Here is a 288,358-nt window from a genome sequence, read left to right on the forward strand (position 1 = left end):
AGAAAGGCCCAGGCGGTGGGAGCGGGAGTGGGGCTTGCTGTTGCGTGTCCTTGCTGGCAGCGAGCGTGGGGGAGGCGCCTGCCTTGGGAGCCCTCCGCCTAGGGCTGAGGTGGCCAGCTACAGCTTGCAGCCCTGCACCCGCCTGGGGCCAGCGACCACCATCTCCTCTCTGCCCTAACCCACCTCCGGCTACCCAGGCTGCACCTGTGGCCACTGTGGGGCGGAGCTTCGCAAACTGTGTCGCGGAGAGTTTCCTGCCACAGCTTCCTGCCCCAGAGACCAGCTTCACTACCTCCTCCCCTCCCAAGGTCCCCGGACAAGCCCCACCTGGTTGCCGGGCCCTGTACCCTGACACTTTGTGGGCGCAGCTCCATGAGTCTGCGAGGACCAATGACCAGAGGCTGATCTGGGGACCTGGGGGGGGGGCAGAGGAGGGACGACCAGAGGCTGATCTGGGGACCTGGGGGGGGCAGAGGAGGGACGACCAGAGGCTGATCTGGGGACCTGGGGAGGCAGAGGAGGGATGACCAGAGGCTGATCTGGGGACCTGGGGGGGCAGAGGAGGGATGACCAGAGGCTGATCTGGGGACCTGGGGGGGCAGAGGAGGGATGACCAGAGGCTGATCTGGGGACCTGGGGGGGCAGAGGAGGGAAGACCAGAGGCTGACCTGGGGACCTGGCGGGGCAGAGGAGGGATGGGCGCTCTAAGTGGAGGGTGCCGTGTGAATGAAAGTAAGAAAGCGAATTCAAAGGAGGGCAAGTAGCACAGTGTGGCTGGAGCAGGGGACTGGGCAGTTTAGATGGAATGAGGAGGGCAGGAGGGAGCCTCAGTAGGGTCTTGAGCAAGTGGGGGGGGCCTCGGGAGGAGTTGCCTGGGAGCAGCTTGCAGACCTCAGAGCTCAGCTCATGTGGAAACAGTCTTTGGGGTTCAGCCAATCACAGATACCGTGTGAGATCTGAATCTCAGGTTGTATTAATAGAAACAGTTGGTTGGCGGAGATCAAAAGAGGTGATGCCAGCACAGAATGACCTCAGGCGAGAGATCTGGGCTCGGGGAGAGGTGGGCGTAGCAGCATGTGTAGCCACACACAGGATGACCCAAGCAAGGGGGCAGGGGCTGGGGAAGGAGAGAGAGCGCAGGAGCAGTCAGGGAAGGAGGCAAGCCAGACGGCTTGTTAAAGACCAGGGAGATCTGCAAGGCTCCAGCAGGAGGGAGGGGTCACCAGTGTCCGTCACTCAGGGGCCCCAGCTTTGAGGAGGGCACGGAGTGCTTGCCTGTGCCCACCACGTGGCGATACCAGTGCTGGAGAGTAGCCGGGGGTGGGGGCAGACTTGGAGGCTGGATGAGAGGGTGGGCGTCAGGGGAAAGGAGTGTGACAGCCCGTACCAACTTTCCCATTTCGGTTGTTACTTTCAGTGCCCAGTACGTCTGTACCTCCCAGCTCCTGTCCCCCCTTAATTAAACAAAATGAAGTGCAATTTACATACAGTAAAATTTATACACCATTTTAGTGAAAAATTCTGATTTGACAAATGCATACAGCTGAGAAACTACCGCCTCAATCAAGTGGTATAGATTATAGACTATTCCCCCAACCCCCTCGGACCCCTGGGCAGTCAGTCCCTCTACCCACCCCCAGGGCCACAGCCACTGATGTGATCTCCGTGCTGTGGGCTTGAGTGGGATCCCACGGCCTTTTGAGCCTGGCTTCTTTCAGTCAGCACGGTGCCTTGGCCATTCGTCCGTGTTATTGCATGTGTTAGTATTTTGTTCCGTTTTATTGCTGAGTAGTATTCCATTGTAGGTTTATCTGTTCATCTGTTGGGAAACAGTTAAGTTATAAATGTTCCTGTGTAAGCTTTGTGTGAATGTAAGTTTCCATTTCTTTAGGGTGACTAGCTAGGAGCCCTCCTGATTCTTTTTATTTTTTTTATTTTAAATTTTTACTATTATTTTTTTGAGACAGGGTTTTTTTTCTTACTCTGTTGCCCTGGGCGAGAGTGCCGAGGTGTCACCATAGCTCAAAGCAACCTCAAACTCCTGGGCTTCAGTGATCCTCCTGCCTCAGCCTCCCGAGCAGCTGGAACTATAAACGGATGCCACTATGCTTGACTAATTTTTCTATATTTTATACAGACGGGGTCTCACTCTTGCTCAGGCTGGTCTCAAACTCCTGACCTCAAGCAATCCTCCCACCTCGGCCTCCCAAAGTGCTAGGATTATAGGTATAAACCACTGCACCCAGCACTTCCTGATTTGTTTTTTAAACACTCTTATGGACTGGTGACCTGTTTCTCAAGGTAGGGACACAAATGCAGTCCCTTATTAATCTCTGGAACATCCGCCTGTCTGTAACTGTTGGGACATCCAGAACCCCCCTCAAGCCTCGCCTTCAGAATTGATCTGGTTAAAATGTAGATTCCTCCAGCTACCCTGACACAGACCTCACCTGATTCTCATTCCAGCATCTTCCTCTCGGCCACAGCGCCCATCCTTGCATGCCCCTGGACACCCCAGCAGACGCAGCCTTTCCCACGCCACAGAAACGTTCATTATACCCCCTGCTTACATTTGCATAACTAAAAAAGGCACTCAAAGACCCTTCCTCAAACTCAAACTTATACCCAGTGGCCTTGTTGGGCCCACCTTAGTAGAGAAATAACTAGTAACTGCTAAGGGGAGGTAATTTTTTTCAACATTATGTGAAAGCTTACAAATATACAGAAAATAGACTTAACTATACACCTATTATCCACCCCCTAGATTCTATAATTAACATTCTGATATATTTGTTTTATTACATATAGTTGATCATCATCATTTGTGGATTTTGTATTTGGAAATTCACCTACTTGCTAGAATTTACTTGTTCTTTTGGTTGTTGTTTATTTTTCTTTTGAGACAGTCTCACTCTCTTGCCTGGGCTAGAGTGCTGTGGCATCAGCCTAGCTCATGGCAACCTCAAACTCCTGGGCTCAACTGATCCTCCTATCTCAGCCTCCTGCGTAGCTGAGAGTACAGGCTCGAGCCACAGTGCCGGCTAATTTTTTGTTTCTATTTTTAGTTACCTGGCTATTTTTTTTTTCTTTCTATTTTTAACAGACACAGGGTGTTGCTCTTGCTCAGGCTGGTCTTGAACTCTTGAGCTCAAGCAATCCACCTGCCTCGGCCTCCCAGAGTGCTGGGGTTACAGGCGTGAGCCACCGTGCCTGGCGATTGCTAGAATTTATTCGTAACTCCAAAACTCATAAGGGGCTTTTGCCATCATTCACAGACATACACACAGTGGCAAAAATTTGAGTCACCCCATGCACATGTTCCCTCCAAGGTTGAACAAGGGGACCACTCTGACTTCTTGTTTCACCTCCCATACTATAAATAAGTGCCTTCTTCACAGTCTATTTGGTGTGACAGTTTTTGAATTGTTATGCTTTTTCTCTGTGATTTCAGTATATAAAATGGCCCCCAAATGTGCTGACGTGCTGCTTAGTGCTCCTGAGCACAAGAAGGCTGTGATGAGCCTCACAGAGAAAACGTGTTAGATAAGCTTATGGTTACAGTGCTGATGTCCGAGAGCTCAATGTTAATGAATCAACAATATATATTAAATAAGACACATTTAAACAAAACCACACAGAAACCAAGGTTACATAATGATCAGTTGATGAAAATGTTGTGAACAGTCTTGCAGGAACCTATTTCCTCCAGGGGCAATGGTTCAATATTTACTAATTCATTGTTTGCAGTGACTTTATAGAACTCCTGTGAATAACAACAATTGTCTATCTACCTGTCTCTCCATCCATCTATCCCTCTGTCTCTATCCATCCATCAATCAATGTTCGCACTCTGGGAGGCTGAGGTGGGAGGATTGCTCGAGGTCAGGAGTTCAAGACCAGCCTGAGCAAGATCGAGACCCTATTTCTACTAAAAAAAAAAAAAAAAAAAAAAGAAAAAGAAAAGAAAGAAAGAAATTAGCTAGACAACTAAAATATATAGAAAAGATTAGGCCGGGCGCGGTGGCTCACGCCTGTAATCCTAGCTCTTTGGGAGGCCGAGGCGGGCGGATTGCTCGAGGTCAGGAGTTCGAAACCAGCCTGAGCAAGAGTGAGACCCCGTCTCTACTATAAATAGAAAGAAATTAATTGGCCAACTAATATATATATATAAAATTAGCCGGGCATGGTGGTGCATGCCTGTAGTCCCAGCTACTCGGGAGGCTGAGGCAGAAGGATGGCTTGAGCCCAGGAGATTGAGGTTGCTGTGAGCTAGGCTGATGCCACGGCACTCACTCTAGCCTGGGCAACAAAGCAAGACTCTGTCTCAAAAAAAAAAAAAAAAAAAAAAAAAGAAAAAGAAAAAATTAGCCGGGCATGGTGGCACATGCCTGTAGTCCTAGCTATTTGGGAGGCTGAGGCAGCAGGATTGCTTGAGCCCAAGAGTTTGAGGTTGCTGTGAGCTAGGCTGATGCCATGGCACTCACTCTAGCCCTGGCAACAGAGTGAGATTCTGCCTCCCCCCAGCAAAAAAAAAAATCAATGTTCAGTGTTATTTTCTGGATGCCTTTCAAGGTAAATTGCAGTCATCAATACCCATAACACCTAAACACTTCTGCATGCAGATCATTAACTATGGTTTAATATTTTATGGATTTTGTTTATTGAGGGAGGGCAAATGCAACAAAATGAACAGATCTTAAGTGTACCTTCTAAGTTTTGATAAAAATCATACACCTGTGTGACAACCCCAAACCGGTGACTGCGGCAAACATCTCCATCCATGGAGGTTTATGAAGCCAAAGTTTGAAGCAAGCACAAATCCCAGAAGCATCTGTGACCTGTGCTCTCTAAAGAGGGATGTGGGAACTCAGTATTTAAGGGGAGCAGGCAGACAGAAAGAAAAAGGAGGAGGGGTGTGGCAGTGAGGCAAATGGTTACATTCTTGCTAGACTTTAGATAATGCCCAGAAAATCTACATTTTACATAAGATAAGGTGAATGTTAGAAAAGGGGAGTAAAGGAAGAATCAATTATGTAGATGTCCCTGGGTAGGTGGAAGGATGATTGCTCTTGTCTCTGTTCTGCACCTGGGCAGATAAACTTGTAATAAAGTTACAACTTGCAAATCCTTGTTTATGGGAGGCCAGCAAAGACTTTCCTTCTGAATGGTCTGTGGGGCAGTCCCTGTAGATACCTGAGGCCTTTTACCTTTCCCAGCCAGACCTGGGGATCTGGCTAATGCAAAATGTTAGTAACAGCTACTCATTTGGAAGGTGCTGCATGACTCAGTCTCCAGCCCTGACCTTCCTTTTTGCATAAGGCATTGGCGGCGGGGGGGGGGGGGGGGGGGGGTCCAGAGATTTTCATTTTCCTCTATGTGTTAACCTAATCCCTATCAAGAAATAGGGCATCACAATCACCCCAGAAATTTGAAGGTAGACAATTTTAAGTTATCCATCTTAGCAGACACCTACCTAAATATCTTTAATTCCTCCTCCTCCTGATCACGTTTGTTTTGTTTAATAGCTGTATCAAAGTTCACTGTGGAGTTAAACCCTAATGTTTTTAACCAATTCCCTGCTGATGGATATACATTAGCTTATGCTTTGTAGAAACTGGTCAACAAAAGCAGAGGGGCAGGGCCAGGGGAACTGCTAAGTCTGAGGCAAAAGAATCAATGGAAGGCAGTGGGGGAGGGCTAATGGAGTGAGGCTCCTTTGATGGGCAAAACTTGTTCCAGCTGCCTCAGGGCCTTTGCACTTGCTGTTCCCTCTGCGGGAGGGATAGGCTCCTTCCTGTGCTTTTTGAAAAGTTGCTCCTCCACATCCTTCAAATCTTGACTCAAGTGCTAGATAGAGAAAGTGACCTCAGAGAAAGTGACCACTGTAGCTACAGCGACCTCTTCTCTCTCTTAATATGGCTCTACTTACTTTTTTTTTTTATAATCTTGACCTCAATCTTAGCGTGCTATCTCCAGGAGGGGGGGGGGGACCATGCCTGCCTTATGCATCCATATTCCTAGCACTGCGCCTGAAAAGCAATAAGAATCTGACACGTGTTTGGGAAATGAGTGGATGATTCCAGGTGCTGGTGTGTGGGGACCAGGGCGGTATCAGGGCGTCCAGAGGGGAGTTGGGACTCCTCGATACATGCCCAGCAAGCTGCAGCTCCTTTCCGAGTTGCCTGTGGCATGAAGCAGGCTCTGCACGATCCATCGGCAGGCGGAGGCCCTGACATGCCTCCCATCCCCGTCTGAACCCGCAGGGTTTGGCGAGGTGCAGGGGCGCGCAACCCGCGCGGGGCAGCGGCGGCGATGCCGGACCCCGCGGCGCACCTGCCCTTCTTCTACGGCAGCATCTCGCGCGCGGAGGCCGAGGATCACCTGAAGCTGGCGGGCATGGCCGACGGGCTCTTCCTGCTGCGCCAGTGCCTGCGCTCGCTGGGCGGCTACGTGCTGTCGCTGGTGCACGACGTGCGCTTCCACCACTTTCCCATCGAGCGCCAGCTCAACGGCACTTACGCCATCGCTGGCGGTAAAGCGCACTGTGGCCCCGCCGAGCTCTGCGAGTTCTACTCGCGCGACCCCGACGGGCTGCCCTGCAACCTGCGCAAGCCGTGCAACCGGCCGTCCGGCCTGGAGCCGCAGCCAGGGGTCTTCGACAGCCTGCGCGACGCCATGGTGCGCGACTACGTGCGCCAGACGTGGAAGCTGGAGGTGAGAGCGCGGGGCCTGGAGGGGAGGGCCCGGAGAGGGCCGTGGGGGGACCCGGGGTTTCTGCGGAAGAGGGAGAGGTCGTCTTCACCAGCCTGTCCCATTTGGAATCTGGAGGGGTGCGGACCTGGTTGGGGACAGCACCTGGGAGGAGCCCTTGGAGGCAGGGGCTCCGTAGTGGCTGTGGTGGCCGTCACCTTCCACAGCCTGCCCCACGCTGTGCGCGTGACTATGCCGCACAGGAAGGCGGAGGGCTCACTGGGCCTGCAGAGGGCGAGGCTTGGACTGGGGTCAGGGCCGGAGAGGATGGTGCGCGAGGCGAGGGTGCACCCTCGTGCAGGGCGGCCTGTGGGACGATGGCTGCAGTCTTATTTAGCTCGCACACCGACGCCACGGCAGTGCCCAGCTACCTACCTCGCATCTTCAAGCTGGAAATGCGCTTGGGCGGGGCTGGCGGGTGGGGCCTGAGGCCGGGTTCCTCCCTGGATGGATTGGGGAGGGGACTATGGGGACCGCGGAGGCTGTCCTCAACAGTCTGCAGGACGCACCCTAGGGGCGCCTGGGTGGGATGGGGGGTCTTATGGGACTGGGCAGTCAAGAGGATCCTGGAGCTGGAAGGGCGTTCTTGTGGCAACGTACACTCGCCCCTCCTTCCCTAGGGCGAGGCGCTGGAACAGGCCATCATCAGCCAGGCGCCCCAGGTGGAAAAGCTCATTGCTACAACGGCCCACGAGCGGATGCCCTGGTACCACAGCAGCCTGACGCGCGAGGAGGCCGAGCGCAAGCTGTACTCGGGGGCGCAGACGGACGGCAAGTTCCTGTACGTGGGGCCTGGAGCCTGGGGCTTGGGCGCGGCGAGGACTCGGGCAGACCTGAGCGCGCAGTGCGGGTGGGCGGCGAGGGGCGCGCCAGTGCTCACACGTGCACAGGGGCTTTTACAGGGGAAGATGGGGCCGGTGACTAGGACAGCCTCCGCAATGGTCGGCCTGGGTTGGAATCCAGCGTCTGCCACCAACTGGCTGTGGACCTTGGGCAAGTAGCTGAACTTGCCTGCCTTCGACATGTACCCAATACCTACTGTGTGCCAGCCACTGATGACATGGCAGTGGACCAGACAGACACAAGTGCCTGTCCTCGTGGGGCAGGTAGAAAAAAAAGAATCAATAAAATATGGACTACGGCAGGTAATGGTTAGGGCTGTGTGTGTGCAGCGGGGGGAGGACGGTGGGATGATTTTAGGTTAAGAGGCCAGAGGCAGCATTACTGAGAAGCCGACACTTGAGTAAAGAACCGCAGGAGGTGAGAAGTGAGCGGAACAACTTTCAGGTGGAAGGGTGTTCCTGGCAAACAGATGGCCGGTGCACAGACCAGGCGGCAGGGATTTATTTGGTGTATTCCAGAGACATAGAGGAGGCCAGTGTGCTGGAGCTGAGTTGGTGAGGACGGCAGTGGGAGGAGGGGAGGGCAGGGAGGTGACCCTGGGAGGGTGTTGAAGCAGTCCCTCTAGCTGTCCTGTAGCCGACGGCGGTACCTACCCCGGAGCTGTTACAAGGATGACATTTGTGTAAAGCGATAGTATGGTATCTGGCATACATGAAAAATGCATTCAGTGTTAGCTCTTTTTGTTCTTTTTATTTTTGTCCTCCACTACTGTGACTCTCAATTAGCTCTTATTATATGTGGGTGAATATGTGTTCGTGAGTTTATTATTGTGAAAGAATCTCTAAAACTATTTTAAAAACTCTTTTGGGTGTTTGAAAGCCCTCCTGGGGCTGCTGCTTTCTGGCTTGGACACAGGTTCTATCATGTAACACATGTCATCTTGATGTCAGCTGAGGTCACTCTGGCCTTCAGTTGTAGAGAAGCCTGGTGCCTGCCTTTCTCCAGTGACCTCAGGAAGTCCAGTATCCTCCCCCAAGAAATCTGCGGGGACAGTTCCTGGGGCCTCCCTTCCCACGAGAGCTTCTTGGCTGAGACTCTGCCCAGTGGAATCCTCGCTGTCACCTGCCTCTCCTAGGGCTGTTCCCTCTCCTGGGGCCAACCCACTGGAGGAAATGGCCACTTTCCTTGATTTCGGCGCCTGTGTGAGGCCGACGCACATTGCTACTGGTCTCCCACAAGATGCACTTCCCTCCCCAAGACTCTGTTGTTGGCTGATAAAATAATGTTTTCACCCTACCTTACAGATTTATTCTGTAAGTTGGAGTGAAGTTTCCAAGGCTTCCGAGGGGCTCCTGAATGCATGCCTCAGATAATGCACAGCTGCGAGGATGGCTTTTGAACAACTTAACACAGGGCTGTTTTCTCCAAGAAGAAGCCTTTGCATTAGTGGCAATTAGCCTCGCTATGGAACAAACCACCCCAAGAATTTTTGGCTCAAAACAACAGTTTATTACTTCTCATCATTCCGTGAGCCCCTGAGCAGTTCTTCTGGTTGGGGTCAGCTGGGCTGGGACTGAGCAGGTTGGGATGGCCAAGCTCGCGTGACTGGCTGTTGGCTCAGTGTCTTGGGGACGAGCCGGCTGTAGCGCAGTCGTCATGCCTCGGGCCAGCCTGGGCTCGTTCACGTGGCGGTGGTGGCAGGGTTCCCAAGAACAGCCAGAGAGGCATGTTCCAGTATGTGGATGCTTTTCAAGCCTCTGTTTGTGTAATGTCCCTGAGGTCCTATTGGTCAAAGCAAGTCACATGGCCAAAACCAAAGTCACTGTGGGATTGTGGACTCCTCGAGGGAGGGGAATGAAGGCAGAGCTGTTTGTGTAAACAGATTGTCATGGGGTTTGGATTAGGGGGTCACATTCAAGGTTTGGGCAGCTCAGGCATGGACGTGTGGCCTTTCCTTCCTTTGGACTGTCAGCTTGAGCCAGGACCTGCCCCTGGTGCCTCTGGAGGCTGCATCTTCCAGTGCGTGGCGATGGCTGGCCACATGCTCCCCACCCCCGGTGTGACACTTGCTAAGACGCTGCTAACATTCGGTCCCACGTCTCACACATATCCATAACCCAGTCGCCCATGTGCATGTTACTCCTGAAAGTCCAGGGGCTCCCCCCGAGCTGGACACAGCAAAGGGAGATTCTACAGCTCTTCCTACTGATGGAGCCAATTCTTTCTCCTGTCTCTGCTTTCTCCTTCATAAAAATGCAAACCCTTCTTCCTTTGATGTTACAGTTTGGGTTTCTTCTTTGGTTTCCCCTCAAGTCCCCAGCGTAGCTTTTCAGCCCCCCAGTCTCTGCCTCTTCTGTCCTGGTTTTCCACTTTTCTCCTCTCCTTCCCTCCCTCCCCCTGACTTTCTTCCCCATGCTGGACTCACACATACACGTGGAGATAATGACCCCCCCCCCACTCCAGTGGTTTTAAAAACTCCCCCCAGATTCCCTAAGGGCTCCTGGCAGTATGGAAGCATTCTAGGGGTGGGGGAAGTGAGTGAAAGATGAGCACGTGGGATTCTGAGGCTGCAATCTGGCTTCAACGACAGCAGAGGCTCAGCTTTGATCTGTTTCCTATCTTAGGCTTCCAAGTAGGATATGATGTTCTACAAAGAATTTGGCTGCTCGAAGGAAAAGTTTGCAAACTTTTTGCATAACACAGCAGAGTGTATGACAGGCTTTGGGTTAACCACTCTGGTGAGATAAGAGGAATCTCAGGAAAACCAGGGAGACTTTGAGCAGCTGTGGATGCTTTGGGCATCAAACTGGCTTGATGTCTCCAAGGCAAATAGGGCCAGTGTTGGTGGTGGGGAGGTGCAGGTGGGACAGCCAGGCTCTGGGCACAGCAGAGAGATGGAGGCTGGCAGTGACATCTGCAAGCAGTTGGAATAGTAGCATTATGAACAGTGACTTATTCCAGGGAAATTTCAAGAGACCAGGAGCAGCTACCAGGAGCTGGACTCCTGGAAAATTAGACAAGGCATGCTGTGGACAGAAATTATTTATAGATTCTTCTTGTGGTTCCTGTAGTCAATGACTGCTTTCTCAGCATGTGGTTAGTTAGGGGTTAAAGTCAAAGCTGTAGCAACAGACTCCCACGTGGGGTGGAGTGAGAGCAACATCCTGGTAGATCATGATGGGTGGGGCATACTCAGAGCTGGTTAGGGTGTGATGGAAAGACACATGTCACTCAGGCTTAGAAATAAGATCAGGACCACACTTACTGCTGAGCATGGGTCAGAGCTGCTGAAGAATGGAGGGAAATGTATCTATCTAAGGCTGTGTGCAGCAAATATTGGCTTTATTTTGCAATTGGCTGCATTTTGGGGTATTAGTTTATTCACTGTGAAAACAAACTTAATCCTTGGAAAAGGCCTTCAAGAGTACATTTTCCAGTGTTTCTTAACCTCTTCTGGATCACAGATCCCTTTGGGAATCCCACTGAAGCTAAGCCCCTTCCACAACCCCAAAACATATTTACCCCAAAGACTTTGCAGACAGTTATACAAGATCATGGTTGGTCCTGAACCTCACCCTCAGAGCCCTTTTTAGGTCAAGAATCTCTGATTTAGTCCAGTTCTCTCATTTTACACATGAGGAAACTGAGGCACAGAGAGAATAAGCAACTTGCTCAGGGTTACACAGGTAATTTGTGACAGAGCTGGTGTCAGTCATAGGTAGCAATTACCTGTAGAATCAGAAATGGGTTTGGATCCTGGCTCCCTCTCTTACCAACTGTGCAATTTAGATAAGAGATGTAATCTTGTGCTTCAGTTTCCTCATCTGCAAAATGGGGATAATAATAGTCCCTACACAGTGGAGAGTGCTGTGAAGATTGTAGGACAGATATGTGAAGAATTTAGAGCCAATATATTAATAAATGGTAGCTATTATTTTTATCGCTACTATCAAGTTCTATATATTATTTTAAGAGTGAAGATACAAGTTGATTTCTTAGCCTATCCCTCTAGCTCAAGTGCAAGTGAACAAAGAACTGCCACCACCTAGTGGTTTTTTGGTAAATAAAGTAGAATTTGTGGCAACAAAGCATATATGGTGATAACACCAATGTCTTAGCCTGTGTGGGTATTATCCAGGAATCAGTGGCTGATCTTTTATGAACTCACATGTCTCCAAACAGAGTGTATCAGTTACTCATTGCTGTATAACAAACCACCCTGAAGTGTAGAGGCAAAACAATAGTCATTTATTCACTCTTGATTTGCTTGGCAATTTGGCTGATTTGGTTGGCAATTTGGCCTGAGTTCAGCTGGGTGATTATTCTGCTGGTTTCTTGAGCTCACTCATGTGGCCACAGGCCAACCGGATGGTCTATGATGGCTTCTCTTACATGAGTGGCAGTTGGCAGGCTGGGGTGCCTTGGTCCTCTTCTATGTGGTGTCTCTGGTGGGCTAGTAGGACTCATTTCCTTGGTGGTTGCAAGGCTGCCAGGAAAAGCAAGAGAGGGCAGGCAGGCCTCAGTGCTCAAGCATTTTTCAAGCCTCTGCCATGTCATGTTTACTAATGTCTTATTAGCCAAAGCAAGTCACATGGTTGATCCTTTATTCAGGGGATAGACACATGCACAATGGATGGGAAGAGCTGCCTGATATTGTGGCTGTTTCTTCCCCCAGTATTCCACACAGAAATTTAAATAAACAAAAAAGCAAGAAATTATTAGTTCCAGAATAAAGAATGAAAGAGATGGACAAAGCAAAAGAGGAGAGAAGAGGGGAGGGGAGGAGGCTTGCTGTTTGCTGAAAAGCAGCTTGGTGTTGAGTTTCTGTTGACAGTTTAAAACTCAAGATTGTGACCCTCAGGAGGAATTCTTATGTCTCAAAAGACAACTACTCACTGGAGACCATAACCTCCAGGCTAGCCTGCTAGTCTAGTGATGGAAGTGATTTTCTCTCTGTGGGATGTTTGTGTTTCCTAGTTTATTGTGGGGTTCTCCTCCTTGCCCTTTGGTGCTCCCCCATCACCCCCACCCTGACTTCCTGTATCTCCACGTATCCCCGGGCTGCTGTGGGCTAGCCTGGGAACTACACCACCCTTCACTGTGTTGTTCTTTGGGGAATATGCTGTTGAGGAATGAAAGGGATGGTCACAGCTGCCCCTCACTCAGGGGCTATTTCCCTGTTCCTTTGGCCTAAGGAAGGGCCTGATTGCAAGGGGGGCCCACATCTGTCTTGCTCACTACCCTATCCCTGCCCTCGGAATAGGGCCTGGACCGTGGTCTACACTCGGTAGATATCTGTCCAGTGAATGTACATCCCTGGACAGGGCACTTTGGAGGGGTTTGCACATTGGAGGGCCCACTTGCAGGCCATCAGTTCCTGAGATTCGTGGTCAGTGCCTCCAACTGCCATAGCTCTGAGAACCCCAGGGCCAGCCGCCCTTTCTTCTCCACTGGAAATCTACACTGAACCCCGGAATAGAGCCTCATGCTAGTGACTCAAAACAATACTGTTTTGTGATAGACGTTGACTGGTTGCACCATGGGATTTCATGCAAGGGTGCCAGTGTCTGAATAAATTGTCCTGTGTGTGTGTGCGTGTACGTGTGTGTACTCAGGGCTGGTGGGAATGGCCGGACACATTCTCACCACACAAAGGCACCAGCTTGGAGGAACTCAATTCCCATCATAGACATGGAAGATTTCTATATTTATTTTGACAGATTTTTAGCAGAAGGTATCTCATTCTGTCAAAGGCCAGTCTATTATGATTATTGGTTGGTCTATTGTGATGAAAAGGTGACTTGTTCTGATTTGCACAAAGGTGTCCTGTGAGCTGGTCATGGAGTTGTACTTTCCTGTGTGGGTCTTTGCATAGAAATGGCTTTCTCTCCCCAAGAGAACGGTCTTAAGTCCCCCTGTTGAAGGCTGTGTGCCATAGAAGACCAAGTATTCCTTCATGGTTGGCCAAGTATGTGGCCGAGTGTACCCCTTGTTGGCTGAGAGGCCCCGTGGATGACTGTGTCCCCCAGTAGATGGCAGGTGTCTGGCCATGGGCAGCCAAGTATTCCACCGTGGGGGGCATGGTGTTTCCACCCACCATGGCCAAGCTCTCATGGGTGGCTGAGTGATCACGCAGGGCTCAGTGTCGCTGTGGGTAGTCAAATATCCCCCTGTGAATGGCCGCCTGTCTGCCCTTGGACGACTGTGCGTCTCCCTGTGAACATGGCGGTGGCCCTCCCGCCCCTGCCTCACCCACCAGCCGCTTACCAGTGGTCTGGAGGCTGAGTGGGGCCTGGCCTCAGCCTCCCCAGTCCTGCTGCTTTTCCATGGGGCTCTAGGGTGCAGAACCCACTGGTGTGTGTGTGTGTGTATGAGAAACTGAGGCACAGGAGGGCCCCGGGTGGCTGCTGGGTGACATCCCTGCCCTGCCTCTCCAGGCTGAGGCCCCGGAAGGAGCAGGGCACGTATGCCCTGTCCCTGGTCTACGGGAAGACTGTGTACCACTACCTCATCAGCCAGGACAAGGCGGGCAAGTACTGCATTCCTGAGGGGACCAAGTTTGACACGCTCTGGCAGGTAGGCCACCGGCACATCCTGTCCTGGGAGAGACGCTGTGCTTAGCCGGGGCTCTCGGGCTCCTGGGGAGAGAGGAGCCCCTGCCAGCCGCCCGCTCCCCACAGCTGGTGGAGTATCTGAAGCTGAAGGCCGACGGGCTCATCTACTGCCTGAAGGAGGTGTGTCCCAACTCCAGCGCCACCTCAGGTGCGTGGGCAGGCAGGGTGCGCGGGCAGCGGGGCTGCTGGAGACCCACCCCGACCCTCACTGCCCCTTCTCTCCCCAGAGGCCGCTGCTCCCACGCTCCCAGCCCACCCCTCCACCTTCACCCAGGTGAGTCAGCCGCTCCGCAGAGTTGGGGGCTCAGGTGGAGCTGGGTGGGTGTGCTCCCCGGGGAGGCTGGGAGGGAGGGCGGGGTGCTTTGGAGGGGAAGGGGGTCTCCTGGGAGGGGCTGGGTGCCCCTAGCTCGGCCTTGCTGACTGTTGTTGACCCTGTGACCTTTAGCCTCAGAGACGGGTTGACACCCTCAACTCAGATGGATACACCCCGGAACCAGGTGAGCTGGCAGAGGTGGGTGTGCGTGGGGCCCCTGCCAGGCTCAGAGCAGGGTCCCTGGCCAGGCTGTGGCGTTTCACGGGGACTATGTGGGTGGCTGACCTGGCTTGCCCCTGTGCCCACACACACCCACACCCGTCACGCATGCCTGTGTGTGCGTGCGTCCCAGGGCTGCTGACACACAGTGGGTACAGCTGGCCACTCCCAGGGCTCCCTGTGCACAGACACAGGTTTGTTGAGCACCTACTGTGTGCCGGTCATGTTCCAAGGTCACTGTGTGTGAGCTCATTGCCATCCTCCTGACACGCCACACGAAGTGGTTTTGGTGCTTACTCTGGTTTACAGACCAGAAGGAAGGGAAGCCGCCGTCTGAGGTCCTGCAGCCGCGCGGGGGTGGAGGCGGGATTTGAGCCCAGGCAGACAGGCACGTTCCTAGAGCACTGTGCTGTGGGCGCTCATGTTTCCCACGTGTGCAGAGAACACACGTCGTTACACGTGCACCCAGATGCTCACCTTCCGAGGCCTTGTAATCGTGGCTGCATGTGCATACGTAGACACAGGCAGGCCCAGCATAGGTGTACACGTGTGACTACGCACACGCACACCACAGCTGGCACACTAACGATGACACATGGATACTGATGCATTTGCCTCTATAGTCTACTTGTACATGGCTTCACAGGGCACCCACAGCTGTGACCAGGAGTGTGTGCAAGTGCATGCATGTGAACACACACATGAACATGCATGTGCACCCATGTGCTGTGCATGCTCCCAGGGAACACACCCTTGTCTGGTGCACAAGCCTTGTGGGGGCTGAGGCTGCCTTCCCCCCGCCCCGTTCCCCTGCCCCTCCCTGCCCCTGACCTGGGAGTGCATGGCTGTGTGTGCCCAGCCCGCCTAGCGTCCCCAGGCAAACAGCGGCCAATGCCCATGGACACAAGCGTGTACGAGAGCCCCTACAGCGACCCCGAGGAGCTCAAGGACAAGAAGCTCTTCCTGAAGCGCGAGAACCTCCTCATAGCCGACATAGAACTTGGCTGTGGCAACTTCGGCTCAGTGCGCCAGGGCGTCTACCGCATGCGCAAGTACGGCTGCCCTGCTGTGGGGGCAGGTGGGGGCGCCGCTGTGTGGGGTGGAGGGGAGCGGCCCCCCAGGCTGTGGGGTGGGAGCTGGATGTCTGCTGTCTCACGGCAGCGTGCACGGGAAACAAACCCTGGGATAGGACATTGCACACTGCAGGATTCCTGGAGGGAGCTTGGGGACACCTGGGCCAGGAGAGCTTGGCTGAGTGCAGACGCCCATTCCAGGGCCCTGACCCTGCATCGAAGGGCCACGACATGGGCTGCCCTGGGGAGCAGTTCTGGATAAAGCAGTTGTTTTCAGTGCTGGGTGGTTCCGGTGAGGGACTTGGCAGCGAGCTGTCCTCAGTGGAGTCTCCTTGCAGCCGGGGTGGGGGCATGAGCTACAGCACCCGCCAGGCAGCTCAGGGAGGAAGAAACACGGCGGGTGGGCAGGCAGGGCTGAGCTCACCCACACGCCTCCCTCTCGGGGCCCTGCGCCGGGGCAGGAAGCAGATCGACGTGGCCATCAAGGTGCTGAAGCAGGGCACGGAGAAGACGGACAAGGATGAGATGATGCGCGAGGCTCAGATCATGCACCAGCTGGACAACCCCTACATCGTGCGGCTCATCGGCGTCTGCCAGGCCGAGGCCCTCATGCTGGTCATGGAGATGGCGGGCAGCGGGCCCCTGCACAAGTTCCTGCTGGGAAAGAGGCGAGTCCCTGGGGCCGGGCCACGGGTGGCGGGGGCCTCCGGGCAGGGCGGACACACACTCACTCCTGGGAACATGCCCACGCTGGGTCCCGTGTGCGCAAGCCGGTGCACAACACTCCGTGTCCTTGCACTTATTTTTACATCTTCCCGGACACCTGGGACACTCGCCCACGCCCCGCACCCTCCGACACCCACGCTCGCGAGGCAGAGCTGCTCACCCTCAGTTTCCCCATTCGTACCACCTCGGAGATGGCAGGAGCTACCTCAGGGCGTCTTGTGAGGATTAAATAAGCTGACACCTGTAATGCTCCCGGAAGAGCGTCTGGCCCTGCCAGTGACGGCTTCGTAGCTGTTAGCTCTGTCATTCACGGCCACCCAGGGCCACACCCAGAGCCACACCCAGAGCCACATTCAGGGCCACACTCAGGGCCCACGGGGTGCTGCCTGTCATTGACTGTCTGGAAACTAACGCAGGGGCAGCAAAACCACGTTGTTTTGTGCTGCATGGTTTTACATTTTTAAAAAGTTAAAAATACCAGAACCCAAAACAAAGAATATGTGACAGAGACCCTATGTGGCCTGAAAAGGCTAAATCATTTGCTATCTGGCCCTTCACTGAACATTTTTGCAGTTTCATTTGTGTTCCCTCATGCCCCAAACTCTCCCCCTAACAGACACGGATTTTTGGGCTGGCCGCGGCACAGTTTTGCCGACGCCCACGCTCTCGCTGGTGCACACGCCTGCCCGGTGCGGCCCGGCGCGTGCATTCAGTTGTTGGACGGGTATTTATATTGGGCAGTTTCTCTGTGGCAGGAACTGTCACTAGCACTTGGGATTAATCAGCAAACGAGAGAGGGAAAGCTCCTTGCCTTGCATTCGGGGTGGAGAGGAGGCCATGATCATCCTGGTGAAATCTGGAGTGTGGCGGAAGATGGTGCTGTGGAAATGAGAATACCGCCGCCCGGGAGGGTCGAGAGAGTGGGGGCGGCAGTGCAGGGAGCAGGGGACATTTGAGCAAACGGAGGGAGGCCACCAAGCACAGGTGAGGGGAGAGCACTCCCGGCACAGGGCACAGCCAGTGCAAAGGCCCTGCCTGGTGTGGGGCAGGTTGCGCGGGTTCTTGTGGGCTGCAAGGGGGACCTGGACTTTTACCCCGAGTGAGGGGGAGCCTGGGAGCTGTGAGCAGAGGAGGGGCAGAACGGCCCACTCTGGTCCAGGTGGAGGGTGACGGCGCTGCCTGTGTCAGGGTGGCAGAAGCAGAGGTGGGACGAAGTGGGGTCCCGGAGAGAATCTGAAGGCAGAGCTGCCAGGCTGTGCGGGCAGATTGGCTGTGAGAGAGAGGAGCAGAGGGCAGTGCCACGGAAGGTCAGAGCTGCTGGAGAAGATGGCGTCAGGGAGCCAGGCGTGTGCGTGGAGCCCATGACACCCCGAAGGCACCCCACGGGTGTAGGCAGAGGTGTACAACTGGGAACGTGGCCTATGCGTGACACAGTCTTGAGACTGGGCGAGGGCAGGGATTTTGCCTGCTTTGTTCACGGCTCTCCCCAGCCCCATGCCCAGCACGTGGCAGGTGCTCGGTGGGCGTGTGTTGAGCATGTGGTGATGTGGCCTGTGCTCAGCTGGGTCAGAGAAGAGGGCTTTGATCCCTGGGAACCTGAGCGGTCTTCTCCCTGCCCTGTCCCCTCTGCCCCAGGGAGGAGATCCCCGTCAGCAACGTGGCCGAGCTGCTGCACCAGGTGTCCATGGGGATGAAGTACCTGGAGGAGAAGAACTTCGTGCACCGCGACCTGGCTGCCCGCAACGTCCTGCTGGTCAACCGGCACTACGCCAAGATCAGCGACTTCGGCCTCTCCAAGGCGCTGGGTGCCGACGACAGCTACTACACCGTAAGCCCTGCCCCAGCGGTGCCCAGGTGGATGGGGTGGCTGGGTGGAGGGTCCCTGAGCCCTACCCTGGTAGCGTCTCCCCTCCCCAGGCCCGCTCAGCGGGGAAGTGGCCGCTGAAGTGGTACGCGCCTGAGTGCATCAACTTCCGCAAGTTCTCCAGCCGCAGTGACGTCTGGAGCTACGGGGTCACCATGTGGGAGGCCTTGTCCTATGGCCAGAAGCCCTACAAGGCAGGTGGCAGAGACAGGCAGGTGGCGGGCGGGGCAAGGTGGGAGGGAGCCCTGGTGGCTCACACGTGCCTCATCCTCATCTGAGCAGAAGATGAAGGGCCCGGAGGTCTTGGCCTTCATCCAGCAAGGCAATCGGATGGAGTGCCCCCCGGAGTGTCCGCCCGAACTGTACAAGCTCATGAGCGACTGCTGGACCTACGAGTGAGTGCCAGGCGGGAGGGGACCCAGTGGAACAACACCTGGGCCTGGGGCAGGGGGTCCTGGTGCCCCAATCAGTGGGTGTCAACATAGCTCTACCCAGTGTCATCCCACCCAGAGCCCCTCACTCAGCTCATGGCCTTTCCAGCATGCAATACCTTAGTCTCCCACGGCATGCTCAGCTGCCCAACACCCTGGCCCTACGGTGGGCAGCAGCCTGCCATCCTGCCTGTGGACGTGCTCTGGCATTTACAACCTCGGCCCCACAGTGAACACTCAGCACACGGAGCCCGCAATTCTCAGACAAGTCCGTACTTTGCTAACCGGACTATGACACCGGTACTCAGGGCGTGGGATAATTCTCCAGTAGCCAACACCTCAGGGCCCCACCAGCCAGCACTCAACCCCAGTACTCAGCGTGTCCAGCGCCCACGTCCGTGTGGTTGAAGCCTCACACATGGACATCCGACTCCTAACCCCGTCAAGAGCCCAACTCCCCATCAGACGACAGGCAACACGCACCCCAACCAGCTGGCGCCCTACGCTGGCCGTGCGATGTGTGGACACTCCGACTGCCTGACACTTAGGACACTGGGGCTGAGACACCCCAGTCGATCAGTCCATCCTTCTCCAAGGTGCATTGATCCGGCTTCTGTCAGGAAACACCCGGTGCACCAACACCCAGTACCCAAAGAGCCCAGCACCCAGCACGGCACACGGGTGTCCCCCCCACAGGACAATTAACACCCCAGGTCCCCCCAGCAAAACCCACCATGGTACTCCATCCAGCCTTCTGTTCGGTTAGGAGCACACACTTCCACCCGTGTGATCCCATGCTGAGCGCACGAATGCCCTGGCCCTGGCACGTACTCATACTTCAGCATTCAGTGTCCCAGTTCCCCATGGTCGATAGTTGTCACTTTGAAACCCAATCAAGTCAATTCCCTAAGTCCTCTGTGGTCAGCACTACCTGGTTATGGTGACATCCCGTATGTCAGCAGCGACACCCAAGTTCCAAGAGGCCTTTCCGATGTCCCACCACCCCGGCAGCCGAGTCCCACCGCCCTGCTGTAGCTGGGTCCTGGGGTGCAGTGCCTCAGTGGCTGGATCTACCCCGCAGGTGGGAGGATCGCCCAGACTTCCAGACGGTGGAGCAGCGCATGCGGGCCTGCTACTACAGCTTGGCCAGCAAGGCCGAGGCGCCCCAGCCGTGTGCACAGGGCGCGGAGGCTGTCTGCGCCTGAGCTGCGGCCGCCCAGGGCCTGTGGACCCCACACCGGCTTTTCATCCTCTGCCCTCTGCCTGTCCCAGGCCCCGAGTCTGGCAGGGGTCAGCTCAGTGCCTCTCCTCCTACCAGCAGGGCTGTGGTGGGGGGCGTCTGAGGCTGCATTCCCTGCCTGTCCCCTGTCCTGTCTGGCTGGGGGACAGTGAAAGGGCCGGGAGGACAGGGCTGTGCAGCCTGCAGCCGGGTCCTGGGCTGGTTTCGCACTGGGGCCTGGAGCTGGGAGGATGTTGCCTGCCAGCTCCCTCCTTCCTCTGGGCCCCGAAGGGGGACGACCCTGGGGATTCTCAGATGGCAAGACGTACATCCTTGGAATAAACTCAGCTTCCCTCGTGTTTGAGCGGCCTCATCTTTTCCGGGGTGAGGGGAAGAGCCAGGAGAGGGGCTGGGGTATGAGAAGTGCCTGAAAGGGACTTGTATCGTTTGGGCCAAGCCTGGAAGTGACCCCTGGGAAGATGGGGCTGGTTTCCCCACTTCTCTGCCATAGGAGCATCTCTGTGTGAGTGAAGGGCTGGGGCAGAGTGGGGGAAACTGAGGCCAGGTAGGTGTGGGGGCTGAGGGGGCCATGTGCACAGCTGGATTATGCGAGATGGGTGCTCCCCATGCTGGGTGCAGCATCTGGAGAGATTTTAATAAACCCTGAACCCCACCCAGCTGTGGTCTTCATCACCTGGTGCCCCAGATGCCAGTGCCATCTTGCTCAGAACAGTCCTCAAGTCTTGCTGCCTCAGTTTCCCCACATGGAAAACTGGGCTGTTGGAGCTCAGAACCCAATAGGTGGGGTGACATGGAGCCAGGGCCCTGCATTTCTTTTCTGAGCGTGCGTCCACCCATCCTGCAGCCGTGACTGGCTCCGTCCTCAGCCCCCAGCCAGTGATCCTGGCAGAGCGATGGGCTCAAGGGCAGGCACGGAGCCCACTCAGAGCTGGCGAGAGGCAAGGAGATTTGCTGGGGCTTCTGGGAAGGCGTTTTCTCTCTTTTGATTTGTGGAGCGAAGCCAGGAGATCTGGGACACCTGTGGCCGTTTTGTGGGCCCGTGGGGGAGGGACAGGAGCTTTCACTATTGTGTGGAGCGTGAGCGGGTGATGGCAGAGAGGAACCCCAGAGCCTCGTTGACATGTGAGCACATTGTCAAACCGGGAATTGATGCTGAGACAATACTGTTAACTCAGGCACAGACTTTATTCTGACTTCACTATTTACTGTTGAGTTTAATAATTTATATGTATGCTTCCAATTAGCATATTTTCTTACTTATCCATTAATGGACTTTGTATTCTGCGTGGAAGTTTGTTCGGAGAACCCCGGTTACACAGTCAACCCCAGACACTCGCAGATTCAGCTTTGTGCATTTCTTTTGAGAGGTTCGTAGTGGTTTGGAATTGTTTGAGAGTCTCCAAGTGCCATGAGAGCATATCTTTTATTTTCCAAACAATGAGGGGCAGTGGTTGTAAAGCTAAAGACATGCAGCTGGAATGACTTCGATTTTGTTATGCTGTATGTGACCATGTGCAGATATTTTGTTTGAAATTTAGAACAGTGATACTTCGCAAACATGCCATATAATATTTTTTGTTGGCAAATGCACATATTACTTTATATATGAACTATATTACTGAATTTGAATAATACTAAAATGCAAATTGTTTTTTAATTGTTCATCAATTGTTCTTAATTATGAACAAATGAAAAAATATTACATCAATGGTACAATTCAGTGGCTTCTTAAATCGTACCATTTGCAGATATTTCAGTTTTATTAAAATTCATTTGTTAGTGGACAATGACTTACATTATTACATAAAATATATCAGACAGTAATAGTGACTATCATTTCTTAAATGGTCATTATTATTTGTTTCATGTAATGATTACTGCTGAAAATAATTTTACTTAATAGGAAGGAGCTGTTAAAAATGATCCTCGGGAAAACGTTGGAAATACTCTTCTAGACATTGGCCTAGGCAAAGAATTTATAAGGAAGACCCCAAAGGCAATCACAGCAACAACAAAAATAAATAAATGGGACCTGATCAAATTAAAAAGCTTCTGCACAGCCAAAGAAACTGTCAAGAGAACAAACAGACACCCCACAGAATGGGAGAAAATTTTTCGCAAGCTACTCATCTGATAAAGGGCTGATAACTAGAATCTATTTAGAACTCAGGGAAATCAGCAAGAAAAAACCCAAACAACCCTATCAAAAAGTGGGCAAAGGACATGAACAGAAACGTTCCAAAAGAAGACAGACTAATGGCCAGGAAACATATGAAAAAATGATCAACATCTTTAATCATTAGGGAAATGCAAATCAAAACCACAATGAGATATCACTTATCTCCAGTGGGAATGGCCCTTATTAACAAGTCCCAAAACTATAAATGTTGGCGTGGATGTGGAGAGACTCCTACACTGCTGGTGGGACTGCAAACTAGTGCAGCCTCTGTGGAAAGCAATATGGAGATACCTTAAAGCGATACAAATCAATCATTTGATCCAGCATTTGATCCATCTACCATTTGATCCAGCAATTCCACTACTGGGCATCTACCCCAAAGAACAAAAGACAGTCTATGAAAAAGACACCTGCACTTGAATGTTTATAGCAGCACAATTCATAATTGCAAAGATGTGGAAACCCAAGTGCCCATCAATACATGAGTGGATTAATAAAATGTGGTATATGTATACCATGGGGTACTATTCAGCTATAAGAAATAATGGCGATATAGCACCTCTTGTATGTTCCTGGATAGAACTGGAACCCATTCTATTAAGTGAAGTATCCCAAGAATGGAAAAATAAGCACCACATGTACTCACCAGCAAATTGGCATTAATTGATCAACACCTAAGTGGACATAGAGGAGTAACATTTATTGGGTGTCGGGCAAGTGGGGGGCAAGGGGATGGGTATATACATACATAATGAATGTGATGCGCACCAACTGGGGGATGGACACGCTTGAGGCTCTGACTCAAGGAAGGAGGGGGGGCAAGGGCAATATACGTAACCTTAACATTTGTACCCCCCACAATATGCTGGAAAAAAAGATCCTCAGGCTGTCAAACACCCTGGGAACGCTAACAGGCTCACAAGAAATGTCTCTGAATGAACCAATGAAGGAAGGCGCAGTTCCACAAATACCCCACAAGGTGGCGCTGTTCCCCAAGCCAAGGCCAGCTCAGAGTCTCAAATCTGGCACCCACCTGCCTTTCCTCTGGGCGTCTCCTTTTCCCTCTGGACAGGACCCTGGCTCCTCCCTGGTCTCCAGGTCACCAGTCCTGTCCCCTGCAACATGTTCACTTCAGGTCACTTGCAGGATCTTTTCTACTGGCAGCTCTGACCAAGTCCCTTCACCCTCTTCCAGGGTTCCCCAAATGTGCCTATGTTGAGGCTTACCCCCTGGGCCTTTGCACGTGCTGTTGTCGCTGCTTGTGATGCTTTCCAGCCCCATTTCACTAATGTCCACTAGGAAAACTCATATTGTACCCACAGATTAGCCCTGATTTCCCTTGGGGGCAATTACTTAATTGCTCTGTGCCTCAGTTTCCTCAAATAGGTTGGTTGGAAAGAAGGTAAATCCAGGACAAGGAATTAGAAAACCTGAAAGGCAATGGGGAGCATAGAGGGTGTTTGAGCAGGGGGAGTGTCCTGGGATCTAAGGAGAGAAAGTCCTCCTCCTTCCTCTGCCCTGGGGTGTGGGAGTAGGTGGCTCTAGCTTTGGCCAGCCAGGCCCTCTCCATGGGTCCCATGACTGGACCAGAGGGTCTTCCCACTCTCTGTGCCCTCCCTAACGGTGAGGGTGCTCTGCTCCCAGGTGACCTCCCCTGAGCCCAAGCCAGGCCATGGCACCTGGTCCCTGGCAAACACCAAGTTGTTGTTGGTGGGGTCAGGTCAGCCCTGCTAGGGAAGCTGGGAGCTGTAGGCTAGGGGCCAGGTGCCGCCTTTACAGAAGTGCCTGCGAGTCCCTCCAGCACGGAGGAGCTTGGGGGCCCCAAGGGCTGAGGTGGCTCACATGGGACTCGCTGGGAAACGGTGCCGGGGAGGGAAGCCCTGCTGCGGGTAGGGACCTGCAGTAGCTGAGCCCACCCGCATGCAGGGGGCGGCGGGGGCGGTGTCTTTGGGGACAGCACCCTGCACTGTGTGCCCTGTCTGTCTCAGCTCCCCCCCCTCTGTCTCCCCACCCTCTCAGCCGTCTCTCCCGCAGGCGGCTCTGTTCCTGCGGTCCGCTCGGGCTCAGCTTTCTCCCTGCGTCTCTGCCCGCGTCTCCGGCTGCGGCCCTCGCCCCGCCCGGCGCTTGCCCGCGCCTGCCTCTCCTCGCCCGCCCACCGTGTCTGCGGCTGTCTCTGCTGCCCTGGCCTTGGCAGCTCCTCCGCTCCAGGCCACCTGCTCCTCTCGGACACCAGCTGCCCTGAGAGGGGGGCTGGGCCGGACGTGGAGCGCAGACCCCGCGGAGTTTGTCCTGCGCCCGCCCGCGGCGCCTGCCCTCCGCTCGCCTTCCTCCTCCCGCCCTGCGCCCCTCCCGTCCCTGCTGCTTCTGTGGGTGTCCCGTCGCCCTGCGCGACACTGCAGGACGGAAATCCAAGGCCCCGCCCCCGGGCCCGTGGCCGTGGGTCCCTCCACAGCCCCCTGCGGGGCGCGGCGCGCTGCAGAGGCGCCGCGGTGCCGCGCCAGGGCCGGGGTGCTGGGCGGTGGGCGAGGTGCAGGCAGGGCGTGCGGGGGCTGCGGTTCCGGGACGGGTTAGGCTTTTGCTCTGAGCAAGGCGGGAGCCCCTGGGCTGGGCGTGCGTGGGGTCCCGGACAAAGGGCAGCCGTCAGTGGTCCTGCGGCAGACCTGGTGTCTGCTGGGCCCAGGAGGCGCCTCGAGAGGCTTTCATGTGCCCGGAGCCTTCCCACCGTGAGAGAGCAGGGCCCCGAGGCTCCGCTGGGTTCCCTGGACCCCATGAGACTGTGGGCAAAGCTGCGGGGACAGCCCCTCCCCCAGGGCCCCCTGGGCAGCCTTCTGAGCCAGAGCGGGGAATCTGAGGCTGGTAGAGGAGCTGGGGTGTAAGGCACCAAAGTCCTGGAAGGGGACCAGCCTCCACCCAGGCTCACTGGTGTGAAGGAGCGGGCCGAGGGAAGCAAATCCTGATACCTGCTTACACACCTCCTGTGACGGGCTGCTCATTCCTTATCTCTCAAGGTGGCCTGGGTTCCTTAGTGAGCTATGATTCTTAGAAAGGTTTTTCAAGTGCTGACACCAACCTGGACTCCATTCCCTTCTCCGCGGTTCCAAGACCACAGAACACACCTCTTTCTCCAAGATCTCACTCCTGTGTCAATCGGTGCCTGTTCTGGAGATGTGTGTCACAGGGGACCCACGGGGAACCCGCAGACCTACGGTGATCACCACTGGCGTGGTGGCAGCCCACCAGGGCCTGGGGGTCCAGAGAGTCTCCTGACTTAGCCAAGAGGGGCGGATCTGGTGGGCTTCCTGTAGGAGGGGACACCTAAGCTGAGATCTGATGGACGAGGGAGGTTTGGCTGGAGAAGAGGCGAGGCCTGTCCCAGGGAGCAGGCACGGCATGCGGACGGAGAGGTTTTGAGTGGCTGAAAGGGTTATGTTTGAGGTGGGCTGCTGAGGCCAGCAGAGGGAGAATGGGGGGCCTGGCCCAGTGACAGAGGTGGCTGACAAGTGACAACTTCTTTGTTTCCTGTTTCCTGATTGCTTGGTCAGGAAGCAGCTGGCGCCCCCACCTTCCAGGAACACGGCTGTGTCCTTCCTAGCATTGGGTTTCATCATTTAAAAAAACCTTTTTGAATTTCAGGTGGGAAAAATGATATCTCATTGTGTAAATTAAGAAAAATTAGCATTTCTCCGGTGAGTGGTGTGGGTGAACAGTGTTTTTGGATGTACTCCGGCCCCACACATGCCACGTCCTGCCTGTGAGCGCCACTGGGCCTGCGCCCAGCAGAGAGCGCCTGCATCGCACACGGGCCGGGCTGGTCCTCCGCCCTAAGCAAGAGGCGCGGGCGCCCCGCCCTCTGGCACGTGGGACGTGGTGACTCAGCCCCCTCCTCTCCTTTGATTCATCCCTTGTCCCTTCACTGTTTGAAATTCCTCTCTTCTCTGTTGGAGGCTGGGATCCCAAGTGCCTACAGCTTTGTCCTTGTCTGGGGTGTCTTTGAGCTCAAATTAGAGTGCTGGGTGCCTCATGCGCACCACTTCCCATTTAGTTCTCAAAACATCTGCCTGTGGTGGGGACTCGAACACATTTCACGGAGGAGAAGACCAAGGCTCTGAGGGCTTGAGACACACTCTGAGTGTCCCATGGCTGACAGGGGAGAGGCAGCGCTACTGGCTGCTTTCCTGGGCTTCACTTAGCAAACTCCTCTCGGGACATGAGCTTCCGTGTAATTCACCGCAGGCGCTGGAGGAGAGGGGCTGCTCACTCCCCAGCTCAGAGAGGAGCTGTTTGTCCCACCCTGCCCAGTCAGGGAATGGAAGCCCTGTCGTTCTCACCCAGGAACGACATTACACTTCAGGAACGGAAAAGAGAAACAAGGAGGAGGGACAGGAAAAAAGACACATCCATGCTCCTCAGAGAACCAAACTCCTGAGTTAGACCTTGGTTCTCATTCCAGTCTGCCACTAAAATTCCATGTGATCTTGTTAAACTCCTTCTGCATTTTCCCTTCTATTGAGTTTTTATGTTTTATGTTTTTATTTTTGAGACAGTGTCTTGCTCTGTTGTCCAGGCTGGAGCACAGTGGCATCATCATAGCTCACTGCAACCTCAAAGTCCTGGGCTCAGCCTCCTGAGTAGCAGGGGCTACAGGCACCCACCACCACGCCTGGCTGATTTTTCTATTTCTTTGAAACGTTTTTTATTTTAGCATATTACAGGGGTACAAATGTTTATGTTATGTATATTGCCTTTGCCCCACCTGAGTCAGAGCTCCAAGCATGCCCATCCCCCAGATGGTGCACATCGTACTATGTATGTATATACCCATCCCCTCTTCCCCCCTCCCATCTTCCTGACACCCAATGAATGTTTTTCCTATATGTGAACTTAGGTGTTGAGTAGTGAAACCAATTTGATGGTGAGTACATGTGGTGCTTATTTTTCTATTCTTGGGATACTTTACTTAGTAGAATGGGTTCCAGCTCTATCCAGGATAATACAAGAGGTGCTAGATCACCACTGCTTTTTGTGGCTGAGTAGAACTCCATAGTATACATATACCATATTTTATTAATCCACTCATGTATTGATGTGCACTTGGGTTGTTTCCACATCTTTGCAATTGTAAATTGTGCTGCTACAAACATTTTAGTGCAGATGTCTTTTTTTATATAATGTCTTTTTTTTTGGGCAGATGCCCAGTAATGGGATTGCTGGATCAAATGGTAGTTCTACTTATATCTCTTTGAGGTATCTCCATATTGCTTTCCACAGAGGTTGTACTAGTTTGCAATCTTACCAGCAGTGTATGAGTGTTCCTGTCTGTATGTATCCACGCCAGCATTTATTGTTTTGGGACTTTTTGATAAAGGCCATTCTCACTGCAGATAAGTCATATCTCATTGTGATTTTGATTTGCATTTCCCTGATGATTAGAGATGTTGAGCATTTTTTCATATGTTTCTTGGTCATTAGTCTATTTTCTTTTGAAAAGTTTCTGTTCATGTCCTTTGCCCACTTTTTGATATGGTTGTTTGGTTTTTTTCTTGCTGATTTTTCTGAGTTTTATATAGATTCTAGTTATCAGCCCTTTATCGGATGTGTAATATGCCCGGGCTAGAGTGCCGGTGGCATCATCATAGCTCACAGCAGCCTCAAACTCCTGGGCTCAAGCGATCCTCCTGCCTCAGCCTCTCAAAGTGCTGGGAATACAGCCGTGAGCCACTGTACCTGGTTTCTTTCTCTAATTTCTTGTTGGTCTGATTTTCCTCAGGTGAGGAGGAAGGAATACAGGTCATGAGTAGTCAGATATGTTTTCCCATCCTGGCTGTTCTAGTGAACTGCAGAGTTAGTTTTGTCTATGAAGCAGAAATACCAGGGTCTTTTCTCACTTATGATTTTACTAGCCTGCCCCTGGTGGCCTCTGTGCTGTGCTTGGTACACGAGACACTCTGTGGGTTCTGACAGCCCTGCCTGCCCTGCGGCTGTTGCCAGAGCCGCTGAACAGGCAGGGTTTTCTCCCACGGAGGTCCCAGTGGGGAGCTTCCCCAGCGCGCACTCACCAAGCTTCATGCTACCTTTAAACGACACTTTTGATTCTGATTTTATAAAACAAGTACAGCGTCATAGCACCGTGAGCCCAAGTTTCAGTTTCTATAGCTTCTCAAAATATTTCTCCTGGAAACAGAGCCACAGGCTTCCCCTTCCCATGGGGGACCACAAGAATACACCGATCATCGATCTCATTTGCTCGTTTCAATAGGTTCGACTGATGTGTCTGTGACGGTTTAGTTTGGAGTGCATTCGTAGAAGAAGCATTGCTTACAGTGGATGTGACACCATTTTTCAAAGCGATGGGGCTAAGAAGAGCATGCGTAATAGGCTGCCCCTGTGGAGTGTGGGGGGTGTTTTTCCCAAAGGGACAGAAGGCAGGCACAAGGGTATGCTGGCAAAGGGTCTTTCTAGGCAGCAGCAAGCCCTGCCCACCCTGAGTTCTGGGTGGGGGTCTGTGGCCCTGGGCCCCCTTTCAGAATTAGTTCTATCCTGTTGGGAAGTTTGCATTTCTAGAGGCTTAACACCTGAAATGCCTTTGGAATAATTTAGCACAGTAACAGGTAAGAATATAAAGTGCTACCATTTATTTATTTGGCCTCTCCTCTTGTTTTTTTCAGACCATCTTCCTGACATAGGATGTTCCTGTTTTGTGGTGTAGGGGGAAATTGAGGCTCTGAAAGCAGCAATGAGTGTGCCCAAAGTCCACGATCAGTGAGTGGCAGAGCCAGGACTGGGACCCAGGCCTGCCCTGCCCTTCTCCAAAGACCAGCAGCAACACACGGGCAGTTAAACCATTTGGGCTTCTCCTTGCAACCAGGGGAATACTTACAAAAGTGAAACATGGGGTGTCTCAGGGAAAGGGTGCTAGAAAGTAGCAATTGTAGGATTTAGGCTTCGGTTAGTTGTTTGGAGTGTGGGTCTATGGAGTCGGGAGTTTGCTCTGATTGGAGGCCGGCTGGACAGTGTCTATTGAACACAGCCTATAGTTATACTGGGGCTAATATTTCTTCCTTCCTTTGTTGTTAAGTGAGTTGTGAAACTACATAAGAAATGCTGTGTAGCCGCATGTAAAACTTCAGACAGAATATACTGGTCAACTGTTTTATAGGCAATTATTAGAAACACAATGACTACTGGTCCTTGTAACAGGTCTCCAAGACAAGGGCCTGGACTATGACTGCCGGGTAATGAAAATGTGTCCTAGAATCCAGTTGGGTTGACTTTAGAGAGTTAAGGGGCCTTTTCCTTTTAATAGTCACAGGCTGTCTGTCCTATTTCCCCTGGAGTATTTTTATAGGTATATAAAAGGAATATTTGCTATAGCATAACCTGCCTTTGCTGGCTAAAAGTAAAACAAAGGCTGTATGATTGTCCTTGACAATTATAAAGAATGGACTCAGTTTGTTGGACTTTGAGAGCAGAGTGGTCTGATTTACTTCAGCTACAATTAGATTGGTATCGAAGTGTCATCTCTAGTTGTTTTCTTCCCTTGATTGGAATAGTAGTTTGCAGAGTATGTGTGAAGAGACCACACCAGTGGTCTCTATTGGAAGGTTTTCTAATAACCTATGATAATTTAATTTTGGAATACTAGGTATTCTTTTTAAGAATGGATTACTGGAGAGGTGGTGGTTGCAAGTATCTGGAAATATCTAATGACTCTGAATACACAGGATAAGTGAGCGTGTGGTAGACGCACATAAGCCTGATATCCAATAAGCTGTAATGCCTCACTGGAGCACAGATTGTACAGGGAGTGTGAGAATTATTAACTATAATACAAATATATTTCATATCTTTTGTACAGAACCTACAGATCATGTAGAGGTGGGTGTTTTGGAAATACTGTATAGTTCATATCCAGCTGGATAAAGCTGGAAATAAAATGTTTGTAATTATGTAGAAGCTAAGATGGGGTGAAATCTCAAACTGTTTTGGTGGCATGTTATTATAATTCATGAGGAGGGAACGTGGCATCCAGAGGTAGTTGATCTTATAGACACAATGGTAATGGTTATATCTTAAGATGCAGAATTCCAGAGGTTTCAGATGTTTGCCAATTTTACTTTTAAAATTCCATTAGTAGTTCTTCTAGAGGACTGTGGAAAACAAGTGAAATTTCTGGATTAAAGTCAAAACTTCAGTGTTTCTTAAGAAATGTACTAGAAAAATGAGTTATCTCTGTCATTAGATAAGTAGGGATTTTCCAGGTTGGAAAACAAAATCAAGTACTTTTGTCTGTTGCGCTCTAGCAAGGAAATTTCCAATCCACAGTGAAAATAAACAATAACCAGAACTGTATTTGTAATCCATGGCAGGAGGCATTTGGAGGTGTCTGAAGGGCCTTCAAGGCACCAGTTCCTGCCCATCTCTACATTTAAACATTTTATCAGGATTGCTTCATTCACAGGGAAGACATGTTGTAAATTTCCTTGGCAATTCCTCTAAAATTATCTGGTGAGATTTGATTTAATATTGTTGCCAATTTACTTCTGTATAGGTATCTAATTATGGGTAATATCATGAAGAATTTTTGTTAGACTCCACTATAAACTTTCTTGGTGGTATCAATTGGCCATCCTAAGATGCAATGAATGTCATAACTCTCCCCATCTTCGTAACTTGTCCTTGTTTTCCTTTTCCAAATCAGGGGCTTGTTCTGACACTTAATGATAGCCACTCTGATTTTCTTCAAGACCAGTGAGATCACAGGAGTATTTCTCCAGGCTAATCTTGTTTTGTTAGCATGGTGGTCAGCCCAAACATTGCCATTAGGGTCTGGGTCTCTGTGTTTGAATGACCTTTTATTGTTACTATAGCTATTTTCTTAGATAATAGCAAAGCATCTAAAATGTCTTTGTCACTGGACTTTTGTCAATGTTAGAAGCCTCTTTGTTTCTAAAGCATTCATATGTAGACAACCTCCAAAGACATTTATACTTTCAGTACAAACATTTGCTCTTTTTTTCCAGCTTGCCCATGTGGGAGCAAATATTTTAATTATCTGAGATGATTTAATTTCTGAGATTAGTCTATACTTTTAAGGGTAAATTTAAGTCTGTGATAGCATTTTGAAATAGAAATAAAATTAAGATTATTCAAAGGGATCTTTAACAAAATTACTCAATGGTATATATTTTTTACATTGCGAATTTGGTGACAAAAAGGAATCTCTTCATTTGGCATACATAATTTATCTGAATTATTTTGCGTAAAAAACCAAAATTCTAATTTTACTCCTTTAGTACATTATTTATGTAAGAAAAATGTAAAAACAGGCTGGGCCTGGTGGCTCACACCTCTAATCCTAGCATTTTTGGGAGGCCGAGGTGGCAGGATCACTCGAAATCAGGAGTTCAAGACCAGCCTGAGCAAGAGTGAGATCCTGTCTCTACTAAAAAATAGAAAGAAATTCACTGGACAACTAAAAGCATATAAAAAAATTAGCCGAGCATGGTGGCACATGCCTGTAGTCCCAGCTACTCAGGAGGCTGAGGCAGGAGGATCTCTTTAGCCCAGGAGTTGGAGGTTGCTGTGAGCTAGGCTTATGCCATTGGCACTCTAGCCTGGACAACAGAATGAGACTCTGTCTCAAAAAAATCTATTATACCTTTATTTGTATGCATTTAGATATATAAATAGGTAATGATTTGAAGTTTTTAACTATAGCTTTAAAATATAATTAACTTTTCAGTATATTAAACTACATATACTATTAGGATTAACTGTAACAACTTTTTAAAAATAAGCAAATAGAAAATCATTGTTATTCTGTACATATACATGTATGTTTATGTAACTTTATCCCCAGTATGACTATCTACATTATGATCTATAATAGTAACAGAACTATACTTTTCCCCTCCAGATTTGAGATTTCCAGACAACAAAAATATAAAAACTATTAATATTTTATGAGCATTTCTCATATTACTTTTAATTTTTTAAATGGAAAAAATATATCATCCAAAAGTATTCGCATAGTTCGTTAACCTGCCATTTTAAGAATTAGGGTACATTGAAGTGAATTCTTTTTGTATCAGTTCTTTGAGAAACTGTACAAGTATTTAAAAATTATTTATAAATTAAGTTAGGTCTAAGTTTTGAGAGTTAATCTGGACATTATAATTTTGTTAATATAGTAAGTCTTCACGAATTGACTGTAAGAATTTTATAAAACTAAACTAATATTAAGGGTGTGGTGGCTCATGCCTATAGTCCCCAGCTACTCAGGAGGCTGGGGTAGGAGGATCCCAGGAGTTTGAGGCTGCAGTGAGCTACAATCACACTAGTGCACTGAGCCAGGGTGACAGGGCAAGACTTTGTCTCAAAAAAAAAAAAAAAAAAAACAACAAATTTAAAAAAGATATCTACTGTTATTTAATTTTATATGCATAATTTTTAATTTTAAATTCAACCTTGGCCTAGTTACAGAGCTAACGAGTTTTAACCACAAACTATTAGACTGAATTCCATCAAAGCTTTAGCTTTGGTCGGTGAGTATGTTGTCATGCAAGTATCTACCCTCAGAGTTATGTGGAAATGCCAGGTAACACGAGAAACCCTTGTATTTTCCTCCCTTTTTGAGTGTATGGTGTGTCTCAAGCCTGCTGGTGAGTCTCTCATGGATGAAAATAGAATGTGAAAAAGGAAGGAGTGGTTCTTATGATGAAGCAAGTGTAGGATCCCTGAGATACCCTTATTGAGGTGAAGTTTGCCAATGTAATTTTTTTCTTTTGTAAATGAGGGTTTACATGAAGCTCACCTATTTGCAGAGCTTTCCACCTTATTTGCTTTTGTGCGGAAAGAGAATCCCAAGCCTTAAATCTGCCCTGATTTTGCAAGTGCACATAGGAGACCCTGCTCACAAGTTTGTACAAGGCCTGACATCAGCCCTGTGCAGCAGGGCTCTGGTTGCACAGGAAATCTGGTGTCCTCGAGTGACAAATCACAGCCTATAAAATCTATGTGGCTTATTCTACTGAACCTTGGTATAAAGCAGAGAAAAGGTCACATTAAAAATCACACCATATAACATTTCAACTAAGCCACTCTGAATTGCATGGGGACAGTTTGATTTCTTCATGATGTAATTGATCTCAATCAGAACGTTAGCATCTCCTGATTACTTGGAAAAGGCTGGCTTTGAGCCTAGAAACCAGAGAATGAGAGAAGCAAGTTGGAGCAGATAACGCTTTCTGAAAGATTAAACCAAATCGATGTGTTGTGGCAACACTGACACTTGCCTGGCATCTGTGTAGACTCTAGAGGGACCCACTTGGAGGAGCTGTAGGAGTCTTGAAGTTGGAAAAGGGTGAATTTCTATTTAAAAGGAAAACTAAATTTAAGATGGGTGAACTTCTGCACTTTACAGACTTGGCTAAGTCAATTCTCGTCTATACCAAGGCTTCCAGTCGCTCTAGCTGGCGTGTCTACGTGGCATGCTGTGTCACAGGCTACCTGCAGCTCCATCCTGCAATTTCACACAGGTCGCCTTCCCTCAGCCTGCCTTCGGGGTACAGCTGTGCTGGCTGGTAAATTGCCAATGCATTTCAATACCAGTGGGTAAACGGCTGTTTGCAATCCCTCCCAGGCCCCCATCCCCCAGCTCAAGGCTTCTTCCATTGACTCCCCCAAACCCAGAAGTGAAAGGGCAAGGTGGTTACATGCTGTGGAGCTGTCCTCAAGGCCCTGCTCCAGGCCACCTTTCTGGTCCCGCTGTTCCTCCCTCCAGGTCCGGCTTCCCTCTTCCTCCACCTGTCTTCCTCTCACCATACAACTTCCTCAGACTCACGTTTGATTAAGGTTGGCCAATCGCAGAACACACAGCGGAGAGCGGGACACAGCCCCCTCCCAGTCAGCACTTACCAGCCAGGGACACTGCCGCCAACCTCGCAGAGGCTGAGTTCAGTGTAAAATGGAGATAAACATGTGCCAAGGTCTTGGCCAGCTGCCTGAGGCAGAATAACTATTCAGTAATGTCAGCAATGATTGCTGTGAGGCCTTTAGGTTTAGGATAGTGGAAAGCTATCACTGACTCAATTCAAGTGGGCTTCCAAGTAACTTTCTATCAAGGACCCTGAGTGATTACCACAGACATGCAGGGAATGCCATTAGACCGCAGGGGGTTCCAACCACGAAATAGCAAACACCATCTTTACCTGTCAACTTCTTAGAGTAAGGCAAGGATAGGATGGTTTACTTTGATGTGAGAAAACCCAAATAAATGCACCTTGCCTATGAATAAACAAAACAAAACAATTCAAGGCTTTTGAAAAAAGCATCATTTATTTCAAAGTACAACACAAAGTTGTAGTTTTAAGAAATACACAGTCAATCTTGTATCTCAAGACTTGGCTATGTGCATTTCGGTTTATCTTTAAAATAAATTCAGGTATACAAATGTTACATACCTCAAGTACAAACAGCACAGAAAATGCATATGGTCTCAACTGAATGTTTTTACATTCATTCACTGTTCTTAATTAAGTTGACTTACATTTCTGTAATCTGCTTTTAAACCAAGACAGCTTTACTTTAAAAAAATACTCTATTTTCAGCACAAAGTCCTCATACAGTTTTAAAATTAGATCTTGGCGCATAATATTGAGAAATTATTAAAAACCAAACTTGGTAATTTAATAAAATTGTCACATGCCAGAACTTTTGAATCAACTCAAATTATTTCCTTAGCTGTAATGTCAAATTTGTGTTCATACATATAAATAAAGCATGGAGGAAGACAGGTGGTGAAAACGTGACAACAGGTAAGGTTCTCAGATGTACAGGTCTTATTAGAGTTTGTGGCTGAATCCAGACTTTTCTCTAAAAGCACAACAGGAAATCTCATATTACCATAATAGCAAGAAAGATCTGAAAGAAGCGAGTGGTCCGAGCCTGCCCTGCGTGAGTCTGTGTTGCAAAGAGGAGGAGGTGGGGAGTGGGGAGCTGCAGCAGCGAGAGCCTGAAAAGGGTGTCTCAAAACTGGCATATCATGATCTAGACGAGGGGCCCCCACTATTTTTTTTTTTTTTGCCTAATTTTAATTCTCATGAGGAAAGTGCGAATTAGACCAAGGGTCAGAGCTTCTTCTCCCGATGGTGGGGCTCCATATCCGCCACGGGTTGTAGGTCTGTCCCAAGTCGCTGGCTGGGCCGGAGGCGGAAGGAGCGTGGGGCGCGGCTGTGTGTTCTGCGCCCGAGAGGCTGATGCTCGCCAGCGTGTCCGCTGGGGTGGTGAAGGGAAGGGCGCTGTTAAGGTTGCTGGACCAAATCGAGCTGCTGAATGGAGTGGTGGACCACAGGCCGCTGGTGTTGCCCAGGATTGACTGTGACAAACAGAAAATACCCAGCACTGAGCAACTGGGGGTGCAGCAGGTGGTGGGTGAGGCTATGCAAAAGATGGGGCAAGGCCAGAGATTTCTTTCACCTTATTTATTTACTTTAAAACAAATGTTCTCTATATATAGCTACCCCAGAGTCTGGGCAGATGGTTCAGATATTCTAAACAAGGGTTGTCAAATGACAGTGGGCCAGATCCAGCCCTGCCTACTTTTGAAAATAAAAGCTTTACCCATTTGTCTATGTCCTGTCTAGGGTGACTTCTGCATTGCAATGGCAGAGCTGAATAGCTGCGACAGTATAGCCTGCAAAGCCCCCAATTTTTACTGACTCTTTATTTTTTTATTTCGGCATATTAAATAGGGGGTACAGATTTTAAGGTTTCAATAAATGTATCTGACTCTTTATAGCAAGTTTGCTGACCTGTTTTAAAGAATGGTGCTTTCAAAAATGAAGCCAGAATGATTACAAGTGAAGACAATCTTTGGAATCTATGAAATTCAAATATCTACCACTAAATCTTACATGTCTAATTTATTGCTCTGTTTTCTTCTGGAAAATGGAGAAGTAATCACAGTGGGGTCATATTTTTTTGTCATAATTTTTTGAAAGCTGAAATCACCAATTATTTTCCTGGGTAAGAATATTTTTTTGGTCTGGGAGGCTGAGGCGGGAGGATTGCCTGAGCTCAGGAGTTTGAGACCAGCCTGAGCGAGACCCCATCTTGACTAAAAATAGAAAAAATTAGCCAGGCACACTACAGGTGTGTACCTGTAGTCCCAGCTACTCAGGAGGCTGAGGCAGGAGGATTGCTTGAGCCTAGGAGTTTGTTGGAGGCTGTAGTGAGATATGATCTGGCCACTGCACACTGTACTCTACCAGGGGTGACAGAGTGAGACTCTGTCTCCAAAATATATATATATAACTTTTTTGGAGCATAATCTTTGCAGAAAACTTTAAGCAAGGAGGAAACAAATACACAGTAGAAGGCTCAATCTAAGAGATGCTTCTTAGAAACAAAATAAATGAAACTTCCCAGCTTGCTTCTGGAAGCCCAGCACTTGCATCACACAGAGGCAAAGGCTGTTCTCAGTCATCACCTGAACCTCTGATGGGCCCATGGCCACACCAGTGGCCTCTTGGAAAGAGGCAGAAAATGACCATAATCTCCTAGGATGGAATCCAGGGATCAACCCCACAGCTGCCCAGTTGTTCTTCCCACAGTTCCCTGACTGCAACAGTTCTAAAGACACTGATGGGTTATTTGGCAGAATATATAAAGATAGAGCAGTGGAGACAATAAAAGTACTAACCCGTCCCTTTCACACCACTGTTTGTTGTTTATAACTCTGTCAGTGCCACCCAAGTGACAATGATGGCCCCAAGTACTCACTGTGGCTGTGTGGGTCGGGGAGCTGGAACTGGCTGGCCAGGAAGGGCTGGAATCTGTCGCTGGGGAGTCCCAAAGGTACGAAGGGCTACTATTAAACTCGTTCCAGCCCCTCTGAGAGGCCTGATTACATGATCGGGATAACCCGAGTTTGCTGAAAACTTCTGAAAGTAAGGAAACAGTCATCAAGTCTGTATTTTATTTTGCCATGATCACTCGGCCAAGACAGACTTCACTCAATGGACACATCCCACCACTGCTCCCTGGGAGCCACCACACTCGAGGGGGGTGCAGGGGGCAGAGATGCTCCCCAGAACTCAAGCACAACACAGCACATGATCACATCAGAATGCACACACTCCCCAACTCTAACATCACAGCTAATGCACAGCTAATGTATAACTCATATCACTGCCTCTATTGCTGGATAGTAAGAAAAAAAGGAGGAGCCCTGCATACTCAGGAGTTGTATTTCAGACCAGAATCCTTTCCTGAGGCTCTTAAATACATGCTGTGGAGCCCAACCAGCTGGCACTCTCACACAGCGTGCAGCCCGCTCCACTGCCCTTGGGCTGGTGTGCGGAGAGGGGAGGGGAGCGGCAGGGGGAGGTAGAGGCCCTTCCCAGGGAGCTTCTTGCTGGGCCCCCTTCCCGTGTCATGTTTCTCCAACACACAAAACCACGCTGCCTCTTCCTTCTTTGCCCACAGGCTTATCAGTTATAGCACTAGTGTTAAACACTCACCACCAGTTAGATTAAAAGAATTTCCAAAGGCCGAGAACGAATTGAGCGGTGTGAAGTCAGGGCTGCTTGGATTGCTGATGGGGCTCCACAAACCCGAGCTAAATGTTACAAGAGGAGAATGCAAGACACAAAGGTGGTATAATGGTTAGAGAAAATGAATCCATTGTCCACAGCTTCACAAACAGGAGACACTGCTTCAACCGGGAGTACTCAAATATTAAAAACAAAGACAAAAGGAAGAACTGAAAAATGGCTGTTTTACCAGGGCTCCTAACACCCTATTACTGGTTCAAAGCAAGAGTTTTGCAGAGAAAATAGGTATTTTTTCCTTATGTTTACTTTTTGGTAATGGAAGTATTAAAAAACAAGTTTCAACTCTAGGATTCATTTTCTATTAGTGCAAAGTGGGTAAGGTAGTGCTCCGCTTTACCGACAGGCTTTGTTGTTGTTCATCTGGGAAAACCAATGGGGGCGGATGCCCACCGCGTGGACAGAAAGGTGGGGTTCTGGGTCGAGAGAGCGGCACAGCCAATAATTTACTATAAATCAGCTAGTATTTGTTCCAATTTCCTTCCTCCCAAATACATTTTTGCTGTTCTATTTCTAATGATCAGATCATACCTTTTCTTACTACAGATCATGATAATGGAGAAGAATGAGAAGATTTAATATGCATGTCTGTTGGGCTGAGACAGGCACAGGGGGTGTGTGTGTGTGGTGGTGCCTCTTTCCCTCTGCCCGGGAAGCCACCAGGGGAAGCACAGCAACAGCTTTCTGCCTCCACCCAGCTGACAAGACTTCTTAGAGGCGTCTGACCACTTCTGATGAATGCCTGCTTGCAAATTATGGAAAAATGCCTTGAAAACCACCTCTGGATAGAAGATGCTAACCTGACTTGAGAAGTCTTTCTGTTGATTAAGAATGGTCTACTGTACCTTTCTGAGCCATCGCTGTCAACAGGAGCATGTGAAATGCCAAGGCTGCTGGAAAAATCTGTTTTGTTTGAAGAAACTTTAGCAAAGCCATTCCCACCTGGAACAATGGATTCTGAATCAGTCACAGGCATAACAGGACAAAAGTCATTCCACCATGCCCGATGCCCAGGTGTGACAGATCTTTGAAGCAAAGGCACTCACCTGGGCTCTTGTCATAACCAGCTGTGACCGCTGCAAAAGTGGGGTTGCCGTTCTTGCCAGGGAGAGAAGCTGCTTTTGTCAACTTGTGTTTGCTTCCATTTGGCTGCTTTGTTTTAGGGTCACTTGAAGAAGTAGCAAAGAGAGAACAAAATCCTCATCAGCAGTGTCCACTGTGGAGTGCTGGGGGCACCTGTCTCAGGGTGGCGTGGGGCCAGCAGGACCAAGCCCTGCGTGCACTTCACCATGGCCAGGACTGAGTTTTGGGACGGGGACCTGGAAACTGCCCAGGGCAGATCACAGAGCACAATAGCCTTGTATAAAATGCTCCAGGGCCACAGACTGCTTAATCAGATGAAAATTAAAGGGATTTATGACGAAAGGTAAGAAAATACAAGGTCATTATTGAAGAGACCAGGGTAGGGATCACAATTTAGGGACTAGAAAAGGCTGTGATCACATTTTAGAGAGGAAGGCTAGAGAGGGAGCCCCTCGGTGGGGAGACATGGAATGGGGACATGAGCCTGCTGGCAGACGTCTACACACGGGACAGGGTCTGGTTCTTGGGAAGTCTGCTTCCCCGTCAGGATAGGATAATGTGCTCACTGTGGCTGGGGCCCTGAGCAGGGTGGCCTCCCCCAGTGCCAGTGGTTACGGCCTCTTCGGCAATTGTGGGAGGACCGAATCCTGTGCATGCGGGTGGGATGAGGTGCGATGAAGCCCATGCAACGCGGAGACAGCCCTGGCAAACGGCGAGAGTACCGTCGGTGACCACAGCAGTCACTGAGGCTCTCCTTACACTGTGGCAGGAAGACCCAAGGGTGGCTCTGTGCCCCCAGAGAAGAGCATGGTCCACGTGCCTCATCTGCACGGCCAGGAGTCCGCCTTCCTGCGTGCACACATTGCCTACTGCAGCACCTCACCTGATAGCAACCGTCCTGCACCAGATCCTTCTAAGTCCTAAGCCAAACTGCCCTAAGATCAAAATAGCTGCCATAAAAACCCATATTCCCAAATCACAGGACATCTCTTTAAGGTCTTCAGTTAATGCTTATTGACTCTTCAACTAGAACATAATTCTATTAAGTTCAACGATGCATTTCTCAGCCCACAGGACAAATGGATTAGAACAGGAATGGGGGGATGACTGCTGCGGTCGGGGATGAATACCACACAGGAAAGCAGGAAGGGAGAGCTGACCCCAGGCAAAGGGGCCAAACAACCACAAATGGCAGCTGTCACATGTGACACAGGAGAGTGACCTATGGCCAGTGTTTCCGCTGACACTGAGAAACATCAGGTTTTAGAGACGTTCTGGCCGAGCACAGGTGGGAGCCGAGAGCCTACCTGCTGGAGCTATTGACGATGCTGCTGTAGCTGCCCCGGGACGCGAATGGGCACGGGGCGGCCGGGGGAGACGGAGAGGCAGGTGTTGGTGAGGTCTGGCGTTGTTTTAAGAAAATGTCTGCGTTGAGGGTTTGCAGAGAGAGTTTATAAAGGCTATCAGTAGCTGGAAATTAAAAACAAAAGGTCTCATTAATGTGATATTTTGATTAACACTCTTCAAAATCAGTTACTTTTGATGTCCTAAGATGACGCAGAACTCAAGGGCTTCTACAGAGAAAACTAAAGCTCTTACAAGTGTTCTGTCCAAAGGTTTTAAAGAAAAAAGAGGGGAGGTCACTTCTCTGTGCACTAGGGGCTTCCAGGGAATCACCGGTTTGCTCTGCACCTGCTGCGCTCGCAGGGCGTTCTCGGGCGGGTCTGGCCAACCTCTTCGCTTCTCCTGATTCAGGGCAGGGAAGAGGGTTTCCAGCATCCTGGGAGTGAATGCTGAAGCCACTGCCCAGGGACCTGAATCTCTGTGCCTGCACCAGGGATTACACCTACAGCAGGGGCAGGGCCCCAGGCTGAATTTCCAAGTTCTACAACGACAAGAACACCTCATCTCTCTGTCTGCGTGTCTCGTATGTGCAGCTTGGATCCCTGTTTTACAAGGATATGAGCTCCTAGCATATTCCTGTGCCCTTTAAGGTGATATCTACATAGCTGTTTTAAAAATTATTTTAAAAATACCGTCACAAATAGTACTTGTTTGTACTCACTAAATGACTCATAACTTTTGTCAGAAAAATGTTATCACTTTACACATCTGTGTACCTTGGTGCTGCTCCCAAATACCGCGATACGAAGAGTGCTCAGGAGAGGCCTTCGCCCCTGTGGACACAGTACCCAGCCCAGCCCAGCCCAGCTCACTTTCACCTTGCCTGCGAGATCTGTCCACAGTGAGTCCACTCTGCTCTACTTCCCCAGTTCCCTCACTTCCAGAACTGTGGCCTGCTCTGTGGGTGACTCCACTCCTGTCATTCCTTCCAGCACCAGCTGCCTTTCCCCAAAACCCCAGGGCTCAGGGTGGTAAGGCCTGGGTGGTAAGGCTCCTTGTTCCTTGGCCATGTTAAGACCCCTGTGTGGCGCAGCCCAGCAAAGCAGCATTCTCTCGGAAGCCCACGCTCGCTGTTCACCGTCCTCAGGGCCAGCTCTGTTGTTCTGTTGAACTGACACATGTGCGCGGGGCCCTTCTCAAATCTGTCTCTGTGTGAACCCCGCTCAAATACCACACCCCTCTCATGCTCTTCTGAAGCCTACCAGATACCACATCCACACTACAGGGTCACTAATTGCACAACTGTCCTGACCCTTCCCTAGCCACGTCTTGTATGACACCTGCTCTGGCCTCCTCCTGTCCCCACAGTGACCTGCGCTCTTGTGAACTTCCCGCTCAGAACAGGCTGTCTGTGCCCCGTGCCTGCTCGCTCTGCCCGAGGTGCCTGTACTGGGGAAGGTGCCCTGCGTCCCCGGGGACAGCTCTCCGTCAGCGGGACGTGCTTCACAGGACCCAGCGCAGCGGAAGCACTCGGTACATTTTGTTGATGGAATGCAACAGGGAATATTAAGAGAAGTGGGAGAAAGATCTTATCGAATAATGCTTGAAGTACGGAGAGAAGATGGGGGAGAGGGAGACCCAGAAGAGCACAGAATGTGTGTGATTAGAGAACTTTTATATTCAAATATTGTTAAATTTTTCCTTTGTGGCTTTTGATTTACCTTTCAATAACCCTTTGATTTTTTTCTTTTAAATCATGAAATTATTCAAGGAGAATTTTCTTAGCATCTTACGTGGGAAAGGGCGCATGCTAAAGGTGCCACTTGGGGAGATCTCTATGCACAGGCACAAAACGGCCCCCTGGTGATTACTGCCTTACCCTGGCTTGGCCTGTCCTGAGTGGCCCAACGCTCTAACCCTAGGGAGCTGCATAAGCTCCGTACAACTGACAGAGCACTTGGAGGGCTCAGGTCCAAGCAAGATGAAATGTCAAAGGGAGGAGAGGGGAGAAAAGATGAGAAAGTGGGGGCAGGGCAAAAAGGTACAAGTGATGGGGAGCACGTGAGACTGACTTCTGGTTTCCTCTAGCTACATACAGAGTGGAGCCCGGTTAGAGCTTTCTAGTAAGGCTGGTGGTAAGAGGAGAGAGATTACAAAGCTTGGGAGCAGCACAAGGTATTTCCTGGCTAGGAAAACACAGGCAGACCATGCAGATGTGGGCCTAGAAGACTTTTCCTGTGGCAGAGCTGTCCAGCTGCATGTCATGGACCTTGGCCCTGGGGCTCTGTGTTCAGAGGCACCAGCTGGCCTCTGTGGAAGAGCCAGGCAGGAAACTGAGGCCCGTAGCACTGGGCTCTTCAGCTTCTCCTCCAGCCAACTTGCCTGTTGTTTCCCACAGTGCTCCCCTCCAATGATACACAGCTGAAATTCCAGGGTGTAGGCTCCTGTCATCTTTTCTCCATGTCAAAGGAGAGACACCAACACATCTCAGGTGCCACTAGGTGGTGACACTACCAGCCAACTACATGTTTTGTGGCTGTGTCTGGCTAACACACCTCCTCCCCTGCCACATAATTCCCTGTGCTTGTGTCATTTCTTCATCAGCTGAGCTCATGTTACTCCAGTGGGCCTTACAACAACCCTATGAAACTGGCTCTTGGTGCTGAAGGTGGCAGCTGTTTCATAGGGAACTGCCCAAATCACAGAGCATCCAGCCAACGACCAATGTCCAAATCTACAGAGGCTCTGAGAAACCAAAAGCATTCCACCTGGACGCAGGCCACTCACAGACTTGTTCAAGATTTCTTGAATGACCAAGGATTTGGGGTTACCTCTCACCCCAGGCAAAAGACAGTACTGAAAGGTGCCAGAAAGTCTCCTGGCAAATAGGGGCTACAGGCTTTAACACAGACAGCATCTCTTTCTAGGAGTTACACAGGTGGGAAGGCACGTGAAATGAACACCATTCCTGAGTTTCCAGGTTCTCTGCCCTCGTTCAATGCAAAGGGTGCTTTAGTAACTCACTCTTCAACTCCCCTTCCCCTTGGATGATCAGATTGTTGCTCAAGCCTGATTATATTTGGTCTTTCTCATTTTCCCTTTAGTATAAACAGGCCAAATCCCAAATCTAAGTTCACTCTAACACAGCGGTGAGCGCAGACACATCAGCCCTAAGGCCAGGCTCTCTTGTTCCCAAATCCCTGCCTGTTAGGCCCATCCCTTTTCTGGTCTCTGTTGCCTTCTACTTCAGGTCATGAGTGTCAGTGGTAGGGTGAGGAGTTCTATCTTATTTTAGCAGACTGTGCTGTCTTGATTTCCTGCAGGCCAAATTGGAGAAACACAGTCAAGAAGGTAGTGAGAAAAATAACAAAACCTTCCTATAGGTTGTTTATGTAAATGATAGGAGAGTAAACTGAACTTTCACAAAGATGATTACACTATAAATGTATGAGGAGCAAGTCAGGTGAAGGACTGCTGAGTCAATGCTTTCACAAAGCAAGCAATTCTTTGGATGGCCAACCACTCCAAATGGATCATTCCCCTCCACATGCCGGGTGGTGCTGTGCTGGCATACCAGCTTGCTGGAGAAAAGCCCTGCTGTGAACTGTTTTTCATGGTTTCTTTGGTGTAAAAACTCCTACCAGGGCCAATTTCAACCAACAGCAGTTGAGCAACTGGCCAGACTATCTGACAGTGGGCTCCTGCTGGCTGCAACCAATTGGCCCCAGCAGAGCACTGATGAAGGGTCTCCTCCTAAAACAACATGCCCCTGCAGAGTTCCATGCCTGGGGTGAGGGTGGGCTGTGGGTAAGTGGAGCCCCGTGGTTTCTAGATCACCATACTTACAGCTGCCGGGTTTGTGAATGGGCACGGAATCCCACTCTGGCGGAGGAGAGTCTTTTTCGCCCTCTGAGCTACTGGTGTTGCCTAGTTCTTGACTATTTGGGAGGAATTTTGCTAGGGCAGACGGCCTGTTATCCACTAACTTATTTGTACCTGTATAAAAATCAGAAAAGAATGTTGTTAATGAAAGGTAATTTCTTTCTTTCACATCTATTTCAGTGAACCTTCTGGTAAGGACAAGAATATAGCCTTTGCCTTGTATGACTAATAACTACTGGTTGCTTACTGGTAACTCACAACAATGATGAATACAGTGCATCGTGAAAAGATCTGTATGACCAAAATGACAATACCTTTTGTTTTCTGGGAATTTCGTGATTTGGATCCACTTGCCAATGAAGTTGGAAGAGGAATCTTGGTTGGGAGATTTCTACGCTGTTTAGTTTCCAATGGGGGAGTATATGGTAGTTCTAAAGAACTGAAAGACAACCATGGATGGAAAATACAAATTTATTCCTTTGTTTTGAAGCAGAAGGTAGAAGTCATTAATACTGTAATTATTCTACAATTCAACTGCACGCTTTACTAAGATGGCTTCCTGGGGTGTTATCCACTCACAGCCCTAACTTAGAACTGGCTGTATTCCCAACACTGTTAGACTGCTCAGCAGACACTCAGCACTTGTAGGTTTAACCTTTGCTGTTCTGAGTGCTGATAAGGAATTGAGGTCCATTATTTAGTAACATGTAATGGGTTAGGGCACCTACCTCAGATAACACGTATGAAGCCCTTAGCACAAACTTGCTGGCTGGGGGCTGGTAAGTGCAGTCATTTTGCTTGTGTGTGAGTCTCCCTGTGTCTGGACCACCAGTGGGATTCTTGATACGGAGATTTTGAAAGATCTCAGACTTATAACATCAGAGGTTCTGCTATTCAAAACCTTGAACATGTTTTTCTCACAAAAACTAAGACATGAGTGAGGGCTAAGTTCCTGGGTTACCTACAGAAGCCCACTGAGCCCACTGCAGAGCAGCAGGACTGCATATGTACCTAAGGTCTAGGTGAGTGGTGGGATGAATTTTCCTTCTAGTTCTAGGCAAACAATTTAAATGTTCTTTTTATTGATTTATTTAGGGTTTATATGCTTTCCAAAAGATTTTAAGGCAAGCTTAAGATAATAAACATGTGTAAAGAGGACAATTAATTGACTCTGAACTTCCTGCCAGCCAAGGCAAAATGGGAGGCACAATGGGCTATTTTAAGTCTGCATAACCTGATAAGGAAGACATTAAAATCTTCTGGGAGACAAGCAGCTGGAGAGAAGTAATCTCCACCAGAAATGGAGCCAGCCTATGTAAGGTGTTATTGTGAATGGTGTGACCATGTGGGCTACAGAGGCATTCTTTATAAAGCTGCTTCTGTAATGTCTACCAAGATAATGATTTGGGACTGGGGAGGGCTCAGGAAGGAGCTTAACTAACATGGTCCAAGAAGGACATTTTCTAGTGAAAGCTTAGACACAGCTGAGAGCACAGGGCCTCCTTTGGAAAATTCTTCCAGAAATCATCAGTGAACTCCACCGAGCTCCCGGTGATTGCTGGACAGCTGTTAAGTTTAAGGCTGAGCTGACAGTTTGGTTTTCATTACAAATCTACAAAGTTTACCTAAGTAAACTTTTTGCCTAAAATAGATGTTCCTCTGGCATTTTCCATGTCTCCATGTACCTCCTGCCCCCAACCTTAGATGTGTGGCTGCAGCACTCCAATCAGGCCTCCCCAGCCCCATCTTTCAAGTTCTTTATGCACCACGTCATCTTTCATCCTCACTACCCCATGTTCTCATTTCTAGGGTGCAGTCCATTTCTGCTAGGTTTTGGGTCAGAGGAAATTTACCACGCTAATCCACAGCAGATTTTACAGGCTCTCAGAATGGTTCCAACTTTGCAGATCCAATGGCACAACACCCCCATCCCTCCCCCAAAAGGAAGTATGCAGGTAATGAATAATGTGTGATCTCCTAAGTAAGTAAGTACATCTAAGAAGGCTATTTATAAACATTTTCTAAGGTGGTTTGGATCAAAGGACATTTTCATTTTTTCATTCTCTGTATTTCACAAATTTTTCACAATAAGTAGTTATTATATCTAGAATTAGTAAAAGGGCTAACCGAAAACCCAGATGGTTTCTACTAGCCCAAATAAGTAGAATTTTAGGTAGATAATGAACTGAAGTGAAAAAATCCACTGTTTATGGGCCAGACTATAAATACTACAGTTTCATAAAATCTTTTGTCCCTCTTCCACTTGTGACAGGGTTATTTAGAAGCACCTGTCTTCTAAAAAAAAAAAATCCAAAGGTTCCCATGACACAAACACCCAGCTTTCTGGTGGTGGTGTGGGTGTGAGTTATTTTTAAGTAGTTTCTAAGTGTTGAGGTTATCTATTTATACAAAGCTTAACTCTGTGCTACTGTAAAACTATTTGGTTTTTAAGGAAAAAAGTGCTAGACAACTATTTTATTTTTGCTGATTCATACTTTCTCAAATTAAGCCAGATGATCTTTAACAAGAAACCTTTTTCAAGGCTTCTGATGGGTAACAACCAACTTAACTGAAATGATTCTTTCTAAAAGGGAAAAACAGAAAGGTGGTTCAGACGCCAGCCTTTATTTTTATCATGGAATGTACAGTACATGCCTCATTTGGGGAAAGAGTGGAGGCAGAGAATTGAAGGTAGCGTTAGAGACAGGACCAGCAACAGGGGCAGGGTTTTCCTTGTGCTTGTGGGTCAGGGGCCACTGTATGCAATGTGGTATCCATGGTGGCCCTTGGCCCTGAGTTGAGCATGCTAGTCAAGCAGACTATTGGGAATATGATTATTCTATTAAACTTCTTTTGCTTATTTTAACTTATTATATTTGAGTTATGTAAATATGTAAATTGTTAATAAATAAATAGGAAAACAAAAGGATTAATGCATAGTTGATATCCTAAACCAAGGATGCCCTGGGCCCTTCCTGGTTCTATAGAAACCCTTTTAGTGCCAGAGGTCTACAGGCCCATTTCTGTGTTGCTAAAGCTGAAAAAAATGGTTAGACCATATTTTTGTCACTGCAGCCCCATACTCTCACTTCTACCTAGGAAATGATTTTTTCTGACGTCAACTCTTGGGAGTGTGGTAGGATGGGGCTACACAGGGGTAGACCACGTCTAAGCCATTCCTCTGGCTTTATCACCTCCAATAAAGCTTCCAAGAGTGATATGCCTTATTAATGGTATTTTTTTTTTTTTTTTTTTTTTTGGAGACAGAGTCTCACTCTGTTGCCTGGATTAGAGTGCTGTGGCGTCAGCCTAGCTCACAGCAACCTCAAACTCCTGGGCTCAAGCAATCCTCCTGCCTCAATCTCCCGAGTAGCTGGGACTATAGGCATACACCACCATGCCCGGCTAATTTTTTCTATATATTTTTAGTTGGCCAATTAATTTCTTTCTATTTTCAGTAGAGACGGGGTCTCATTCTTGCTCAGGCTGGTTTTGAACTCCTGACCTTGAGCGATCTGCCCACCTCGGCCTCCCAGAGTGCTAGGATTACAGGCGTGAGCCACCGTGCCTGGCCAATAGTATCTTTTTAAAATGTGCATACATTTCCTTCAGATATGTGGAATATACGTGTGTGTGTGTGTATATATATATATATATATATATATTTATTTTTAGAGATGGGATCTTCCTCTGTTGTCCAGGCTAGAGTGCAGTGGCATCATCATAGCTCACTGTAGCCTAAAACTTCTGGGTTCAAATGATTCTCCTGCCTCAGCCTCCTCAGTAGAATCATATATTAACACCCTGAAAGCTGAGAAGAATTTCAGGCATCACCAAAGCTGGGACTGGCCATAATTCTCCCTGACAGGGCATGACATTTACTACCATAACTCAGTGGAGACAGTGGATGGCTCTATTCAGAGAGGCAACATACTCTGGTTATTAAAAACACCAGTCTTTATTTGATTATATCTGATTGAGTGACTAATGAATTCTGACTCTCAAGACTTTTATCCCTAAGTTCAGAAAAACCCCAGATTAGTGAGTTTAAAGAGATTAGATAAAGGAGATTAGAAGACTGAAGTTACATATGGATTTCTCCAAGTACAAGAGACAATCCATAGCACACTGCTTGAACTGCATTCTCATAATCATTTCTCTTTTAATTGCCTAACACGAGAACACAGGTTCTTGACTAGGTAGGAGAGAATTGACCACTCTAGCTTTTGGCTTAGCAGAGAGCTCAAAATCCTTGCAAAGGTAGTGGGGCTCAAGGGGAGTCTTTTACAAACTTTTCAAATTCAAATCTGCTAGCTCATGGTCAACTTATTTCATAAAAAACATCAGAATACAACAGATGTCAGTGGAGGATGGATGGAGGTTAAGATTAACATGTCTTATCTGTTTAAAAAAGATGACGTCTTAGGTAACAAGATTAGGCATCAGGGCTGGTTTGGTGACAGCCACCTATTGAATGGTATCTCTAACATAACTCTTAGAAGCACTGGATTTTAAATTTAAGAACATAAGAACTACTGCATGACTATTCTCACAAGATTTCTATATATGTAAAAACGAAGATTTTTCACTATTTATTAATAATTAGCCTCATTTACTTTAAAATATCTGATCAATCACCTAAGCCTGAAAAAGGCCTGGAAGCATAATCCCTAACCACTAGACTGGTGTTACTCCTGGCCTGGGTGCCCAATAGTGGGATACCAATTAGTGCCCCAGCTCAGTTCCTGTTGGGACAGATCCAAGGGTGTCAACCTCCTCTTCAGAAGAATGGTCTTCTCTCTCTCCCCATCAAATGACCAACCACTTGACACTACTCCACTTGACATTCCTTCGAACTGGGCCAGATTATTTTCAACAAAATGTGGGACTGGGTCACCTGAACTAACAATTTCCACAAAAGAGTAAATTTTAGGTACAAATACTCCATTACTAATCACTGCCATATGCTGGTTATTTCATAATTGCAGGGACAAGCTTAAATTTTACTGTGGTAATCACTAATTTATCACTAATTTATTATTAGCTTTTGGTTCTACACAGCAGGAGGAAAGGCATCAGTAATGACGTCAACACTAAAGTTAGTGTATCAGGTAGACACTGACCCAAGGTTTAGGAAAATATGAAGTAATTTCAGTTAATAACTCAACAGTTCAACTCATTCATTTACTTATGGTACTCGTTACCTTCTGCAGCAAGCCCTCCCTGTGGGGCCACCTGAATCCCATCCCATGGGGACTGGAGTTGTGGAATGTAGAATTGTCTGATTGGTGACATCTGCCCTGAACATTTTTTAGGTAAGAATAAACTCTTCCTAGTTTCATGGCACAAAATTCTAGATTGCAAATGCAGCTCTGGGTTAGTGATTCAACAGACTCAGAGCTCTTTTTGAGAAAAGGTATGTTTGTACCTGTGGCACAACCATCAAGGTCACCTTTGTGCAGATGTGAAAATGGTTCTTGGTCTGGGAGCCAATCACCAACCTAAGTTTTCCTCCTAAATTTTCACAACAGATTGCTAACTTTGCCCTCTACATATCTAATGTCAGAAGCATGTGGCTGTCCCTAATCGATGAAAGTAAACATTAGGCAAAACCCAAGAGGAATGTGATTGGTACTTGACTTTTGCTACAAAAAACCCCCTAAAAAATCATCAACCAATCAAACAAATAAAAACATCACCTGGTTTTCACTAACAACTTCTTTTATATAACTTATTTCTCTACATTCATTTATTTTTCTCACCTGGTCTTCACATCTGTTGGGATTTCTTTCTTAACATTTAAGAGTTTTTTGCTTTTTTGCTTTACTTGAGACATGTCATTCTCATGTTTTTCAGGCATGGCTTGTTTTCCCTTTTGCTTTTCTGTATCCTGTAAAAAAATATATACATTTAACTGCTGAGAATAATAAAAATGACTGCAATTAGTCCCATTTGAAGATAAAGACACAAAACCAAAGATGTAACTGATATACATATGTGTAAAAATGTCGAACTCCTTTCTTGAAATCTATGTTTATTCCAGTTCTGTCCATTTTTCAGCCTTCTTTAATTTATTACAATTATATCTTGGTGAACTGGAGTTCTGAAGAATGTCATTTTAATGTATATTCATATCCTGACTGGGGTGGGTGGTGGCAGTGGCAGTAGCAAATTGGTGGCTTCTTATTTCTAAGTATTAGAGAGTAAAATCTTGTTATTTAGTTATAAGAAAAGTTTAGCTAAGACTACAATATAAAGTTAAACACTTCCAGCCATGTGTCTAATCCTGAGCAAAGAATCCCAGGGCAAGAAGGTGGTGCAAGCAGCACTCAGTATGATCACATCCGTCCCTCCACTGTGGCTAGCAGTAGTGTTATGGCTGGTTTAATGTAAATTACTGTTCACTACCAACAGGAGGGCCTTAGTTATTTATTCACTTATTTAATAGAGATTTATTAGTTGGCTACTTGGTGCCAGGCCTACGTGGTACCAGGCAATGGGGTTACCAACAAGGTCCAGTCTCTTCCCCAAGGACTGTGAAATCGAGCAGGAGGGAGACACATGTGACAGTTAGAGACTGGCATGGACCTTCAGTGTAGAAATGTTGCTGGCCATGACTGGAGCACAGAAAAGCTGTCTTGCCTGCCTCAAATGTGGAGCCTGGACCAAGAAGGCCACAACCAAGCTGCATCTTTTTTTTTTTTTTTTTTGAGACAGAGTCTCGCTTTGTTGCCCAGGCTAGAGTGAGTGCCATGGCGTCAGCCTAGCTCACAGCAACCTCAATCTCCTGGGCTCAAGCGATCCTGCTGCCTCAGCCTCCCGAGTAGCTGGGACTACAGGCATGTGCCACCATGCCCGGCTAATTTTATATATATATTAGTTGGCCAATTAATTTCTTTCTATTTATAGTAGAGACGGGGTCTTGCTCTTGCTCAGGCTGGTTTTGAACTCCTGACCTCGAGCAATCCGCCCGCCTCAGCCTCCCAGAGAGCTAGGATTACAGGCATGAGCCACCTCGCCCGGCTCAAGCTGCATCTTAATTAAAGCTTTGCTATTCAACTGGCCCACCAACTGCTATTTTTGGTCTACAACCAGAACCTGCCCCACGCATTTTTATAGTAATTTGATACTGTTGCAGCATCCAAGTATGAGATCAGCACACTTGTCTCCTGAACAGGGTACATATCCACTCAGGTATTGTTGAACTCGCTTGGGGAGCTGCATGTGGCGTGGGCTGTGTACTAAGAGCAACCTGGTTCTGCACCACAGACAGTCTGTTCTAGATGCACCGGGTCTAATGGGGGACAGACAGGGAAGGACATACTCAGTAGGGGACATCTTTGGGTGTAAGGGGGGAGTTACAAGCATGTGGTGAATTACTGTCTACTCAACAGTTCTACAGTTTATGGTTATTAAGGTGGCCTGGATTTTAATAGGTCACAGCAGGTCAATCTATTTCACTGTCAAGAGTAACTAACCAGAACAAGGGCTAAAACATCCTCCTGGCTCACTTATCTTTTGAAACTATTTTGTGTTGTTCATCAAGTATTTCCTGAACACTTGACCCACTGGGTACTTTGTAGGCCATAAGCTCTTTGAGGACAAGGACATGGCCTTTTTGTCCACTGTTGTTGCCCAAGCTCCTAGCAACAAGGCCTGGTGCTACTAGGTGCTCAATACATATGTGTTGACTGAATGGGTATAAGAGAGCTGGAGAAGACATAAGAGAAAATGACCCATCAAATTTGTATCTAGTTGGGAAACAAACACATGTAACAGATCACACAAATACATACAAACTGAGATCAGTCACCAAGAAATAAAAGCATATGAGCTCCATGCAGGAGTGCAGAGCAGGAGGAGTATAAACTCCTCAGAGGGAAAAGGGGTAAACGGGCATGAAGGCCTCACAGAGGATGTGAGTTCTGGGCTGGGTCTGTAAAGAAGCAAACAGCTTGGAAGGAGATGGGAGAAACAGGAGGGATGCACAGCAGAGAGCTAAGAATGAGGCCACACAGAACACTGGCAGCAGGAGAGGAGAGGGGAATGCTGGGGAGGGAGCGGGAGGCAGCCAGACAGGCAGGAAAGCAAGAGAGGGGAAGTGAAGAAAGCCTGCGCAGAAAATGCCTCCCAAATGCTTATTCGTAGAATTCAAACTGCTGGAATCCCACTCAAAGATTAGGAGAGGGCTTTCTGCTTCTCTGAAGTAACTTGTTAAAACAGACACAAAACATAGAACTCCAGTACTAGCTATGAGCTGGACTAATGGCAGACAGAGCACCACATCAACTATGAGGGACCGCGAAGGGGAAGGCAGTTGATGTGGAAAGTAATTTTATTTTAAAAATTAATGCATGCAGATGACATTGCTGGATATCTTTAAGAAGCGATTCTTTAGGTCACTAGACTAAAACTGAAAAAGAAATTCTGGTCTACAATTAAAGGGTATATTAGGATCATTTAAAATCTGAAATATATTTACCTAAAAATAAAAATGTCAAAGTAGAATTATACCCTTCCTTTCCTGCACACCACTTACAACTCGATTTTGGACACATTCACAACAGTAACTTTGCCCTCTACCGTCTAAGGCCCACCGTGGACCAGGCATTTTGCAATACTATTCCTGATGCTAACAACCACCCTGTGAGCTGGGGACTCAGATTGGTGAGGCAGTTTTCTGGATGTGCTGATGTGTCCTGGGCTGGGCTGGGCTGGGCTGAGTTTCTGGTCCTGGGTCACTACTGAAGCCTGGGGTCTTTCCCGGGGCCACACTCCCTGTAGGACAGTCATCACTCTACCTGCTTGGGGAGTGAGTTGCTACCAAAGTTCTGCTTCCAGAAGGTGCCAGCAGTGATCTGACGGCAAAACACCCAACATAATTAAAATGGTACAGTTTCTTTTCATTCTCTTGTGATACTTAAAATTTGAAACAAATTTCACCAGGTAGAATGGTTACTATTCTAGACAGTTCCCTAACTTTTAATTAGTGTTTATAATTTCTAAATATTCTATTTTATTAACATGCTTCTTCTCTGGAGGAAATGAAGAGCTGTGGCTGGTTTCTACAGGAAAGTGACTTTTTAGTCATGCCTGGGCACATTAACAAATCCTTAGAAGGTACGTTAAATGCAAAAACATTAATTTTGTACTAAAATCAGAATCTATGAGATAGAAGGTCTTGTGCTCTGCGGGATACCTCTCTTTTCCCCCTTGGTTTTCTTTTGAAAGAGCACCTCCTACCTCTTTGAGGAGTGGTTCTGTGTCAGGGTTGGAGGTCTCTGTGGTGGTGGAGGAGCTGTCATCGTCAGCCAAAGAGTCTTTCAGCTCATCTTCCTGTGGCTTTCCCTTTCCTTTCTTCTCCTTTTCCTCTTGTTTCTTAGGTGGTTTCACCTTTCGTTGAAGAGGTTTTCCTTTCCCTGAGGATGAAAATTAAAGTAAAATAACTCTTGATTTTTAAATAGCTTAGAAAACAAAGCCATTATCATTGAGTAGTGTTAAGCATAAAAAAAAAAGAGCCATTATAATTTTTTTTTGGAAGAGGCTGGACACTTTTATGATTAATAAAGGCTTCTTTATTTCTTCTCTAATTAAAACTTTCCAAATCACATTTGACTTTGTGATGGAAATATTTTGAAAAATACTTTAAGGCATAACTTACGGATAATAGAATGCACTCATTTCAAGTGTATGGTTCAATGAACAAACTCAGCAGCTTTGATAATCTGTATGTCTGAGAATGCTTTTATACACCATGAAAGGTGATGGAGCTTTGATAAGTCACATAAGTGAAACCCAGAGATCCTTTAAAATCTGTTGGGAGATGGAAGGCTGATGGTGACACAAATGATGAGCTGCCTGTGTGTGTCACTTGAGGGGTGCTAAGAGCCCTAGCAGTGGAGCCACGATGGCTAGGTCCAAATCCTGGCTCTCCCCAGCTAGCTGCATGATCTTGGCCTCTCATCTGTATGATGCAAAGACAAGACCTAACAGGGTATAGTGGGGAATTACATAAGGCCCTGAGAACAGTGACTGGCACATGAGTACTATGCAATGCTATATTTATTATGAACAGAGAGTGAAAATGGAGCTATAGAAAGCCCTTTATTTAAAAAAAATCTGGATGCTACCAAAACAAATGAGAACCATCCCACAACATATTTCCCAGGTAGTGCTGTACATTCTGGAATACAGCAGTGCACAACATAATCCCTGCTCTCACAGAGCTTATGTTCTAGCAGGACTACACAGAGGCAGAGAAAGCCCCAGATCCCAGCACATCAGAATGTACCTACAAAATCACCTGGGTAGGCAGGTGAAAGCTGGACAAGCCACATTTTAACCCATTCTGCATGTCATCATTTCTAGTACATCTTTTTGATAACAGTGACTTAATAGAACTTAATTTAAACCCTGATGTTTTGCTTTATCCTGAAGAATTCCACTGTTGATGGGTCCCAGAGACCCAAATCTTGGCATCTATAACAGCGGTCAACACGCTATGGCCCACAGTCCAAATGTGGCCTGCAGCCTCTTTCATATGGCTTGTGACCTGAGAATGATTTTTACATTTTCAAGTGGCTGAAAAAAAGAAACAAAAGAAGAAAATGCAACACAGACAGTTTGTGGCACAACAAAGCCTCAAACATTTACTACCTGGCTCTTTACAGAAAAAGTCTGCTAAGCCTGATCTAGAAAAATTATAAGTAAAGCTCTGATTTCCAGGAATGTCATTTCAACATTTACTTCAGTGATTCCAGGTGTTAGATTCAAAACCATAACTGGGTATTAAGTCTCAAAAACTGAGAGGCCTTTGTTTCAGAAGACTTACTAGCTGGTTTAATTACAACAGCCCTTGGCCCACTGCAAGGGCTGAGCTCCTCCCACCATGGTGAGAGGGGAGGGGTGTGGTCTCTGTCCCACCTGTGGATTCACATTCTTCTCCCACATGATCAAGATCAGGACCCCATGTAATGAATTTCTCACCTGCAATTATATATTTTTATCATGCTTAGGTTCAATGGGTGAGGGGCAGTAGTAAATCTGTATAATAATCTATGATAACCTGAAACTTCCATAATAAATAGAAAAGGGCTGGAAATGAAATTTTTAAAGTAAACTCAAAGGAGAAAAATACTTAACAAAGGAAGAGTTCAGTTGAAAACTTGGGTAATGAAAGGTTATTTCATAAAAGAACAGTTTTTATACCTCCAAATACTCATCTTTATTAACTAAATATGCTGCACTTGGGTTTCTGTTCGCAGCACCTTAACGAATGTGATTTTGAAAAGGTAACTGTCAAAGCTAGTGACCTGTATCATTCCTCATTAGACACAACCTTCTCCGTTCTACTGGACACTGCAGAATGTGCCCTCCCACCCCTGCCGGGCCCCAACAGATCGACAGCTTCTGACAACCTTTTTTCTGGCTCCATCTTTGCTGGTGTTCCCTAGGGATCCGCCCTGGGAACATCTTCTCTTTTCCCTTTATATTCTCCCTGTGGGCTCATTTTATTTGACCATAAGCAATTCAAATCTTAAATGTCTAAAACTAAACACCCTAACAACATCTTTTGGGTTCTCAGTCTATAATGATGGTTCTTAACCAGACATACTTTAGAATAACCCAGGGAGCATTAAGAAAAAATTGCTGTCTGGGCTCACCCAAGAGATTCTGACTCAATAGTTCTGAATAGGACCTACTGATTGTACTGTACGCCTAGGCTGAGAATCACCTGTATACAGTATCAACATCAATCTAATTACCCAGCTAGGAGCTACTTGAGTGCCAGGTATGATTTCTTCCACTGCCCAGATTCCCAAGTTCAAATGTTGGTGGGAGAGGACAGAGTGCACTTTCCCAAGAGAAGGGACTGATAACCTGATTAGACTGGCTGGCCCACACCTACCTGTGAGCAGTCACTGTCCCCATGAGACTGTGACAAGGAGTGCCTCCCTCTTGCCTACTGGTGGGGTGAGGCAATAGGCTGATTCTTAGGGCAAGCTTGTTTGCAAAGATCTCTTTTCTTCCTTCGGGGCTGGTTTTCAATAGAAAGATTGAGCTTTAGGGACAGGAGAGACTCTGAAACCTTTTTGTTAGGTCAGTGGTCCTTGGTGTCTGGCCTACAGAATCAGAATCATCTGGAAACTTGTTAGAAATGAAAATTCTATGGCCTCATTCATTCCAGACCTACAGAACAAGAAACTCTAGGGGTTGGCAAGGCAACTCATTTTAACAAGTTTTCCAGGTGACTGTAATATAAGCTCCACTTAAGAATCCCTGGCTTAGGTGGAAATTCTATCCAGGTTTATCAGAGACCTGTGTTGGGGGCACTATAGGCACACAACCTGCTGGTGATAATGTAGTGTCTCATTTCCTATTTCTCATGATTGCTGCATGTATATACATGCAGGAATCTCAGGAGGATAAGTACCTGTCCTTCAGAGTAGAATTTGGGGAATTCTGGGTCACCTGGAAGAAATGATCTAAACAATGCAATTTAACCATTAATCAATCAGTTGAATAGATTAGATCTCTAAAATCTCTTAATTCATTTCTCACCCCCACTGCCACTTCCTGAGCTCAGGACTTCCTCATCTGTTGCCTGGCTTCCTGCAACGGCCCAGTCTTCTAAGCATTTCCTGCTGTTCCACTTTGCCCTCTACACTGTCAGTAGCATTGATTTCCTTTTGAGACATTTTTAAAGTTTAAAAACTTTATCCTATCCCTCATTTTCTATAGGATAAAGTTCAAATTCCTTCATAGTCTAGACCCACCTATCTTTCCACTGTCTGCTCCTTCCATACCCGTGGTCCATCACAGAATCACAGAATACTGTTACCTGAGCCTAAATCACTGGTTCACACTACCAGGCTGATGGCAGGACACAAGAGAGTGAGTGGGGGATTGGGAAGTGGGAATCAAGAATTCAGAGGGCTCTCTTTTCTCCACATCTTTGCCCACACTTATCTTTTAAAATGTTTTTATTTTTAATTGACAATAATTGTATATATTATATGCTTATGAGGTATAATGTGATATTTTGATACATGCTTACACTGTGGTCATCTGTGTTTCTGATAACAGGTGTGAGGTGACACAGAAGTACACAGAGGATGGTGGTTATCAGAGATTGGAGGGCTGAGCCAGAGTAGGGGAAACTTTGTTCAAAGGGTGAGAAGTTTCAGTTGGGAGGAATATGTCTGAGATCTACTGTACAGCATGTTGATTATAGTTAATAATGTGTTTTATATTTCAAAACTGCTAGAAGAGAAAATTCTAAATGTTTTCATTCCCCCAAAATGAGAAGTATATGAGATGACAGATAAGGTAATTAGCTTGATTTAATCATTCCACGATATAAACACATATCAAAATATCACACTGTACCCCATAAATATATATAATTATATATCGATTAAAAAAAAGAACTGAGAGGGAGATTGCCCTGTCAAAGATGAATTAATGAACTCAATGCACTCAAAGTAGAGGAAATAAGCTGCCTCCTAGCTTTATGGGAACCGTGACTTAACTGGTACATTATCGATAATATAAATTAGCCCATCCAAATAAAGATTGCCCAAGCTGAAGGGAGAAACAGCTTAGAAAAACTCAGAGTGTGTTTCCTTTAAAGTGACCAAGGGAGAAATATACCCAATGTGAACCTGGTGATAGAGAAGGGCTCTTGGTAGGGCAGCCAGGTTTGTCAGGCTCACACTGTCTGGAGGATTGTCCCTGAGGCTAGTCACCCTCTGTCTGCCTACTCCCATGATCACCAAGCAGACTCCTGTCTGGGGGATGCTGGCTCACCTAGTGTGGTGAGCTCAGCTCTGTCTCTGAACATGAATGAAGCTCTTCTGCATCACTTTCTTGAGATCTCCCCTTTCTAGGCTCTATTCCTCACAGAGTCCAAGCACCTTAGGGCAGAGATCAGGCCTTACTGATCTCTCCCCGCTCAGGGCCTTGCACAGTACCTAGCTTGTGGCAAGTGCCCCAGACACTGTGATATGCTGGGCATGGTGGTGTCAGAGAGGGCTAAGTAGGAAGCAGGGTGGTTCATCCCAGCTAGTCTGTAACGAACACCATCCCCCACCAGGCAAGAAGGTGCTAACCCTCTCCTCCCTTCCCTGCTGAGGTATTGTCAGAGAAGGCCTCCTGGAGAGTCAGGACTCTCTTTCACCACTGCCCAGGGTGTCAGCAGAGGCAATGTGGGAGTCAGAACTCCCAGCCCTACCCAGCAGCAATGGAGAGCCTCCTTTCCCCTGGCTGTCAACAGAGAACAAGTAGGAAACAAGGACAAAGTCGTTCTAAGTCCACGTGGCAAAACAAGGTAGCACACTCCTCTCACCCGTTCCCCTGCCAGAGTCAGAGAAAGCCAGCTAAGAGAGAAGATTTAAGTACGATCCAAAGCCTCAGGATATTAATACCCAAAAGGTTCAGGTTTCAGTCTAGAGCCACTCTTCATACCAAGAATCAGGAAGCTCTCAAATAAAAACCAAAACAATCAATAGATGCCAACACCAAGATGGCACAGATGTTAGAATTATCTGACAAAGATATTAAAGCAGCTATCATAAAAACACTTCAATGGCAACTATGCATATGCCTGAAACAAATGAAAAAACAGAAAGCTGCAGCAAAGAAACAGAAGCTATGAAGAATAAAATGAAAATTTCAGAACTGAAAACTAGTAACTGAAATAAAAAGCTCAGTGCATAGGCTCAACAGCAGAACAGAGGAAATAATCAATGAACCTGAATATACAAAAATTGAAATTATGAGAGAAAATACACTGGAAATAAAAGAACAGAGCCTCAGGAACTTGTGTGATTATAACAAAAGATCTAACATTTGTGTTATGAAAGTCTCAGAAAGAAAGGAGAAAAAGAGAGGGTCTGAAGAAGTACTCAAAGAAACAGTGGCTAAAAACCTCCAAATCTGGTAAGAGATATAAACCTACAAATTGTATATATATATAAAAAAAGCAAACCTCAAAGAGGATAAACACAAAGGAATCCACATCAAGATATATCATAATCAAACTTATGAAAACTAAAGACAAAGAAAAGCATACCTTGAAATCAGCCAGAGAAAAATAATACTTTACCTATATTAGGGGGAAAACAATTAGAATGACAGATTTCTTATCAGAAACCATGGGGCTAGAAGGAAGCATTTTTCAAGTACTCAAAGAAAACAACTGTTATTCCAGAATTCTGAACCCAAAATAAAATATCTTTCAGTAATATTCTGATATTCTCAGATGAAGAAAACGAAAACAATTTGTATTCAACAGACCTATCTTAAAAGAATGGCTAAAGAAAGTTATCAAAATAGAACAGAAAGAGCACAGTAAGCAAAAATATGGGCAAATACAACAGAATTTCCTTTATGTCTTGAGTTTTTAAAATTATGTTTGATGATTGATGCAAAAATTTTAACACTATCTGATTTGGTTCTAAATGTATGTAGCAGAAATATTTAAGACAATTATGTTACAAATGGGGGAAGGCAAAGGAACATAACGGGAGATAAGGGTTTCTATATTTCACTTGAACTGATAAAATGATGGCCCCAAAGGGCTGTGATAAGTTATGTATGTATAATGTAATACTTAGAGCAACCACTGAAAAAAACTATACAAAGACACACACTCAAAAATGCTATAGAAAAAAATCAAAACAGAATTCTAAGAAATATACAAGTAACCCACAAGATGGCAAGAAAAAGAAAATAAGGAAAACAGAGAGAACAGAAAACAAAAAATAAAACTGCAGATTTAAGTCCTAACATATCAGTAAGTACATTAAAAGTAAATGATCTAATTACATAATGAAAAAGACAGAGGCTGGCAGACTAGATTAAAATCATGACCTAATTATACGCTGTCTATACAAAACTCACTTCCAATATAATGACATAGGTAGGTTGGAAGTAAAAGGATGGAAAAAATATATTGCGGAAACATTAATTAGAGGAAAGCAGGAATGGCTATATTAATATTAGATAAAGTAAACTTCAGAGGAAAAAAAAGTAATAGGGACAAAGAAAGGGATTATGTAGTGATAAAAAGGTCAATCTACCAATAAGATATAACAATCTTAAATGTATATGCTTTAAACAAAAGCGCTGCAAACTACATAAAGCAGAAACACATAAATCTGAAAGAGAAATCCACAATTACAATTGGTGATGTCAACAACCTTCTCTCAACAAGAAAAGAACTAGACAGAAAATCAGAAAGGATATGGAAGAACCCAACAACACCATAAACCAACAGAATCTAAAAAATAGGAGCATATATACTCTTTTCAAGTTCCCACAGGTTATATGCCAAGATTGGTCATATCCTGGGCCATAAAATAAACTTTAACATATTAAAAAAAACTGAAATCATTGAGAGTGTGTTCTCCAATCATGATGGATTCAAATTAGAAAGCAACAACAGAAACATAGGAAAATCTCTAAATACTTGGAAACTAAGCAACACACTTCTAAGTAAGTAATCCATGGATCACAGAAACTGTCAAAAGAAATAAAAACATGGAACTGAAAGTTCCATACATTAAAACTTGTGAGACACAGCTCAAGCAGGGATGAGAAGAAAACGTATAGCACTGATAGTATTAAGTTAAAATGGGGCCAGGCAAGGTGGCTCACGCCTATAATCTTAGCTCTCTGGGAGGCCAAGGTGGGCGGATCATTTGAGCTCAGGAGTTTGAAACCTATCTTAGCAAGAGCAAGACCCCATCTCTACTATAAATAGAAAGAAATTAATTGGCCAACTAATATATATATAGAAAAAATTAGCCGGGCATGGTGGCGCATGCCTGTAGTCCCAGCTACTTCGGAGGCTGAGGCAGGAGGATTGCTTGAGCCCAGGAGTTTGAGGTTGCTGTGAGCTAGGCTGACGCCACAGCACTCACTCTAGCCTGTACAACAAAGCGAGACTCTGTCTCAAAAAAAAAAACCAAAAAGTTAAAATGGGAAAAAGTCTTTTATCAACAACCTAACCTCCCACCTCAAGAACCTAAACAACTGCAGAAATATAAACCTAAAGTAAGCAGGAGGAAGGTAATAACAAAGAGCAGAAGGCAATGTAATTGAAACAGATAAACAATAAAGAAAAATTAATGAAACAGAACTGTTCTTTGAATAGGTCAATAAAATGGACAAATCTCTAGCAAAACTGACAAAAAAGAGGCTGGACATGGTGGCTGCCTGTGATCCCAGCACTTTGGAAGGCTGAGGAGGGACAACTCCTTGAGCCCAGTTGTTTGATACCAGGCTGAGCAACACAGCGAGGCCTTGTCTCTACATAAAAAAAAAAAAACAACAAAATTCCAAATAAAAAAAGAACCCCAAATTAGCAGGGCATGGTGGTGTGTACCTGTAGTCCTAGCTACCCGGGAGGCTGAGACAGGAGGATCACCTGAGCCTAAGAGTTTGAGGTTGCAGTGAGCTGTGATTGTGCCACTTCACTTTAGCCTGGGCGACAGAGCAAGATCCTTTCTCAAAAAAAAAAAAAAAAAAAAAAAAAAAAGAAAAGAAAAGAAAAAGAAAAAGAAAAAGAAAAAGGAAAGAAGATGTAAATTATCAATATTGGAAATTAAATAGAGGATATTACTATAGATCCTGCATATATTAAAATAATAGTAAGGGAATATTACAAACAACTATATACACATAAATATGATAACTTAGTTTAAATGGACCACTTGCTTGGAAAACACTAACTATAATATCACTACAGCTCACCCAATATGAAATAGATAATTTGAGGAGTCCTATAACTATTAAGGAAATTGAGTTATGATTAACACCCCTGCCCCCAACGTAGGTCAAAGTAAACTCTGGCCAAAGTTTCACACTTTACACAAAAATTAATTGAAAATGGATCATGGACTACATGAGGATGAAAAGACACTGCAGACCTCAAAAAAAATTTGCAAACCACATATCTGACAAAGTATTATAAATAGTATCTAGAATACATAAATAACTCTCAAAGCTCACTAAAAAAATAGTAAAAAAACCCCAAACAATCCAGTTAGAGCATGGCAAAAGACATGAAGAAGATATTTCACCAAAGATATTAAGATGGCAAATAAACACATCAAAATATGTTCAACATCACTAGCAATTAGGGAACTATAAATAAACACCATAATGAGATATCATTACATGCCTATCAGAAGGGCTGTAATAAAATAAATAACGATGCTACCAAATGCTAGTGAGAATGTGGAGAAGCTGGATTACTCCTACATTGCTGGTGGGAATGAAATATAGTACAGCCACTCTGGAAAACGTTTCAGCAGTTTCTTAAAAAACTAAACATGCAACTATCATATGATTCAACAGATTCACTCCTGGGCACATAACCCAGAGAAATGAAGTCCTATATTCATACAAAAACGTTTACTTAAATATTTATAGCATCTTTATACATAGTAGCCCCCAAGTGGAAACAATCCAAATGTTCTTCAATGGGCAAATGATTAAAAAACCTATGGTGACATCTATACCATGGGCTATTACTCAGCAATAAAAAGGAACAACTGGTGAATCTCCAGAGAATTATATTGAGTGAAAAAAGCCAATTCCACAAGGTTATATAACTGTATGATTCCACTTATGTAACATTCTTGAAATGATAAAATTATAGAAATGGAGAAGAGATTAATGGTTGCCAAGGGACGAAGGAGGCTGGGGAGGTAGGGAAGTGTATGTGGCTAAAAAAGGCCCATGAAGGTCCTTGTAGTGGTAGTGGTGGAAGATTCTGTGTCTCAATGATTTTATCAACATCACTATCCTGGTTTTATTAATAATATTGTACTATAGTTTAGCAATGTGTTAACCACTGGGGGAAACTGGGTAAAAAGTACATGGGATCTTTGTATTATTTAGAACTCCATGTGAATCTACAATTATCTCAAAATAAAAAGTTAAAAAACAAATAATGTGTGTGTCTCATTTAAATCTAAAAACAAAAAGTGCCCAAGAACTCATATGTGACCAAACTGTGGCAATGTTCATGAAGTGGACACTAATCTTTGCTAAGTATGTTAATTCTTCAGAATGCCTTAAGTGTTGTTCATACGACTTTTAAAAAGCTAAACACACACTCTTTCTTATGCAAATAGTATGTCCATATGGCCTGAAAGCCACCCTTTCAAACTCAATTCCAACTTCCTTCTCAAAATGCAAAGGTATTGGGATCTCTCAATCTAATATCCTGACCAAGAAAAATGGTAGGTTTACCAGTGTCTACCCCACAACTGACCACTGCTATACCCTATTCCATTCATTAATAAAACTAAAGGGATATATAATTTATGGGACTAGGTAATGATCATTTGTCAAATCCTTATATCACAGATATTATACTCTAGGCATAATTATTTTAAATGACATGTTGCACTGGGTCAACATACTGTACTTACAAGTCCCCTAGATGTTTAAGTGGTTTCCATTTTTCACTATTATAAATCATAGCACATGTAAGATTATTTCTTGATGTTAAATGTCCAGATATAGGATCACTGGTTCAAAGAATGTGTGCATTATTATATTTTTAGGGCATTTGACATGCTTCAAAAATTGCTGCTTCCAGCATTTTATGAATATATAAACTTCTTTTTAACACAACTACCACTGAAAATTATTTACTGTATGTAATCTATAGATCCTAGGCTATTGATACTTTTAGAAATATATAATTTGCATGCCTGAATTACAGACAGATTATATTCTAATCACCAACAATGAATTGGGTGCAAGCTTATCTACCATAGCAAATGAAAAGATAAGCATGATATAGACATGACTAGAATAATGCACCACAGTAAACTTTGATATGAGGTTGGCCAGTGCTCTTATGTGACAGGCTCTCTTCCCCTAGTCTTTTTAAAAATTTTCTCAGTTCACACCTCAGCTGTGAAACTCTTCCCCTAGTCTTTATATCCCGACTCCAGGGTGTCCCCTTATCTCCTCTGCCTGCCATGAAAAGTTGGTCATACTCATCCACACAGCTAGCTGGCAAAGCAAACCTGGGGTGCTGCCTGAAGCCCCATCCATCTATCTCATGCTCGTTCCTGTCATCTGGCATCCCTAAATATGTAAGTGTTGATAGGATGCTTCAGATCTGGAAGGGAAATAAGCCTCACTTGGGCTCTTAGCATAAACTTCTTCCTTTACTTAAGGTCCATCACAGGCAGGAAGGTGTGAAGAGGTTATGGGGGTACCTGGTTGAGGATCAAGAAAAGTCTCACTTTCTTGCCCACTGAGCTTCTGTGGCAGGAGACCTGAGAGGGCAAAGGGGTTTGTGGAAAGCAGGCACCACAACCCACTTCATACTGACATCTGATAAGCATTTGTCAAGATTCAAATGGCTACTAGTAAACAATCCCATCTAACTTGGAGAGGGGATACTTTTTGTAGCTACTTATCTTGGTGATATAAGAGGTCACAGCCCTCCTCAAAATCAGATGTCCAGTTGGTCGCTTTATGCCTGTTCTGAAAAATGGTCAGAATCAAACTGTTTCTTCCTTGTTTTAAAGCCTAATTAAGTGTATTTTTTCCTAAGTGGATTCAAACTATTTTTAGAGAGAGGATCTCATTCTGTTGCCAAGGCTAGAGAGCAATTGGCACAATCATAGCTAACTGCAAACTCAAACTCCTGGGCTCAAGTGATCCTCCTCCCTTGTCTCCCGAGTATTGGAGAATACAGGCTATTCACCATACCTGGCTAATTTTTTTATTTTTGGTAGAGATGTGGTCTCACTATATTGACTAGGTTGGTCTTGAATTCCTGGCCTCAAGCAATCCTCCTGCTTTGGCCTCCCAAAGTGTTGGGATTACAGTTGTGAGCCACTGTGCCTGGTTTAAAACTCTTGGTTGACAAAAACATTTGTCCCTACCTGCAGGGCACATTGGGGTTAATCTTAATGTGCACACCACCACTTAGGCTGCTAAAATGTTTCTGATAGAGGACCATCTACTGCTTATAGGTCTAGCGTTTGAACTGAGACTGGGCAGGGGCAGGAGGAACTGCTTGAGCCAGGAGTTCAAGCGAGCTACGATGAAGCTACTGCACTCCAGCCTGGGAAAAAGAGTGAGATGCTGTCTCCAAAACAAAAAACAAAACACGGAGACTGACTACATTACTCATAGTCACCATAAATGCTGTGTGCAGGGGGTAAGGGTGAATGTATTTCTAAGAGGCATGATGTAGATGAGGAGTCATGATTTAATGTTATGGTGTCAGGTTTTACAGAGAGCCAATATAATGCATCTATGTAAAGAACATTCCCATATTTTCTTCAGAGGCACAATGCTCATTATATTGTTCAATGTCTGTAGATTCATGCATGAATTTAATGCCTGCAAAGGCTGTTTTTTCAGATGAACTCCTATGCCTCTTTTTCCTACATGAGAACTATATAACATCTTCCTTTGGTCATAGCCGCTAGGAAATTTGCAGCTGATTTTAACACTTAATGGTAATAACTAGCTTTATTCTAGGTTGCTGCTGAACTAGTACCATAGTTAAAAAATAGATAAAACACCAAAACCAATTAATTGACTTTAACTCATTGTTTTATGTGTGCTTTAATAATTTAAACCACCTCTAATCTGTTTTAAAAGTAGGCAAGGTATGAAATATAAATATAAAAAGTATTTCTACTAATTTACTTTTTGTCTTCAGTTAAGTACTTTATAAATGAATTTGTAATTGCTAGCCTGAGCTAGCTGCTTTGGTTGTCTCTCTCCCACTTTAAATCATTTCATTCAATCTCCACTCAAAAGAGTTACTTCAGGGAAGTTTCAATTACTAGCAAAAGGTTTCTCTGAACGTGCCACACAATGTCAGCTACAACACCTGATGGAGACATCTCTGGAGAATCTCTACAGCATCACCAACTGTTGCAGGAATTTGTTCCTCCTCCTCATCTTTTGGCTGTTTAAGAGGTTTAAGCAGGGCCAATAATTAATACAGACCAGCATATGATTTACTTCCGTCAGTACTAGTCATATAAATCTATTTCCTCCTATTGTGTTCTGAAAGGATACCTTTATATGAATATGATAAACTAAAATATGCCCCAAAATATATCTAAAGAAAACTCTTCAGGAGCTCTTCAAAGTTAAAATAAATATTATTTAGAAAAAAAATTTTTTTTTTCTTCTTTTGAGACAGAGTCTCACTTTGTTGCCCAGGCTAGAGTGCCATGGCATCAGCCTAGTTCACAGCAACCTCAAACTCCTGGGCTCAAGCAATCCTACTGCCTCAGTCTCCCAAGTAGCTGGGACTACAGGCATGCACTACCATGCCTGGCTAATTTTTTCTATATATATGTTAGTTGGCCAATTAATTTCTTTTTATTTATAGTAGAGACAGGGTCTTGCTCTTGCTCAGGCTGGTTTCAAACTCCTGACCTTCAGCAATCCCCCGCCTTGGCCTCCCAGAGTGCTAGGATTACAGGCGTGAACTACCACGCTGGGCCTATTTTCAAAATTTTGTAGCCATTATATTATTTTGTTTCATTAAGCTCTGTGCCTAGATAGCAAAGGTACTAATATAACCCAAGAGACGTTAGAAAAGAATTCCTATGAAGTGAAAATAGTTTACTTTTAGCCCAGGGAAATTTTTTTTTTTTAGATAGAGTCTCACTCTGTCCCTGGGGCTAGAGCGCCATGGTGTCATCATAGTTCACTGCAACCTAAACTTCTGGGCTCAAGTGATCCTCCTGCCTCAACCTCCCAAGTAGCTGGGACTATAGGTATGTCTCACCATGCCAGCTAATTTCTATTTTTTTTTTTTTCCTAGAGATGGGGTCTCACTCTTGCTAAGGCTGGTCTAGAACTCCTTACCTCAACTGATCCTCCCACCTTGGCCTTCCAAAGTGCTAGGATTACAGGCATGAGCCTGTAATCCTAGCCCCAGGGGAAAAAAGTAATCATGAGTTTGCAAGGAGACCTATACTTTTATTTTGTTCTAGTTTTTCTTGTATTATTAGAAGATTGCATATATCATTCTTGGCACTAAGTGGAACTGATAAGGTACACAGGGCTGCACAAAAAAGTCTGCACAACCAAAACTTTATAGCACCTAGAGTTCAATTATATAGGGTTTTCATAAGATTATTATACTCAATGAGATTTTGGATTTGTTTACTTTAGAAAGATAAGCAGCAAACTCCCCTTCCGGGCAATTTCCTGCCTGCTCAAATAACCACTGCTTGGAACCAGTGCCCCTGCTTCCCAAGGACATATAGTGGTTACATTCCACTAATGGGTGGGGTTAGAATGCCTTCACATGGGGTATCCAAATCTCATAGGGATCTGGTTAAATGCAGGTTCTGATTCAGTGGTCTGGGCTGAGGCCCAAGATTCTACACTTAGATTTCTAATAAGCTCCCAGGTGACGTCACTATTGCCAGCCCCTAGACCACAACTTTGGGTAGCAAGGCCCTCTTCCAGGAGTGGCCTCCTCTAGGTAGGTTAGCTACTACACTTCCTGTTCCCATAAGGCAAGACGAGGGCCTGCTTCCCTAGAGCCTACACTAGCCCTTCTCTACGCTTACTCTTATCCAGTTTCTTGTCTGTGTGGGGCAAATCACGTTAGATTTACTCTAAGGACTGGTTATCTTTGCCTGTGGGACCATATACAGTGGTGGAGGACAGAGTGGGAAGCCTAACAAGTAAGCCTCGGGCCTCACCAGTGCTTAGCAGAGCAGATGCCCTGCTTTTAAAGGGAGGGGAGTTAGGGTGGATCTTGTCTGTCTGTTCCCGTGGCAGGCAGCTGGGAAGGCGCAGGGGTGACTGATAAGGTCTGTACACCCAGAACTCTCTACATTTGGGACAGCTGCATCGATATGATATTCCTATACCCTCTGCCTGGCCTCACCACTGTCGCCTGCAGATCTCCCCAGCCTTCACAAGGAGCCTGGTGTCACACTCATGACTTCCTCTCACTCTCAACTTCCTATCATCTGGACCCCAGGCTTTACACAGGTCAACAGTCTCTTTTCTGTAACTCTGAAATCCGAAAAACTTGATGCATTTTTCCCCTAACTCAGAAACAAAACTTAACATGACCCAAGTTTTTTGGTGGCACAACCTAAGGTGAACTGATATGAGGCTAGTTGTTTTATGAATTGTATGGCAGGTGCACTGCATATCTTTCTAGAATTCTGAATTCCCAAACACACATGGCATCCAGAATGTTAAGTGAGGGACTGTGGACCTCACCTCTTGCTCTGTGGCCTTGCTAAAGCCAAGAAGTTTTACTCCTGTTACTGTCACACTTCCTTTTCAGACGTTGGTCTCCTATCATTCCTTATTCCCACCACCCCTGCGATTGGATTTGTTGATTTCCCATCCCTTGACTCACCCACGTTCTCCCTATTTGTGATTTTCCTTCTGGCAGAAGGTCCCTCCCCTAGCCTGCTAATTCCACACAGTCTAGCACAACCAACACTCTCTTGCCAGCACCCCCATGACATTCTCACCCTGTTGTCTTTTTGCTGTCCATGTCCTGCAGAATACAATGGAGGGAAGCGACACAAAGGTGAGGCAGTGCCACAGTGACCCTCAGCTCGGTCCTCAATGTTGCCTGGTCTCCTGTCCCACTGACTCTCAGTCTACAACATTTTTAGCTATTCCTAAATAGCTGAAATTAGACTATTCCAAACTTGGTCTATTTTCTATTTCTACCCTACCACTTCCCCCTTTGGTCTCAGCAGACGAATGTTAATTTTAGTTCGAGTCAAGACTCACCTAAATTCACATGCTGCCTTTTCATCTCTACCAACTCACTGAATCCACATACCTGTGGAATAAGTGACCCTTCTTTTATAATCTACTAAACTGGGTCTTATCGCATTCCACCTTCTTGGGTACTTGGTTTTACCAATTACCTTCTCATTTTCTTCTCTCGCTTTTTTTTTTTTTTTTTGTAGGAAGCAGCATGGTATAGGAGTCAGAATTACAAAGACCTGGGCTTGGCTCCCATATCTGCCCAACATAATCTTTCGTAGACTCAGTTTCCTCACTAGAAAAACAGGCTAACAGCAATGCCAAACACCAGGGAACATGAGACATGGCAGCTGTGTCTGGAATGTTAGTAAGTGTGGACCCACACCACTGCTCTCAAGCTCTAAGGGCTTTTTGATCTTGGCCCATTGACATTTTCAAATACCATGTTCCCATTTGTTATTCATTTTTTCATTAAAAATATTACCGTACAATACATGAATAATTTTTTCTTGCTAAAAATTAACTAACATGGAAAATATAGCTTAAAAAGTAAATGCCCCCAACTAATCAGTGGCCACTCTCAACAGTCCAACATGTAACTTACTCCAAGCCACAGTAACCTGGTCTCTAGTCCAACTGCTTCACAGAAACTGTCCTTGCCAACGTCACAAATAATGCTCTATCTGCTAGACTCCACAGATCACTGTTCTGCCTGTGTTTCATCTAGCCTCACTGGGATATGTTAACTACACCTTCTACTTGCTTTCTGTCATGCTGTCTGCTGTCCGCCTTCTTGCTGGCCTTGCCCTCAGGATTCTGTCTTTAGTCCTCTGCTTGTCCCATTTCTCACCTTCAAGACCAAGTTCCAAGTAGATACTCCCACTGGGATGTTCCGCAGCCACCTTCAACTCAGCAGGCTAAAGACTGTATGTACACTTCCTGCCCTAATAATAATCACAGCAGCAGCTCCACCTTATGATGTAGGCAGTAACTATTTGCTTCACTTTAAAGATAACAAGTGGAGGATCAGAGGAATAATTTTCTCCAAAGTCACACAGCAAGTGGCCGAGCCAGGATTTGATCTGTACCTGCCTGATGGTGAAGCCTGGTCTCATGATATCATACCTCTCTGCCTCTTCCCTACCCTTGATAAAGCTGCCCATCAGACTGCCAAAGCCAGAAATGAGGAAGGCTACAGATGTCACCATTTCTCTGGTTAATGCAGATACTGAGAACCAACTGTACTAGGCTCAGAGCTTTCTTGGGTTTTAACCCTCAATCCAGCAATGGCCTCTGTCTAGTCCACAGGGTTTAAGCGTTACAGGCAGGAAAAAGCACAGAAGTACAGAATCTAATGATTATCCAGCTACATGAGTCCCAGCTCAGGGCAACCATGAACAGAGGGCATTTCTGGGCACCACCTTTCACCAGGAACAGTAACTGGAGGGATAACTAGAGAATGGCTGGATGGCCTGCAAGTCATCCAACCAGAGAAACCAAGATCCAGGGAGATCATCGTATCATCTGAATATAGGTTATTCTGAACAGCCTCCAAAAGCCAGAAATTATACAAGCTTATTATAAGCTTATTATAAGCAAGAATTTTTGTTTGATATCAGGGGGAAAAAAAAGAACAAGTTGCTTCTAAAAAAAGAGAATGTTCATATTTAATGTAAACCCAGTAACTTCTTGCAGGAGTGTAGAGGTAAGCTTTTGAGAGATCATAAAGATTCTGCCTATAGCTGAAAGCCTTTCTATAGCTGAAAGCCTATAGTTTCAGGACACACTACTATTTTGCAGTCCCAAGATCAATGCACATCTTTTAAAGTTCATTTTAAAGACTGATTTCCTATATGTATATTATACTTTAGTAAAAACACTTACTGAAGAAAAAAACAGATTCTGGCTCCTTCCTTCAGTTCAAACAGCAATGGTGGGAAGGATAACAAATAGAGTGGCTGGTCATGTGAAGCTTGTAATCAAGTCTCCTTGTGGGCTCAAGTCAGGGTTACCATAGAGATATGAGACTTAAATAGCCTTGGAATAATGTATATTATTAATGCATGGCTGACACAAAGGAGAAAGGAAGATGCAAAGAAGTTTAGGCTATAAAGGGATAAAATTGAAATACTAGAGGCCATTTATTGTTTTTTACATTTCAATTTTGGAAGTTAGGAATTAGCCTACCTATTTATGTGCGGTATGTAGACTTTGAGGAAGGCTCAGTGATGCCTATCCCTCTGGTATTTATACCTTCACGGAATTCCCTCTCCTGGAGTGTGGGTTGGACCAGACTTGTAATGAGCAAAATACTACAAAGTTGATGGGATCATAGATTATATAATAAAAAACAGTGAATTCCATCTTGCTAGCTTGCTTCCTTCTTGCCCTCCTGTTTGCTTGTTCTGGTGGAGATAACTGCTCTGCTGTGAGCTGCTCATGGAGAGGAACCATGGCAGATAGACCTGTGGCCACAGCCAGCAAGGAACTGGGGCCCTCAGTCCAACAGCCCATGACGAAGCGAATCCCCTGCTATCAACCACCTGTGTGAACTTGGAGGCAGGTCCACCTTCATGTGAACCTTAACCACTTTGGTACGAGCATCGACTATAGTCGATAGCCACAGATGAACGCGCACAGCGACTTTAGCTGACAGCTGTGATATGAAGGTGCATAGCCGAGCACTGACTTTAGCCGACAGCCGTAATATGACTTTTCTAATTTTTCATTTATCAAAATAAAATTGTGAACATTTAAAAATAACATAATGAAAACATATATGTATATGTTACATATACATGTATATGTATATGTTCTGATTTACATTACAAGTAAAGCTGCCTGTAAAGTAAAACAGGCTTTCAGTTCTTTAAAGCTTTCCTCATCACACAAGAGCAAAACGGATTCATTGTCAATGCACAGCACAAGCTGTCATGCGGACTATGAGTGCCGGCTATGGGCAAGGTTTTGTGGCCGGTGAGCGCCGTACTGAAGTGGTTAAGATGACTTCAGCCTGACCAACACCTTGACTGCAGTCTTGTGAGAGCCAGAGGACCCAGCTAAGCTGCACCCATATCCCCCACCCACAAAACTTTAAGAAAGCAAATGTTGTTTTAAGCCACTAAGTTTGGGGTAATCTGCCACTAAGAAATAGATAACTGACGCAGTAAGCAGAACTCTAAAGCAGGGTTGGCAAACTTTTTTTGGTAAAGGGTTGGATAGAAAACATTTTCATCAAACTTTTTAAACAGGGAAGAAAAAAAAAATTAGAAGACAAAAAAAAAGAAAAAAAAGAAAACATTTTCAGCTTTGTGGGCCATATTGCCTTGGTCGAAACTACTGAACTCTGTCATTACTGCATGAAAGCAGCCACTGATAATATGTAAACATGTAAGCATGGCTGTGTTCAAATAAAACTTTATGTAAAACAGGTGGTGATCTGAACTGCTGGCTGTAGTTTGCCACCCCCTGCTCTAAAGTAAAGGTTGTGAAGAAATCCTAATTTTAAGTTAAAAGGCAGATGATCTTCATTTTACCATTATGTTAAAAAAAAAAAAAGTTCAGCCTAACACACAATAACCACAGGCAGTTGAAAAGGAAAACAGTAGATGTCCAACAAATTCCTGATTTTGGTAAGCAATCTAAGAAATACAAAATATATCTTTTATGACAAATAGATACCTCTACTTGTTTTCTGATGGAAAAGTTTAAGTCCCACAGTAGAGATAAATTTAAGCCAGAGGATCCTACTAAGCCGTGTAGCTTATCACAACTATAATCACAATAGCTCCTTACACACGTGCGGCTTTTCCCTCACGTGTCATGTTTTCCCCACAGTGGGAATAGATGATTACCTTTGCTTTTTGACAATGGCGATGGAGGCTGCTCTGTAAACACTTCTAGGGGAGGGGAGTCATGGTGGTCGAAGTCTTTGTCCATGGCTTCTATGAGACTGGTGATGTCTGAGTCCTCTGAGCTGTGCCTTGTGCTGCTGGCACGTTCTGGGTGGGAAGAGTGTGCAAGGGGAGCGGGCGACAGCCTTTCGGGCTGTGGCTCCTGGTGCTGAGGCACTGATGGCGGTGGTGGGGGCTGAGACTGCTGCTCCAACGGGCTGTGGATATGGTGCTGGTTGCTGTGCTGGTTCTGTTTTGCTCCTTTGGACTTCCTGCTTGCAGCATGACCTTGGGTCACTGTATTTGAATCTAAGACAAGGGGGTTTGTTTTACTAGCATTCTGCGAAGAAGCTGCTTGTGCAGAAGTCCTGCTAGAGGTACTCGAACTGTTTTTGGTTCTGACGTTTTCCACGTCAGCTGAGTTTCTGCTGCTGTGACTGCTGTGTGGGTGGACTGCTGGGCCACACTGCTTATGGCTCCCTGCACCAGGGCGGGATGAGCCACCTGCTCCACAGAACCCCCTACCGTGACTGGGGTCGCAGCTGAGTGTGTTCAAGCTGAAAAAAGGATGAACCTGAATCAGTAAATAGCAACCTAAAATCTAATATTCAAAAATTTTATTTCTTCAGTACAGCCATCATAAATATAAACTACTCTAGGGAAAAAACCAGCAAGAAACAGGGATCATTTCCACAACTCTCTAAGGCAAGCATCCTCAAACTATGGCCAGCGGGCCACATGCGGCCCACTGAGGACATTTATCCGGCTCACCAGGTGTTTTTGCCGCCGCTGCCTGTTCTGCTTAGCAGCCGACTCATCCTGGGCCCACAGTGCACATGTGTGGAATGTGGGCTGCACTCTCCAACGGCCCTCCAATGGTCTGAGGGACAGTGAACTGGCCCCCTGTTTAAAAAGTTTGAGGACCCCGGCCTAAGGTCTCTTCTATCTAAAAATTTATGAATCAAGTCAGTGTTCTAACTAAGAATATTTTAACCCTCACCAATATAATAAAAACATAGTATCTGGTATAAGCTCTAAGTAACCGAGATACAGCGTATTAAGTAATCATAATTAAGATTTTTTTCTCCTGAGCAAAGATGAAAAGCAGCAGCAGCAGCTTATTTTTATTTGTAATTATATCAGCCAAATCTATGTTACACTAGAGAATTTACTGCCAGCATGTGGACATACTTTCCTTCAGATGAAATACCAACGATTCTCCTGAGATCAAATGGCCTTCCCACATCAAAGGGCGGGTTTGAGGCCTCAAACGATAGTCGCCTTCGGAATGGCTCCCAAATTCCTTGAGCTTCCAGATAGGCTGTTCCAATTACCAAAAGAAACAGTGCACTGCAGGAGTACAGGAGTTGGAGAATCAGGAGTCATTTGTTAGCACAAGAGTAACACAATTTGATATAAAAAGCAGAATGTCTTTACGGTAAAGTACAATATGATGTATTGTACTTTATGTATAAAGTACAATATGATGTAATGGACAAGACAGAAACCAAAGTGTTATAGATAGAAGTCTGCATATCAATTTTTATAGAATGTCATCTTATAACATCTTATAATGGAGGCTTTATATGGAAGAAACAATTATTTGTATCAGAGAAGACACCTGGAGGATAATTTTTCCTTTACTAAGAAGAATTTTAGTTTCAACTTTCCAACTCTTTTCCCTTAAGGATGTGTGAGGTAAATGTGAAAATTAATTTAGAGGTGAGATTATCCAATTCTCAAAACACATAAATAAATTAAAAAAAGATAAAGATGCTGAGGATTTAAAAATTATTTCTTCATCAGTTTCATGTTGTCTAGGTACTATTCAGAAGAGTATACTATTATGTTAAGTAAATCATATATGCCCAAATCAAGTTTAGCTGATAAATCATGAGTGTATTTTTATTTAAGAAATTAACACGTACTTAATTTGCATAACTCTGTTCATTGTATATGCCACCCAAAAAAGGTTCAGTTCTGTTTCCTTAAGTATGTAAGCTTGATGAAGGCAGAGAGTTCTGTTTTGCTTGTTGGCATATCCCAGCACTCAGAACAGTGACTGGCACATGGTGGGTGCTCAGTAACAGTGTCAAATGATGAATGAATACAAACCTCAAAACAAGACATAAGTACCTCATTATTCCTGAGATGATGATGTACAGAGCCAGTTCCCAGTTGGGTCTGGGGAGGGCTTCTGCACAGGTTGCTAACATGTGGTATGGAAGGGATGCATTCAATATAAATACAAATTCAGAGCCACTGGTTGTTATAAACTTCAGTTCGCGAATAACTCGAGAAGCTGTAAAATCAGGAGTAAACCTAAAACAGAATGATGGCAGTAAGACTAAGTTTTAAAAATACCACAAGCTGTTTAAACATAATACCAGCCCTATAAGCTTTTGAGATATAACACAGAATTTGAGTTTGATGCTTTTATTCAACTTCTTCATTTTAAGATGAAGAAAAAGTATTGTTCCACGGGTAATAGGAATAACTGTATTCTGTGAATAGAGAAATTACATTTAAAAAGAATACTATTAGCTTCCCATAATTAATTCAGAAAGCAGTCCCTGAGCCTTCTTCCCTTTCCTTCCCCTTTCTCCTTTATCTAAATCCATATTCTTCTCCCAGGCTGCATTCCCAATATACGCCTTAAGAAAATACAACATCCTAGCCCTAGTGATCTTGTTATCATCTCCTGCAGTAATGATTACTGCCACAATTATCTTATTTTTTGTTAAACTTGAGGAAAGGTGTCCTCTTCCTGATTGCAGCTTTCAGAGTCAAGCATTATGCCTTGTATGCATTAATGTAGCTACTTATTAGGTGAATATCCATTAAGGACCACAAAATTATTATTCAATTAAGGGAAAGAAGTTAAATTTTACTACATAAACTTTATAACATAACAAATTATCAATTGTTAGAATATGCTGTATTATTGATATAGGCATTAAAATATTGTCTTCTGATTAAAAAATTAAACAATCTCATCCTGAAAACATGGACAAGCTGTACATGTATGATACTTTAATACAACTCTGTTACTGAGGCACTGTGGATTTATAACAACATGCTATGTTTTAACACAACCTTGAACATTTGTGGATAAAGACTTTTTTTGGGTAAATATGAATATATCTTCATACAGGTGATTCATTATATCTTAAAGGAAAATACTTACAATATAATTATGTCTCTAGAGGCATTGGCACTTAGTGCAAACTCTTGACAATTAACAACTTTAAAGCCATATCCCTCACATGAGTATCCACTGATTTCAATGGTGTCTATGTGGATTTGAAGTTGTCCTGTATTCTCTACTTTAAACGTTCTTTTCAATGTGAAATTTGGTTCTCTTAGTTTCAAACCTAAAGGGAAAAAAATCAGGGGTAAGGATAATTCTTGTCATCATGTGTTCCCAGTCCAAACGGTAGGTACATTATTCATGAGCTACTGTATGCCAGAAAGTATAAATCATCCTCACACATCAAAGAGATCCGCTACTCCTCAGATTCCATCAGGAAGTAATCCACTCTGATATGTCATTTTTGATGGCTAAAGTTTTATTATGCTTTACTTTACATACTTAATCAGCTAAGATATATAATGAGTGTTGATACTTTAAATCTTTTAGGATCCAAATCACACAATTTTGAAAGCAAGGCATGATATTTCCTTAAAATCCTAAGCATTCATCACTAATATACATGTGTGCACATATAGAAATACTGTTCCTGTTTTTGGAATTAGTTACTATTGAAAGCAAATGCTGAAGTTTGTGTCCTTGGAACTGTTAGGAATACTCACTATCTGTACAATCTTTTAACAACGCTTCCGTGATTTTAAAGCGTAAGGAACTTCCTGGACCTGGAAGCTTGCCTCCCACCCTCAAGTTCTCGGTTGTTCCTTGTCCTTGGACCATCACAGCATCCATCACAGTCAGGTTATTTCTATACAAGAACAAGAATTACAGATTTTTCCCCCATTAAATTTGCACAATCTTTTGATCTAAAATTTCTACTGTCATTTTGCAAAGCACCACATAGAAACTGATACAGCAAATTTAAAAGTGAAATTTATACTTTAGGAATTTAAAAATATATAAAGAAGAACAAGTTTTTTAAGAGTCATACATGGTACAGAAAGATACTATTCATGCTTTTGAGCTATAAATTTAATAACAAAGGTAGGTTTTATCAGGGGTGGGTATGTGTGCATGTTTTGGAATACACTATTTCACAAGTTAGATATGAAAATTAATCTTGAAACAAATCAAGTAAGGGTTGCTATGTAAGTACTAAAATCAACCTACATCTATTATCACAAAACCTACCTGACTATGATTAGTGAAGAAACAGTTCTGTTGTGAACTGGAGTAAACTTTACTTTGACAGATTTCTTTTCTCCAGGTTTTAAAATTAGGTTTAAAATTAAATGTCGAGAGGGGCCCTCTGTAAATCCTGTTGAACTCTGCACTGGATGAGCCTGGAATCATTGGTAAACAAACAGGAATCATTAACACATTCTCTGGAAACTTGCTTTTTCCTTTATCCCATCTAGATCCCAGTATGGGTTTCTTAAATTGATTAAATATGTAAATGATTTTATCCTTCATGATTTAGATACCAGTTAGCTGGCAAGTAGAGGTGGGTAACCAGCGATGAGACTTCATATGCGGCATTATGTCCAAAAAATAGCTTTGTTCCTAGGTCACTAAAATACTCATGGTTGTACTAGGCATTTGTTTTTGAATATAGATCTTTTTGTTTTTAATCTTTTTTTTAATCTGAAATATAATATACATATAGAAAAGGACACACCCCTAAGATGAATAGCTGGATGTTTCAGCACGAAGCAAACACTTGAGTAAACGAATCAGTACCCCAGGCCCTCCTGACTCGTCCTGTCACTGCTGTCCCACTGCTCCCCTCGGAAGGGAGCCAGCTGAAGGGTCTTTAGGTCGCAGCATACTTTTATTTGTAAAAATATTTCCAATATATCAACTCTCCTTGAATTTTATTTTGAAAGTTATACACATAAATTGCTGTTTCATCAACACTTGATTTAAAGTTTAAACATAGCTTAGTTTAATATTCAAAATATGACTTTTTGACCACCAGTTACATGTAAGGTTAAATAACATTTGCTTTAAAAAAACAACAACAACAAAAAAAACAACCACAGCTGACATATGAGGATATACTGTTCTGACTTTTAAGCAACTATAAACTTTTTTGAGGGAAGGGTTGATAATACTTGGCTATAAATTATAAATGTCCATGGCAATTTATGGCTCTGCTAACAAGATTTGACATACACTAACTTATAAGTCTATAGACTTTATGAAACACACTACTTCTTCATTCTTATCTCTGAGGTACATATAGGTTATGTAGCTGAGGTATGTTCAGGTACCTACATGAGGTATGTTCTCTGAGGTTATCCCTTGGTATATGCCAGGGATTGGTTCCCAGACCCCTGAGTATTCTCAAATCTGCACATACTCAAGTCCCACAGTTGGCCCTGTGGAACCCACCTACACAAAAAGTCAGCCTATATGTAGTGTTGTTTCCTGCAAACTATGTTGTCCATTTACGTTTGGTTGAAAAAAAAATCCACATATAAGTGGATCCACTAAGTCCAAACCTGCATTATGCAAGGGTCAGCTGTATATTTTTTTCTGCATCTAACATTTCTTTCTGTCAAAGTCTAGTAGGACAACAGAATATTCCTCTTTTTTTTGAGACAGACTCTCATTCTGTTGCCCAGGCTAGAGTGCTGTGGAGTCAGCCTAGCTCACAGCAACCTCAAACTCCTGGGCTCAAGTGATCCTTCTGCCTCAGCCTCCCGAGTAGCTGGGACTAAAGGCATGTGCCACCACACCCGGCTAATTTTTCTATTTTTGGTAGAGATAGGGTCTTGTTCTTGCTCAGGCTGGTCTTGAACTCCTGAGCTCAGATGATACACCCACCTAGGCCTCCCAGAGTGCTAGGATTACAGGTGTGAGCCACCACGCCTGAATGAGAGAATATTCCAATTGCTCCAAAATGGTTGGTGAGTTCCCTTTTAAATAAACTATTTAAATAAACTATTAATAATTGACAGACAAAATGATGTACTATCTATATATTCCCAACAAACACTGGATAATTTAAACTGTGATTGACCTGGGAAACACTTTGGGATGTTGTAATTTTGCCAGGATATCATTAAGAGCCTTAATATAGTCGTGGTTCTCAAAAGAGTGACCTATGGAACCCTGGAAATCCCAGAAATCCATTCAGGGTATCCACAATGTCAAAACTATCTTCATAATAATACTGTTGGACATTATTTGCCTCTCTCACTGTGTTAGTATCTGCATTATTAGTCAGCAAAAGCTATGGAGGGTAAAACTGCTGACCCCTTAGCATGAATCAAGGCAGTGGTATCAAACTTCCCTAGTATCCATTGTATTCTTTACCGTCATGTATTTGTAGTTGAAAAAAAAAAAAAAAACTGTCCTGATGAAGCAGTAATAAATATTAACTTTATAAAATCTCAACCCTGGAACACTAAGCACACATCTTTTTAATCTTCTGTGTGATACAACAAGAAGTATGAATAAAGCACTCCTACAGCATACTGAAGTACTATGCTGTTTTGAAAAGCTATTCCCAAGATGGCATTCCTCATGAAATGCCATTTATGTCTGAAGGAATGATTGACAGTCAATGTATGGTTACTCAGACCTGGGCATACGACAGACATTTTCACAGAAATAATGAGCCTGTTCCCCTTAGGAAAACAACTGAATTATTTGTTTCCAATGATAAAATTCAAGCTTTTGAGCAAAATTTATAATTTTGGATAACTTATATCTGTCCTCATGAGCTTCACAGCTTCCTAATACTTAAAGAATTTCCTGATGAGATTGGTGGTTATATTGATGAATATGATTTTTTGGATATTGTATAATGAATTGTGTCAACATTTGTAAGGCCTGCATATCTCACTCAGTGAACCACTATTTCCAAATGACTGATGTATAGTCTTATAACTAAAAAGGCAACTAAGATACTCCTTTTTTCCAATTACATGCCTGCATCAGGTTATATTTTCATCATATACTTTAACTAAAACAATATATCATGAAAGACTGAACGCAGAAACAGATATGAGAATCTACTTTACTATTAAGTCAAGAGAGCCATTAAAAAGATTTGCAAAAATGTATAATAATCCACTCTTCTTGAAATAAATGTTTTTTAACAGTATAGCTAATTTTTACTACTTTATGTTATCTATGTTAAATGAAATAGGTTATTGTTTTAGATGAATTAAGTCAATATTTTAAAGACCTCTCAGTTTTAATTTCTAACATGGTGAAATATTAATACACGTAACTATACAAACAAGAAACCTTCCTGGGATCTTTAATAATTGTGAGATTGTAAGAGAGTTCTGAGGCCAAGTATTCTGAAAACATTGTGGAAAACTGGGATAGAATTTATCCTAAGCTTATTCTAAGACCTGCTCCAGAATTTCTTATTTAGAATAAATTTATGAGGTCTAGAGTACTTTTATTTATTTTTCTATCTCTCACAGTGGCCAGTGCAGTGTTTTACATCTTATAAATACCATTAATACTTGTCAATAGAATAAAAAAGGTAAATATTAGTTCATTTACTTCTAAATGTATTTTCTCCCTTATAAAATGAGAGTAACAGGAAGTTCTGGTTACTGAGCTTTCTAGATAATTTCCAATTTTTGTTACATTGGCATTTTATGAACAGGAAAAACAAAACACAAAAAGATTCCAACAGAAAGAAAGGCATGAGACTAGAATATATGTCTCAACTTTAGTCTTATGTTCTAGCCATAATTTGACAGGAGAAGATACAACACTGAAAATTACTTTCCTATACAAGCTTGACTTAAAGATAGATTTATAAAAACGATTCTAATAAAGATTTGGCAAATGTATGCCTTATAGATTAAAACATGAACCTATGGGAAATAACACAATATTTCAAGACAAAGTTTGATAAAGCTAACAGCAATTCCTAATCAGCAATGACCGTGTAGTACAATGGTTAAGGGTCTTGGTATCTGAGAGAACCAGATCTGAATATGGCCTTGGGTGGCCAAGGGACTTGGGCCAGTTTGCAGGGGTCTTTAGCTCCAAGTGCTGACTTCCTGACTAACACATACCCTCACGTTAAGGCCTTATATAGTAGAGAATAGTTTGGTTCCTAGAACAAATCCATTTATATATAGGTATAATAATTCAAGATTATCTACTGGGTGAAAACTATGCATACTACTGTGCTAAATATGAATACAGCCATTCACAGGTCTAGCATTCATGGAGAGCTTACAATTTCATTAGAAAGTATCCAGAAAAACATTTAAATGACTGAGCTCAATATTTAGATGCTTAATGAAAATAAATTATGTATTAGTATATACTTCATCTATATATTCTCAGAATTTCTGGCTATTATTATAAACCTTCATGGCTTAATGTTTAACACCCACAAACAGGAATCTTCTACTAAATGTGCCTCATCTTGATCTAAATCTCACCTACTCTTCTTGGTTTCTTTGCCTTGAAAATAATTACTAGACTGCTCTGGCTTCTTCCACAACTTACCCTTCAGCCAAATTTAAGAGCAGCCAACAGTTTTCTTTCACACTTGCACTGATAATATTACAGAATTAATTTTTTGGAAATAGCATTAAGTTTGAATACTTACACTGTTTCTGAAGACCTGGAATTCTAGTGTTTTCAAATCTATTTTTGCCACCTTACTCAAGTTAAACCTAAAACAAAAAATATATACATATTTATTCATAAACAGTACCATCATTAAAGGAGTTATGAAGTAAATATCAAGTTCGTGCTTTGTTTTCAAATTATCTTCTGGCAGATTTTGAGAACACTGTTACCAGATTAACAGCCTTCAAAAAATTAAAGGCTACAACTTGTAATTAATATTTTGTTTACTTTTTTAAACTAAAATATTTGAAAGGTTTCATCTGCTTTCTCTTTACAAATATTTTAGAAGTGAGTTCCACATCTCCTTTCTTGCCTTAAATTGAAAACTTTTCTAGATGCTTAACATAATATCAATCTCTTTCCCCAAAATCTTCTCTCAACTCTAATTACACATCCAGAATTTCTCTAAAGTCAAATCTGTTACTGAGCTGCAATAAAGTTTTAAATGTGTAAAATAATAATTCAGTACTACATAAAAACATTTTAATTCTCTAAAGCAATGCTTACCTTGATACTAACTTATCTACAAAGACTGAAGGGTTGGAATATAAGGCCAGAGGAATAAACTGAATATACACAGGAACATCTGCAGGATTTTCTAACATGATCTCTTCTTCCTTAAACAAAGCAGTAAAATATCAAATGAAAGATTTCTATAGTTAAAACTAAGAGCAAATACTTTATAAGTCTCTTGTGTATTTCCAGAAACAGTGATGTTGCTTTGCATACTTACTGAAGAGCAGTTTGTATTAGTAAGTGGAAATTTCAAGTGCCGGGGTGAGCTAAGTATGGAAGGCCAGGAGAGCTCAGCAGTGATTTTTGATACTATATTTTTTTGAAGGTCTGTATTTACTTCAAATATAGCGTTCAATCTAGAAAAACAATTTTGTAAGTCACTGTATCAAAAGGAAATATTTCAGTTTTCTGAATATAAGACATTTTATTAGGCTTATGTACTTAAGGATTTTTATTCTGGCCCTGAAAAAACATATGTTTATTCATTCTAATATTTTATATGCTTTTAATGCGACATGAAGATGTCTTTATTTTGGGACAAAGAGCTGCCAAAATATCTATCACTGATTCCAGCATTGTTTTTGTACTGAACATGGCAAGGATGGTATATCTTAGGAATAGTACCAATAGCATTAATGCAATCTGTGTAAATTTTGAAGAACCTTTTAAAGTATAAATTAGATAAGAAAAGCTGGACTATATTAGAGAACATACTTAGAAAAGGCAGACATATACAGATAACATGATGTTATGGGGATCCTAAAGGATCTTATATGCTAGAGGAAAGATCTAGACACCAATAGCAAGGTACTAAAAATATTTTCCGTAAAACTAATGAGAAGGCAGTGCATTGCCTGGCATATGGCTTTTACTCCTCTTGCCATAAAAATAAAATAAAATTTTCACATGCAAAGAAGACATCAGGGTTTTGTGCAAAGAGATGTAAAATTTCAGCAATATTCAGGACCTTGTTTTAATAGTTTCCTACTTATAAGTATAGGCCAGTTGTTTAAAACTCAGAACACACTGCCCAAGGAAATAATATTATAAATGGGGCTTAGATCTTTGGGACTAAAGACTAAAGCCTTTTTAAACCCCTAACACTACTGCTGTAGTGTTATGATACTCTAATATTGGTAAGAGTACAGGTTTTATAGACTAGCAGCAGAAATTCTCTGTAACACACACAGTGATAAGGTAACACAATGGCAGAAGCAGGGAGACACATTCACTGTCTACCCAGGACGTGGTGGCGCAGGGCAGTTAGGGAGCCCTGGTCTTAGCAGTGGGGTGCTGGATACACAGAGAGGAAGGCAGGCATTTTGTGGGTGGCAGGTGAAGAGATTCCCTGGCAGCTAAGTCTAGGGCAGCACCACATGTTATTTACTTATAATTGGACATTAAAATGTCCACTGTGGAAATACAGGGTATGAAAGAGAGTTTACATTAGTGTTTTCTTAGCAAGTCCATTAGGAGAAGTCTCTTTGGTACTCATTTTAACTATTTTAAAGTAAAAATTTAACTTTCTTTTGCCTTAAGAAAACAGTTCAGGTTTCAATAAATGCCCATTTCCCCTCCTCCCCCCACAAATCTGAGTCTCCAGCATGACCATCCCCCAGATGGTGCACATCTCACTCATTATATATGTATATACCCGCCCCCCTCCCCCCTGCCCTATACCCTATTACTGAAGTACCTATGTGACCACTTAGGTGCTGTCCAGTTAATACCAATTTGCTGGTGAATATATGTGGTGCTTGTTTTTCTATTCTTGGGAAACTTCACTTAATAGTATGGGTTCCAGCTCCAACCAGGAAAATATAAGATGTGCTATATCACCATTGTTTCTTAGAGCTGAACAGTACTCCATGGTATACATATACCACATTTTATTAATCCATTCTTGGATTGATGGGCACTTGGGCTGTTTCCACAGCCTTGCAATTATGAATTGTGCTGCTATAAACATTCGAGTGCAGGTGTCTTTTTTGTAGAGTGTCATTGGATCTTTTGGGTAGATGCCCAGCAATGGGATTGCTGGATCAAATGGTAGATTCATTTGTATCGCTTTAAGGTATCTCCATATTGCTTTCCACAGAGGTTGAACTAATTTGCAGTCCCACCAGCAGTGTAGGAGTATAGAATTTTTTTATTTCCATCTTGATTTCTTCATTTATGAACTAGTCATTTAGTAGGAGGTTGTTTAATTTCCACGTTTTTGTGTAGAAATGTGAGTTTCTGTTAGGGTTGATTTCTAATTTTATTCTACTGTGATCTGAGAAGGTACATGGTATGATTTCTATTTTTTTTAATTTCTTGAGATTTACTTTGTGTAAATCTCTAGGATATGGTCAATCTTAGAGAATAAACAAACCCTTGGATTCAACTGTTAAGAGTAGCATAAAATTCTCAAACCATTAAGTAGGAATATCTTGATGCTGACAAATATATTCCAAATGAGCCAACTGAGAAGACCAGTTTCAACAGTTGTCATACTTATCATCATTCTAGTCAAATTCTCTTCTGAAGTGCACGAAAAGACAAGATTTCTATACTACCAAAGGGATACATTTACTTTTGAATGTAGGTGCAGTGCTGATTTGTCATTAGCAGCACATTTCCTATCTGCCAAGAACACACACTGTGGAGCCTGTCTGGACTGGGCCCTACACACCCTCTAAAAGCTCAGCACTTGGAAACGGAGGAGGTAGTCCTTTTTACAATGAGCAAATAGACACTGGGGCTCCTACCTAGTGTCTAGGTGGGAGTAAACCTAGAAAATGTTTTCCTTGCCTTTAACAGAGGTCAGTGGTAGGTAAAAACTCTCTTTCATTTGCAAATGGCTGTGTCTAAGGTGAACACTGTAGTCATCCTATATAAAGACAACTTCAAATAGTTTCTTGGGTTTTAAGGAAGTATCTAAAGCACTGGAGAAAAGAGAAAAATGACAGTGTGTATATTTCTGAGCAATATACAATAAAAATGTCAATTTAAGATAGCTCAATAACTTTCTGAAGATTAGGCACATTTTCTTAGCTAAACTAAAATAACCTAACGTAAGAATAACATTTAGAAAGTAATATCAACTGAGATGTTTCAAACTCGTAAAGATGGCTAAAATACTTAAAGCCAAATTACTCACCTATGACCTGAATTTTCCTTTATTCCCACCCATCCTTTGAACAAGCTTTGATGTAGATCCCAGTCAGCATCCCACATATCTTCCTGCATGGCTACACCAGGCTGCACTTTGGGTTCAGCTAAAACAAGGAAAAGTATGTTATGACATATTCAGCCCAACATCTATATATACCCACTTGTCAATCTTTCGTAAAATAATTTATACAGTACCAAGAGAAAGGGATGGACTTTAAAAGTGGCAGCCTTTTGTTATTTTTGGGGGAGTGAAAGCGTGAGAGAGAACAGCAAGATAACTTACATTTGGATAGGAAAGGCAAGCCAACATAGCAATGATCCCCACACTGCAGTCCAGGATCAAAATAAATGTTTGCAATCTATAAAGAGGCACAGGAGAACCATGAATCCCAAATCCATAGAAGGTCACAATAGCAAAATATTAACCGATAGAAATTCTCAAATATATTAATAACATTTTCAAACCTTTGATTTTTTCCCTGGCTCCAAGTCTTCCTTATTGCCCCGTAATCGTTTATAGTAAAATCGCACATCTTCTGACAAAGATCGTATTTGTTGTATTTTTACCTTCTGTGAGAAGGAATTCATAATATTTAAACTTTGATGAACTATTTTCCCCTGAAGGAAGAAAACAAGAAACAAGCTCCTGGTCAAATTTTCTTAAGATAACACACTTTAGAAGCGACAAGCATATTTCTAGGAAACCAAAATCCAAAAGCCATTTTACAATTTTCATCCATAGGTAATCTCTAAATTTGTAATTAAGAGCAGAAAAAAACTCCCACAAAAACACTGAAACTTTATTTTGTTGTTATGGCATGTTACAGAAAAATCAGGACAGATCTTTGTAATATTCTGAAAATGAACTGAAGTAAAAATGTTCAGTTTCATATTAAAACACTAATGATATCAACAAAGATAGAACAGAGACAGCTTCAATAAAGAGAATGGTCAAGGTTTGTTTATACCAAGGAAAGGATACTCTGAAATAAATGAGTTCTACAATCTAGTGGCAAGACAAAATCACATTTTTTTCCTTAAAAGAAAGTCTTTCTCATTAGAAAAGTATTATTTGTGCCAAAGAGAAATTAGGTTTCCTTTAAAAATATAGGTTATCAAGTATCTCATTAAAACAGCATAGATTATCTGCTAAATAACCAATGACTGCTCTCACCAGCTGTAAGCTTCTCCCTATGATACGGTACCAAATTTTAAGTTAAAAATTAAATAATTTAAATAATCCTCAATAAGAATTACATTACAATCTTTTACTTCAATTAATACAGAATTTTACCTTATTGTATGCATGATTACTACACATTTGAAGAGGTCTCTAAAATGATTAAACTCCCTTTTCTAATATTTGGTATTAAAAGATAATAGAAGTTAAGAGAATATACAGGAAAAAGAGCTGAATGATGGTGACACTGAGACCAACACTCCTCACTTACAGCCTAGTGAGAATAAAACATTAGACAGATCAGAAGGTGACTCTGCTGCTGTGATGGACAGAACAGCAGAGTCTTCTGGCAGTCACCTGGACTTGACAGGACTGTCATAATTACTTCCCTTATGCCCTGTCTTTGCAGGGGTATGGCAGGGATCAAAAGAACTAACAGATACAAAGGTTCCTTCAACAATTCTATTCAAATGTTAAGTGTTAAACTACAAGTTATGTGAAATGTTTATTCTGAGGTACTGTTTCTATCAGTCAGCTCTAGTATTTCCCATTTGGTAAAGAGACTGCAAGGAATTTGTAATTCAGGGTTAATTTGTAATTCCAAGCGAACATCTGGTCCTGTGAGACATCTAAGGATATTTGAAAGCTTAATCTGAAGGTGTTCAAAACCAACACTGTTATAGTTTGGTTTGTCCCCTTCCCAGCCTCATGTTGAAATTTGATCCCCAATGTTGGAGGTGGGGACTTATTGGAGGTATCTGGGTCATGGGGGACAGATCACTTATGATGGCTCCAGGTAGTGAGTGAATTCTTTCTGTTCCCATGAGAGACGGCTGTTAAAAAGAGCCTGGCACTTTTCCCACCCCTTGCTTCCTCTCCCACAGTATGTCTCACCAAGAGTGAAGCAGTTTGAGGACCTCACCAGATGCAGATGCCTGTGCCATGCTTCTTGTACAGCAGAACCACAAGCCAAATAAACCTTTATTCTTTATAAATTATACAGCCTCAAGTATTCCTTTAGAGCAACACAAAGGGACTAAGACAAACATCTTGTTTTGATATAGATGCTTTCTCATTTATTTCATGCATGCAAGGGGCTTTTCCCTGTGTCATCCGCTGCCTTCTGAACTGAGCTATTTCCTTCTAGGATTCATGCAGAGATTAATGAGATCATTGATTGAGAAGGTAACTGAAGGAAGAATAAGGCTCTTTTGGATAAATAATGAAGTCAAGAGTTCAGTACAAAGTGGAATGACAGGAAGATGAAGATTTAATTAAGACTCAAACTTAAATGTGGTGACCTAGTAATTAAAAATTTATATTGTGAAGGGGCTAAATCTTGAATTTTGGTTTTATTGTACAGGCTGAATATTCCTTATCCAAAATGCTTAGAACCAGAAGTGTTTTTAGATTTTGTTATCCTGGAGATAGAACCCAAGTCTAAACACAAAATTCATTTAATATTTCATATATAACTTATACACATAGCCTGAGGGTAATTTTATACAATATTTAAAATACTTTTGTACATGAAACAAAGGTTTGACTACAACCTGTCACATGAGGTCAGGTGGAATTTTCCACTAGTGGTGTCATGCTGGTGCTCAGAATTCCGATTCTGAAGCATTTTGGATTTCAGATATTTGAGTTAGGGACACTCAACCTATATATAGCATTAAGATTTTGCAATGTCTTGTTTCTCCTAATTCACTGTATCACCCATCACAGGATAAGAGACACTTCTAGATTTGGCTAGTATCTCCTGAACTGATTGCACCATCATCTTGCAAAAAGCGACACCATCCTGGTTTTTCCATTTCTTTTCTCCTTGTTTCCCAGGGTCAAACTCTAAGCCATATTTCTGACTCCTCTATCTACCCTCCTTCCCATAGTTACTTCAGTTTGTATGATCTCTTTAGGATATTTAAGCATAGTTCAAATGATTCATCTGAAATCTCTCTTGCCTTTGTTCCCTCTCCAACATTTGTTCCTTCATCCATCCATTATCTACTAAGTACCTGCTATTGGGAATAAAAGATCCCTGATCTCTTTCCTAGAGGATCGCAGAGTCTCATTGGGGAGGCCAATTTATAAGGAAATATTTTTAGCACACTATGAGGCTTGCTATAAGAGGTAATTTCAAAGTGTTCAAAGATCACACATAAAACAACTGATATTGTTTAGAAGAGTCAAGAAATGTTCAGAGAGGTGATTTTGACAATGGAATTGAATCTTGAAAGATGTGTAAGAGGTTCTTTGAAGGGAGGAGAGGAGGAAGGATATTCAAAGTGGAGAAACAACAAAGCCTTGAAGGTATGAAAGGACTTTATTGCCTCTCCCACAGTCCTGAGCTCAAACCTTTCCCCTTGACTTTTCATGTGGACTCTGGCCAGAGTTTCTGGGTTGGCCTCCAGGCATTCTATTATTACTTTTACATGCATCTTATATTGCCTTTTGCCAGAGAGCTAGTCGTTACAGCTCAGCTTTGATGATATCAAGTCTCTGCTTGAAAACTTCAGATTCCCATGGACTTAAACACATTTATATGTTATTACCTATCATTTCACCTTCTCTCTTCAAATTTCCCCTCCATTCTTGCTAAACGGGAAAACTCACTACTGCCTAAACCCACCTCAGACTTTATTGCCTCTGCATCTTTGTTGAGGTTGTTCCTTGGCCCTGAATATATATCCTTATCCACTTATCTGTCATTGCCAGAAGAAATCTTAAGCTGGCTCACACGGCACCTCCATCAATAAGATCATAGCACCTTTATATTTACCCCTCTTAGGTCAATTTCTACATTCTGCTTTATATCTCTGAATCATGCATGGGTCCATTTCCCTTTCTAGACAGAAAGCGTTTTGAGGGAAGGAACTCTATCTAAAGTGGACTCTAAAGAGACTCTATCTTCAAAAGAAACTGGTATAAAGTCTTACTTTATAATAAATGATTAATACAGAATAACTGACTTTAATGTTAAATTCTAGGAACACAGAGGCAAAGGCAAAAATCATCAAGCAAAAATCTATAAATTGTCTTACTGGAAAGGAAGGTGGAAGAATCATATGCTTAGGGAAGCATGTCAGTGAACCCACTGCGATCACAGCCTTCACAGGAATTGTCAGGATCTGTGGAGTGAATAAGTAGACCATAATAAAATAAATGTTTAGGGTGGTGCGGAGAGAGAGGAACACTCCTACACTGCTGGTGGGACTGCAAACTAGTTCAACCTCTGTGGAAAGCAATATGGAGATACCTTAAAGCGATACAAGTGAATCTACCATTTGATCCAGCAATCCCATTGCTGGGCATCTACCCAAATGATCCAGTGACACTCTACAAAAAAGACACCTGCACTCGAATGTTTATAGCAGCACAATTCATAATTGCAAGGCTGTGGAAACAGCCCAAGTGCCCATCAATCAAAGAATGGATTAATAAAATGTGGTATATGTACACCATGGAGTACTATTCAGCTCTAAGAAACAATGGTGATATAGCACACCTTATATTTTCCTGGTTAGAGCTGGAACCCATACTACTAAGTGAAGTATCCCAAGAATGGAAAAACAAGCACCAGATATATTCTCCAGCAAACTGGTATTAACTGAGTAGCACCTAAGTGGACACATAGGTGCTACAGTAATAGGGTATTGGGCAGGTGGGAGGGGGGGGGCGGGTATATACATACATAGTGAGTGAGATGTGCACCATCTGGGGGATGGTCATGATGGAGACTCAGACTTTTGGGGGGAGGGGGGGAAATGGGCATTTATTGAAACCTTAAAATCTGTACCCCCATAATATACCAAAATAAAAAAAAAAAAAAAAAAAGAAAAAAAAAAATAAATGTTTAAGTCTTAGATTGATCTTGACAATTATTACATTATATTCTGGAGTTAATCTCATTTTGGGACTTATATTGACAATAAATAGCTCAAAACCAACATCAAAATCACACATGGATATTGTTTAATCTGCCCAATATTCTCCATAAAATGTAATGAAATACAATAAATTTCGATATACTTCTCAGTGATTCACTGAAAACATGGTAAATGAGACTAAACAATGGAGAAGGAATGAAGACAGACTGTTCAACATACAAGTATTTCATAGATTATTAATATAAAAAGGAAAGTCAAATTGTACTCCTAAAACAATGTATGAAAAGTCTAGCATTTTCTACAGTTGCATAGCTTTCTGTTTTTTATTACCTAGAAATAGAGATCAATCTAATTTAAAAAAATGCATTGAACATTCCAGAGTTAGAATTCCAACTCACCCTCCATTAGTAACTCACAAAGGTACTTCTCTAGAATGTTTTCTGTTGTCATTTTCATTCATATTAACAAAAATTTGTCTTAATTTGGAAATGTACTTATTTCTATCATAAGTGATAAACAGGAATTCCTTACTCTTGGAGGTAATCTGATATACTCCCAGCAAATACTTTATTGTCAAATGGCCAATTCTGTTTATTTTGCAATTAGAGTTCTTTTACGTGGGAGTTTTGTATGCTGAAAACATGTAGGAGGATAAGGGTGGAAACTTGTTGAATTGAGCAGTGCTTGACTTCCAAAGAACTTTAAAATATAAAATTAAAAATATTTAGGTTTGGCAGAAATATATCCATTCAAAATCTTACTGAAGGCAACATAAGCACCACAAAGAGTCTTTAGAAAGCTTAATGATCTTTTTGTCCTTTTACTTGGAATGACTCCTGATTTTCTCCTCCTTTTTGGAAATGCTACACAAAAGGCTATTTATGATTGCAGGGAGAATCAGAGGTATCTAAGTCAGGAAATTCAGTCAAGCTCTGTGCAATGCTATCACCATCAGTAAGCAGGTTTCTAACAAAGCAATTCTAAATGTGCTAAAGGCATTTTTCTGAAGTTGCTTTTTTAGTTAGGAGGTTTGGGTGTTATCAGAAAACTATGGGCTAATGAACATCAATCTTGTATAAATTATTTTCAAAAGCTCAGTTATTAAGGTATGAAACTGGTAAACTGTAACTTTATGAGTAAACTTAGTTCTCTGTTTTCATAAAAATACGAAATGACTGACTTATTCAGAAAAATCCTACTGACATGAATCCCCCTAAAGTCATTACCTCATAGTCTGTTGTGATCTGTATGGCTCCGTCATGAATCCCTTCTAGTTTTTTTGCAGTAAGTTTGACTCTGAACACTGCAAAATAGCCTGAAGCTAATATTACCTGTGTAGAGTAGAAATGATATCATTCGTTAATTAGCCTTATGAGTTGAAGTTTCCTATTAAAATGGAAATGAAGGCTATAGTGATAAAATGATTTCCAAATTCTAACATATACCAGTATGATACTAAATTACCATATTATCATGTACAAATATCTCAAAATAATGTCCACCCTTTGATGTTTATCTTGTACATTTATTCCCTGGGCCACCAAGAAAGCTGGCTCCAGAAGGAGCAGTCAGACTCCCAGCTACAAGCTGGGTAGAGGTGTGGTCCTCTTGCCAGTAAAGCTCCTCACTCACTACTCATGGACCTTCATGTCCAAAGGGGATGAGGGCTGGAGTGGAGGGACACAGCCTTTCACCAACCCTAGAGCCACACTGGGGGCACAAGTACAGACACATCTGGTCCTGCCTCAAGTTTTGAATGTAACTCTGTAATGTTAATATTCATGTCTTCAGAATAGCAGAGTTTGGATATAACAAAACACCAAACCTATGGCATTCCATGAAAAGAGTATTTGTCAACAATCTCTGTGCATAAGGCCACTTGCTTTTCCTTTTGTAAAACTGCTCCTAACAAATTCATCCTAACCTGCAGATGAGATATGTGAAGCTCCTTCTTGCAAGTGATTTCACTGATTTTTTTCTCAATAGGTATGAACTATAAGTTCCCTTTTTAGTAGTGGTGAGGGCTGACGCTGATATGTTTTTCTCTTGTTTAATGCTCTCTTACGACCAAACTGCACATGTTTATAAGACAGAGTAAAAAAGTATGTGGGCAGATTCACACAGAGATTGAACAATGTTTGCTTCATTGATACTCTCTTCCAATCAGCAAAGAAAAGTGGCTGAGAATATTACTGCATGATTGAAAACACTTTCTACCAATGTTCAGGGCTATCTCTTTTTCCCAGGAAACTCAATGAACACAAGGTTTAGTACCCATGCAAATTTCTCCTGTAGTGACACTGGTATTACAAAAAGATAATTCAAATTTCACTTATCCTAGAACTTTTTATGACAAGGTAAACCTAACACCTTTAGGTTTCAGTGCCTTCATCATAAAAGAAGGAAGCTGAAGTAGATTACCTGTAAGGTCCTTTTAGTAGCAAATAACCAATGCTATTATGAATCACATAAAAATATCAGTTGAGGTACACAGTGGTCTTTTATTTGTGGTTTAGACATCCATTTCAGTTTAAGGAAATAAGAAAGTTTACTTACTGATGACTGGTCTGATAAAGAGGATTTTTCGAACTCTGGAAGGCTTGAAATTATTGTAGTTCTATTGCCTTTTTCCATAGCTACCAGTTCTATTGATAAACCATCTCCTATGATATGCCAACTTTTTATAGCCAACTTAAAAAAGAGAAAGATATAAAAGTGACTATCACAACATAATAAAATCCTTAAATGTGATTTAGAATAAAAACAGATTGTTTTACCTCAATTGGATTGCTGTTTATAATTGCGAATAAAATATTACTTGCTTCTGTAGCACTCAATACTCCAAAATCTATGAAACGTTCTTCTATTTTGGGGGGCAACACAAAGTACTGGAAAGATATAAAAGAACTGGATTGAACATAAAATCACATTTATGTGACAAAATGTTATCAAGAGAAAGTAGTTATAGTTAAGATATACTGAAGTTTCTATGTTTTATGTATATATACATACATACACACACATATATACAACATAGTTGAGAACTTTGTATGATAAATTTTGAGTGACTGAAATGAAAACAGCCATGGCCTCGACTGAGCAGCTATTTCTCCTCTGAAGGCACATGAAACAAGCAGGAAGCTACAGTACTAAGAGAGGTTGAGTGGAGCCCTAGGGGACTAGGTAAAGTCTGTGGTCTCGGTAAGCATCATGCATGATTACAAATAGTAATAATTTAAACAGAGTAACTAAAGGAGTGAGATAATACCGAAGGACCCTCCCACTCTAAAATTCTAACTGATGCTGACTTTTAAAGAGGGCTACATTTGGAGATGTTCTTTCTGTCTTTCCTAACATTTTTATCTCTTATCTAAGCTTCTTTCATTGATTACTCTCTGGACAGTTTTGTTTGTTTTTTGTTCTTGGTTTATTCTCACTACCAGGAAGACCTTGAGTCTTTCCTTCTATGTCGTATTTATTAGATTACTCTTCCAGCTGTGTCTTCACCAACTTCTTATCTTCTTTACTATCTGGTTCTTTTCTTCATCCTGATTATTTCCTGGTTTAAGTCATCTCTTCACCCTCCTTGTACTATTTTTTCCTATTATTTTTCTTCTTTTTAAGATTTCCCATTATTATAACAGTTTAAAAGCAAAACCAAGAGAAAGCAGAATGTGGAGAAGATCTTGGTGGAGACTGTAACCAGAGGAGTCAACCATATCATGAGGAGAGACGGCTACTGGGAAGGGTGAAAACCAATTATCTTCAAAGTACTGATTTGCAAGGCTAGAATTAGATCAACTTGTAGAGCACAGGTAATGAGAGTGTGCAACACGATTGCCTAATAATATCTGAAAATACAGAAAGTGGGTAGGGAGTTTAAATTTTAAAGGTAGATAACATACTTACATCTAAAAAGCCTGTGTATACTCGCACAGGTAAATGAAATTTAGAAGCATTGGTAATAAGTAAAATGTTGTTATCTATGTGCATGGATGATGTGGAAGGCATAAAAAACAGGGTAAAAATGTATCCTGATTCATTAGGAAGAATTAAGACTGGTTTGCTGAAGTTGTGAACCTAGGAAATGATGAGAGAGAAAAAAAACAAAAACATATGTCAGCATCATCTAGTTGATAGACCAGTAAAATTAAAAGTATGAGGGTTCCTGGACATACTTTAAACATTGTTTTGGCTTCTTCTGGTAGCAACACATCGTGAATGAGGATCGCAAAACTGAAAGTGTTAGTAAGGTAAATTGGCCTTTCCACAGGATCAGCAGGACTGTCTCGGATGTGAAATAATGTAGCAGCGTGATCAAATCCCAAATAACTATTCAAAAAAACAAAAAACAAAAAAAAAATCATTTTTATTTCCATGTGTTAATTTAAAATCCAAGTTCTTTTCTTGTGAGTAATAATTCATGTTCAGCATTAAGAAATGTATTAGAGAATTAGAACTACAATATTTTAGTGATTTACCATGATTTAAAATAAAATTTAGCTGCAAAATATTGAAATTTAACATAAAGAACCATTCTCTAATGAATTACATGTAATCAAACAATTAGAATCAAGAATGTATCAACAGAAAAAGCTTTAATCTACTTTGGAAAAAAATCATGTTTATCATCGAATTGCAACCGTTTTGTTAAAATGAATCCCTACCAAGTTGGATATTAAACTATTATTAGTTAAAGTATAATTAGAAAATGAACTACATATGTTACTATCCGTTTATAAAAAGTTATATATCTAGAAGCATTTATGAGTTTATAAAGGAATATAAATAATTTTTTTTTCAAGTGACAAAATACTAATAACAAGCCACAATCACATGCTACAAAAAGAATGACAGGAAGAAAATGGTTCAAATGATTTAAATATTACTAAAAAATCACAGATTCGTTTTTGAATCATTAAGTCTTCATTCAAGCCAAAAATCACATCATCCCACTTACCTTTTTCTTCTAACAGAGTAAAATATAAACAAAATATAGGTTTTCTCCTTTGTAGTTGAGGTTGTGTTTTCAACAATAATTCCATTGAGCTTATATAAACTCAGCTACTACTTTTAATGTCTTAAAATTATTTAGTAGGAAAACAGAATTTCCTGATAAGCAAAAAGTTACAAGGCTTATTTTAAAAAGAAACTCACCCATCTAAAACTTCTGCTTGATATGGTATTTCAAGTTTAGAATAACTCTTTTCCTTTGCTTTAACAGTTATTTTCCCAGAAAACTGAGATGGTTTTCTTGCCTTTGATGCTAAAAGGAAATATAAAAAAATAATCTCTGTCACCTTTTATTACCAAAGAGTATGAGTGACTTTATATGGACTGATAAAAATCTTAAAAAAAAAAAAAGTTGAACTTTCAAATTGGCAAACAGAACATTTTTATAACACTTAAAATTTGGTATCACATTTTTCATACAAAAAAGCGAATGTTTCATTTTTCCTGTAATAAGATAAACAGATAAGGAATTAGTAAATGAGTAAAATTCAGGAGGAAAAATACTGTATCTAAGCTACTTTTTTTTATAGTCACAGGCTTTGGTTTACTTACAGCAGAGTCTAGACCTTGGTACGATTAATCAAGATTTTTAGACCAGATTCATTCTTTGTGAAGCTGTCTTGTGAGCTGTAGGATATTTAACAGCATCCTGGACCTCTCCGCTTGTTAGATAGATATCAGTGGAATCCCTGCATCTGTGACTACCAAAAATGTCTCTAGACATTGCCAAATATCCCCTTGGGAGGTCAAATTACCCTCCATTGAGATCGGTTTATAGCTATACTGAGAAAGAAATAATATTCCTTGTATTGCTAGAGTCTTGCTACAATAAAGTAGCATGGTACAAGAAAAGTTAAGAGTCATGAGCTCTGACTTCTCTTATTAGCCAATTCTAACTCATGGTATAAGAGGAGACAAAATCCCTTCCTACCATCATATTATATTGTCCTTATAGTTGAAACATCAATAAAACCTTTAGATTTTGTAGCAGTTTTGAATAACTCCAACTGGGATTGCATAAATGGATTCAGATGAGTCCAATCTGGGTACTCATTAGATGTTCCTTTCAAAGCAAATAAAGAAGCTGTTTATTCTCTTTAAAGTACTTTTAGAACACTTCCACTTAAGAACTTATATGTGAGTTCTGCAAATGTGTGTCATCTAATTTCAGGACAAAAAAAGAACAAAGAAATGGTATGACATCTAGTATTTAACTATGTACAGATGATAACTTTAAATTTTAAAAATTTCCATCACGGCTCTTGGTTCTTTCTGCTTGCTAGTTAGCCATTTCCAGGGTGTTTTTAATTTTTCACTATTTGTTCTGACATAAGGCTGATTTACAAGGGCCATTTCATGGTATATTATATTTTAGTAAATAAAGTGCTAAATTCTTAAGAAAATTTAGTTAAAAATCATAAAGAACAATGACTTTTGATGACAAAGATGCTTGTTTTATAAGTCTACTGAGATTATATAGATATAGATATATAGTGCATTTTGAAAAAATTACAAGTTAAATAAAACATACTTCCTGACTGATTTTCATAGCAATCTCAGAAAGGTATTTTGTGCTGGGATCTAGGTGGTGGCAGGTGAGATGAAAGGTCAAAGGGTTTCCCCAGGATATTAAAAACCCACGTTTAAAAAACACAGCATTTGCTTAAAGGTGCTTTCCCTTTGTATTTAATTTTACATAATTTATTTAAGAAACACTTATTTTAGAGTCTATGATCTCAGAAGACCCAACACTAATGACACACTGCATTTATCTGAGAATGAAAACATTCACTGGGTTATCAATATAGGAGCTGGAAAAGAGGAGCTCTTCATCCTCATAGAGCATGGGAGAACTAACTCGCACAAGTGGGAAGGACGGGTCCTAAAGGTTCTTCGGGGTCAGGAATTAGCACTGGCCTCCTCTTCTCTGCAAGAGATGAGAATGTACCTGCTGATGCTGACACTAGTGTCATGAACGTGGTTTCTCAGTAACATAGAAGACAATTTACCACAGATTTGGAAATAACTGTGGCATCAATACCTTCTATAATACTTCTTGACAACTGTATTGTGAAGTATGCCGCCTACTTAATTTTGATTCCTTGGGAGTTTTCACTGAGCTCATGGGATGAATCCTAAGGCCAGCACCCAGCCTGTGTTCTTGCTACAGATCCTCCCAAGAACTCTCCATTGGTAGGTAAGCAGTAGGCACAGATGTTCTCATAAACACTGCGGAGAGCATGCCAGTGTCCTAAGCTTATTGATCAAATACTCTCATCTGATGAGGAGCTGAGCTGAAAATGTGGACTCTGAGCAGAAGTGGCATTATCATAAAGCCAAAGTTTAAGCTTTATGGCTACTCACTTGCCCATGGGTCCCTATGAGAAAAGCTCTGTTCAGAGTTTCAGTTCTCATTTAATTACATACATAGTTAAGCAGTCATTAAGTCACTATTTAAAAAATTTTGTGACAGAAAATTCAATAAATGTTCTATTAAAACTGAATAAAAACCTGCTATAAATATATATTACTTATATATATTATACATACTTGAAATAATAGCTAATTTGACAATTTTATCAATTTTAAAGGTTATTTTAACTTACATAGGATCATCTGTCTTGCTTATAAAAGCTAACATATGAAAATGTTACACAGAATATTTTTGCTCTCAAATTCAAATATGTTTCTGAAATTCAAATACATTATGACTTCTAATTATGGTAAATTATAATATAGATAGATGTGTAAAAGAGTTAGCTCAGATTACAGGATTTCAATCCTAATGTATTTGCTAATATTTTTCTATTGCTCACAGTGATTTAGCTTTATAAAAATATATTTTTTTTTTTTTTGTGAATCAATCAAATAAGAGTCTGTGATGTTTACAGGAAAAATGAGCCCAAGCAGTAATATAAATTCTGACTGTAAACTTGTCTGGATCTCTGTAACAGAATGTCAATATAGATGCTTTCTAGTTCATCAAAATAACACCACTCCATTAGAGAGAAAAGGTGAATACTTGCCATCAAAACTAATGCTTGCAACCTTGGTGTATTTACTTTCTGAAGCTTTTAATGTAATTGGTTTAAAGTGTACCGTTACAGCATCATTTTGTGGTGTAGGTCGAACACTCTGCAAAGAGAAAAAAAATACATATATGGCATTATTTTAGTCTAGTGGTTCAGTTGCCTTATACTGGAAAGTATACTGAAAAAGTAAAGCAGAATAAAAATTTTTAAAGTTTAATTTATGTGGTCCCTCTAAATGGAGGAGGCCAAACTGGTAAAACTTCAAATTTATTTCATTAGACTATGTTTATGAAATAAAATGACCAGAGGCAAAAAAAGTATAACGTATCAGTAAGTGTAAGAATCTAAAAACCAACTAGTACATTGGGTATAAGTACATAAAACATTAAAAAGGTTATTTTCCAAATGAATGCCTAATTTATATATAAGAGAAGGTGACCTAAGGAAGACTTGTGGGTCCTTCTTAAAGAAATTCACAATATTAAATATAACACCTGGGCTACATGCAGGTGAAGAATGAACATGAATTTGGGAGCTGGTGCCCCAGTGCCAGAGTAGTTCTGCAGACTTCATTTCTAATAGCATTTTCTCTTCCTCTTTAGGCCACCATCATGTCAATGAGGAGCACAGTTTTCCAGGGGCAGGGCAGCACTCCTGGCTATGGGATTGAGCAGTGAGGCAGACTGCAGGGATGTTCAACTTGGAAGAGGTCAAAAAGTTTTAGACTTAAAAAATCAGATCTTTCTATTCAAACAACAAAATTTAAAATACCCAAAACAGGAAAAGCTTGCACTTTGAGAGCATGCTTTAAAAAATACATTTTAAGGTTACAGTTATTTTTTATTTTCTCACTGACACAAAGCATTTTCAGTTGGAAGGGACTTTAAAGATCCCAACCTCTGTTTTACTCATGAAGAGAACCTTGTAATATTGAGTGATGTTTCAATAGTGAGGCATCAGAGGCAGAACTGGAAACTAGGTTTCCTGACTTGGTCCAGGGCCCTTCACCTGACATGCTATTGCACAAACATGTATTCACAAAATCATAGTATTTTAAACAAATTTAGATCAAAAATCTTCCTTTATAATCCATTTTGAATCTTAACCTTGTCTGAATACCCTCCTGGGGTATTTGTTGAGTTTTCAGGGGCTTTATAAACTTGTCAAAGCCTCTCATTTCCTATAAAAAAGAACACTGATCTTTTCTGTGAAATTTATCAGGCATGCCCATTAACAAGGACAGTTAGATCCCCAAGGCACCAGGTTCTTCCTTCTGGCTCCCTGCCCACTCTTTTCACCTCATTGATAAAGGTGAAATCTGCCTTAACTGAACATCAAAGGGCAGTCCCTTGAGGGCACAATAAGTACCTAGAAGAGCCTAAAGAAAGACAACTATTTCCTTTGCCACAGGGAATAAAACTGATTATATAATAATGATCACAGATAAAGCTAGAGCTCCACCCTTTCCATGGTGGGTTAGTCCTCCACAGATAGCAAATCTTTACAGAACCTAAAAGGATGGCTCTAAGGATGGTTTTATGCACTGAAAATCTTAAATCTTAATAGCTTTAGCTCTTGGTCTCAGGCTTTCTCAGCATTTTGACCCTTTTATCTTCCAGCCTTCTACTTTGAGAATTCCTTCTCATTTGCTTTTGAATCTCTAACTGGGGCTGAGAGTTAAATGATATGTTCATATCAATGCCTTTACTTATCAATAAGGTTTGCTGTTATTAATAATCCATTTAAAATACAAATTTCTTCATTCCTTGAAAGGCTCCTATATTTAACAAGAAAAGAAAATAGTTTGAACTGTAAGATAAACTACGAACTGAAGAAAGTTTCATTTTCCTATACTATACCACATGAATACTTTTTCCAAAGAAAAGGAAAGCAGTACGGAAGTTTAAGAGATAATCCAGTAGCAATCACTTCATGCAAGAAAAGCATATTAACTATTTAACTAGAAGTGCGAGCTTGAGTCAGCTGTAAAAAATAAAAAATCCTAAGGGATTAGATTATTTTCTGATATCTCATCTATATACAAAATTTTCTGATCCAATTAATTTTGCTAGACTTTTCAAATTAGCCACCTTTATCACTGAGGTCAAGATTTGTTAGAGAGATGATCTTATGAGTATTGTAGTCTGCAGAGGACTTTCACAGATATGGCTCCTAATTACTTTATTTGTTCTACTGAATATGACACAGCAACAATGGAATCTTGACCACTTTCCAACATGCTTAAAGATGAGAAGTGGCAGATCATCAGTAACAACCTTAATACTTTTTGAGTGTTATCAGCCTGTATAACACAGTGCCAAAAATAGTTAAGCAATGGTATTTGTTAAAATATATAAGTAGTAAGAGGTTAGGATAGTTGATGAAAAAAAGTGTTTTTCTCATATGAAACACATCACTTTAAGATTTTCCTTACCAGAGGAAAATTTTACATTCAGTATTAACTTAAAATATATTGCACTAACATGTTGGGTTAGTAGTAAACAATAATTATTCAATTGACAAACTCAATTGCCACTCTTTTATACAAATGGCCTGATTTACTCATTATCATTAAAAAGAAACGAACAAACCTAAATCAGTTAAAAATCATTTTCCAAGGAAACAAAAACAAAGCAAAACAAAAAAGCCAAAACAAAATACTTAACTAGTTGGCTCATTCTGGTGGCTTTAAATGAAAACTAATACACAATAATTACTTTATAATAAGCATATTTATATTAACAACCTGTTTCAGTGTTAGTCACTAAGTACTGCTTATTCAAGGATAATCAAGAAGTGGAAAAAACATGGCAAGATTCCCAGGAAAGGGAGCTTGAATATGTTCTAAATATAGTTCCAGCCTTTTCTCACGACATTCAGGCCAAACTGAGACTCGACAGTCCAGGACATTCTGCAACTATTTACAAAAGCACTTGAGCAAACAAAGAAAATAACCTTTCGGTATGTAACAATTTTATTTTTAATAATTTGTGTGCATATTCATTGAAGACTATATCAAACTGATACAGATGAAATTAATAAGTAAACCTGTCATTTCTACTTATCAATTACCAGGGAAACCTCAAATTAATATTCCTCTTAAGACATCTGAAGCAAACGTATTCCATCATTTAAAAAGCATTAATGTTTTGATGTTGAAGAAAACCATTTTCTCAAGATTGCAATACAGACAACATCAGGAGGGCCTGAACCTGGGCATCCTGTCCATTAACAGGTGAGGAACTTATATTTGGAGCTGCTTACTTTAGAAACCCTATATTTAGAAAGACTATTTAGGAAAAGACTAAATTCCCTGACGCAGAACTTTTAAAAAATCTCCAGCTTCTAGCACTACTTAGCATATCTTAAAACTTCTGCATATTTGTGAAATGGAAAGAGCAGGAACCCTTCTAAAAATGTATCAGCCTCTAAGCCTGGTAACTTATGCAAAAAATGCTGAAACAAACAGGAAAACTTTGAGAAGCTCTCTTAAATCTTAGTTTTGCTGTAGGTGGGCTTGCCACGGTTCATACGGTGAGAAGTCTAAGCTGCCATCATTTCTCCAGTGGACCACTGCAACAAATATAACTATTCTTCTTTGCTTTTTGCCCTTGCAGCTCAGAAGTTCACTCTGAACAAAGTAGCTACAGTGACCTTTTATAACATAAATCAGATGATGTCACTCTCTTGTTTAAAATCCTATAATAATATTTTCCCATTGCACTTAGAATGGAACATAAACACCTCCAAGAGCCCCTTGGAAGGCCTGTTTGAAAGTGAGTTTGACAGGGTAGGGAACAATGCTATATTCTCAGTACAGAGTACAGCACCTGGCATATAGCTGATGCTCATTAAATATCTATTGAATGAATGAATGGATGAGTGAAGGAGGAAAGACAAAACTATCAAAACACTGGCAGAGTTTGGGTTTTGGATATTATAAAAATTACATATATAGGTAGGTACAGATGTATAATAGATACACAGACATAAAGATACATAGTTTTAAACAAATATCGACTATGAAATTGAAAGATATATTCATAAAGACTTGATTGCTAAGTGGCATTATATATCTAACATACTTTCATGTAACTTTTGAATTTTTTATAGTTGCATAAATCACTTTTTAAAAAAATTCTCAGTTTCCCTATTTGGGAAACTAGAACCTGTGAACCTTATAGAGTTATATTAAATAAGGTAATTCATGCAATGATGTTAGCATAGTGCCTGATCCATAGTAAGCAAACATATTTACTTAAAATGTATCCTACAACTCCTTAAAAAAAGAGAAAAGGAAGAAAATGCGGGCTATTTAATTCCATGTTGTAAATGAACTGAATATTCTATTTCTTTCCATTCACATTCTTAGGATTAATTGCCAATTTCAATTTCCTATAAAATGTTTATTGAAAAAGACATTTGTTTCAGTCCATTTATTGTAGGTAAAAAGTTAGGCCAGTTTTCTTTGGCTAATAAGTAAAAGCACTTCCCCATCAAACCCCTAAACTATATGAAGAGAAATGACTAATGGGAAGAAATACTAGGTCAGATATCAGAACCCCACCCTGTCTGGACCCCAATCCTACTAGTTAGCAAGGTCACTGTGCATTAAGATGTGATTATGTGGGATGACCAACTCTTGCTTCCTCATATGAGGTTTGTATACTCTCCTCTCTTTGGTCTGTACTTCACCATCTGGTGGTAAAATCTGGGTTTGGTCATAGCTGGTCAAAGGTCCGTCAAGTCTCAAGCCTACATGACCTATCTCATTTTATCTGAGTTTCCTGAATTTAGGTTTCCAGCATAAGCATAAATTATAGTAAAAATATTCTGCTTTCCTTTACCATGATTCCCTATATATGTATCTTGGGGACCTCATCAGGGAGAGAGGTTGTGGGCCAAGGCAAAACTTGGATATGCCTATCTTTTTAATTTGCCTATAACTATCTAATGGCACCCAAATCCACACTACAGCATAAAAGTAATTTGCTCTATGTGTATGTGTGAGGGGAAGAGAGGACCCTAGTTTATAATGTGCTATCTAAGATAACTACAATAGCTGCCAGTTAGAAAGGGTGCCTATGACAAGTGTTAAGAGCACTCTCTCATTACCTACCACGAATTTTTGCTTCATTATTTCTCTTCCCAACTCATCTGATTCTTTTTTCTTCTCTTTTTACCTACCTATACCTTAAGTCTAACAATCAAACCTGATGGAATCCTTATAAATGATTTTTCTTTTCCCATGGCACACAGATCTTATAAATCAGGTTCTGATACATCTTATCAGAATCCACAGGCCTTTTTATATTACCCTCCCTGAATAAGAACCTCATAAACTTTGGTTCAAACTTAGCTTGGAGTAGATCATCTACTTTCCCTCTCATCCTTAAAATCTGGGTGGTTAAAGGTAGAACAGGTTTCTCATATCACACTTAGAACCATAGTGTCACTACAAAACAGAATTCTTTTACAGCAAGAGCTTAATTATTTTTAACTTTGTCATAAGCTTAAAAACAAAGAATATATAAATTAGGAAAAAAAATAAGCAAAAACTTACTGTTATTGGTACATCTTTTGTTCCTGAATTTAATAAATGAAGATTTAAAACTTTTGGTAGATCTGTTAAAATTGAGGAAAAGAAATATTTCTTAAAAAGGTGTGTTTTATACTTTATAGCGAGTTAGAATCTTTACCTTATTAGATGTCAAATTGAAGCTATTCTAGAATATGAAATATAATGACAATCACATTAATAAAAAGAAACATTAAATAGGAATCACTTTACTCATAATGGACATTGTGTATTATAAGAACCATCCCCTCTTAAACAAGTAGACTAAAAAAACAATAAACACAAAAAAATCCCAAAATATCAATTTTTAGTGAACTCAGACATTACTAATCTTTCAGTTTTCCAGCAAAGCATGATGAACCAAATTAATAATGTATAATGTGAAATTATCATATTAAAAGAAAATCTAATTTTAAAAAATATGGTCTATAATCCTAAACAACAACATTTTAATTACATATGGCCTATATAAATCCCAAATTACAAGCACTCTTACTTTTACCTTAATAAAAATCTCTACTTGGTTGTTTTCAATTTTAGAATCTGAATTCTTTCTCTGATCTGGAATAACTTTTTTTATATTATGTCACCATAATGCAATTTAATAATTCATACCTAAAGAAATTCCAGAAGTAAATCTTTTGATTTTCTTTACTATAAAAAAGATTTAGCATAACTGAGTGGATGAAGAATTGAATTAAGAAACTAGAAAACTACTTTCTGCCTTAATCTTTTATTTAAATGACTTAAGTTATCCCATGACCTTGTCCTTCCACCTGGTAAGTAATGTTACCCCCTCAGAGGAGTAGGGATTAAACTTGTAAAGGCTCTGAGTCCTCAAAAGGAGATTTCCACAAGATCATGCAATACTCAGAGAAATGACTTGAAAGCAGAACTACAAAGTATAGTTGAGCTACTCAGCACTGAATACAGGGATATTTTTAAAAGACCTATAAAAATTCTCTCTCTCTCCTTTTTTTTTACCTTGTGTTCGCAGTGTACCAAAATCTAACATTTCAGTTGAGGAATAAATTCCAGGAGCTTGGAAAAAAGAAAAGTACATAATTATTTTTCACTCTTCCAGAGTAAGATGTACTGTAAACAAAACAAACTTACAATTTCTTCAGTTTTCCACTAACCTGTTGTAACTTCAACTTCAACAGGAAGAATGATAAACTCTGTGCTATCCGAAGCATTAGTCTTTATTCTTATGAAGGCTGTGTGATTATCTGCTTCTCTAGATGAAAAACTGGCTCTCATCACTCCCTTGGTTTCATAAGGAGGAATTTCCTGACAAGTTAACAGACCATAATGTAGCACAGCTTTTGTAATGTTTCAATACCACTATATTTTATTGAATTAGCTGACATCAACTGAAAGATGATTATTTTATATTCCTACTAAGAAAAAAAACACTGCTAATTAAATAAATATGTAGCATATGCTCCAATTGTGGAGGATGTTAAAATGTGGAAAAATTTGCTTTCAAATTTATAAAATACGGTATGTAAAGTGAACGAAATAAAGTAAGTCAAATGATCTGAAAACAACTTGTGAGTTGCAAAATCACCATTAAAAGGTAAAACTAATCTATAATATCATTCATTCATTCATGAGACAGAGCCTCACTCTGTTGCCTTGGCTATAGTACAGTGGTGTCACCATAGCTCACTGCAACCTCCAGATCCTGAGCTTAAGTTATCCTCCTGTCTCAGCCTCCTGAGTAGCTAGCATTACAGGTGCATGCCATCACACCCAGCGAAGTTTTCTATTTTTGTAGAGACAAGGTCTTGCTCTTGTTCAGGCTGGTCTCAAACTCCTGACCTCAAGTGATCCTCCTGCCTTGGCCTCTCAGAGTGCTAGAATTATAGGCATGAGCCACTGTATCCAGCCCAGTATCAGTTATTTTTTAATGTGTTAGCTAGCCATGCTTGGGTACATAACTCAGTCCTGAAATTCCCTAACCAAGAGAAATGTCACCATCAAAGGGAAATACTTTTCTAGAAGTCCACAGGATCTCTGTAAATGATAACACATAGGGCTTAGACTCTGTTTTCCTTTCATTTAAAACCTAACAAAACAAAACTTCTCAAGCAAATGCACAGCTTATTAGTTGCATTCAGTAAGGCTCTTTGCATGTAAGACAGCACAGATTTTCAGTCTTGTACTGGGAAAACATTCATACATACATAAAAGGAAGACTCATTGAGAAAAAACTTTTTTTGAGGTGTAATTTTTTCCTGGTTTTAGAACAATCTAGATTCCTGGGGATTGATGGAGTTTCTCTGCACACATCTTTTAGCATATTTTAGGAAATCCTGTGTTCTAGAAATTACTGCTGTTCACTTACCTGTGTTCTCTTAATGTTTAGTTTCAAAGTAGAAAATAGGTGATTGGAACCCTCCTGGAACGCTAGAGATGGATTATCTACTTCCCAACTATAGGGAGCTGACTTGGTTGTTGGGGTTTTCTCATGTATACTGAAAGGGGTCAAAGCCCACTGACTTTTTTCTCACTCTAAGTTTGTCGGAATAAGAATTACTGTATCTTTTGTAGCAACTAGGTTTAAAACATTACTACTCTCTGCCACTGTGCCTTGTAGTTTTTGACAATTTAAAAATCTCAATTCTCTTATGTTTATTAGATGTCAATTATATTTCACAGGAAATTCTTAGTTCTTCTATATAGAACTGTAATATAGCTTATATTTAATAGCTTATAAGCTATATATAATATAAGCTAATATAATAGCTTATATTTAATCTTCTGATGTGTTGTTTTATACACTATTTCTCTCAAAGGCTTTTCAAACAACAACATAATTTCAAGTGGAAACATTTTTGTGAATGCATATAAATGGATTGTCCATTACATATTTCTTCTGCTAGTGTGTTTCTATATTTCGGTGATTAATCAAATCACTGACACATTTCTTTCTAAATGTTCAAACTGACATCCTAAAAATGTCACCTCCACATCTCTTCCCTGGTCAAGACTGGTCAGAAGGCAGAATCAAGAGGCACTGTGTGTATAACAGAACAATTAACAAAAAAACTTTGATCCTCAGAACTTATTCATAGTGGTAAAGTTAGTGTGTCTCCAATTATAGATAAGCAGTGATTAGAGTGACCTTTGTACAAGAACTGCATTTACCACAACTGCCTTTTCCCTCAGGTACTAAAGCATGGTAGACAACATTTAAAAAAAGTCTCATATAAAAGGAACCTTTACAAATAAGGCAGTTCCTACATATTCTTTAATTTGGTAAATATTTTGTTAGTATTCTCCAAGAGAAAGTGGTCCTCTAAGCATTGATACAAAACTGTTAAGCATTCAACAATACTAAAGTGGATGTAGATCACCTAAGAATTCAAAATTTTCTAAGTCCTGACAGGCACTTGGATCAGGTTCCCTTTGCAAATGGCATTTTCTCTATCAACAGTGAGTCTGAACATTCAATTCTTTACTTTCAAAAATATAACAAATCCTCATTTTTTAAATCTTACTGTAAAGCACACCACAAATGATCAGATTTGGAGACAATTTTATCAACGTAATACTGAGAAAGAATGGTTGAAATCACTTCCTTCCACAGTAGGCTGTAATTCCCATCAATTTAGTTCATTGCTCTTTCCAAGAATTACTGCTTATATTTTTCTCTATCTCATCCAATTTTCAAATACATTTGATACAGATTTAACATTAAGATAATAATTAAAGAAAAGTCACCCATATTTCTTCAGTTGATAAGGAGTTAAGTATTTTCTGGTGTATTTAAGAAAGCAATCAGTTTCATGTGAGCACACACAAGAGAAAACCATGTTATCACTCACCCACAGTTTTCTGGTACCTCCTTGCTGACCGGTTGGGAGTTCTAGGTGAAGGTCTCCTCCACTAGAGTACATTTCTACAACCTGGGACAAAAGGGCACATGATGGTTACGTTCAAAATCATATTCTCCTTTCAGGAGATGTGCTATTATAGAGAAATAAGTTTGACACACTAATTGTTTATCAGAAAAAATTAAAAACATTTACAAATATAAACGAAAGAGATATTATATATCACATTGTATCTCTAAATTCAGTGCCCCGTATGGGTAAGCAATGGTAGTATTTTTAATTAAAACAAGCTAACTGAAAATTTAACTTACAAACAGTGTATGTAGTTGTTTCAGAGACTAGATTTTAGAAAATAACAAGATACTTATTTTTCTTTTGTCCAAAGGACATAATTTAGAAAATTATAGGTTTTAGAAATACAAATTTTATATTTCTTATATATAGTAACACAAGTGCTTATTATACATTTATGACAGCAGATCAAATAACTACCATTAATTGTGAAATAGTAAAGAACATAAATATTATTCTGAGATACACAATAGTTCTAATGCAGTGTGAAAACAGTTGGTTTTTGTTGGTAGCAAAATCACAGGTACTAATACCTCTGTGGCTTATGCCTATACTTGTGATTTTTTTTAAAAAGTTTTATTAGGTTATCATTTATGTACAATAAACAATATATATTTAAAGTATACAACTTGATAAATCCTGACATATGTATACAGGCATGAAATTATCACTGCAGTTAAGATATTAAATATATCCATTACCCCTAAAAGTTTTCTTTATGCCCTTTATAATCCATCCATCCCTCTCTGACTAATTCTCTTCCTAGGCAACCACTGATCTGGTATCACTATAGATTAGCTTATATTTTCTGTAGTTTTATATAAGTGGAATAATACAGCATGTATTCACGGTGTGGTTTCTTTTACTCAGTGTAATTATTCTGAGATTCTCATGTTGTACATATTCACAGTTCATTTCTATTTCATGACTATACCACAGCTGTTTTTATCCATTCATTTACTGATGGACATTTGAGTTGTTTCCAGTGTTTGGCCATTAGAAAAAAGCTGCTGTAGACACTGAGTACAGGTCTTGGTGTGAACATCTAATTTCCTTTCTGTTTCCTAGGAATGGAATGGGTCATATGGCAGGAGACCTTCCTTTAAAGGTAGGTAAACTAACTTTAGCTCCTAGAAAGAATATATTTAACTCAAATTTGGGGTGAAGTATCAGAATGAATAGAGAACTTTCACTTGTTTTATCATAAAAAGTTCTCTAGGAGTAAATAAAAAAGGCCAAAGCAAGAAAAATGGCAATCCTTTAGTATAAGCTTAAAGATTTTTATTTCTCCTTTGGGAGGAGGTTGTATTGCTATAAAAATAATGCATTTAGCAAAGACTGGTGAAGATTTTTCTTTGAGTATTATTACTTGCCTCTTAAGACAGTGATCTCCTATAGTATTTATTGTACTAATAATGATACAACTTAACTGATGTGGTATCTGTATAAGTTTTTCTGAAAACCAGAAAACACCACATATTATGTTATTTAATCTTCCAAGGTATCAAGGAAACAAGCATAACAAATGTTTGGAAGCAGAAGATTAAATGTAGGCTACTGATAACAGGGACAATGAAAAAGGAAGTGGAGACAGAAAAATTTAAATTACAAAATAAAAGGAAAGATTACATGAAAACTAGGAACATGACACATTCTTGATTTTTAGTCCAGTACTATTTGTCCTAATTTAATATAGATTAGAGAAAAAAGGAAGCCAAACATTACATGCAATATATAATTTGTGTTAAGACCCCAGGAAAATGTTTGTGTGCCCATATATATGCATGCAAATGCACAGAGAAAGGTCTGAAGTGGCACATACCAAGGTGATAGGATGGTGTCTATGAGAAAGGGATTGGGATTGGAGCTGTGCTATCCATACAGTAGTGACCAGCTACAGGTGTTTATTTACACCTAAATTAGTTGAAATAAAACAACATTAAATGTTCAGTTCTTCAGCCACCCTAGCCACCAATTCAGGCACTTACCAGTTGCATGTGGTTAGTGGCCATTATGCTGGACAGAGCAGATACTGAACTTTTCCACCATTGCAGAAAAAGTTCTGCTGGACAGTGCTGGACTAGAAAGTAGGGAATTCAAGGGGACTTTTGCTTCACTCATGTCCTAACTGTTAATATTTTTTTCAGGGAGAGCATACTCATGTGTTTATGTTGTATGATGAACAAATCAGGTGCATTTTCTTGCTTTATAATATCTTCATAAATTTAAGGACAAGACTAATGACAGCATAATTTGTTATACGATTATCAGATTAAGAGTGCCTTCCCAGATAAACAATCTATATTGGTTCTAGGATGGCAGCTTTGGTTTTCCATTTGCTCTTTTCCATTTTGCTGGTGAAATGTGCATTGAGGTAAATCGTGAATTAAAATGTTATAATTGGAAAAAGACTAAAGGAATTGGATTCAAAGAGATCACTGCTTGATAACTCCAAAGGCTGTAAGGCTACTTAAACAGCAATTGTAGGCAGACTAGCATTCTGCCAAGTCCTTAAGCTGAAAACAGTCAAGGAAAGAAAGCATCAAGAATTTCTGAGGTTTCTGTACAGATTTGTGAAAACGATTAGCCCAAAACAGGGAAAATATAGCATTACCTAAAGTAGCAAAAGGACACAAATGGCAGAGGGATCATGAAGAGAAAACAGTTTTCACTTGTAAAAGCAGGATGCAATGCAAGGTCCTCTTTTGTGATGAAGATATCTAGCTACAAAAATTAAAACTGGGGCAGAGTATTTTTTATCAGTAGCTGTCCTCACCTAATGTCAACCAAGGGTTATGAGAGACTTCTTTCATGCTGCTTTTGCTTATAATTTCTAAGCATTTCACTATTCAGGCTCTGAAAAATTTCCCCTTGTTCCTTTTCATTTCCCCTTTCATTGTTTATAAACATTTATATGAGGGGGTTCTAGGATGACAAAAACCATTTTAGTTGCCAAAGCCCTGTACTTATCACAAGATACATTGTTCTTCCTCCACTTGCCATTTTCTTTTTCTTCCTCTCTCTCTCTTTTTTTAAGACAGGGTCTTGCTCTGTCACCTGGGCTAGAGTGCAGTAGCATCATCATAGCTCACTCCAATCTCAAACTTCTAGGCTCTCAAGTGATCCTCCTGCCTCAGTCTCCTGAATAGTTGGGACTACAGACACGTACCACCATGCCCAGCTAATTTTTCTATTTTTTGTAGAGATGGGGTCTTGCTCTTGTTCAGGCTGGTCTCAAACTCCTGGCATCAAGGAATAATCCCGCCTCAGCCTCCCAAAGTGCTGGGATTATAGGCATGAGCCACCATGTCCAGCCTCCACCTGTCATTTTCACGCTACTCTTCAGTCCTGCAGCATTGGTCCTAAAGAACTCTATGGCCCTGGGTATAGATATCATGACTATTCTGGAAAATATCCACATCTTCTAACACAGACAACACAACTAGAAGCTATCGTGGCTGCACATGTTATAGAGCTGGAAGTCACTGGGATATAAGGGGGGGGATTTTAGGAAATCTCTGAAGGAGTGACATACTAGCCACTCCCATGTGGAAGAGATAGGAGCAAGTGAGCAGAGATTTCAAATATGAAAACAATTACTACTAGAAGACTGGGTAAGTGAAGGAGTTGCTTTTCATCATGATTTTACAGTATCCCTTCCCTGGATTTCAACTTCCAGGCTGCCATCATCAAAAATTATTACCAGAAATAAATTCAAACTGTTTTTTTTAAAAAATAATTTATATATGGCCAGAAAGAGCTTACAGGTAAAAGGCCACATTGTGTAGCTGAAAACTCTTCCTTAATTAAAAGCAGCACTGTCTAAACTGTAAAACCAGAGAAGCCACAGTCATTTACAAGTGGCTCAAAAAATTCAAAATACAGACTGCTTTCTTACAAAATTCAGACTACAATAAGCTATATTAAAATACCCCTCTTTAATACATCTATAAAACCTCATTATTTTAAATAGTTACAGGAAATTGCAACAAACTGAGATTTCATGCTAAGCATTGATTCCCACCCAAATGAAGCTTATCCAAAATCACCACCATAAACTCACCTGTAAAGGCTCACTGTGAGGATTGTGTATGTTTATTATAGGTGAGAAACTGCTATTCACAGGGACTCTGGCCCCAAGGAATGGCCTCAATCGATATGGATTTGGAACTCCAACACCAAATACCTGTTTTAAAGGAGAACAAAAAATGGAATTGAGTTGCTTTTATAGCAAACACTTTCATAGTTATAACTGATTGCTCTAGGAAGACTGATGAATCTAATTTAGATGGAAAAATATTGACAGTTCCTTTTTAAACAAAAACTCCACAAATGTAGTTTCTATACTTGATTTGGCTACATATTTGATTTACTATATATGTGCATTTGGAATGAATTCTATAACATATTAGAAACTGAAATGACAGCAGTCCTTCATGAAGTTATGGAATAGAGGAAAGAAGAAAATAGGGAGTGAAAAGATTTCCCTACTTCAACCATCACAAGTTGAAGCTATGGTCCAGGCCACCTCTCAGCTATCAAGCTCAGCCCCAAGTCATTCTCACATGGGAAGGCCCTTGTGGGTCAGCCAGTCATTCAAAAGACAGATATTTATTAAGTGTTGATGAGGTGCTAGGCATACACACAGTAGTGACCAATTCAATAGTGAACAAATAAAGTGCCTACTCTTATGAAACTTACATTACAGTACTAGGGAGAGACTTGATACAAATAAAAAGTTTTTAAAAAAATCGTACAGGGTAAATAACAGACCATGTAGGGGTTAGGGGAGAGTTTAGACAGCTATTGTATAATCCAGTGAGAGGTGACAGTGGCTTGGAAGAGAACAGTGGTAATGAAGAGGAGAGAAGTAGACAGAATTGAGATATACTTAGAAGGAAGACTTGGTGAAAGACTGGATGTGGAGAGGCAAAGAAAGAAACAGCTGGCTGCTGGGGCTCACCTTGAGAACAATCTTATCATGACCCCCCCCCCAACCCCGCCATAGCCCAGATTGGCTGTGACCAGACAGGTCTATTAGGGGATACCTTTATAGAGCAAGGACCTTCATTCTTATAATAATCTTTTCATTTACTTGACAAGTATACCTTAAATGAGTATCATCTATGTCACACTTAAAAATTACTGAACCAAGCATCAAAAGTTTACTGAATGCCTACTACCTTTAAAGACTTATTCATCATAAGTAAGCAGAACACATGGTTCCTTATTACAACAGAATATTTACTCCGATACATTTTCAAAATATATGGAGTGTTTTGGGCATTGGAGAGGAAATGTCTTAAATAAAAGCATAAAAAATGTGAAGTAACATATTAGCTAAATAAGGATTTAAATAATTGAGTTCCATGGGCAGCGCAGCATAGTGGCAAAGATTATTATGGTCTTTGTAGCTGCTCAACAACTTACTAGTAGCATAATTTGTGCAAATTACTTAACCTTTCTAAACTTCAACTATCTTATCTAAAAAAAATGAGAATAATAGTACCTGTAACACAGGTAGAAGTATATGTACAGTATAGTGCTAGCCAAATATAAATAACTCTTCTTCTTAATAATCTTGATAACCTTGCTATATAAAAACTTGATTCACAAACAGAACAATGGCTGATATATTATACAAAAAGATTTACTATATTATTCCTATACACATTAACTTTCTTTAATAACCTAAACAAAGATTCTATATAAAAAATGTTCATCAAAGAAGTAGATACGATATTGCTAATTCTTTACTAAAGAAAAGTAGGCATGTATGTTTTAATTTTGAAACTTATCAACTATGCTTTGTGTCTTCAAAGTAAAAATTTAAAAAATTTTAAAAGTCAGTCTGAAAATATTTTTTACTATTCTTTTGTCAACCAATCTTACTTTAACGCTCTAGCTGTAGCTTTAATTTGTTCAGGGATTGAATAGGGATATTCACATTAAGTAAAAAAAATGCTCTAGAGCAAATCTAAACTCTTAACATTTTCTATTATCACCTGAGTTTCTAAAGTAAGTTCTTAAAAGGCTGTCATATGATAAGTACAGATGATGATTATATTTTATAAAATAAACAAAAGTTTTAATTCTGGTTCTTACCTGATAAGTAAATACCCCGTGATTAGATGTGTTAATAAATAAAGTATTTTCTACATTTCCCACTACTCTTGCAAGAAAAACTACATCAAATGATGTATTTCCTCCTGGAAGAATTTTCTGAAAAGCAAAGCAATAAATAAAGTTAAATTGGTAACAAAAAACAAAACCCCAACAGATCATGCTGACCAAAATTAGATAGCTAATGTTCTTTAAACAAATATCTTAGAATTATTTCCATAAACTAGCTTTTTTCCTTTAAAGGTTTAAGCTTTATATTAGCCTAACTATTGTGCAATGAATAATAGTATAAAGATGTCTTTATATTGAATGTCTACAGTCACACATCTTCATCAATTACCAGCCTAAAGGCCGGAACAACAGATGGTTTTCCTTGGATTGGGTTCATTCAACAATCACTGGGCTGGAATGAAGTGCCTAATTGTAGGCTGTTCCATGATCAGATAATCAAGGAGGAGTTGAGCTGAAGCTGGGCTTTTTATACAGACATACTACTGTACTACTAAGCAACAACTTGTATTATTCCAAAGAATAAGCAGAGTCTCCACCCCCTGATCTCTGCCATCCATCCACACAAGACACACAATGTTTCTGAAACATAAATCAGGAAAGAAGGCAAGGGTGAAAATATGTGTATGAACTCAACTCCTATTATCTTGTGCAGATTAAGAATGTTACCACGGTCAGTGAACTAAAATTTTATTACAACAAAACAACAGGGCTGTTCTATGAAGTTTGAAAGACTGGGATTGCAATTCTGCCTGCAATAAAGCCTTAAAATGTGTTTTAGTATGTAAAGCTATCAGCTCATCTCATTCTGTCTCAAATGGCCAGAACTCTAAAATGCTACCTAAATTATACCTCAAAATACATGGCATTGAGACTCTGACTTCACTTTAGAATGAAGAAAGCTGGAAAGAATATTTCTCCTGCAATATCACCAAGAAAAAGAATAATTTACAAAATCACACCTTTTCTTGAACCCATCACAGAATCTGATTACCAACTAGCCCACAATCATAGTAAAGACAAGCACTTCCAAGAGAGATACAATGTGAGTACCGGCAGAGAATGGGAAGATGAGGCCACCACACAACAAAGTAAGCAAGAAATTCAGCTAAAATGTTTACAAATTGCAAAAAGGTCAAGTGTAGGTTAGCATTAGAGTATAGAGCCCATGGAAGATGTAGACACTAGGTAGAATTCACAGCTGAGTCAGAAATCAATAATAGAAAGACATCTGGTAAATCCTTAAATAGTTTGAAATTAAACAACAGACTTCTAAAATAACCCACTGGTCAAATAAGTAGTCACAAGAGAAATTAGAAAATATTTTGAATTGACTGTAAATGAAACACAATATATCAAAATTTGTAGCCTGCACTTAAAGCAATACTAGGAAGAAAATGTATAGTATTATAAAAGGTCCACAAAACTGATAAAACCCTACACAGAATGATCATGAATAAAAAGAGAAAAGACAAAAATATAAAGAACTAAAATATAGACATCATTATATAACATTTATCCATAAAAAGAATGACCAAGAGATATTGCAAACAATTCTATGCACATAAATTTAATAACTAGAAGAAATGGACATATTCTTTGACAATCTGCCAAATCTGACACAGTCTGCTAAGGCTAATTCAAAATGAAATAGATAACATGAATAGTTCTAGACCCAATTAAAGAAATTTAATTAGTGGTAAAAAAATATTCCCACAAAGAAAATCCTGAGCTCATATGATTTCACTGGTAGAATGGTAAAATTCTCTATCAACATTTAAGAAAGAAATAATACCAATGCTACATCAACTTTCCAGCATACAGAAGAAGAAGGAACCTTCCTAACTCATTTTGAGCCTAGCATTACCCTGATACCAAGACCAGCTAAACACTTGATAAGAAAACTACAAGCCAATATCCTCCATAAAGATAGACATGCAACCTTCTACAAAGCACTGGCAAATTGAATCCAGGCAATATATAAACGCATTATGATCAAGTGGCTTAACTTAGGAATGCAATTTTTGTCCAAGATTCAAAAATCAAACCAATATAAATCACTTAATAACAGACTAAAGAAAAACCATAAGGTCATTTCAATAAATGCAAACAATAATTTGACAACACTTAATATCTATTCATGATTAAAAATCTCAGTAAACTAAGTGAAACTCCCTCAACCTGATCATCTACAAAAACCCTAGAGCTATCATATTTAATGGTGAATGAATGAATGCTTTTCCTCCAAACCTTAGAAAAAAGCAAAGATATCTTCTGACAGCTATCCAACATTGTACTGAAGTACTAGAAAGTGTAATAAGGCAAAAAATAAAAGGCACACACATTAGTACAGAAAAAAAATCTGTTTTTATTCATAGACAACATGGCTTTCTATATAGAGAATCTCAAAAAATATTTACAAAATGGTCCTAGGACTAAGAAAAGAATTTAACAAAGTCACAGGAAGCAGGGTCAATATATAATGATCAATTATATTTCCACATACTAAAAATGAACAACTGGAATTCTAATTTTTAAAAAAGTACCAGTTACAATAACATACAAAGAAATATTAAGGTATAAATCTAATAACATGCACAAGTTCTGTAAGTTGAAAACTGTAAAATGCTGCTGAAAGTAATCAAAGATGACAAATGAAGAGAGATACTGTGTTCACGGATTGGATGACTGAATATTGTTAAGACGTTAATTCTCCCCAAGTTGATTTATATAGCCAATGCAATTGCAATCAAAGTTTCAGTCTAAGGAGAAGTAACAACTAAATGCAACGTGAGATAGGATCTTAAAACAGAAAAAATACAACAGAAAAACTGATGAAATTCATATAAGCTCTTCAGTTAATAGTATTGTACCAATGCTAGGTTCCTGGTTTGATATTTGCACTATGATTATATAAGTTTTTTTTTTTTGTTTTTTTTTTTTGAGACAGGGTCTTGCTCTGTCACCCCAGCTAGAGTACGGTGGTGTCATCATAGTTCACTGCAACCTCAAACTCCTGGGTTCAAGCAATCCTCCTGCCTCATCCTCCCGAATAGCTGGGACTACAGGCATGTGCCATTACACCTAGCTAATTTATATATATATATATATATATATATTTTTTTTTTTTTTTTTTTGTGGAGATGGGACCTCATTCTTGTTCAGGTTAGTCTCAAAATCCTGACCTCAAGCAATCCTCCAGCCTTGGCCTCCCAGAGTGCTAGGATTACAGACATGAGCCACTGCACCTGGCCAAGATGTTAACACCAGGAAGAAACTGAGGTAGAAAAATGTGGAGGAGACTACCATATATGAATATATGTCAACTAAATGAGGGATACGTAGAGACTCTTATTTTTCTGTACATTTAAAATTAATTCAAATGACACTATTAAAAAACCTCAGTAGGATTTTTTTTTTTTAGGATTTTTTAAAAGAAGAAATTGACAAGCTGATTCTAAAATTTAGAAGGCCAAGGAAAAAGAATAAGTCAAAACAATTTTGAAAAAGAAAAGCAAAATTGGAGGACACCTAATACCTGATTCTAAGAATTACTATAAAGCCACAGTAATCAAAACAGTATAGATTGGTGAAAGGATAGGTATTTTAGAGTCTCTTTATTAGATACATATTAGAACATAGTGGAGAATCCAAAAACAGACCCACACATACAAGATCAATTTTCAACAAAAAAACAGTGGGATTTCAATAAGAAAGGACAGTGTTTTTTAAGCAATGGCTCAGGAACAACTGGATATCCACATGCAAAACAAAATAATCCTTGATCTACATCTTATATCATAAGCAAACATTAACTAAAAATGGATCACAGACCTAAATGTAAAATCTAAAACTACTATAGTTGTCCCTTGGTATCTGTGAAGGATTTGGTCCAGGACTTCCCGTGTATACAAAAATCCCTGCTAGAAAATTGCATAATATTTGCATATAACCTATGCACATCCTTCTGTATACTTCATATCACCTCTAGATTATTTATACTGCCTAATATAATGTAAATGCTATCGATATGTAAATAGTTGTTACACTGTATTGTTTAGGGAATAGACAAGAAGAAAACTTGTACATGTTCAGTATAGACACAATTTTTTTTCCAAATATTTTCAATCTGACACTGGTTAAATCCATGGATGTGGAGCCCATGAACATGGAGGGCCAATTATACTTGTAGAGGAAAAACTGGAGAAAATCTTTGTGATCTTGCATTAGGCAAAGAGTTCTTAGCTACAACTTCAAAAGCATGACCCATAAAAGAAAAATTTGATAAACTGGACTTCATGAACATTAAAAACTTCTACTCTTTAAAGATTCTATAAAGAAAATGGACATGCTACAAATGGAAAGAAAAGATTTGCAAATCACCTATCTGATAAAGGACATATCCAGAATATATAAAGAACTCAGTAAGAAAACAAGCCTATTAAAAAAAACAGGCAAAAAATTTGAGCAGATACTTCATCAAAGAAAATATATGGATGACAAATAAAAAGATATTGAACGTTACTTTTCACTGGGGAATGCAAATTAAAAATGGACTAACACTATACACCTATTTTAATGGCAAACAAACAAAACCCCAAACCTGACAACATTGAATGCTAATAAGGATGTGGAGCAACTGAAACTCTCATACTCTAGTGGGAACATGAAATGGTACAATCATTATGAAAAACTGTTAAACATGTACTTAGCATAAGACCCAGCAATCCCACTCCTAAGCATTTACCTAAGAGAAATGAACATTTATGTTTATACAAAAATCTATATGTAAATATGTATAGTGGCTTTATTTATAACTCCAAGTGGGAAACAACCCAGAAGTCTTCAACTCATGAATGAATAAACAAACTGATCCTGCCAGCCAATGAAATACTATTCTGCAATAAAGTGGTTCAAAGAACTGATACACCTAACTTCATGGACCGATACGAAATGTATTTTATTAAAAGAAAGAAACCAGACTAAAAGAGCTATATATATTATATGGTTCCGTTAATATACTCTGGAATAGGCTATATTCATTGGTTTGAGTTGAATGAGTTATTTATTACATGACTTTAGGGGTTTGTCGAAACTCAGAACTAAAGGTGTGAAATTTTACTACACGTATATTGTAATTTAAAAACATACAAATAGGCCGGGCGCAGTGGCTCAAGCCTGTAATCCTAGCACTCTGGGAGGCCGAGGCGGGCGGATTGCTCGAGGTCAGGAGTTCGAAACCAGCCTGAGCAAGAGCAAGACCCCGTCTCTACTATAAATAGAAAGAAATTAATTGGCCAACTAATATGTATATATAAAAATTAGCCGGGCGTGGTGGCGCATGCCTGTAGTCCCAGCTACTCAGGAGGCTGAGGCAGCAGGATCGCTTGAGCTCAGGAGTTTGAGGTTGCTGTGAGCTAGGCTGACGCCACGGCACTCACTCTAGCCTGTGCAACAAAGCGAGACTCTGTCTCAAAAAAAAAAAAAAAAACAAAAAAAACCCATACAAATATATGTAAGATATATAATATAATAAATACAAAAGTATTTATTTTTTTACTATTTGGAGTAAATAAGAACTCAATAAGAAAACAAACAACTCAATTAAAAAATAGGCAAAAGACTTGAAGGGATACTTCATCAAGTTACATAAGTCTGTCAGGGGTCCCTTATGGAGTGACTCAATTTTATTTTAGCCAGAATCATTTTTACAAAGGTCTCAGTTTGCATGTTCCCTTGGAACAAGAAGAATTAATTGACTGTTTAGGTTTAACTCTTGGTTGGCAAGAATAAATCCTAATCTACTTTAAAACAATAAAACCTCTAAAAATAAAGTGGATAATATTACTAAGTTCAGGCCATCCACCCACACTTTGCCCTATCATGAATTTAATTCCACAGAGTTGTACTGCTGGCCACCCTTTTATCACCTTTATAACTCCCTCTGACAATTTAAGGATTCATAGTCCTGACACCTACGATATAGAGAAGAATCAAGACAATTTGTAAAAAAGAATGTCATTTTCCCACCTAAGATGCCACCACTTTTAATATAGATGTTTTGTACCAGAGCAAGAGAAAAAGGGAAAAAAATAATGCTCAAAAATAGCTAATAAGAGACCTGCATGTAAAGCAAGAAGTGAAGATAACAAAAACCTGATTCAGACAAAGGGCCAGTGAAGAAAACTATATGATTCATTTTGGGCACAGCACGGAGGAAGAAAAACTAACTTACTCTTAGAATTTAGACTATATATCCATACTCATGCAGGTTTTTAGTCTGAATACATTATCAGTCATCCAAAAAATCTCAAGCAGAAAATTTAATGTTTACATGACAATGCTGAGACCACTAGTGCCACTCTCTCTCTCTCTGGAAAAACCCAACTTTAATCCAGGCTGACAGTGATCGTAAGGTGTCTGACTGTAAGGTGTGTCCCAATTTCAGAGATATAAAAATGGTTTTAGAATTGATGAGTACATCATCACATAATCTCATTCCCTACTTTTCTTATTATTCCTATTCTTGATTTTCAGGTGGTCTTAAACTCAAAACCTTAATAAGAAGATTATTTGTCTTTGTTAAAATACATTATGTAAAATGTGGTCTTTTAAACAATAATTAAAAAATTATTCTTTTCTATATTTCCTACCGCTTGGTTAATGTAGAGATGATCAGTTAATAACCAAAAAGTTTGTGAGTAACAGAAAATGTTTTATTGTCAAAGAAATAGCATCTGACCAGGAATTACGAATATGACAAAGACCACAGGAGTTAAAAATAAACTACAGAAGGTTTTGCTCTCCTGGACAAGATAAACTCTATTCGTTTTTCCCCAAAGGCTCTTATTATAGGCATAAAACTGAAGTGGAGGGGAAATGAAGTTATTTCCTCCCCCAAGAGTTCATTTCATCTCTCCCTTCTACTTCTTGAGCTTCTAGAGGTAGTGTCTTACTGTTGGGGAAAGATGGAAAGCAAGAACAACAAAACAAAAGAGAAGATAGCATAGATTTTGGCTATCTCCTTTGAAGCTGACTTTAATCTATTTAAATATAGATTTTGGTAAGTATAATTATATTTATTGTTTAATCCATATCCTCACAGCAGAAAACATGATTGATTTTTAACTTGTTCTTTGTTTACATATAAAAGCTTATGTTTTGAAGAATTTTCAAAAAGAAAATTCTCTTTGTGTAAGGTTCACGTATAGAAAGAAATAGGTCCCTACTTCAGAAATGTCAAATTGGTGGCCTTCAGCTTATGATGTTTGGCCTACACTTTCTTTCTAAAATTGAATTCATTTTCAATGTGTAAAGACTGGGAGATATTTAAAAATTCTTATTTCTGACTCTTCCTGGAAAATCAGCAGAACTGTACATTGGCTTACACTCCCACATAGCAACCATGGCAGTAGCCCAGTGGGGGTTTATCCTTTTGAATGGGCCACATGCTCTCCAGAGCATCCCTCATGCACTTGGCTTGCCCACCTCATTTACACTGTTTACCTAACCCAGTGAGTGTCTGTTTGCAACTAAATCTCCTTTAGCCTCTGTATTGAGACAGCATTGGAAAATGTGAAAACTCTAGCCTTTAAAGAGGGGGAGCTGGGAGTGTTCAGAAACCACAAAACACTGCTTGAACTAAGTTACCAGTTAAAAATAACATGTACAGTAACTATTTTTAGAACTGTTTCCATTTTCAGTTCATTATTTTGCCCTTTAACCTGACAGTCTCTGCACTTTGGCAATGACTGAAGAAAGCTGGGTGGTGCCACTTACACATAACACATCTCTGTAGGTTGTGACATATATGCCACTCACTGTAGTGTAATATGTTACAAATCACTAGGTGGGCTAAGAGAACACCTATACCCTCATCTTGGGTCTTATCACTAACTATGTATGACTGGGGCAAACCTCTCTGGAGCTCAACTCTTCATTTGTATACACAGGTCTCTCCACGAATAGAATAGAATTCTGTATTTTAGACCATTAGTACAATTATAAAAAGTATGAAAATATCTTTTAGGTAACAAAAATAACTCAAGGGAAAGTTATTTTAAGAACTGTTTTAGAAAAGGATAGTCTCTAAGAGTAAAACAAAAACACTGAAATTTTTATTATCAAAAGTAGTATGTTGATCCCTTGTTTATGAAATACTTTTAAATTTAAAAAGCCAACATTATGCTGTTTTAACTCTAGAAGTAAACAATAACACATGATGAAACAGGATTTTAGAAAGGAGAAATGTAAAAATTTAAATAATTGATATAAAATTAATATAGCAATCAACATCTTATATACCTTAAAAAAGTTTCTTTTGTCATTCAGTCATCACCTTTTAAAGGAGTCAGTGAAAACTTTGGGAAGATGAAATTAGGTCCCATTAATTTACTTTCACTGATATTTGCTATTTTGTTTTCCCATGCTGGAGGCAGAAGAGGAAGCCAGAGAGCTATGAAGCACAGGGGGAAATCATGCATGGTTGCTGGCTTGAAGATGGATTTACCCAGTGAGAAGAAATGTTGGTGCCTTAAGGAGCTGAGCAAGGTCCCTGGCTGACAGGCATCAATGAAATGGGGGCTTCACTCCTACAACCACAAGTAACCTAATTCTGCCAACAACTTAAATGAGTTTGGAAGTAGATTTCTCTCAGGGTCTTCAGACAAGGACTCAGACCAGATGACATCTTAATTTCAGCCTACGATAGGCTGGGCAAACAATCCATTGGATTTATGACTTACAGAACTGTGTGCTAATAAGTAAGGGGGTGTTGTCTTCAGCCATCAAATTTGTGGTAATTTATTATGTAGCAACAGAAAACTAACACAATGCTGAAGAATTAACTATAATTAGGAAGGAACAGAAAACCAACTGAATATAAGAATGCTACATTTTTCAGAGTGCTTAAGGTTCAGAGTTGATTTGCTAAACTGTTTTGTGTTGAGAAAAACAATGTGTGTGTCTAGGAGAAGTAATAATTCCTATGAATGAAACAAACTGAAATCCCAGGAACAGATATGAAACTAGATTCTAATTATAGCAAAATAACATTATTCATCAATAAAAATCTAGATATTTCTATTTCAATCTCAGGAGAAATCATTTGTAGCAGAGAAACTTACCCTATTTTGAAAAAAGGATGCATGAAAATGTGATGTTGTAGCAGATATTGATACTAAAGTAATAGTTTCTTCAGAACTAGGATTATGTAAGTAGACTTTTTCCATTTTTGGCATTCCAACTGGCCTGTAAAAAGAGAAGGAAAATTGTCATAAATACTTCAAAATTCTAATTATTGAGATGATTTAGCTATTAAAAAGTAATCAAAATTATTAGAGCAATACATATACTAACGTAAAAAAATGCATTAAATTGATTAATATTTAAACAGTAAGTTTAGTCATTGAAAACATATTTACTGAGTGTCAATTATGTTAGACACTGCACTAGGTGATGAAATATAATGAAGCAAGTCTCAGACCAAGGAAGCTTACAATCTTATCTTATTCCTGGTCAGTCTAGCTAAAGGTTTGTTAATTTGATCTTTTCAAAAAGCCAACTTATGGTTTTGCTGATTGTCTCTATTGTTTTTTTTTCTATTCTGTATTTCATTTATTTTCTTCCTAGTTCTTATTATTTCTTTTTTCTTTCCTTTTTCCTGCTTGTTGGAGTTTAGTTCATTCTTCTAGTTTTTTAAGGGAGAAGGTTAGGTTTCTGATTTGAGATCTTTTTATGGTGTGTATGAAAACTAAGACATATACAGCATTAAGTTTCCTTCTCAGCAATGCTTTTGCTGCATCCTGTAAGTTTTGATATTAATATGTTATATTTTCATTTCCATTCATCTCAAAGCATTTTCTAATTTCCCTTTTGATTCACTGATTACTAAGGACTATGTTTAATATTCTAAAATTTTTTTTGTTTTTTATTCCCAATTTGTTTCATTACTGAATGAAGTCATCAGAGAACATACTTTGTACAGGATGAACATCTATTATACAAAATGCTTGGGACCCAGAAGTATTTTGAATTTCAGATTTTTATTGGGATTTTGGAATATCTGTATAATACTTGCCAGCTTAGCATCCTTCATCTGAAAATCTGAACTCCTCAAATAAGCATTTTCTTTGAGCATCATGTTGGAACTCAAAAGTTTTGGATTTTGGAGCATTTCAGATTTTGAATTTGCAGATGAAGAATGCCCAACCTGTATTGTTTAAATCCATTTAAATTTATTGGGGCTTGAATTACTATCTAGCATATGGTCTATCCTGGAGAACATTCTATGTGTGCTTGAGTAGAGTATTTCTGCTGAGCAGAGTGTTCTAAAGATGTCTCCAAGTCTATTGGTTTACACTATTTCCAAGTCTTGTTTCTTTTTTTAAAATTTCTGCCTAAATAGTCTATCCATTATTGAAAATGAGGGTACTGAAAAAAGACTGCAATTATTACTATTGTACTATTTTTCTCTTCAGTTCTGTCAGTTTGCTTCTTATATTTTGGGTCTCTGTTGTTACTGCATATATATATACACATATATATATACATATATATATATATATATATATATATATAATTGTTGTATCTCCCTGCTGCATTGACCCCTTTGTCATTATAAAATGTCCATCTTTATCTCTAGTAACATTTTTGTTTTAAAGTCTATTTTTGCTGATCTGCTTTTCCCATAGTGATGCCCTGCTGTACAAGTGGGAACTAGGGAAGGTGTGGTAGTCCTGGTCTTTCTCACCTTGTTCTTCCTGGGGTGGAACCTATACCCTATGAGTGAGTGGGGCAGGGGAGATAGGGTCTCCAGTAGTCTTGACATGCTGCATATAGGGTACCACATCTGTCCTAGGGTGTGGAATAGGTGGGTAAAGAGAGACCCAGTTCTTTCTGACATGTGCCTAAAATAGAACTTCTACAACACAAGACAGCCGATGATGAGGAATGCTAATAGGCTGCCCTTCCCAGAGTGAAATCATGGCCTTAGACTAGGAACTGGGGTTAGAGGGAGCTTCTGTCTTCTTGGATACCCAGTAGACAGCTTCTGTAACAGAGAGCTGAGAATTACGAGGTTGAGGGAGAGAGTAATAAAACAGGTTGCTAGTCCAAATGCCAGAGACTCTTGCTGTTCTTACCGACATTTAAAACATTTTCTTAAATGAACAATTTCCTGGGACTTTAAATAATTGCTTTTATAATTCTCACAAGTAAATTGCCATTTGTTGAGAGGGTCCATTGAGCTCCTTACTTCATTCTTTAAGTCCCACCCCCTGAGGACATATTTGGTTCAAGTATTTTGAAACTCTGTTGTTAGATGCAAGCATATTTAGAGTTATGTCTTTTTGGTGAATTAGCCCCTTTATAAAATTATGTAATATCCTGTTTATTCCTACCAATATTGCTTGTTTTGAAGTTTACTTTGTCCAAATTAATATAGCTCTTACAGCTTTCTTTTGATTAGTGCTTATATGGTATATCTTTTCCAACCACCCTTTCACTTTTAACCTATGTCTTTATATATAAAAGTGGCTTTCTTGTTAGTTGTGTCTTGCTTTTTTATTCAATCTGATAATATTGGTCCCTTAATTGGTGTGTTTAGATTATTTATATTTAATGCAATTGTTGGTATGGTTAAAGCCTATCATCTTGCTAGTTATTTTCTATTTGATCTATCTTCTTCGCTCATAGCTCTTTTATATGAGGATTTCCTGTCCCTGTTCAATTAAACTAGAAATCAATAACAGATAACTAGATTCTCCATAAACATGTAATTAAATCAATGCCTGTCTAAACAACTCAAGGATCAAAGATAAAATCTGAATAAAAATTAAGAAACAGCTGGGACCAAATTAAAATGAAAAAATTAACTCATTAGAATTTGTGGAGTGCAAGTTGTGCTCAAAGAAAAATTCATAAATTTAAATGCACATATTTGAAAAGAAGCCTGAAAATTAATGAGCTAAGTATCTACACTGTGCATGCACGTGTGTGTGCGTGTACATGTGTAGAAAGAGCGAGAAGGCAAATGTAGTAAAGGCTTAACTCTTGGTGAATTCATTTTTGGTGAATATGATGGAGGTGTTCACCATATTACTCTTCCATCTTTTCTGTATTATTAAAGTTTTCAAAAGTTGGGGGACTATTAAGAATTTCTGTTCAACAAAGTATGGGGTGGGAAAACTTGACAAGTGACAAGCTGGGAAAAGAGCTTTGCAACATGTAAATATCTTTTTAGACTATAAGGTTACTTCTAGACCATAAAAGAAACCTCTAATTTTTTTTTTTTTTTTTTTTTTTTGAGACAGAGTCTCATTGTGTTGCCCAGGCTAGAGTGTGGTGGCATCAGCCTAGCTCACGGCAACCTCAATCTCCTGGGCTCAAGCAATCCTTCTGCCTCAGCCTCCCGAGTAGCTGGCACTACAGGCATGCGCCACCATGCCCAGCTAATTTTTTCTATATATATTTTTAATTGGTCAATTAATTTCTTTCTAATTTTAGTAGAGATGGGGTCTCGCTCTTGCTCAGGCTGGTTTCAAACTCCTGACCTCGAGCAATCCGCCTGCCTCGGCCTTCTAGAGTGCTAGGATTACAGGCGTGAGTCACCACGCCTGGCAAAACCTCTAATATTAATAAGAACCCCAAAACAAAAAATGGTCAAAGGATATGAACAGGTAGCTTACAGAATAGGAAATCCAAAAGGCCAAGAAACACATAGAGTTAGATAACTTGAACTTATTAGCAATCAGAGAAATACAGAATAACAACGAGGTATTACAGTATCCCTATTTAGCCAGTAAAATTAGAAAGCTGGCAAATGTCAAGTGTTGGTGCAAATATAGGGGATATGGAAACATAAGAATGCTCATGTACTGCTCTTGGGAGGATAGAGTGGTATAGCCATTCACTGTACAATCAGAGCAATCAGGCACTACCTAGACAGGTTACATGTACTCACACTCTATGACCTGAATACTCCACTCCTGGCCTTATATTCTGAAGAAATTTTCACAACAGTTCATATGTGAACCTGTATGGGGATTTCACTGCAGGGCTGGCTGTGGGAGTAGCGTGTTTTAGGCAATATGTGTATCCACCAAAGGAAGAGTTAATGGGCAAAATAGTGGATACCCTGCTGTGGTTAGAATAAGAATCTAATACACACGGACCTTTCAAAAGATATGGAACAGAATGAGCTATATCACAATATCATTTACATTTGTTAAATACTATATAAATTAAAAATACATAAGAATATCTAGCATATATATATATATAGCAAATGTGGCAGAATGTTAACATTTACTAAAGTTATAGAGGTACACAAAGTATACATTAGTAGACAAGGTTACAAGATTAATAAGGCATATAAGAATACTATAATATTCATGCAACTTTTCATAGGTTTGTAGTATTTAAAAATAAATTGGGAAAGTAAGTTCAAAAACTGGCAAAACTAACATACTATTTAGAGATACACAGGTAGTATGATTACAAAGAAGATATAGAAATGATTACAAAAAAATCAGTACAGTGGTTAATCCTGGGGAGAACAATGAGACTGGGTTCAAGGAAGGGTACCCAGGGGTGTCTGGGTGCTGGCAAGCATTCTATTTCTTGAGCTGAGTGGTAGATGTATGACTACATATACATTTTAATGTACCTTGCTATGTTTATATTATATTTCACAAAAAAAGATAAAAGGTAAAAATAATTTTATAGTAAAGAAATGAAAACACTGTGGAAAATAACACTAGTATACATCATAGAAAAATGGAATAAAGCATTCACAGCCCCCCCCCTTGTTTTTTACTTTAGTCAATAAAGATGTCAGTAAAGATGGCTTTGCCATGTGAGTTGTTTACTTGAGATCACTGTGCTGAAAGGTTTGCTGAGGATGTATATTTGAGGTCAGCAACAAAATAATGCTACTTTATTTTTACAGTTGATTCTTATATAACCATCAATGTTTAATCCTTTTTAGTCAGATGTTGAGCCCCATGCATTGTGATATGATTCCTCAATAATTGAACTTGAAAAATATGCTAACAAGTGCTATCTAAAAATAGAATACAAAAATAAATAATAAAAATAAAAATAGAATACTAGAGAACTCAGGATGGAAGTGTTATAATTAGATAACCATTATGATAAATAAACTCAAAGTACAGTTAATTGTCCAAGTAGAAATTTTAGTCTATTTCCTTACAGGCTTATCTAACTTCCTCATAGGACTTTATAGTCTTTTTTGAAGTAAAACCCTCTTCAAAGTCAAAAGTGGGTCAGAATTTCATGTATTCAACCTGGCTCCTAATATAGACATATTATTTCACTTGATTTTCATATTGTATATCATCAAAACCAAAATCCAATTTGCTACTACTTTCTTCATTTCTTTTGTAGTTTCATCTATAGTTGAATCTTGGACTACTTTCAACATTTTCTATCTTTTCTGGAACAGAATAACAATATCTTCTTTTCATATTACCCAAAACACATGTAACAAGGGCCACAAATTATGTAAATAAGAACTCTTCAGTGTCTTTTGTAAACATTTAGGACTTTTTTTTTTAAGGTTTTGGTAACAATTTGTACTGCTTTATTGTACATACTACTTGATAATTTCTTTGTAATACTGATGTGAAGTTTTGTTACTATTGAGGTTAGATGTATTCTCATACCTCTAAGGCCTAAACCAAGTCATGTTTTCCTTCTAAGAGCTTACCACTGCGGATGCTACCACCTCTTGCCAGAAGCAGGGAAGATGCAGAGAAAATAAACTCCCTTCAAGTTTCTCAGCAGAGAACAGACAACCCTTGCTGCATTAGCAGTCACTAGGAAGCTGTGTCCAGAGACTGCCCGGGGAATCCGACAGAAGAGTTTCTCTCTGCTTTACCCAGGGATGCAAAAACCTGGTCTAAAATCATTCCATGGCTTATAGCCCAACCATCACGAGGTCCACAGTCATTCCATGGCCTGACAGTCTAGCCATCAGAAAAACAAAAACAAAAAAGGTAGAATCAGAGCTTGGGCCCTGAGGCAGTGACACAGGGGTATCCCTCTGTAAGAACACATTTGGGGGTAGGGAACAGGAAGCTGAGTGCCCTTAAAACTGCTCAAACTGCTAAATTCCTTTTGCCTCTATTGCTGACATTCTCTGGAACTAGACCTTTTAACCAACAGGCTCATCAATTCTAGGGAACTATGAACAGACACAGTTGGGGCCTCAAACTATAGCCAGGGCACTGTAGGGAGAAGCTGTATAAATACAGTATAGAAGATAAAACTCTTCTTCCTCAAGCTTCATCTATTATAGACATATAAGTATTAATGGAACAGGAGTACACAGAAATAAAACATCTTTCTTACATCGTGAAAGTTCCTGATTATGTGTGTTCTTAAAAAAAACCACACACACACACACAATCTTTTACAATTCGAATAGACTGCATGCTGACAACCAGTCTTTCACTTCCCTGTGAATTTGTTCTTCATGTCTTTCATTCTGTGACTTTAGTGCAATCAATCTCAGCTAAAGATAGAGAAGATAGGTATAAGATGGACAGGTAGTTTGGGGAATACCTCAAGAAGACAGGGATGAAGATGGCCTGCTGCAGGAGAGGACTGTGGGTTAAGGAGACAAACACAGAGGTTCTAGGAGTATGGAATCAGGATTGGATCAGAATGTTTGATCTGCAATGCTGCTGAGGCTAGCCTTGCCCTTTCTTCTATGGATCAAAGAGGAAAGGCATGGACCACATCACTTAGAAATGAACCTTTGCTCAGAGAAGAAGGATCATCTACTTAAGTTGTTCAAAGGAGTTTGGAGTAATAGGGAGAGAACATGTTAGGAAGGATGTTAGCAGGCTGTTCTCATTGTAAGCCGTGTGTGCTCACATAGAGCAGGCTGCTTCTAGCTGTGGGCAGTCCATACCACCGGAAGCAGAGGGAGCATTCCTTGGACAGAACACCTCACAGATCTCCTATGAGCACTTGCCCTGCCCCTCCCCTCCCCTCTGTTGTCTCAGTGCTATGAGCAGACTCTGGACTGTGGCAAGTACATGCCTACTAGTAAATACACAGTGCATTACTTTTCTGTGCTATATAACAAAGTATCGCACACTAATAGGCTTAAAGTGACACTCATTCATTATCTTACAATTCTGTAAGAGTGGCTGGTTTATTTGCTCAGGGTCTCACAAGGCAGAAATCAAGGCATCAGCAGTTTGTCTTCTCATCTGGAACTTAAAGTCTTCTTCTAAATGCATTCATTCATGGTTGCTGGCAAATTTCAGGCTACTTTTAGTTTCTTGACATATGGCCCCTCCATTTCTAAAACCAGCACAAAGAAACCCCCTTCCATCAAATATCTCCCTTGCTTCAAATCTCTGACATTTCTGTTTCTGATTGCTAAAGCCAGATTTAAAAGGTTCATGGAGTAGGTCAGGCCCCCCAGATAATTTCTCTATCTTAAAGGTCAATTGATTTGGGGTCTTAATTACAGTTTCAAAATCCTTTACAGCAACATCTAGATTAGTGTTTGATTGAATAACTGGTAGAAGGTGTATGTAGGTACATTAGAGGCCAAAAATTTAGTGGACTATCTTAGAATTCTGCCTATCATAAACAGCATGACTACTTGCCTGGACAGGTAATATTTAAAAATAAAACAAAGATTTCCAAATGCCTGCCAGTGCTGGTCCTGTTTGTTTCCATTATCAGCTGTCCAAAGACATAAGCAGGGCCAAAGGGGACACAGTGAAGTATTTATAGATAAACCAAGCTGAAGCAAGCATACAGCTGTTCTCTGTGCTGCTGCAGCAGAACTACTGACTGTCCATATTTTAGAATAGTCTGAGGCTCAAAAGAATTAAGCAGCAGCAGCTATGAATTAGAGGCTAGCTTGGAAAGCAAGCTGCAATTTTGTGGTCAATGGCAAGTTCCCTACACCACAGAAAGATGACACTGCATTGCCAGGAAACAGCTGAAGAAATGGCTTAGCAACTGCCCTTAGACAAACCTTATGAATGACAGTGACATAGCACTCTGTTAAGCATAGCTTTTGACAGGAAGTTGGGCCAAATCAATACGCTGTACTCTGTACCACTCAATTACCACAAAATTCTATCACCTCACACATATTTTAGATTAAAGGCTGAGCTGGGGTCTCGGTGAAAAATCTTTTATGGAAAGATTGAACAGGTAGAAACTGAAAAGCTAAGAGGTACCAAGAATCTCTTTAGAAAAGAGGGTCTATTTGATTTTCTTGGATACTAGAAAGTCACTAGGAAAAAGTGCCTTTCATAGACCGAATTTATTTTGACAACAAAGACTTCCATTTTTTGTGACATTCTATTCAAGGTCCTTTTTTTAAAAAGCCATTTTTAAGTATCCATTTTAAACTTCATATTTGAAAGCAAGACTTTCTACACTTAATAATTATATAAACCAAAGAATTCAGTAAACCAAATTTCTACCCAAAACTTTTACAGTCTGTAATAAATGATTGAAAAAAGGAGTTGTTATGGAAACAGAACAACACTTCAAAGCATTGGCATAAACACTGGGGGAGGGGGGAGAGGGAGGGGAGATGTTGGTACCCAGATTGGATCAATGATTGTTACAGAGAAGGGAGAGAAGAAGGGAGGAGGGATGGGGAAGAGTAGGGGAGGTGAGGGAGGAGAGAGAGTAAAAGTAGTATTAAACAATAAATTTAAACAAAAAGAATGAAAACAAAGAAAGACCTATTTTGAAGAAAGTTAATTTGATCAGTTTATTGTGAAATAAATTCTAGAGGACAGTAGGGATGATCAGGTAGCGAGAAGAGTCACTACAGGGGTCTAGAAAAATATAAGAAAAATTCTAGTTGCATCCTTGCTAAAGGACATGGAACTGTTTAGATGTCATGAGTAATAAAGAATCTAACTCCACTTTTGATATGTAATTGCTGACAGTTTTCAAGCCTCATTGACACCCCTTTACCATAAGCCCCACAAATGTTCAAACTAATGAGAAAGACTGCACACTCCTTTGAAGCTAGTGAGAAATTCAAACCATGAGAGCTCAGCCCAGCCTTACTTCCTAACAACAATAAAAACCAAGCTAGTCTCCGTTCTCTGCTCTCTCAAGTCATTTTCAGACTTGCTTGGGATCCTGCCATGGTTTCCCTGGAAGCTTCATTATGTGAGTATAATAAACTTTTCATACTCTCTTGGTGTATATACATGTGTGACATCATCAGTCTTGGTATCTGAACCAAATTTTGGGTGGGGATCCTTCTCACCTCTGTGGGGTTAACATAATACCATGGAAGCAAAGAGAAGGCAGTTTCTACCTCTGCTAGGCAGACTGGGGGGAAGCTTGCTTTACATAGGAGGGCTATACTCTATAGCAGGCGTCCTCAAACTACAGCCCGCGGGCCACGTACGGGTGTTTTGCTCGTTTATTTTTTTACTTCAAAATAAGATATGTGCAGTGTGCATAGGAATTTGTTCATAGTTTTTTTTTTAAACTATATATCCGGCCCTCCAACGGTCTGAGGGACAGTGAACTGGCCCCCTGTTTAAAAAGTTTGAGGACCCCTGCTCTACAGTGTTGAACTTCCTTAGGAATTCAACAGGCCAAGGAGGTTATGGACTTCAACTGGAACAGCTACCAGTTGAAAGAGTACAATTTCTCTTTGTCTGGATGAAAACCAGATAAACACAGGGATGGCAGCAGGAAAGTGTTCATTGCCAGATGCCCTCCTTGTCTGCCTGATAGACACCTGACCCAAACCAGGCTGATCATTCTTCTGCACTGAGATTTTGCATACTAAAGAAAAAGAAGCTAGTGCTTCCCGATGGAGGAAGGATATAGAATGCAAGTCTGAAGAGCAGTCAGTGGATTTCTGCCCATCACCGTAGGAAAAAGATACTGGCAGTGAGAGAATATCCCAATATATAGTGAGGCAAAAATAAGAGACAGAAGAATCTTGGTGGTGTTAGATAAAGTGGATCCTGTTGTCCTCAGGTGCCAGCTACACTTTCTGCAGATACATTACAGTCCTTAGTATTCCTTCCAAAATATTCTTCATGCCTCAACTAGTTTCAGTTAAATTTCTATCATTTACAACCGAATAACTACACCCTGACCAAAACAGATGGATTAAAGAACTCTGTAATTACTGTTGATTTTCTTACATTATCAATAATGGTACTATAGTTATATAGAATGTCCTTATACAGTTGACCACTGTGGGGATCCACTTATATGCAGATTTTCTTCTGCCTCTGCCACACCTGTGACAGCAAGACCAACCTTTCCTCTTCCTCTTCAGCCTACTCAACATGAAGACGTTAAGGATAAGAGATCCACTTCCACTTCCTTATGATTTTTTCTTTAGCTTACTTTACTGTAAGAATACAGTATGTAATATGTATTACATAAAAAATACCTGTTGATCAACTGTTATTAGTAAAGCTTCTGATCAACAGTGGCCTATTAGCAGCTATTTGTTTTTGGGAAGTCAAAAGTTATATGCAGATTTTCAGCTGCATACCCCTAACTTCTGCGTTGTTCAAGGGTCAACTGCATGTGGAAATGAATGCTAAAGAATTAGGAATGAACTAACATGAGGTCTGCTACTTTTAAATGATTCAAAAAACAAAATATATAAAGAAATAGGGCAAAAATGTTAACAATTACTAGGTTTAAGAGTATATTAGCTATTCTTTCTACTTTTCAGTATGTATGAAATGTTCCACAAAAAAATTCTTGTTAGAGGGGAGACTCTCAAAGTATGAACAACATGCCCAGAACTTTGAAAGATTAGTGATTTCAGGAAATGGTACACAGTTTTCCACAGGTATGGTGGGCATATAAGGAAGGTAAAAGGTAGAAATTTAGCATTTATCCTGAAGGCAGTAGGAAACCATTAAAGGATTTTTTGAGGAGTGGGGAAAATGACATGATCAGATTTTGATATTAGAAAGATCTCTGTTGACAGTATGAACCACAAGTTGGAAAATGGCAGGCATGTGTTAATAGTCTAGATAAGATATGATGAGGGCCTGAATTAAGAGGAGAAAGATAAGCAATGAGTATTAGAGAAGAGCAGACATGAAAAACTGATAGACTTTCTTTCAGTAATGGATTTTCAGGGGGAAGGGATAGAATGCTTTGAGGGAAAGAAAAGAATCCAGGAAGCCTCAGGATTCTGGCTTTGGTGACTACATAGTACTATTCACAGAGACGGGAGATATGGAACTATGAGCAGGACACACTGAGTTTAAGGTGGTGCTGGAGATGTGAGGTGAGCGATTAAGGGCCATACAGATTGGGAAATCATAGCCATATGCCAAGGGCATGGAGGAGATCACTCAGTAAGAAAGTGTAGACTGGTAGGTTGAAATGGGGTGAGGAAAAAAAAAGCAGCCACAATTAGAGAAGAGGCAGAGGAACAGAAGCCCTTTAAAGAAACTAAGAAAAAACCACCTCAGACACCAGAGGAAAACATGGAGAGTGGTTCACAAGGATAGAGGTGGGGGCAAATCTGAGAGGGAGGAAGAGGTCAGCAGTGCCATGTACTCTCCAAGAGATCAAGGTGTCATCTAACAAAAAGACCTAAAGTAGGGCAGTTCCAGGTTTGTTAATTCAGCCGTTCAACAATATTATCAAGGTCACAGGTTCTTTCTATATTTCCATTCTGTTAGACAAACTGCCCTGGTTTTGGTGACTGTGTGGTACTAGCCCTCAGACTAGCAGCCCCACTGACTGCAGGATGGTTGCCATCGTACCCCAGGCATCACAAGCAGACAACATCCAGCATGGAAAAGGGGTGGTTTTTTTTCCCCTCGTGTCTCTTTCTAGAGTGAAAAAAATCCTTCCACAGAAACACCTCAGTAGACCTTCCCTCATCCTACTGGGCAGAACTTGGCCACATCCACCCCTGAATTGATCATGGGCAAGAATAATGAGATTATTATAACTGACTTAGATCAATCAGGATTTACCTGTGAGCTAGAGATAGGTCACTTTGCTTAAACACTGCATAACTGAAAAAACTGGGGCTATGGTAACAAAAAAAGAAAGGAGGGATGGATAGATGTTGAATAGGTAACAGGCAAGAGGGACCATTCTGTACTGTGGTATTCTAATGTGATTTTTCTTCACTTAGTAATATTCATTTAAGAAAGAGCAGAGATTAGTGGAAGCACAAAGAAATGCAGTTAATGGAGGGAAAAAATTCAATATAAGAATATAAAACTTGACAAGTTTTATATTTCTGAGAATAAAATAAATAAACATATAATAACTTTAAAAGAAGATGTCCTAAACATCTGACTTCATTTAGCAATCAGTTACCTCCTGAATATATGCATATAAGATGCATAGAAAAAGGAATTGAAAGATAAAAGCTCAAACTTATTGTTTCTAGTTGGCTAGATTATTGGTAATTTTTTACTTCTTTCTCCTGATGAGTAGTTTAAAAGAAAATTTTTAAAAATTGACACAATAATTATAAATATTTATGGGGCACATAGTGATGTTTTCATATATATATATAAAATGTATAATGATCAGATCAGGGTAATTAGCACTTCATCATCTCAAACCTTTATCATTTGTGTTGAGAACACTCAATATCCTCCTCCTGGCTATTTAAAACTGTGTGTTATTGTTAACTGTAGTCATCTTATAGTGGTACAAGAACACTAGATCTTATTCCTTCTATCTAGCTGTAATTTTATACCCTTTAACAAATCCCTTCCTAATACCCCCCTTCCTCCCTACATTTCTCAACCTCTAGTGTCCCCTATTCTACTTTTTGCTTCTATGAGATCAACTTTTTTTGCTTCCACATATGAGTGATGACATGCTATGTTTAACTTTCTGTTCCAAGCTTATTTCACTTACCATAATGTCCTCCAGTTTGACCCATGTAGCCATGAATGACAGAATTTCATTCTTTTTTTATGGTTGAATAAGTCCATTGTGTATACATACCACATTATCCATTCATTTGTTGTTGGACACCTTATCTTGGCTATTGTGAATAGTGCTGCAATAAACATGAGGGTGTAGATGTCTCTTCAATATTCTGATTTCCTGTCCTTTGGGTAAACGTCCAATAATGGGATTGCTAGGTCATATGATACTTCTATTTATAGTTTTTTTGAGGAAATTCCAAAATGTTTTCCATAGTGCTTGTACGAGTTTACACTCCCATCAACAGTGTATAAGAGTTGCCTTTTATCCATATCCTCACTAGTATTTGTTACTTTTTGGCCTTTTGGTAATAGCCATCCTAACGAGGGTGAGATGATACCACATTGTGGTTCTGATTTGCATTTCCCATTCTGATTAGTGACACTACATTTTTTCATATACCTGTTGGCTATTTATATGTCTTCCTTTGGGAAATGTCAAGTCAGGACTTTCAGTCACCTTTAAAGCATATTATTTGTTTTTTTGCTATTGAGTTCCTTACATATTTTAGATATTAATATGTTATCAGATGTATAGTTTATAAATATTTTCTCCTATTCTGTAGGTTGTCTTTTCACTCTGTTGATTGTTTCCTTTGCTGTGCAGATGCTTTTTAGTTTGATATAACCCCATTTAAAAAACTTTTGCTTTTCTTTCCTGTGCTTTTCATGTCTTATTCACAAAATCTTTCCCCAGACCAATGTCCTAAAGCGTTTGTTCTATGTTTTCATCTAGTAGTTTTTAAATTTTTATTTCAAAACATTAAGAAGGTACAAATGTTTTTGTTACATGAATACTTTGTATAATGCTTAAGTTGGGGCTTTTAGTGTGCCATCACCAAAACAGTGTTCATTGAACCTAACAGGTAAGCTTTTATCCTTCACCCCCTGCCATCCTCCTCTCTTCTTGGTTTCCAATGTCCTTTACATCTCCTTGTGCCCATGTGTGCCTACTGTTTAGCTCTCAATTATTAGAGAGTACATGTAGTGTTTGTTTTTCCATTCTTTAGATACTTCACTTAGGATAATGGTCTCTAATCCTACCCAAGTTGCAAGACATTATTTCATTCCTTTTTATAACTGAGTAGTATTCCATGGTATGTATATATGTGTGTATATATAAATATATACACACATACATATACACACATTTTCTTCATCCACTTGTGAATTGATGGCCACTTAGGTTGATTCCACATCTTTGCAATTGTGAACTGTGCTGTGATAAACATTCGGGTACAGGTGTCTTTTTTGATAAAATGACTTCTTTTCCTTTGGACAGATACGCAGTAGTGAGATTGTTGGATCAAATGGTATGTCTACATTTCTTTTATTTTTTGCATGACAGTCTTTACTTTTAAATGATTATCAGCATACCAAGTAATAACATGTAACAAATTCCTAAATTCTATCATCTACTAACTTTGAGTAAGAGAAACTAAAAGCAGCACAAACAACTTCATTAGTATTCACTGTTCTAATGACTAGCAGAAATGGGCTACTTTCAGGCTAGCTGCTACTCCACAAAGGTTACAAATAACTGCTTAATACTTTTTCATAGATAAAGCCCCTGGCCTTTAAGAAAGCATTAGGGAAAAATTATAATACTTAATCTCTTTCTTTCTTTAAAGAATTGTTTTTTTAAATTAGATATAAGAAAAAGTTAACATTGATATGTATAGTGCTTGAGCTAAAAGGCATAGGAAAACAGATAACACATGCCCATTAAAGTTCTAAGAAATATGAGGTAAAAAGATGAAATCTTTAGATGAGTTCTAAGTATGTACAAAGAAACTAGATTTTCTACTCCCCAAGGAGTGAAGGGACTGAATATAATATAAAGAAATAATCTAATGCCTTTCTTAACAATATAACTTGAGATTTGCTAAAGCTTCATATTCCATGAGTGCATCTAAAATGCCAATCCATGGAACAGGTGCGTCTTCCCTCTCCTATCTATTTATGCAGTAGTTTTCATGGATTTCTGGCCAGATGTCACATACAAAGGCCAACACTCTTTTGATGAAAGTAGGTCTGGAGGATGGTCATCCTCTCCTGGGTCTCCTTCTCCACTTCAGTGCTGCAACTGCTATGAGATCCCAGTGGTGCAAGTTCCTTGGCCTTGAACTCACTCTTTCTCTGCAGGTGGTACTGTTCAGTTTCAGCCTAAGCTTCTTCTAGGGCCTGCTTCAGCCTCTGGATCTATCATTTGTGGGCCCTGGACACTTGTTGGTGGCTTCTCAGCCTGCAGCAGCTGCTATATCCCCTGCATCTGACTAGCCATGGCAGAGGTGAATCTGAAAACAAGGACAGTGGCCCAAAGTGGCTCAAAGGCCCCTGGGGTCAACTGACCCAGCTGCCCACAATCTGCACCTGCCAGTAGGTCTACATTTATTTCTTTGGGGAATCTCCATACCATTTTCCATGAAGTTTATACTAATTTGCAGTCCCACCAACAGCACATAAAAGCGTTCCCTTCTCTGTACTCCTACCAGCATCTATTATTTTTTGATTTTTAGTAATGGTCATTCTGACAGAAGTAAGGTGGTATCTCATTGTGGTTTTGATTTGCATTTCGCTGATGATTAGTGATGTTGAGTATTTTTTTCATGTTTATTGGCCACTTGTCTATCTTCTTTTAAAAAACTTCTGTGTCTTTTGCACATTTTTTAATAGGGTTGTTTTATTCTTGCTAATTCGTTTGAGTTCTTTGTCAATTCTGGATATTACCCTTTTATCAGGTGTATAGTTTACAAATATTTCCTCCCATTCTGTAGGTTATCTGTTCATTCTGTTGATTATTTCCTTTGCTGTGCAGAAGTTTTTGATTTAATTAAATCCTATTTATTTTTGTTGTTGCTGTATTGGGGGGAGGGGGAGGTCTTAGGCAAATTCTTTGTGTAGGCTGATGTCCAGAAGAGTTTTTCCTGTATTTTCCTCTAAAATTTTTATAGTTTCATGCCTTACATTTAAGTCTCTTATCCATCATGAATAAATTTTGGTATATGGCAAGAGATAGGGGTACTGTTTCTTTATTGTGCATGTGGCTACCCAGTTTTCACAGCACTATTTATTAAACAGGGCTTCCTTTTCCTAGTGTGTGTTGTTGTCTGCTTTGTCAAGATCAGCTGGATATAGGTAGATGGTTTTATTTCTGGGTTCTCTATTCTGTTTCATTGGTCTATGATTCTACTTTTATAGCAATATCATGTTGTTTTGGTTATTATAGTCTTGCAGTACAATTTGAAGTCAGGTAATATGATGCTTCCAGATTTGTTCTTTTTGCTTAATTAAGATCGGTTTGGCTATCTGGGCTCTTCTTTGGTTCCAAATGAAGCACAGAACTATTTTCTAGATCTGTGAAACATGATGTTGGTATATTGATGGGGACTGTCATTGAATCTGCAAATCACCTTGGTCTGTACTAACATTTTAACAATGTTGATTCTACCAATCCATGAGTATGGGATGTTTTTCCACTTGTGTGTGTTATCTATTATTTCTTTCATGAGAGTTTTGTAGTTTTCCTTATAGAGATCTTTTACCTCCTTGGTTAAGTATATTCCTAGGTATTTTATTTTCTTTGGAGCTATTGTAAATGGTATTGAATCCCTGATTTGACTTTCAGATAGACTGTTACTGGTATACAGAAATGCTGATTTGTGTACACTGATTTTATAACCTGAGACTTTTCTGAATTTATGAATCAATTTTAGGAGTCTTCTGGTGGAGTCTCTAGGGTTTTCTAGATATAAGATCTTATCATCAGTGATCAGGGATAGCTTGACCTCTTCTTTCCCGATACAGATACTCTTTTGTTTCTTCCTACTCCTGACTCCTCTGGCCAGGACATCCAGTACAATGTTAAATAGAAGTGGTGATAGTGGGCATCTTCGTCTTGTTTCAGTTCTTGGGAATGCTTTCAACTTTTTCTCATTCAGTATGTCAGCTGCAGCTTTGTAATATATGGCTTTTATAATGCTTAGGTACATTCTTTCTATTTCTTGTTTGTTGAGGGTTTTTTATCATGAAAGGGTGTTGGAATTTATTGAATGCTTTTTCTGTATCTATTGAGATGATCATATAGTCTTTGTTTTGCTTCTGTTTATGTCGTGAATGTTTATTGATTTGCGTACATTAAATCATCCTTGCATCCCTGGGATGAAACCCACTTCATCAGGGTGAATTGTCTTTTTGATGTGTTGTTGAATTTGTACTGCTAGTATTTTGTTTAGAACTTCTGCATCTATGTTCATAAGGGATTTTGGTCTGTAATTTTCCTTTTTATTTTTTTTGTTGTGTCATTTCCTGGCTTTGGTGTAAAGGTGATATTAGCTTCACTAAATGAATTAGGGAGGATTCCCTCCTTCTTGATGTTTTGGAATAACTTTTGTAGGATAGGTACCTGTTCTTTTGTGTACATCTGATAGCATTTGGTTGTGGATCTGTCTGGTCCAGGGCTTTTTTGTTGTTGGTAGATTTTTTACTACTGCTTCAATCTCACTGCTTGTTATTGGTCTGTTCAGGATTTCTATTTCTTCCTGATTCAGGCTTATGAGGTTGTGTTTCCAGGAATTTACCTGTTTGCTTTGTGTTTTCTAGTTTGTGTACATACGGGTTGCCGTCGTATTCATGGAGGATATTTTGTACTTTTGTGGTATCAGTTGTAATATTTCTCTTCTCATTTCTGATTGAGGTTATTTGAGTCTTTTGTATTTTCTGGTTAACCTGGCTAGTGGTCTATTGATTTTGTTTATCTTTTCAAAGAGCCAACTTTTTGTTTCATAGATCCTTTTTTTTTTTCTTGGTTTCTATATTGTTTACTTCTGCTCTAAACTTTGTTATTTCTTTTCTTCTGCTAGCTTTGGGTTTGGTTTGCTCTTCTATTTCTAGTTCCTTGAGATGTGACATTAGGTTGTTAATTTGTGATTTCTGTGTGTGTGTGTGTGTATGTTTTAATGTAGACATTTAAGGCTATGAACTTTCCACTTAGGACTGCTTTTATGGTATCCCATAGATTTTGAAACTTGTGTCTCCTTTGTCATTCAGTTCGAGGAATCTTTTAATTTCCATTTTAATTTCATCACTGATCCAAGGATTGTTGAGTAGCAGGTTAATTTCCATGACTTTTGTGTGGATTTTAGTGTTTTCTCTTGGAATTGATTTCTAACTTCATTCCACTGTGGTCTGAGAAGATATATGGTATGACTTTGATTTTTCTGAATTTACTGAGATTTGTTTTCTGGCCCTAAGATATGATCAGTCTTGGAAAACGTCCCATGTGCTAATAAGAAGAATGCATATTCAGTAGTTTTTAGGTAGCATGTTCTATAAATGTCTGTTAGGTCCATTTGTTCTAGAGTTCCATTTCAGCCCAGTTTTCTAATTGCTTTTCTGCTTTGATGATCTGTCTAGCTCTGTCAGTGGAATGTTGAAGTCCCTAGCAACTACACTGCTGTTGATTTCTTTGTGTGATCTGGTAGAATTTGCTTTATGAATCTGGGAGCTCCTGTTTAGCTGCATATATATTTAAGATTGCTATGTCTTGTTGAATTGCTCCCTTTACCATTATATAATGACCATCTTTGCCCTTTTTTTTCACCCATGTTGATTTTAAGTCCATGTTAGCACAATTCACAATTGCAAAGATGTGGAAACAATCTGAGTGTCCTTCAATCCATGAGTGGATTAATAAAATGTGGTATATGTATACTATGGAATACTACTCAATTACAAAAAATCAATAGTGAGCTAGCACCTCTTATATTATCCTGGATAGAGCTTAAGCCCATCCTTCAAAGTGAGGTATCACAAGAATGGAAAAATAAGTACCACATGTAATCACCATCAAATTGGTACTGATGAACACTAGGTGCTCACATGGTACTAATATTCACTGGGGGTCCATCAGGTGGGGAGGAGGTAAACTCACAACTAATGGATCCAGTGTGCACTGTATGGGGGAAGGGCATGCCTCTAGACCTGGCTTGGGAAAGGCAAAGTCATTACTTGTAACCAAAATGTTTGTACCCCCATGATATCCTGAAATAAAAACAAATAAATAAATAAAAATAAAGTCTATTTTATCTGGTTGCCATTTTTGTGTAATTATTTTTTCTATCTCTTTACCTTGAGTCTGTGTGAGTCCTTGTGAGTTAGATGTGTTTCTTGGAGACAGCATATATGTGGGGTGTTTTTCATCCAGTTATCAAATCTATGTCTTGAATGTGGCATTAAGACTGTTCATGCTCAATGTTATTACTGGTATGTGAGATACTGTTCTGTTCATTATATTGGGTGATATCTTATTGTTTTGTTTTCCCTCCTGTGCTATTGTTTCATTAGAGCTGTGAACTTTAACTTCCAGGTGTTTTTACACTGCAAGGTATCTATTGTGCTATTCCATGTATAATGCACTTTTTTTTTTTAATTATTTTTTTTATTTTGGCATATTATGGGGGTACAGATTTTAAGGTTTCAATAAATGCCCATTTCCCCCCCTCCCCCCAAAAGTCTGAGTCTCCATCATGACCATCCCCCAGATGGTGCACATCCCACTCACCATGTATGTATATACCCGCCCCCCTCCCCCCTCCCACCTGCCCAATACCCTATTACTGTAGCACCTATGTGTCCATTTAGGTGCTACTCAGTTAATACCAGTTTTCTGGAGAGTATATCTGGTGCTTGTTTTTCCAATCTTGGGATACTTCACTTAGTAGTATGGGTTCCAGCTCTAACCAGGAAAGTATAAGGTGTGCTATATCACCATTGTTTCTTAGAGCTGAATAGTACTCCATGGTGTACATATACCACATTTTATTAATCCATTCTTTGATTGATGGGCACTTGGGCTGTTTCCACAGCCTTGCAATTATGAATTGTGCTGCTATAAACATTCGAGTGCAGGTGTCTTTTTTGTAGAGTGTCACTGGATCATTTGGGTAGATGCCCAGCAATGGGATTGCTGGATCAAATGGTAGATTCACTTGTATCGCTTTAAGGTATCTCCATATTGCTTTCCACAGAGGTTGAACTAGTTTGCAGTCCCACCAGCAGTGTAGGAGTGTTCCTCTCTCTCTGCAACCACGCCAGCATTTATTGTTTGGAGATTTTTTGATAAAGGCCATTCTCACTGGGGTTAAGTGATATCTCATTGTGGTTTTGATTTGCATTTCCCTGATGATTAGAGATGTTGAGCATTTCTTCATATGTTTGTTAGCCATTCTTCTGTCTTCTTTAGAAAAATTTCTGTTCAAGTCCTTTGCCCACTTTTTAATGGGGTTATTTGATTTTTTCTTCCTAATTTTCGTGAGTTCTAAGTATATTCTAGTTATCAGTCCCTTATCGGATGCATAGGATGCAAAAATTTTCTCCCATTCTGTAGGTTGTCTGTTTACTTTCATGACTATTTCTTTGGCTGTGCAGAAGCTTTGTAGTTTGATCATGTCCCATTTATTTATTTTTGTTGCTGCTGTGATTGCCTTTGGGGACTTCTTCATAAACTCTTTGCCCAGGCCGATGTCTAGGAGAGTGTTTCCAACTTTTTCCTCTAGAGTTCTAATAGTTTCATATCTTAGGTTTAAGTCTGTTATCCAGCGTGAGTTGGTTTTTGTGAGAGGTGAAAGGTGTGGGTCCTGTTTTAGCCTTCTACAGGTGGCTATCCAGTTTTCCCAGCACCATTTATTGAAGAGGGATTCTTTTCCCCAGCGTATGTTTTTGTCTGCTTTGTCAAAGATTAGATGGCCATATGAGGATGGTTTTATATCAGGATTCTCACATCTGTTCCACTGGTCTATATTCCTGTTTTTGTGCCAATACCATATTGTTTTAATTACTACAGCTTTGTAATATAGTTTGATATCTGGCATATTAATGCCTCCCATTTTGTTTTTGTTGCCTAGAATTGCTCTTGATATTCGGGGTCTTCTTTGGTTCCATACGAAGCGTAAAATTATTTTTTCTATATCTGTGAAGAATGTTGATGGGATTTTAATAGGTATTGCATTGAATCTGTAGATCAGTTTGGGTAGTATAGACATTTTGATGATATTGAGTCTGCCGATCCACGAGCATGGTATGGATTTCCATCTGTTTACATCCTCTGCTATTTCCTTCCTCAGTGTTTCATAGTTCTCCCTGTAGAGGTCTTTTACCTCTTTGGTTAAATATATTCCTAGGTACTTTAATTTCTTTGTTGCTATTGTGAAGGGAATTGAGTCTTTGATTTGGTTCTCAATTAGATTGTTGTTGGCGTATATGAATGCCTCTGATTTCTGTGTATTAATTTTGTATCCTGAGACTTTACTAAATTCATTGATCAGTTCCAGGAGTTTCTTGGTTGAATCCTTGGGGTTTTCTAGATACAATATCATGTCATCAGCAAACAGTGAAAGTTTGATCTCTTCTGCCCCTATATAATGCACTTTTGAATATTTTCTTTAGGGCTGGTCTAGTAGTGACAAATTCCCTTAGTGTCTGCTTGTCTGGAGAAGTCTTTATGTCTCCATCATTTATGAAATAGAGTTAAAGGATACAAAATTCTTAGCTGGCAATTGTTCTGTTTAGGAAGATTAAAAATCCCTTCTGGCTTGTAAGATCTCTGCTGAGAAGTCTGCTGGTAGCTGATGGGTTTTCCTTTGTAGATTAGTTGTTGCTTTCGTCTGGTAACTTATAGAATTTTCTACTTCATTTTGATTTTGGCCATGTTGATGACTACGTGTCTTGGAGATGTCCTATTTGCTATGAATTTTCCCTTCTTATATCTGCATATCTGAATCTCTGGTGATACCAGCAAAGTTTTTCTCAATAATTCCCTTGAATAGGTTTTCCATGCTTTTCACTTCTCTTCTTTTCCCTCTGTGATAACTATAATTCTTATATTGGCCTGCTTTGCATAGTCCCATATTTCTGTGATTGTTCATTCTTCTTTATCCTTTTCCCTGCATTTTTGACTGATTGGGTTAGTTAGAAAGCCTTATCTTCAAGCTCTGAAATTCTTTCTTCTGCTTAGTCTAACCTATTGTTGAAGCGTTCTGCTGTATTTTCAAATTCCCTAAATGATTCTTTCATTTCTTTAAGCTCTGTTATATCTTTTCTTATGTTGTCTATTTCTTTAGCAAGTTTGTAATTTTTTTCATTCATTTCCTGAAACATTTTTTTTTTGGGGGGGAGCTTCTTTGTGTTGGTTTTCACCCTTCTCTTCAATCCCATTCATCTTATTTGCCATCCATAGTCTGAATTCTGTATCTGACATTTTAACAGTTTCCTTTAGATTGGGTTCCACTGCTATTGTGATCCTTGTTTTTTCATGTTGACAGAGTTCTTATTCTGGTTCCTTCTCACCTGGAATCTCTTCTCTCAGCTCAAGCTAGATATGCTTGCATTGCTCCTGTTCTGCTGGGAACTTTCCTATTTGGTGCAAAGAAGGAGAGGTCACTGGATGGTGCAACTGGGTCTGACTTTGGAGGATTGGGCAATGTACTATAAGCTTAACCTTGCTACTCTCCTTTGTCTCCTCCCTCATCATTACCGTGTGGTTGTCACTGACGGTCCCTGTGTTGCAGAATGAGTGAATCCCCCACTTAGTTCTGTCAGCAGTAGTCATGGTCACCTGAGCTGGCTTGAGAGCTGCTCCACTCAGATCTGCAGGTAGTGGCATTTGTCAGTCTGTGCCAAGTTGATTGCAGCCTGACCCATGCCCACGAGTGGCAGCAATTGTCTGCCTGTACTTTCTTGGGAGCTGCCTCGCTCAGATCGCTGGCAGCAGTGCAGGCTTGAGCACATCCCTCTCCACACCCATGGCGGTATTGATTGACAGGTTGCTCTGAGTTGAGAGCTGCCCTGCTCAGATCTGCAGACAGCAGCATTTGTTGGCTGGGCACTGGCTTGAGCCCAGCTCCTCCCAAGCCCATGGGTGGCGGTGATTGTCAGCTCACACTCCAGCTTGATAGCTGCCTGGATTAGATCTGTGGGCAGTAGTCTTTGTCAGCCCTTGTGGCTTAAGCGTAGCCCCACCCATGCCTGCAAGCAGTGGCAACTGTCAGCCCACGCCAGCTTGAGGGCTAACCCATTCAGATCCTTGGGTGGTAGCATTTGTTGGCTGGGTGCTGGCTTGAGTGCAACTCTGCCCTTGTCTGTAGGCAGCACTGACTGTCAGCCCATGTTGGCTTGAGGACTGCCTCATTCAGATCCTCAGGCAGTGGTGTTTGTTAGCCAAGCCCTATTCATACAGATAGGCAGCGGAGATTTGCAGCGAACATATCAAATAAACATTTGTAGTCCACGATCTTGGTCGCTTCCCTGTCTTTCAGTAGCTTTATTGTTTTATGTCTTACATTTAGGGCTTTCATCCATTTTGAGTTGACTTTTGTGTAGGGTGAGAGGTGGGGATCTAGTTTCGTTCTTCTGCATGTAGATATCCAATTTTCCCAGCACCATTTTATTGAATAAACTGTCCTTTTTCCAGTGAGTGTGAACAGCATCTTTGTCAAAAATCAGCTGGCTACAGATATGAGGATTAATTTCTGGGTTCTCTATTCTGTTCCATTGGCTTATGTGTCTGTTTTTATGCCACCACTATGCTGTTTGGAGAGCTTTCAAATTTCCTCATTACTGATTTCTAGTTTTACTAGATTGTGGTCAAATAAGATATCTGATGTAATTTTGAGTTTAAAATTTTGTTGAGACTTGTTAAGTGTCCTAACATATAGTCAATCCTGCAGAATGTTACATGTGCTGATGAAAAGAACATGTATTCTGCAGCTATTCGGTGCAATGTTTTGTAAATGTCCATTAGGTTCATTTGGTCTATTGTACTGTTTAAATCCAATGCTTCTTTGTTGACTTTCTGTCAAAATGATCTGTCCAATACTGAGAGTGCAGTATTAAAGTCCTCAAATATTATTGTTTTGGGAGCCTACTGCTTCCTTTAGATCTAATAATATTTGCTTTCTATGTGAGTGCTCTGGTGTTAGGTACATACATAGTTACAACTGTTATATTCTCTTGCTGACTTGATCCTTTATGTGCTTGTGTCTTTTTACAGCTTTTGACTGGAATTCTCTTTTGTGTGATGTAAGTATAGCTAGTTCTGCTTGCTTTTGGTTTGTGTTTATGTGGAATACTTTTTTCTATTCATTCACTTCAGTCCATGTGTGTCTTTACAGGTGAGACAAGTTTCTTGTAAGTAGCATATATTTTGGTTTTGTTTTTTTAATCCATTCATCCAGTCTGCACCTTTTAAATGGGGACGTTAATCCATTTACATCCAAGATTATTAATAATTGAGGACCTACTCTTATCATTTTATTGTTTTCTGGTTGTTTTCTGTATCTTTTGTTCCTTACTTCCTCTCTTGTTTATTTTTTTGGTTGAGTGGCTTTCTATAGTGATAAAGGTTTGATTCCTTTCTCTTTCTACTTTGTGTATCAGCTCTACCAATGTGTTCTATAGTTTCATGTTTTCATGGTGGTGGTTAATGTCTTTCACTTTGAGATGTCAATTGAAATCATGAATTGTTTTAATGATTTCATTGAATTGTCTCATCTGTATTTTCATGTATCTCAGAGTTTCCTTAAAGTAATTATTTTTCTGGCATTTTGTATATTTTCTTATGATTAGGGTCTGTTATTGAAGAATTATTGTTTTCCTTTGGAGGTATCATATTTCCTTGCTTTTTCATGTTTGATGTGTCTCTATGTTGATTTCTATGCATCTGGTGCAAAAGTCGCCTCTTCAAATTTTATGCAATAGGTTTCTTAGGGAAAGACTTTCATATAATAAATGGGTCTTGGGGTAGCAGTCTGGTAGGATGCATTGGCTTTGGTTCTATGTCAATGCAGTAGTACAGTCTTTATGTGGCTTCTTCAGTTGTAATCCACACTACTGATGCTTCCAAGTGGCTCAGAGGCCTAGGCTGAGTGTGTTTCTGGTAGTGGTTGTCCAGCTTTCCCAGGGGTGGGCTTGCCAGATTGCATCTCAAGTCGGAGGCATGTGCATGCCCATAGTGGGTTGTTTAACTTGGGGTCTGTCTTATTGGAGTTTGGGGTCATAAGGCTGTCACTCTGGCAAGAAGCACAGGCATGTGGATGCTCAACCAGCCTGGGGGGCATGTCTACCAGGGGCGTTCCCTGGTGTTATTGCTCAGGCCTGGGATACAATCACATGGCTTCTTGGCTGGCTTGGGCTGTTTCCCAGGTTGGGATACAGGCTCACAGTTATTTGGCCCTCCTGGGAGCTTGCCCACCAGTGGTGACCTGCAGGATTGCTTCTCAGGCCCTGATTTTCAGTGTAGGGCTGTTGGGAAGGCCAGGGACATGTTTCTGGCCTAAGAAAAAAGTTTAATATCTACCCACCTATGCTGCACGGCTGTTTCTCCTGAGGTCCTGAGTGTGGCACACAGCCATTCTGCTGGCCAGGGGTGTATTGGCTGCGTGTGGACTTGAAGCCCTCTTCTGCTTGAAGGAGGGCATGCAGCAGTTTGGCCAGCTCAAGGGCAGGTTCACTTTGGGTAGGACTGCCAGACTGTTCCTCTAGCTACAAGTGTGGTGGTAGTAGGGGGCTGGTTTCCCTTTGGTGTAGAATCAGAGTCATGGCCAATCTTGGACCCAGGCTCCTCACAGCTAAGGTTGGGCCCCTACTATGAGCCTGGTGGAATAAAGATGGAGACCCAGTGTTGGAGAGATGCAGTGGCTACTGGTCCCCAGAGCAGGGCACACTCTAGAGGTGGCTCTGGTCTTATGAGGTCACTGTACTGTAGCAGTTTAGCTCAGGGTGGGTGGGTAGGGTGTAGGGCAGGTTTCTTCAAACTATGGCCCGCGGGCCACATCCCACCCGCCTAGGACATTTATCTGGCCCACTGGGTATTTTTGCCGCTGCTGCCTGTCCTGCTTAGCAGCCAACTCATCCTGGGCCCACAGTGTGCACTCTCCAACGGTCTGAGGGACAGTGAACTGGCCCCCCATTTAAAAAGTTTGAGGACCCCTGATGTAGGGCATGCACTCCTTGTGCTCCTAATCTGGGGCAATACAACTGTGTGAATTCCTAGCAGCTCTCCAAACTGGGCTCAGGGTTTGCAAGGACTATGGGATTCTCCCGTAGTAGGGACCGTAGGTTTTTGCAGTGGCAATGGGGGCTGGTGAGGATCTTCTGCTTACATCTTCCCCATAATGGGAAGTCTCTCCTGACTCTAGGCAGATCCAATAAGGCTGCAGAGGTTATTCTCCTGAGATTCCAATCCACAGGTGCTTCTCCACTCTCCCAATGCACTCTAGCACTCTCCCTTCAACACTCCTGTCAAATCTTAGCTGTTCATTTGTTGCTGTGGTCCTTTCTTGTGGGGGTTGAGGGATAAGCACCAGGCATCTTTAGTCAGCTATCGTAAATATATTCCAAATTCACTACAGTGAACATGTACTGTTCGTATAAGCAAAACCCCAGTAAGTTTTGTGGTGATGATTTAACAACCTGTGGCCTAGAACAGGAATTCTTCACTAGCTCTGAAGGATCAAGATATGGACTTTTGAGGAGAAGGTCTATGAAATACCTGAACCTATTCGTAAAATGTTATTTGTATGTATAACTCTATGTGTGGGTGGGTGTGTATTTGGAGAAAGCAAAGAAGAGGGGCCACAGCTTTTATCCATTCCTAAAAAGATCTATGATCCAAAAAACATTAAAATCACCCATCCAGAATTTTGCTTGACCGTATCCCAATTTCTCCTATTTTAGGGGTTGGGCATTATTCAATGGACTGAGAGATAATTTGCAACAGAAATTTCTAGTCTTAATTCAGGCATTCTGTATACCTGAAAGTTTCATCTCAAAATGAAATTTGCACAACTCCCTCAAAAAACAAATAATGAAGTGAAAAACAGTTGGATATAACTTCTAACTGAATCTCTGGAGAATACTTAATGCTAAATCTTTCAAACTTAGAATACTTAGTATTTTAGACTAAAAGTTTTCATGTTGTACACTGATCTCCTCTACCTCCACCCTCATGCATTTTGATAAAATCTCATAAATCACTCTGAGCCATAGACTTTAGAATGGAGTTCATCAGTTTCTATTCTGATCCATTCTGGAATAAGAGAACAAACTAAAGAGAATTTTACTGGAGAGAGAACAGTCATTATTTTTTTTAAAAAATGAACTCTCTTGATAAAGGTCAAAGAATGACCATATATCATTAGTAAATGTTCTGCATTTGAAAGGAGACTGGGTGATACATTACTGTGACTGGATTAAGAACTCAATTTTATGTTTCTTGCAATCTTAACATTATATCTCTCTTAGTCTGTTTCATGATGCTATAACAGAATATTACAGACTGGGCAATTTATGAAGAACAGAAATTTATTTCCTTAACAGTTCTGGAAGCTAAGAAATATAAGACCAAGGCACTGGCATCTGGTGAGGGCCTTCTTGCTGTATCAGAGCCTGGCAGAAGGCATCATACAGTAAGACAGAGATGGGGAGGGAACCAACCCATAAAGAACCTACTCTCATGATAATAGTATTAATCTATTCATGAGGGCAGAGCCCTCATGACCTAATCTCTTAAAGGTCTCAACTCTCAAGACTATTGCATTAGGGATTACGTTTCAAACACATCAACTCTGGGGATATATTCAAACCATGGCAGTACTGGAACCTTTTTTATAGGACAAAATATTGATTTATTTCTTACCTGAATATTATGGTCTTTAAAAGCTAACACCACACAAGTCAATTTTACTTATTTCCAGATATTGATTACATCTAGAAGTACAAAAAAAAGCAGCAAACTTTTCCCTGTACTCTTATCCGCCCCTACCAAATCCATGATCTCTATAAGCACGTAATCTCCAAAAAAGATTTGCTACCAGATGTCTTTTAATTCTTGTGCTAATTACCCTATCGTGGTTCTATATAACTGATATATTTTATTATTCCAGGTTTGAGATTATAAATAATTTAAACTTCATGTGTTTATTATAGTAAAACATGGTTAAATACAATTTTGACAGCATTAAAAAAATTATAATTTTCATGTGTTGAATCAAAATAGATATAAAAATCTGATACAATTAAACTCTGATGAGATGGCAGTGAAATAAGAACCACCATATTTCTAGCAGGGTAAGCAATTTGATAATGTATATCAACACCTTAAAAAAAGTTCAGACCCTCCGAGTAATTTTACTCCTGGAAATCTAGTCTAAGAAAAAAGTTTAATATCTACCCACCTATTTATCTATTTCAAAATTAAAAATACCAACTTTAACCTTTGTGCACAGACATCCACTATTAGTGAGTACCTAAAAAGGAAAGTAAAAAGAAACAATCTGTATGCCCCCAAACAGGGGAATAATGAAATAAACTCACAGGTATGCTATGCAGCACATAAAATTTCATTTAGGACAATTTTATAACAGAGAATTATTTATGCTATGTTAATGAGGAAAAAGTAAGATACAAAGTTGCACAAATAGTCTGATCACATCTGAGTAAAACATACTACCAAATACACATATATATTAAAAACAAAACGCCAAAACTTTGGTGTTTCCTATTAAGAATTCAAGTCAGTTTATACAGCTTCCTCTTGTCCCTTTTAAAATTATTTTCTTCTGCTAACTTATCAGAGTGGCATTGCTCTAGTAGTTACATCATTTAAGATGCTCTCCGCATCCACCTGCTAAATTGCGTTGAAGCCAAATAAGGTGAAAACTTGTTTCCCCTCAAGTACTTAAGATGTGCAAAATCTGAGATCCTAGGTACAAAGTGAGTCAGAAGTGTGGTTTGGGGAAGCAATTCTGTGGCTGAATCACATCTGTGGCATTTGCTTTTGTTTGCCACTCTGGTATGGTGATAATACTATTTGATGATACATAAAAGCTTGCATTTTAAAAGCATATACATTAAACAAATAATATATCCATTATCTACAAGAAAATGTTTCAATAATAAAAATGGAAATGAAGTGCTAATCAGAAAAGGTAACCTATAAGTTTTATGCTGCTTCCAAAGATAAGATCCTCTGAACAAATGACTGCAACATGTGGGTATTTTTCAAACTTTAAAAGTGACTATTATATGTTAGACTCCTGATACTTGCTATTTTCAAACTGTATTCATCATCATTTGTTTTCCTGATGACTTGAACATGTACAGATATAACAGAGGCAAAAGGTAATACAAATGCATATAAAATACATATAATAATTTAATGCAAAAATATAGTCCAAAAATTTTAAACTTACTGTTCATGGAAATCCAGCATTGGTGGCTCAAATCGTATGGGCCTGCAATTACCCCGATATAGAGATATACTGTAAATAGAAAGAAAATGACATAAGTAATTCTTCAAAATATTTATATCCCCAAATGTAGTTAGATATGTGACTTTTGTCACAAAAAAGTATTTTTAAGAAAAATAGAGTCTAATGTTCTATTAGAAATATTTTTTCAATTAGAGAAAATCAATAAATGTGTGTTTTAAAAAATGAAAAGTAAAGGTGGGAGTATTTGTCCTATTCAAAGGTACGTGAAAACAAAAAATGCTCACATAGACTATTGAAATGTATTTGGCTGACATATCAGTAGCAAGATACTTTAATATGTTCCCCTGAATTTTTTTTTTTTTTTTTTTAGACAGTCTCATGCTGTTGTCTGGAGGAGTGCTGTGGTGTCAGCCTAGTTCATGGCAACCTCAAACTCCTGGGCCCAAGTGATCTTCCTGCTTCACCCTCCCGAATAGCGGGGATTATAGGCACGCACCACCATGACCAGCTAATTTTTTCTATTTTTAGTAGAGATGGGGTCTCACTCTTGCTCAGGTTGGTCTCAAATTCCTGAGCTCAAACTATACTCCCAACTCAGCCTCCCAGAATGCTAGGATTACATGTATGAGCCACCATGCCCAGCCACCTGGATTTTTTGATACAAGTATAGTGAATAATAGAGTTAATTTAACTACACATACTTGGCAGAAAATACATAGAGACAAAAATCACCATCACATTATAACTTAAGTGGTGAAAGACTAAACAAAAATGAATTTGGGATAGAAATTTCTAAGAACTGAAGTATCTATTTCATGTGAGAGTTTAGAATACACTGATCCATGATGTCTTGGCCTAAATATTTGAGTATCATTTCTAATTATTCCACTTAATACCAGAACTTCTCAATAAAAAAGATTTCTGAATAGCAAACCTCAGATTTCACTGTGACCTAACAATGATGATGATGTAAAGGATAAGTGATCTTCGGGAGAGGGGAAGGGGGGAGGGCATGGGTGGTAGCTTACATACCTAAAGTCATCTCTTTATAAACTGAAGTGGTCACAAATTAAGTCAGCTACTAAAATTTCAAAATAGTATATTTTGATCTTTTAAAGAAATGATGTAAAAGCAAAACCTGTTCTGTGAGACTACTTTATTCTCATCACCACTGGAGTTCACGAGAACACAAGCTTCCAAATGACACAGTAATTTCATTCAGGAGACACAGGAAATATATTAGAAGTAGACAATAACATTCACAATATGTAGGAAATTTAGCTTTAATTCAATTCTATAAAGATTAAATAGTCTGAGTAGTAGAATAATTGAGGTGAAAGTAATGAAGTCCAAACATGTTTTTCAGCCCTATCAATTCAGATTCCTCTATACTGCTCATGATAACCCCTCTGCATATGTTGAACAGAAAAGTGACAAACACAAAACAGAAAGAAAACACCAAATGTAAGATTATACTTTCCTAAAGTACAAAACTGAAGACACTGAGACAAGAAGCCACAATTCCTTGCAACATCATTGTCACATGTAGCAAAAGAGGTACAGAATCTATTCCTTCCTGTTTTCTGCCCTTCATAAGGTGTAACAATGCCATTCTTTTGGCTCCTTTAAGACAAGAGATGTAGCTAACTAAGCTCATAAGTTTTAATAGTGTGAAATTCAAACTTATATAAAACCTTAATCAAATCAAGGAAAAATAAAGTATGACATATAATTGTACAAGTCATTAATTCATATATATAAACATGGAATGTGTTAAATGCTGGAGAGAAAGGAGATTAAGATACAGTTTGTTTCACAGAGCTAAGAGTCTATTCTGCATGTTGCAAATGGAAATGTCCAAAGTTACAGGGAGGATCAAAAAGTATATACCCCACCTTTTCATTACAAATGTATGAATGGGTACTGTGTGCCAGGTACTGCTTAGTGGCTAGGGCTACAGTAGGGAACAAAGCAAAGTGCCTGCTCTCATGGCACTAACACCCTAGGGGGTAAACAAAAGTAGGATTGTGATGATACGTGATGTAAACACAAATAAAACACAGTGGGGGCTGTGGTTAGAACAAAGAAATGCTCTCTGAGGAGCCACAATGGAACCAAGCAAGACATGAATGGTGATCTGGGAGAAGAAAGTAGGAATATACCTGGCAAGTTGAGGAACAAGAAAGCTGAAGTGCCCAGAGTGCAGCCAAGTTGTAGGAGGAGACAGAAGCTAAGGTCAGAGGCACAAGAGCCAGATCTCCTTTAGAGTATGGATTAAATTCTATGTATAACAAAATATTGTAGATATCTGTTTTGGATAATCACTATACATGAATCATCTGCAAGTAACAATTCTATAATATATATTCTCCCATAAATAAATTTTAGTTTTAATGTACACTTTCCTAATGACTAATGTTGAACATCTTTCCATTTACTTATTATCCAATTAGATATCTTCTTTTCAGAAATATTTAAGTTTTTCAACTGGGATGTCTGCCTTTCTATTGAATTGTGAGAGTTCTCTGTATGTTCTAAATGAGTGTCCTTTCTCAAATACATGTACTCCAAACATTTTCGTCCTGTCCCTTATTTACCTTTTCCTAAGTAATGGTGTCATTTGAAGAGAAGTTTTAATTTTGATGAAATCAAAACTATCATTTTTTTTCTTTTATGGAATGTGTTTTTTGTGTCATAAGAAAAGTTTGACCAGGTTGCAAATATTTTTATTGAAAGATTAATTTTACTCAAACTTTTATAACCTTTAGGTTTTACATATAGGCCTATTTATTATTCATTTTAAGTTAATTTTGGTGTAGGGCACAAGTTAAGGGTTAAAGTTCATTTTTTGTTTCTATGTATATATTCAGTAGGCCTAGTGTCATTTATGGAAAAAAAATATTCTTGTGCTGTTGAATTATCTTGGCACATGAGATCAAAAAGTTTCAAACGATCTTTGAAACAGGTAATTTAAGTCTTCCAATTTGGTTCTTTTTTTTTTTTTTTAAATTTGGGCTATTCTAGGTACTTAACATTTCCAAATAAATTTGAAAATTAGCTTGTCAATTTCGATAAAATTGTTGAAATTTTATTTGGAACTGCACTTAATCTAAAATCCACCTATGGAGAATTAACATCTTCACAATTTTCCAATCTATGAACACAGAATCTTTTCAATATTAGCAGTCTTTTTTTTTTGAGACAGAGTCTTACTTTGTTGCCTGGGCTACAGTGCTGTGGCATCAGCCTAACTCACAGCAACCTCAAACTCCTGGGCTCAAGCAATCCTTCTGCTTCAGCCTCCCGAGTAGCTGGAACTACAGGCATGCGCCATCATGCCCAGCTAATCTTTCCTATATATTTTTAGTTGGCCAATTAATTTCTATTTTTAGTAGAGACAGGATCTTGCTCTTGCTCAGGCTAGTTTCAAACTCCTGACCTTGAGCGATCCTCCCGCCTCGGCCTCCCAGAGTGCCAGGATTACAGGTGTGAGCCACCGAGCCAAGCCCAGCAGTCTTTTAACTGTTCTAATATGTTACAGTTTTCAGTGTCCAAGTCCCAAAACTGTTTTGGTAAATTTATTATAAAGAATGCAATACTTTTCGATGCTAATGTAAATGGCATTTCTCTATAACATACGCACTTGTTATAAAACAATCAAAGTTATTTCTGATCACGGACTACATATCCTTTAATCTTGCTTAATTATTAGTTCTCATAGCTTTTTTGATGTTTTTCTTAGGACTTTCTATGTACCCAATAATGCTGTTTGTAGACAAAATCCTTTTTCTTCTTCCATTCCAATCTGAAACATCTTTCTTGTTTTTTGCCTTAATGTAATGATTAGCACATCCAGTACAATATTTAATGGAAGTCATGAAAATGGACATCCTTGCTACTCTCCCAATCTTAGAAAGAAAGCATTCAACCTTTCACCACCAATACCATGTTAGCTGTCATTTTTTCCATAAATACTCTTTATTAGGTTGGAGAAATTCTTTTCTATTCCCAGTTTGCTGAACATTTTAAATCATGAATAAATGCTGAATTCTGTCACATGCTTTTTCTACATCTATTCAAATAATTACATTTTTTCTTTATTTTAATAAGTATATTGATTGATTTTTCAAATGTTAGTCAATCTTGCATTCCTAGGATAAACTCCTTTTGGTCAAGATGTATTATTTCTATTAATATATTTCTGAATTCAATTTACAAATATTTTGTTAGGAATTTCTGGATATATGTTCAAAGAGATGTGGTCTCTAGTTCTCTTATAATCCCTGCAATGGTCACCTCATAGAAACGTATTAGGAAGGATGCCTTCCTTCTCTCTCTCTGCTGAAAAGTTTTGTGTAAGACTATTTGTTCATTAGGTGTCTGATTGAATGTACCAGGTAAATCACATGGGCCTGCAGCTTTGACATACTGATTTCATTTTCTTTGTATATTTACATAGTCTCAAAGTACTTCTCTGCAGGATACAAAGTACTTCTCTTCAGAATTACAAGAGAAAAATAGAACAAACAGACATAATGTGCTTTCTGATAGGATGGCACTAAGGACACAAACTTCAGCAATAATCCTGCCAAAAATGCACAATCTAACTAATAATGAGGAAATATCAAAAAACCCAAACTGAGGTATTCTACAAAATAAATAGCCTCTATTCTTTAAAAATGTCAGTTACAAAAGAAAGACAAATCAATCATTCCACATTAGAGACTAAAGAAAAATGAAAATTAAATATGAGGGCTTGAGCTCTGGACCAAAAATTTCTTCCCTTTTGTAAACAAAAGACATTAATGAGACAATTGACAAAATTCAAATGAGGTCTATAGATTAAATAACAGTATGAAACAGTGTTAATTTCTTGATTTTGTAATTACATGGTGATATGTAAAACTATGTTCACGTTTATAAAAACTATACATTGAAGCATTTAGGGATAAAAGAGCATCATATCTACAAAGGATTCCTAAACAATTCAGAAAAATTACATATAAATATATATGGGGTGAATAAGGGGAGGAAGGGGAAAGGAAAAGTTGGAAAAGGAGATTATAAATATTAAAATGAATGTGGAAAAGCGATAACAAATTGGGAATCTGGGTCAAGGGAATATGTGAATTCTTTGTACTATTTTTGTATCTTTTCATTAAACTAAAACTATTTTAAAACAAAAGATAAAAATATTAAATATAAATTTAAAAATAAAGTATATTTCTTGTAGATGAAATATGTTTGAATTCTGCTTTAAAATATAGTCTGACAACCAATGTTGAAATCATTTATTGTAGTTTTTTTAACATGGTTGCAGTTAAACCTACCATCTTGCCATGTTTTCTATTTTTCCTATCTCCTTTTTATCCCTTTTGTTCTCTTTGTGCCTTCTTAAGAATCAACTGAATTTTCATTCAGTGTTTCATTTTATCTCTATGACTAATTTATTAGTATATATCTCTTTGTTCTGTTTTTTTTTTTTGTTTGTTTGTTTTTGTTTTTTTTTTTTGAGACAGAGTCTCACTTTTGTTGCCCTGGCCAGAGTGAGTGCCGTGGCATCAGCCTAGCTCACAGCAACCTCAAACTCCTGGGCTCAAGCAATCCTCCTGCCTCAGCCTCCCAAGTAGCTGGGACTACAGGCATGCACCACCATGCCCGGCTAATTTTTTGTATATATATTTTTAGTTGGTCAATTAATTTCTTTCTATTTTTAGTAGAGAAGGAGTCTCGCTCAGGATGGTTTCGAACTCCCAACCTCGAGCAATCCGCCCGCCTCGGCCTCCCAGAGTGCTAGGATTACAGGCGTGAGCCACCGCGCCCAGCCTGTTTTTTTTTTATTTAATGATTTTAATGTTTCCTCTAGGGTTTATTTCATCTCGCCATGGTCTAACTTCAAATAATATTATGCCACTTTACATATAATGTAAGAACCTTACAATTCGATTTTTATATCCACCCCTCCTGTCCTTCGTGGTACTGTTATCAGACACATAATGTACATGTTATAAATTCCATAAAACATTATAACCATTTTTATTTTTTAAAGTCAATTAATGTTAAAGTCTTTTTTATATTTACTCACATATTTTTACTTTTTTGGTGGTCTTCATTCTCTTGTTTGATCTGTGTTTTCACCTAAAACAGTTTAACTTTTAGCCTTTAACATTTCTTAAAGTGCCAGCATGCTAGCCATAAATTTTCTCAGCTTTCTCTGGAAATATCTTTATTGTTGAAGAATATTTCTGCTGGATGTAGTGTATTAAGCAATTTTTCCTTTTGGTACTTTAAAGATGTCATTTTCATTGGTTTTTGGTTTGCATTTGTCTTTGAGAATGACCAGCAGTCATTCTCAACTTTTGTAGAAACGTAGTTTTCTTCCCTGGCTGTTTTTCTATTTATCACTGGTTTTAAGCAATTTGAATATTATGTGGCTTAGTGTGATTTTCTTTATGTTATTCTTGCTTTAGGTTTATTATAGTTCTTTGACAGCTGCTCCCCTCCAATTTCTAGGAACTCAATTATACATGTGTTAGACTGATGGCTATTAAGCCAGAAGTCACCAAGAGTTTAGTCTTATTCTAGTTAACTTTCTCCCTGCGCTTCACATTGAATTACTTCTGTCACTATGTCTTCAAACTCAACTGAGCTTTTCTTTTGCAGTGTCTAAGTTGTTGTTAATACTACCCATTTCAAAAACTATATTTTTGAACTCTTGAGGTTTCATTTTGGTTTTTTTTATACTGTCCATTTTCCTTTATTATGTTCATATTTTCCTTTAAATCACTGAACACATACAATAAATGTATTAAATTCCCTCTGAGGGAACAGGCACCAGCTGGCTAGTACAAGCCCCACTCAAGATAAACCTCTGCAGCACAGAGCCTACAAAAATGAGATCTGCCAATGTTCTCTGGCTGCTAAACCCATCAGAATAGTTCTAGAGGACAGTGATACCACTTCTAATGAGGTCATAAAGCATAGGTGTTAATGAAAGTAACAAAATGTAATCTGCTTTGGGGAAGATAACAAAACATTTGAAGAAGGACATTATAATCAGACACTGTAAGCCTCAGAGTTTAATTGTAGGGGGTGTCAAGATACCTGAGGTACATGTGTATGCTCCACATGGTGTCTTACTCTTTTATCATCAAAACAGTGTGCAAGGCTCATGACCATAAGACCTTGATCTTAGACATCTGAGCCTACAGAACTCTGAGAAATACATGTCTGTTGTTTAAGTTACCAGCTACATGGCATTTTGTTATAGTAGCCTGGGCTAATTATCACATTTTAGTGCTCAAGCCAGTCCCATTCCCAAATGGCATACCAATTTCAACCAAATGTTTATCCAATTCATGGTCTTGGCCATGCACGCGCACGCAAACACACACACACACACCAAGTGAAATGTGATGGTTATAAATTGTGTCTACAAATCCTAAATCCTTTGATACTCTCGCCATCAATAGGTGAGGGTCTATTTCCCCTCACTCCCACCTTGAATATGGCCAACCTAAGTAGCTGGTTGACTGACAGTATATAATAGGAATAACACTATGACTTCCAGGAGCAGGTCATAAAAGGTGATAAACTTTCTGCTGGTTTTCTTTGAGACATTCACTCTTAAGAGTACAGTTGTCATTCTGTCAGGAAGCCCAAACAATCCCAAACAAACAATCCCATATGAAAAGACTACAGAAAGAGGCCCAAATATACGCATTCTAGGTGATAGTTGAGGTCCCAGCTAATAAGCTAGCATCAACACGTGAGTGAACATGTCTCCAGCTCCAGGCCATCAAGTCATTCCAGCTCTGGAGTCTCTCCAGCAGAGGCCCCGATCATCCACAGAGCAGAGACCAGCTGTCTTCTCTGTGCCCTGCCTGAAATCTTGACACACAGAGACTGAGAGCGCAATAAAATGGCTGTTTTATGCCACTAAGTTTTGGGTAGTTTGTTAGACTGATGTAGATAATAAGCAGAACATGAGATGAGAATATAATTATGTATTAATGTAAATTCTTCATTATACCAGGAAAATACTTAAAGTTCAAATTTTGATCATGGAAAAAAATCATTTTCTTAAATGTAGTGCAGCATGATTCTATAGCTAATCTCCTAACTGCTAGAATAAAGGATCAAGGAAGAAGAATATGATAAGAGGTGTGCTTTTTCTCTCCACTACTTTGGCTCTAAACATGTCACAGAATTGTAGGGTTCTTGGATGGTCCAGCCAAGGAGGGATCAGGCTAGACTCGTAGTGGCCTGGACAACCCACCCTGGTGCCAAAAATATTTGGGCAGGTCCCAATTGAGCATATAACATTAGGGCGAAAGAGCAATGGGGAAGAAGGGCCATATTACTGTGGATATGAAAGAGTAAAAAAAGCAACATTAGTGAATACTGAAGGATTTTCATTATTATATTTACAAAGTAAGAAGTAAAGGTTTAATTGTCCTACTCTTAATCAGAATATTTGATACTTGAAAACAAAATTCTTTGTGGATGCAGTCTTCATTTTTGCTAGTCTAGGATATTCACAGATGCACTTTAAGCATCAAGCCTGTGAAGAGGAAATGCTTTCCTACTCCAGCTAAATGCAAATGGGAACTGCAGTGATGACAGCAAAGGCAGGGAGTCTTCTGTTGCTACAACCACTTTGGTAGGTAAGTGTTTGATTTCATTAGATAATTTATTGATATTTTTTAAAGATAAATGAGCTTTGTTCTCATTTCAAGAATACACTGACAGAATAAAATGTACCCCTAAAAACACATAAGATAAATGGGTTCTTAAATTGGTGAAATGGGCTTCTTATCTGAGAACACCACTGATACTACTGACACCCTTCCAACTGTTACTAAAGGGCACTGACTATAACAGGTACTCGGAGGTTGACCAGTTGTTCCTGGCAAATAGGAAGTGCAATTATATTGTTATGTCAAGCCTACAGAAAAAACATCTTTAAATTTATGGCTCCCTAGTGGTGAACATGAAATAGTTGCTGGGGCGACTGGTTATCTAATTCAAAGAAAGCTTTCATTCCCCTTTTGGTACCAGGAGCAGGCTTTCACCAGATATGGAAAGACAATCAGGCCAGAATCTTCTTTCTATATCATCTCTTTAAAGGTGTGAGAAGGTCCAAAAAAACCAAAGAATTTGAGGATGGGGAGGCAGGGAAGGTGTCTTCAAATTGACATGCATGTATGTATTTTCCTAATACCTGAAGTAAAACAACTTCTCTTCTATAACAGGGGAGCTGTATTTAAAAGGGGTCTCTTTGAGTCATAACACTGGGTTTCATGGCTCTGAGTTCCTCCTCCAGGGTCCTTAGACAGATCTCTCCTAAGGGCAGCAATGGTCAGTCCATAAAAGGCAGGTATGGCCACAAGAGAAGTCACTGAAGAGTACAAAGTTGGACCCCTTACAAAGCAAGGGGAGTTTCAGTTCTGAGCAAAAGCCCTTCATTATGTGAGGCATGCTACATAATAATTGCATGACAAACAAATTCAGATTTAAACCTGGTTTTCCACACACAATACTTAGAAATACACAATAGAACGTGATTTATAATTTGCTATTCCCTCTTTACCAAAAAGAGTAGGTGGAGAAAAGGAGAATGATAGGAATACCCCAAAAGAAGTGAAAGTATGTTAGTACATACTAAACATACACAGCTTACCTTTTCTGTTGATATGAACTAAGTCCAAGTGTTGTCTCAGTCTGTAAGAGGAAGAAAATAAGGATGAAAATAATGAAACCACACTTTTATACTACAGATACATGAAATATATAAAATATTTTACTGTAGTTTCAATTTTGATCTTGGATTTTCAGGTTAAACCTAATTCCAAAATCATATGACATGACTTGTCACATTATGTAATTCAAATGAGAGAATAATTTGGATCAAATTATAAACACACATGGAAGCAATGCAAAGTAATGTGATTGATTTAAGTTTGTCAAGCCAATACATCCTATAAGAATAGCCCCTTTTACTATCACTTTGTAAAGGGGCTACCATGCTTCTCACTGTTCACCTCTTACCAAGTGTGTGCCAACTGGAGTACAACAGTTCCTGCCACCATGGAGCTCAAGGTACAGTGGGGATATGTGTGTTGGAGGGGAGGCAAGAGGAGGAAAGACAGTAATTTAAAAATATGTATTTATACATTGAAAAATGACTATAAAGATATTGGAAAGGCACTATGAAAGGGAATAGATGATGTATTTACATCATGAGGAAAGGCATGTCTGAAGAGATAACCTTTACATAAACACCAGACGGACAAAAAAAAGTCTTGTGGAAGTGGGATGGGTGGTGGTGAGAGAAAACAGCACAGGAAAGGCTCATAGAGGAAAAAGCTTGGTATGTTCAAGAAACAGATGGCAATTCTATCTGGCTAGAGCTTAGAGAGAAGGCTGGTGGGCTTGGCAGGGGCCAGATAATACTGTGCCCTGTCAGAAGCCATGGTAAGAGGTTTGGACTCAAATGCAATGCAAGGGGTCCTGAACGAGTAAGAGAGAGACAGACACAGTCTGCTTTAAGTTTTAAAGATATCATTCTGGCTATAGTATATAAGATGGATCAGAGGAGGACCAGAGAGAAAGGAAAAGTTGGGAGGCAATAGTTGTAGTTCAGGTGATGAAGGAAATGAAGTTCTTAATGATGTGTGAGAAAATGTCAACACTATAAGGAATACCATCAGTGAACTTATTCCAACAGGGTAGCTGCTATGTTATAATTAGAAAAAGCAAAGTGTAGCATTATGTTTTCCCAATAATATATATTATTTTGAAATAGTATTTTGGAGAATGTATATGAGGAAAATATGGCTGATGTGGAAAAATGTCCTTATTTTGTGAAGGTATATACCAGGTGAAGTATAAGGGTATCTGTAATTTTCTTTAAAATGATTCAACAATATAATTTTTTCATGTGTGTACAAAGTAAATATGGCAAAATGTTAATTGTTGGGTCTGAGTGGCTGAGAATATTCACTGAACTCTTTAGCTTTTTACTATGAAAATTATATCTATTCCCCACAGAATTAAAGAAAATATTTGCAAATCACACATCTGATAAGAGATTAATACCCAGAACACATAATGAACTCCTATAACTCAACAAAAAACATTTTGATTAAAAAATGGGCAAAGAAATCAAAATTAGATATTTCTCCAAAAGAGATATATAAATGGCCAGTATGCACATGCAAAGATGCTTGACATTGCTAAATCATTAGAGAAATGCAAAATTAACACCACAACGATACTGCTTCATACTCATTAGGATGGCTATTAGTTAAAAAAAAAAAAAAAAGGAAGTATTTCTAAGGATGTGGAGAAATAGGAATCATTGTGCATTGCTGGTGGGAATGTACATTGTTGTAGCCACTATGGATAACAGTACGGTGGTTCCTCAAAAAATTAAACACAGAATTTCTACATGAGCCAGCAATCCCATTTCTGGGTATATACCCAAACGAATTGAAAAGAGGGACTCAGATACTGTACAAATCCAAGTTCACAGCAGTATTATTCACAACAGTTAAAGAGTGGAAGCAACCCAAGAAGTCACTGACAGATGAATGGATAAACAAAATGTGACTTATAGATACATAATAGAAGAGTATTCGGCATTACAAAGGAAAGAAATTCTGACACATGCCACAATAATGGATGAACCTTGAAGACTACCTCTGCACTTATTTACATTAAGTGAAATAAGTCACAAAAAGACAAATACTGTATATAATAATGCTACATATGAGGAATCTAGAATTGTCAAATTCATATGAGATAGAATTAGGTTGTTAAAGTATGAAATGTCCAATTTCCTTAAGTACTAAGTTTGATAGTTGGTATCTATAACATTTCACTTTGACACTCTTGTTTTGTGTTTATGGTGAAAGGTACAGTCTCAAGCCTCAGTCTTTCAAACGCACACCGTGAAGTTTTTTTTTAGAGCAATGTCTATGAAACCATGGCTAACTCAAAAATGCATGTTATTTTCAAATATGAGTTCTGTTGTGGAACCAATGCAGCACAGACAGCTCAAAATATCAAGTGTTTGGGAAGAATGTGGTTAATGAATACACAATATATTGATAGTTTGAGAAGTTCCATTCTGGTAATTTTAATCTTGAAAATCAGCCATGTGGCTGACCTGAGAGCAAGGTGGATAATGATGAGTTGAAAGCTGTACTGGAAGTGAATCCATCTCAACCTACACGTGAATTAGCAGCAAGGTTTGATATTACTATTCTAACAATATTGGACCATTTGAAACAACTGGGCAAGGTAAAGAAGCTGGATACATGGGTGCTGCATGAATTAAGTGAGTGCCAGAAGAGAACTTGTCTGGAAGCTTGCCTTTCTTTGCTATCACGACATAAAAGCAAACCATTTCTACGTCATATTGTTATGCGGGATGAAAAATGGATTCTTTTTGGCAATCTCAAGTGTATGTCACAACAGTCAGATAAAGATGACGTGCCGGAACACAGTTCAAAACCAAATATTCATCAAAAAAAGCTAATGCTATCTGTTTGGTGGTCCAATGCTGGTATTATCCACTATGGCTTCACAAAACTTGGTCAATCAATTACAGTGGATGTCTACTGCAACCAAGTGGTTGCAATGAAGAGAATGCTTGTGATTAAGCAGTTGAGATTATTCAACAGAGACAGGGCCAATTCTCTTGCAAGACATCACTCGACCACATGTCGCACAAGCAATGCTGAAACTGCTCAAACTATGGCAGCTGGACTTAGAAACTTTCTGTCATCCACTATATTCACTAGACCTTGCACCAACTGACTACCATTTCTTTCAGGCTTTGGACACTTCTTAAAAGAAAAAATATTCAATTCTCAGCAAGCTGTGGAAAGCACCTTTTGCGACTTCATCACCACTCTCTCTTCAGGCTTCTTTACTGCTGGCATAAGCAAGCTACCATTAAGATGGCAAAACTGTGTCAACAGTTTAGGTGCACACTTTGATTAGTTGTACAGCTTCTTGTTTGAGAGATAATAAACTAAACTTTTGATTCAAAACGGGACATTTCATATTTAATAACCTAATAGAATGGTGGTTGGCAGGGAAGGAAGGAAGGAATGGGGAATTATTGTTTAGAGTGTCACTTTGGGGAGATGAAAAAAGTTCTAGAGCTGGATGTTGCTGATAGTTACACAACAATATGAATGTATTTAATATCATTGGACTGTATGCTTAAAACTGGTTAAAATGGTAATTTCTATCTTATGTACATTTTACCACGATTTTTAAAAGCTACAGTAATCAAGACAGTGTGGTATTGACTTAAAGACAGATCAATGGGAACTGGAGAAAGTCCCACATGCATACAGTCACTTGATTCTCAACAAAGGCATCGATCCAATTAGGTAGAGAAATATGCCTTTTCAACAAATGGTGCTGGAAAAACCAGATGCTACGGTTTGGATAGGTCCCCCCACAAAGCTCACGTTTTGGAAACTTAATCCCTCTGCCCTCATGGGTGGTCTGATATCAGCTCTGCCTTCATGAATGGACTGATGCTGTTATTGTGGGAGTGGTTTTGTTATAAAAGCAAGCTCTCTCTGCCTCTCTTGCTCTTGCACTTTGACCATCTGATGCCCTCTATCATGTTGTGACACAGCAAAAAGGCCCTCACCAGATGCCAAATCCATACTCCTAGGTTTCCCAGACTTCAAAACATGAGCTAAAAAGACTCGTTTATAAATCACCCAGTCTGTGGTAATCTGTTATAACAACAGAAAATTGATTAAGACACTGAACAAACCTATGTCAGGAGAAAATGACCCTTTATCCTTCTAACCATGTACTCAAATTTCAGACATGTCATAGTTTTAAGCATAAAAACTAAAAATTCTAAAGCTTCAATAAGAAAATATAGGAGACTACCTTTGCAACTGTGGCATAGATAAGATTTCATGAACAAAAATACCATAAAGAAAAAATTGACAGAATAGACTTCAACAAAACTTAAAACATATGTTCACCAAAAGACTCCATAATAAAAATGAAAAGGCAAATCACATACTGAGAGAAAATATTTGCAAATCACATATCTGATGAAGGACTTATATCCTGAATATATAAAGAATTTGTAAAACTGAATAAGAAAGTAACCCAGTATTTTTAAATGAGCAATTATACAAATGTTAACCAAGCATATGAAAAGAAGCTCAGCAACAATTTTAAGGAAAAGCAAATTAAAACTACAATGAGATACTACACACTTATTTTAATGTTCAAAATTAAAAGGAATGACCATGGCAAGTGTTGGCAAAGATGTGGAGCAACCAGAACTCTCATATACTGCTGGTGGGAATGCAGAATACAACTATTACTTCAGAAAAAGTATAGCAATTTCTTACAAGTTAAACATACCTATCATATGACTGAGTCACAGTGGAGTAATCCTAGATATCTACCCAAGAGAAACAAAAGCATATGTCTATACAAAGACTTGCGCATGAATGTTCACAGTAGCTTTGTTTGTAATAGCTCAACATGAGAGCAACCTCTTCCATCAACAGGCAAATGGGTATGTGAATTGTGGTACCTCCATACATTGGAATGCTAGTCAGCAATAAAAAGAATAAGCTATTGATAAACACAACATGGATGAATCTCAAAATAATCATGCTGGGTGAAAGAATCCAGATGCTCAAAAAGGACATTCTGGATGATTCCATTTATATAAAATGTTTTAAAATGTAAACTAACCAATAGTGACAGAAAGCAGACAAGTGGCTGCCTAAAGACAAAGAGTAAGAGGGTGAAAGGATTACCAAGGGGCACAAGTAGACTTTTGGGGTTGATAAATATGTTCCTTATCTTGATTGTAGTGATGTTTTCACAGATATATAAATATGTCAAACTTTTCTAATTGTACAATTGGAACACGTGCAGTTCACTATGTCATTTATACATCAACAAAGGGTGTGATATAAGAATTCTAGAACATGAGAAGCTGTAATTCCCATGTAAAGTGGACAGAAAAGAAACTCAGAAGTATATCACCCATGTGCATTTCTTGAGGGGAAAAATCCACATGAAAACAGGATCTGGCCAATGAAATTACTCATGATGAAGCATCACAAATAAGGAAGCTAGCTGTCTTGTGAAAGACAAGCAGATACTCAATGTAAAGGAACTGTGGAAATAAGGTTAGAAAATCAGAAAACAAGTGTTGTTTTTGAATTGTAAGATACAAAACAGAAAAATAATCATTTATCTATAATAAATAAGAATAAAAATATCAGAACATGCCAAAAGAACCCTAAATGTTGAGAGAAAGAAGGAAGATCACAAGAGATCATTGTACTTCTAAAGTAATTTGAGAAATAAAGGCTTAAACATATCTTTAAAACATATTTGAAAACTGAGTTCCTGTATCAAGAGATTAAAAATTTTAAAAAACCCCAAATATGAAAGTATAAAAATTAGATGGAAAAGATTAAACACATCTATCTATATAAGACTAAATAAGATAAACCTGTCTCTTTAAAAAAGACAAAAAGGATTAAAACCCAACTATAAACACTTAATACAAAATAATGTGGAAATGTCAACAGTCAAATAATTAACGAAAATAAAGCCAAAAAAAGAGGATGAAAGCAAGCAAATAAGGGTTACAACATGAATAACTTTACAATGAAAATTTTTGTAACTTACCAAGAAAGAAAAAAAGAAATAAGAAAAAGAACATTGTGATTGAAATTTAAGCTAATGGCATGAATTGACAATTCACTACAGAAAAATAAATGGGCAATAATCACATAAAAAGATGATCAGCTTCATCAGATAGTAAAACAATCCTCAGAAGACAAATTTCATATTTCACCATCTGACTGGCAGGGACCTTTAAACTTTATGGACTCATAGATAGAGAGTACTCAGGGCCCCAGAAAATGCCCATGCCATGTATTTTTGGACCTTCTATCAAGTGTAAGACATAGTTACAATGTTTCAAAGAAAACATCACTGAATCACAGAAACTTAAAGTTAGTAATTCTCAACTTGCTGCAAATTCTCTTTTCACTGTGTCTCTGGAATAGACAGAGACTCCATGACACACACAGATCAGACTCCATATGCTTCTTTCGCACTTAAGGACTCCAGCCTCAGCCTCACTCATCACTATATGCTGCAGATTCCAGATCACTCTGAGCCATCTCTCTCAGAAGTGGGATATATGAGAGGAAAATGGACTATTCTTCCAATCGAATAGACCAGCCTCTGTAAAAATGTATCTGTGATATGATCTCAAATATGATTAAATTCTCTTATTAAAAACACGTAAAATAATTTTATCCCTATAACTCAGTGGTTCTCAACTGAGGGCAATTTTGTTTCCCAGGAGGCATTTGGCAGTGTCCAAAGGCACCTTTTGGGGAGGAGGGGTCAAGTTTTCCAATAAAAACCAGAAAACATGCTAGACAATTTCTAAAGGAGCTGTAAGAGAAGTATTTTTGATGCTTCTATATCAAAATGGGGGCTATCAGCATGAAGTGGGTAGAGGTCACAGATGCTGATTAACGCCTACAATGCACAGGACAATCTTTACTCGCCAAACAACAAAGTATATGGTCCACTCTGTAAATACTGCCAAGATTGAAAACTGTACTATAAGTTCAATTTTATAAAGAAACAGCAATAATTTAGATTTTCACTTATAATAACATCTCCTTTCATTATAATTCAAAGTACATGATTGCAGTAACAATATGTCTATCTCCAGTGGCTCTTGCAGCTCTTAACACACTGGAGATAAATACAGGATTCTATTGTACAGATAAGGAAACTAAGCCTCTGAATGGTTTAAATCTGCAGTTCAAGATGAAATGGTAAGAGTCAGAATTCAAATCCTATAATCTGGTCTATTATTGCATACATATTCTAGCATATCCTTAATAAGATTGTATATGGCTAATACTGACTTCTTTTAGCTTACATGAGCTGAAGTTGGCCATATTATTATTAATAACTTTTAATGTGGTCACTTTTACACTGCATTAATATTAAAAAGATTTTAATTTTGTTAGGAAAAAATTAAATAAATGAAATTGACTACAGAATTAAATAGGTGTCAGCTGTGTATGCAGCACTGGGTGCTTAGAAGTAAGACAAGGTCTGCACGACCCTAGGATTTAAGCTTCTTGATGGTACATACACACAAATCAGTGGTGCCGGGAAGCCATGCTGGGCGGCATGTGAGTGCCACATACTGTGCAACTTTCCCCAGGGATATGCTTGAGAAGAGAAGCCAAGTTTCCTTGCAGGTGATCAGAATATGCTTCTTTGTCACCTTCAGATATGAAATTACATACTTCCTTTAGGAATAGGGTAGGGCTGGAGGTAGAGAATGAGGACTACTTTTGATTATGAAAACCTCAACATGTAATTCTAGTTCTCATCAACCCAACCTCCCTGACAATGTCTGCAAATAATCTCATATTGAAAATGTATATGATATCTATGAGGCAGTTTTAAGAATTTTTAACTCACAAAAAGGGTCTTTCCTGACTTTTCAATTGTTTTGCTTCCTGTGCTTGCCCGTGCATGTGTATTTTTAACATACATGTTTATTAATTATAGATTCACATGCAGTTATTAGAAATAATACAAAAGGTATATTTACTCAATTTCCCCCAATGTAACATTCTGCAAAAACTACGGCACAGTATCACAACCAGGATAGTGACATTGATAAAATCTACCTATCTCATTCAGATTTCCCCAGTTTTATTTATACTCATTTGTCTGCTTGTGCATGTATTTAATCCTACACAATTTTCTCAGCTGTGTAGGCTCACAGCTGTGTAGGCTTCCAGCACAGTCGAGATACAAAACAGTTCCACACCTCAAGGATGTAATATATTGCAATTTTATAGTTACACCCACCTTCTTCATTCTCCTCCCCCAAGCACAGGCAATCACTATTTTGTTATTCATGTGTAAAATTTTGTCATTTCAAAAATGTCACATAAATGGAATCATACATATGTAATCTTTTGGGATTGGCTTTTTTCACTCAGCCCAATTCTTTGTAGATTCATCCAGGCTGTTGTGTGTATCAACAGTTCATTCCTTTTTTTGCTGAGTAATATTCCATGTATCACAGTTTGTTTCGTCATTCTCCTACTAAAATACATCTGGGTTGTTTCTATCTTTTTTGCTATTATATACAGAGCTACTATGAACATTTATACAAAGGTTTTAGTACAAACATAAACTTTCATTTCTTTGGGAGAATACCCAAGAGTGCAACTGCTGGGTCATACAGTAACCGCATGTTTAGTTTTATAAGAAACCACCAAACTGTTTTTCCACTTACAAAATTAGTAGCAAGGTATGAGTGATCCAGTTTCTCTGCATTCTTGCCAGCATTTGGTTTTGTCACTATCTGGGGGTACCAGTGGGGGGCGGGTATTAATTTACATTTTTCTGATGGCTAATGATGTCAAATAGCTTTTCATGTCTCTTTTAACCATCTGTACAGCCCCTTCGGTGAAATGTGTGTTCATATCTTTTGCCTGTTTCCCAAATTAATTTTGGGTTTGTTTTTTACCATTGAGTTTCCAAAGTTCTTTGTATAGACCAGAAACTAGGTCCCCTCCCAGATATGTGGCTTGCAAATATTTTCTCCCAGTCTTTATTTTATTTGGGTATCTTTTTCATATGGCCAAGTTTTAAATTTAGCAATCTTCCTTTATAGATTCTACTTCTGGTGTCAAGTCTTTGATGTCAAGGACTCTTTGCCTAGCTCTGTACCCTGAAGCTTTTCTATGTTTTTTTCCCCAAAGGTTTTATTATAGTTTTACGGCTTACATTTAAGGCCATGATCCATTTTGAGTTCATTTTTGTATAAAGTGTGAGGTTTGTCTGTATGCTTAATACCATTTTAATATTTTTTGGTGTTCTTTGTTCCTAGTTTTTAAGGTTGTTTTTGAACCAGCTATTTAATCTTATTTTGTCTCAGTTACTTTTACAATACAGGGTAAGAAATAGTGTGGTGGGAGTAGAGAGTCAAAATGGGGGTGAAGTGGAAGCAAATAGTTCTGAGACTACTCAAAATTTGAAGTAAAAAACAAAAACTTGTGTTCAAATAACAGCTTCGCCCTCACTAGTCAAATAACCTTGGGAAAAGATTACATATGAAGCAGCATTCTGTCAACTGCAAAGAGCTGTAGAAACTAGCCTCTGGTGAGGGCCTTCTCTCATCCCACACATTTCTCTACTCCAGCCACAGGTAATCCACTTGACATGATGAGAAATGGCTGCTTTGGTTATAAAATTAGTTGTTATATTATAAAACTGACTACATAGAATGAGAAAACAAAGCCAGGTTTACAGAGAAAAATCAGTGAAAGGAAATAAAAGTACTAACTTGTATTGTATTTGGGTACTGGGATACAAGCATCATTCCTCCTGTCCCTAACTCTATAGCACAGTGGTTAAGAACTCAGGCTTTTGAGAGTCAAGTGTTTGGTTTTGAATTCTGGCTTTATCACTTACAAGTCACTTATTTGGTTATGTTACTTAAGCTTGCTGTACTTTAATATGCTCACTTGTAAAATGATCATAAAATTAGTACTTATCTCATGTATTTAAGAGTGTCTGGCACTTGGCAATACCTGATAAGTATTACTTGTATTTATTATTTTTCCATGTTTTCCAAATTACCTACAAACATATATATTTCTTTTGTAATAGAGGTACTTTATTTAAAACAAAAGATGAATCCTTCTAAGCTCCTTTCCTTTTTGCTCTTTCTTACGGTAACAGTAAGCTCACTCCTAAAATAATTTTAAAAAGAAGTTGGCAACCTACAGCCCATAAGCCAAATCCAGTTTACCATCAGTTTTTGCAAATACAGTTTTATGCCCATTTCTCCCATATTATTCTGCCTATGGCTGCTTTCATATTACAATGACAAAATTGAGTAGTTGTGACAGAGACACAAACTTTAAAATAGTAATAGCTGGCACTTTACAAAAAAAGTTTGCCAACCTCTGGCTTAGAAGATCAACTGAAGTAATGTCACAGTACCAATTTCCAGAACCATTAAATCCCTAAAGAAGAAAATTTGTGACCTAAAAATCACAACATGTCTTCACATGAAAAATAACAGAAAACATACTGGTGTACTGCAGTACAAATCTAACCATCCAGATCCAGCATCAGAATCTACAGGTTAAGGACACAGTCCCCAGGGAGACAGCCTTTATTTCACACCAGTTGCAAATTTGGAGGGTTCCCAGGCCACCTGCACTTCTGATGAATGAGCTACAAAGCTAGGGGCTTCCCATGAACCCCCTCAGGCTCAATAATTTGCTAGAACAACACATAGAAGTCAGGAAAGCACTATACATAAAGATCACAGTTTTATTCTAAAAAGGACAGAGGACAAGGTTTGGGAGAGATCTGAATGCAGAACTTCTGTGCCCTCTCTCCATGGATCAGGGCAAATCACCCTCAGGAACATCAATGTATTTACTAACCAGGAAGCTCTACTAAGCATAGGTATCCAGCGTTTTTACTGGGCTTTCATTACGTAGGTATGACTGATTGAATCATTGGCCACTATGTGATTGGAATCAGTTTCCTGCTTCCTTCTCCTCCTGAGAGGAGGCTAAGTTGACTCAAAGCCTCAACCCTCTAATTACATGGTTGGTTTTTCTGGTGAACAGCCCCCACCTTGAGTCTTCTCATTAGGCATAAACTCAGGTGTGATCTAAGGCGTTCATGAATAACAAAGGCACTCTCATTACTAAGGAAATTCAAGATTTAGAGTGTCTCCAAGACCAGGGACAAAGAGCAGTCAGATTCTTTACTGTGCAACTAGCTATGAAATATTCTTGCCAAGACAAAAAATTGAATCTGAACTAGATTTAGCTAACCATTTTTAGAAAATTCAAAGGATAGAGGAAATGTTAAATGACACCAAAAGGACAAAATGAGTCAAGCCTAGGATGCAGGAAATCCTATAGACAAATGTCCCAATTTAATCAACAAAACAATGGCAGGTGGAGACAGGTTAAAAGAGGCTTACAAGATACATCAACCAAGTGCAACATGTAGATCTTGTTTGGAACTTGCTTTGAACAAACCAATGCAAAAGGGAATTTCTGAAACAGTGGGAAAAAACTAAATACAGATCAACCAGATTTTATATGACAGTTAAGTGTCCTGGTTATCTATCGTTGCATAATAAACCACTCTAAAGTTCAGTGGCTTAAATAAACAATTTTTTACTACTCTCTCCTATTTGTTTGGGTTGATTGGGCTCAATTGCTTAGCTCTCACTTGATGCCTCTCCAGTGGATGCAGTCAGATGTAAGTTCAGACTGCAGTTTATCTAAAGGTTTAAATGTGCTGGTTGCCCAAGATGGCTCATTCACATGACGGGAAAGTGATGCTGGCTGTTAGCTGGGAGCTCACCTGGGCCTGCTGACCAAAAGCCTACATGCAGCCCCTCCATGTGGCTTCAGTTTCTCACATCATGGTAACTGTGTTTCCAAAAGAAATGTTCCAAAACAGAGAAGCCCAAGAGACCCTGTCAAGCTTCTTACAGTAGTATTAATAAAATAGCCCTTGGCCTGAAGAATACCCTCTATTATTTCATTTAGTGCAACTTTTCTGGTGACAAATTCTCCCCATTCTTATCTGTTTCAGAATGTCTTTGTTTCACCATTATGCTTAGAGGATATTTTCATTGGGTAGAAAATTCCAGTTTGGTAAATTTTTTCCAGTAAATTTTATTATTATATCATTATTTTTGGTCCCATTGTTTCAGTTTATAAGTTAGCTGTCAGGCTAATTCTATCTTCTTTGAAGGTGTTCTCTCTTTTTTCTCTGATTGCTTTTAGAATGTATTTCTTTGGCTTTGATTTTCAGTAGTTTCATTGTGCTCTGCTCAGACCTCCCTACAGGAAGAACTTGCCATTCAGCTGTGAAAATGCTGTTGGCTATAGCCTCTACCTGTATAGTACCTTGGGGTCAACTGCAGCATTTGAGGTAGGGCCAAGTTCTTTCTGGCTACTCCCAGCCAATGAATACGCCCAGTAGAAGCACTAGGGCCTGGTCACCCCCACTCAATGTGGATACTCTCAATAGGCAATCTTTGTTCCACAGCTCTCCACTGGGTTGGCCAAGATTCTACATCATAGTCTGTGGCTCTCCTTGCCCGATCCTGCTTCATTCCCTTCATTTTTCACAGGCAGTAGCCCTCCAATAAGTCTCCTGCACTCCTAACTGTCTCAGAATCTTGCTGAGACCTCAAACTGATATATACAATAAAGGATATCTTTTGGGGGGCAGTAGAGAAAAATTATAGTAAACAGCATATTTAACAGTGAAATGTTGAAAGCTTTATCTGTGGATGAGAAATGGGTCAAAGGTGTCCACTAAATACCATTTATATTCAAGATCTACTGGTTGAAGCTAGCAAAGTAAGGCAAGAAAAGAAAGTGTGATGGTTGCTTTTGGGTGTAAACTTGTAGAAATAAAATATAATGAACTTCAGATTATGATAGTTTATGGAGGCAGTTCAAAGCATCTAGAAATGTTATTCGAATCAATAAAAAATTTAGCAAGTTTTCAGGATACACAGCTGATATATTAAAAGCAACCACATCTCTACATTTTATGTTGAACCATATGAAATTGTCACTTTTATAGATCAATAAGGGCCAGGCACCAGCAATATGGTTCAACCTAATAACCACAAAAAAGCGAGTATTTTTAAAAGATGTCATTTGTAACACCATAAAAAAACATCAAAGACCCAGAAATAAATCTATTAAAAGATTTTCAAGAGCTTTATGCAGAAAATAACGAAATATTATGAGACAAATTAAAGACCTAAATAAGTGAAAGAATATACCGTGTTCTCAGATTGGCTGATTCAATATTGAAATTTTTGAAAATATTTTAAATTTTCTCCAAACTGATCTTCAGATATAGTGTAATTCTAATAAAGCCCCCAACAGTGTATATATGTGTAAAGCTAATTTTAAAAGTACATATGGAAGGCAAAAAGTTAAGTATAACCAAGACACTACTGAAGAACAACAACAAAGTGACAGGACTTGCTCTACCAAATATCAAAACTTTAAAAACTATAGTAATTAAAACTGTGATACTGAGATTAGGATAGACAAGTAAACAAAAGAAATACAATACAGTACCCAGAAAGAAACTCACAAATACACAGATACTTGGTTTATGAATAAAGTGTCACTGAAGAATACTAGGGAAAGAGAATGTTAGAGAATATTCAATAAACAGGCCTGGGACAATTGAATATAAAGGAGAAATAAAATCCTGACTTCATGTCAAAAACAAAAATTAATTCCAATTAGAATTGTAGCTATAATTGTAAAAGACAAAACAATAAAATTTTAGATAAAAGAAGATAATACTGGAGAATATTTTCATAACCTTGATACAAGACACAAAAAGTATCAATAGAAAATACTGACATACTGAACTTCATTAAAATTAAGAACTTCTGTTCATCAGAAGTCACTATTACATCAATCGAAAGGGCAATCCACCAAGTAAGAGAAGATATTTCCAATATATACATAATCAATAAAGAGCTTATGTAGTGGAATTGACTTTTGTTATTTGTGTGAGGTCCGAGTTCCAATAAAGAACTTGTATCAGAATATTTAAAGAATCCCTACAAAACAACAGAAAAAACAAATGCACCTCTACAGTAAAGTGAGCAAGAGATTTAAGAGATGTCACACAAGATGATATCCAAATGGTCAAATAAACAGGAAAAGTTGCTCGGCTTTATGAGGAATCAGGGAAATGTAAATAAAACAACAACAAGATGGAAAGTTGAGAGGAAGGGAAACACTTTAAAGTATTGCAGAGGAATTCCTTATGATGGGATTGTAAATTGGAATAACCACTTTGGAAAACTATATGGCATTATCTGTTAAAATTTAAGATATATATACCCTATGACCCAGCAATTGTACTCTACCAGAAACACATACAAATGTACACCAAGAGACGGCACTATTTCTAATAGTCAAAAACTGGAAGTAACCAAAATGTCCATAAACAGCAGAAATGATAAATTGGGGCATATCCATACAACATAACACTATTCAGTAATGAAAATAAATAACCACAATAACACTCAACACAGAGAATCTTAGAAGCATAATGCTGAGAAAAAGCCAGAGGGGGAAAAAAAAGGAATATAAACTGTATGAACTTCAAAAAACATTTGAAACTATAGTACTTAGAGATGTGTGTTCAGATGGTAAAGCTGTAGGGAAAGGAAATTCCCATAAAATTCAGAAAATGGCTAACTTTTGGGGGTAATAACTGGGAGAGAGCTTGAGGGGGAACTTCTGAAGGTGCAGGCTGGTCTTCAGTTTTTAGTTCTTAACCTGGGTGGTGGTTATATAGATGTTTGCCAAAAAACCCCACATTTTACACATCTATGTATCAATTATATCTCACAATAAACACTTTAAAGAAATAAATTAATCAAAAATTTAGACCTCCTTTATACTAAAAGAAGACTCATTATAGGGTATCTAATTAAGTCGTTAGAATTCCATTTTGTCTTAAATTCTGCATATGCTCTCAATTTGTGAACATTCCTCCAACATTTTAAAATTCTGTTTATTATTCTGGTAAGATAGTGAAAAAAATAGAGCTAGGCTTTTTCCTGGAATTTCTCTTCATTTGTTTACAAGAAAGTTAGATTAGGAAGCAGATTTAATGCTTGTAAACAGATTAATGCTTGTAAATGAAAGAGTATCTTTTGTTATTCCATTTTATAATCTTTCAAAGGAGCAGGTTAGGAAGAGCCAACTATTCTGATCAGTTAGAATGGGAATTATGGTTTGAGATACTTGATGAGAACATCCTACAGTGACAAGTCTTAATGCAGATTCCTCCTGTTGAGATGTAGATTCTTTAGTGTCTGTATCCATCTTAGGAATCCTTTTATCTTTATACATTCTATACACTAAATTTTAGTAGCCTAGGCAAACAGGAATGACAATGGCCAAAGCACCTAACTACGGGAAACATGGGCTAAGGGGATTATGATTTCTAATCATAACATAACATTACAACTGGGAACCTATGGAATGCTTCTGAGAGAACTGCAGAATGCATCATGCTGTGGAAAGAGTTCTGGAACTAGAGTTCTGGGTATTTACTGGATGTTGGATTCCTGCTCTAGTAATTGAATACTGAACAAATTATTTAACCTCTATGAATCTCGTTTTCCTTATCTTTAATAAATAAGTCTAATCTTTCTAGCAACTTTTTTATGGTTAGCAATTTTTACTAACTTATTATCAATTGATTTTGAGAATTAAAAAAATTACTGAGTCAAGCCACATGGATATAACATGAACTACAGATCTGGAAAGAAATGTTCTTAGGCAAAACTCACATTTTAAATAATGTAAAACAAGGTTGTTGTTTTGACACTCTCTCTGCTTTAGCTTAAATTTAATTTAGAGAAATGATATATATTCTGCCACAAAAATGCTACATGTACAATTTTCTGTTCTAATCATACCATAAGAAACCAGGAGTTATTTAAGAAATATTCAAACCTACCGGCAAATAATAGTCAGAAAAAGTAACATTTTGTCAAAATCAAAATTGCTGTCTCTGGGAAACATTCTTCAACATTAAAATGAACCTTCTTCAACATTAAAATGAACAACTATTCAAAAGGGTCTTATATTTAGCCTTTTTGGGGATATATATAATATACTACATACAGTATCTCAACATTAGACATTCTGCAGGAGCCTTAGAGAGGTTTTGTTGTGGCTGAGGTAACCAACTTATACTACCTGCCCTCAATATTTTTCCAGACCAAAAATACCTTTGCCATAGAATTCTGAGGTCTCAACCAAGCTTTTGTCTAAGCATTTGAACAGATCCAAAGAGTATGAGCAAATCACATTCCAGTCTATAAGCTCTTCCATGGCCAAGTCCATCTAGATATGGACTGGCAGCCTGCCTCAGCCAAAATACATGTTCCAGAATTTTCAAGACAGATTATCAACTTGCAACCTAGATGTCTAGTTCCTAATGGACACAGATCCTTCCTCAATCAATAACGAAAAACCACACTTAAGAAAATGTCCAGAAATTCAGTCCTGATGTGCCTGTCATTCAGATCCTGTGAACAACTATCTAAAGGGAGATATTTAAAACATTCATTCTCATAGGTTCTCCAAGTCTCACCCTGAAACAGATTAAAGAACCAGAAAAAAGAGATTAAGATCTTTTTTTAGTAGAGAAGATTTACAAAATTAGAGTTCATTATATTCAGTTTTTATTCAGTTTTAAAATATAAAAAGCTATACAAACACTTTCCACAAGCACTACGCAATCATTGCTTACTATAATTTTCTCAATATATCTTATGTAAAGGTAAGAATGATAAATTTATTTAAAATTTTAAAAGAAAAGTTTGTCTTCCAAAAGATATTGTCAGAGAAAAAAATTTCTTAAAATTCACCACTTTTTTCATGTTCTTTTTGTTTGGCTTAGTGCATAAAATTTAAATCTAAATTTATACTAATGGAAATAAAAATCTTATTCCATCTCCCTAGTATAATCATTTTCTCTATTGTCTTGACTTAATTTTTAAGTTTTACTTTCCTGCCCTTATTATTACATGTAATAAAGAGAGTAACAATTTTATACTTGGAGTGGACTGGATTCTAGTGCCAGTTCCATTACCACAAAGTCATGGAATCTCAGGCAACTTTCTTAACCAAAACCTTGGTTTCTTCTGAATATAAAATGAATAAAAAATTATCAGTCATGCCACCAAATAGCATAGTACTTGAAAAATAAATGTTATCATTACAAAGGTGTTAAGTATTAACAGACACAGAATATGATAAAAGTTTGGAAGAAAGGAGAAAACACGTAACCACATAAATCAGTGTGTTAGTTAAGATGGTTGTTACTATATTGCTGAAATTCTAGAACTGATTTTTAGCTGGAAAGACTGAAATAGGTTTCATAGTGATATCTGAACTAGATCTGAAAGGAAAAACAAGATATTTATCAGATTATACTTTCTAATTTTATGAATAATAGATGGTAAGTGCAAGTATGAGATAAATGCAATCTATACCAGATTTCCCGGAAAATAAGACAGGGTCTTATATTTATTTTTCCTCCAGAAAACACCTAGGGCTTATTTTCAGGGGATGTGTTATTTTTTTTAAGTACGGTACAACAATCTACATTTATTCAAATATAGTTAAGTTGTCTTCTCTGGAACATCATCATAACTCTCCAAACCCCAAATTCCATCCTGAATTTCTTGCGACTCTATATCCTTTAGAACCATTGGCCGAGACCTGACAGGGGGAGCCGACCTTGGTGGGTCTGCCCACAACTTTCTGGTCACCTCTGGGATAGTAGCTGTCACGATGGGGCAGATGAGAAGGGCTGCTCATCTTCTTTACCACTCCGAGACGAAATGCATGGGTTGTGCAGCTACGCTGCGTAGCCACGCCTATCAGTAGGGTCTTATTTTGGGGGTATATATTGGAGGCTATATATTTGGGACCTTATATTGCCCAAAGGCTTAGAAATCCTGCTAGGGCTTATTTTATGGGTAGGTCTTATTTTCGGGGAAACACAGCAGTACTTATACTGTCTGGAGAAGTTCTCTTCCAGTTAAATATTTTGAGGTCCTACATCTAAATTCACACTCAGACAGCTTACCACAGACTCCATGCTCCTGATCAGCCCCCATACTCTCAGCACCACAGGTACACACACTTGCTACATAGTCATGCTTTTCTTACTTACAAGCTTTAATACCATGATCACTAAGCATTTTAAAAAAGTATTTAATCTAAAAGATAACTCACATAGCTAAGGTTTTTCTATTACTAATGACTCTACTGACCCATCTACAAATAAAGTTCATAAAATATATTTCAGAGAAACCAGTTACATTTTTAAAAGAAAAATAAGTCACATATTATTCAATGCTTAACACTGAAATAATTCTTCAATTTAAAAAAGTTACCTGTAGTAGCCCTCCATCATCAAAACGCAATACTTCTATTATGCTCTCCGACTGAATGAATGCTGTGAAGAAAACAAAATATATTATCACTTACAGGAACATAAATTTGACTTTCATAAAATCTTTTACCTTGAAGTTAATTAATATAATTTTCAGTTTAAAAATATGCATTGTTTGATGGTGATAGATAAAAAGGAAAATATGACTAAGACTTCAGGATTTTAGCAACTATGAAATGCTTTACAATGAAACAATTTAATACCATAGCAAAGTAGTTTCAATAACTCAGAGGCTATGTAAATCACCTTTAAAATATCTATTTCTGCTATGAGAAAGCACAAAAGAGTCAAATTCAACTAGATGCAGCTAATTATTTTTCTAATAACACAAGAAAATATCATTAGAGTATTATATTCCCCCTCCCCCAAAATAAGCAGCTGAAATTCTATATCATCTGCCCTTTTGAAGGGATGATATGACCTGGGATCAATAGTCAAAAGGGACTAAGTAGGAAGTGGGCAGGGAAAAGAGCAACATTATTCTGATCCAAGAAACAGAACAATGCAAAGATAAGATATTTAAAAGCTAACATAATTGTACCACACAATCTGGCAATCATACTCCTAGTGTTTAGTGAACTGATTTGCAACTGTATGTCCTCATGAAAATCTGCACACAACTCCTTATAGCAGCTTTATTCGTAATCACCCAAATCTGGACATAATCAAGATGTTCTTCAATGGGTGAATGGATAGTCACACTGTGGTACATCCATTCCATGGAATATTAGTAGAAGAAAAGGCTATATACTATATGATTGCAAGTACATGATATTCTGGAAAAGGCAAAATTATGGAGATGGTAAAAAGATCAGTGGTGGCTAGGGTCTTGGGGAAGAAGGGAAAGGATGAATAAGTGAAGCACAAGAAATATTTTAAGGTGTTGAAACCATTCTGTATGAAGCTGTAATGGTGGATACCTGACATGATGCCTTTGTCTAAACAGAACTTTACAACAAACACCAAGAGTGAATATAAATGTAACATATATTTTAAAAAATGTTTAGGAGATGGGGGGATCCCAGGATAGAATGCAGAATGTGACAAAAACAACCTTACTGAAGTTGGAGGGGAGAGTGCTGACCTAAGTAACTCTAGAACCGAATGTAATATGTAAGACTAAAGGTAAAAGAAACTATATACACACTGTACTCTAGTTCCCGTGGAGATGTGGGTTAACAATTCTGATGCCACTACACACGTACACTGGAATTGAACAATTAAATACATAGATGGTGGGAGCCAGGTTTCTCACTGTTGGAATGTGAGTTTACATAAAAACAAGGGTAAGAGGCAAGAGTGATTCATATGGTAATGTATTAGAGTTGGTGATATCAGTATGAACTTATGTTTAGCAAAATATAGATTACATACATATGCGAATATTTACAGATGTGTGTACATACATGAGTTAGTATACATATGGATTTACTTGCTCTGTCACCTGAGATGGCCTAGAAGCAATGACACACCAGTAACAAGAACACACCTATCACCCAGATCTTTAGTTCTAATACTATTTTCCAATAAAAGGAATCAGGGCTTCCTAGAGCAATGGCTGATTCCTGTATAGGGGCATGAAATATACTAGATGAACTTGCAGCATCTTACAGTGCCAAACAGTAAAAAAGTACTAATAACAAACCAACCTCCCCCAACCTACATTGAGGGGAATGTGGAAAGGGAAGGAAGAATCAACAGAAAGAGCTCCCAAATGACCAACTAGAAAAATTTCAGCAACTAGTACTGAATTATAATCCAAAGTATACAGTAAATATCCATGAGCCCATACTGCTAGAAATTACTGAACAAATAAATAGAGAAGAAGAAACAAATCTCTCAGGTAGATGGATTCCAAATAATGTATGTAGAGACTCTGCTATCTCTAAGGTGGAACATAACTCCCCACTCCTTAAGCATAGGCTACATATTGTAACTTCCTTCCAAGAATATAGTATAGAAAGGAAGAAAAAAAGAGTTACTTTACAGTGGAGAAACCTGGCAAAACTTACCTCAGGCAGATGATCAAGACCAATGTCAGCTGTGAAAAGTTATACTGACAGTATGTACTCCTGACATAATGTATTAATAGTAAAAATGGCATTTTACCTCTGTGGTTGAACCCCCAAATCTCTTAACTCCAGTTTAATAATGAAAAGAACATCAGACAAATTCCAGTTGAGGGATGGGGACATTATGTAAAATACTTGACTAAATATTCCTCAAAACTGTCAAGGTCATCAAAAACAAAGTGTGAGAAACCATCGCAGATAAGAGGAGCCTAAAGAGACATGAGTCTAAAGAGACATGTGTGAGAAACCATGTCAAAAACAAAGTGTGAGAAACCATCACAGATAAAAGGAGCCTAAAGAGACATGAGCCTAAAAAGACATGTCTACAGTCATGTAGACATGACTGTAGACATGACTTAAGTACCATATTACGTTTATGGTACTTAAGAAGGGATTCTAGAATAAAAAAAGGAAACTGGGTAAAAACTAAGAAAATCTAAGTAAAATATGGACTTTAGTTAATAATAATGTATCAATACTCATTATTTTTTAAATGGTACCATACTACTGTAAGATATTAATAATAGGAAAAACTAGGGGGGTAGGACATATAAGAACTCCATACTATCTTTGCAATTTCTGTATAATTCTAAAATGTAATGTTTTTTTTAAAAACCATGAAACAATGATATTTCATTTGGCTTAATATGGAAGTCACTGACTCATATTTGTTGGTCTTTTGAGAGTTAGGGAAGACGCTGACTGTCCTACCACATGTACTTGGCTGTGTTAATATTACTAAAGCCAAAAGTCAAGCAGCAGAGTGGTATACTAGCTAATTCAACTACACTGGTTAGTTGGATGGTGTCCTGCCTGCCTGCCAAGCATCCCTTTCCCCTTAGTTTAGTAATCACATCTGATTTTATTTTGGGTAACCCCTGCCCTCTATGTCCCATGTTCTTCTTTGACCACAGTGCCAGCCCGCTCTGCTTCTGCCCATCCCCTACAAGATCTTAGCACACAGAGAACATTCAATAAATATTGAAAGCATGAATGAAGTCTCACCTTTTTGCTCAGGTATAATAAGCACTGCCATTTGTACTCTTTGATGCAAATGACCTTTACTGGTTATGTTATCTCTAGTTCTAGCTTGTAGTGGAATTTTAAAACTGAGATCAGAGTTAATGGCTCTAACACAATTACTGACACAATACATTTGGAGTGCATAAGAACGTCTTCAAATAAAGTGATAAATCCTTCTGAAGAAAGGACTATGAATGTAAAAGGCTCTGCTCAGCTCATCCAGCTCATTCTTCATTTTCTCTCCCAACCTTTTAGCACAAACTAAAATTTCAAAAGATTCAGAAAGTCTTTTTGTTATACCATACTGAAGGCAAATTTGATGTAAGAACACAATAAACTAGCAAGAATTAACTGAAGAGGCAGATGTTCACAATGTAAGAGATGAAAAGTAAGAGCCTCTTAGAAGCTTTCAATCTAGTTAGCAGAAGAAACCAACAAGAAATAACTGGAAATCTACTATATTTGATGGCTGCTATTAGAATTCCAATTTAACAACCATTGCATAAGTTCCCACAATCAAGCTAGATCAAACCTTTATCTGATGAGAACTTAACTAAATAAACTTAGTAATATAATTTGAGTGTATTGCATTTTTAATTAGGAGCTTTTAAAAAAAACATTAATTGTATTAGCTGAAAAAATAGCAGCAGCTGATTTTATAAAGTCATAAAAGAAAAAGTGTGTTACATATCATCAGCTTTCCTTAAAAGATGTAGAAATAAATAGGATTTAATTCTGGCATAAAACAAATTAGGATATTTTGCTTTAAATGACCAATTATAATAACTTTAAATTGTATGCCTAGAAAAACAGAATGCCAGATATGCACTAAATGACTTCATGTGTTAAGTTATTAAGCTATAAAATATAAAAAGTAACCAAAGCAAGTCAAGTTCCCACATTTCCATATCTCTAGATTCAAAACCACAACTGATAGCTACTTCCTCTCCTAAAAGTATTTTGCCTTATTTTATACTCTTAATGAACCAAACCTTCCTGATGTTCTCTAGTTCAAGCATCAACCAAGTATAATAGAAATAAAAATAATTAATTATTGATCACTGTTATTAAACTTCAAACTAACTCTACGACACAGACATTATTGATCCCATTTTAAGATAAACAGTCACAGTGAATTTATGCTCATCAAGAAAGTAGTTAAAGATGGACTATGACTCTCAGCAATGAGAGTCCAGAATCTATGCTTCTAAATCCATCATTATTTACTTTCAAAATAAATTCACATAATCTTCATGACTTACAGCACCTTCAAGGAACCTAGTTTTTAAAATTAGGCATATATTTCTGACAACAAGGGAGGAAAGGAAGATAATGAACAAAAGGGAGTCATATGTTTCTGGCTTTTATGATTCTATTGATATTTACTTTGTAAAGTTGAGCTCAGTAAGATCTACTTTAAGTTTCTCATAACTGACCCACATCACTATGATGGTTGTAACAAAGCAATTTATAATTAGGATAAAAATCGCAATGTGCCAGCTGTTTCAAAATAGAAATATTCGCTTTCATAATACAATTTCAGAAATTGAGTTTGTTTGCTTCCCTATTTCACTTAATAAAAAATGACATTTTAAAAATACAAATATCTTCACTTCAAAGGCATATCTTCTCTATTGTAATTAGTTTTTGTTTTTTCTTTCAGGTGGAGATTTTTTTCTAAATATTGCAACTGATGACTAGATATAATCTGCCTATTTTAGTACATCTTTTAAAATAATTCACGAAAACAACACATTATAAATTATTAGTAGAAATATGCTATGTTGGGGGGAGTGTTATCAGGCATTAGGAACCTAGGTCGTCACTTTCTTGGTGCATATAACCTCACTGTGACTACTGCTTTACCTTAAAAATGGGATCAATATGTCTGTGTCATAGAGTTAGTTTGATCCTGCACAAGCTGGGACTAGTAGGGGTACCTGCAGCACCATATAAAACAAGCAGACCAAAATAAGACTGCAAAGGCTCTGAAAATTAAGCTGTTACTGGAACCACAGCCCACAACAGGAGGTCAGAACCTGTGTGTGATAAACCCTAAAAGGCTGACTGCTGGCTAAAATAAAAAATTTAAATATAGTCATGTGCCACATGACAATGATTCAGTCTATGATGGACCATATATATGATGGAGGTTCTATAACATTATAATACCAAATTTTTACTATACCTTTTCTATGTTTAGATGCATAAATACTTACCAGTGTTATAACTGCCTACAGTATTCAGTACAGCAACATGCTGTATAGGTTTGCAGTATAGAAGCAATAGGCTATACCATCTAGATTTGTGTGAACACATTCTACAGTGCTCACTCAGTGAGGAAATGGCCTAATGAAGCATTTCTTAGAACGTATCTCCATCACTAAGCAACATGTGAGGGTAGTGCCCAAAGTCTCCAAACAAAACAGAACAACCCAAGTGTCTACCACAGAAATGAATCAACAAAACATGGCATATACATAGTAGGATAATATTCTGCCATAAAGAAGAATGAAATTCTGATATGTTACAATATGGATGGACCTTGAATATACTATGCTAAGTGAAATAAGCTAGACAAAAGGACAAATATTGTAATTCTACTTATATAAAATATCTAGAATAAGCAAATTCAGAAAGAAAATAGATTAGAAGCAAATTCAGGAAGAAAGTAGATTAGAGGAGACAGTGGGGAGTTGCGGCTTAATGGTTACTGAGTCTCTGGGATAACGAAAAGGTTTTGGGAATAAACAACGGTGATGTTTACACAACACTGTGAATGTAATTAATACTACTGAATTGTACACTTAAAAATAGTTGTAAATGGTGAATTTTACATTATGTTACTTAAAAAAACTATAGAGTATCTAATTAGACAAAAAAATTCACAACAAAATATTAACAAATTGAATCTAGCAATGCAGAAAATTACAAATCATGACCAAGTGATTTTTATGCAAGATATGCAAGACTGGTTCCAAATTCAAAAACTGATCATTGTAATTCATCCCTATCAACAGGCTAAAGAGGAAAAATACACAATCATATCAACTGACACAGAAAAAGGATTTGACAAAAGCGAACACCTATTCATGATAAAAACTCTCAACAAGATAGGAGAAAAGTAAAACTATCTCAACCTCAACCTCTAGGTTATGTCTCACTTACTAGTGAAAGATTGAATGTACAGGCCTTGAGACTGGGAACATGTCAAGGATGTGGCTCTCATCACTTTTATTCAACATGGTATTAGAAGTTCTAGCCATTATAGCAAGGCAAGGAAAAAAAGACACGCACATTAGAAAAGAAATAAAACTGTCCCTGTTTGCAGACTACACACTTGTGTGAGTCCTTGTATTCCAAGGACTCAAAAGGAAAAGAAATCCTTCTTAGAACTAATAAGTAGATTTAGCAAAGATGTGGAATACAAGATCAAATCCAAAAATCAATTGCATTTCTATATATTAACAACAAATATGCAGAAACCAACAATAAAAACAATACCATTTACAACTATTCCAAATAAAATGCAATGCTTAGGTATAATCTAAGAAAGCATGTATGGGATATATGTACTGAAATATACACAATGCGGATGAAAGAAATCAAAGAAGCCCTAAATAAATGGGAAGACACACCATGTTCATGGATTAAAAGACACAAAATCTAAAGATGCCAATTCTTCCCAAATTGATCTTTTGTTTAGTGTAACTTCTATGAAAATCCCAGGATGATATTTTGTTGGCATAGATAAGCTTACTCAAAACATTAGAAAGCCACAACTCCTAGAACTGCTACAATAATCTTCAAAAATAAGAATAAAGTGGGAGGAATCACAATAGTGTGACACTGGCAGAGGGATCACATAAATCAGTTGGAGAGAAGAGAGAAACTAGAAATAGACCCAAATATGTACCACTGACTTTGACAAAACCGGAAAAGCAATTCGGTGAAGAAGAACAGCCTTTCCAACAAATGAAACAGAAGCAACTGGACATCCACAGACAAAACAATAAAAATAAAAGAACTGTGACTTAATTCTCATAACCTATGCAAAAATTAACTCAAAAGAGATCACCACTCTGAATGTAAAATGTAAAACTATGAAGCTATTATAGAATTGACACCAGAAGCACAATCCAGAAAAGATAAAACTGATAAACTGTACTTCATCAAAATTTAAATTTTTTGCTCTTCAAATGATCCTGTTAAGAGGACTAGATAAGACAAATTTCAAAAAGGTATAAAATATATACAAATCACATATTCAACAAAGGACTAAGATCTAGACTATATGAAGAACTCAAACAGAAAAGAACAGTCCAGTTAGAAAACAGGCAAAAGAGAAACAGACATTTCACCAAAAAGAGTTTACAGATGGCAAATGAGCATATGAAAAGATGTTCAACATCATTAACCATCAGGGAAATGCAAATTAAAACCACAATATAAGAATGGTGAAAAAGAAATCACACACCTCTATCAAAATATCAGTATCCTGGTTGTGATTCTGAAGTATTCTTTATCATGAGGCTGCTGTTGGGAAATACCAGGTACTGGATACACAGGATCTCTGTATAATTTCTTACAACTGCATGTGATTCTAAAATTATTTCAGTAAGAATTTGCATTAAAAAAAACTAATTACCACCCAAATAGCTAATGATAAATCCTGGCAATTATTTCTATCTGCACAATAGTTTACCTTAAAAATATTTTTATAAGGGTGATTCTTAAATAGGTTAATAGTTATAATATTTGTTAAGATTATGAAATTTAATTTCAGGATCTACGTGTCATTATCCATGTTAATTAGATCAGTAAAGACAGATTCTGATATTAAGAACTGTCAATGGCTTAAAAGAAAAACAAAACTGTACAGGAAAAGGAAATAAAAGCAACAGAGAGTACTGTCAATAAAAATGGCAAAGTTAAGAACTTTTGAAAAACTTCTCCCCATAACAAGAACATGAAAATTGGCAGCATCCAAATAAACTTTCTAAGAACTCTGGAAATTAACCAAAGGTTTGCAACAATCGGTGGAATGTTAATGTATTTTTAAAAAGCTGAATCTTGACAAGAATAGTGAGCTTCATGGCATTTAACTTACCCTATCCCCATTCTCTTCTCCCCAACTCTGTGGCAGCACTATACCCAACAGCCACACTCAAGAATGAAAACCAACAGCCTCACAGTCAAAGCAGAGAGGAGACAGACAATGGTAGAGATCCTTCAAAGCCCCTTCCAGAAAATTGTCTTTATTTGACCTGATGACTTCCTGTGAAACCCCACCTGGAAGGATATTTTTATTTTACATGATGCAGAGCTTACCCACTATGAAAAGCTTTGACCCTAGAAACATTTGTCAGAAACACTTTGAGGAGATTTTTAAAATCGTGGCTGCAACCTGAGGTAGTGGGTAACAGTTGAGCCAAACAACAAAGCAACCCAAAAGTTTAAAAGGAAAAGTTGAGAATGACTTGTACATAGGGGCTTTAAAAAGCTCTGTCATCTTCCTGGCAATCTAGAAGGTTATGGACATGCATGGGGTCATGTGTATGTTCACTAAAGACCTGAGAAATCCCTAAACTCTCACACCTGGCTGACCGTTAGGCCCTGGGTGAACAGGAAATTAAGGTTAAAGAACAGCCACCTGCCTGTGTGCTGATGGTGTGTGTGCATAATTGTACACACGCGCGCGCACACACACACACAGGCACGCATACATTTCAGCAAAAACAGGGAGAATTACTGGTTCCAGGTTTTTACAGAAATCTCTGTTCAATCATTAAACGATCATGAAACTAACCACACAAAGACTTCAGTGGCCATGCACTATAAATAATACAGATTTCAAAGAGCTACTTCAAAAAAGTCACTAAACAAACAACAATAATAAATAGTAGCAACAAATGGGGGGGTCTGATTTCCAGAGTTGACACATTATATATTAATTGTCCAGTTTTCAACAAAAAAAATTGAGAGACATACAAAGAAACAAAATAGACAAAAGGAAAGATGCATTCAATAGCAATTGCCCCAGAAAAAGCCTAGATTTAGTTCGAATTACTGAAAAAACAATTTAAATCAGTTATATTAAATATATTCAAAGAATTAAAGGAATCCATGTCTAAAGAACTAAAAGTCTTGCCAAATAAAGAATATTAATAAAGAGACAAAAGTTATTAAAAGAACCAAATAGAAAAGTGTAATAACTGAAACAAAAATCCCCAGTTTTCAATGAAACAGAGTAAGAAACACAAAGAAAAAAAATTATGGCTCATGCACAGGAAAAAATGCAATTAATAAAAACTGTCCTTGAGGATAGAACTTACTGGATAAAGACTTTAAGCTTTTTTTAGTAAGTTCAAAGAAATAAAGAAAATCATGTCCCAAGTACTGAAGGAAAGTATAAGAATGATTTCTTATCAAATAGAAAACTTCAATAATGAGAAATTAGAAAAGGGAAACAAACAGAAATTCTGGACGTAAAAGGCATAGTAACTAAACTAAAAAATTCATCAGATGGGCTAAATAGAATATTTAGCAGGTGGAATAAAGTTGTCAAATTTGAAATAGGTTGATTGACATTATCTACTCTGAGAAACAGAAAGAAAGAAAAAAGAACGGAGCCTTAATGATTATGGAACACCATCAAAAGTACCAACACATGCAGAAGAGGAGACCCAGGATGATGAGAGAAAAGGGGGCATAAAGAATATTAGAAGAATAGGTGCTATTAGTTCAAATTAGATTGTTATAAATTAAAATGTTAATGACAATCCTCATAGCAACCATAAAAAACAAATTTTAAACATTTAGACTTTAAGATAAAAATTGGTACGAGAGAAAAAAGGTATTTCATAATGATAAAGAGATCAATCCATCAAGAAGACCTAACAATTGTAAACACAAGTGAATCTAAAAAGAGTGATCCAAAATACATGAAGCAAAAACTGACAGAATGAAGAGAGAAATAAGAAATTCAACAAACATATTTGGAGAACTTAATACCCCACTTTTGAAAATAGGTAGAACCAGACAGAAGATCAATAAGAAAACAATGAAACTTGAACAACACTCGAAACCAATTAGACATAACATATATATAGAACACTCAAGCCCAAAACAGAATACACGTTCCTCTCAAGTGCTTATTCCTAGAGTCCAGTGTTGATTACATCTGCATCTTGATTTATCAGCTTAACATTCTAGTCTGGTTTTTTAACACAGTGGAATTAAAAACTGCTCAGCCATCAACTTATAATCAATGATAACTAATATTTTAGCCAATAAAGATTCAAAGAGGCAAAGCAAGCTTAGTTTTGAAGTACAAATAAATATCCTCTTAATAGCCTAAATTTGCAGTAGAGGAAGTGCAATGAAGTTGGAAATAGCCAACAAACCAAGATGAACTCATATCCTATAGAACACATGCAGCACAGTTTTAGGATTTATTAGAGCTACACATTTTTTTTTTTTTTTTAGAGCTACACATTTTAAAGAAAAAAATGACAGACCTAAAGAACAGAAGCAGAAAGTAGAATAAACCAATAATTCAACTGATGGTAGAGACTCACATTTAAGCATGACCAACACATATTTTATTTTATATTTATGGTTAGCCAATTACAATCCACCCACCTCGGACTCCCAGAGTGCTAGGATTATAGGCGTGAGCCACTGCACCCGGCCACCAATACATATTTTAAAAGGCAAAAATCTCTTTAAGTGAAATTAATAATCTAAAGTGGTTAGAAAAATATGTCTTCATTTAGATTAGCATATAGGTTCTGATCTACTTTTGTGGTCTACAGTTCCAAAGAAATTTAGTTTTGTAAGCCCTTGTGATGCTATATGTGTCTGCTTTGTTCTCCCGGCTGCCTGAGATCCCACTGTATACCTTCCACTGCCATACAAAGAGGTGGAAGGCACATCCTTAGGCTGCATGGTGTAATTAGGTCAGTGGGTGGGGGGCTGCCAGACCTATGGATGGACAACAATTTACCTGGGCTGTTCTATAGCCACACATTAATAAGCTTTGCACTCTATCTCTGCTAGGACCACTGCTTTGGGCAGACTAGGCCCACTGCCACTCACTGGGTAAAATGTCTCAATGCTAAGTCTCTGCTGGGCTTCCCTTTTCCTAATCCTTTGGCCAAAGAGGTTAGAGCTTTCTGTTTTTTGTTTGTGTTGTTTATGTCTGTTGGCGCTTCCAAGTTGTAGGGCACTCCATTCTGGGACATATAGGAAACAGAAAAAAATAAAAAACACCACAGGGAACTCACTCTAGTATCATTCAACTCCTTTAAGTCCCTAGACGGTCCACCTTCTTTCCAACTTTCATAGTCATTTAATACCATACAGAATCAGTGAACTTGAAGACAGATCAATAGAACTTCTCAGTAGGGTGTGGTGGCTCATGCCTGTAATCCCAGCACTTTGGGTGGCCCACATAGGAGGATCACTTGAGGCCAGGAGTTCAAGGCTGCAGTGAGCTGTGATTGTGCCACTGCACTCAAGCCTAGGTGACAAAGTAAGCTCTTGTCTCAAAAAAAAAAAGAAATAGAGATAAAATTTTTTAATCCAAACAAAAGAGGATAAACCAGACTGAAACAAAAAAATGAAGAGAGCCTCAGGGACCATAATGAAAGATCTAATATTCATACCATCAGAAGCTTATACGGAGAGCTGAAAAATGTGAGGTTGAAGGTTGAAAAAGGATGAGAAAAAATAATAAATGAACACTCCTGAAATTTGTTGAAAGAAAGACATAAAGTTATAAATTCCAGATAGAACAAACCCAAAGAAATCCATGCCATGACACATCACAATTAAAATTCTAAAAGCTAAAGACAAAAAATCTTATTAACAGCAACCAAGAAAAATGACACATTACCTATACCAAAACACCAACTCAAACGGCAGTGAATTTCTCATATGAAACCATGAAGGTACAGAAGGAGTGGCACAACATTTCTTACATGCTCAAAGAACTGTAGATTGTGAATGCTATATCCAGCAAAACTATCAAGAAAGAAGGGGATATAAGGACATTATCAAACTAAAAACTTTGTCACTACCAGGCCTACTCCTAAAGAATGGCTAACAAACCTCTCCAAAAAGAAAGGAAATTACAAAGGAAGGCTTGGAATTTCATAAAGGAAACAAGAAGAAAGGAAAGGGTAAATAGACTATCCTTCTCCCTATTGTGCTCAATGATTGGAGAGGAAATGTTTCAGGAAATTATATTTTAAAAAGTAGAGAGGGCAAAGGGATCTTAATGAAAGCAAGATTTTGATATCCCACTTGGAGCAGTAAAACACTAATATCTGTAGGCTGTGACAGGTTAGATACATATACTGTAGTGCCTAGAGCAACCACTAGGAAAAATGTACAAAGCAATATACCCAAAAACAAATCAAATAAGATGGAATCCTAAAAAACTGTTCAAGTAACCCACAGAATGGTAAGAAAATGAAGAAATAAGAAACACTGGAAACAAAGACAAAATAAAAAATAACATGGTGGACAGGCTCTAATACAATAACCATTTTAAATATAAATGGCCTAAACACATCAACTAAAAGGTAGATTAAATTGGCAGAGTTGAGTAAACAAGATCTAAATAGCGTTTAAAACAAACTTATTTTGAATACATCAATTTTACATGAAAGGTTAAAAAAGGATATATCATGCTAACATTATTTTAAAAAGCAAGTATGGCTATATTAATATCAGATAAAACAGACTTCAGAGAAAAAGAAAATTACTAGGGACAAAGAATAACATTATATAATAACAGAATCAATCCCCCAGAAGAAATACTGCTCCTAAATGTAAATGTGCCAAAAAACAGATTTTCCAAGTAATGAAATAAAAACTGATAGAGCTAAAATGAAAAATAGAAAACTCCATAATTATATGTGGGGACTTCAACACTCCACCGTCAGCAATTGGTATAACAAAAAGAGAAAATTAGCAAAGATACAAAATAACTGAACAGTACCACCAACCAACAGGATCTAAAAGTCATTTATAGAATTCTCCATCCTACAACATAATATAAATTCCTTTTAAGCTACTGCTGTAGACTATGCATCAAGATACACCATATCCTGGGTCATAAAACAAACCATCCATTTTTTAAAAAATTGAAATCATTCAGAGTTTTCCAACCATGATGTTGGTGAACCTTATTTGATATGTTTGCCAACTATAATGCAATAAAACTAGAAATCAATAACAGAAACACTAAAATCTTCAAACACTTCTATAAGAAATAACATATTTCTAAATAAATAATGGGCCCAAAAGCAATAGAATATTAAAAAAACATAGAAGTGAATAAAAATAAAAATACAATTTATCAAAAAACAGTTCTAAGAGAAAAACTTATGGGACAATAACACAAAAAAGAGGAAAAGGTCTCAAATTAATAATTAACCTGTGTTCCTACTTCAAAAAACTAGAAAAAGAAGAGCAAAATAAACCCGAAACAAGTAGGATAAAGGAAATTATAAAATCAACGAAACCCAAAAAACAGAATCTTTGAAAAAGAATCAACAACATTGACAAGCCCCTAGTAAGACTGGCACAAATAAAAAGAGAGAAGACACAATGCACAAATGTCAGGAATGAAACAGGGGACAGCAATACAACTGCCAAAGCCATTAAAAGTTTACTAAAGGAATAGTATGAATAACTTTATGCTTATAAATTCGACAGCTTACAAAAAATGGACCAATTCCTCAAAAACCACAAACTAGCAAAGCTCAACCAAGATGAAATAGATGGCCTGCATACACACTACAGCCATTAAAGACAATGAATTTGTGAATATAAAGATACCGAAACAGAAATTCCCAAGGCCAAAATGGCTTTACTGGAAAATTTTACCAAACATTTAAAGAAGAATTAGCACCAATTTTATATGATCCATTCTAGAAAACAGAAAAGTGAACATTTCCCAACTCATTTTACAAGGTTAGTATTACTATTACCCTGATAGCAAAGTCAGACAAAACCATTGCAAAAAAATTTTTTAGACTATAGACCACCATCCCTTACTAACTTAGATGCAAAAACCCTCAACAAATATTAGCAAACTGAATCTAGCAATATGCGAAAAAGGATTACACACTATAACTAAGTCGGATTTATTCTACATATGCAAGACTGATTCAACATTTCAAAATTTATCAATGGCACCCAACATACTAAGAGTTAAATAACAAAATCATGTGATTATGTCAATTGATGAGGAAAAAGCATTTGACAAAATCCAGCATCCATTCATAACACAAATTCTCACCAAAATAGGAACACACTGGAACTTCCTCTACCTGATAAAGAGCATCTACAAAAATCTACATCTTAATGGCGACAGAATGAATGGTTTCCTCCCAAGACTGGAAAAAAGGTGGTCTCACAATTCTTATTCAGCATGGTAGCAGAAATTCTAAGCCACTGCGATAAGGTGAGGAAAATAAACAAGATGCATACAAATCAGGAATGAAGAACAAGACTTGCCCTATTTGCAGACAATATGATGATTTGCATAGAAAACCCAAAGGAACCTATGAAAAAACTCAAAGTGAGTTTGATAAGGAAGACCCCCATCTATTACCTGGCGCATCAGCCACCTGAGACCCCACCCCTTGGGAGACCCTCATCAACATAATACTAACCTATTACCTGGTGCATCAACTAACGTATTACCTGGCACATTAGCCACCTGAGACCTCACCCCTTGGACCACCCCAACCTAATAAAAGTGGGAGAAATTGGGTAGACAGGGCTCAGAATTTGGTAGCAAGACCCCTCTGAGCCTGCCAGTGAATAAACCTTGATTCTCTGACTCTCCTTGTGCCGCTTGGTTTGTCCTCTGAACCACCTGCTGTAACATTTGCTATAACAAGTTCATCAAAGTGGTAGGATAAAATCAACACACAAATGCTAGTAACATTTCTATATACCTAACAATGAACATGTAGAAATCAAAAATTAAAAACAAAACACCATTTAGTCAATCCAAAAAATGAAATACTGAGATATACACTTAAGATATGTACAGATATATGCTAAAAAATGCAAAATGCTAACATACATAAATTAACATACATACTGTGTTTATGGATTATAGTATGCAACACAGTAAAATGTCAATTCTCCCAAATATACAAGTTTATTAACATACAGGTTTATTAATATCTCAGCAACACATTTTATAGACACAAACAGCTTATTCTAAAATTTACATGGAAAGGTATACACGCTAAAATAGCTAAAGCAATTTTGATAAATAAGAATAAAGTGGGAAGAATTACTCTACCCAATACTAAGGCAGAGTATGAGCATGGGTAGCATTACTCTGAAAATAGTTAGAGTACTCAAGACACTTCTGCACTGGCAGAAGGATATACACAGATTAATAAAACAGACAACCCAGAAAGACAGCCACACAAACGTGCCCAGTTGATTTGACAAAGGCACAAAAATAATTCACTAGATGAAGCATAGCATTTTCAATAAATGCAGATAGAGCAACTAAACACTCAGAAGCAAAAAACTGCCAAACATTTTCCTGTCTGAGAACGGACCTATTCTTGCTTGTGCTAAATAGAAATGTGAAATAGTGAAAATGTCCCATCAGCTAATTTCTTGATTATATAGATAGCACTTATTTATTTTCTTACTCTATTCTTTGTTTTAATTCATGTGGTACTGATCTCTTATACTTTGATCAGTTTCAGGGTACAAATTAAAATTTCAAGTTTTTTTTCCCAAGGAATTCTTACAAGCAACACTTAAGACATACTCATAAGACAGACTTAAAAAGTTTGGAAAATTTTCTTAGACACAGTAGTAACTGGGGTGAAAACAGATAAATTATGTCAAATTAAGAATGTGTTATAATTAGAAATAAAGATTTTAAAAATACTTCTCTTTCTCCATTAAGCAGTATAAACTACTAAACATGACTTTTGTAAATGCCTAGTCCAAAAATTTTAATTCACTACCAGTCTTTAATAGTTTATTCCTCATCTCTGACATAAATTTTAAATTAAAAGATTGTCCAATAGCATTAATTTTAAAATGAAATTAAATGTCTGAATAAATGTGAGATTTTATAAAAGAAAAACAATTAAAAGACCCCAAATTTGGCAGGTTCCAAACCCAGTAATGTTTAAATAAAAATAAAAAGCAAACAAAAATTCTATTGTGCCCAAGTACTTAATGTTTTACTTAAATATAAATTTTAGCACTGCAATGAATTTTAATTTATTATTTGCTTTCAAAGTTAGTCATGTGTTTTACTTTTGACTACATGAATATAAAAACACCATTTTATATATATTTTCCCTCTACTAACTAGGCACAAAACTTAATTCACCTCTAGTCTGCCTTGGTTTGCTTCAAAGCTCTATTGTTTTTGGTGCTGACCGCTGGCTACAAACAGAAGGCATCAGCTAATTCATAGGGTAGGGAGGGGCAAGGTTATTTTATGATCTCATTGTGAGGTGAGTCAATTACAGACCTAAATTTAAAAAAAGAAACACCTTACCTCTCAGACATTCGGAAAAAAATATGTTGAAGTGTTAAAACTTCTATTCCAAAAGGACATACATTTCCTGTTTTTGCAAATGTGCTGGAAAGCTTACACCTTTTGGCATGGCTGCCAAGCATATTGACAAACAAGTGACGAAGAAAGTTTCAAAACTACTTCTCCAGGCCGGGCGCTGTGGCTCACGCCTGTAATCCTAGCTCTCTGGGAGGCCGAGGCGGGCGGATTGCTCAAGGTCAGGAGTTCAAAACCAGCCTGAGCAAGAGCGAGACCCCGTCTCTACTATAAATAGAAAGAAATTAATTGGCCAACTGATATATATATAAAAAATTAGCCGGGCATAGTGGCGCATGCCTGTAGTCCCAGCTACTCGGGAGGCTGAGGCAGAAGGATCACTGGAGCCTAGGAGTTTGAGGTTGCTGTGAGCTAGGCTGACGCCACGGCACTCACTCTAGCCTGGACAACAAAGCGAGACTCTGTCTCAAAAAAAAAAAAAAAAAAACCTACTTCTCCAAAATACAATTAGCTAATGCCATAGCAGGCACTCTGATAATTTATTGAGACAAGAAAACTTTTAACTAAAAGCTTTTGCACATAGGCACTGTGCTAGGGGCTGAAGCTAGATACCTCCTATCCTCAGAGCTCATATACTAAGATGGGACGAAGAGGAGTAAATCAAGCACTGGGTGCACCAGGTGCACTGAAGTAAATCAAGCACTGGGTGCACCAAGTGCACTAACACCACCAACAGCCACAAGGGTTTGCAGTGTGGTTACATCTGAAAGATAAGGCAGAGTCAGATGAACAAGGTGGTTAAAGTATGCCATTCCTACCATAAAGCACAATGGTGCAAAGGAATTAAAGGTATGAGAAATTACAGTTCTCTAAGAAAATAAAAGTCATTTCATCAGTCTGAAATTTAGGGAGCACTGGGAGGAATTAGAGAAGAGGCTGGAAAGGGAAGCAGGAGCTGAGCCATAGCCCACACTAAGCCCTGGAAATTATGTGCTATTTGTCCTGTTTTCTAATAACTTGCCTAAGGTCACACTCCTGGAAGTGGCAGAGTTACCAGAGGAAAGCTCAGGTCTGCCCCTCTGCAACGTTCAAGCTCAGGGTGCCTCTTAACAATCTCCAGTACTTACAGAGAGTCTCCCAACAAGATCAGCTTCTTGAAGATAGAGAAAACTCATGGTGAAATAGCACTATATCTATCTCTGAAACTAATAATTAAAGTAGCAGGGCTCCAAGTGGAGTCATTGGACCTCTGCATCAAGTCACCTTGGTACTCAGTAAAATGTGAATTCTGAGCCTATATCCAGATGTACTGAATCACACTGTCTGATATTGAGCCTGGGATTCTATGTTTTATAGTGATACACACAAGCTTTGAAGGCTGGTAATTTAACACATTGACTGCCACGTGAGTTGTATTTAAGTCAAGCTAGTTTTTAGTCTGGGACCTTGTGAAGCAAAACCCTGCAGTTGGTTCATGAAAATCTTACTTGTTGGTGTTCTTATTGTTACAATTAATATTGACAATTTAATTCTAAAAACATGGATTGGGCCGCATATAACTCACATACAGAAAACAATAAAAATAACAAATTAAAAAGGATTGTTTTGTTTTCATAAAACTGTGGCCCCAGGGAAATTTTTTTTCTAGTGTGGCAGTGTGTTAAAATATCTGGTACACTGAAAAAAAGTACCAGATTTGAAACAGAGTAGAAGAAAGGAAAGGCTTAATTCAACTTTAGACAACCAGGATTTGAGATAGCAATGAAATATGTAAGTGAAAATGTTGATGCAAGCAATTCCAAGACAGCATTTAAACTTTGGGAAAAAGATCACAGTTGGAGACATCAACAGAGAGGTGAAAACTAAGCTCTAAGTTTTCAAAAATCACTAAGGATAAAATAGTAAAGAGATGAAGTCTATATTTTAATATAGGGCAGAACCTCCCTTGGGCAGCAGTGGAGCCACTGACAGTAGAGGTTTATGAGAAAGAGGAACAAAAAAGAGCATGTATCATGGAAGCCGAGAGAGGAGGGTTCGACAGTGTCAAAGCCTACCTTACAGAGAAGAGGGGGAAAGAGGGGCAGAGACTTTTAAATAAACCATCAGAGTTGGCCAACTGGAAGCCACTGGTAAGTCTTGAGATAGGTTTCTGAGTGGCAGAGAAGCCAGACTCTAAAGCAGGTGACTCAAAGGTCAAGAAAACATAAGGGTTAGCTTTGGAAAGGAGAAGAAATGCTCTTTCAGAAGACTGAAGAAACATGTGGTTGAGGACACAAACAGGTTGAGAAAGGAGAGGTAACAGAGGGAGCTGATGCTGGCAGGTATGTTTCAATAAGCTAACACAGGTCATCTATGTCTGGGGAGAGTGGGGGGAGGGGGAGTGGGGCAGGTGTGTAGAGCCAACTGCTTCAGCCACATGGTAAAGGCCTGGAAGAGCCACGGTGGCCCTGACTCAAACATGGAAACATTTTCTGCCATATCCTTTACTGTAAAAATTTTAACCTACAGAATAATTAGAAGAAGAATATTTTGTCAGATTTCTTTCAGCACATCCTCCCTTTCTATCTATGTATTTGTTTCGTTTTTTTTTTTTTTACTTTTTTTTTAGCCAACCCATTTGAAAGTAGGCTACAGACATCAAAACACTTCCCAGTAAATACTCCCAGCATGGATCTCCTAGGAACAAGCACATTCTCCTACATAATCACAATTCTATTACCACACACAAGTATTTCAATATTGATAGATAACATTAAAAAATATATAGTCTGTGTTTACATTTTCTTAACTTTCTACTCAAAAATGTTTATAATTTTTTTTCAGTCCAGAATCCAATCAAGGATGATGCATTACATTTGGTTGTAATGTCTCTTTAGTCTCCTTTAAATTACAACAGTCTCCTCAAATTTTGTCTTTCATAAGGTATTTTTGAAGAATCAAGACCTAATTAATGTTTTACAGAATATTCCAAAATCTTGTTTTGCTTTACTGTTCCCTCATGATTAGATTCATTTTAAACACTTTTGGCAAGAACAATATATAAATGATGTGTATCCCATCACAAGGCAGATATGTTAGTTTGTCCTTACTGAAGGTACTAAATTGAATCACTTAACATGGTATCCACCAGATCTTTCCATCATAAAGATGTCTTTTTCCCTTTGTATAATAATAAATAACCCATAAGCAGGACTTTGAGATAGTGTGCATATATCCAACAACATTTTACACAATTATTTTAGCACCTATTGACAATTCCTGCTTGAGTCAATGATTATAGTGGTGGTTGTAAAATGTTGATTTTCTTTCTTTTTTTTTTTTTTTTTTTTTTGAGACAGAGTCTCGCTTTGTTGCCTAGGCTAGAGTGAGTGCCATGGCGTCAGCCTAGCTCACAGCAACCTCAAACTCCTGGGCTCAAGCGATCCTTCTGTCTCAGCCTCTCAAGTAGCTGGAACTACAGGCATGAGCCACCATGCCCAGCTAATTTTTTCTATATATATTAGTTGGCCAATTAGTTTCTTTCTATTTATAGTAGAGACGGGGTCTCGCTCTTGCTCAGGCTGGTTTCGAACTCCTGACCTCGAGCAATCCACCCGCCTCGGCCTCCCAGAGAGCTAGGATTACAGGCGTGAGCCACCGCGGCCGGCGATTTTCTAATTCAATCATTCTTGTACATTTACTAGATGGTGTTCTTTAGTAATGTCAGTTTTATTTCCTTCCACCCTTTTCATTTTCATTATGGATTCATAAATTTTTCCCCCAATATAATTACTATTATTATTCTTTGATGTTTAAAATGTGTCAAATTCAGCCAATAGGAATCCTTTCAAGCCAGCTCTTGTGTCATTCTAACAAGTTCCCATTAATCCTTGAGCACTTCTTTGCCTTCTGACACAATAAAATATTCCAGTCTCATCTTGTAGTTTTCATGCCTGAGCTCTAGATGGTTTCACACAGGTGAATTCTAATTAACAAATGATGCTGAAACACCTCCAAAGAATTAAGGCTAATCCTATATAATTCAGTATCATAGAAAAAAATATGTCCCAACTCATTTTATGAGGGCAACATTATCCGAACACCAGAAACAGAAAAAATATTTTACAAAAACTAAAACCAATATCCCTCATTAACACAGACACAAAAGTGCTTAACAATGTTTTACCAAACTGAGTCTAGCAATACATAAAAATGAATATGTAACATCCAAATGGAGCTAATACCAGGAATGCAAGGATGTTTTAACATTAAAAAAAAAAAAAAATCAATGCCTTTTACCATATTAAGATTCTAAAAAAAAAAAAAACCTAGTTATTATAACTATACAGAAAAAGCATTTAACAAAATTCACCAATTTGTGACAAAAATTATCAGTGAGCTAAGAATAGAAAGAACTTCCTCAGCCTAATTATGAGTACCTATTGTAAAAAACCCTACAATGAACATCATACTTAATAGTTAATGACTGAATGCTTCCTCCCTAAAACTGGGAACAAGGCAAAGATGTACTCAACCTCATTCTGGAACTCCTAGTCATTGTACTGAGGTAATACAAAGAAGCAAAGGCATACAGATTGGAAAAGAAACTATAAAGATGTCTTCATTTACAGACAGGATCATGTTTGTAGAAAAATCCTAACAAATCAACAAAAAAAGGTGCTATTAGAATAAGTAAATTATGTAAAGCTACAAGATACAGTCAATTAACAAAAATCAATTACACTTCTTTCTGTACACAAGCAATGAACAATTGAAAAATGAAATAAAAATACAATTCCATTAACAGCAGCATCCAAAAAACATAAAAGAGTAATAAATGCCATTTAAAGAAATGAAAGAAGACCTAAATAAAGAGATGCATCATGTTCAGGATTAAAGACTCAATGCTGTTATGTCAATTTTCTCTAAACTGACGTATAGAATTAACGTACTCTCAATCAAAATTTCAGCATGCTTTTTGGGAAATTGACAAGTCTGAAATTTATATAGAAATGGAAATAACTAAAATAGCCAAAAGCAATTTTTAAGAACAAAGTTGGAGAACCTACACTGCCTCCTTTAAAGGCAGACAAAAAGGCTGTAATCAAGACATAAAGTATTGACAAAATAACAGATATGTAAATCAACAGAATAGAATTGAGAATCCAAAAACAGACATGCACATATATAGTTAACTGAGCTTCAATACTGGTGCCAAAGCAACTTAATGGGAGAAACAAAAGTCTTTTCATAAGTTGTGCTAGAACAGGTGAATATCCATACACAAATAATGAATATTGACTCCTACTTCCTACCATATGCAAAAATTAGCTCAGAATGCATTACAGACCTAAATACAACACCCACAAGTATAATATTCTAGAGAAACACATAGGAAGTAATAATCTTTGTGACCTTGTGGCAGGCAAAAATTTTTATAGGACACAAAAAGCATACAAGCATAAATAAAAAGGTTGAAAAATTATACTTCATTAAAATTTAAAACATTTACTCTCAAAAAACACTTTCAAAAATTAAAAGGCAAACCATACACTGAGAAAAATACTAGTTACATGTATCTAATAAAAGATTCACATCCACAATATATAAAGAAATCTCAACAGTTAATAAGATAAACTCAATAAAAATTGGGTAAAAGATCTGACTGAAAGCAAAAGATCTATAAATACCTGAGAAGCATATAAAAAGATGCCCAATATCATTAGCCATTACATAAATGCAAATTAATGAAATACCACTACACACCTACTAAAATTACTGACAACATCAAGTGTGGACGAAAATGTACTGCAAAAGCATATAGAACTCTCGTACACTGCTGGTGATAGTTTGACAGCTTCCTATAAAGTGAAACATAATCTTACCCATACAACCCGTCAATCCACTCTCAGGTATTTACTTACAAGAGATGAAAACATTTGTTCACAAAAGACTTTTACTCTAATGTTCATAAAAGCTTTAATTATAATAGCCCCAAACCGGAAAAATCAACAGGTGAATAACTAAATTATAGTACAGTGTATCTATATAATAGTTCAGTATAAAGCAATAAAAACAAACTGATAAATGCAACATAGGTGAATTTCAAAAGCATTATGCAAAGTGAAACAAGTCAAACACAAAAGACGTCCTGCTGTTTGCCTCCATTTATCTGAAATTCTAGAAAAAGCAACAACTACAGTGACAGAAAGATCAGTAGTTACCTGACACCAGTGATGAGGAGAAGGCATTAACTGCAAAGAGGCACCAGGGAACTTTTTCAGATGATGGAAATGTCCTATATTATGAAGGTATTTTCACAACCGTGTATTTGTGAAACTAATCAAAGTGTACAACTAAAACCAGTGGATTTTATTCTATGCAAATTATACCTCAACAAAACTAGTTAAAACACGATGAAAAAAACAAAGCTGGCATTAGTACAAAAAAGTTCAGTCACTGTACAGGGCTATTTTAAGGTATGTATCACCACAGGCTCTAAATTCTCCTAAGGCACACAGATGTCACACCTCATTTTTGTCTTTTATTAATTTCATTTGTTAAGGTAAAAGAAAAAGGAGTTGTACTGCTTTTCAATGGCTTTTTCTTTTAGGGTCCCAGGAATCAGTTAGTTTAAAAAATTTTTGAGATTACAGTTTGTACTATATTACATATTTTAAAAAGTTTTTGATTCAGATGCATAGTGGTAAAATTCTGTTAAAAGTTCTAAATATCTGGATATGGAATTAATTAGTATTTGAAAGAATTAAGTCATCTTCTCACATGTAAATGTTTTCCCAAATTCACTTCTGTAACTCACAAGCTCACATAAAAGTGGCATAGGTAATGTTTTAATACTCCAACCTACTTTCAAGAAAACTGGCCAACCAAGCATTCACATTCCTGAATGTCCTACCAATAGGATGGTAGCAATCCCTACACACCCATTACCACATGCAGCTGCAGTCAAAGGTCTCTTTCTTTCTCAGTCAGGAGAGCTCCTATGTCCCCAGACAAAAGAAAATAAAGACCACCACCATCTACAAGTTCAATAATACTGCTGTTAAATTTAGGAAATTAGAAGAATTGTTATGGCATTCTACTTTTATATTGGATTTATTTAAGACTGTTGTCTGACCTCTACTTCCTTGCAATTTTATTCATGTCACTTCCTATTACTGAAATTGATATGCAAGTCGCACACTTCCCCTTTAGAGTAAATTCAGTCTTACTTCAAATAAATCACAGGGAAATATAGCTGGGAAAGAAGTCAATGTCTTCAACAATTTCCTTAAAATAGTCAAATAAATGTTACTGAGAAAAGCAAAAATCATATGCAAGTGAGAATGGATCTATTTTTATCATATCAAGCTTGTTAGATACATACTTGAGATGTATGCCCTTGACTAATTCAATCCTAGTGCAGACTATTCCCTTAAACCACACCTTTACTACCAGACAGAAAAACACATCGAAATAAAAATAATCTAAGTAAAATGTCTAGCAACATCTACTGAATGCCTTCTACACACTGAGCACTGTGCTAGTCAATCTGCATGCACTACTCTTATTTAATCCCAACAAGTTCTGGGAAGGAAGGTACTAATTTCTAAATACAGATGAAGTACCAAGTAGTAAAATTATTAAATATTTACTATTAACTACTCTCAGGAAAGTTTGGGAAAACAATGACTCTTGGTCTTTAAACCCCAGTCCCTTCATCTATGAAATACAGATACATTTCATATCAAAACAGGCATTACTGCATAGAATATATGGCATGTAATAGCCACCACTTACTAAACACCTACTATTAGGGCCATTTATGGAGCCAGTCTTCTAAGGACTTACTAGACACTAGGAATGATGGATCTGGATGGCTGTGACAAGCCCTATGACTGGGCACCAATTCATCCAATCTCATGAACAACACAGATTGTTTAAAAATTCTCTAGTGTAATGAAAATTACTTCTAAAAATCTGAAGAAATTCTCCAGTGAATTTTAGACTGTGTAAAACTTGCCTACCCCTTGACAGGTTAACTTCAAAAGCTATTTTCTACCTTTCTTTTGCCTGCGCATGGAGAAGTGATATAAATGTAATTCTGAAATTCACATAAAGGTAGAAATAGATGGCATTAGCCAAGTTTCCTACTATGGGTCTTTCAACTACATCTAAAAATTTAAATAAGTAGAGAAAGAACAGAAATGAAAGAGAAAGTGAGCAAAAACTAAAAAGAAAAAAAATTAATCAAAAGGAAAATTTAATAAAAATTAAATATGAAATTATCAAACTCAATTTCTTTGCCATCATTAATTTGACAGAGGTATCTATATATTTTTCCCTGTCATAAAACAAATTTCTATCATAAATATCTAATATGTTAGAATGGTTATTAGAGCTGACAGAATGCATACATGCACTGAACATGTAAGCCTCACAGAGTAAGGTGGCTGTTTTCGGCTCATTGCAACATAATCCAGCAGTAGTTAAACCAGCAAGGTGTCTGGCATCCTACTCAGACAAAATCTTTCTGGGGTGGTTAAAAGGTCTGGAAAAAACAATTTCCCTTAAACTACCTAATGTATTACTTTTAAAGAAAGAACATTTTTCTAATTTTCAAAATTTCTTCCACTTTTCAAATCTAATTCTTTGAGTGTCAGATCCTAAAAGTACTTTGGGAAACCAAAAGAACAAAACAAAGGTATAAACTACCTGAGGATAGGATCACCTTTTCTTCATCTCAGAGGCTTCAATGACCAACCCAGTGCCTGACACACTGGCCCTCAATAAATGTTTGCTGAGCTGAATACATGGAATACCTTCAGACTAAGGAGTAGGTCTAGTCATACTGAAAATAAGTGCAATCTAGCTCTCCCTGTATTACACAAGTAGTCCAGATTGAAACATAATAAGAATATGTATTAATAATAAGAGCTCCCACTAATCTAGCATTTACTACCTGCCAAGCCCTACCAATGACCTAATTCAGTACTCACACCAATCCTAGAAGGTAGGTACTCCTACTAGTCCATGAAAACAGATTAGGAAGCTGAGGCATGAGGACTAAATAACTTGCTCGAGGTCATAGCCAAGCCCATATTCCATGTCAGCAATGTTTAGTCTCTACAGCAGGGAGATAAGCAGCCAGGCTGCACAGGTAAGATAAGACTGATCACTTAGGAAGACAGGTGCTTGTTCTGGCAAACTTTTTCCAGGAGTGTTCACAGGTCTGAATTCAGCCACACCTGCCCACCACTTAAACAAACAAACAGCACACTTATTAGATGGGTGGCAGGGGTGGTAAGTCAGATGGAACTTATAGAGTACTGTTTTGACTCACTGTAAAACGAAGTTACACAGATCCAGACCTAAAACCCTCATTAGAATTCCTCTCTCCATCGTACAAGCTGATCAATACAAGGGCTTATGTATACAGTCAACCTAACTCCCTCCTGTGGCACACTCACCTTGGTATGTACCTTTAATCCCATACTGTAATTATTTGTTTATGCCTGTCTCTCTAACAAGAAATTCTTAGATGCTAATGACTATCTTACTTGTAAACATATTCTCAGAGGCCTGTAGTGTGCTAAAAAAAAACACAGGTTGCATGAAAGATGCACACTGACAGAGAACAGGAGAACTACAGAACAATATAGTGGTTAAATTTATTCATATGCAACCACAAAATGGAATGTTGGAGAGAATTACATTTATTTAAATTCTCTGGGTACAGACCAATAGGCAGAAAGCAGAGAGAATCAAAATCTAAACATAAAGATCACATAGAAATAAGGAATTAACATACTACTTATAATGAAAAATTTATATACATGTCCAAGCCTTGCATGGGGATTTTTTCAAGAGAGCTGACAGTGGGGGAAAGAAGGTGAAGGTAGATAAACATCCTCAAACCAAAAGTTTAACTTTCTCAATACTCCACAAAATACTTTTATTCCCACTTAGTCTAAGAGGAAACAGACTCTCAAGTGATAAGTAACTCATCCAAGGTCACAGAGCTAGTAAGTACTAGAGCCTCTATGATCTTTTTAGCATACCACGCTGTCTTCCCACATAAAACATCCCGTTGCAATGTCTTACATCAGTTTTCAGGGTTTTTTTTTTTCTTCTTCTGATAGTTTTTCTTTTTTTTTCTTTTTTTTTTTTTAAGGTAAAAGGCAGTGAAAGGAAAAAAAACCCCAAAACTCTGAGACACTCTAAAAAGCTATATCTTACAGCATAAGACCCCAAAAATTGGTTATTTATTTCTAAGTAACCTCTCCAGTACACTGAGATAGCCCTGTCCCAGCACCTGGCCTATCCTACCAACCACTTGTAACTCAAGTGACCATCTGCAGGTCCGTTCACCCCACCATAGTAGACTCCTACAGGCCAAAACTGTGCCTTCATCTTTCTAGACCCAGACTAGGACATGGTACGTGATGAATAAAAATTAATGAATTAATTTGCCAGTGTTCAGTCTAGCCTCGTGACCAGATAAGGGCTGAGAAGGTCTATGTTTCCTGTCTCCCTAACAAAAAATGCAGTGTTTTAATGTTAACATCTTAAAGGCATTAATGTGAACTCCAGAAGTAAACATGTGAATGCTCACAAACCATTCCATCAGTATGTAATTCCACTATTTCAACTGAGTCAAGATTTACTGAGCACTTGCCGCATACCTCACACAATGCAGACAACACAGTGGGTACCTCCTCTTTCCCTGCAATAAGGTCTCTGAGAACAAGTTCCACCCTCAGAAAAGTACATACAAAAACATAAATCTTCAGAAAGTATGCCAAGCAGTGTTGGCATGTGCTTATAGGGAAGCCTGCACAAAGCAAGAGTGACTCCGGGCAGCTTCCACTGTCTTTGTGCAGTGAAGACAAGAGACCTGATGAGCTTCCTAGCTACCATTAACAGGAGGATTATATCCCTTCCCCAACTCATCATTTGAGCCTGTTTTCTAAGACCCATCCTTTGCATTAGGATAGGGGCATGCCAACACTTATGCTAGTTAATAAGCTGACAAACTTACTACATAACAATTTGTTGATGTATTGTGACTACTAGGGCATATATAATTTAAGCCTTTCATGTTCAATTGTACAAAAGAGAAGTCACCCTGTACACAGCACAATACATATCTTAAGGCTGGCCCCCTAAAGATGGGGTTGCAGAAGGGTCCTTAGATAGACAGTTGTTGCTTTATCACCAGTTTCTTCCAGGCCCTGGTCAAGCTCCACTTGTTTGGGCCCTTTTGCCCACCACCTCCTTCTTCCTTCCCTAGAGACTTTCCTCCAGCAGTCTGTTACCTCTTTCCTCCTCTAATTCTCTCTGCAGACACCCAAATGTCCATGTTTTCAAAAACATTTCCTTTTCAGATCCTATTTAATGACACTTTCAGGCCTTCTCTAACAGCTCTGAATGTATCTTTCTGTGCTGTCATTCCTCTTCCCAGGTTGCCATTCCAAGGTCTTAACAGCGTGCATTCTACAATGAGTCAGAAACATATCTACACACCCATCTGGTGAAGATTATTCCATACAACCTGCTCAAATAAAACAATCTGATGCAGTAAGAATCTGCAGGAACAAAACCATGAAACTGAAAGCCAAGCACATTCTCCCACAAGTAGCTGGGATCCACCACATGCCCTCACTTAAAAAGTAGTATTTCATACAATACTGGACTTACTACCTGGTATTACCATGAATAACACAAAATCATCCATTTCTCTACACTTCGCTTAGTGCCTTTCATGAGTATCTATCTGATGCCAAGTTGTGCGGGGACCTGGGAGGGTCCAGATTAGTCTACCTCTGGTGAACCAAGGCTCTGGCAACATTCCACTCCATTCTCCTTGTTGACTGAGAATTGCTGTAATAGTGCTGTTGTGGCCAGTACAGAAATGTTTCCAAAAATGTGCTGTTGTGAGCTAAAAGTACAAAGCATGAGACACATCTTCCAGGGATTTGTTTTTTTAGTAGAACCAGCATGGACACACACTGGAAAAGAATGCAAAATTTGAATACATTATTAAAATAAAAAGAAACACCTTAAAGAAATGGTTCTTTTTGGGATATGGCCTTAGGCTCCCCTTGTCCCCAAGGAAGAGCTCAGTAGGAAGTATAAGGGTGTTAAGTATTAAGGCTAATACAAGAGCCAAAAGCCCCCTGCAGTTTCTTACACTTTGTGAAAGGTCTAGGGGGATGTAAATGGAGACACAGGCCATAGGAAACAGTATAGAGAAAGGAGAGAAAAAAAGTAGGATGCCTTCTCTGTATGTATATCATAAAACTAACATTTGAGTACCTATGCAAAGTTCCTAACAACTCTATTAAGCATGTGTATGCCAATTTTATAGCTGAGAAAAGTCCACAATTAAACAATTTGCCCCAAGTAAATGATAAACTAGTAAATGATAAACCAATATGTGAAGAAAAGCCAACCATTTACAAAGCTTTGACCCTGTCTATTCTACCAGGCACTCCACCCCAGGCAAAAACCAGCCAGGTGAAAGAACAGGTGCTCAGCCAATTGGGCTCCTAGTCCCAGGACTGTGGCCAGAGGAGGGTGAAGATCAGGGCCTATTCCTGCAGCAAGGACAAAGTGCTGAGTGCTTTGGCCAACTTCTGATGGTCTGCCATGCTGGGCATATTTAACTAATTCCCACCCCTGGGGTGTGCCAGTAGCATCACAGCATAAGAAAGCGGTAGTAGATATCACAAACAACTTCTTGACTGTGTGCTCTGAAATGAGCCCTAGTGATATATTGACACTTAATCATTCTTAGACAAATAAAAGCTGGGTGTCTGGTTTGTTTTTAATGCAGTTCATGGTGGGGGGTAGTATAAAGAATGATTAAAATTATTATTCATCTTGAATACTGCCTTCTTTTTAACTTTTTTTATTTTTAATTATTATGGGTATATAATCATTGTACATCTTTACAGGGTATATGTGATGTTTTTACAGGCATATAATGTGAATTAATTAATCAGGGTAATTGGGGTATTCACATCAGGCATTTAACATTCCTTTGTGTTAGGAACATTCCAATTCCACTGTTTTAGCTATTTAAAGTACACCCTAATTTACTGTTGATTATAGTCACTTTGGTTGTACTATTAAATATTGTTCATTCAATCTAACTATCTAACTATCTTTGGTACCCATTAACCATCCCCATTTTATCCCCTTCTCCCTGCTACCTTTTCTAGCTCCTGGTAACCATCATTTTACTGTCTCCATGAGATCAGCTGTTTTTAATATTTAGCTCCCACATATGAGTGAGAACATGTGAGATTTGTCTTTCTGTGCTTGTCTTTACTTCACTTAATGTAATGTTCTCCCAATTCAATCAATGTTGTTTCAAATGGCAGGATTTCATTTGTGGCTATATAATATTCCATTGTGTATATGTACCACAATTTCTTTATCTGTTCACCCAATAATGGACACTTAAGTCAATTCCATATTTTGGCTACTGTGAATAGTGCTGTAATAAACATGAGACTGCAGATATATTTTCAATATACTGAATTTCCATCCTTTGAATATATATCTAGCAGGGGGACTGCTGGATCATCTGGTAGTTCTATTTTTAGTTTTCTGACGAACCTCCATACTGTTTTCCATAGTGGTTGTACTAATTTACATTTCCACCAACCATGTATGAGGGTTCCTCTTTCTCCACATCCTTGCCAGCATTTGTTCCTTCCTGTCTTTTTGATAAAAGCCAATTTAAATGGGGTGAGATGATCTCAATATTGTTTTGATTTGCATTTCTCTGATAATGATGTTGAATATTTTTTCATATGCTTTTTGGACATTTGTATGTTTTCTTTTGAGAAATGTTTATTCAGATTCTTTGTCTATTTTTTAATCAGATTATTTAATTTTTTTCCTATTGAGTTGTTAGAGCTCCTTATATATTCTACTTAATGAATCCCTTGTCAGACGGATAATATGCAAATATTTTTTCCCATTCTGTGGGTTGTCTCTTCATTTTGTTGATTTCTTTATTGATCTTGGGTAAAGGTCACAGAGTAAATCCTGGGCCTACAACACTGACATTTGCCAGAAGGCATTGAAACTGCTGATATATGGGATGACACGATAAAGGCCTGATAGGAAAAGCACATGTACAGGAACTGTTCTATGTGATAAGAGCAATAAAAAACACAAGACATTAGCTGTGGTGTGTGTTTGATTTGGAAGGGAGGGTTCCATTATTGGTTTAAGAGGAAAAAATACTAAAATAGAAGGTAGTTGACAACTGGCCTAAAATTACATTTGTGGCAATCAATCAACTTCACAAGCTTGAAAAGTTTCTATAGATTGCCAAATGAAATGGACTGAGAAATTCTCCAATCAAAACTTTGTCTAATAATCCATAAAAATTTCTGAATCATATCTGAAATTAAAACTCTAAATGCTATGTATGACAGACAAGCTATACTTAACACATTTTTTAAAAGTATAGGTTTGTAGTTTCATTGTTGCTAGCACTATATTTTAATGTATGTAGGTTAAGAAGAAAATCCTAGACAATTCTTCTTCATTGCAAAAAGAGAAAAAAAATGTCTGCAGCAGAGGAAAACATGTTGAAAGCCGTCTATCTGTGGTGGGCAGAACAATGTTCACTAGCCCCATCCAAGTGTCCACATTCTGATCTCAGGATCCTGGGTATACGTCAGGTCACATGGCAAAAGGGAATTAAGGTTGCAGATGAAATTAAGGTTCTAATCAGCTGGCTTTAAAAGAGGGAGATTATGCTGGATTATGTGGGTGAGCCCAATGTCCTTAAAAGTAGAATACAGGGGCAGAAGAGGGAGAACCAGAGAGAAGGCAAACTGAGAAGGACTTGGCCCAACACTGCTGACTTTGAAGACAGAAGAAGGTGCTACAAGCCAAGGAATGTGTGTGGCCTCTCTCTAGAAGCTGGAAAAGTCAAGCAAAGAGATTCTCTGCTAGAGCCTCCAGAAAGAAACAGAGCCCTACTAATATCTTGATTTTAGCCTGGCGGGACTCATTTCAGACTTCTCATCTCCAGAACCATAAGATGATACATTTGTGTTGTTTCAAGCCACTAAGTTTGTGGTTATCTGCCATAGCAGCAGCAATAGGAAACTAACATAACATCCCATCTGATGTTAATCACCAAAATTTTTTTCTGTATCAAGAGGCTAAGGGATAATACCTGAAAATAACAATGTTGGTTATATTGGAGAGTAATAACTGATACAGGTATCTAGACTTCTGCTTCTGGGCATGATGCAGTAACATGGACCAATGTATCCTTTCCACCCTTAAACAACCAAAAACTCAGACAAAATACATTAAATGATAGTTTTCTGATCATAAACATCAGTCAACAAAGGATAGCAACCCCTGAGAAATGGGAAACAAGACAGGTGAGCCCTATGATTGCCCCAGCTTACTGCCTTGAGAGAGTTACTAGGCCACAACTCAGGGAGGGAAACTGTGGTAGAGACTATTGGGCTCTTCAAGTTGATGAGACAAAGCTGAGAGTCCAAGGAAACCAAGGCAGTGAGAGTTCATAAGACAGAATACCAGAAATAAGAGAATAGCATGGAGAACCCCAGAGAAGTACAGAGGGTCCCTACTCAGCAAAGTACTAATCAGTGCATGTGTGTGAGGTAAATACCTAAGGCTGGGGAAGGAACCATTCAAAAGGATTACAGCAAACAGTGTCTGACATTCACACAGGGTGAGGAATAGTGCTCATTCCCACCAATTTGGAACCACCCATAATTCATGAGATATTGGATAGAGTACTCAGGAGGGTCTTACCTCAGCTATAAGGAATAATTAGTTTGAAAATGAACACTACTCCAGACCTACCTAATACATCTTGAAGGCAAGACACAAAAAGACCAAACTGTTTCCAAGTAACTTAAAGGCACCTTAGAACAAGAATATTTATAGGAATACAAAAATAACAGCATCCAACAAGGTAAAATTCACAATGTATGTCATCCAATGAAAGATTACCAGGCACACAAAGAGGTAAGAAAACATGACCCAAAAAGAATAATAATCAGTCAAAACCAACCTAGATGTTAGCAGAAAAGACAATAAAACAGGTATTATAAATGTGTTCCATATGTTCAAAAGGTAGAGAAATTGAAGACAAAAAAAGACTGAAATTATACTCATAGAGATGAAAACTAAAATGTGTGAGATGAAAAATATACTGGATGGGATTAATGGTATATTAGACATTGCAAAAGAAAAGATTAAGGAACATGAAGGCATAGTAGTAGAACCTATCCAAATGGAACAAAGAAAAAAATCCAAAACACAGTGAGCATCAACTTTAAGCTGCCTAATACATGGACAATTAGAGTTCCCAAAATGAGGTTGGGAAGAGAAGGATAGGGAAAATATTTAAAGAAATAAGCAGCAAGTGTGTCCCAAACTTAATGAAAACTATAAATTCAGAGATCCAAGAAGTTCGACAAACCCTAAGCACAATAAACATGGGGGGCAGGGAGGTAAAATACCAAGAGATATTGAATAAAATTACTTAAAACAAGATTTATAAAATGTACAGAGGAACAAAGATAAGGATGACATCAAATCTCACTTGAGAAACAATGCAAGCAAGAAGACATCTCTTAAGTACTAAAAGATAAAGAACATAACCTGTAATTCTATAACAAAAAAATTTATCTTTTAAGAACAAAAGCAAGATAAAGACATTTTCAAATATATGAAAGCTGAAAAATTCATTACTAGCAGATCCACACTACAAGCACTGCAATCAAGCAAGAAAAACAGAAGGTATCCAGAATGGAAAAAAATTATATTTATTTGCAGAGATAATCATCTATGAAATAATTTAATGGAATCTTCAGAAAAGCTATTAGAACAAGTCAGATTAGCAAGATTAGAGAATACAAAATCAATGTAAGAAAATTTATTTCCATATATTAGCATGAACAATCAGAAATTGAAATTTTAAAAATATCATTTAGAATAGCATCAAAAATATGAAATACTTAGAGATAAATGTGACAAAAGATATAAGAGCTTTTACACTGAAAATTACAAAATACTGCTGAGAAAACTTAAAGACCTAAATAGTAATAAATGGAGAAAATATCCCTGGTTCATGCACCAGAAAAATAAATATTGCTGAAATGTCAGTTTTCCCCTAATTGAGCTATAGATTCAACATAATCCCAATCAATATCCAAGCAGGCATTGTTGCATAAATTGATAAACTGATTCTAAAATTCATAATGAAATGTGAAGGACCTAGAACAGGCAAAATTCTGAAACAGAACAAAGTTGGAGGACTAACATTATCTGTTTCAGTAATTATAATAAACCTGGACAGTGTGATACTGGCATCAAGATAGACAGATTAACAGAACAAAAGATAGAGACAACCAGAAATAAACCCACACAGGTATATGCAATCGATTTTCAAAAAGTACAAAAACAATGCAGGGGGAAAAGTATAGTATAGTCTTTTTAACAAATGGCACAAGAACAACTAGATATTCACATGCAAGAAAAACCTTGAATACAAACCTCATATCATATGTAAAATTAACTCAAAATGAATCATAGATCCAAATGGGAAGCCCTACAACTATAAAACTTCTAGAAAGGAATAAAAGAGAAAATCTTTGTGACCTCAATTAGGCAAAGATTTCTTAGGTACTATACAAATGACATTATCTATAAAAGAACAAATTGATAAACTGGACTTAATTAAAAACTTATGATCTTCAAAAGACACTGTTAAGGAATGAAAAGACAAGCCTCAGACATGGAGGGAATCCTTGCAAATATATATCTCCAGAAAACTTGTATCCAGAATATATAAAGAACTCTCAAATCTCAAAACTAAGAAAACACATAGCCCAATATAAACATGGGTAAAAGATGAAGAGACACTTCACCAAAGAAGATATATGGATAGCAAATAAGCACATGAAAAGATGCTCAAATTCATTATTTAATGGGGAAATACAAATTAAAATTACAATGAATACAAGCATACCTCAGAAATACTGTAGGTTCGGTCCCAAATCACCATAATAAATCATATATCACAATAAAACAAGTCACACAAATTTTTTGGTTGCATATAAAACTTATGTTTACACTATACTGTAGTCTATTAAGAGTATAATATGTCTGAAAAATGTACATACCTTAACACATTGCTTAAAGATGCTAATGATCATCTGAACCTTTAGCAACTCATAATTTTTTTGCTGATGGAGGGAAGTTTATGTACTATTTTAAATTCTATGTTATCATGTCAACAATGTTCACAGCAATATTCACCAGTAGTATGTTTCATCTCAAGAAATCACTTTATTTGCTCATTCATAAGAAACAATTCCTTAGCTGTTCAAGTTGTATCATGATATTGCAGCAATTCAGTCACATCTTCAGGCTTCACCTCTAATTCTACTTCTCTTGCTATTTCCACCACATCTGCTGTGACTTCCTCCACTGGAGTTTTGGACACAACAAAGTCATCCATGAGGGTTAGAATCAACTTCTTCCAAACTCCAGTTTAAGTGATATTTTGACCTCTTTCCATGAATCATGAATGTCCTTAATGGCATCTAGAATGGTAAATTCTTTCCAGGATTTCAACCGACTCTGCCCATATCCATCAGAGGAATGACTATCTATGACTGCTATAGCCTTATAAAATATGTTTCTTAAACAGCAAGACCTGAAGGTTGAAATTACTCTTTGATCCATGGGCTGCAGAAACAGGCATGAAACAAAATTTATCTCCCTGTATATCTCCATAGAGCTCTTGGGTTACCAAGTGCATTGTCAATGAGAAGTAATATTCTGAGAGGAATCTTTTCTTCTGAGCAAGTCTCAACAGTGGACTAAATATTCAGTAACCATGCTGTAAACAGATGTGGTAAATTAGCCTCTAACAAGAGAATCAGCCTGTCCTTTGAAGCCAGCATTGACTTCTCCTTTCTACTTATGAAAGTCCCAGATGGCATTTTCTTTCAATAGAAGACTGTTTCGTATATTTAATACACTGAAAATCTGCTATTGTGTAGCCAATTTCAACTATCTTAACCAGATAGCTGCAACTTCTATAACAGCACTTACCGTTTCATCCTGTACTTAATTTACGTTACGGAGATGGTTTCTTTCCTTAAACTTTATGAACCAACCTCTGCTAACTTCCAATTTTTCTTCTGCAGCTTCCTCATCTCCCTCAGCCTTCACAGAATTAAACAGAACTAGGGCCTTGCTGTGGATTAGGCTTTGACTTAAGAGAACACTGTGACAGGTTTGGTCTACTATCCAGACCACTAAAACTTTCTCCATATCAGTAATAAAGCTCTTTTGCCTTCTTATCATGTGTGTTCACTGGAATGGCATTTGTAATTTCCTTTAAGAACTTTTCCTTTGCATTCACAACTTGGCTGTTTGGTGCAAGAGGCCTACGTTTCAGGCTATCTCAGCTTTTGACATGCCTTCCTCAATAAACTTAACCATTTCTGGCTTTTGACTTAAAGTGAGAGATATGCAACTTTCCCTTTCACTTCAACACTTTTAGGCCATTGTAGGCTTATTAAACTGGCCTAATTTCAATACCCTTGTGGGTCAGGTAACAGGGAGGCCTGAGGAGTGGGAGAGAGTTGGGAATGATGTCAGCAAAGCAGTCAGCACACACACATTTATTAAGTTTGCAATGTCATATAAGCATGGTTCTTGGCACCCCAAAACAACAGTAACGGGAAAAGTCATAGATCACTATAACAGATATAATAATGAAAAAAAAGTCTTGGTAATTGCAAGAAGTACTAAAATGTGACACAGAGACATGAATTAAGCACATGCTGTTGGAAAAAAAATGGTGCCAAGAGACTTGCTTGATCCAAGGTTGCCACTAACCTTCAATTTGTAAAAAACACGGTAACTGCAAAGCAGGTGAAGTGCAATAAAATGAGGTATGCCTATACCACTACACACCTATTAAAATGGCTAAAATTTAAAAGACTGACCATACCAAGTGCTGACAAGGATATGGAGGAACACTTCTGATGGGAATATAAAATGGTACAGCCACTTTGGAAAATAGGTTAGCAGCTTCTTAAGTTAAACATACAATTACCATATGATCCAGGCATCCCACTCCTAGGTATTTACCCAAGAAAAAATAAAATATATGTACATACAAAGACTTGTACACGAATGTGTTCACCAAAGCTTTATTTGTATAATAAAAGCCAAAAACCTGAAATCCAAAATTTCAACAAATGAATGGATAAACAAATCATGGTATATTCACATAATGGAATATTACTCAACACTAAAAACAAACTATTGCTACATGTAAGTTGGAAGAATCTCAAAGGTCTTGTACTGAATAAAAGAAACCAATCTCAAAACCATATGGTCTCAAAATTACACACCATATGATTTCATTTATATGATATTCTCAGAAAGAAAAAGCCATAGTGACAGAACAGATCAGTGGTTCTCAAAGGTAAGAAATGGACAGAGGGTGTCCATTTCTATATGGGGACAGCATGAGTGGGTTTTGAGGAGTGATGGAACTGTTTTCTATCTTGACTATGGTAGTGGTTACACAAATCTATATATGTGTTCGAATTCACAGAACTATATACCAGAAAGTCAGTAAAAAAAAAAATCTGTTAAGGTAGCATATTATACACACACGCGCGTGCGCACACACACACACTTTGTACCCTACCCTGTTGCTTTCATTTGTCAATGTATTTAGGAAATCACTAAACAGCAAATTCTAGAGATCTTTCTCATTCGTCTTTACAGGTACATAATCCATTCATAATTGGATATGCATAATAACCATGCATCTTTACAGGTGAATAATCCATTCATAATCTATAACATATTCAACTACATATGGGCAGTTTCCAATATTTTTCATTTACAAATTATCATGCTATAAATAACCTTGCGTATGTCTATATTTACACTGTTAGAAGTACGTGTTCATAGTCAATTTCTAGAAATGGGATTGCTAGGTCAAAATTGTAAGCATGTATGTACTTTTGTTAGATATTGTACCAAATTTCTTTTCATTAAGGTTGCACCATTTTTGCATTCCTACTAACAAGGCGTGAAAACACATACTTATCCACAGCCTCACCAAAAGTGCTGTCAAGCTTTTAAACTATTGTCATTCAAGTAAGTGAGAAATGGTATCTCATTTAGGTTTTTCCCCCTTAGATGAAAAATAGATCAATTTTTAATAAAATGCAGCTCCTATTTAAAGTTCACAATGCAAAGTTTTTACTATTTTCACAGAGTTGTGTAACCATTACTCCAAAGAGAAACACTTATACCTATCATCAGTCACTACCCACAACACTCTCCCACAGTCCTAGGGAACCACTAATCTTTTAATACTTTCTGTCTCTGTGGATTTTCCTAATCTGGATGTTTCATATAAATGTCTTCTATGGTCCTATATGGCCTCTTTTGAGTTTGTTCACTCATCATAATGTTTTCAAGGTTTACCTATGTTGTAGGATGCATTAGGACATCACTCCTTTTTATGGCTGAATGATATTCCATTTATTTACATTCATCAGCCAAACATTCCAGTTTTTTCCACTTTTTTGGCTATTATGAATAATTCTGCTATGAATATTCTTGCACAAGTTTTAATGTGCAAGTTTTTATGTTTTCATTTCCTTGGGATATATACCAAAGAGTACAATTGCTGAGTCTTATGATATTAGGTTATTAAAGTATGGAATGTCGATTTCCTTCAGTCCTAAGTTTGACAGTTGATATCTCTGACATTTCACTTTGACACTTCTTGGGTTTTGTTTGTTTGTTTTTATTGTGAAGGTACATCCTCATTCTTTCAAATGTATGGTTTGGCCTATGATTATCTTTCAAAAATTTTTTTAGAGCAATTTTTGTGAAACCATGGATAAGTCAAAAATTTGTGTTATTTTTGAATATGAGTTCCATGGTAGAACCAATGCAGCACAGACAACTCAAAATATCAATGAAGTGTTTGGGAAGGATATGGCTAATAAACGTACAGTATGTCGATGATTTAAGAAGTTATATTCCAGTCATTTTAATTTTGAAAATAAGCTCTGTGGGTGACCTGAGACCACGGTGAATAATGATGAGCTGAAAAGCTCTAGTGGAAGAAAATCCATCTCAACCCATGCAAGAATTAGCACCAATGTCTGACATTACTACCCCAACAATACTGGACCATTTGAAACAAATAGGCAAGGTAAAGAAGCTGGATAGATGAGTTCTGTGTGAATTAAACGAGCATCAGAAGAGAAATAGTCTTGAAGCTTGCCTTTCTTTGCCATCACGACATAAAGGTGAACCATTTCTACACTGTATTGTTACATGTGATGAAAAATGGATTCTTTTTGATGATCACAAGTGTTTGGCACAATGGTTGGACAAAGATAAAGTGCAGAGACACAGTCCAAAACTGAATATTCATCAAAAAAAGCTAATGGTGTCTCTTTGGTGGTCCAGCACTGGTATTTTCCACTACATCTTCATGAAACTTGGTCAACTGATTACAGCAGATGTCTACTGCAACCAACTGGATGAATTCATGAGCATGCTTACAATTAAGCAGCTGATATTGGTCAGCAGAGACAGGCCAATCCTCTTGCAAGACCACATGCTGCAAAAAAACAATCCTGTCAAACTACAGAAGCTGGACTTGGAAACTCTCTGTCATCCAGAGATGACAAGGTATTCACCAGACTTTGCACCAACTACCATTTCTTCCAGTCTTTGGACCATTTCTTGCAAGGAAAAGTACTCAATTCTCAACAAGCCATTGAAAAGGCCTTTCACAATTTCACCGCCACTTGCCCTCCAGACTTCTTTGCTGCTGGCATAAGCAAGCTACCGTTAAGACGGCAAAATTGTGTCGACAGTGGAGACACACACTTTGATTAATTGTACTGCTTCTTGTTTGAGATATAATAAACTAAACTTCTGATTTGAAATTGGACATTTCATATTTAATGATCTAATAATTCCATATTTAACATTTTGAGGAACTACCAACTAATGACTGTTTCCAAAGCAGTCTCACCATCTAATGTTCCCAACGGTAACATATGACATTCCAACATCTCCATGTTCTTGACACTTGTTATCTGTCATTTTGGTTACAGCCATATGAATGGGTGTGCAGTGGAATCTCATTTTGGTTTTCATTTATATTTCTCTGATGGCTAACGATGTTGAGCATCTTTTCATATGCTTATTGTGCATCTTCTTTGGAGAAATGCCTATTCCAATCCCTTGTCCATTTTTAACTGAGTTGTCTGTTTTTGAGTTGTAAGAGTTCATTAACATGTCCCTTATCACATACATAATTTGCAAAAATTTTCTCCCATTCTGTGGGTTGTTTTTTCACATTCTTTATAGGGTCCTTTGAAACACAAACTTTTTAACACATTTACTGCTACATTAGTAAAAAATTTTTTTTCCTTGGGGCCACAGTGTTTTAGTATGAAAACAGAATAAAAACTTTGAAAACAAAATAATCCTTTCTAATTTAATGAAAACTTTGTTATTTTCTATTGCTTTCTGTGCATTGAGTTATATGCAACTTGAAAAATAGTTCACATGGCTCCCAAGGTAGAGACATGTGAGTTCATATGCTTCATGAGGTCCCAGGCTCAAAACTGGCATGAGTTAAATATAACTCACATGGTAGTTAATGTGTTAAACTTTGATGTCTAATTTTCCTTTTGTTTGTGCTTTTGCTGTCACATCTATCAGGAAAGTTCTTTAGAAACTCATTGTCTGTGGTAGACTAAATAATGGCTCCCCAAGATGTCCATGTACTAATCCCAGGAAGCTGTAAATGGTACCTCATATGGAAAAAGAAATTTTGCAGATATGATTAAATCAAGGTTTTGAGATGGGGGATTATCCTGAATTATCCAAATGGGCCAAATGTAATCATACTCAAAGAAACACAAGGCAATATGAAGACAGGAGCAAGATGCTGGAATTAAGCAAGAGGTCACGAACCAAGGAACGCAGGAAGCCTCCAGAAGCCAGAAAACAGATTCTCCCTTGAAGCTTCTAGAAGGAGCACAGCCCTGCCAACACCTTGATTTTAGACTTCTGCTCTCCAGAACTGTAAGAGAATAAATTTGTGCTGTTTTAACCCACTAAACTTGTGGTGATTTGCGACAGGCACAATAGGAAACTAATACAGGGTTCAAGGTTTTTATTTAGGGCTGGTCACACAGGTACCCTATGCTTACTCAAAAATTCCAGACTCCCAAAAGAAAAGTCAAGTTTTTAATATAAACCACATATACTTAGGCCTATTATTGGAATTTCTATTCTATTCCATTAATTTATTTATATACCAGTACCATACTTATTCCAATTATATCAATTATATAATAGTTTAAAAGCATGTATTAATAACTGCCTACGCTAGTCATCCCTCATAGCTTTTCTTTTCCAGCATTTCCCCAGCATTCCTATGTATTTATTTTTCCATATAAACTTTGACATCAACTTTTCTAACTCCATAAAAAGTTTTGTTGGTATGTTTTAAAAATATCAAGTTAAGTTGGAGATAGCTGATGTCTTAGTCTGTGTTGCTACAAAGGAATACCTGAAGCTGAGTAATTTATGAAGAAAAAAGGTTTATTTGGTTCACAGTTCTGCAGGTTGTATAAGAATGGCATCAACATCCACTTCTAGTGAGGGATTTGGGCTCCTCCACTCCTGGCGGAAGACGTAGGGGAACCAGCGTGTGCAGATCACATGGTGAGAGGGGAACCAAGAGAGTAAGAGAGAGGAAAAGGTGCCAGGCTCTTTTTAAGCAACTAGCTCTAGGGGGAACTAACAGAGTGAGAACTTACTCAAGTCCCCCTGTCCCTGTCCCAGGAAAGGCATTTATCTGTTCATGAGGCATCCATCTCCATGACTCAAAACACCTCCCACTAGGACGCATCTCCAAATGGGGATAAAATTTCAACACACAATGGTTTAGAGGGTCAAATATCCAAACTATAGCAACTGACATCTTTATGATGTTGAGTTTTCCTACCCTAGCACAAGGAGTGTCTTTCTACTGTTTAAATCTATTCAAGAATATTTCCTTCCTTTAAGAATATTTCAAAGTTTTCCTCAGATTCTGCACATTTAAGTTTACTCTTAAAACTATTTTTTGTTATTGCTGTTATTACTACTGATAGCTTTTTGCAATGTCTGCAAAATTTCAAGAAACTTTTAAAAGTGTTTTGGTTAAAAAAATCACAACATAAAACACACACATCTACTAGAGGGTACAAACAAGTGGAAGTGTGTAAGGGAGAGAGGTCTCGTAGCTGCAAGCAACCCAAGCCCAGTGGGCCTCAATGGATAGGTTTTGTAGAGGGAAAAGAGACATGTATTAATTCACCAAGACAGTGCAGTGGAGCTAAGAGAACTGCTATTGAAATCCAAAAACCCAAACCAATGAAGTAAAAAAAGCCATAGATGATTGGATAAAATGTAACATCCATCCCTAATAACTCTTAAAAATACAAGAAATTTCCTATTACCAAGAATATCTAACTTCAGCCAAATACTGTGTTTCCCTAAAAATAAGACCTACCCATAAAATAAGCCCTAGCAGGATTTCTAAGCATTTGCACAATATAAGCCCTACCCTGAAAATAAGACCTAGTGATGGGCGTGGCTACGCAGCTAACTGCACAACCCATATATTTCATCGCAGAGCGGTAAAGAAGATGAGCAGCCCTTCTCGTCTGCCCCATGAGAGCTCTATTGCTCGACATGAGAGATTGGGGCCAATGGTTCTAAAGGAAATAGAGTCACAAGAAATTCAAGATGGAATTCGGGATTTGGAGAGTTATGATGATGTTCCAGAAGAGGACGACTTAACTATATTTGAATAAATGTAGGTTGTTGCACCGTACTTAAAAAAAATAACACATCCCCTGAAAATAAGCCCTAGGGTGTCTTCTTGAGGAAAAAACAAATATAAGACCTTGTCTTAATTTCGGGGAAACACAGTGCCACAATCATACTTTACAATGAAACACATAAGGTATTTTCCCCTCAAAGACCAGAAAAACACAAGGATGGCTACTTTCTTATCACTCTTACTTAACATTGTTCTGAAGCTCTAGCAATGCATACAAACATACATATTAATATTGGAGTGAACAACTAGATTGTTACTCAATCACCTTGGATAGCAACTTCATACAGTTCAACTTAATACATATGTATACACATGGAAGAAAGGAAAATGAAATAGAAAACATTGTAAAAATGTCAACACAATCCAAATTTACTTAACATTATATTTCCATGCAATTCTAATCAAAAAGCAAATAGGAATTTAAAATTTTCTTCACAAAATGATTTTAGGATCTGTAGAGAATAAAAACAAGACAAGAAAATGTTTTCAGAAGAATAATAATTTAGGAAGAGAGATGTCCTGCCAAGCCAGATAATAAAATGTACAAATAGCTATATTAAACTTTAGACAGAAATATATATATATATATAAAAGAAAAAAACAGAAAAATTCAAAAACAGATCCAAGTATATAACAGAATTTAAAAGAAAAGGAAATATTGTATACAATTCAATTAGTGGTGTTAAGGCAACTAACCACTTAACAACAAAGAGATTTCCTACCTGATGCCAACAGATTGAAGAATTAGACATTTGCATTTAAAAAAAGAATGGAGATAAAATATTGGCAATTATATAATCTTTATGCACAGAGCTGTTAAGGCATGACACCAAAAGCAAAGGCAACAACAAAATAAATGGACAAATAAAACTAAATCAAACTTTTGTTCAAAGAATATAATCAACAGAGTTAAAAGGCAAAATGGGAAAGCATATTTGCAAATCATCTCATAAGAGGTTAATATCCAGAATATATAAAGAACTCATACAATTCAACAACAGCAAAAAATAATTAATCTGATTAAAACTTCGGCAAAGGACTTGAACATTTTCCCAAAGACAATACACAAATGCCCAACAAGCATATGAAAAGATAACTAATCATTAGAGAAATGCAAATCAAAACCACAGTGAGATGTCACCTCACAAGGATAAGGATGGCCATGATTTAAAAAAAAAACAAAAAACAGAAAACAACAAGAGTTGGCACAGGAGTGGAGAAAGTGGAACCCTTGTGCACTGTTAGTGGGACTGTAAAATAGTGTGAACACTATGGAAAACAGTGTGGCAGCTGCTCAAGAAATTAAAAATAAAACTACCAGGCCGGGCGCGGTGGCTCACGCCTGTAATCCTAGCTCTTGGGAGGCCGAGGCGGGCGGATTGCTCAAGGTCAGGAGTTCAAAACCAGCCTGAGCAAGAGCGAGACCCCGTCTCTACTATAAATAGAAAGAAATTAATTGGCCAACTGATATATACATAAAAAAAAAAAATTAGCCGGGCATGGTGGCTCATGCCTGTAGTCCCAGCTACTCTGGAGGCTGAGGTAGAAGGATCGCTCGAGCCCAGGAGATTGAGGTTGCTGTGAGCGAGGCTGACGCCACGGCACTCACTCTAGCCTGGACAACAAAGCGAGACTCTGTCTCAAAAAATAAATAAATAAATAAATAAATAAATAAATAAATAAATAAATAAATAAATAAAACTACCATATGATCCAGAAATCTCTCTTCTGGGTATATACTCAAAAGAATTGACAGCAAGATCTTGAAGAGATAATTGCACACCCAACTTCACATTTTTATTCACAACAGCCAAGAGGTAGAAGCAAGCCAAGTGTCCATGGATAGATGAATAAACAAAATGTGGTATACACATACGATGGAATACTATTCAACCTTAAAAAGGAAGGAAACCCTATCACAGTACAATATGATGAACCTTGTAGATATTAAGTAAAATAAGCAGGTCACAAAAAGACAAATCCTGCATGATTCCACTTATATGAGGTACCTAAAGAGGTAAATTCATAGACAGAAGGTAGAATGGTGGTTACCAGGGGCTGGGGATTAGGGGGACAGAGAAATGGAAGTTGTTCTTTAATGGGTATAGAGTTCCAGTTTTAGAAAATGAAAAAGTTCTGGAGATCTGTTGCACAACAATGTCAATATATTTAACATTACTAGACTGTACACTTAAAAATAGTTAAAGGCAAGGTACAGTGGCTCACACCTGTAATCCTAGCACTTTGGGAAGCTGAGACAGGAGGATCTCCTGAGGCCAAGAGTTTGAGAACAGCCTGAGCAACACAGTGAGAACCCTATCTCTAAAAAAAAACCAGAAAAATTAGCTAGGTGGTTTGGCATGCACCTGTAGTCCCAGCTATTTGGAAGGCTGAGACAGGAAGATCGCTTGAGCCCAGGAGTTTGAGGTTTCAGTGACTATGATGACACCACTGCACTCTAGGCAAGAGAGCAAGAACTGTCTCAAAAAAAAAAAAAAAAAAAAAAAAAAGGTTTAGATGGTGAATTTTGTTGTTTTTTTACAATTAAAAAAATTTTTAAATAAATAAATAATGCAGGTTTCACACCCTATCATGACAGGCCATGTCAAGGATTCTCTTAAACCTTAGACATTTTTTTAGACCTCTGCCCTAAGTGTTGTATGCAACAAAATGCATCAAGCAAAGAGAAAAAGCTTTCTAGAAACCTTCCATTTGTGGTTTTAAAGTAATCACATGGGAATGAAAAACAGATTTAGTACTATAGATAAAACTAATGACCACCTAATTCTAAAAGAGAAACAGCACCGGAAATTAACTACTTCTGGAGCCCTTGGACCTCTAAGGGAAGTCTGAAAGTGATTTCCCCCATTAAAAACAAAGGCCACTACTAGCCCTTGAATTACCTCCAGTTCCTTTTAATGCAGGGCCAGCTTCTGAGAATATTCCACATGTCTAGATAAACTTGTCACACTAATCTAGAGCTAAAGGGTATCCACAGAATGCAATATTACTTAACCTAAGCAATATAACCAGGTACCTAAATCTTCAAGAACAAAGAGTCATTGGCTTCTAAAACCAAAATACTTCTTTTTCCTGGATTTTCCATTCATTGGTTTCCTTGGTTTTCTTTTAAGAACTCTTATAATCCAAAATGGCCTAAGATCATTTTAATGGTTAACAAGTCCATACAAAGTGATATGGAAATTTATGGCTATTAAACACACAAACAACAACAACAACCCAAACAAGTACACTTCACTTGAATACTTAATACATTGGTTTTGCAGGAACTGGCAAGTCAGTACTATTCAGGCGGTACACAATGTAACAAAATCTATTTCCTAAAGTATTTATTCAGGATTATATGGAGACAGATGGCTTGGTATGAAATCCTGGCTCCACCACTTACCAACTCTTTTTACCTTGGGTGTATTAGTTAACCTCTCTGCCTCAGTTTCATGATCTATAAACTTATGAGGTTTATAGATCTCGGGGTTTATGAGAATCTGAAAATCTTAAACATCCAAAAGGTACAAGAGTAATGGTTTAGACAAGTGTATATAACTCATTTTAGTTACAAGGAAAAACAACACATAGGGAAGAAGAAAGTGGTGTCATTCAATGTTCTATTATAGTACACTTCCTAATGACACCTACACCATAGTAGAGAGTTTTAACTACACTCTTGACTCTCAACTCAGGTCTCAGGTATAAAAAGGAGAAGATACCATATGTAAGCTTTCATTCAAAACCAAATTACTGCTATGTACATACTGCAGATGTTGACAGAGGTTCTGCCCTATAGAAATTCCAGTCTGGGTGAAGAATGACACCCATGAAGTCATTTAAGTAGCTAAACCGGCAGTATACAATTAAGCATCAAAATGAATAATAAATGAGTAACAAAGACACCGCAGATTCGGGGCGTGGGGGCATACAGGACTGAACAGAAATGGGAAAAGGTGGGAGTTGAAAGCCTACTGCAGTACCCAGGCCTCAGGCTGTGAGAGAGCTGACCAAGGTGGGGAGGGGGGTGTAACAGGCACTAATGCTACCTGATAAAGTGTCAAAACGGAGTCCAACGTGGCAAGGAGAATAAACATGGCATTAATAAAAACCAGGAAACTGGAGGTAGCCCAAGATAATTCTGCCCTTGATGTATATAGTGTGTGCCAGTAGCTAGACACACATAGAAAAGAAAGACATTCAATGAGCCACTGGAAGGCAGTGACTGACAGCTAGGGCACAATGATAACCAGGAAGTACAAAGTCACATAAAGTAAAACAGGCCCCAATGCTGCTTCCAACAGACAGTGAGGAAAGATTCAGTGGTAGATAAAAGGACCCTTGGTGTAGCAAGGCCAAACACAGAGCTCAAATCACAGCAGACAAGAAAGAACATCTAAAATATCAAGCACCCAGCAAAGATTTTATTTTCCTCCAGGAGTAGTTTGGTTTATCAATACTCTGGTTGATAACAAATAAGATGACTTTACATCTGCTCTCAAAGCTAAATCTTTTGGCAGATGCCTATGAAGATCCACTGTAAGAATTAGAAAGAGAAGGGACATGGTCTTTAGCGAGAGAAGAGAGGACACACTTTTTCCATTACAGAACTCCAATGCTCCTCAAAGTACTAAACAGCTTTTAGTAAAAACAAGCAACAAAAGTTCATTAGTGAAGCACTTAGGCAATACTCTAGGCCCTAAATTAAAAGGTACCCACTCTGCTCTCATATACAAAGAGTTAAAACATCTCACTCTTTAAAAAATCACTTTTTAAAAATATTTTTACATTATAAGGTAATAATTTGATTAAAAGTAAATAGCACTCCTAACCAATTCTACCACCCTTCGACAAACCACTATTAGGCATTTTATCTCTTTTCTTCCAGCCTTTAGTCCTAAGCAACTTTTTCATATGCTTTGTAGTTAAAATACTTTCGTATGATTCTTCTGCACTTCTATCACAAATATAGCTTTAAATAAAAATTTGTGAATGAAATTATAGTACACTGGCAAAGAAATTTTAAAGTCCCAATAAAGACTATCAAACTTTACCCTGCCACTTAATTTTCAATTAACAATACATATGACACTGAAATTTAAACTGTCATGGATTGAAACAATTATATTCCTGAAAATTTATCCAAGTTTATATTAACTAGATACATAAACTGTAGCTTCTCATTTAGAGTAAACTAAAAGGCACCACACTTTCAAAAAACCCCTTTCACAATGAAACAATATTATGTGATATGATTTTTCTAAAGGTTCTTCTTTGTTAGTCATAATGGGCTGATTATAATTCAAAATGCTAAAAATTATACATTTAATATATACGCAATATATTTTTTAAAGAAGTATTTTCACTAAACACACACATTTTCTCTATTCTAAATATCTACATCTTAGTCTCAAGAAAAATCTTGCTACCAATCCAGTACAAGCTAGTTATTTGCAGTAATTATAGTAACTTCTATCTCTGGCAATTCTTTCAAAGTCCTTACAACTTTATATTACAGACAAAACAGTCTCAAAGGTCCCCTTCCTCTGGACTAATGATAACACACCTTCACAGATCAGTAAAGATAAATGTTAAGACACAGAAATGTTTAGATATATAGGATGTTAAGACAAGGAATAGTTCATGCTTCTAACTCAAAACTAACAACCTCTACTCCAAAATGAAAAACTGCATTAGGTAATCTAATTATTTCTGCAGATTTTCTTCAGGAGACAGTGAGTTTTGTTTTGAAGATTTTCTAGTGAAATTCTACTATAATGCAGGAGAAATACACAAATATACAAAATACCTATAAAACCATCATTAAAACTTTAGGTAAATCTTTGAAAATTTAAACAAGTTTAGACTACTTAGACACAAAAAATCTTCACAGTGTTGATGAATAAACTGAACTCAGCTATCTTCAGAAATCTGCCCAGACTTGCTGAAAAAAGTCATCAGCACCCTTTTGGCGCAAATGTTATACTTGTGCCCTATCAGATGCCAAACTCACAGTGTCACAATCATCTAAGAAAAACAACTGCATTTCCCCTACTTACTCAAAAACAATACTGGAATTTGATCAGCAAGGTTTAAAACATAGGCCATTTCTAGAGATACCTTCACAGAATATTTGATTAGAACCAGATCTGTTTATGATAGGCAAAGGCCTATATTCTACATTAATATAATTACCATCAATATCTTGAATAACTTTGCACAAATTGTTCATACAGATACAGCATGGGTCACACAGGATGTCTGATTCAGCTAGGACCACTGGCTGATTCAACCATAATTTTTCATACATACTCAACACCCTGGCAGGTATTCTCCTTGCCCAGCCCTTATGCACATTTATGGATATTAGAGAGGTGTGCTAAAATACATAAACTATACAAATGGGAAATTAGCAAATATATCTTAGGCTGACAGTTCTCAAACATGAGGTTTGCTTACTTAACTTTAATAAGTTTTACTAGCATATAAAATGGCTGTTGGAAAAATAAGCAGCAGTAGAAGGATAATACAAACTAGTACTTTACTAGACTCAATCATTTCATTTCCCTGTGTGAACACTACATGAAGATAATCATTCACTCAAACAAAGGCTAAGTGCCTACTGTGTTTCTGGTATTGTACAAGGTAAGCCAAGGAACAAAAAAGCAAGGATATAATACCCACCAAGGTCTACTTGAAGCTCAAGGAGACATATCCATTAAATTACTATACTATTTTGGGGTTTATTGAATACTCATTACACGCCAAAATGCCGGGCACCATGGCCAGCAAAAGAACACTCAACTAAATGCAGATCTGTAACCAGTGATGAACTATGGACAACCCCAAGCCTGACTAGTCCTAAATCGGCAATATTTTATTCTGGAAATAATCTTGCCTTTGTCAATGAATCCTTCCTATAAATGGCAATTCTTTGAAAAATTTCCACTATGATAACTCAGACTAAGGTTGCTTAAAGAATTAAAAGACGGAATGTAATGTTTTGAACAAAAATAAACAGTAAACTGAAGCACATCTGCACTTTAACACTAATTTGGTTTGCATTTGCTGTTACTTTCAATAACAATAAAAACCAAGTGACTTTACTCAAAAAGGTAGAACATCAACTCTAAGGTTACCTTGGCAAGAAATTATTTTCTTGTACTGGCAGTTTAGTGTGGAAAGTTTTGCTTAGGTTTTTCTTTTGTTGTTAACCTATTCACTTTTAGTGAATTCTTCATGATGTCTGTGACCACTCACATTTCCCAAAACAGTTGTGCAGACAAAATTACACAGATTTGGTCTTCAAGATTATAAAACAGTTTTTGACAATGTCAAAGTACCGGCAAGCAGCCATACAATACTACCAAGAGTTTTTAAAACAGGGACTAACCTTAACTGTAAAAATTATAAAGGTTTGCAAGCTAGCAACTTGACATTTGTTTTTAAAGTCTTGCGCATCAAAAATAAGTCACCGAAATGCACGAGTATCTTAAAATAAGAAATGTAAACAGGCTTTCAATAGCTTACTAAAGAGCTAAATGGAATCGTATTTAGGACTAGTAATAAACTAAACATCAATACTGCAGAGCGATATTGAAGGAGGAAGCTAAAGAAACAAGATACCCCTAGAAGAATTGTTCGAACAAATTCAAAGTAAAATTTGGGAAGCTGTGTTTTGAAGACTTTCCACCAGTGTATTTTTACCAGGGCATTTTAAACTAAATTCTACACACCGTTATTAAAACCGCAAACAAAAAGGTGTCCTAAAATTTACCTATTAGCAGCAATAAAGCCTAAAAATATGCCCCTCCTATACAGCGGGCCAAGTGGCAAGAACATACGAGAACTCAGGAAGTTTTGAAATGGAAGTGACAGGAGACAAGAGGAAGGAATCAGAGAGAAGAGCAACTCCGTGCGGCCGACGCCGCGAGTTAGCAGCCGCGCTGCAAGTTCCCGGCTCGGATCCGACTCCACCAACCAACTTCGCGCCAGAGCCCCGACCGCGGCCCTTCCTCCAGTCGCAGCCGGGCAGCGGCCTCCGCGAGAGCGCCGTGACAGCCCGGCCACGGGGCCCGGCCCGGGAGATGCCGGCCGGCTGACACCCACCTTCCTTCTCGGCCCGCGCCGCAGCCACTACGAGGGTCATTACCAGATGCAGCGCTCCCAAGAGGCCAGCGGCCGCGCTCCGCGGGCCCCCGCCGCGGCCGGCCGCGGGCTCCAGCCCAGTCCCGGCGGACGTGGAGGCGGCGGCAGCGGCTCCCGCTGCTCCTCCTCCTGCCCGCTTCCCCATCCCTGCCGGCCGGGGGCCGCCGCGCTCGAGGTTCGGCGCGGCCCTTCTCGGCGAGGCGGCGGCGGCGCGGGAGCCGTGGTCTGGACTCTGGCCGCGGTGCCGGGGGTGAGCGTGGTTCCGAGCCCAGGGCTCAGGATCTTGGCGTGGGTCTGGGTCCGTGCTTGCGTGTGAGCGAGTGTCAGTCACGGCCTCGGCATCGCCTACCAGGAGTCGGAGCGGAGAGGCCACGGGTCAAGCACGGCGGGCGGCCATACTGGAAACGGGCACGGGCCGCGGGCGGGGAGCGCTGGCCTGCGAGAGGCGGGGCGTAGCCCTGGACACCGCCCCCGCCGTGCCGACACCTGGGCTGCCGGCCAGTCAGTCTGCCAGCCCCGGAGTCCGTGGGCCCCAACCCTTCGTCCTGCTGTCGGAGGCCCACGACCTCACTGGCCAGACGGGACGAGGGCAGCACAATCCCAACCCGTCACCGCTGCCGGGCGGGGGACGAGGGAGGCAGGCCTGGGCCCGGCCGCCAGGACTTATGATGGCCGCTCACGCTTCGCAGAGGCAGTGACGGCAATCACGTGGAGATGGGGCGTTCTCCTCGCGCAGCCGCCGTGGTGCGGGGGCGGGGCGGGGGGAGGGGCTGCCGGGTGCTGGGGAGTTTCGGCAACTCGGTGGAGGGCAGGGCAGACCCGGGTCTTCAGTACTGCAATGCGAGAGCCCTACTGGGACCTGAGCGTGTATCCGGACTGCGAGGCCAAGCGCGGAAGATTCATTCCGTGACTCCCCCTGGTAGCACCTCCTTCTCTCAGCCGCTTTGACGTCGAAAATATCTCCGGCCTGATTCAGTTCCTAGTGGGGCTTCCTTGAGCCGCTGAATTCATCTTTGTATCCTCCAAAACACAGTACCCAGGAGGCACTTAATGAAATCCTCATGCCCTTTGCTTGTGCCCACTTACTTTGCCGCGGGAAACCTCGTGTGTGCGCAGAAAGCAGCAGTGACCCTGGACGGAGAGGGGAGACTGCTCTTTAGAAAAATACCCAGTGGCGGTGCTGGTTTTCTCTATCTTGGAATGATTCTTAAGACGTTTCCACTCACATATTTTCTACAAGGCCCAAATCAAACGCCATCTCTTCCAGGAAGCCATCCTAGACCTCTCAGATGCCCTTTTCGTCTTAAGTTGAGGTTTCTGGTTTGCTTGGTTATTCTCTCCAAGACTTTAAGTTCTTAGTGACTTCCCCCCAACTCCGAGCCCAGAACCATTTTACTTTGCTCAGCTGTATTTGTTGAGTGAGTCAGTATATTTATAAGACCGTGTCTAACCATAATACATCTTAGAACAAACTAGTTAGAAAAGTAAGGTTTCAGAAAGACAAGAGGAACTCACAGTACTACCCTCTGCAGCAGTCTTTGTCAAGCAAGCACTTAAATTTATTTATAAATTAATATTTTAAACATTACCCTAATGATTTTTAAAATCGATTTTATTTTTTTGAACATTAAGTATTAAAATTGAGTAACCAAATTTTGCTCGTGATGTAATGAATGAAATAGGAATAATATCTTTAAATTGGGTTTAGGCAAATGCCTAGGGCAAGAAATTTCTGGAAGACTTTAACTCACCGCAGAGTCAAAGCTTAGCCTCCAGTTGCCAGCACTGGGCGTCAGTAGCCCTTCCCCCATTACCCGATTTAGGGCAAACAAGCCTTTCCAACCATGAAATACTCATGTTCTCTTAAGCAGGAAACAACCACATCCCCTGGTTAGCCTGAGGCCCAAGAACCCCATGGGAAATAACTTGCTTATGTCTGTAATTGGAGCTTAGACATATAGAGACATGTTTGATCAGAAGTAGATCTCCCATAAAGCTAATGAGGATTAAGCTTCAGGGCCCCCTCTCTTGCACAAGTTCTTTCTAGAGCCCTGCACCTGATTGTGTATTTATCGGCTAATTCTGTTCTTAAAGGGGCCCTCCCAATAGTTGGGCAAGCTTTTAAAGCCCACCATACTTGAACTCTTCCTTATGTCTGATGGACATTTGGAACAGGTGATAGAACTTTCTACCTAGGAAAGAACAATGAGACCACTGGGACTATAATAGTAAAAAAAGTCTTGCTACGCAACTTGTTAAATTGTGTATTGGAGATGGAGAGAACCTGGAGTTGAGCCACCATCCCCCCATCCCCCACACTCATGTGCCTCAGGGAGGAGAGAGCTGTGAGTTAAAACTGAAAGAACTATCACACCAAGGACCCTCATGCAGCTCTGATTATTTGTGGACTTCCTGTCTTCTCTTTTGGAAAATAGAGAGCTGGGCATTTGGCAGGTGGAGGCTATTAGCTGGCAGAATCAGGGAAAATCCAGTAAATCAGTGGTTCTCAAAGTGTCATCCCCAGACCAGCAGCATCACCTGGAAACGTGTTAGAAGTGCAGAATAGTAGACCACATCCCAGTCCTATGGAATCAGGAACTCTGGGTTAAGACCCAGCAATCTGCATTCTGGCAAGCCATCTAGGTGATTCTGATACAGGCTCAAGATTGAAGACTGTTGTACTAAATTTATATATGCCAGGAACTACAAATTGTTGGGATTCTTCATTTTCTATTCACTTTGCCCTCTATCCATTTTGGTAAATTACCAATGAAGGCAGAGTTATAAGGGACATAGACAAATTTGGGCTTACATCCCAGTCCTGCCTTTATTGGCTGGATACTGCTGGGCAAATAATTCAACTTTTCTGTCCTCAGTTTTCTCATCTATAAAATGGGGTTTACAATAACTGATAAATTTGGAGAGATTAAGCAAAATATGTAAAGCATATAGACTGTGTCTGGCACATAGAAGATTGTGAAAAGTATAGCTATGAACTTTTTTCAAAACACCACATTAGGCACAAAAATCACTAACCCATTTATACCCCTGTTTCATTCCACAAAATATTTGAGGAGGCTTACAAGAATACTTTTATTATACTAAGTGTATATATGAATTTAAATTTGGGACCAAGAGGGGAAAAAACTGTTGGTGTTTCCAGGGTCCTATCTCACTTGCTCCATAGGTGAATGCACATGGTAGCCTGCTGTTCAACACCATCTATACACTTCCAAGTCCCAAATGTATGTCACAAGCCACACCTTATTGTCTCTATTGCTGTTCCCACTCAGGTGTCTAATAGACATCTTAAACTCACATGAACTCCTAATCTTACCCCCACCCCCAAACCTTCTCCACCCACAGCCTTTTTCCTATCTCCAGGGCAACTACAACCATCCACTTGCACAGGCCAAAAACCTAGGAGTCATTCTTTACCTATCTCCGGACACATACAGAATCTAACTGCATCTCACCACCTCCAGTGCTACACTTTGGTATGAGCCCTGGCATTTGCTGCCTGGATTTCTGCAAGAGCTTCCTAATAGCTTTCCCTGTTTCCACCTGTAAAAAATTTTCCACTTATAGCATTTGCCTAGTAGATATCAAAATGGAATGCTGTGTTTTATCACAACGGGTTCTAACCAACTGAAGTAAAGGACTGTGAACTTTGAGTGACCCCTATGCTAGCCCTTTATTAGACCTAACGAGACTTGTTCCTGTCCAGTGAACAAAGGGACTTGTTTTATTAACACCGTTCCATCCTATCCAGAGCACTAATTTTCATCCTTAATTAGCCTCACCACTATGAACCCCCTTCCCTCTTTCCAGTACTGAAAAAATCCTGGTTTTTCCAAATTCATGAATTACTTGGTGAACTTTTTCAGTAGTATGTTTCATGCCTAATACTGTATCAGTAGGTAAAGTAAACTCTGTTTTGTTTTTTTGTTTGTTTTCATTTTGGTGGTCTTTGCTTTATATTTTGACATACATTTGCACCTTTATTGTCTCTTGTTAACCTAGCAACCAGAATGATCCGTTTAAAACATAAGACAACTCACATCCTTCCTGCAGCAGCTCCCATCTTAGGGTAAAAGCTTCCATGGCTCCACACGATCTGGCTCACCATGGCCTTTGACTTTCATTCCTCCTGTGTTCCTCTGGGCTCAGTGTTTTTCAGTTGAACTAACTACCATTTTGTTGCTGGAACATTTCAGGCATGTGTCTGCTCAGGGGCCTATCCTCTAGCTCTGCTCTCTGCCTGAAGTACTTTCTCCTCAACCCGCCCCACCCCACCTTACCCCACGCTTGGTTCTCTGCGTGGCTCATTTTCTTACCTCCTTTCAGTCTTGGCTCAGTTATCACCTCCTTGGTGAAGCATATCCTCATCACTATCATGCAGCTTAATATACCTACCCCCAAATCCCAATCCTTCTTATCCTGTGCTCCTTTTTTCTTTTTTCCATAGTACTTATCACTTTCTGTAATGTTATATAATTTACTTATTTATTAAATGTGTTGTTATTATCTTTCATCCTCATTCATTTTGCTCACTGATGTATTCCAAGCTTTTACAATAGTAACTGGCATATATTAGAGACTTAATAATACTTATTGTACGAATCAATGGATAGATGGATGAATAGAACCAAAAGATAAAGATCAGTAAGATACAGTCCTTCCCTTCAAGGGAGCTTGAAATCTGGTAGATAAGATAGACATACAGAACACTGTATAACAACTGAAGGAGACAAGAGGAGAGGAGTAATAAATGAAGGGAACTCTGGGTTCTATCCATTTCTTTGTTTACCCAGCCTTTTCAACTTCTTTAACTGATTTTCCTGTTTTCAGGTCTCTCATTCATCTTGTGAAGAGTATGAACAAACTACATAGCAACTAACTGAATAAGAAGAAATAAGGCATAATTATCTGTCTCCTTCAGTGTACAGAGTAATCTGCTCATTTTGTCTGTTGTGTGTCTTATTCCTTGGTAGGTTTCCCTTGGTGTTATTCTTAAAAAGAGGGAAAAAATCAACTCACAAAGCCCAAGGTTTGAATCTGTTCAACTTACTGGGTAAATTACTGTAGCCTCAGGTGGAGCAAATAAACCTCAGGCAGGTTCATGCTGTAGATGAGGGCAGGAGCTTCTGAGGTGGTGAGCTGTGCTGTATCAGTGTGGATCCCATCCTCCTTGAAGATCTTTATTCACATATTCCTCAAGAAAACTAGATTCCTTTGTAAAGTTTCTAGATCCACATGAACTAAGGTTTCATCAACAACCATAACCACTGCCATGTATATACACCTTTCCTAATAAACATATTGCATTTAGATGATAGGATTAACTATGGTTTCATTCAATATTTTCCTCCCAAGCTGACTGATACATTTTATAAGTCTGTATTAATCTTTTTAACATTCTCAAGAAATATTATAGTGGCACACATCCTACTTTGAAATTCTCCACAATAAGTTCCAGTACCTTTTTCTCTCCTACAACATTATTAATCTTGTGACATTTTGAAAAGTGTCATGTGGTTTGCTGATCTTTCCACTAAAAGAAGGAAAATAATATTCTCGAAGACAGGGGATACCCTGGTATTTTTGTTGTTCCCTTCACCTCCCCTACCATTGTCCTCTCTAGTACTCAATAAATACTTTGACATTGATTTTTAAGCTGCCCTGAGTTTCTGAACTTTCCTAAATACCATTATTAAAGAAACCTGCCTCACCCATCATTCAATTGTACTTAAAATTGCATGGTTAGTTGGTAATTAGCAGCCTTGGAAAGCCATTCAGGGGCAAAAAGAACATTGAACAATGTTGAGGGACTTTGGTGTTCCTACCTCTCTCTATTATTTAACTGTTTGTAACTGTAAATGTCCCAGAATATTCAGTAAAGGCAAGGATCTACGTATTCAAGATGCAGATAAAGACCAGAAACAATGGAGAACAAAATTAAAACATTAATGACGTAAAACAGTAAAATAATGACTACTGCTGAGACAAAGATGAAGTAGGAGAGAGACGATTCTCTCTGCCAAGTCATTTAGTGAGGAATCAAGAATTGGTCATTCGGCGTGGACCCTGTAGTGGTGGTCCGAGAACAGGTATGCTATCTAGCACACACACATACCTGCGCAGTGTTTTCCAAAAAGTTAATTTTACTTCCTCTAAATGTCAGTAATTTCTGGCATTTTAACCCAAGTTAAATTTGGTATTTTAAATCTGGTATTTTAAAACCACATAACATGGCTGATAAGATGTGTCTTCATGACCATGAATTAACAAGTGTTTGAATTATTCTTAAAAGAAAAATGTTAGCAAAGAAATAGTCTGTGCAAATTCTCAAAGGGAATAATTTTGTTTCATATTTCATATACATTATGGTTAGCATTGGTATTGAGTCATAAAGTTTTTAAAAATTAAGCTGTAAAAGTTAACAAATAAAATTGTACATATTTATTATGTGCAACACGATGGTAAAATATGTACCCAATGTGGGAATGGCTAAATGTAGCTAATTAACATATGCATTACCTCTGATATCAGTTTTTCTGTGGTGAGAATACTCAAAGTCTACTGTCTTAGTGATTTTCAAGAATACAATACATTGTTATTAACTATAGTCACCATGCCCTGTCATAAAGGTCTGATGCTTTCAATCTTTTTGATAGTACACAGGCAAGGAAATATTAATAGCAGTCTTTGATCTCCATAAAATATGTGTTCTGTCACACTGGAAAATATTATTGCAAATAGCAGAACTGTTCTTTTTATTGGAGAAAATATTATGTTCTTTTTCACAGTATGATTTTACTTTTCGTGAATAACCTTACACCAAAAACTCCACAGTATTTTAGAAGAAGAAATGGATTTTAAATATTTATTTAAGGCTGGCTTTGGAAGTATCCCCGCCATGTCCAACTGTGGTTTAACAAATTACTCTGCCTCTCTAAATTTCAGTTTCCACAGTTTTGTGTTTTAAAAAAATGGTAAAAATGACGACGGAAGATTAGTTGGAAGGATTGAATAAACCAAGTTTCATGGAACCATCCAGTATATGAGCAGATGCTCATTGATGCCATTGTTGTAATAATGTTTATTATTACAGAAAAGGAAACTGAGGCCCAGAAATTAAGGGGCCTGTTCATGATCATGGCAGGACAGAGACATGACTCCCAGACTAGGGTTTCATCTTTTGTTTCACTTTCAGGTCCATTTAATTAAAGCTTTATACATCTATAATGTTTTATTTGGCAAGGCACTCCTATCATTGTTGCTTTAATCTCATAATAATGTCAAAGGCTAAAGAATTAAAATTCTACTTCTCTACAGAAATGAAAGCACAGATCGTTACACTAATATCGTAAGACATGAATGAAATGATTCCTTGAGAGGGCTGTCACCAAAAGGTTAGTAGCCATAGCTTGGACTTCCATGAAATCCCCAACTCAAGCTGAAGCACTTTATTCAAATCAGAGTGGCCAGGTTATGCCGTGATAGCAAACAACCCTCAAATCTCAATGACCACAAAATGACAGATTTGCTTCTCTGTCCCAATACATGTGCATCCAGGGCTGATGGAGTAACCTGGGTCACTATGGCAGGAGGAAAAGAGAGTCCTAAGGGTTTTCTAATGTCTATTTAAATTTTCTGACAAGCGTTGACATTTGACCACTTCCACTCACACTTGTTGGCCAATCCAAGTCACACGGCCATACCTAACTTCAAGGGACTGAGGAAGTTCAATCCTCCATGTGGCTAAAAGGAGAGAGTGGGGGTCTATCTGTTAACAGTCCTAGTGACTACCACTGGCATTAACTTCTTTTCTTCTTGGGGAAATAAGGAATAGCAGCCTGACAATTGATGATGGAAACTGTTTTCATTTTCTAATGACTTATCAAGGTGTAAAGAGCAGCTTTAAGTTTCTATCATTTATACTTTTTTGTTTGTTGGCTTGCTATATTTTTATTATGAACATAGTCAACAATGAAATATGAATGCTTTTAAAAGCAGTTGGCAGAAATTCAAATTTTAATGTTTAGAGTTTTTATATTTAAAAAAGCAGTAACGGAGTATTTGAATACTAACAGGATTTTTGATGGGGAATTGTTAATTATCTTAGGTGTGATAATGGTGATTATGGATTTTTTTAAAAGATACTTTATTTTTAAGATATCTTTATCTTTTAGAAATACATCCTGAAATATTTATGAATTAAATGATGTGATGGGATTTATTTCAAAATAATTTTCAGGGTTAGTGGGGGCAATGAGTAGGGTTATAATGAAAGATTAGCCATAAATTGACGATTGTTGAAGCTTGGTGATCAGTGCATGGGAGTTCATCACGCTAGTCTTGCTAGTCCCTCTCCTTTATGTATGCTTGGAATTTTCCACAATAAAAAGTTGCTTTTTTTGTTGTTTTTTTTTTGTTGTTGTTGTTAAGCAATAGAAGGCCTGCAGCTTCTTTAGCCCCCAGATTGAGCTCTTCGAGAGATGGCTACAAGGGGTTTTAGCCCATTGCTGGTGCTGGTGGGGCCTGCCTGAGAGTGCATCAAGCCGTGGGAAATGTTTCCTCCAAAGAATTTTCGTACTTGCCAAACACCTGAAACAACTAACCTTAACCCGAGGTGGCAGCCGATGATGCCCATGCCTTGTAGCATCTGGCAGGACCTCAGAACCACCTACTCTTGCCCTCTAAAGAGACTGAGTGCTCAGGATCCTCTTGCAGCCATGGTTGCTTATACAGTTCAGCAAGTAAGGCTTCAGTCCAACTCTGAGCTAAATTCCTCTTCTCTAGTTACTCTGTCACCTGGCTGGACACAATAGCTCTTTTGGTCATTAACGTGGTGCACAGTGACTTTTGATGTCTCTGTGGTGTGCAGAAATGTTCGGGGCATGAGCCTGGATCAGACACAGACCTGGGATATGACTTGGCAGCTGCTACAAATGTTCCTCTCTGCCTCCTAAGACTCCTGGTCTTCATCCAAGACCTTCCCTCCCTAGCCAGCTCACTCTCAGCTCTGGCCATTGCCAACCTATTCCTAACAGAGTTGCTGGTTGCAAGCATCACCAGGGTGACGCCTGGCACATGACCTGACCTCCCTCAGAGAGCCCCGCTACCCTGCCCACAGAGGTGGACCTCTGGCACAGGGTTTGTTCCTCATGCTCTTGCCTTTCCTGCCATAATCTGATTAGCTATGGACTCCTATCCCACGCTGGCCCAACCAGATTCTCTTGAAAATTTTCACTAAGAGATCCAGACGTTGAAGAAGAGTTTGAATTATATAAATGGTAGAGCTTACATATGACCATCTACAAATCCCTGCCACAGAGGTCCTTAGAGGTGCCCTGAGCCACACCCTCCTGAGGACTGATTGCTCAACATTTCTGTGGATGCCATGAAAACTCCAGGGTAATTATGTGTGTGTGTGCGTGTGTTTGTGTGTGTAAAGTGACTGAAATTCCTTTCTTTGCTGAGTGCCTTGTGGTAGAAAGCCTCTAACATGGCTCCCAGTTATCTCCACAATTTTCTGTAAACCACCCCACATCCCCTTGAATGTGGGCTGAACGTAATAACACTTCCACTGAATGGAACATGGCTAAAGTGCTGTGATTTACTTCAAGATTAGGTTAAAGAATCTCTGTTTTCTGTCTCTCTCTCCCCTCTCTAGGGAAAGAAAGATTCCATGTTATAAGTATCCCTATCGCCAGGCCCACTAGTCAAGAAACATCTCCAGCCCATGGCCAGGGAGGCCCTGAGGTGCCAACAGCCCCATGAGTGAGCTTGGAAGCTACATGGGAGCCTCATGATTGCAGGCTGGGCTGACATTTTGATTACAGACTTGTGAGAAATCCTGAGTCAGAAGCACCCAGCTAAGCCACACCCAGATTTCCCATAATACATGTTTGTTTTAAGCTGCTAAATTTGGGGGTAAATTTGTTATGCAGCAATAGGCAACTAATGCAAGGGGCTGTGAATATTCAAAATAAAATGAAAATCCTAAGAACTGATGAAAATGAGAACTAGACTAATCCAAAGTTACAGTGGTGATTTTAATACTTTTCTTTCAGTACTTAATAGAAAAAGTAGACAGAGATCACTAAGAACAGAGAAGACTTATACAACACTTTCCACCAACTTGACCTAATTGATATTTATAGAACATTCGCCCAAGACGAGTAGAATGTACAGTCTTTTCAAGTGCACATGAGTTCATTGAGATACACTATGTGTTCTATACACTATGGGCCATAAAACAGTCCTCAATAAGTTTACAGGGATTAAAATCATACAGAGTATGTTATTTGACCATAATAGAATTAAAATGAAAATCACTATTAAAAAGATATCAGGAAAATGAAAATCCTTATATGTTTAGAAATTAAATAGTTCATTTTTACATAATGCATGTGTCACTAGAGAAGAAATCACTTGAGAAATTAGAAAGTATTTCTAACTGAATGGTAATAAAAACCTGAGATGTCAAAATTTGTGGGATGTTACCTCAGAAATTGCTTAGTGCAAAAAGGATAGTTTTAAATGCTTACACTAGAAAAGAAGAAAAGCTTAAAATCAATTATGTTAGTGTTCACCTTAAGAAGCTAAAAAAAAAAAAACCGGAAAATTAAGCTCATATAAATAGAAAGAAGGAAATAAAGACAGGAGTGAAAAATTAATGAAATAAAAAAGAGAAATAATAGAGAAATGCCACTTAATTGAAAAGTTGGTTGTTTGAAAAGATCACTTTCTGGCTTTCTGCTTCACTCACAACCCATGCTTTCATTTTGGATGTCATCTTGACTATGGGACATGATGCTCAGCTCTGTCTTCACGACTAAGATTTCAGTTTCTATATCCTGTATCCTCTCTAGCTAGTTTAAACCAGAAGGAACTTACTAAGATGAATTAGAAAGATCACAGCATCATTAGAAAAGCTGAAGGCACACAATGGGCTGAGCTTTTAGGGACCACATTCCCAAGCTCTTCACAGAATCAACCTGGTAAGGGGTGTCTGGCCCCACAACCACACTGCCTCTGCCTCCACCTCATGGGTGATGTAGGCCTGCCCGTTTCTTCTTGCACTTAGTTTCCAATTGGTAGCTCACACTGATTTCATCCGATTGGTGGAACCAAAGTCAAAGGTCTGTACCCTAGTAGGAAGGAAGGCTGGGCAAGGTAGGGTGTGGATTCTACAGTTAAGGATGAGTTTATAGCCTGGTGAGTCATCAAAATATGGAGAAGGTGTTTAATAGATTTTTGATGAGTGTTAACAACAGATGAACACCTTAGCTCTTGCTTGCCAACACATTAGGCTTCTCTTCTGAGTATCTTTCCTCATATACCTTGTGGTACACATCTTTCCTAAAGTTTCCTTCACATATGGCATATGATACTCAGTGTATTGTTCATGCATTAATCCAGTGCGTATTAGTTAGGCCCCTACTACATGGCAGGCACAGTGACAGGCTCTCAAGATACAGTGCTGAGCAAAACAGCACAGTCTGCTACCAGTGTTTATTAGGACATGCCATTAAAGGTGAGATAAACTAACTCAGATGAAATTAATCAGAAAGGTAGACATTATCATTAAAAAAGAGGAGTGTCTCATAGACTCCAGAAAAGGGGGCTCTGGCTGAGTCTCAGAATGGGATGAGAATTGGATGAAGAATGTCTCTGAGGACATTTTTCCTCTGTGTGTCTCTTATCTCCTTCATTCCTATCCCTGAAGATATATGTTCCTATTATTCCATCCCCAGGTCTGCAGTGTCTGTTCAAAACACAAAACAGAAAGGACCAGAATTTCAGGCTAATTTCCAATTCCAGGAAGTAGAAAAAGGGCCCATCAGATGTGTTTGGGTAGGGATGGGAGGTGGGGTGGAGTATTTCAGTAGAGTCACAGCTACTGGAGGCTCTTCCATTCCTATAGGTAAGAGGATCACTGTGAGCTAGGCTGATATTCCCAGGTATTATACCTAGTTGTCCCAAGGCTCACAAGTGGGACTCTGAAAGTCTTTGCACATATTGATGGAGGCTGTAAAATAACTGACATTCACCAGTATTTGGATTCATCAGAACTTAATGGGAAAATCTAGGATCACACATGAATGCTAAGAAGCAGCAAAGTTAAATGAACTGATTTCAAATCTTTGCTCAAGTTGTCCTCTCCCATGCTCTGTTATATCGCCATACCTGTCAAAGCTGTTGTCATTATCACCTGGCACCCGACTCCTAGGTTGTAGACTGTGCAACTGCCTGAGACCCAAGGGCATGTAAGAATCCTTGGAAAATGTTTCTCATTGATTATATACATATATGTACACACACACATATACATATACACACATAAGATATATATATACACATATATGCATATATGTGTGTTTGTGTGCATATATGTATACACAAGACATATGTGTCTAGCTTGGAAATTCATAATTTCTTAAGTTACAATGAAAACATCATTTATATTTTTTTCTCAAGTAATCTGTTCCTATTATGGGAAAGGGAAAGAGGCAGGCAGAGGAGTAAAGGAGAAGCAAGTTTTCCAGGCTGCAGGTGCAGCCCACCAGGCCTGCACCTTGGCCTGGGGTCTTGTGCCTGTGACTGCCCCTGGGCTACCATGTTGGGGGCAGAAGGGACCCTCACTCCAGCCCAGCTCATCCCAGAAGTTCACAGGTCTGCTGTCCCTTTCCCTGCCTCCAGGTTCCCCAGGACTCTGTGGCATCCTTAGGAATTTCCTCTCCCCCTTCTCTGGCTCAGCTTTGCGTTTTCTGGACCTAGTCTTGCAAGACTGCCTTGTCCCCAAGTCCATGGTCCCTGCAGAGCCAGCCACTATCCTGCAGTATCCCAAATCTACTTTTTAAATGCTAGCTTTAAAAAATCCATTTTTCCACAATTAAGCATAACAGTTTGCACAGATTGTTGGAAGGAAATAAATGTGAAAAAACATGATATAATATCCTCTAGAGCCTATACTGTAAAAGGTGAACAAAAGAGAAGTCACTTTTCCTATAGATTTGGAGGAAGCCTGTAGAATGAACGCTGGGCCAAGGCATTCCTTTCTTCCTGCAGCCTTCCACAAACACAGAAGAAATGTGAGAGTGACAGGGCAGGTCAATCTATGTTGCTGGACGTTTAGGATCACTTTAAAGCTTTTTTGCTTCCTGATTACTTTTCTATCTATAGATGTCTGCATTTTAAGGGGGACTTGTGGGAGAAATTGCAGATATTTTAGAAGCTGTTTCTCCCCCTGTACATTGAATTAGGTTGTTTTATGTAGATTATATTAGGAGATAGTAAGGATTTAAATAAATTCCTTAATAAATGTATCCTAAAACTTTTTAAAATTAGACTTATTTTTCCTTGTCAATTAAAGAGGTAAACAGAACAACATAGAACAATTTAAAATATATTGTTTAATTAAAGACTACCTTGATTCATAGAACTGTCACAGCCACTGGCTCTTCATCACGGTTAAGGTTCAAGGCTCCGACTGCCTGGGTTGGTTTTTTTATGTTTGCTTGTTTTTTAACTTTTTACTTTGAAGGAATTCTAGAGTCACATGCAGTTGTAAGAAATAAAAACAGAGCAATCCTGTGTACCCTTCACCCAGTTTCCCCCATGGTAACATCTTACATAACCTTAGAACACTGTCAAAACCAGGAAACTGACGTTGGAACAATCCACAGAGCTTTCTCCGATTTCACCAGTTTTAAGTGCATTCATTTGTGTGTATATTTAGTTCTGTGAAATTTTATCACACGTGGATTTATGTAACCACCACCACAATCAAGATGCAGACCTGTTCTGTCACCACCAGGACTTCTCGTCCTTCCCTACTTCAGCTACGGACACCCCCTCTGTACCCCTCCAACCTGGAATCCACTCTCATCTCTACAATTTTGTTATTTCAAGACTATTATATAAGTAGAATCAGACAGCATATAACCTTTTAAGTTTGGCTTTTTCCCTCCCTCAGCTTAATTCCCTTGAGATGTGCCTGACTTTTAATCCTGGCTTCCTGCCTTACTGGCCGTGTGATCTGGGGCAAGTTGGTTAACGTCTCTGTCTCAATTCCACTCAAACCTAGGCAGTAATTGCAAAGCCATGGAAATAACCCAAGTGCCCATCAATTCATGAGTGGATTAATAAAATGTGGTATATGTATACCATGGAGTACTACTCAGCTTTAAGAAACAATGGTGATATAGCACCTCTTGTATATTCCTGGATACAGCTGGAACCCATTCTACTAAGTGAAGTATCTCAAGAATGGAAAAACAAGCACCACATGTACTCACCAGCAAATTGGTAATAACGGATCAACACCTAAGTGGACATATAGGAGTAACATTTATCGGGTGTCAGGAGGGTGGGAGGGGGGAGGAAGGGATGGGTATATACAACCACAACGAGTAAGATGTGCAACGTTTGGGGGATGGACATGCTTGAAGCTCTTACTCGAGGGGAGAGGGGGGCATGGGCAATATAAGTAACCTTAACATTTGTACCCCCATAATACGCTAAAATAAAAAAAATAATTGAAAAAACAAAAACACCTAGGCAGTGAGTCCGAAGCCCCAGTGTCTCCACAGACACATCCTTCTGCTTCTCACTTTCAATCGAGAGGAGGCCTTCCAGAGGCCCTATCATCTGCTTCCCTGTGGAATCTCAGAGCACGGCTGGGACTGTGAACTTCTACACTTGCTCTCAACATTTCCCAAACAATACAGTATTAGGAAAAACACTGTTTGGAAACAAACACCATTTGGTTAGTTTTATCTATTTAGATGTTGTCATAATCTATTCTATTGCTAAGTAACTTGAAATATGTTTACAGAAACATTGTTTTGAATGGAAGCCCGTTTCTACTGCTACCAGTTTTTATTTTTGGTCAGTTTCTCTTTCATCCATGGAGATGTGTACCCACGTGGCATTTACCTGTCTCTTAGAGGTCATTTGATTTAGCCTTACACTGTGACAAGGCTCTGGGTATACTGCCAAGGGAACTGTCCCCCTGCCATGCCAGTTGGCTGATTATCTGTGGTTATCATGTGTATAAAGCATTTTATCAGTTCACAGAGCTCTCCACTTGAATGCCAGCTCAACATAGAGGCCTCCTTGACCACCTCTAAAATAGCATCTGCCTCCTGTCTCTCTTCATTCCTTTACCCTGCTGTATTTATCTTCAGAGCACTTATCACCACTTGACATGTTATATACTTATTTGTTTACTGTCTGTCACCTCAAGAATGCAGTCTTCAGGAGAGAAGGGACTTGTCTGTTCCCTGCTATATTTCTGCAGCCTAAAAAGGTGTTTCTAGAACAAATGAACAAAACAAAAGAGACAATGAATGAATTCTTCCACTGTTGATGGAGGGAGGAAGGGGTGGTCTATACTTGGAGAAGTAGAGGAGCAGGGAGGACTTAGGGTGTGTCAAGATCTCTGCTTGAGCCTGAGCAGAGGTGAGAAGGCTCCCGGCATGAAGGCACCATAACAATGATAAAGGTAATGGTAACAGCAACGCAGTGGCCGAGATGTGTCCCAATCCACAAACTTGGGTGTGCAAGAAAAGCAACTTTATTTTTCTGTAACTCAGCTTAATTCCTATTTCGAGGCTTGATTTTCACGGGATGGTGGCACTTAGTGGCTTTAGCGTTGCAATCCTATGCCCCGAGCTGAGGGGGTAGGAGTGTATGCACCATTCCTGGTGGCAGGGGTACAGTGCTCAGCTCATCCACCGGTGGCCGAGACAATGCTGTTGCCTCTCTGCATAGACTGGGGAGGCTGGGACACAGCAGTGTCCTGAGCCTGTCCCTCCAGGATTTTGCTTCTGTCCACAATGTCTTACTCACCCCTTGGGCTCTGTTACCAGAAGGTGATTCTTCTACAGCCATGTTCTGCTTTTCAGCCATGCCTTCAATTTCTGTTCTCAATTCCAGGGTAAGTTTCAGTTCTTTATTCTCAACCCTGGGGTGAGAACTTTCCTCTGATTCTCAGGTCTAATGGTTTGGTAATGAAACGAGGTAGTTTTGCTTGGAGACTCCTACACTGCCCTTTTTCATCGAGAATGTTATAGAACATTTCCCAATTACAGCATCTCATTATACACAGTAGCGTTATTCCTGTGAACAAAGTACTTCGTTTAGTTAAATGATGAGTATATATTACAGCCATATAGGTTAATATAGCATTAGTACTTGGATTTCTTTTATTATAAAATAATTATTCATCTAGCTTCTTTTGGGAAAAAAATCCCAATTTAAATGCAATCATAGTACCAAAATTTTGCGAGGGAAATGTAAGCACTATTATCGGACAATGTTTTATTTTAAACAAACTTTTATTAATATAAAATACTAGGAATTAAAAGACTCTAAGCCAGTAACCAGTGGTGTATGCCAGTATCATCTATAGAAACTTCTTAAAATACACAGGCCTAGGTTCTACCCCCAAAGTCTCTGATTTGGAGAGTCCCCTGTGAGGCCTGAACCACAAGCCAAAAGTCCAATCTAGCCCCCTCATTTGTTTTATTGATGAAGAAACTGAAGCACTGCAAGAACAAAGTAATTTTGTTCAACCTCCTACACATGAGAGAAGTGGTTTCATCAAGTACATTCCAACACTCTGTGACTCCAAAGCCCGGGGTAAAGCCTTTTCTGGGTGATGATGCTTTACGCTCGACAGAACTCAACTTTCATCATCTCTTAGTAATTCTGATAGTGAAAACGGTGAAGAAATTCTTAGTTCCTATTGGAATCAACCCTCCAGTGTTCAGAGTAGCAGGTCCCAAAGGTCATATTTACATTTTACCAGTGTAAGTTCTCTGAAAAGAAGGTGTCTTTCAGCCCTGCCCATGGTGAGGCTTGAGTTGACAGCAAGGCTGGGGACGGGCAGTGGGCACTACCACGGCGAGAAGAGGGTTGAGCAAGCAGGGAACCAGCAACCCTGTCATAGATAGGTGACCCCGACAGGACCTGATGCTCAGAGGAGCACATGACACATGCTGCAGTACCCTGGCTGAGTTCCTTCGGGACACGGAGAAGAAGGCAGTTCGCGACATAGGATTCATCTATATCATTAGTGTCACTCGCCAGGTGGCTGAAATGTGTGCCCACCTGGGCATTGGTATATTTAAAATGCTCCCCAGGTAATTCTCATGTGCAGCCAGGATTGAGAACCTCCTGCTCTAGGACAATAGTCTCACCATTCTTTTATGCACATCTGCTACAAAGGAGATGGATTGCAGATAATATAAGATGCCTGGCACGACCTCCCCTCACCCCCCTACACACACACTGATTAATAGGTGAGAAACCAAGCCCACAGTATCAACAAGTCTTAACAACAAGGCCTTGCAAAGTGGTTTGAATGAAATTATCACCTTCTTCTTGGCCCAAATGTCTCCCTCAAATATCCTACATTTTACTTGGAGAATAACTGGCTACTTCTCAGTTCTTGCTCTGTTCTCTGGCTGGAAGCTAAAGAGAACCACCAGCCTACCAGCCCACTGGAAAAGACAGGAAGTATCTTCTCAGTAATCTACTTTAGTTCCCTTTCTTAAGAAAATCTTAATATTTTGTCTTTGTATTTGACACTCCTTAGTCTCACGCTGATGTGACTTTAGGTGGGTTTATTTTTTACTTCTGCTCATAATTCAGTGTGCTTTTTTGGTATCAGCACTCATCCTACTTCAGTTCTGGTAAATTCTCTGCCATTATCTCTTAATATGTTTCCTCTTCCTCATTCTCCCTATTCTCTCCTTCAGACTTATATTGGATTTATATTGGATTTATATTGGATTTTAGATTTATATTGGATTTTTTCATTCTACTGTTCACATTACACTAATTTCCTGTCCATAATTTCTGTTCTTTCTCTGAGCATTGGTGTGATTTCTTCAGAATCATCTTCCAGACTACTAGTTCTCTCTCTAGTCATCTAGTCTAACTTTGTTTATTGAATTTTTAAATTTTTATGACTATATATTTCCAAAATTTCTATTTGCTTCCTTATTTTCTACAGTGTTCTCTCCTTGTCTTATGGATTCTATTCATTCTTTTATCTCTCTGAACATTTTAAACCTCTCAGACTGTTTTATTGCCATCGGTTCTTACAGTATGAGTCTCTCTTCCTCATAGTCTCACGTGGACACGGGAGTAACCTTACGCTCCTGCAGTAACATAATTCCAAGATTGCAAGATACTATTCACTGTCTTCCTACACTGAAGACTCAGTTTAGAAAGTATTGTTCCCTCTGATGTCCAGAACTCACATTTTGTATGAGACAGTTCATACTGATTTAAAGCCTGATCAAAGGAGGATACTGAGAGCCAGTTTTCCTGTAATTAAGACTGGGGTGGGCAAAAGGAAGGAGAAAGCACCTTTACAACCCACTTGATCAACAATGTTTAACAGAAGGTAATTTAATTTAAAAAAATACAGAAATTATTGCTAAGATGTTATTTAAAAAAAATCAAATGGGCCAGGTGTGGTGGCTCACACCTGTAATTCTAGCACTTTGGGAGGCTGACGTAGGAGGATCACATGAAGCCAGGAGTTCAATACCAGCCTGGGTAACATAACAAGAATCTGTCTTGACAACAAATTTAAAAATTAGCTGGGCATGGTGGTGTGCACCTGTAGTCCTAGCTAGGTGGGAGGCTGAGGTGGGAGGATCACTTGAGCCCAGGAGTTTGAAGTTACAGGGAGCTATGATGATGCTACTGCACTCTAGCCTCAGTGACAGAGCTGATACCCTATCTCTAAAAAACAAAAGACCCCCTAAGAACATCACATTAAACCATATGTTTTCTCAACTGAAAATCTTGAAGTTTTCCAGCTTTTCACTCTTCTAGACTACTAAGCATTCTTGCTTCCCTGATTTATGTGTTCTTGAGATTGCCACTACAATTCATCAGTGTGCAAGGACAGAATGCAATGTGTCATACCAGCTGGGAAGGCACAAAACTCTTCCCCTTGTCCTAGACTCTGTGCTTCTACTCATGCAGCCCAAGACCATCAAACCTTTTTAGATAACATGTCACTCTACTGAGTTATGATGTTCAATTATCTAAAACCTTGAATGCCTCACACAAAAACCTGTTGCCTTGACTCTGTAGGCAGCTGAACAGGTGACTCCTGCTGTATAATCACAGCAACCCCAAGGGACATGCATAGAGATGATCTGATGCCCTACTGTGCTCTAAGTATTCTGCAATGGCCCTTTCCAGGCTCTCAGTGTAGGAGATAGTCACAGAAGGAAATAGATTGAGCTCAGGTTTCTTACTGGAAGAACCATAGTCTTTCTGAGGAAAGAGCACTTGCATGTGTAAAACAAAGGGAGTTCACAGCCAAGTGCCAAATCATGCAGACCAGACAAATACTGCAGACAGGAGGGAGAGATTAAGTGTTGATAAAGCTTCATGGAAAGACTCAGCTCTAATCTGAGGGATGAGCTGGGCCTGTGCTTAGAGCGCTGGAGTATATGGGAGGATGAGCTCCTGCTGGAACGTGCTGCAGATGAGGCTGCGCTTGTGGTACACATAGGTGGATGTGTAGAAAGCACTACATTACATGAAGGATCTCACTTGGCCCTCACACATCCTATGGGGTAAAGGACACTACTATCCTTATCTTCCAGATGTGTACTCTGAGGTTAAAGGAGGTTAAATAAGTTGCCCCAGACAAAACAGATAGCAAGTGATATAGTATAGATATGAACCCTGGCAGGCTGGCCCCAGAGCTTGCATTCCTAATCATCATGAAATACTATGCCTCAGAGGATTATAATGACTTGCCTTTATGCTACTAAAAATTGGAGCACATGTCATCGTGGTCATTGCTTTCCATTGGTTGTCATCTTCTGAAGTAAGACATTGCTCACTCAACAGATAGTTATGATGCTGTTAATCCCTGGCCTTCTATTGTGTGTTGAGGTCATCTAGATGAATCAGATTGGTCACTGCCCTTGAGGAGGTGACAGTCCCCACAAGGAGGTCACAAGAAGGAGAGCAACATAAACATGTAATTATAACGCAGCATGGCAAATGATGATTCACTACAGAGTGCTTCTACAGAGTGCTAGGGAATCTCAGGAGGTGGAGTGGCCAGTTCTACGAGAGGGAGCTGCGGAAGGCTTCAGAAAGAAGGGGTTAGTTAAGATAAGTTTTTAAGGATGAATAGTTACTCAGATAGATGTGGAAGTATAAAGGGTTCAAAGCAGAGGAAATAGTGTCCAAGGGAGTGATAAGACATAGGAGTGCATGGCTGGTCAGAGAATGAGCACAGCTAGAAGAGATCCAAGTACAAAGTCCAAGGGTAATTCTCAAATATATTCTGCAGACTACTGTTCCTGGGTGAGTTGTGTTCTCTTGTCAAATGTGTGTGAAAACCATTGTATCCTATAATCCCTTTTAGAGATTCATCATGCATGGAAGCATATTAAAGGCTCTAAGAAGTATTGCAGTACACCAACCTATTTAAATCTTTTTTAATATGTTTCCAATTTAATTATTCACAGATTCATTTTTTTGTTTACTCTCAAATGACACTTTAACTTTTCATTTCAAGAATTTATAGTTTTCTTCTCTCTAATGAGATTCCCTCCCTATTCACTCACTAAGACTGCAGTTTGCTCTAATTCTTTGAGCATATATTTAAGAACTGCTTTAAAGTCCTTTTTGCTAATTCTAAATTCTGGTTCATCTTAGGGTCAGTTTCAATTGATGGCATTTTAAAAATTAATTACTGTGGTTCACATTGTCCTGTTCCTTTATATGTATAGCACTTTTTGATTGTTTATTAGACATTGTGAAAGTATGTTTTAGAGAACATTGTTTTTTGTTCTTTCTATGAAAAGTATTTATTCCTATTTCAGAAGGATTATCAATTAATGGCTGATCCATATGAATTTATGTAGGCTTAGTTTCATACTTGGTTAGCGCAGATATATGGAAAGTTCAAGATGCTTCCCAAGCCCTTCTAACTTGGTAGGACTCATTCTCCAAACTCTTTATCCCATGTGAACCTTGTTGGCCTTTGGCTGTAGACTTTGTCAGGGTGGGTTTAGAGTAGAGGTTACTCCAGGGCTTGGTCCTTACTCCTAAGGTGCAGGCTTTCCAGGGTCTCAGCTGGATGCCAAGGATGTTAATGAAGCATAAACAAGATCTCTCCACTCTGGCAGGGCTGGACTTCAGTGTTCTGAAGTACTGTTTAGCATCTAATGTCTCTGTTCCACTCTCAACATCATAGCAATTGCTGTTTGGTAAGCCATGAGAAATCTTTCTCTGCGCCTGGACAGCCCATCCCTCAATGACTTCTCGGGGATTCCCTACATGGACTTCTGGAGACCCTCTTTGCATTGCTCCCTCCTCTGCTATGTCCCACCACAGATTCCCGCTGTTTTGGCTGCCCCAAACTACTATTTCTGCCTCCTTAGCTCACATAGACCATAGTGCTCTGCTGGGACTCCAGCTTTTTGCTGTGGTCAGGAAGGGATTTGGACAATGTGGGGCTCACCTTGTAAGTTTCTCTCCTTTCAGGGATTACAGTCTCGTGCCGCCTGCTGTTCACTGCATACAAAACGCTCCTCTGTATTTCGTCCAGTTTTATAGTTGTTTATGGAGGGAGGGTTGCTCTGTTACCAGTCATGGTCAGAAATGGAAGTCCAATATAATAGCATTAAATAGCACATGAAACCAGATGCAAAACATACTTCGAGAAACATCAAGATAAGCTTATGTTTAATTTTAGCCCAATTTTCAGTAATAAGAAATCATGTATTCCAGCAGCTTACTTTATAATTCTATGTTGATCTATAATAGGCCTCATAACTTAACATGTCTAAAACAAACAAACAAAAAATCTTAATTTCCAAAGACTTATTTCCAAACCTGCTCTTTCCTTGGTCTTTCTCATCTCAGCAAATGGCAACTTCACCATTCTATTCATAGCTTCTCAGGCTAAACTACTGATGTTAGTGTTATCCTTGACTATTTTCTTTCCCTCACATCTCACATTCAATACATTGGAAAACCTTGTTGCTCTGCCCTCGAAATATATTCAGGATCTGGCCACTTCTCCCCACCTTGACATACCAGTTAGATCAAATGACCATCATCTCTCACCTGCACTATTGCAATAGCTTCCAAATTGGTCTCTCTGCTTCCTTTTTGGCAACTTCAGTCTATTTTTCAGATGGCCACCAAAATGACCCTCTTAAAACGTAAGCTCATGTCATGCCCTTGGCTCAAACCTCTCTACTGGTTTCTTCTCACACTTAGAATAAAATTCAAAGTCCTTTCCATAGCCTAAAAAGCATTCACTGATTTGAACCCTGGATATCTCTCCTTTCTCCCTCCTTCTATCCCTCTCCCTCTATCATGGCCATTCAAGCATTCTAGCCTTCTTGATGATACCTCATGAACATGCCAGGCACACTCCCATGAAAGGGACTTGTGTCTGCTACCTCCTCTTCCCAGGATGTTCTCTCTCCCATATCCACCTGGCTCCCTCCCTCCCTCACCTGTTTAAGGTCCTACCCCTTGTCTCTCTATTGCCTTCCACTGCCTCATTTCTTCATAGCATTTATCACTTCCTGATATATATTTCTTCATTTAGTTTTCTCTCCCACTGGAAGAACAAGAATCTGTGTCCATTTTTGCTCACTGCTGTATCCTGGTCACCTAGAAGAGTACTTGATACTTTGTAGGCCCTTGATAAATTAGGTTGAATAAATAATAAGAATTATTAAAAATGTATTTAAATTTAATTTTTGTGAGATGATTCAGAATGATAAAGATTGAAAAAAGGCATCCCAAACTGCAAATATATTGAAAAAAATTGAATGGTTTTATTGACTCTTACAAATGAAAACCATCATTGCGAAAGCACATTTAGGTTTCTTTACATAACAGTGGGGAAATTATCCTGTTCAGCTAGGTGAAATTTCCTGGGCTCAATCATCTTTTCCCAACGGGTCAATGCCAATAAAATTCCAAACAGAAGAATATATAAAAATAAGAGGAGAAAATGTAGCACCCTGGGCCAATGCTATTACACAGTCTGTGCCTTCAGAAAAACATACTCTTCCTATTCTTAAGCAGAGCCATAGCATCCAGAGCCAAAAATAGCCTCCATTACCTAAAAGGTTTGGGATGCACAGGTTTGCTCTGGAGTATGGAAAATGTGTGTAGAGAAGAAAGCCTCTTGTGTTTGTGTTCACATAAAATGAGCAAAAACTATAGACCCTTACAGGAAGATATTGCCTGATGAAAATCTGTGAAGACACTTCAATCCCTCTATGTACTAAAGCTCTTATAAAGCCAAAGAGCACCCCTTCAAGGAAATATGGGGCCAAAGAGGCAAGTGCTGTTTAATTACATCTTTTTTTGGTACACATTCTCACCCAGGACTGTTCCATTTGCTCACTATTCTAGAAGGACAAACTGTGGTGATGGTGAACATATTCTAAGCCATTGGGATCAGCATCTCAAGGAATATTGGTTCTAATTCCCATAGGTTATTAAAGTTCAAGAAAGGCCCTTAGACACTTCCAATTTTTTAAGCCTTTTTTTAAAAGCATGAAGGCACTTCCATTTTTGAGGTTTCTGTTGATGTATTAAAAAAGGATGAAATTTTAAAAGAGGGCTGCAAAACTTGTATTATATCTTAAATGCTTCCATTTAACAATTTACCATTTAACATGGCAAGACAGCATTAATAGTAGACTATGATAAGTTACATGTATGTGTGTGTATATATGTATATGTAGTAGACAAATATTATAGACAAATCCACAAATATACTCGTGAATGTCAACATCTCACTCTCAGCAACCGATAGAACTATTTGACAAAAAATCAGAAAATATGTAGAATATTTGAATACTACCACCATCCAACAAAATCTAATTGACATTTGAAGAATATATGAACCAACAACAGAATAATATGCATTCTTTTTAAGTACCCATGAAATATTCACAAAGAAAAATCATTCATATCTTAGGCCATTAATCAAACCTCGAGACATTTAAAAGGCTTAAAATCATGCAAAGTTCCTTGAAGATAATGGAGTCAAGATAGGAATCAATAATAGAAAGTCAATAGGAAAATCTCTGAACACTTGGATATAAAACAACAGAATTCTAAATTATCTTTGGGTCAAAGAGGAAGTCCCAAAGGGGAAAATACATATAACTGAATGAAAATAAGATACAACATATCAATATTTGTGGAATGCATCTAAAGCAGTACTGGGAAAAGAAATAATAATGAGACCAGAAATCAATGAAATTAAGTAATATCAGCAAAAATAGAAGAATAGGAGTCTGCAAAACTCTTGCTCTTATATAAAAACAATGAGAAAAGTAGCAAACTTTTCAGAATCAATATTTTTCAGAACTCTGGAAATTAACTGAAGGCTTTCAGCAATCCAGGAGTACTGATTCAATAAAAAAAGGCTGAATTCAAGTAAGAACAATGAGTTTTCTGGCATTTTGACTTGGCCTATTCCCACCTCCTCCCTTCCCAGTTCTGTGGTAGCCTTGAAGACCACTGCCCACAATTAAGGTGAAAACCAACAGCCTAGCAGTTACCAGAGGCTTCAGAACAGGGTTAGAGTTCCTTCCAAGTCTCATTCCTAGAGAAATTGTCACTATTTGACTTATCTGGTAGTTCTCTGCAAGGCTGTCTTTGTGACTTGGAGCTAGTAGAGTGTGAAAAGCCTTGCCTGTGGGGTCATTTGTCAAAGACATATAGAGGGAATTGCTGAACTTCACTGTTGCCTGATGTGGTGATATTAATAGGAACAAATAATAGGCTAACCAAAAATCTTAAAAGGAAAATATGGGAAATTTAATGTCCATATTTGGCTTTGAAAAGCCATGACATGTGCTTAGGAATCTCAAAGTACATGCATAAAGCTATGCACATGCTCAGGAAAGAACTGAGAAAGCCCTAAGCTCTCACCTCAGGGTAATCCTGAGACTGCACAGATAGGAAGTGAAGGCTAAGACAGAGTTGTAAACTGCCTGGCTTAGTGGTATATTTGTTCCAATATATGCACACTGAGCCCATCCTCAAAGACTTAAAGAAGTATTGGTCCAGCTGTTTAAAGAAAGCTGTCCAATTATTACCTAATCATTAAGCTAAACAGGTAGAACTTTAGTGGCTATACATGAAAAAGAACATAGACTTCACAGAATTAATTCAGAGAAGCTGCTAAATAAACAATGACAGCAAAAAAATAGCAAAGATAATAAACCCTGGGGAGGGAGGAGATTCTGATTTCCAGAGTTTACATATAATATGATTGAAAATTTCCAGTTTTCAACAAAAAATTACAAGTCATTCAAAGAAACTAAAAAGTATGGCCCACAAAAGGGAATAAAGAATTTAATAGAAATTGTTCTTGAGAAAGCCCCAATGTTGGAATTGCTAAAGACTTTAAGTCAGCTATTCTAAATATGTTCAAAGAACTATATGAGAACCAAACAGAAAAGTACGATAATTGAAGTGAAAATTCACTATGATTTCAGCAAGCAGATTTCAGCAGCAGTCAGTGATCCTAAAGATATGTCGAGTGAGATTATGCAGTCTGAGGAATGAGAAAAAGGAATGAAAAAAAATTTACAGAATCTTCTGGAGTCCCAAAAGAAAAGGAGAGAGAGAAAGGGGAATAAATAATGTTTTAAGAAATCATAGCTCAAAACTTCACAAATTTGATGAAAAACATTAATTAAACATCCAGGAAACTCAACATACTTCAAGTAAGATAAACTAAAAAAGATGCACACCTAGAAACACAATCAAACTATGGATAGCCAAAGACAAAAAGTAAATCTTAAAACAAGCAAGAAAGAAGAAATTCATAATACATACATAATAACACATAATACATAAAGATTAACAGCTGATTTCTCTTCAAAAACCCTGAGGCCAAAAGGCAGTAGAGGCCAGGTGTTGTGGCCCGTGCCTGTAATCCTGCCACTTTGGGCAGCTGAGGTGGGAGGATCGCTTGAGCTTAGGAGTTCAAGACCATCCTGAGCCAGAGTGAGACCCCATCTCTACTAAAAATTGAAAAAATTAGCCAGGCCTGGTGGCGTGTACCTGTAGTCCCACCTACTCGGGAGGCTTAGGCAGGAGGATCACTTAAGCCCAGGAGTTTGAGGTTGCTGTGAGCTAGGCTTATGCCACGGCACTCTAGCACAGGTAACAGAGCTAGACTCTGTCTCAAATAAACAAACAAACAAATAAATAAAAGAAGGCAGTGGAATGAAATATTCACATTGCTGAAAGAGAAACACTATTAACAAGGAATCCTACTTCCTGCAAACTATCTTTCAAAAGAGAAGGCAAAATTAAGACATTCTCAAATAAATAAAACTGGTAAAAGTCATAACTAGCAAACCCACCCTATAAGAAATACTAAAGGAGGTCCTTCAGACTGAAATAAAAAGATAATAGGCAGTAACTTGAAGAAATAAAAATCTCCAATAAAGGTAGCTACAAGGGTACACATAGAAGATAATATTTATGTATTTCTGTTTGTAACAGTTTTTACTCCTATCCTATTTAAAAGACAACTGCATTAAGCAATAATCACAAAACTGTATTAATAGGTACACAATGTATAAAGATATAATTCACATGACACAGCACAAAGGAAGGGGAGGGAATAGAACTATATACAAAGTTTTTGATTTATTGGAGTTAAGTTGATATCAACCCAATTTTATTATTACAAATTAAGATTCTAATTGTAATCCCAAGATCAACCACTAAGAATATAACTCCCCAAAATATAGTTAAGGAAATACCAAGGAAATTGAAGTAGTGCACAAGAAATTTAACACAAAAGAATATAGTAATGGAGGAATAGAGGAATAGAGGAACAACAAAGCATAAGACATATCAAAGACAAATGGCAAATGGTATGTGTACATCCTACTATAACAGTAATCACATTAAATGTAAATGGATTAAACTTTCAGCTAAAAGACAGAGATTTGCAAAATGGATTTTAAAATGATCCAACTGTATGCTATCTATAAGGCACACATTAAATAGATTGAAAGTAAAACAATGAATATATACCATGAAAACAGTAACCAGAAGTGAGCTGGAGTGGCTATAATAACAACAAAATAGATTTAGACAAAAATCATTACTGGAGTTGAAGAAATTAATGAAGATCTAAATAAATGAAAGGAAATATGTGTTCATGGAGTAGAAAACTCAATATTGTTAAGATGGCAATACTTTCCAACTTGATTTACAGAATAAATGCAATCCCTATCAAAATCCTAGCTGGTTTCTCTGAAGTAACTGACAAGCTGATTATAAGAATTAATATGGGGGGCCAGGCATGGTGGCTCATGCCTGTAATCCTAGCACTTTGGGAGGCCAAGGCGGATGGATTGCTTGAGGTCAGGAGGTCGAAACCAGCCTGATCGAGACCTCATCTCTACTAAAAATAGAAAGAAATGAATCGACCAACTAAAAATATATATACAAAAAATTAATCGGGCATGGTGGTACATGGCTGTAGTCCCAGCTACTCAGGAGGCTGAGGCAGTAGGATCGCTTGAGCCCAGGAGATTGAGATTGCTGTGAGCTAGGCTGATACCATGGCACTCACTCTAGCCTGGGCAACAAAGTGAGACTCTGTCTCAAAATAAAAAAAAAAAGAAGAATTAATGTGGGGGAAAAAGAGTCTTTTCAACAAATGATGCTAGGTAACTACATATCCACATACAGAAATATTGAAGCTGTACACCTGCCTCATACTATATATAAAAAATAACTCAAAATGAATCAAAGACATAACTCTAACAGCTAAAGCTCTAAAACTCTTAGAAAAAAAACAGGGGTGAATCTTTATGACCTTGGATTAGATAATACTTTCTTAGCCATGACTCTAATAGCCCAAGCAACCAAAAAATAAACAAATTTTAATCAAAATTAAAAACTGTTGTTTTTCAAAAGACATTATCAAGAAAGTGAAGAGATAACCCACAGAGTGGGAGAAGATTTTTGCAAATCAAATATCTGATAAGATTCTAGTATTCTGAAGATATAAAGAATTATTACAATTCGACAATAAAAGACAAATAACTCAATTTAAATATAGTCAAACGGTTTGAAAAGACATTTTCCCAAAGATGTACAAATGGCCAACAAATATATGAAAAGATGCTCAACATCATTATGAATTCATAATTCATAGTTATCAGGGAAATGAAAATCAAAACTACAATGAAATACTGGTTTCACACCCATAGGGATGGCTATAATAATTATAATAAAAGACAAACAACAAATATTGGAGAGGATGTGGAGAAATCAGAACTCATATATTGATGATGACAATTTATAATGATGTAGCCACTGTGAAAAACAATTTGGTAGTTCCTTAAATACTTGAACACAGTTGTCATATGACCCAGAAATTCTATTCATAGGTATAAACACAAGAGAATTTAAAACAAATCTTTTAATATGTTCACACAAAAATGTGTACATGAATGTTCGTAGAAGCATTTATTCATAATGGCAAACAAGTGAGAACACCCCAAATTTTGATCACCTGATGAATGGATAAATAAAATGTGGTATAGCCATACAATGAAATGTATTATTCAGTTATGAAAAAGGAATGAAAAAATTATACTGTAATATTGGAATATGCTACTACAATGAAAACATCATATTAAGTGAAATAACCCAAACACAATGGCCACACATTGTACAATTCTATTTACATTAAATGTCCAGAATGGGCAAATCCAAAGAAACAAAAGTAGATTAGTAGTTGTCAAGGTCTGGAGGAGGAGTAGATGGAGTGACGGCTAATGTGTAGGGGGTTTCTTTTTTCAGGTGATGAAATGTTCTGGAATTAGATAGTGGTGAAATGTATACACTTTGTGAATATAGCAAAAACTACTGAATTGTACACTTTACAAGGATGACTTTTATGGTATGTAAATTATATCTCAAAAAGTCAATGAGATTGAAAACAAGAAAACAGAAAATAAATAATACAAAAATCTGATTCTTAAAAATAAATAAAATTGATAATCCTTTAGCAAGATTGACAAAGATAAAAAGAATATGCAAGTCACAATTATCAGAAATGACACACGGGATATCACAATGATTTGAAGTCATTAAAAGCATAATAAAGGCATACTACAAACAACTTAATGCTCATAAATTCAACAACTTGGAAGTAATGGACTGTTTCCGTGAAAAGCATGAACTTCTAAAACTCAATAGACGCAATAGATAATCTTCATGGTCCTATAATAATTAAAGAAACTGAATTCATAATTAATTTATTTATTTTTCATGTTGTTATTCTGTAGTTTATTCACTTTCACTGCCATGTAATATTCCATTAAATGAATACATAATATCACAATTCATTCTAATATTGATAAGCATTAAGATTGTTTCCAATTTGGTGTCATTCCAAATAGTACTGCTATACATATTCTTACACATGGCTTGTGGTGAATGTAAATACACAGTATGTAGGGTGTACCCTATTATTATTAGTTGAATTGATAATTTTAAATGCTCTCCAAAGAATCTCCAGGTACAGATGGTTTTACTGGAGAATTCTACCAAACATTTAAATAAGAGTTAGCATCAATTTTATCAATGTATTGCGTTTTTCATGTAATGAAAATAGAAGAGGAGGGAATATCTTCAACGTATTTTATAAAATCAGGTTTATTATAACACAAAAATCAGACAAAGGCAATATAAGAAAGAAAACTATAGACAATATCTCTCAAGAACTTAGAAAAATCTTTCATAAAATATTAGTAAATCAAATCCAGGAATATATATAAAATAATTATGTAATAGGACTAGATGGGATTTATTTCAAGTATACAAATCTCATTCAGATTTCAAGTCAATAAATGAAATACACCATATAACAGGACCAAACAGGAAAATCACATGATCACGTCAAGTGATGAAAGAAAAGCTTTAGAAAAAAACTAATACCCATTCTTGCTAAAAACTCTCAGCAAACTAGAAATAGAGGAGAAATTTCTAAACTGAGTAAGGAGTATCTATAAGAAACTTGTTACTAATTTATACTTAATGAAAAGTCTCTCTAAGACTGGGGATAAGGAAAGGATGTCTGCTCTCATCACCCTCATTTGACAAAGTACAAGAAGTTCTAACCAGTGCAGTAAGTCAAGAAAAAGAATTAAAAGGTGTACAGATTAGAACAGAAGAAATAAAACTTCCCTTATTTGCAGGTGACATGATTATCTATGTAGAAAATCCCAAAGAATCTATAAAAATAATTTCTAGAACTAATAAGTAAGTTAGCGGGTAACAGGATATAAGATAAACACACACAAAAATTCAATCACATATTTACATACTAATAGCAACTGGTGGAATAAAAGTTTTGCCATTTACAATTGTGCCAAAGAATATTAAATACTTAGGTATAAATCTAATAAATATGTTTAGGATCTGTATGCTTAAAAATTACAAAATTCTGCTCAGGGAAATAAAAGAAGACAGAATAATAGAGAGAAATACTTTATTCATGGATTGGCATAGTCAGCACTACTAGTATAGATGTCAATTCTCCCCAAAATTATCTATATATCTAATTTAATCCTTATCAAAATCACAGCAAGGTTTTTTTTTTTTCTAGAAATAGACAAACTGATCCTAAAACTTATATTAAAAGGCAAAGGAACTAGAATAGATAAATCAACTTTTGGCCGGGCGCTGTGGCTCACGCCTGTAATCCTAGCTCTTGGGAGGCCGAGGCGGGCGGATTGCTCAAGGTCAGGAGTTCAAAACCAGCCTGAGCAAGAGCGAGACCCCGTCTCTACTATAAATAGAAAGAAATTAATTGGCCAACTGATATATATATAAAAAAAAAATTAGCCGGGCATAGTGGCGCATGCCTGTAGTCCCAGCTACTCGGGAGGCTGAGGCAGAAGGATCACTGGAGCCCAGGAGTTTGAGGTTGCTGTGAGCTAGGCTGATGCCACGGCACTCACTCTAGCCTGGACAACAAAGCGAGACTCTGTCTCAAAAAAAAAAAAAAAAAAAAGAATAGATAAATCAATTGAAAAAGGAAAGTGGGAGAAATAACTTTACTTGATATTGAGGCTTACTGTCTACCTATATTAATCAATACAGTGTTGTATCAGTGGAGGTATAGACACACATATCAATGGAATAGAATGGAGAAACTAGAAATAGAGCCACACAAATATGGTCAACTGATTTTTGACAACATTGCAAAAGAAATTCAGTGGAAGAAGGATAATTTTTTCTACAATGATATTGGAGCAATCAGACATCTGTCGGCAAAAAAATAAACCTTGATCTTATGCCTTACACAAAAATTAACTCAAAATGAATCACAGACTTAAAGCTACAAACCTTATAGAATGAAACACAAGAGAAAAATCTTTGGGTCCTTGAGTTTGGTGAAGAATTTTTAGGCTTAACACCAAAAGTATAATCCATAAATAAAAAGAGGGGTAAATTGAGCCTCATTAAAATTAAAATTAAAATTTTTAATCTGCAAAAGGATAAAAAGAGAATAAAAAGACTGGGAGAAAAATATTTGCAAACCATGTATCTGACAAAGGCCTTATATGTAGAATATACAAAGATCTCTCAAAACTTACCAGTTTAAAAAAAGACAATCCAATTAGAATATGGACAAAAGACATGAAGAGACATTTTACTAAAGAGGACAAGCAAATGGCAGCTAACCACATGAAAACATGTTCAATATCATTAGCCATTATGGAAGTGCAAAGTAAAACCACAATGAAATACCACCATCTACCTATCAGAAGGCCTAAAATGAAAAATAATTACATCATCAATGCTGAGGAAGATTCACACAAAACGATCAACTGTACATTGTTGGTGGGAATGTAAAATGGTACAGCCATTCTGGAAAATAGTTTGGCAGTTTCTTACAAAACTGGACATGCAGTTGCTGTACATCCCAGCAATTGAACTCCTGAACATTTATTCTAGAGAAATAAAAACTTACGTTTACACAGAAACCTCTGCATAGCAGCTTTTTACATAATAGCCTAAAACTGTAATCAACCCAGATGTCTTTCAATGGATGACTGGTTAAACAAACCGTGGGACATCCACCATGAAATACTACTCAGCAATGAAAAGGAATGAACTACTGATACACACAACTGCTTGACTGTGCCTCAAGGATACTGTGCCGTGTAAAAAAAAAAGCCAACTTCAAAAAGTTGCATACTGTATGATTGCATTTATATGACATTCTTGAAATTACAGAATGATAGCAATGGAGAACAGATTGGTGGTTGCCAGGGGTGAAGGAGGAGGTAAGGAGATGGACTGTGTATTACTATAAAAAGGTAGCATGAGGGAGATCATTGTGATGGAGCAGTTCTGTGTCTGGATTGTAATAGTAGTTATACCCAATACACAAATGGTAATTTCTAGCATAATTGTATTACATTAGCAAAACTAGGACATTGACATTGGTATAATACAGAGCTTATTTAGATTTCACCAGTTTTACATACACTCATCTGTGTGTGTGTGTGTGTGTGTGTGTGTGTGTGTGTGTAGTTCTGCTGGGTGAAGTTAAAAAATAATTTTTAAAAAATTAATTGCAATAGCTGAATTTTAAATTTTGGGCATTTAAACTGTTAACAGTTGTCACTAGTATAAACATTTGCATGTACACATCTTTGTGTACGAATCTCGCCTATGTTTTGATTCACTTCTTAATTTTGAATTTCTGGCAGTGGAATTCCGTGGTCTTAGAGTAAGAAGGAACATTTTAACATTTAAGCTGTTTCAAACTGGGATGTGCTGTCCAGGGAGCTGGTAGAGCGTTGCCACTGGTGAAGGTCAAGCACCGGGAGTGCAGTTGGTCTTTAGTCAGGAGTGGTGTGGAGGAGATGTCCACGTGAGTTGGGAATAAAAAGACTGGGAATTGGGAATAAAATTCCCAGGAGGAGATGGAAAGGTGGAGGAGATGTCCATGTGAGTTGGGAATAAAAAGACTGGCCTTGGAGGTCCAGTACAACACAGAACCCCAGCATGGACTATACCACAGGCTACTCTATTCCATGGGAATAAAACCAAATTCCTTAGCCTCTCCTCAAACCTGCTCCTCCTCCTCAATTGTCTGCCTCTTGGGATGACCTCACTCGCTCACTGCTCACTGAATCACCCTCTACACCTCCCATTCATGTGTCCAACTCTTGCTGCCAGTCGCCACCATGTCCTTGCAATTCTAGCCCCCAAACACCTCTCACCTGTGCTGCTCCTCTCCTTCCTAGCTTCTGCATCCCACCTGGTCTGTCTTTTAGCTCTAGGGATCTCTGCCCTCCCCCCCAACTGTGCTTCACAGCTCCTCTATACACCCTTCACACTGTAGTCAGAGTGAGCTAAAGAGACGGGTGAAAGATGCTAATCTGTCTTTAACACTTATTTGCTATCAAAGTGTCTGCCTTTTTTTTTAACCTTCTAGAAAAGACCTTCTGCCAGGTCAAGGAAGGGAAGGCTGGGGAGGAGAGGAAAGCCCAGTGTTGTCTCACTGGCTGGTATCCCAAATTTGACTGTGAGTCTTTGAGGATAGAGCCTGAGCCCGGAAGAACTTTCAAACCTAACACCCTGGAGCACTAACCATGCGCCAGGCAGGGTTCTGAGTTAACTGGTAAGCCCTCAACAACCCTATGAGATAGTGTTATTATTACTCCTTTGCAAATAAGGAAACTGAAGCACAGGAAATTATTAAAAAAATAAAAGACTAACTTACATTGGAATACTGTTATTAAACCAAATTTTAGAAATAAAAAAATGCACAGTGGCTATCAGAGCTGTGCTGTACACTAAGGTGAATTGACTAGTTGGCCTTACTGGCCCCACTTTACATTTTTTAAATTATTATTTTGTATAGTTTTTCATTTTCAGTGACTCTAGGGGCACATTTATCTCTGTCAGGTGTGACAAGTAACATTGTCTATAATTCTGACATGAAATGAAAGGTGCATATTAGTTATAATTGGCTATTTGTATTTTAAAGTAAACTGTTACAGACTATGTAGGAAAATGGTTAGTCAAAGACATTAGAAACTGAAAATTATAGTCAAAAAACAGAAACAAGTAGAGCACGGATTAGGAAATGGGAAGTCTTTCTAAGACTGTGTGTGAACTAAAATTTTTGCATGTGTGTTCTGCTCTCATTCCTTGTGGTGCAATAATAATGAAATTAATGGTGAAGAAGTTTTTTTAGAGTAAGAAATAATCACTGTCGCTGAAGTGCTCCACCTTCCACCCAGGCTGTGTGCTGTCTGATTTCCAACTACCCTGAGAAACTCGCCCGGACCTCACAGACTTGGCCTTGCCAAAGCTGCTTCTCGCTCCCACAGCCTCGGAAGCAGCATGCTGTGTGTGAGTCTCCTCAGGCTGCTGCAACAAAATACCACAAACCAGGTGGCTCAGAACAACAGAAATGTGTTGCCTCATGCTTCTTGAGTCTAAAAGTATAAAATCAAGATGTTGGCAGGGCCATGCTCCCTCTGGAACCTGTAGGGGAAAGATTCTTCCTTGCCTCTTCCCAGCTTCTGCTAGTTTACTGGCAGATTTTGGCGTTCTGTGACTTGTAGATGCATCACTCCAGTCTTCTGTCTTCACGTGGCCCTCTTCTTTCTGTGTGTGTCTGTCCCTGTGTACAAATTTTCTCTTTTTATAGGGACATCAGTCATGTTGCATTAAGGCCCACCCTAATGACCTCACTTTAACTTGATTACATCTGCACAGCCCCTGTTTCCAGAGAAAGTTACAGTCCGAGTTACTGGGGGCTAGGACTTCAACATCTTTTTTGGGGGAACACGATTCCACCATAACTAGGTGTGAGGTCATAGGGTTCAGTTATATGTTCTCCTGCACTTACGGAATAGGAAGGGCTTCATAGTACTGCCTTTCTCAAATGGCCTCCATCTCTGGACAGCCTCCTGGGACCCTGCTGCTGTGGTGTCAAGTGCCTCCGGTCCCCAATGTCACAGCAGGCAGGGGCTCTCTCTTTCATGGGAATAAATACATCTGACAGCTGACCAGGGTTGGAGATAACCCAGGAGCCCACTGGGTTCATCTTACTAGTTATTCCTGCCTTCCTTTCACTCTAAGTGCTCTCTATTTTTATCTGTTGCACTGTGTGTTTGTTCTCACAATCCTCCTCAACTTCTTTTGGGATGAAATCAGGTATAAAAATAAAATAAATGAATGGCAATTCTCTGCCACAGTTTGGCGGCTTAATTAAATAGCAGCACAAGGGCAGGCTGTGTGCCCCAGTGTAGCCTGACAACCACAGGGTGCTGCCCCCTCCACTCGGCCTTCCCAACCTTCGTTACTATTGCCCACTCAGCCTCTCACCTCTGCCCTTCCAAGAGGCCATCTCTGCGCAACAGACAGGACTGCAGCTCTCCATGTGCTGTCCTGGAATCCTGGGCTCGCCTGGTCACTGCACTCACCTCTGGCGTTCCCCTTGCCTGTTTAGTGCTGTCTCCCCAGGCCACGAGCTAGAAGGCAGGGACTATGCCCGCTTCATCATTTACTACCACCAGCACCTCACTCAGAACTTTACCCATAGTCATTGCTCAAGAAATGTTACTACATGGTAGAAAGGAAGCACCGGTGGGGTGTCGAATGGAAGACCCATAGTTAGGACATCTGAGAGCTGCCATAATGTGTAGCCACATGTGCCTATTTACATTTAATGTTAAATTTACATTAAATTAGCAGTTGAGTTCCTCAGTCCCACTAGCCACATTTCAAGTGCTAAATAGTCGCATGTGGTTAGCGAGCACCATATTGGACAATGTAGATATAGAACATTTCTATCACCACATTTCTTTCACTTCTATTGGAAGGTGCTGCTCTGAGAGGGTCCCATAATCAGTGCCCCCAGGGTGTCCTTGATGTTTTTTCATTGCACTCCTGGCCCGTAGGAGCTGTGTGAATATTACAATTTGAGAATCTGGAGAAGAGTTTGGCCACCTGCCTGCTGCCTTTCCCAGGTGACATTTCCACTGAACAGTGTCATTCTTACTCCTTGGGACGTTGGTTTCATCTCAGGAGAAGTAGGTTATATAGTCTCCTCAGAATTTGAGGATATTAAAGGTGTACAACACATTTTCTGCCCCTAGGATCTTTCTCATCCTCACAAGAGAGGGTCAGTGTGAAGGCAAGAACAGTCCTAACTGATAGAGCGTGTGCTGTGTTGCCGGCACCAATTATTCTAGGGCGTTTTTTTTTGGTTGTTTTTTTTTTTTTATTTTTGTAACCAGGCAATTCCCACAACAGCCCTATGAGGAGGGCACAGATATTGTTGTCACCTTACACAGGGAGAAGCATAAGCACAGAGAGCTTACATATATGACTCACTCATGGTTAGACAGCTAGTCAAGATTTGAACCTAGATGCAAACACTATCCTCTGCTACCTCTCATACAGGGTCAGGTGAACTTTAAAAGGGATGTTTGATGGGGAAAATAAGAGGCATACTAATGTCCAGCTGTGGATAAAGGTTAAATAAGTTCTGCTGGATTCAGAGAAAGGCACACCGTGTGGCCATTGAGTATGCTGCCGCAGGACCGACTTAATCCCATAGGAAGATGCTGATGACCTAAAAACAGTGAGAACACACACTAATTTTACATATGTATATGTTAAAGGATATGTTTGTGTGTATATATATATATATATATATATATATATAAAACTGGCGGGCCACTGTATTAGCTTTCATGGAGGGGAGTGTCCTGTGACAAATTAACATACACTGGGTGGCTTATAACAACAGAAATTTATCTCTAACAGTTCTGGGAGCTCGAAGTCTGATGTCAAGGTGTCAGTAGGGCCATGCTTCCTCTGAGGGCGCCAGGGCGAGTCCCTTTTGCCTCTTTCCTAGCTTCTGGCAGGCTCCAGCAGTTCTTGGTGTTTCTTGGCTTATAGCCACATCTGTAATTTCTGCCGCCATCTTCATGTGGCCTTTCCCCTTTTGTTTCTGTCTCTGTGTCTCTGTTTTCTCTTCCTATAAGGGCACCAGTCATTGGATTAGAGCCTACCCCAATCCAGTATGACCTATTAATGTAAATTAAAATGGAGACCAGGCCTGAAGAATCTCTGAGCCATCAAAACCAGTTAGGCCTCATAAATGACCTCCACCTTGCTTAACTTGTAAACATAAGCAAAGTTTAACTTGAGCTATTTCTCGTAAATACCATTATTAAAGAAAAACAGAAATTAAACTCAACCAATCAGAAGCATCCAACAAACTTGTAATTATATAACTAGGGACTTTCCAACAGGATAGACCAAATAAGGGAACTGTATAATGGTAACGAATCAAATGCTTTCTTTGCCTTACTTCTGTGTCTGTCCTACAAAAGCCTCCCTCTTGCGTTCCTTCCGTGGAGCTGCTGAACCACCTCTAGTCTGCATCCGCCCCAATTCATGAACTGCTTCTTACTCAAATAAGCTCTTTCAACTTCTACTGTGCCTAGGTTTTTCTTTGACAGCTCTCATCTTAATTTAACTGATTACATCTACAAAGACTCTATTTCCAAATAAGAACACATTCTGAGGTCCCAGGTGAACAGAAATTTGGGGAGGACACTATTCAACCTGGTATAGTTTGTCCTCTGGTGCCCCCAAATTTGTGTTTATCCCATGTGCAAATTACATTCACCCCATCTTAACATCTCCAAAGTCTTAACCCATTCCAGTATCAACTCTGAGTCCAAAATCTTATCAAAACGGCCCATATTTCATCTAAATTATCTAAATCAAGTATGAGTGAGGATGTGGTTATGATCCATCCTGAGACAAAGCTCCTCTCCCTCTGTGGACCTGTGAAAACTGGAAGACAAGTTACCTGGTTCTGAAATACACTGGTGGGATAAGGGTAAGATAGGTAGGAGCTCGCCCAACGACACCACTGCCTCAAGCTGCACAGCCACTGTCATCTGCCACTTGGTACGTAAAATGCTGGGGACCTGACAGTAATATCTCCACCATAGCTGTCCCAGAAGAGCCAAATGCCTCCCTGACTGCTTTCCAGTGGTCCCATCCTCGAGCTTGTTGGTTTGATGTGGCTCACCTTTGTTTTCCAATTCTCCCATTGATAGGCCTGATTTAAGGAACTTAAGTCACATGGTTTCCAGCTTTTTTTTTTTTTTTTTGCGCTAGAAGTTGATGGAAGTTGTGCTGAATGAGTCAATTTGAGGCATTGGTTACATTATTTGAGTCACAGATTTTCACAAGTTTGTGAATTGCAGTTTTACTCTAACAAAGTACATTTCTTTAGCTTCTAAATGATTTTTGTTCTGAATTTTCAACTTGTTTATGATAACAATATAGATTTGCTTTATGTCTGTCTACCTTTGCCTGATTGGCCTTTGCCCATTTTTAAAAATTTGAGACCTTCCTGGCCACCACTTTATTTCGGGTGTGCCTTTTTTTTTTTTTTTTTTTCCCAAAAATGACAGTGTCTTGCTCTGTTGCCCAGGCTGGAGTGCAGTAGTAACATCATGGCTGACTGTAACCTGGAACTCCAGGACTAAAGCAATCCTCCCGTCTAAGCCTCCTGGTAGGCAGCTAGGACTATAGGCTCATGCCACCACACCAGGGTAATATTTTTATTTTTATTTGGGAGAGAAAGGGTCCCTGTATGTTGCCTAGGATGGTCTTGAACTCCTGGCTCAAGCAACCCTCTGGCCTCAGCCTCTCAATGTGCTGGGATAACAGATGTGAGCCACTGTGCCCGGCTAATCTCTGTATTTTTGAATGATATTTTCCTTGGGCAGAGAATTTCAGGTTGACAGCTGCATTCTTTCAGTACTTGAAAGATGACAATGCATTTCTTTGGGCTTTCATAATTTCTGTTGAAAGCCAATGAGAAGTGTTATTATATCTTTGAATATAATGTATTCATTACATTCAAAGATGCAATATGGTAGGACTGTTCACATCATACTTCCTCACCATCAGAATGCAAACATAGCTTGTCTGTGTCTTTTTTCATTCAATCCTTCCATTCTTACTTGTCAGGACTTTGGACTTAACCAGTCTAGGGACTCTCCAGCCATAAACCTGTAAACCGTTCCTATTGTTCCAAAAAGGGATTTTGGTTTTGTTACTCAGGGTGTGTCCTTTACTTTGAGGAACTAGGTTTCCTGGCTTTGACTGATGTTTTCCAACTGTGGATATCCTACCTCATTATCTTCCCACAGGCCTACTTGACCTTCACTGCATTTGGGAGCCCTTCCTCATTTATTTTGGTTCAGGGTTACAGAGGTCTCTTAATGTCTTTCAAGATAGAGTTTTGTTCCTCTTTCTTTTCCCCCTTCTTGCTTTTGAGTGATTTCTCAGAGAACAGGGAAATTTCCCTCTTTACACTACGTTTTAAAACCAGAAGATTTACCCTCATAGTCTTTTGCATACGCATTATTTTTAGTTTCTGTTCTGCATCACGTATCTTATAAGAATCATTTTAAGTCATGATTAGGGAACTGATTTCAAGTGTACACTCAATCTTGGGTGGTGCTACTGATGCAAATAACTCAATGGAAGGGACAATCAAATTGTCAGATTCTGTCACATGGCTGAAGTTGCATATGTGCAGGCTATGACATTCCCATCACAGTGCACATCTCTGCCTGACTTCTGATAAGCATCCTTTGACATAAATTGAAGATATTTCCCAGAAGTGGAAATACAAAAATGTGAAAAAATGGTGTATGCTATTTCAGCTGGAACTGCAGAATGGACAGAGTCCAGCAGTCTGGCGAGGAAGGTGATCGTGTAGCGGACAGACGCACGCAGACAGAGCATGGAGCAGTGTAGTGCTCACCTTCCATCCGTGGAGCAGAATCACTTTTTGCAAAGGCTGAAATTTTACAATGGGTTTAGGAGTTGAATAGCAAATAGTCCAATTTGGGAGAAAAATAGAATTCGATAGTGTGTGACACTTCATTTTCTATTGAATTGAATACCAATTCTTTAACTTAGAAATGAGGTCTGCCCTCAACTTTCTGACACACCCATTGTGTTCTCATTGTCTCCAGAACAAGGAATGCTTCAATGCTACAGCCTAGCATTCAAAGCCCTCCACCCTGTGAAGCCATAACTAAACTGAAGGAATTGGATTAAATATCAGTCAAATCCCCTTCCTTCTATGATTTGGTAGCATCCTCTCCCCTCGTCCCCTGCGGTGTGTGCCTGGGCTGAGCTGTTCACAAGCACACCTTGCACGTCCTTGTACCTGTGCATTGCTCGTTCTGCTCCTCCACCTGGAATCCTCTTTCCGGATGACCGACTCTGCTGATCAAAATCTTGCATATCCTTCATAGTCCCACGGGCCTTTACTCATTCCCTAACCACTGGGGAACTTGCTTTCTCACTCTGGCACCGCATTTTTCACAATATTTTCAGACTAGGTGCTACTCCCGAGGGAGGCAAGGACTGTTACTCTGACCCCTGAGCTCACCCCTCTGCCCTCAGGAAATGTCTCCCAAACCAGCCTTCAAACTCCTGCTTTCCTGCTTCCCTCTGCCCAATCTGAATTTTCATGCTCAGTTGGATTTTCAATATTGCTCCTGTCCATTTCTTGCTTGGACCTGGAACTTTCAGATTCTGGCCCACTGTTGTCAGAATTTGTTGCCCAATGGTGTCTTGGCTGTCCTAGCTTCTGGCTATAAATGTATGTATAATATATTCCTTTGACACTACTGCACTGACAAACCAGTCAACAAGTTCCTAATTTCTAGAGCCCTTCACTCCAGCGGCTGTCACTGCTGTCCCTGCCAGACCCCAAGCCACAATCCCCCGCTGCCCACTGAGCACTGCTGGCAAGGCTTTGGCATTGGGTTATATTATCAACCTCATGGACACTGAATATTTTTCTTGAATTTTAATTCTTTGTGCACTTGTCTCACACTCTTGACTCCTTGAGGGTGGGGTCTACAATGCCCAGCATGGTGCCTTGCACACAGAAGAGCTCAGAAGGTATTTACTCAATGCTGTTTGAATAAAGGCACCTTAAGGTGACTTGGGCACCTTCCAGTATGCCCCAGCAATGGCCACACCTCAGGTTGCTGCTCACCTGTAGCTAGGCTGAAGTCACTGCTATCTCTCACGATTGATAGCTTGACACTTTCAGAATGGAAAGGCCCCAAAGTCTCCCGTTAGAACTGTGTATGTACATTTTATAAAGTATACCGTCTACTGTGCCTTTAGGACTCCCCAGCCTTTTCTCCTGATTCTCCCCAACTTACATTCAACCACCAGTCACACTAGGAAAGGGAGACTCCCTCCTGTTCATCTGCAGGCTCCCTGAGGCCAAGCATTGGGTCCTTTTGTTACCAAAAGTTCGGCACTTGTCCCCAAGGCTGCATCTAAAAATGTGGACAAGTGGTTTTAGGAAAAGGAAAGAGAAGTTTATTAATTTGCTGGCAAATGAGGAGGATAGGAAACTCTCATCATAAAGTACCATAGTCCTCCCTATAAGCAGAAATACAGAGCTTTTAAAAGGAGTTTTCAGCTTGGGGCAATTGCTGTTTAACTATAGGTTGATGGCCCTGATCAACCCCATCACCAGTGAAGACAATCTTTTGACCTCTGCCCGGACAATTCTGTTGCGCCATCTCCTGTGGTACAAAGAACAAAGGACACTGCCCCTGCCCCTCTGATCACTGGCCTTGGGCAAGAATGCAGGTTTTAATTCCCAAAAGGAGTGTGTGTGTGTGTGTGTGTGTGTGTGTGTGTGTGTGTGTGTGTGTGGCAGGGGTGGGGAGGGGTTAAAGAGACAACTCATAAAACATTTTGCCCTTTTTCAGGCCATTTTTGTATTTCTGTGTCTCACCAGTGCCAAGCCCATGCCTGCCCCATGCCAGGCCCAGATTTGTACTCATTAAAGTATGTGGGTTGAGTGCTTTTCTGTGCCAACTGTGCCCTCCATTCCTGCCATGTTTGCCTTCTGTGGTTGCTAGAATCTTTCTTCTTTCCTTTAAACAACTGCCTGAGCATCTAATAGCATTTGCATTTTTATTTTTAATTATTAATGTATTCTCCATTTATTATTGATTAGATAAAGGCTGGAAGACAGAAACGCCTGTGAAGAGATGGATAGCATGACCCAGGGGGCAGACAAGCTTCTATCTGAACCCTGCTGTGTTAGTCATCTATTGCTACATAACCTGTTACCATGAAGTGACTTAAAAGGTATTTATTATTTCACTTTCACTGAGGCAGGAATTTAGGATTGGTTAAGCTGGGTGCTTCCAGTTCAGAATTCTCATGTGATTGCAGTCATGGTGTCAGCTGAAGCTATAGTCACCTGAAGTCTTGAATGAGGTTGGAGGAGTCACATCCAGCATGGTTTACCTGCTTGGCTGTTGACAGGGACTTTGGTTCCATGTCATGTGACTTCATAGACTGCTTGAGCATCCTCATGACATGGCGGCTAACTTTTCCCCAAGCAAGTAATACAATAAACAGAAGGTGGGAGCCACATGTCATTTAAGGCCTAGCCTCAGAAATAGTATTTCACCACTTTTGAGAAATTAGAAAAAAGAAGCAAGAAGGCGAGCATACAGCAGATGAGGGCCGGAAGGAGGGGTACCTGAGACCCCGGGAGACTCCACGGGAGGAGGCTGCGGAGGAGAACTGGAAGCTGAGACCGCCGGAGCAGCCTGGAGACCACCGGGAAGGGTAGGTGGATAAATCACATTTCCCCTCCCCTGCATTTGGGACTGCTGGTGGGCTCCCCAGCGGGTGGAGAGACCTGCGGACACCAGCCCAGAGACAGCCACCACCAACTAGCGGTGAGCCTGTAGCGGACACAGCACCAGACTCCCAAATCCCTGTGCACCTCCAAGCGCACAGACCCCAGCCGCGCGGCAGGCGACATATTGCCTCCTCCTCCCCTTTGCCGACCCTACCTGCGGCTGCCCAGAGAGATAATACAGCCACCAACCGGAGGCACCTCCAGGGAACGGGACCTTCCCTTTTGGGACCCTACAGCTGACTAAGGGGAACTCAGATTGTGAGCTCCCTACCCGCCAGCCCTCCCAGGTGCTGCTGGCACGGTGTTCCCAGGAGAACGGTGCCGACTCTGAGGCTGAGAGACATAGACCCAGCTTGGGCTCCCTGTGGGTGAATTGGGACCGGAAATCCTCTCCCTGGTGGGGATACAGTTTGTACTCTGGGACCCAGAGGTCGGACCTGCAGACCAGATCCTGTGCACCGAGGTCTAGCATTGCTCGGGGCACAGAAGGGATATTTGTGAACAGCCTGCGGAGGTGTGTGTGCCTCCAGGGGCAGATCAGCATCCTAGAGGGCAACCCTCCCACCAAAGGGAGGCCCTGTGCCCAGCCCAGGCAGCGTTTCTGCGCAGGGAACCTGCCCGCAGGCATCACAATCCGCGGAGGCCTGGTGGCATGTGGTCTGGCCTGCTGGCAGAGGCCCAGGACTAGCTGCGGAGTTGGGGAGGGTGGAAAGAAGCAAGGCCTGCTCCAGACTGCGGGTCTCAGACAGCCCCACCCCCACAAGCAGACTTTCTGGCTGAGCGGGACCATTCCAGCCCTGCCCTGACAGCTTTTCCTGGAAGCAGAGAACAGAACTTTGACCCCTGCTAATGACATTGGTGGTGCCTGAGGGCAGGCTTACCCAACCCAGCTCCGCCCAGAACAAGAGCTGATAACAGGACACAAAAACAACAGCATAGCCTGTTCCTCCAAGCAAGCGCCACCTACTGACAGGGACGGCATCCTGCACAGCCTTATCACGGCACCCACTGACTCATTATACAGGAAGTGGTCGAATCTCACCCACAGACACCACCTAACGGCTCAGAAACTAAACAAGGCGTGTGAATACCCAAACAAAAACCTAAAGGAAAGAAACAACAACTGATCGACATGGGAAGAAATCAGCGAAGGAACTCAGGAAATATGAAGAACCAAACGGAAAACACACCCCCAAAGAGGAGCACCAGCCCCCTAGAAACGGACACCAACCCAAATCAGGCAACCAAAATGACAGAAGAGGAATTCCGTATGTGGATCATAAGAACATTCACCGAGCTGCAACAACAACTCAATAACCAACACAAAGAAACCACAAAAAGCCTCCAGGATCTGGAAAAAGAAATGGACACAATGAAGAAAAGTTTAACCGAACTCCTGGAAATGAAGAATCAATTCAGGGAACTACAAAATACAGTGGAAAGTCTCAAGAACAGGGTAGATCAAACAGAAGAAAGAATCTCAGAGCTTGAAGATAACACCCTCCAACTTAATAAAACCATCACAGAGATAGAGCAGAGAAATAAGAGAAAAGAGCAAAGGCTACAAGAGATGTGGGATTATGTGAAAAAACCTAATGTGAGGGTCATAGGGTTACCATAAGGGGAAGAAGACAACACCCAAGGGTTGGACAAGCTATTTGAAGATATAATAGAGGAAAATTTCTCAGGCCTTGCTCAAAATCTTGATATACAAGTTCAAGAAGCTCAGAGGACCCCTGGGAGATTCAATGCAAACAGGAAGACATCACGACATGCAGTCATCAGACTGACCAAAATATCAACTAAAGAGGCCCTTCTAAGAGCTGTAAGACAAAAGAAGCAAGTGACATACAAGGGAAAGCCAATTCGAATAACACCAGACTTCTCTAATGAGACTTTACAAGCAAGGAGAGACTGGGGCCCCATTCTCATTCTCCTGAAACAAAACAATGCCCAGCCTAGAATATTATTCCCTGCAAAACTAAGCTTCATATATGAAGGAGAAATAAAGACATTCTCAGACAAGCAAAGTCTCAGAGAATTCACCAAGACAAGACCAGCCCTACAAGAAGTACTCAAAACAGTGCTACGCACGGAACAACATAATAAAAACTCACGAATATAAAAACAACCAAAACCCAAATATTAAAGGCCAGATAATACAATGGCTCAAGAGAGAAATCAAAGCAACAACATCCAACCCAACAGAATGAACAGTAATTTACCTTACCTATCAGTTCTCTCAATAAATGTGAATGGCTTAAACTCTCCACTCAAGAGACATAGGCTGGCTGAATGGATAAGAAAATACAGGCCAAGTATATGCTGTCTTCAGGAAACACATCTAACCTGCAAGGATGCATATAGACTAAAAGTAAAAGGGTGGAGATCAGTATTCCAGGCAAGTGGAAGCCAAAAGAAGGCTGGCGTGACAGTTCTAATTTCAGATGATTTAGTTTTTAAACCAACAAAAGTAGTGAAAGACAAAGAGGGTCATTATATAATGGTGAAGGGCACAGTTCAACAAGAAGAGGTAACAATTTTAAATATATATGCACCCAACTTAGGTGCACCCAGTTTCATAAAGCAAACCTTACTGGATCTAAGCAAAAGGATTAATAGCAACTCCATAATCACCGGAGATTTCAACACCCTACTGACGGCAGGAGACATCCTCCAAACAGAAAATTAATAAAGAAATAATGGACTTAAACAAAACCCTGGAACAACTGGGTCTGACTGACATCTACAGGACATTCTACCCAAAATCCACTGAATATACGCTCTTCTCATCAGCTCACGGGACATTCTCTAAGATTGACCATATCCTAGAGATTTACACAAAGTAAATCTCAAGAAATTTAAAAGAATAGAAATCATACCATGTACCTTCTCAGATTTCAGTGGAATAAAATCAGAAATCAACCCTAACAGAAACTCACATTTCTACACAAAAACGTGGAAATTAAACAACCTCCTACTAAATGATTACTTCATAAATGAAGAATTCAAGATGGAAATAAAAAAATTCTATACTCCTACACTGCTGGTGGGACTTCAAATTAGTTCAATGTCTGTGGAAAGCAATATGGAGATACCTTAAAGCGATACAAGTGAATCTACCATTTGATCCAGCAATCCCATTGCTGGGCATCTACCCAAAAGATCCAATGACGCTCTACAAAAAAGACACCTGCACGCGAATGTTTATAGCAGCACAATTCATAATTGCAAGGCTGTGGAAACAGCCCAAGTGCCCATCAATCCAAGAATGGATTAATAAAATGTGGTATATGTATACCATGGAGTACTATTCAGCTCTAAGAAACAATGGTGATATAGCACATCTCATATTTTCCTAGTTAGAGCTTGAACCCATACTATTAAGTGAAGTTTCCCAAGAATGGAAAAACAAGCACCACATATACTCACCAGCAAATTGGTATTAACTGAACAGCACCTAAGTGGTTACATAGGTACTGCAGTAATAGGGTATTGGGCAGGGGGGAGGGGGGCGGGTATATACATATATAATGAGTGACATGTGCACCATCTGTGAGATGGTCATGCTGGAGACTCACACTTGTGGGGGGAGGGGGGAAACGGGCATTTATTGAAACCTTAAAATCTGTACCCCCATTATATGCCGAAATAAAAAAAAAATTGAAATAATAAAAAAAAAAAGAAATAGTATTTCACCACTTTTGCCATATTCTCCTGGTCTCACAGGCCTACCCTGATTCCATGTGGGGGGCTTGGGTTACCAAAGGGCATGGATGCCAGGGGCAGAGCTCACTTGGGTTCATTTTGGAGGCTGGTATCACACCTGCTTACCTGGGGAGTATCTTTGTGCAAGTTATTTAACCTCTCTAAACTTCAATTCCCTCATTTGCAAATAATGATAATTACAGGGATTCATGAGGATTAAATGCTTATAAAGTACTTAGAACAGCTCCAGGGTCTCTGCTCATTACTCAGGACTCTTCCAGGGAAGCCAGCCACAGCTTCTCTTTGGGAAACCCTCCAATCCTCTGCTCTTGTCTCCTCCCCTCTTAATTCTTCCCCTCCACACCGGGGAGAGAAATTTTCTAATCTAGCAGGTTTGAGGGGTGAGCTTTGCTCTTCAAAATTCATGTCTCCCAAACATAACGTCTATGCTTCAGTGCTCCATGTTCCCCTGAGCTTGGAACCTTCTTGGTTGGACCTGGAATTTTCTTTGGAATTCAGGCCTTCAGATACCTGCAGCCCTGGATGACGTTGTGACTGTATCTACATGAGAAATTCTGAATTGGAATCACCCCATTGGGTGACTCTAAAATTCTTGCCTCACTGAAGGTGTGAAATAAGAAATACTTGTTGTATTAAGTCACTTTGGGAAGAAACTTGCCAGTAATTTTTCCTTTTTTCCCTTCATGTTCCTGACCAGCATTTGCTTGGGAGGAACATCAGGAGAGAAAAAAAGGTTATTTAAGAAATTTAGTTTCATCAGGGTGTTAAACACAGGATAGAATAGGACTTTAGAGGAATGGCTCCTAACCTTGACTGGCTTCTTGGAGGAGATGACAGTCAAGTGCAAATGACAGTCACCAGTGTATTAGTTAGGGTTCTGTAGGGAGACAGAACCAATGAGAGAGAGACACACACAGAGAGAGAGAGAGAGAGAGAAAGAGAGGGTTAGAGAGAGGAAGAGGTAGGGATTTATTAGGAGAATTGGTTTAGGCAATCCTGGAGGCTTAGAAGTTTCATGTCAGGCTGTCTGCAAGCTGGAGACCCTGGGATGCCAGAACCATGGCTCAGTCCAAGTCCAAAGGCCTCAGAACCAGGGACGCTAATAGTGTAACTCTCAGTTCAAAGCCAAGGGCCTCAGAACCTGGGGAGCCACAGGTGTAAGTCCTGGAGTCCAAAGGCTGGAGGATCTGGAGTTCTGATATCCCAGGGCAGGAGGAGAAGGGTGTCCTAGCTCCAGGCGAGACAGTAGAAATCATCTTTCTTCTGCCTTTTTGTTCAATCTGGGGCCCCAGCCAGTTGGATGTTGCCTGCCCACAATGAGGGCAGATCCTTCCCACCCAGTCCATTGACTTGCTGCCAATCTTCTCTGGAAACACCCTCACAGACACATCCTGAAATAATGCTTTACCAGTTCTCTAGGTATTTCTTAATTCAGTAAAGTTGACAACTAAAGTTAACCAGCACACCCAGTGTATTCGGTTCCTAGTGCTACTATGACAAAGCACCACAAACTGGTGGCTCAAAGTAAAAATTAATCGTTTCACAGTCCTAGAGGCTGGGGGCCTGAGATCCAGGTGTTTGCAGGGCCCTGCTCCCTCTCGAGGCTGTAGGGGATCCCTCCTTGCCCCTTCTTAGCTGCTAGTGGTTGCTGGCATCTTTGCTGTTCCTTGGCTTGTAGCTGCATTGCTCCATTCCCTGCCTTAGTCACTCCATGGTGTTCTCTATGAGTCTGTCTGTCTTCACATGACCATCTTCTTGTAAAGACTCCAGTCATCCTGGATTAGGAGCCCACCTTATTCCAGTATGACCTCACATTCACTAATCAGATCTGCCATGACACTATTTTCAAATAAAGCCACATTTTGCAGTACTAGAACTTAAACAGAGCTTTTATGGAGGGACACAATTCAGCCCACACACTTGAAGAGGGGGAAGGGCAGGCCCTGGACTGGGTGAAGGCTCCATGGGTAGAAAATAAAATGCCTGTGTAATCTCAGTTAGGTGCAGAACATTTCCACCCCTGCTGCTAACAGGATTGAGCCAGCGGGGTGGGTGGCCCCAAGCTGTTGCAGGAAGAGGAAGAAGGAGGCAAGGGGTCTGGGTGACCTGAAGTGAATTGAAGACAATGGCCAGACTGTGAAAAGGAGGATGGTCCCTAATGAAAGTTGTGCCAAACAGGGAAGAAAGAATGCAAAGAAATGAGCATATTTAGATTCCTCATTACTCTTTTAAGTCGAAATGTTGAGATACTTGAAAAATGACACAATTAGTTAGAATGCTAGGGACAGGGAAGCCCAAGCAGAAGCTTCAGTCTGTACCTGTGACAGTTATGGGAACAGACTGCCAGGAGCACGTTCTTGGGAACTTCTGGAGGTGAGGTGTGCTGTAAGGGAATGGTGTGGAGAAACACTCACCCCTTTGGGAAGTATCAGTGGAACAATTTTTTTCTCTGGTGGAAAGCAAAGACGAAGTCCCGTGCACCCCAGAGTGTAGCCCTCTTCTGCTAATTCTCACTGTCTCAGCCCCTTCCCCAAGTGGATTAAACCATTTGAGATCCACTGTTTAGCTTCAGTAATGGCTCCCAGGCCTCACTCTCGACTTAGCATACTCCTCCTATGTCTGCTAACACCCACAGTGTGTTCTGCTTAGTTTACTTATTTTAAAAAGTCACTGCATTTTCAAAGCAACTGCTTGCTATCTTGTGAACGAAACTTGCCCATGACTAAAGGTAGATGTCACAGATCTGGAGAGAAGTTGTCTATTCCTGTAAGTTTTATAAATATTTTCAAATTCACTCAATCTTTCAACAATTACTTCAGTGTCTACTACATGCCAGAAGTTGGAATATCCTGCCTTTCCTAAGGAATTACCTACCTGGTTTGTAAACTTTACCTATGTGGCATCTTTGGGTAGGTGATGTTCGAAACACTTTTGTCTTAGTCTGTTTCTTTCCCTCCTACCTAAGCCCTTTCTCTGTATGTTTTTTTTTTTTTTTTTAATTTAACATGGGTAATATAAAAATTCACTCTAGCCGAGCGTGGTGGCTCACGCCTGTAATCCTAGCACTTTGGGAGGCCGAGGCGGGCGGATTGCTCAAGGTCAGGAGTTCGAAACCAGCCTGAGTGAGACCCTGTCTCTACCAAAAATAGAAATAAATTAATTGACCAACTAAAAATATATATACAAAAAATTAGCCGGGCATGGTGGCGCATGCCTGTAGTCCCAGCTACTCGGGAGGCTGAGGCAGTAGGATCGCTGATCCCCGGAGATTGAGGTTGCTGTGAGCCAGGCTGACGCCATGGCACTCACTCTAGCCTGGGCAACAAAGTGAGACTCTGTCTCAAAAAAAAAAAAAAAAATTCACTCTAAATTATAAGCAAAATTATTAATAACTTATTAATATTAATAATAACTCATTCTTCATAATGAGTTTGGATCCTTTTCCAAATTCATTATTAAGAAAAAATGTTTCAGCCAGGAGCCTTAGACTAATGAAGGAAAGTTGTTTTCTAATTTGGAAAACTTGTTTTTAGAATAGAGATGGCTTTTTCACTTTGGAGAAACCATCAACACAAGTTGTTTTCTTTTTAAAGATGGAGTATAGGCTGAATCTCAAAAACATTATTCTGAGCCAGACACAAAAGAGTATATTTATATGAAACTCTAGAAGAGTCTAAACTAATCTATAGTGAGGAAAAGCAGATCCGTGGTGGCCTGGGGCTGTGGCTGGGAGAGGGCCGACTGCAGAGGGGCGAGAGGAAACTTTTTGGAGGAATGGAAATGTTTTATATCATGATTGTGACAGTGGTTACACACATGTCTACACTTTTAAAAACTCATCAAACTGCACATTTAATTATATGTAGATTATACTTCAGTAAAATTGATTTAGAAGCAAGAATATAAATGCAATCTGGAACTAGGATCTGGATAGACAGGAACTCTCAAAGAAAAAGTGCACATAACATATAATTTTCTCCCTTTTTTTCTGTGTTTTCTTTAAAGAGCTTTATTGAGGTATAATTTACATACCACAAAATTCACCTGTTTTAAATATACTATTTCTTAACATAGTAAATGTACAGAGCTGTGCAGCCACTACCACAATCCAATTTTAGAATATTTCCATCACCCCAGCAAAATCCCTCATGTCTACTTGCTGTCAGTCCCTGTTGAGCTAAGCCAGTAGGTTAAGCAGGCAGAGTTCATTTGCCAGGGACCCAGTGCAAGACTCCGGACTCCATAGGCTTGGCTTTCTTTGGGTGTGGCCTCACCCTGTCCCTCAGGGACTCCCCCAAGGCAGGCTCTTCTTTTGCTCTGTATTTCTTTTTGCAAATGCAGCCACGGGTGTGTTCTCCATGCTCCTCTGTGGACCCCAAATGGACAGGGCATCAGGAAGCCTGAGGTTGTCCTTCAGTGGCGTCCTGAGCTACCCAGTCACGGGGCAGCAGAGTCCCTCACCCCAGCTGCCCCTGCCCTGGCCCACCTGCTTCCCTTCTGTGCCCAGGTTGCTGCCAGACAGGGCTCAAGTACTTAGCCTCTGTTCCTGCCAGTTGCCCAGGAGCCTGTCCTGCCTGTCAGCTGTTGCTGGGAGCAGTGACAAGAAAAGGGCGGAATCTCCCCAGGGCAACACAAGTAAGTGGAGAGAACACACACACCTGGTAGACTTGGAGCAAAACTTAGCCCCGCTTTGGACAGCAATTATGTTTAATCTAAAAGGCTGACACATACCCAGAAACAAGTTGCAACCTAATCTTGGGAAATCAAGGGCAATAGTCTGGCAGGGAGGTGGAGGACACCCTGAATCTCCCTCTCCATGCTTCCGTTGGAGCCTGAAATCAAGGCGAGAGCTCACGACTTGCTTATTACATATTGCCCCAGGATTCTACTGATGAAATTTAGAAATGAAAAAAAGAAGTATAATTTATTTATATACAGAATATCACAATCTAAGAGTATGTGTAAGCAAGATAAACTCCTTTGCAGGAGAGGGTTAGCTTTTGCTCTTTTAAGGGAGTTGACAGTTGGTTTGCTTGGCTCTGAGCTGTGGATTAGCCCACAGGTCTGCAGTGTGACAAGCCAGGTGTTTAGGCCTGGATTGCCACTTTCAGTATTAAAGGCAGATCTTTACATTTTTGGAATGTCAGGACTGTGTTAAGTCAGTCAACAAGTTGCTCACAGGCTCCTTGTCTCATGCATGTGGCTTTTCCAGACACTATATATTGGTATCAAAGCTAGCTATATAATATTCAGGGCCCAATGCAAGATGAATATGTGGATGGATCCCTTTGTTTATTAAGAAGTAAAAAGTCTTTTTTCCTTTCTTCGGCAGTCACTCTCTTTCTCTCACTTTCTCTTTCTCAACCTGATAAAGTGTTTTTAAAATGTGCCATTTAATGTTGTGCTCCTGCAGGTAAGGGGCATGCCCTGGCCTGCAGCAAGGGTAGAGGCAGCAGCAGCAGTTGCTGGGTGGGGGTGGGGAGTGGGCACTGAGCTCTGGCAGGCGGGGAGGCAGGAGAGGGTGGGACCACATGTGAGCTGAGATTCCAAGACCCTGGAGCATGTTCCACTGGACTTTACTCACCAAGCACAGATTCGAAGGTCAAATTATTAAGCATTTCAACATGGTAATTGCAGAACACTAACCCCTAGCACCAGCCCTCTGCTGAGCAGGTGGCCCTGGGTGGCTGGCTGGTTGCAGACCTTTGTAGCCAGCCCTGATGGCTATTTATACTTTATTGTTTCTGTCCAACCTCCTGCTGATAGGATTTGCACCCAAATGGGCTAGGAGCCCCTGGGGTGAACAGCAGCATAATCCTATGGAAAGAAGCTGGCTAACTGCTAGCTCTCCTACTTGCTTGTTGGAAAGCTTGCTTAATCTTTGTGAATCGAATTCTCTTCTATATAATAGATGTGTAAACAGCTGCTTTTCAGAGATGTTGTGAGGGTCAAATAACATAAGAAGAAAACACATATATTTAAATTTATGGGGGGAAGGGGTGGAGCAAGATGGCTTAATAGAAAACTTCAGCAATCATTCCTCTGCATGAACACCAAATTCAACAACTATCCATGCAAGGAAACACTTTCAGAAGAACCAAAAATCTGGTGAGTGAACACAATACCTGGTTTAAACATTATATCAAGGAAAGAGGCACTGAAGAGGGCAGAAAAGACAATCTTGCATCACCTAAGCTCCCTACCCCCAATCCCCTGCAGTGCTGCACCAGCACCACTAGTGGAGAGAAAATTTATGTGCATTGGGGAGGGAGAGTGAAGTGATTGTGGGACTTTGCATTGGAACTCAGGGCTGTCCTGTCACAGGGGAACACAGCACAGGACAGAATTCTGACAGTGCCCACAGAGGGAGCATTTAGACCAGCCCGGAAATCCTCCACCCTGAAACCTGAGTTCTGGCTAGCTCTGCCACTGGCTGACAAAAAGTGGCCTGGAGCCTGAAATAAATTTGTAAGGCAGTCAAGCCACAAAAGTTGCAGTCCTGGGGCAATTCCTGTGGCTGTGCTGGCTTGGAGCCAGTGGACATGGGGTGCATGTGATCTAGTAAGACACCAGTTGTGGCAGCCAAGCCAGTGTCTGTGTCACCCACTCCTTCAACTCCAGGCAGTACAGCTTAGGGAATGTCGTCTTCCACTTGGGGAAAGGAAAGAGAAGAGTTGAGAGGACTTTGTTTTGCAACTTGAGAACAAGCTCAGCCACAGTAAAATAAAGTACCAAGCAGACTCTTGGGACTACTGAGTCCAGGCCTTAGTTCTTGGATGGTATTTCTGGACTCAACCTGGGCCAGAAGGAAACATGCTGCCTTGAAGGGAAGAACTCAGTCCTGGCAGGATTCACCACCTACTGACTAAATAGCCCTTGGGCTTTGAATAAACATCAGAGGTAGCCAGGCAACAGTCACCACAAGCTTTGTGCCACTGAGCTGGCTTCAGGTATGACCTGGTGCTGGTAGCCATGAGGGAATGCCGACATCACTCCTCCCCCAACTCCAACAGTCTGGCACAGAGAGTAAGGGAAGAGAGGGAAGAGACTTCGCCTGGTAATCCAGGGAGTTCTCCCACATTTTACCCAAGTCCATCAAGGTGGTATCACCAGGAGTCTGCAAGAATCACGGTATTACTGGACTTGGGGCACCCCCAGTGCTGATATGGCTGTAATGACCAAAGACTTAGATCAAAACACTCAACTCCCTTTGAATGTCTGTAAAGCCTTCTTAGAAAGGATGGGTTCAAATGAACCCAGACTGCAAAGATTAAAATAAATACCTAACTCTTCAATGCCTAGACATTGACAAATATCCACAAGCATCAAGAACATTAAGGAAAACATGACCTCACCAAATGAACTAACTAAGGTACTGGTGACAAATCCTAGAGTGATGGAGATATGTGACCTTTCAGCCAAGAATTCAAATAACTGTTCTGAAGAAGCTCAATAAACTTCAAGACAACACAGAGGAATTCAGAAACTTATCAGAGAAATTTAACAGAGTGATTGAGATAATATAATAAAAAAAAGCAGAAAAACCAGAGCTGAAAATTCAATTGACAAACTGAGAAATGCATCAGAATCTCTCAACAGCAGAATAGATCAAGCAGAAGAAAGAATTAGTGAGCTTGAAGATAGGCTATTCAGAAATATACAGTCAGAAAAGAAAAAAAGGAAAAAAAAATGAAGTGTGCTTACAAGATCCAAAAAATAGCCCCAAAAGGGCAAATCTAAGAGTTATGGGCCTTAAAGAGAAGGTAGAGAGAGAGTTTGGGGTAGAAAGTTTATTAAAAAAATAATGATGGAGAACTTTCCAAACCTGGGGAAAGATATCAATATTCAGGAAGAAGAAGGTTACAGAACACCAAGCAGATTTAATCCAAACAAGGTTACCTCAAGGCATTTAATCATCAAACTCCAAAAGGTCATGGACAAAGAAAAGATACTAAGGGAAGCAAGGATAAAGAAAAAAAATGACATGTAAAGGAGCTCCAATACATCTGTCAGCAGACTTCTCAGTGGAAACATTACAGGCCATGAGAGAGTGGCAAAGTGCTAAAGTGGAGGGGTGGGGGGACTTTAAACCTATAATATTATATCTTGCAAACATATCCTTCAAACATGAAGGAGAAATAAAGATCTTTCCAGACAAAAACTAAGGGATTTTTATCAACATCACACTGTCCTACAAGAAATACTAAAAGGAGTTCTTCAATCTGAAAGAAAAGAATGTTAATGAACAATAAGAAATCATCTGAAGGTATAGAACATACTGGTAATAGTAAGAACACAAATACAGAATACTCTATTGCTGTAATCGTGGTGTATAAACCACTTATATCTTGAGTAGGAAGACTAAAAGACAAACCTATCAAAAATAGCTACAACATTTTGAGAGACAGTCTAAAAAGCTATAGATGGAAACAATAAAAAGATAAAAAGTGTGTGAGGAGGATGAACTTAAAAGGTAAACTTCTTTTTGCTTGCTTATTTGCTTGTTTGTAACCACAGTTGTCATATGTTTAAAATAATTGGTTATGTTTTTTTGTAAGCCTCATGATAACCTCAAATGAAAAAACAGATACACACACACACAAAAAAATAAAAAGCAAGAAATTAAAACACACTACCAGAGAAAATCACTTTTAACAGAAGAAGACAGGAAGGAAGGGAGAAAGAGAGGACCACAAAACAACAAGAAATCAAATAGCAACATGGCAGTAATAAGTTAATAATATTGCTTCTTCCAATCCAAGAGCATGGAATATCTTTCCATTTTTTTTCTGTTCTCTTCATTTTCTTTCATCAGTGATTTATACTTTTCATTATAGAGATCTTTCACTTCTTTAGGTAAATTTATTTCTATGTATTTTGTTTTATTTATAGCTATTGTAAACAGAATTACTTTCTTGGTTTCCTTTTCAGATTGTTTACTCTTGACATATAGAAGTGCTACTGATTTTTGTATGCTGATTTTGTATTCTGCAACTTTATTGAATTTGTTTTTCAGTCCTAATAGTTTTTTGTGGAGTCTTTAGGTTTCTGTAGATATAAGAGTATATCATCTATAAACAAGGATAATTTGACTTCCTTTCCAATTTGAATGACCTTTATTTTTCCTTCTCTTATCTGATTGCTCTACCTAAAACTTCCAGTACTATGTTGAATAACAGTGGTAAAAGTGATCATCCTCCTCTTGTTCCAGTTCTTAGAAGAAAGGTTTTCAGTTTTTCCCCATTCAGTATGATGCTGGCTGTGGGTTTGTCATATATGGGTTTTATCATGCTGAGTTAAGTTCCTTCTATACCCAGTTTTTTGCGAGTTTTTATCATGAAAGCATGTTGAATTTTGTTGAATGTTTTCTCAGCATCAATTGAAATAATCATATAGTTTTTGTCCTTCATTCTGTTGATATGATGTACCACATTGGTTGATTTACATATATTGAACCAACCCCTGCTTCCTGGTGCCTTTACTCAGTGTTGTTCTACCTGGACTGCATCCCCAGGCAGTGGCCATGGTTCAGGTTCTCCTGATTCCCCAGCTTAAATCAAAATCCACCTGTTTAGGGTACCGTTTGCTTAAGACTCTGCAAGGTCTTCAGAGAGATTATGTGATAATGTAATCTGAGTTAATCTTCCACGGCTTTAGTAGCTTGTCGTTCTTGATGATATTACACTTGAGCAAATAACTTTAAAATGTCTTAATCCAAGAAGTAAATCAGCCAGAATTTCATAGGGGAGATTTTTATGAATAGCTGAGGACACCATTCATATAACAGAGTTGTGTGTGAGTAAAGCTAGCCTGTTTTGGGGGGTATAAAAAACTTCATCCCAGAGAACAGGTATAATTTGGGGATCAGTATGAGTCAGCTGAGTATCTGGAGAGCTTCTGGGCTATAAGTATGATTTTCAGGCCTAGGAGCTAACTTTGGCTTTCTGACATGCCTTGTTAGGCTGGCATTGCTTGGTTTAAAACAAAAAAAACAAAACAGTTGAATATGAATGCCTTTAAAGTGGCACCAGCCCTCTCTGGTTCTCTGGAGGCTCTACCTCCCCTATTGTCTGAATGCCTCCCTCTTGGCTGAGTCATTAGTCCACACCCTCATTTTAGAGGTGAGAAGTCGGTTTAGCTAACTGAAAGGCCAACGCCAGAGGGCCTGGTGCCAGCAGGGCTCTGCCTTTGACCCTCAGTTTCTTTGCCAGCATTTTACATGCCAGCCCAGGTGTGTCTTTACTCCTAATAGCCAGCAGCTGGAATTCACCGGGCTTGGTGTGTTAGTTTTCTAAGGCTGTGTAATGAAGTTCAACAAACTGGGTGGCCTGAAACAATGGTAACTTATTCTCTCACGGTTAAGGAAGCTGGAAGTTTGAAATCCAGGTGTGAATGGGGTTTGTTCCTTTTGGAAGCTCTAATGGAGAATCTGTTCCATGCCTTTCTCCTAGTTTCTGTTGGTTGCTGGCAATACCTGGCATTCCTTGGCTTGTACATGCTTCTCTCCAACTTCTGCCTCTGTCTTCACATGGCATTCCCCCTGTGTGTCTGTCTGTCTGTCTCTTGTTTTC

General features: G+C 39.5%; 2 protein-coding genes, 1 non-coding gene and 1 pseudogene across 5 annotated transcripts in view; 1 reads left to right on the top strand and 3 right to left on the bottom strand.

Annotated features, from left to right (window-relative positions):
• ZAP70 (zeta chain of T cell receptor associated protein kinase 70) overlaps positions 1-20,139 on the top strand; it is a 25,741-nt gene extending 5,602 nt beyond the window's left edge. The window contains exons 3-14 of one of the 2 annotated variants that reach the window (XM_012786959.3): positions 6,264-6,714; positions 7,371-7,531; positions 14,031-14,169; positions 14,274-14,355; positions 14,435-14,481; positions 14,653-14,704; positions 15,599-15,791; positions 16,274-16,480; positions 18,174-18,366; positions 18,456-18,596; positions 18,685-18,797; positions 19,915-20,139. In XM_012786959.3, the coding sequence (XP_012642413.1) occupies positions 6,313-6,714; positions 7,371-7,531; positions 14,031-14,169; positions 14,274-14,355; positions 14,435-14,481; positions 14,653-14,704; positions 15,599-15,791; positions 16,274-16,480; positions 18,174-18,366; positions 18,456-18,596; positions 18,685-18,797; positions 19,915-20,038 (1,854 nt within the window). In that variant the 5' untranslated portion in view covers positions 6,264-6,312 and the 3' untranslated portion in view covers positions 20,039-20,139. Of the gene's footprint in view, positions 1-6,263; positions 6,715-7,370; positions 7,532-14,030; positions 14,170-14,273; positions 14,356-14,434; positions 14,482-14,652; positions 14,705-15,598; positions 15,792-16,273; positions 16,786-18,173; positions 18,367-18,455; positions 18,597-18,684; positions 18,798-19,914 lie in introns of those variants that run through there. The other variant, XM_076001007.1, reaches the window with a different exon arrangement.
• A 14,427-nt stretch (positions 20,140-34,566) lies between these two features.
• TMEM131 (transmembrane protein 131) lies at positions 34,567-231,617 on the bottom strand. Of its 2 annotated transcripts, none has more exons than XM_012786961.3 (41): positions 231,155-231,617; positions 180,338-180,399; positions 161,927-161,967; positions 152,224-152,292; positions 123,131-123,254; positions 113,979-114,095; positions 111,937-112,059; positions 107,793-107,873; positions 105,099-105,249; positions 104,944-105,000; positions 103,945-104,006; positions 98,376-98,484; positions 95,494-95,602; positions 94,515-94,668; positions 94,246-94,416; positions 93,114-93,224; positions 92,893-93,027; positions 91,563-91,667; positions 89,491-89,577; positions 85,732-85,884; positions 85,550-85,625; positions 85,253-85,370; positions 82,328-82,466; positions 82,102-82,211; positions 81,572-81,638; positions 77,167-77,318; positions 76,641-76,783; positions 76,015-76,201; positions 74,964-75,149; positions 74,019-74,177; positions 72,789-73,384; positions 53,416-53,591; positions 49,935-50,062; positions 44,487-44,611; positions 44,137-44,286; positions 40,254-40,416; positions 38,910-39,031; positions 38,709-38,805; positions 37,774-37,871; positions 37,034-37,194; positions 34,567-35,627 (listed from the first exon to the last, which is right to left on the bottom strand). In XM_012786961.3, the coding sequence occupies exons 1-41, from the start codon at positions 231,336-231,338 to the stop codon at positions 35,343-35,345; spliced, it is 5,643 nt and encodes a 1,880-aa protein (XP_012642415.1). In that variant the 5' UTR covers positions 231,339-231,617; the 3' UTR covers positions 34,567-35,342. The 2 variants fall into 2 exon arrangements, with proteins under 2 accessions (XP_012642415.1, XP_012642416.1); XM_012786962.3 differs by having other exon boundaries at positions 35,321-35,627; positions 37,034-37,191; positions 231,155-231,579.
• On the bottom strand, positions 123,362-142,489 carry LOC142870068 (V-type proton ATPase subunit G 1 pseudogene; annotated as a pseudogene).
• On the bottom strand, positions 168,682-168,743 carry LOC142870345 (U7 small nuclear RNA). The gene has a single exon (XR_012918756.1). It is a non-coding gene; the product is annotated as a U7 small nuclear RNA (small nuclear RNA).
• Positions 231,618-288,358: the final 56,741 nt, after the last annotated feature.

The sequence above is a fragment of the Microcebus murinus genome, chromosome 3 (assembly GCF_040939455.1).
Source record: "Microcebus murinus isolate Inina chromosome 3, M.murinus_Inina_mat1.0, whole genome shotgun sequence".
In the NCBI taxonomy this organism is placed as follows: domain Eukaryota; kingdom Metazoa; phylum Chordata; class Mammalia; order Primates; family Cheirogaleidae; genus Microcebus; species Microcebus murinus.

Excerpts from the sequence above, each read along its gene's own strand:
- TMEM131 (XM_012786961.3), bottom strand. The coding sequence starts at position 231,338 with ATGGGGAAGCGGGCAGGAGGAGGAGCAGCGGGAGCCGCTGCCGCCGCC. Across the intron at positions 107,874-111,936 it reads CTCACAGTGAGCCTTTACAG|GTTGTAGAAATGTACTCTAG; the intron begins GTGAGTTTATGG and ends CTTTTGTCCCAG. Across the intron at positions 40,417-44,136 it reads CATTCACAAACCCGGCAGCT|CTACTGATAGCCTTTATAAA; the intron begins GTAAGTATGGTG and ends TTTAATTTCCAG.